The 288,358-nt window shown below is 40.4% G+C and overlaps 2 protein-coding genes and 1 pseudogene across 3 annotated transcripts; 1 reads left to right on the top strand and 2 right to left on the bottom strand.

The window, feature by feature from the left end:
- The first annotated feature begins 59,897 nt into the window (after positions 1–59,897).
- LOC137268192 (alpha-(1,3)-fucosyltransferase C-like) lies at positions 59,898–78,338 on the top strand. Of its 2 annotated transcripts, none has more exons than XM_067802726.1 (2): positions 59,898–59,976; positions 75,313–78,338. In XM_067802726.1, the coding sequence occupies exon 2, from the start codon at positions 75,313–75,315 to the stop codon at positions 76,558–76,560; it is 1,248 nt and encodes a 415-aa protein (XP_067658827.1). In that variant the 5' UTR covers positions 59,898–59,976; the 3' UTR covers positions 76,561–78,338. The 2 variants fall into 2 exon arrangements, with proteins under 2 accessions (XP_067658827.1, XP_067658826.1); XM_067802725.1 differs by lacking the exon at positions 59,898–59,976 and adding an exon at positions 73,212–73,285.
- A 2,234-nt stretch (positions 78,339–80,572) lies between these two features.
- On the bottom strand, positions 80,573–104,844 carry LOC137268207 (transmembrane channel-like protein 3). The gene is made up of 19 exons (XM_067802745.1): positions 104,713–104,844; positions 103,681–103,789; positions 102,766–102,897; positions 101,975–102,044; positions 101,690–101,753; positions 101,059–101,165; positions 99,813–99,860; positions 98,767–98,900; positions 97,823–97,970; positions 95,754–95,812; positions 94,949–95,099; positions 93,805–93,914; positions 93,113–93,215; positions 92,398–92,547; positions 89,925–90,193; positions 88,482–88,637; positions 83,858–83,936; positions 82,719–82,770; positions 80,573–81,029 (listed from the first exon to the last, which is right to left on the bottom strand). Exons 1-19 carry the CDS (start codon positions 104,816–104,818, stop codon positions 80,962–80,964), a joined length of 2,115 nt encoding a protein of 704 aa, XP_067658846.1. The 5' UTR covers positions 104,819–104,844; the 3' UTR covers positions 80,573–80,961.
- A 3,082-nt stretch (positions 104,845–107,926) lies between these two features.
- Positions 107,927–201,060, bottom strand: LOC137268840 (uncharacterized; annotated as a pseudogene).
- Between the last annotated feature and the right edge of the window lie 87,298 nt (positions 201,061–288,358).

The raw sequence follows: 288,358 nt of genomic DNA, 5'->3' as shown, positions 1-288,358 counted from the left end.
TAACTGTATGATGAACAGCGAAAAGACATCCACTCACTACAACCGTAGCTCACTCATTGTGGCTGTTGTGGACGTCACAGCGGGGAGTCCTAGTAATGACATATGCAATCGCAATTATTGCTTGCACATAAAAAGGCAACACATACCAAAATCTCAGTTAACTGAAGAGAAGGCTAAAGAACTTTAGATATAATGCTGAGCTACGTGTAAATGTATCTCTTATTTCATCATCATTTCTTTCTTTCATCGTGTCGTTCTTTGGTTGTGATGGTAGAAAAGGCCTTCAGCAACCCATGCTTGCCATAAAAGTCGACTATGCTTGTAAGAGCATAGTGGTCAGGTGCGCTGACTAGGTTAGCATATGTCATCGCTTCCCAATTGCGTAGATTGATTCAATTCAATGTTTTATTGTTTTCAAGGCCATATGACCCATAACACACCGTTACATGTTGTATACATTAATTGCTAACATGCGTATCAAAGATATTCTCCTCTAATGTGAAAAACATTATTCAGATATTTTCCCAACATAATCAAGAGTCATCAGAAGGTAACATCCCGCCGGCCCTCACATGTTTGAAAGGACACATAATCTGAGAGTTACTCATTGTTTTTTAGTTTGAATTGAGTTATATGGAATTCATGAAAATTATAATTGTCATATATCAGTAACCAGCAAAGTCACAATTTCAAGATCTGTCTCATATATCTGCCAAGATCTGTTGAAAGATATGAAATCGTTTTTTGAGTTGTGCTCTGGGAACGAAGCCCACCCCTCCATTTTGAGACTAAGTTCGAAACGTTTCCATGGAGACCAAGAAAATAATACATCACAAAAACCTTTGAAAACCAAAAGGCACCAATTTGGGGGTCTGCCACACATATCTAGAAAGTTTTACTAACAGATATTATGAAGTTTTTCACTTCTGCTCTGGAAACGAAACACACCTCTCACTTTTCAGACTAGCTCCGAAACGTTTCCATGGAAACCAAGAGGCACCACGAGGATCTGCCACACATATCTGCCAAGTTTTACGGACAGATATTAAAAAGTTTTTGAGTTCTGATCTGGAAACAAAGCCCACCTCTCACTTTTCAGAGTTGGTCCGAAACGTTTCCATGGAAACCGAGAAAACAATACACCACAAAACTGGTAAATAGCAAAAGGCAGATATGTTGTAGTTTTTGAGTTCTGCTCCGGAATCGAAACACACCTCTCACTTTTGAGACTAAGTCCAAAACGTTTCCATGGGGACCAAGAAAATACTAAATCACCAAAACCTGAAAGTTGCAAAAGGCACCACTTTAGGTTCCGATTGATATATCTATTAAGGTTTGCAGAAGAATATTGAACGTTTTTTTTTTGAGTTCTGCTCCGGAAACAAAACACACCTGCTACTTTTGAGACAGTCCAAATCGTTTCTATGGAAACCGAGACACTAAGAAATCACAAAAACCTGTAACTAGAAAAGACACCATTGCAGCTTCTGACTGGTATATGTACCAAATTTTGCAGAAATATATTGAACGTTTTTTGAGTTCTACTCCGGAAGCGAAGCACATCCCTCCATTTTGAGACTAAGTCCGACACATTTCCATGGAAACCAAGAAAAAAAAAAAATAATAACCCTGGAAATACCAAAAGGAACCACTTTGGGGCCTGCCACACATATCTACCAAGTTTTGCAGAAAAATATTGAACGTTTTTGAGGTAGGAAGCCCGCCCCACCATTCGACTAACACCAAAATGTTCCATGGAAAAACAACAACAAAAAAATTAAAAATGCCAAAACTCTGTAAACAGCAAAAGGCACAACTATAGGTTGAGATCATTACATTTATCAAGTTTGGTCTAAAAATATTGAACGGTTCCTGAGTTATGCTCCGGAAATGATTACGGACGGACGGGATAAAAATATCTAAGTGAAAGAAACAGTTCAGTTGATTTTAGGAATAAATGTTTTACTTGTTTACCTTGCCACGTTTGAAAGACAGCTAATTCACGTATCTTTTTGAATTAATCAGAATTTCTGTGGAAAGCATTTACTTTTAAAAAGTCGAAAACTTGGAAGGCTATGAAAATTATCCAGTGTGTGTAAAATAGTTTTGTTACTTCAACACTGTACAATGTCAAAAACTAAAAACGTATATTGATACCATTAAACAATAAACGATATTTCTTGCAAGATGGAATTCATTGTGATCCCCGATTACATTGAATACTTCGCATGAATGAGAGCTGTGGGGCAAGATATACATCTTTCGCTTCTTGCTCACTCTGGAGTATTGGTTATATAAGCACTGTCACGTCACTAGATTTTATCGACTGGTATGAAAGTGTGCGGGGTAGCGATCATCACAAGGTCCGTTTCAGTGCTAAACACCCAAGCGCGAGTCACCTTTTGAACCAATCGATAAATATGTTATATTTTTTGTTCACATTGCAATCAGGGTGGTCAGAACACTTAACCTGTACAACTGGTCCGTTTCAAGTAACTCGGACCCAGAAGGGCGAGAACATAAGGCGGAATACAGGACCCAACTAGCAAACAACAACCACTAGCACCAACATGAGTCACTTGACGTACTTTCCATAGACGTACATGCTACTTCAGTGTAGCATCAATAATTGTCATGAAGTGAGTTTAGGATTGATTTTTGTAAAATTTGACAGGCAAATGTGAAATCATCTCTTCATTGCGCATATAATTTCAGTTCAATTTTATTCCGACCATTATTTAAATAATGGCACCACTTTTATCAGTTTACGCATCGTTTCACAATGCACAAACCCAATGGCCGCCATGTGAAAAGGAGTTCTCGGCACTGAAGAATTTTTGATTAACTTGTTTGCCATTCGATAAATAAGCAACGGAAAATTAAACAGAAATTATGTGATTTTAGGCAAGATGTTTCATCACAAACTTGCAAACTTCGACATGGATGTTATGAAATTTAATTCATGAAAAGTATTTATGCTAAACTAAATTACTTTGTAAGTCTATGCCCGGGAACACATGTAACGTCAAGTGGCCCAAGTCTGCTAGTTTTCTTTTAATTATCCACCCGACATAACTGTTAGGATGCTCTTTTGACCACCCTTCTCAGCCACAGTAAGACTGTTAAAGTTACCTGTTGCTGAACAAATCAACCAATATTCCGTTGCTGGATGAAATGACAAATGTAGACGCTTCTGCGAAAACAAGTCGACAATACTTGATTTTATGATTCACCTTTCGAGCCATATCTACGTCATGCCATGACAGTGAAGGATCGAGTCAAAAAATTTTGCCATTACCCACACAAATGGCGCCATGTAGATGTAACAATATTTTTAATTAGGATTTCAGGTGAATTTACATGTAGTTTATTTAAATGAGAGACATGGCAGTATAATTGTATACTTATTATTAGAAGTGCGTTGTGTACATCTGTGGAAAGATCTGAGTTAGAATTGGTCTTTGTAAACCCATGCACGTAAGAGGCAACTACAAGGAATGGCGCTGTTTTGGCACACACGTCTCATCAAATCCCAGTAGAGCAGGTTATGCTGGTGATCATTGGATTGTCTGGTCCAGACTCCATTATGTACAGACGCCGCCATATAACTAGAATATTGGTAATGGTGGTGTTAAACAACAAACAAACACACGTGCATACAATGCAACATAAAGTTAAAATTAAAGCGCTGAAATGGCTGTGTGTTCTTCAGAGTAAGCCCAATCGTTTGCACTTCTTCCCACTGAGCTAGGGTGATCGTTATGCTGTGCATAACATTACTATGGAGTCACTGTCATTTGCTTTCTTGCGTTTATGGCTTATTTCCTATATATGCCGCTTTGTCGAGGATTAATATCTATCCATAAACATTTGTTCCCGCTCTTTCAAGACTACTGACGGCACAAAGTTGGTTCCCACATAGAATAATATCAACATTAGACTTGTGATGATTAATCGATACGCAAGTTATCGCGATTCAAGAGCTGTACGATACGATACATCAATACGATTGTCGTGTATCGATTCAACACGATACTTATATACCTAAAAATAACCCTATACCATACCTGAAAAAAATTAGTCAATTAAATCGTTACGATAAACAAGTCGACAGCGAGGGACAATCATGTTTCAGGTTGCTATGCAAAGCCAACTCTTGCAGTATTTACAAGTAAAAAAATGGCGGATGGGGTGGACACGATGAATGAACAGCCACCTTCAAATTGAAAGATATTATGGCTTTAGAGATTTCCTACAAGAGTATCATGATTTTATTCCAAATAGAAAATACATCTTCTAATTCTTTGGAACCCTACCTTGCATTACATGCAACAGCTGTTCTGATATATTCATTCCACAAATGTTTTGTGAAATGCAAGTGCAATAATTTCAGACTTGACTTATCTTGACAAGTGGTTGTTCACTATTTTTAATGTTGTTAAGTTATCATTAATATTGAATCTTGAATGATGAGCAACTGCCACATCTTTCAAAATCTTTGAAAATGTTGTGAGTTTAGCAGTTTTATCATGCTTCTATTTTCATATTGTCATGGACATGCTCTGACTAAGATAATTTGCACAATTTTTTTTATTATCTGTGCAAAAAAGACAGTTGTGCAAATGTTGATCCCTGCTGTTCCATTGTTTGGGAAAACTCAACTTTACTAAAACATGCCAAACATTTTTAATAAAATATCTTTCATGATGACATGTTTTATTTTTCTTGGTAGAAGAATACCTTCCCTGAAATGATAACATAACAGCACATTATTTCCAGTACTTTTATTTTTCTGCATACCAGGACAAAATATCATGATACGTATTGTATCGTATGTATTGGACAACTAGTATCATGATACATATCGTATCGTGGCATGGGCGTATCGTCACAACTCTAATCAACATATGTATGTTCTTTCACATTTTTTCATAAGATTTTTTGTATTTTTGAAGGAATGAAAAAATCATATTTTTGAGTAAAATTTTTTGTAGATAACTTTGACTGCAACTTCTAATATCTGATGGAATGGTATAAATCCAGGTGGGGTCCATGTAGGCATCAAACGCACTTTAACCCCCTGGATGCCACAGGGACATATATATATGTCCTTCCTCTATATACCTCACTTGGAAGTCCATTAAAATTCTAAATATACTACGCATATATAAACACTTCCCAGTTTTGAATTCTGCGGAAGATTCCCTGTTTCTTGATACCAGCCACTATTATCTCAGACCAAGCTAAAGTGCTTAAAATCGCCTTTCAAAATAGGCTTCATCGCACATGTCGCCATTTTTCAAACTGTACAAAATCGAGATTCACAGCGTTATTTGCTGTATGTTTTGAAATGTGAAAATCGGATAATTACTGGGAGTAGTGAAGTTCAAAAATAGCCTATTAATGATCACTGACATCAAGTTTTCATGTAACCAGTAATGGCAATTCTGAAACGTCACCGATGTTCCCAGAATCGGTTGGGATGTTTTCGAATATACACTTACACGAACGCCGAAGTGCGCTTTCCGCCGTATTGGATAGTGTTTACAAAATCACGTTTCGAGAAGGCCGGTATTGAGACGCCTATTACATCATGTATACTTCATAGTTAGCTGCGACAGATGCATCATTGAATTCCCCACGCATCTTAGAATCAAATTACAAATGGTCTTTGTCACAATACCAACTGTCTAGACAAAAATGTAAACAAAGAAAAATTCCAATTTTACACTGCGTAGCATTTTCGGAAAGTTTCCAACATCCAGCAGTCTAATCATTGCTTACAATGGCTTAGTATATTCAGGGGAAGAGTGTCGTAGCAAGAAAAAGGAAATGGAAAATAGATACAATGAAAACATTTTCTAATCTATAAGAAACTGTCAAACATTTAGTGCAGCGTGACGCCACGACTGACGCAAAATCACGCAGAACGACAACGGTACTTATCGGCATTTCTGGATTCTTCCGTCATTTACAATGTAAACGATAAGAACATATAACAATACACGGATAGTCAGGATAATTCTGATTACTTACATCTCACATTTATATACAAAAGATCCCTGAATCAAGCAAAAAGTCCTCGCAAACCCCGTGTACCCTTCTCAGCGAAGCCGCCATTTTGAAAGAAATCGGTCATCGGTAGTGATGTCACACGTCAACATTGTTGCACATATTAGGCAATGGTTTTGAGGTGAAGGTCGGTTGAACAAGAGTAAACACAATGCCCATACCATTCCGATTGCAATTTTAGTATTGTGATGTATATTTTGCGCATCGTTCAGATATTTTTTCATGAAATTGATTTCAGTATCTACATATATCCATGTTCCACACCATATCACGTGTGGATATAAGGTATGCGTTTTTATTCTTTGAAAGCTTTTGATTGTTTGACTAATATTTACATGGGAAATTGACTCAGTAAGTGTACTATACCACATTTTAAGCCTCTACTCTAGTGTTGGAAGATCACACGTAGCCATTACTGCAACATGTGCTTTAGTTCCCATGATGTGCAATATTCAATACGTTGGGACAAATATTGAAGTTTCATATGAACAGGTTAATAAACAGCGATTTAATTCCAACTTATAAGTAAAACGGATAATATTAATGAAAATCATTTGTACATTTTATCAAATGTAGGGGCACACATACTACTATTGAAAGGAATTGTCTAGTTCAGTGTATTGGTTTTTGTCGTTTTTATAGACAAAACAATTATGAATCTTAACTGACCAGTTGCGAGTTTGTCAAAAACGTTTCATGATTCATTATCATTTTTTTCGACAATAAAGTCAATTCAAATTGGATTAAAATATATCTGATGGCAGAATATCTAACTCAAACAATATTTATACAATTGTTAACAATTTATAAACCAGGTCGTGTCTTACTTTGGACAAGCCTTACGTCCATATTCTAATACTTCTGTACTGAAAAAGTGAAATAATGTCATAATCATAAGAAGAAAAGTCTATTTCCTAAATGAAGTTGCAATGAATAGTCAGGTGTTGTGAAATTTTCATTTACGCTAAATTAATTCCAGACATGTGCGCGTGTTGCTCACAATAAGATACGTAGTAATTGTTGATATATTCAGAACACTATTTCAGTGGTAAAACCACTTATTTTATATTTTGGCTAAAAAGTGTTGAATTCTGACACAGAAGCCGAGATCTTTTACACATGGAGTGGAAATAAGCTTACATATGTACTAATCAGCAACCAGAGTCGTCTTTCTTCCCGACGTCACAAAATGCACAAAACATGCCGTGACGTCAACTAAAATGTCGCATTATTTTCAGTTATTTCATTACATTTGAAAATGTGGCTGTTACTCAATTAATAATGATGCAAAAGTAATCAAAATACATCTACACAAACAGGAGAATATGGGAATCTAAGAACTAAATTACGTATCGGATAGGGACATCAAAATCGCTATTACCTGCTCTTTGATGTAGTACACTGGCATCTTTTCTTACAAATTGTGAAACTACCTAGAGGTATCCTCTCACATTGGGGAACTTTGTATTGGAATATTTTGGTTCACTGTGAACAAAACATAACGAAAATATACTGTATGTATCCACAGCAAATTCTCTCCATGTGATCTGAGTTACATTGACCTAATGTAAACCATAGCGGAGTTATGCCCCCTTATCTTTATACGTGCATGACCTCTCAGTGAAGTTTGACGTCATATAAGAAAATCGATTTTTGACATTTACTGTTGGTCATTTTTGATTTTGTGAGTGTGACGTTACGCATTAGCACATATACCCATGTCATATACACTTATGTCGTTCAGATATCAAGCTGTATTTTCTTTGCTCACACTTTCCGTAAAGATGCCAAGTAAAAAAAGTCGTAGCAGAGTGCAATTATTGGTGCACGATAAGAAACGGAGAAATTTACTGTTTTTTCAACACACACAAAAGTTTTGGACAACCTTTACCAGTGTCTGTTTCTCAAACCCCTGAGGTAGTTACTTATATTTATACCATGGGATAGGAAATTAAATATTCTACATTTCTGTGCCATTTTATGGCCGTACGCAGATCCAGGACCACGCGAGCGCCTTTCTCGCACAACGTTCACTTTTCAAACCTTACGAAAATGTGCGCCTGAAAAAAACCCTCGGCATCCAGGGGTTAAGTCACCATGGTCCTTTATGGTGATCCAAGTTCAGCTGTTGGAGTATGTTTTCATGGTATTCAATAGTTGTTTTTTTTAATATTGACATACTTGTTTTACATTAATATGGGCGATATATACTTGCTGTTGTTACTGTCCTTTGTTTTTCATAATTTAACGTGGCGTTATGAATACCGATGTGACATTTTCAAACAAGTAACAGTCGACTGTGCAGTTTCTGTAACACAGAAACTTTTAATGTGTTCATGTATTTTTTCACTTCCCAGTAGTTACAGGCTCTTTTGTTTGTAAACAAAAATATCGTAGTACTTAAATTACACAGGAACACGAGTATCCAAAGATACTCATTGCAAGAAGAACAAAGAAAATATATATCTAGTAATACATAGGTTGAGACCCGTGAAGGTCCGAGTTAAAATACTGATGTTCAGTAACCCCTGCTTGTCGTAATAGGCGATTAACGGGATCGGTTGGCACGGCTCGCTTACTTTGACAGTTGTTGACATGTGATTGGTTCACAATTGCGCAGATCGATGCTCCTGCTGTTGATCACTGGATTTGTCTGGTCCAGACTCAGTCAAGTATTTACAGACTGTTGGAACATAGCTGGAATGTTTGCGGAGTGTGGCATAAAACAAAACTCACTCACTCACTCGTGTTAGAAATGTGAAATGAATTGTCAAACATGCCAGGGGTCACCCCCCTCCCACCCCCCGCTGGTTCTCAAGTATGGCGCTGGTCACGTGACTTGGTAGATCGAACGTTCAGCGTTATATAACTCGTTTTTAGTATCTGGCTCCCTTTAAAGATCACCCCGTGCCAACATTAATACTCGAAAAAAAGGAGAAAAATTATGGCAGTTCTTCCACTGCAAATTGTATAACATACACAGACACACTTGGTAGAAAACTCCATAAAAAATTTACAAGATATCTGGCAAAAGTCCTCTGAAATGTGGTCACATCAAGTGACACTCTAACCGGCCACCGCACCAAGGTCAGAGGTCAAATACAAATGTCATGACGTCACCATCGCCTGTTCTGACGTCACGGGGTTATGATCGGCTGAGGGTTCATATTGATCATTCTGGTGCAGTGATGAGGCCGTGCCTATGTCTAATATTGTAAGTTTGCTCTCTCGTTGCGTCCCAGATATTGCTATTGTTGTAAATTCAACATATTTATTTACAATTAATCACTGGTTTAATTAAACCTCATCACTTTCTGAAGTACTCCTCCCATTCATGCGATAAAAATCCCATTTTCTACATATTTTCCTATGGTTGCAAAATAGGTTGTGTAAAATATATTTTTCGTTTTCGTAGAATTACATATATATATTCACAACCGTTCAAAATGTGATTAAAATATTACTAAAAACGTTCAAGAAATGTCAGGTGAGAACCCATCTGATTAAATTTGGTCCTGTTTGAAAATACATGTCATACAAATATAGAGTGGATGTCTCACAACTTCTGAAAGTGTTGAAATCAGAGACTATTTTGCGTTTTAAATGTGCGGAATTTTTAATGTCACTCTTGCATCAATAATTTCATGAGCAAAAACATTTCTTGAAAGAGTGAACAGCTATTTTTTCATTAAGTTTAATTATTGTGAACAAAGTTCTTAGCAACCAATAACAGTACTGTATGGAGGCCCATGTAACTGGAAGGGGAGAAAAAGAGGTCTTTCAGTTTTTTGCATATTTTGTGGTGGGCTTCACACTACATGTGTAGGCTTATACATATCCCAATATTCCTTGCTGTATTATGTAAACTCATCTGCTGCAGAGTTCATCAGTCAGTCGCTGGTTTTCAACGCCTGTAGGGATATTCGAACAAGGGGACACCAGAGATGGGGATTCGAACCTGGGTTTTCGACGATGACGCGCGAATGTTTAACCACTAGGTTGTACCACAGCCCACCTCGCAATTGTTGAGACACAGTTAGACAATCTTATATTCCTGATTAAGAGCATCACTCCTCAACCCTCACACCTCACCAGCTTCCCGCACAAAGCAACAATCAGAAATACACAGAGGGGAATATTGACGGCGAAGGACAAATAATAATGAAAATGCTAATAATAATTGGCTCCTGGCAATACATGTACTAACGGCCTTCCGACTTCCCACACGGTTCTCTTTTCTTATACTGTTTCTCTGGACACCAACTGAAGCGTCCATTACAGTGTGTTTGGAGTTGTGGATTCGCATGACAATGTATGGAGTTTTGTGAAAGTAGTTCTCGTTTTTTACCTAATTTGCATATTTATTAGATTTGGATACCAAGTTCATTAGATGGGTTTATTGCACGATAACACTCTCCATTATATGATAAATTGCTATAAGACAGTGATCTGATAGCTCATGTAATTACACATAATTAATAGGATATGTTATATTTCATGTATATCAAGTCTGATTTACGGGCTACCATAGAATTTATGATAAACCAAGAAAAGTCTGTTCGGAACCTTGCCAATCCATAGTGTTTCTGGATTTTGTGTTAAATTCAGTTCACATGACGATTTCCCTCAAAAGAGAGAAGGTTGAAAATTTTCAAAAGAAATACAAGAGCATTGCTGCAGAAGGTGTTGTGTCAGTTCGCAAAGTTGCAGAACTCATAGGGATGATGATTACTTATGCAATTGCAGTTCCGTTTGATTTGCTGTTTACAAAACAGCTTGAAATAAACAAGAATCTTGCCCTCCGGTCTGCATATGGCAATTTTGAGGCAACAATGTACATATCTTAAGTCAGCAGACAGGATCTCAGGTTGTGGAATGACAATATTGTAAATAATTCAGCCCCTATTTCAAGAGGATTACCGACCCAAGTATTAACTATTGATGCATTATCCAGAGGTTGGGATGCAGTGTTACTCAATGGCAAAGTGAAAAGTGGTGGTGCTTGGTCAGATGATGATTGTGTGTGCTCAGATCATATCAATTACCTTGAACATAGGGCTGTTTTGTATGGACGTCTGTCGTTTGTGTCAGTTTTGAAGGAAAACCATGTGCGTTAGAAAACTGACAACTCAACAGCAGTCGCATATGTCAATCACTTTTAAGGCACTAAATCTCAAGCTTGTCATTTGAAGGCTAAAGAAATCTGGACGTTGCCATGGCAAACAACATTTTGTTATCAGTTACTTACTTATCAAGTTATAAAAATGTAGAGGCCGATAGAGAAAGCAGGAATTTCCAGGATGAGACAGAATAGATGCTGTGTAAAACTATATTTGCCAGAATTACTCAGGTTTCCTTGGTGGAATCCATAGATCTTTCAAGCCTCCCGTCTAAATGCTGAGGTACCTCGTTACATGGCTTGGCGATCAGATCCGGATGCACTTTTAGTTGAGGCATTCAAATTATGAATTCTATGCCTTTCCTCCCTTCAGTGTCCTGGAGCTTGTGATCCAGAAGATCCAGGTGTACAAGGCATAAGGGCTGGTGATTTTACCGAATTGGCCAACCTTGAGTTGGTACTCGCCAGCAATGAAAATGTGTGTCACAACACCCAGGATCCTTCCCAAAGGAAAGAAAACTCTAGGGTTGCCTTACAAGCCACAGATGTTGCATCCACTCCACAACAAGAGAACTACTTGTGTGCCACTTGCCGGGGAGGGTCTTCAGAAACTTGGCCTATCCACTAGTTTCATTTCCATTATAATGAATTTTTGGCGGAGTGGAACCCGTACACAATATCAAACATATCTGACTCAGCGGGAGCAGTTCTGTAGTGCATTAGGGAGAAATGCGCTTGATCCACACCTAATATTAGTTATTTCCTTTCTCACGGAGTTGTATGAAAAAGGTTGTGGGTACAGTGTTATTAATACAGCCGGGAGTGCATTATCTGCTGTTTTGTCGTTACGTTCAGGCATACCAATAGGACATGTTCTTGTAAAAAGATTTTTGAGAGGAGCTTTCAACTCGAGACCATCTTTACCCAGATACCAGGAAACCTGGGATGAGAATTTAATACTGACATTTCTAGATCAGAAGGGTTTGAACAGCCCGTTATCCTTGAAAGATTTAAAATTGAAATTCGCCATGTTATTAGCACTGATTACTGGTCAGAGATCCCAAACCTTACAGTGCCTTAAAGTGGACAACATGATTGTTAGTGCTGACAAAGTCATTTTTTAGAGTGACTGATCTCCTAAAACAGTCCAGACCAAGGTTTCACTTGTAATCCATTGTATTGACTAATTTAGAAGTAGAGAATGTATGTGTAGTCAAGTGTTTGTTAGAGTATTTAGAGAGAACCGTTGACCTTGGGTCTACTCCTCAGTTGTTGGTCAGTTTTTCCAAGCGACACAAAGCTGTAGGTACAGAGGCTATCGCCAGGTGGCTAAAGACTGTGATACGAGACTCTGATATAGATGTTATCCCCTTCCCTGTACACAGCACCCGGTCTGCATCAACTAGTGCAGCCTCAGGTCGGGGTTTACCAATCCATCAGATTATGGATGCCACTGGGAAGGTCCTCAACATGTGTTTTAGCAACGTTTTAAGCAAAACCGGTCTTACCCCATTGTTCTTTTGATAGTACAGTTTTATCCTGTCTAAACAAGCTGAAGGCTAGGTTCTTGATAGCTAATGTACTGAGCAGATTCAGCTTAGGTTTCCCATGTGTTCATGTACTGATTAGAGTCAGCATTGTCTGTGAATCTCCAATACATTCACCTGTTTCCCATTATTGAGTTAGCATGTTTACAAAATTTACAAAATGTCTGTTCCCAGAGCTGACTAGGTTGGCTAGAAGGTCAGCTGATGTGCCCACTTAATATTCAGTTCATCATGTTAGTCTCATATCTCTTTGATCCTTAATCCTCTCAACGCTGCCGTCGAACCCACTCGACAGAACAGTAGCCTAATGACATCCCTAAACATAACTTGCAACTATTTACCAAACACGATTTACGTGTGGCTTGAATTACGTATGGAATGAACAAAGTCTCAGCTTGCTAAATATATCAAGTTTAAGAAGTTTTTGTACCTCAAAACGAAACTCCCACGAGTGAAAAAATGTATTAGCTAATTTTATCGGCAAAACGCTCCCGCACCGGCCATTGTTTATGTGGGGCGCTTCAAGTTCAGCTACATACAGTCCGATTTTTTCATCGCAATGTTATCATATTTTTAATTGACCAAAATCTGTTATTTTCTATACAACGAAATCAGAAACAAAATTTATTTTCAACAAGTAACCACTTCATGTGCAGATATTAATCGCAAACACGAGAACGGTTGTTACATCATCGACTGGCTGACATGGAAACGGTCATGGCAACGGTGGTAAACAAACACATCAACATGTTTTGAAAATCCGTTTTTCGCCATTTTAGAATTTTTAGTTTCGTTTTCCCGATTTCAGAGACATATTTATCAGTTATCTTCATAGTAAAAGCCTAATATTCACAATTGGATTTTTGGACAAAATTCGTGAACACATCGGCAATGACCAGCTGGTGACGTGCGTGAATGACACGTGTGGGCGTGGCTAACTCGCTAATTTGTTGTTGAATCACGTTCACACATAACCACATGTCCTAGCTAATAAAATTAAAAACGATTGATAAAATCTAAAAGATAGATGCAACGCAATAAGGGCCAAAGGTTGCAATGACCAAATGATACATATATCTAAATGATAATGCAGTTTTTCCTCGATTGTGGAAACCGGACCACCACGCCTCTCGCTAAATATGGTTCCCTTCGAGAAATTTCCCGAATCATTTTCCTACCAGATAATTAGGAAATGACGTAATTAGCAATTATAAACAGCCTCACTTGTTTACTTTTCGAAAAGTAATGACCTGGGTTCATAGAAATCTCCCATAGTCTTTAATATTTTCTGTAGTTTTGTGACCCGAAATAGATCTAGAATTTAGATTTGCATAATGGCTTCCGCTATAAAAGATTTTCGCGAACTTTTCGGAAACTCGGATAGTGAAGGTGAAGAAGACTTTTTCGGGTGTGAGGACATGGATTTAGAAGAAGTTGAAAATTTGGACCTTGGGAACGATGAAGGAGAATTTTTGTAGGACCCCTCAGTCGGAGTGAGGGAAACGCCATTGCTACAAGATTTTGTCGATCCATCTGGGCCAAGAAATGCAGGTGAAAATTTGAATGAGTATGATGCTTTTTCACTCTTTTACAGTGATGAATTGTTTGACTTGCTGGTCACTGGAACGAACAGGTAAGCAGCACAATTTATAACTGAAAATATGGACACGTTGAAAGTACATTCACGTGCTAAGAATTGGAAACCGGTTGACACCTCTGAAATGCGGGCTTTCATTTCTATACATGTAGGGATGGGTTTGTCCATAGAACTGGAGAAAGACAGGAATGCCAACACTCGCGAGATTTGCGTGACATCAATACAAAGAGGTTCCGTACGCGATACTTCACAGAGTTTGGGTTCTTAATCTTCCGATTGACTGGTGCGGCAATGGCAGAGTCTTCTTATGTCATGGATAAGCGAAAGAATAAGTAAGATCAATATCTATTGTAAATGAAACTAAAACTGTCAGAAAAATTACTGAAATAAAGATCAGCACTAACGGTCGGATGTATGCCTTGATAAGGAATGACAGTTAACACTTGACGTGATTTCCTGACTTCGTGATTTTTCACGTATTGCATAAATTATATTACGATATCAGTTGAGTTTTTGTTTGAACATCGTTCACCCATGCAGGTTCATTTGAAATCATTTCGGCATGAAGTACATAATTTCAATTAAAATTTTCTGTCAGTTAGTCCATATCTTCCATGTACCAATGCGAAGGGTGAAGCATAGCCGAGAGCCGCGATGCGTATATAGGACCGCACCGCGGCTTTTGGCTATCTGTATTTTCAAGCAAAATAACCCGAATCTTTGAGTTTGAAGCGTAGTTCACTCCCAAATCACGTGAGAATTCACAAGCATTTATGGGACGTTAAATAATGTACATATGCGTCTATGGAAAGTACGCCAAGTGACGAACACTTATGTCCAATTACTAGATCTACTGTAGATCTAACTTTCATGGTTGTTAAGCTGGCAATCTTTAAAATATACAGCCTATTTAAATCGCTCTGAATCAGATCAGTAATTATTTCGCCTTGACCAGTATTAAACGTAAGTTTCTTTTCTCTGGTTTACTTCACAGGGTCACTAACATTTAGATAAATCGATGAAGAGAATTAATACTTATCATGTAATATATCATAGTGGAGACTCGCTGATCTACCAAAGATTGCTGGCCATTTTCACTTACTACTTCCTAACATGACATGATAATTACAGCAGATATCTAAATGTGTCTTCATTTCAAATGAACAGCCAGAAATGGGTGAAATTTTAAACACAATGATGGATGAATCTGAGGAGAGTATAGAGATAGATGGTGAGGCTTCTCAGTAATGAAACGGAGTAAAATAAGTATTTGATAAAACAGAAATGAACGTACAGATAAAAGAATTTTTCAGGCCACGATTTTCTTTAATATTTCAAGGTGTTTAGTGATGCAGAACAACAATGATTTGTTCATTATGTACCATTAATTAAAAGATTGAGAAGTTATTTGTGTACTCTTAAAATACTTTAGGTATCAACTGTGACGGAGTGGTTTCAGTCTGAACTTAACAATGTAACCCCAGCATTTTCCTTCTACAAAGCAGCAAAGGCACTAGAAAACAACTGTGAGAATGGTAAAATGTATTTATAACTTGTAAGAAATTATCACAGCAAAAGGTTCCAGTGTCTGCAAGTACCAGTTAAACTAGGAGCCACATGCGTAAGAAAAAACTGTCAGTCACTACGAATCTCATGTTTCATTACATCATCAGTATTGTTAAATCCACTGAAATTAAATTTCATTACTTAAAAACGTAACGTTCAGTATCCAAAGTCAGCAACCCATGGCTGAACGATTTTGAAAAGTGCCTCTCCTGGGATTAAAAAATCAGTGGCGTTAACAGAGAAAGGACACTAGCAAACTACTACAAAGTGGCATTTGGTATGAGTTTCTCACAGTTTATGTATCTCTCATATCCACAGAGTGATTTCAAGAGTTCCCTTGCCAGTTGAGAATGCTAATTCTCTAACTCGAAGTGTGAATGTACAATGACAACAAAATGTTACAATGTGACTTAATTCCATAAAGGAAAGAGACGAAAACGCATATTGCATTATTTAAAACTGTTGAATTACTGGAACAACTTAATGATAGTGGAAAGTTACAAAATAACACAGTGACTCCAAAGATATGCTAACCTTACTAGCCTTCTTCTAGAGCAAAATATCCAACTGGTAAGGCATTTATCTGTACATATACATGGCAAAACAAGTGGTTATACCATTTACTTCCTGAGGCCTACCGACCCTAATTTGCCCCAGTCTATTTCCCTTCCCTAGCTCTCTTATTGTCTATTTGCTCAAAATAATTATGAAAATGTCAATTATTTTATTCTGTTGAAAATTAACCAATAAACACTACCCTTCCCATATTTAAGCAAGAGTCAGCATGTAATGACAAATGCCATGTACCCCAAAATGTTCATAAAGGTAGTTATAGATGCAGGGAACAAGATGGCCACCCTCCAGATATTGCTTTCACTCATATTTCTATGGAAACCACACAAAATAAAATTATTATGCAGATCTGACTGCAACACAATGCATCTAGGGATCATGATTGACATGTGTAAGAGGTTTGGTCAAGCAATCATACATAATTTCAAGGACGAAGTGAAGAAAAAATGACACCATCAAATTCGCAGTGGAAACAAGTTGCCATATATATTGCAAAAAATAGAATTCATATTTAATTCCATTCCCCAAAAGGCACATACAGTGAGTTCAGTTTTCGCCTCATTCTTAAATATTGCATATATAAGGTGGAAATCTGTAAATAAACGCATGTAGACCATACAATCCAGTGAACAACCGCATTAGCATCAATCTATGCAAGTGGTATACAATGACATGTGTCAACCAATCAGCAAGCCTGTCCACCCTAATCCCATTAGTCACCTTTTACAAGCATGGAATCCTGAACATCAGTTACAACCTGCACAAGTCAAACATCTATGGGTTCATCTCGTCATGCATATCCATTTTTTAAAGCCAGCATGTATAGCTTCTGAGATAGTGTGACGACCAGCAATGAGTACAGGCGGACAGGCCACCTCTATGTTCAACCAAACAATTTTTTTGGGCATAATCCATACAACATAACATCATTACATGGGTTAATACAGATGAAATGGTAATTCATGTTAAAAACTCTATGAAATGTATCCCCAAGACATCAGTGTTTTTCTCAGATTCTAAAATTGAGAAATGAGTGCACTGAAGAAAGAAAAATAAAAAGGTATATGGAACACCCAAATTTTTTATATCAATCATATTTTAAAATTTCCTGAAATTTGCATCACAACATTTGTTGCCTCAAGGTGCATTATTTGAAGTCAAGTCTATCACTCAAGGCCACAAGCTCACCCAGTGGCTGGCACTTCAAACCGTCAGGCAGTTTGTCGATCAACATTCAAGTCATTGTCAGACAAAGATTATCAGTCCCATCAAAGAAGAGGAGAAAGACATTGCTCATTACATTGGTGGTTGCATCATTAAGAAAAAACAACATTAAACCGTGACATTCTATCAACATTTATTGATACATCTTCCCCAGAAACATTACTACTTGCTAAATCTAGGGATAAACTGACCAACATTAACACTGAAGCCACTGAAAGATGTTTGAAGAAATGGAACAAGTGTTTAGAGATAAGTTTCCCACACTTGACCTCAAAATCCACAAATGAAATGGATTATTATTCAGCATGTCTGAAAAACCAGATCATTCAATCCTGTTTCTATAACATAACATATAATTCTGACTGATGATGCAAAATGGAAAAGGTGTTTACTGAAATAATACACATGTATTTCAAAATCCGTGTCCATCATAGATGTAAAATCATTCTGGGTGGAGTCCGCGCTAAGACAAGGGCATCAAGCAAGGACGGATCATTGCGAGCTAAACTATCAAAGTAATTCAGACATTTGACAGTTGAGTTGATGTATAATCAGTGTGAAGCTAGTGGAAAGTCTAATTGCCATTGTTTTGTAGAGCACTGAAATCAGGATCAAACACTAGCACTGGTGAAATCAGTGATAATGTCATATTTAACTTACAATTGATTTTAGTAGATTAGTAGATTTGTATCAAATATTGTCAAATATTGCTTTCTTTTGGCAAGCAATGTAGTGTAAGTAAACTTATCCTCAGTACATTTCGTTACACTCCCCTACTGAGTCTAACAAAACCTTATGGTAAGTCGCGTCAGGTAACCTGTGAGATCGACCAATCATAACACAGCTTACCAAATCGCGAAGGTGGGCCTTTGCACATACCTTTGTTTGCTGCTCAATAAATAAACTCATATGAATGACTCATGTCGTGTTATCACCCAGAAGTTTATGATTCCTCTTTATTTTGGACAAGGGAGCATCATCGACTTTAACATCATGTGTCCTCTTCTGGTGGCGAACATTTCCTCGTGGCTGAGGCAAGGGCAAAGGTTTCGTTGTGTCCAAAGTTTATTTTCTTGATAGCTGAATTAGAAAGAAAATTTCCCTCATACAATACTATGGTAACATTTTTTGACACAAAAAATGGCTTAATAATTGGGCAAAGGTTACCATATTGATGTTGGAGTCATTTGAAAGAGTAAATACCTTTCAAACAGGTCTGAAGTATTAAATAAACATGCGTATGAAACAGGTCTGAAATGACATTTTGTAACGCACCCAAATGTCCAAAGGGTTGAATTCTCTCAGCCCGTATTCCCATGCGCCTATGTCTTCCAAAGTGAGAACCTGACAGAATTTGTTTGCTAGAACCATAGGGAGACCACACTGCAGAAGGAATCGGTTTGCTTCAATCATGGAGTTGACTGAACCAATAATTTATGTTATACATTAATTTTGAATATTATAATCATTTCATGTATTAAGTTTTATTACGCAGAAATGACTTTTGTTTGAAATTTTAACCTGTTGTTTTGAGGCCCTCGTAGGTTTGATGAGTCAGGAACATTCCGTCCCTTGTCATGACAGATGCTTGCCACTTTTCAATATAACCCAGAAACTGAAATGAAAAGGAAGCTGAATAAAGGATCTATCTTCCAATATCAAAAAGCATTCTTCTAAAGGTCAATCAAAAGTGAAAAAGAAAACTTACACGGAAGCGATCATCATCACATCTTCTGAAAGGAAGTAGATATGCATTTGCTTTAGTTACTATTTCAGTCACTGATCTGAAACAATAATTTCAATACGTTAATTCAAGAAAATAGTGGCAGTAGCTCAGCTGGGACACTTAAAATATTGAAAACGAAATAACTGTCAAAATGAGCAGGAACCATAAATACTGTGTTTGGTTTCAATACCTACTTGATATTTCAATGAAAAAAGGGACTGATTTCTGGATAAATTGATACATTTGCTCTCACCTATGTCACAAAGCCCTCGTAAACCTAGGTCTCGTTACTTTTCTCGTAGCATTTACCTCCAAAACCATGACATGGGAGGTACGAATGCAGCAAGGAAAGGTACAAGATCTTACACAAATGTGGTGAAATGGAACACAGGTCAGAATGCCTATGAAAAACCTTGGTGTTATGATGGGAATATGTCTGTCTAATAGTTTCAGTTTCGTAACTCTTCTAGTTTCTGATGGAAAAGATGTTTACAGATGCTCATGACAAACTAGCAGTACATAATACAAACAAAAAAATCAAATGAATTAAGTTGATGTGATTATCAGTAGTGGTGTTGACAAAAAAATTGAAATAATCGAAGATTGGTTTCAGTGACTAAACGTCCAAGCAATCAATCACATCTTTCATGATCGAATACAAACGATTTTCAAACTACTGTTTCATAAGAATGAAGATTTTTATGGATATCAACTTCTTTATGAGAGAACACAACGTTTCGGAGTTAATGCTTACTCCTTCATCAGGTGGAGGATGAAGGAGTAAGCATTAACTCCGAAACGTTGTGTTCTCTCATAAAGAAGTTGATATCCATAAAAATCTTCATTCTTATGTATTTTCACTTCTAAATGACATTCAAAGACTTGATACTGTTTCATAGTCTGAAACACATGATGGAGCATATCTTTGTCAGGGCCTGAAAACATGTCAATTTCTTAGAAATTTTAATTCACAAACTAAAACGTCATGAATGAATATTTCTTGAAGACTCCAGGAAGTTTATGTTCATGATTTATTCCTCATCACCTTAACATAGCAAGCTGCATCATGGTATAAATATCTGCAACAAGAAGATGGATTGGAATGCTGAGCAACTTTTCTTCACGGATAGTTCTTTGGCAATGAAGCAATCATCTATTATGACATTTCAGCCGATTCCCAACACTGTGTCCCAGTCTCATTCTTTGACAGAGTACATTAATGCAATCAAAAAACTTATCCATCAAAAGGACAAATTTTGCCGTTTATTGACATTCAGGTAACCCAAACACTTGCAAGGCTCTTCCAACAGAATTACTGAATACCTGAAGTAAACATAACGTTATTTCTTACAATAATGTATATTTTGTAAAGAAATTTATCTAATAACATTAATTTGGATTCCTAACACTCACACAAAGAGTAAGTTCCTACCCGGGCTGCAAGGTACACTCTCATCACTGACTATGGTGCGAGATGGACATGTTCCGCTGTCAGGCGGGTGCACCTCAGTTGCTGCCAACCCCAGATAACACGACGCCATCGGTCCGTCAGTTGCTACAGTTGGCAAGCCGACAGTGGCTTGCAGCCCGCTCGCTTGTGTGCTGTAACAATGTTGCTATAAAGCTATGCAACGTTGTTAGATATATTAGCGTAATAAAAAACACGTTGTTTACGGTAATACCCAGTTGTGGATATGCGAGAATATAATTAGCGATCCTAACACATTCATTTACAAGAAATTTAAGAGATAAACAATTCGATTGCCGAAAAATTGAAGGTGATGAATCGTTAACAGTTCTGCCTCATGACCTCTGTTTTTGAAAGAACTGGATCGATCGATCCATGCCAATGATATTCGCATACTTTTTTTTAAAAAAGCTTATGTGTTACTTAATGTAGCATAAATATTTTGTTACTAATTTAAAGATCCAATTAAGTCAAATTTTGCACATTTGTGAGGAATCATCTCCACTTCAGTCACAAAATTCAACTTAATTTTCCGTTGTTTATTTATCGAAAGGCAACAATTTAACAAACATACACAGTACCGTGAACTAATTAACATGACTGCCTTTGTGATTGTCCATTGTGGAACAATACATGTTTTTATAACCTGAAATTGTGTGCGCAGTGCTTATATAACTTCAAAATTTCCTGTCAAATTTTAGAAACATCCGTCCCAAACTCAATTCATGAAAAGTATGCATACAACACTGACATAACATGTAAGTCAACGGGCCTGACGTCAATTGTCCGAATATAACTGGTACGTCGCATTCATTGTCCCAACGTTGGAATTATATATATCGTCTGATTTATTTATTTATTTAAAACGGCGTCGTTGTTGCTGTTGTTTTGTTGTAGTTGTTTTTCTTCTGTGATGTTTTCCTCCCGTATATGGGAGGAAGTATTCTAGTAGTGTTTTCAATTCGTTGAACACATTTCGAAAATGCCACCCAGACAAAAAATACATTGTTCATTGAGAACATTAAATAATTAATTAAGTGATAACACATTCCTTTTAGCTGTTAATAAAATACGGTATAAACCTTCGGACTCCCGAACATGTAATGTAAATATGATTTCCTATTGTTTCAAGAGCAGTACTTTAAAATACTGATTTGCGTTTTAATTGGACAGACAAGGCGATCGCAGTGTACACAGGAACCCACACAAAATTGGAAATTGATATCTGTGATCTTTCCATATAAAATATTAAAATTGGAAATTGATATCTGTGATCTTTCCATATAAAATATTAATAAATATATCAGAATAAACAATCAGTGTCCATACACTGTTTCCGTTTATGTTTCTTAATGAACGAATGAGTTTGGTTTTTGGTTAAGCAACATTCCAGCAATATCACGACAGGAAACATCAGAACTTGTAACATGTAGAAAATCGAACCCGAGCCTTCGGCGTGACGAGCGAACAGTTTACAACTATGACACTCCCATCGCTCCACCTGCTTGAGACTGGGAGAGTGCTAATTACACTTACTCACAATTTACCATGGGTTAATTATTATCCGAATTCATGAATGATTGTTATAAATCACGAATATATTTTAATGAAGGCCAGTTGGAGTTTTGAACATAATTAAAGTAAGAGAGGAAAACTACTGATATTAATATCTTTAACTTGACGAAATCACTGAAATATATGTCATCTATACTTCATGTTGTACGCAAATAAATTTATGATATATTAAGATCATGACGTTGAATATCTTGTGACACCTAGAACTGCAGTATGTTATACAATCTATACAGCAAGAGGTTACTTTTATACATAATTCATGTATTAGTAAGTTAGTAACCCTAAATTAAATACAAATATCCTTAATTAATCATTAATCAATGTATTTTGACGACAATTTTCTTACGATATATCCCTGTTACATTTCATAATTTGCCTTCGCGTCGGTGCCATCCAATGAGAAAATATTAATTTCAACTCCGCTATATTTGAGATATTGGAGAATTGATGGATTGAAGCAACAAGCGCTGATTTCAACAGGTTCCTGATACGGAACACATTCCACCTACCACCACGTAATTCAGGGAACTTCGCGAATATTTACAATTTTAAGTTCGCGCTGGCCTTAACCCCTGTGTGTTTGAAAACATTTGGATTTTTTTTAATAGTTAGGTTTCTTTTTCTATCTATAATTAATGTTGAAAATATTGGTTCCCTTGTCACGTTTTTAAATGGCACACCAACTGTTTGAAATCACCCACCCTCTTTACAACGCCTTCTGCTGAAATTTATTCAGCAGGCTTAAAAGGTTAAGGATAATTTCGTTAATCCTTTTGTTTAACAGGACAAGACAATTGGATATATATATATATATAATTGATGGCTAGATTCATGATAGGATTTAGAAATGTTTAACAGAACCTTGTTCAAGCAATCCAATGGTTGATAAAATGAGTGAGCGTTTTTTCTCCATGAACAACAAGACTGTGTGTGTTTTAAGAGTTGATGGATCAAACCAGGTATCAGTCGCTACCTTTCTTCCTTCGTGTGAACCGCCCCCATGGTGTAATGGTGATAGAGCATCAATCTCCAACCGCGTCAGACCAAAATATGTGAAGATATGGTACCTGTTGTTTCCTGCCTGCTGAATACTATTTTCCCACAGTGTTAAAAAAGTTAAATTAAATTCCACATGAACGTAAATGTAAATACAAACAAAATAACTGAAATTACATTTGTACTTGGATTTCCTAATCATAACATTGATATAAAATGTATGTGTCCTAGATGTATGTTTACCACTGTACAAGTATGATAAAGAAAATAATTTATGGCCAAGTCAGTCAATACTTTATACACAAGTGGACTCATGGCTGAATTTTCTGGTTCCATTCATGTGTTTGTATTGAGTCAGATGATAACATACGTCACTTGATCATCTTCACCACCTTGAATTTGTTGCCGGCTGGTCGTGGTAAATCCATTTCATGTTGGACTTGCAGTTTCAAGCTTGTAGGAGTCCTTTTGTTTTGCAGTAAATTTTTAGTGTTGTATTTTCCGTAATGAATCATGTTTTAAACAGTTGGTTCCGTTGTTGTATTTTATTGAGTTCTGGGAGAGTTTAATCAGGGCCAGCAGCTGCTAAGGTCTGTAGGTTCTCATAGCTGCCGGTCAACGTTGGCCCAGCATCGGCAAAGAAACCTTGGCCCAATGTTGGATCAACATCAGTTTAATTCCTCAAAATGTTTCACCTATCCTGAAACGTTTGTAGAAATCTAAAAATACTGCCACGTAGAAAGCAACATATTCTTCTAACTGAATTTACTTTGGGCTCTATCAGTGAAACAGCAACTCAGTCACTCTTTCTGTCTTTGCTGGACACCTCTGCACAGCTTGGTGTAGGCTCAAGAAAAATGTAAAGTGTTTCTGACACAGTTACATAAAATAATAAGCATGTTTCAAAACACCTTTCAAGTCTATATAAATCACTACTGATTAAAAACGTTATTTAAAAATAGGTGATTTTCAAATAAAAAAAAACCACCAACAGTATGGCCCTGATTCCTCTTGGCGTACATTTGGAAGCATTTGGCAGAATTCTTAGTAACTCCAGGACTACTTGCACAGAATGATCAGTGAGTAACAAAATAATCTTTAAAAAAATATGAAAAGGAAAGAAAAAAAAAAAAAAAAAATTAATGCCCTGTTATGTACACATTCCAAACATGCGCAAACTTTAGTACCTATAGTTGGTAAGATTCAAGGTAGACAGTCGTTATATTTCGTGGTATCCACGATTAGTAGGCTGTACCGCTGATTGAAGCCATCGCCCAGCTTGTAAAAGGTTTTGACTATGTAGCAGAATGTGTTATTTCGCTAACGGATATTTTAAGACATTCAGAATGTCATGTTTGGCATTATTACAGCATTCCAACAAGTCAAAATTACGAAAGTATGTGGCAAAACCAATTTCGAAAATGTGAAGATATTTAATGTCCCTACCACGTTCAAAATCGCGTTTGTTTCACAGTACCTGAGCGTGCCAAGCACCACATATAGTCCTTTATTAGTCTGTCTTTTAATAGAGATTCCTAAACACATGCTCTGACCTCGCATGGTGACAATCACTGTATTGTCTGGTCCAGACTCGATTCTTCAGATCATATCGTACAGCTAGCTGTAATACTGCGGGGAAACTTATGCCTATAATAAAATCAAAACTGTACAGTCGACCCTGCTTGTAACATAGATTGCTAATGGATATTAAAAGGTGCTTCTATTATGATGTCATGCAACAAGGATGTTGATGAGGAACTAGACAGTCTACAGTCACAACAGGCATTGCTCGATGATTACAACTTGAAAAAAAGCAACAAAATCTGCCTCTGTTTTAAACGTCAAATTATTTTCTGAAAAGTTTTGTCTGAAAAATATCAAAACAAAAGCAAACAAACAAAATGTATACTGCTGGAGGTAGAAATCAAGAAATGTTTATAGTGTCCTTTCTTTGAATTTCTCTCTTGTTGTCAATTGCCTTTGTGAAGGGTTGTACCAATGCAACAAGATGCAGGAAAGAATAATACTAGTAGATTGGAACGATCAATACATGACTGGATAACCTTTCCCCCAACACACAATCTGCCCACAGAACCATGTGAAACAAAATAACTGTAACTGAAAGTTTTTATTATTTATTTTTCTAATTTTTGAACTTTCCGATTTTTTCTTTACACTAAACTGAATGTCTTTGGAATGAATTTACTTTTAGACGGTCGAACACACGGAAGTCTGCGAAACGTATCCAGTATGGGTAAAGCAGTCACAGTTCAAAGTCAGAAACAATAAAAAGTACATTGAAACCAGTAAGCAATAAACGTCCTCTTTTGAAAGATGGAATTCATCGTGATCCCTGATTACATCGAACACTTTGCAAGGAAGAGAGCTGTGCGGAAAGACACTTATCTTTCTCGTCTTGGTTACAATCGTGTAAGCATTGTCACTACAATATATGTTATCGACTGGTATGAAAGTGTGCGGGGTAGCGATCTTCACAAGGTCCATTTCAATGCTAAACACCCAAGCGAGAGTCACCTTTTGAACCAATCGATAAATGTGTTATATTTTGGGTTTATATTGCAGTTATGGTGGTCAGAACACTTAAACTGTAGAACTCGTCCGTTTCAGGTAACTCGGACCCAAGACTGGGTCTTGAGAACATAACGCGGAAATACAAACAAAAGCAGACTTCATCAACAGCCTTCCATCAATTGTCCACCCTGACAGAACCGTTCTGCATGCTCTTTTGACGACCTTTCTCAGCTACAGCTCACTGCAACAAAAACAAAAATAATATATATTTACTACTTTACAGTTATAGACCAGTGAAGGTTCGGGTTAGAATATTCATCTTGAGTAACCCCTGCTTGTCGTAGTCGGCGATTAACGGGATCGGTTGGTACGGCTCGCTGACTTCGTTGACACATTTCATGGGTTCACATACGCAGATCAAAGATCTTGCTGTTGATCACTGGATTGTCTGGTCCACACTCAGTTAAGTATTTACAGTCAATTGCCATATGGCCGGAATATTGCTGAGTGTGGCACAAAGCTAAATTCACTCACTCACCAGTGTTATAAATGTGAAATGAATTGTCAAACTTTTTTTCATAATTTTTAATGTTTTTCATTCGATTGACAGTCTTTTCAAAACAAAGATAACAATTTGACATCCAGGTTAACAGACTATGGATCCAAGGAAATATTGGCAGTGACAATAAATAACATGAATATCCAAATTCATAAAAATAAGTTATGCACATAAACAAAAGAAAGAAAAAACAAACAAACGAAAACAACCGTGACATGATGATCAAAACTAGTAGAACATGTTGATATTACACTTTCATTCTGGAAAACCTGAAAATGTGACACTTTCTTTATAAAAAAAAATCTGCTTCCAAATATGACGTTTTTGAAGATACTGATAATGTTTAGAGGATCATTATTTTTATCGGGAGTACCAAAAAGTACGTCTTTTAGGTATTTTAATATTGATATCTGCTTTACATTTTGCCAGATATGTGTGATGTTGTTTAAAGACCAGAAAATGTGATCATGTGATACACTTTTGTGTTGACAGAAGCTCCTCTTTGAGTTGTCTTCATATCCAAATTTAGACAGCAGAGCATTTGTTGGCAAGATGTGATGTACTATTCTATATTAGAACCACTGCAATTTAGCGTCATTTGTACATCTGGAAGGAATCGTATTATGTTTTTTTTTAAAAATGCCACAATGTAGTTAAAATGTCTCTATAATATCTATTGTCAGTGGGAGGCAGTCCTCTTTCAACTATTGATAATTATAATGAAAAACATTGCCAGCACTAAGCTTTGGGAGGTTATACATGAAGAGATGACACCAATTTGGATGCTAGGCCTCTCTTAATTTTGTCAGGTTTATTGTACCAGATAAATTTGTAGCATTTTTCCTGGAAGTTATTTATAACTTCAGAATCTGGGTCAGGAAAAACACTAAATAAATGATTTAACTTGGGAATAATCAGTGATTTCAAAACGGTATTTCTTCCAAAGGGACTAGGATTACGTGTGGACCATGTCGACATTAAAGTTTCACAACTTCTTTTCATTATAATTTATATCTACCATATCATCTAAATCTAGAGAAAAAGTAATTCCATGAAGGCTGAAGCCCCCTTGGTCCAAGTTTAGATTAAAGTCTTAATTAATTAGTTTATTTATTTACAGACTATAGTTTAGATTAATGTCATTTTCGATCTCTATTTTCATCCAATCCATATGGGACGTGTCTTGTCAAACTTGTTATCACCTGACCATGGACCCCTCGCCAGTTTTCAACTATGGCGCTGATCACGTGACTTGATAGATCGAACGTTCAGCGTTATATAAGTCTTTTTCGGTATCTAGCTCCTTTTAATGATCACCCCGTGTCTACATTAATACTCGAAAAATAGGAGAAAAATTATGGCAGTTGTTTCACTCCAAATTGTACAACATACACTGACACACTGGGTAGAAAACACCGTCTAAAAGTTACAAGTTTTCTGGCAAAAGTCCTCTGAAATGAGGTCACGTCAAGTGACACTCTAACCGGCCACCGCAACCAAGGTCAGAGTTCAAGTACAAATATGACGTCATCATCGCCTGTTCTGACGTCACGGGGTTCTGATCGACGGAGGGCTCATATTGATTATTCTGGTGCAGTGATGAGGCCGTGCCTATGTCTAATATTGTAAGTTTGGTCTCTCGCAGCGTCCTAAATATCGCTATTTGTTATAAATTCAACATATTAATTTACAGTTAATCATTTTTTTAAACCTCGTCACTTTCTAAAGTACTCCTCCCAATTAATGTGATACAAATCCAATTTTCCAAATGTTTCGTATGGTTGCAAAATAGTCTTTGTTAAATATATTTTGTGTTTTTGTAGAATTATATATATACTCACATTCGTTCAAAATATGATTAAAATATTATTAACACGTTCAAGAAATGTCAGTAGAGAACACATCTAATTATATTTGGTCCTGTTTGAAAATCACATTCTGGACACGTGCCATGCCATACAAATATAGTGTGGATGTCTCCCAACTTATGAAAGTGTTGAAATATTACAGACTATTATGCGTTTAAAGTGTTTGGAATTTTAATGTCACTCTTGTATCAATAATTTCATGAGCAAAAACGTTTCTTGAAAGAGTGAGCAAGTTTTTTCCATGAAGTTCCTAGCAACTAATGACAGTATAAGTTGTTAACTGGTCTCGAGAGGGGCATGGGCTCATGGTTCCTCGAGGTGTGTTTATGTTCCTCGAGCCCATGGCCCTAGAGGGACCAGTGAACATTGTTTCTGGAACCTCGAACGGTGCCATCACGGACGTAAGTGCTGGTGCTGAGCTCTTGACAAGTTCCCCCAACGGTCCTTTTCAGGGCCATGGCCCTCTATAGGGCTATCCATATATCCAAAGAGAAAACTTTAAAACATGATTTGAAAACATATTCAAAATACCTGTTGCAACATAATTGCAGGCTTCAAAATTGTCTTAATGTATGTGGAATGTGAATTTATCTGTCCTGAATGAAAACAATTCTCTCCTAGTGGTAAAGGTTACCCCAAATTGATCAAGCGAGACAAATACTCCTGAATATCCACGCAATTATGCAGTATTTATTCACTAAATAGAACATAAATGAAAACATTTGTGAATATTCTGCTTTAAAGGTCCCGCTAACATTTCAGTGTAGATGAATAACATGTTTAAGTCTGGGGTCACTGCTACACAGGTTAATTGCAATGTATCCAAACTCACTGAATATAGATAGAAGTATGTACAAGCGGTAGTAACGACGCCATGTTATGCACAAACCCCGATATATGTGTATGCACGAACGTAACTGACATTAAACAGGGTGTGTTCTATCTGTCATCCAGTCAGTTGAAAATAAGTGATATTTTGTCAATAAAATGTCAGTTGTGAACACTGCCAAGCCGTAATACAAGAGTTCTGAACAGTGGTTTACTGGCTCAAGGCGAGGCAACACAGCGAGGGGCAGTCACTGACAGAGTCTCTCGCGCTCACTGCCGCTGCACCGAATGACCCGTCGATCAGTTAATCAGTGCGGGGTGTCTTCTGTTCCGATGCCCAGACTTGCTGACCAAATGCATTTGGAGAAACATGTATGGCTTCAATCAAACAAATACTCATGGCAGAGTTACAGTTGCACAATCGACTCTTCTTTTGGCGAAGATTACTAATAAAGAGGAAAGTGTTTTGGTTGTCTCCATTCTCTATAGTGAACATATGTTATTGTTACGAATTTCCATCTCTGTTCTTATGACATTATCTTGAATGAGGAAACTATTCAACACTGAAAATGCAACAACGTGGAAACATTTGTGCTTCGCCTCCTTCCTTCAACTACAGAATCTCCCCGTTTTTAGAAACTGTTTTCTGTTCCAAGCGGTATGGGGGAGGTGTTTCCATAATGTGTGACTGTGTTCATTCAGATCGAAACAAGTTAACTACATTTATCAGCTTATCAACACTTTTGAACTTTATGGTAATTTTTGTCCATTATTTTTGGATTGACTATGATTTTAGGCTGCATGTATCGCGGCATTATACCACATGGTACCCATGCTGGGATTCAAACATGGATTTCCAACATGACGAGCGAGCATTTTTACCATTAGGCTACCCCTACCGCCCTCCATTATTGTGGGTTTATCAAAGATACGAAGAGCTATCAAGCAAAGGTTAACGTCACTAGGCTGCCATCTTTTGTCCAGCTTCATCGCAATTCTCTTGTTTGGGTTTTTAATTTTTCAATTTTTGGATATATATATTTTTTTTTTCGGAAGTGTTGGGGGGAAAAATGAGTCCTTGCTGACATGAAAGAAAGAAAACTGTATAACCACACTAAAAGCATGGTATAATACTTTACTCAGATGGTTTTAGTTCAGATTTTGAAATAGATATTTATTTTCCCTTGAAGACAGAATTGAGACAGCACATTCTGACAAGATGAAGTTAAATTTTAAGCAACATTCTCGGAGTAAGGCGTGTTCAGCGAGTGAGTCAGTGAGTGATTTTAGTTCTGCGCCGCAGTCAGCAGTATTCCAGCTATATTGCGGCTGTCTGTAAATAATATAGTCGGGACCAAACAATTCAGTGATCAACAGCATCAGCATCGATCTGCGCAATTGGGAACCAATGACGTGTCAACGAGCCTGACCACCCGTTCCCGTTTGTCGCCTCTTACGACAAGCAAATTCGCTTTTATGGCAAGCACGGTAGCAGATATTACCATAATTATAATTAGGGAAGCCAAGACAGTTCCAGACCGTTACCCTTTCATTTAAGTCCAATAAACAACCAACCTATTATAAACTTCACTAATTTTCAATGAAAGATTGATATTTAAGTCTTATTTTCCGTAATAATCTGGCTTTAGGATATTACACTCTCATATTCTTCAGTCACTGTCAACAGTTAATCCAAGAATGCATTTTTTCTTATAAAACATAAAGTTATTTTGTTGTCTCAAACTAGAGTAAGCAACATTCATTAATATTTTTATACTGATCACAAGTATTATTGTTCATAGTTTACAAGTGATTAAAAACTATTTCCCTAATTCTTGCAACTGGTTTATGTTTCGTGAGTTATTGTTTCAAAAAGTAGACTAATCATATAGGTTAACGGTCTGGACAGTCAGTAACGGTCTGGACAGTCAGTAACGGTCTGGTCTCAAACTTACTTCAATATTACCAATTGTTTGGTTTATTTTATGATTTAAATGAACACTCGTCATGATTTATGATTTGCTGAACTCGTGCAAACTGTTTTGAGGTAAATCATTTTAATATTTCTTGTATTACGGACCCGCTGACAGCCTTTTCTTAAAACTGAAAAACAAATTGACAATTGATCACATTTTTCCTCCGACTTCCCAGATTGAGGGTTGGTCATATAAAACAAAGTTATAAAAGTCATGACAATACTATTGAAATATACTTTTAATCCATCAGGAAAGGGCTTGTTTAGTTGAATGTATATTGAATGCTAAATGTCCTTCATTTGACCACTGCAAATGTCTCACTTCCTTTTTTGCAAGTTTTTTTTCCAGTGAACACATTTATCTAAAGCATAATTAACTGAAAATTCTTCCAAACCATTACCATTTAGTTTCTAGACCACTACCAAAAGGTTTTTATCTGTTTGTTTAAAGAAGAGCCAACCTTACAAAATATTATGGAAAATACTTCTAGTTTAATGTTAATTCAATAGATATAGTAATAACAGTTGTATCAGTGAACACATTTTTGTAAATCATAATTAAATGAAATCCTTCCAGACCGTTAGCACTTTATTTCCAGACCGCTACCAAAAAATTTTTTTTTGCTGTTGGTTTAAAGTGAAGAGAATCAAACTTTTAAAAAAATATTCCACAAGACTTTCCTGATTTTCTAAAAAGTCAATAGATATAGTGATTATACTTTTTTCAGTGAATACATTTATTTAACGCATAATTAACTGAAAACCCTTCCAGACCGTTACCAGTTGGTTTCTGGGCCATTACCTAAAACACTATTTTTGCTGTTAGATTAAAGATAAGAGAATCTAACTTAAAAACATTCCTGATTTCAAGCAAAATTCAATAGACTAAACGATAACATATTTTCAGTAACTACATTTCTTTAAAGCACATTTAACTGAAATTTCATCAACACCATTACCATTTTGTTTCTGGACCATTACCCAAAATATCATTCTTATTATTGATGGGGGTGCAGTTTGTTTTCTTTGGGTAATTTTAAAATTATGCACAACATATAAATAGCTGAAATACAATGAAACCTTAAGGTGATTTTTATCAAGTACAACATCCATTATTGTTCATTAAATGTAGAAAAACTCCAAACCAATACTTTTCTTTCCTCACCGTTACCTTCCTAACTGGTAGTGGTCTGGAAATTTTCAGTTAATATAATGTTATTATTTCATGATGACTCCCTAAACTGACCAAAGCACATGGCTGTGAACAGAATGCACTTTACCTAATTGTACATGAAAAAAAAAGTTTTGATTTTATTTTTAATTCAGATATGTTTAGTAATGGTTTGGAAGCATAATGTTACAGTTTAGAATCCATACTTATTTGGAATAATTTCGAAGAGTCAATTTCTCAGGGAGTTCAAAATGCCTCTGCCATTTTGAAAGACAGGAAGTTGTTCTCCATAAAAATAGGAAGTAGAGTTACAAGAAGAAGTAGGGAGCAGTCATTGTAATGTTTTTCTGTGAATTCTGGACTGGAATGTGTTGGACACATGTTTCTTTAAAAATGTGTAGATACCAAATGAGTATTTTGATAAAACAAAGCATTGTTTCCAAATTGTTATGAAGTACTGAAGAATATACAATGCATTATTTCAAGTTGTAATTAGAAATTATGTGTACAATTTTCAAATTTGAATATGAAGGGTAGCACTAGGACAGCGCATTTTAGTCAAATTTGTCCAGTCAAATGCAATAAAGACATTAAAAAATTGGTACGGTTGTTTTATCACCAGTATCATGTAACCATGGTTTGTGTTAACATATGTATACCATTAATTATACATTGATAAGAAAAGTTGTCTTTATTGATGCTCCGGACAAGAATATTGTACTTCTTACCTGTTATTTTGTTACACACACTTAAAAATTCAGTTCTATCACTGCATGTTTATGAGATAAACCTGATCTACACTGCATCAGATGAAAAAGTGAAATCTGCTGGTACTTTTCAATGCTCTTGATATCCCCTCAACTCTCTGTCCTGAAAAACATAGCGCACTGAAGGCGATTTGAAGAGAATATTTTGATATTTCTGATTGATTTCTGACAATGTCTTACTCTTCAGATCATAAAACATTTACTTCCAAGTCCTGTTATATGAAACACATTATCGTTATGCCAAAGACACTCTATGTTATTGGAAAGAAAATATGTGAAACAAATTTGAAAAACTATTTAATTGTAAATTTTTTTTGGATCTATCTGTAATGAAAGAAAGAGTTCTTTGCGTGTTATCCTCAGAAGTATAGTAAAAAATACATGCTATGTCCATATCTCCAAAAAAGGTGACTAACAATGAAAAGGTTTGTTACAGAGAAGACAATTCGATTGTATATTTAGTTAGGATAAGAATACATCAGTGGCATTGGCTAGGCTCATATCAATCAGTTTCTAAAAGTATTGTTTTTACCATACTTGTAGACCAAAATATATAGTCTATATTTTAGAACTTTGCCAATTTGTTACCCTAGAGGCATTTCAGCATTACTGGAAAGACATTTCAGAACAAGTTCATGGAAGACAAAGAAAAATTTAAAAACTATAGACTTCGTGCTTTAAATAAACAACAATTAAAGTAGCAGTTACCATCTTGAAATTTGTTTCTTTTAGGAACTCAGAAAAAACATTTAATGACACGTTTGACAGTATTTGTCATGAATTTATGAAACTGTCAGACAGGTTTACAAGTAACAAATGTATGAAAGGTTTGGAGCACCATCCTCAAATTGTCAAACAGGTGTACAACTAACAAAAGAATCCAAGTTTTGATCATCTGCCTCAAGCTGTCAAAGTAACAAATAAATCAACAAAATTAATCTCTGTATTTGTCATACCCATTTTGCCAGTTCTGAAAGACTTTCAGAAATGAATGTTTCACTGATTTTTTTTCTTTCAGATTATCACCAATTAACTTTATTTAGGAAAATGGATGTTCAACGTTTTGATTATTTTTGCAGACTGATTATTACAGTGTCCTAATTAGTATGATCAGTCACACACAATCCCTTTCAAATAACAGTCTTTAAAATGGATATAAACATGTAAAGTTTCACGAACAGACTTCTGTGTTAAGCATAAGGTAATTGTCTCATATCTTAATGCACATCTGAATAAATCAGGAAAGAAAAACAAAAATGAAAGATCATCTATATTAAACTGTCTTTGCAGTAACAACATAAGTCCTTTAAATAACAGGTATTTTTGAAAGGTGTGAAACATACAAATTATTAAGGAAAATATCGATTGTAACTTCAAATATAAACTTAATGGTCCTAATGTAAGGGCATAAAAAAACTAGATGAACAAAGACCTCCTGGATATAATGGGAATTTTCAAATTTGTAGTGATTTGTCTTTGCAGTTACATAACTTGTCTCTCCAGTAACAACCTTTTACAAATATGAGTACAGCTGCATTCAGCAGAGAAAGTAAAACATGTTTCAGTTTCTGCACATATACACCGCAGATCTTTATCACAATTAAGCTGTTAATGACATTGACATTAAAATAAAAAGAATATATGACTAATCAAGATATTTTTCTTTGAAGTAACACTGATGTTATTTCCAATGAACAAAATAGCTGTTCAAGAAAAGACTGTTATTTGAGAGACAAATTGCAAAAGTAATTGCAGAAAAAAATATGACTATTCCCTTTCCCATTTCAGACAACATCTTTGTGTTGTAATTATCGTTCCAAATGCAAAGAGAAACTCATATTTTTGGAAATTGTTTGTTTCTTTTGTTAATTGATGTTACTTAAAAGACATCCATACAAATGCTGGCAAATGTTTACCTTTTTCACTTCATTTCCTTGGACTTAACGCCACATGTTTATCACTCTGAACCAAAGGTTGTTAATGAGCATGATAGGGAGTTCCACTTTCACAAGATGACAGATCACTGATTATTTCATACTTTTATGGAACTGTTACAGGAAAGACATCTTTCTTGTATACAAGAGAAAAAGATTGTGTTTTACTTAAAAATCCAGCTTTAAAAATCACAAATATCTTCCAGGAATGGGAAAAGGTCTATTCTTTTCAGCTACTCAAGCAACAATATTTTCTTAAATGAAATTTCGTGCACAACAGACGCCCGATGTTAGGTTTCTGCACCCGGATACATGACAAAATGCATATCCTTTGTTACAAAAAGGAATAAAATATTTGGCCATTTTCTTTGTCGTAAAAAAATCCCAAGATAGATTAGATATTGCAAATGAAGGAGAAATCAGATTTGTAACATATTGATAAAATTTGACTGTTATATTGAAGTTTGAATCTTGATATGTGAAAAAGCTGCATCTTTTGAGAATGACTCATGTAACGTTTTTCACTTCCGTCCGCCATTAGGGACGTTTCTCATATGAATGTAGTTGTAGTGTTGACTAAAACCCTTAGCTTCATTCACTTTTCACACTTAACTGTAGATATGTAATTGAGAAGGTTATATCGTACACAGTAAAAGCGAACGTGTCAAGTTACATAGAAAATGGGTGGTTCCTCATATTGTTGCAGACAATTAATCATTGGATTGTCTGGTCCACTCAAGATGAATTACAGACGGCCGTGATTTCACTGGAATGTTGACGAGTGCAGAGTTGAAAAACGTTAACCAGTACAAAATCGTCATGTCCTTCCTAACACGTAACAGTATGTTTTTAGGAAACCGCACATAACCTTAATGAATGTACTGATTTCCATAGTCTGTCTGATATTGTTTCAAAATAGTTTATTTGTTTGTTCATTTCTCGGTCACTCCCACGGGTGCCTCATCAATTTCAGCAATAAGGACTAAAAATTAGCTGATATTAAAGAAAAGAAAACAAATACGTATCCGACAGTCTGGCCGTGAGACATGTTTTTACGACTTGGCCAACATTGTTGCTACTCGCTCTGATTTTCTGACAGTTGATGTCCCTGAAATCGACATGCACGTGTCTACCTGACGTCCAGCCGGCTGGCATGTGCGTCTGTGGGTGAGGTCTATAAATAGATTTGACAGCCGGAATATATCGAAGTTTCATTCCCACTGAGTATTTCGTCTTGTTTGCTTGGTACAGGGCAGTAACTTGTGATCGAAAAAGATTATTTTTTAATCCCTCAGACAATGTGAGAGGTTTCACGTTACAGAAAAATTATAAGGGTTATTCATAACATGGATTGCAGCACAATATGAATGTTTGTTCTAAAACGGGTTTGTGAGTGGACAGCTATCACGATACTATATTGTCAGCTGATACCTTAGTACATTTCAATAATCTGGACTGTATCATATTATCAGGGAAACTTTACACCACTAGATAATGGTGTGCCTCTACCAGATTCAAACCCCGTAACCCGAGTTCCACACAGCCACCATACTGTGACACAACTCCACTTACCACAATGGCGGCCGATGCTAGCGATTTCTTGCCAATTTATATCTCGTATCATTAATTCTTAGCTATCATAACTTCCTATGAAAAAGTATTACAAAATATGTGATAATCATGTTAACTGAAGACTGTGGCTCTTCTAAAAGATTCCAGGTTTTGGCGTCAAAATATTGAGGCTGCATGATGTATAGATCATTGATGGTACAACTAACTACCAGTCATACAGTGAAACTGCTTCATGATGAGAACTGTACAGTGAGTTACATGGCCACTATAAAGTCCTATTTAGGGGGAAACAGTTTTGACCAACAGGACGCCTCTCCAGCATTACTTATCACCCAGTGCATCCCAGCACCAGTTAAGACATGCGGCAATCCCCATGTCTGTCTGTCTGTCCATCTCCCTTGCCTCTAACTGACATTGAGGCCGATGGAGTAGCTTAGCGGTTAAAACGGTCGCTCGTCACAACGAGGATCCAGGTTCGATTCTGGACATGAATACAAAGTGTGAAGTTCATTTCTGATGTCCCCCTCTTTTATCTATTGCTGGAATATTGCTAGTAGTGCCGTAAAACCATACTCACTCAATGTGACATGGCCTAATGAAGGTAGACATACAAAACTGAAATAGTGTAGGGGCTAAACCCAAAGTACAGTGATAGTCACAAATGAATACCCACCATGTCAAATGATCAGGAATATATGTTTACACATATTTTATTCACAATGAGAAAAGGATTGGGGATAAGTACTTTCCACTTTAAAAACTCTCCAAAGATATTTACAAGAACATATTACATCACAAGAAATTATTAGAAACAGAGCAAGATTGAAGGATAACAGAGGGAAATGTTATAATACAAAAGGTGTATAGAGAAAAGGATACTGGAATCGTTTAGATTTGCAAATGTATTGATGTACAGTTTTGAATATAATTTCATTATAGTGACTGGACGGAAGTAACCTTCAACATTGATTTGACATCACATATTATTTTCACAAGTATTTTCGAACTCGTGACTCTTTTACTCAGAGTCTCGCTCTCTACCAATTGAGCTTCACAGACCTTGATAAGAATAACTTCAAAATTTAGGGTGATACTTGCTAGGTGGAAGTTGGTTTGCTAATGGCAATATTGGCATGATGGAGTGCTTGAAACTGACAGGAACTGAAAATGATTTATCAGTGGAGTCGGAATCGTCCGTCAATGGACGCCCAGACTGAGTATGGTTTCTCAACTTGATTTTCAACAACTTATGACGGGTACAATTTTTGAGGAGTCACTCCTATGGACAGGATAGGAGGGCCAGGCAGCATTGTTGGGAAAAGTTTGGTTAGTGAAAATACTATGTCAGGTGGTCAAGGGCCAGTGGGTGTTCGGTGGTTTTGAGAGAGGGGCTGGACACAAGATTTGTGTGATACCACTAACCAGCAGACATACTTCAGTGATCATTTTTATTAATGAACGCCCTACCAAGCCCTACAACTCACATTTTTATTTGCACCAAACGCCCAACACGCGCATGATTTTGACGAGAAATTGCATATAATATACTTACATTAACGTGTGTAGAGCTTGATTCAATAACATCAGCGCCCCTAACACCCCCACTGCTACAAGGTAGAATACATCTATGGTAGTCTCGAAACAAATTATATATAAGTGTTATTGCGTTCACTCGTCACTCGAAGACCCGGGTTAGATTCCTCAAGTGGATACAATCGTAAGGCCTGGTGTCACGCCTCGCATAAACACCTGCACGCACTCGCTATATAGACTTAGAGTTGTAACACCACCTAAGGGTTTCAGCGCTACGGACATTTATTTGTTAAAGTTTTGGAGCTCAGGCCGCTTCGTGTCAGTGGTTCCTGAACTCACACTGTAGCACCAGTCTAATATTTGATCAGATTATTCCGAAAAGGCCTCGAATGCTTCAGAAGCTGGTAGAGTGTGTTATGTGCACTGGTTATAGTACCATGTGCTTCGATCGTATGTAACTCCTAGACGGAAAACACTTCATTACAATCTTCCCCATCATCGATATCCAAATTTACTGGGTATTTTATGTATTTATTTATTATTTTTTATGGTCGGTTTGTTGCTCAGCAATGTATTTAGATGAAGAGTTTTTGGCTCCTGTCTCGTCAAACGTTTTGTAAATGTCAGTGTTATATGTAAGTAGCTTGTCATCATACTTAAGTTGGTGCAGAAAAAGAGAACAGACGGCAATCAGGTTATCCAAATCAGTCACCCTCACGACCCTCGGTGTGGTGTGGGTCAACATGGAGGAGAGGTGTTAGCTTCATGCTCTGGAAGTATTATATATATATCCAAAACTTTAACACATGAAACTAGCTTCTCGGACAAACCAGTAGAGAAAGGACACGTGTCCAGCGAACATTCCCGACGTCAGATGGTGTTCATGAATAACGATGCTATGACTCGCACCGTTGTCAAAGCTGAAAATCTTATTAGCTTGCAGTGTTAGCCTATCCAAGAAAAGAAGTTTTCTGAGTTTGGTGGTCTGTCACAGCGACTACATTGGGCTGAAGCGTTCGTTGAACGGAAATCCTTAAAGCTATAATGCAGTTTGTTCACTTTGGGGGTTAATTTGTGGCTTGTGGAAAGCACCCGTGAATCTCATGTCACTGGGTTTATTGTTGAATATTGTGTGTATTAAACTGGTTCTAGCAGTGTAACTATGTGACTAGACCAATATCTAGTATCTAAAGAACATATTTTACATAAATAAATATATTTTTCAAAAATAATTCTCATGAAATGTCAGGAAAAGGAGCGAAGAGACTTTTTCCATTCATTCTGGTTATCTAGACTTGTATATATTCTAGAACTGCATGGGCTGTATTGGACATGTTTGTTTCAGCATCTGTATGGCATGCGATACACAGTTACTATTGTCACAATAACGTGACCATGCATTAAATCTGTGCAGTTTCCTCACTTTTATTTACAGTTTTATGGGCTGTTGTAAGACGTAAATCGCCCCTCCTTCAGTGTTTCAATAGCGCCAGCTATTCAGCGTATGCAGCATAACACCATTCCTGCCTTCACAACAAGGGTGCAACAATGGATGAGTTTCATTGTGAATAGAGGAGTTTGTGTTCCACAGCCATGTCAGTGTTTGTAATATTCATGTCTAACGTGAGACGAAATAAATGTATTGACTATGTCTCCCTACCTACTTTATAAGTACCTTGATACCCGTCATTGTATCCCAATTGCGTATATAGATGCTCATGCTGTTGATCACTGCATGGTCTGGTCTTATTATTTACAGACCATAGCCATACGGTTCGAAAATCGCTAAATGCGACATTAACTAATAAACAGTGAAAAAAAGGAGATACTAAACCATAGTAATGTAATCATGTGTGACAAATAAACATTTCATGTCTACAGTTTCTGTACGTCCCCTACAGAAATAGCGATGCATTGCTGAGAATTTTCTGTGTTGGTCAACACCCGAAAGATAAGTCTCATCAGGTCTTGGTCAGTAGGAAGATAAAAGACTATTCTTCTCTCTCCTGCGTTCACCAGATCTCACTCTTTTTCACTCATAATCCATCTTTAATTAAAGCCCATGACACCTCCCAGTTTCAACCACTTGATCTAAGCAGCCCCGGCCGCTTCTCTCACTCCCCGAACGTTTGGAAAATCTCCTCTAAAATCACCTACCATGGCTACCCCCAATGACCAACCGACTCAACTAAATAAGTTAGCTTCAGCAACAGCCGTTGGAGGCAGATGCCCCTCACAGTACCCAAAGGATCCCGAAACAAGGAAGGCAATATTCTACCCAATGGCATACCGACAACAATCTAACCTCCATTACAGGCCCCACCCACTGTACCTTCTTGTACTCGAAAACCTTTACATTTCGGCTCATACTCGATATGGTAATGACAAAAACGTCAATAGCGCCATGTTCACTAAATCGGGGGAGCTTGGTTTGGTTGTCTTTAACGTCACACTCAGCAATATTCCAACTCTCTGGCGGCGGTCTGTACAAGAATAAATGGCTAAAACCCCCCACAGAGCTTCCTCAAGAAAAACAACTTCGCCACAGTTCACATATGCTAAACACTACAAATAACAAAGGGAAATTTCCCGAGCACTCAAAACACAACGGAAAGCAATAATAATTATTCTAAAGCCACGTGGAACAAACTACAGCAATAAAGTTAAAGAAATCAAATCATCTGTAAGACGACCATGCTTATGACAGATAAAATCGCAACCATTAACCCCGTACAGTAAGCACAGATGTTGTAATCACCCTGCCTCGCTACAACAGAAAAGACTCGCTACATTACTTTACAACATACCACCACCCCAAGCCCAAATATCCGACACTGCACCTCGACCAATACAGAAACTCTACCCCAACTCTATGAGAACAGACGTAATCATTCTGCTAAATTCCCTACAACATAAAATACTCGCTACATTGAAACAAGTGATCCCAACAAAGAAACCCCGACAAACCCCAGAATCACACAAACTCGTATCACTCAGGTAAAATATATGCAAAATCATAAAAATCAACACCACCACCACTACTACTACTACCACCATTAATGATAATAATAATAAGGGCCTGATGATGTACGCCTCTTTGTGGTGGGCCTAGATAGGGGAATTTTATTCCCTGAACCAAACATACATCACCCAGTTAGGGCTGACCCCTAATATCTTGGTCAAAACATCTCAAATCCACACTACTTGAGTGTTGACAAACAACTAGTGCCCGTCAGGAACCTTTGCAAGAGCAGAATGCTCAAGTGGCAGCTGACCCCAAACCGAGTCAACCTCTTTCCTCTTCCTGAAGGAAACTCTTCCGAGAAAGAGCCAATTGGCCCCGAAATTTTGGACCCTCACTCTTCCTCGGTTGCAGACCTTTCCGGAAATCCTGTTTACATTTTGTTTACTTCTATTTATGAAGACATTTGTGATTAACCTTTAAAGAAACGGAGGCCAATTAAACAACTGAACGTGTCTTTTCCCCAAAATGAAATTGATGTACTTAATGAAATTATCTCTCTAAAACTTTCTTCGGACTGTTCATTACATGAAGTAAATTGTTGTGTCTATGGTTCACACGGTTACCAAAGAAAAGTCTTCTAATACTAAGAACAATAAACCAAGGACTAACCGATTTCAAGTAAAAGTAACAAACTAGAAACATAATTCCTGGTTAGAGCTGTGCCTGAAATTAAGATCATCAGGGAATCCCATGTCTAAACGACAAAAGGCAATTTGGAGAAAATTAAAATTACTGTACAAGACAACAAAAGAAAAGGTCCTTCTCCAAATTGTCGATTCCCTGAAGGCAAAAATAAAAGTTTGGACTGAAAGAAAGAAAAAATGGGAAAAGAGAAATAAACTTATCAAGGAAAATAAAATGTTTAGAAATAATGAAAAACAATTCTATAGGCAACTTAAAACAGGTGGAGTTGGTGAGCATGACAAACGGCCTCCCATGTGTCCAAACACCATTACTCCAATGTGTTAATTCTCTTGTGGACACAGGTGATGTTCCTCCATGGTTCTGCAAAGGTCGCACTATACTCCTTCCCAAAAAGGAGACTTGACTGATCCCAAAAACTACCGCCCTATCACATGTCTAAATACTCAATACAAATTATTCACAGGGTGTTTGACAAACCTCGTGTCATCTTACTGCTCGTCCAATGAGATAATTTACAGAGAGCAGAAGGGGGCGAGAAAGGGATGTTGGGGGTGCAAGGATCAGCTTCTTGTACAGAAAATGATTTTGGAAGAGGCTAAAATGTATCACCGCAACCTCTCCATGTGCTGGATTGACTACAAAAAAGTATATGATTCTGTCCCTCATGAATGGATTCTGAAGTCTTTTGAGTGTATTGTCCTCACTGAGCCGACTACTTGATTTACTCAAGTCGTTAATGAGTAGCTGGGCGACTCAACTCAAGATGTACTCGCAAGGGCAGGTGCAGACTTCGGAATCTATTCCAATCAGAAGGGGAATTTTCCAGGGGGACTCCTTTAGTCCTTTGCTTTTTTGTCGGTCCAATTTGAAAGAACATGTTCTCCTTGTCGAGTCCTTTTCTAATGATATTGGCATGACATTTGGACTCGAAAAATGCAAGGTAACCAATAACGGATCGGTCAGGTTACAAGGGGGAGGAGTTATTGTGGATCTTGTGTAAGATCAGGCCTACAGCTATCTTGGAATGCAAGTTCGAGACAAGCTCCAGAATGCCCAGATATCCAAGATAAACTTCGGGCTGAGTGTAAATCTTGTTTAAAGAAAATCTGGAGGTCACAGCTAAATGCTCGTAACAAGGTCAAAAGCCACCAATGCTTTTGCAGTGCCAGTCCTCTCCTATTCCTTTGGAGTAGTTGATTGGACCAAACAAGACATCCAGGGTCTTGACCGCCTGACTAGAAGGATCATGTCTGATAACAGAGCACACTACCCTCGTTCCTCTCTTAATCGTTTATATATGCCAATCAGTTTGGCAGGACGGGGTTTGATTAATGTGGACGTTATTTATGACAGAATTTTATTGTGTACTTTTGCACATATTTATTTATCGGATGATCCCCTGGTGATGCATGTCAAGACTCACGATGAAAGCAAGGAATTCCGCAGCTATTTTAAGCGTGCCAAGGTTGTTGGACAAAATTTGAAGTTGATTTTGTTGATGGCGATGTACTGCTGGACGGTACAGTGATGGGAGTGAACCAGGTGAAGTCCTTCACCAAGTCTGCTCAGAGTCGGTCCTTTGTGGAGAAGCTGTCTGGGAAGCCACTGCATCGTGTGTACATGCAGTGTGTGGAACAGAACAGCAATCCAACCGACTCCTTCGCCTGGATGAAGTCTGCTGGTCTCAAATGTGAAACTGAGGGCTTCCTTTTAGCTGCTCAGGACCAGTCACTTCCCAATCGCAATCGCCAGATTTTTATTCTAAAAGAAAATATCAATATGAAATGTCGTCTTTACAATGAATTCACAGAGACTGTCCAACACGTTGTCAGTGGATGCCCTTCCTTGGCACAAACAGCATATCTTAAAAGACATGATGGCATGGCTCGCTGCTCTTACTATCGTTCGTCTCCGTCTTGCCTGTGGCTATGACCCCTGAGGTCCATCCATGGTACGACCCTGAACAGGTCCAGGGCGTCCTGGAAAACGATGCTTTCAAACTTCTCTGGAATAGGCCAATATACACCCTGAGACGAATTCCAGCCAACAAGCCTGATCTTGTCCTTTTTGATAAAACTAATAAAATTATTTATATCATTGAATTTTCTGTCCCTTTTGACAGCAATGTGATTGGCAAGATTCAGGAAAAGCATGATAAATATGCGGACCTTTCGCCTTTGAAATGTCTCGCCTGTATCACAAGTACACTGTCGTCAGGCTCCCCATTGTTCTCGGTGCCCTTGGTTTGGTACCTCCTGATCTCTTGGCGCAGATCAGGAGAGTGCCCGGATTCTCCACCAGGAGGACAGCCCTTCTGACAATCTGGGTAATGCAGAAGGCTGCAGTGTTGGGGAGCCTCCATATTCTCCGGAAAGTTCTTGGTGGGTTCGACTAGGCAGTGTTTCCTGGGAGAAGTCCCATTCGCTGTGTGGGCTGCGTGTAGAGGGGGCGAGGGCCCGAAGCTGATGATGAGCTTTACAAGCCTGACTGTGCCAGGATAACCAGAACCCTCTCTGCTGCAGTTTAATCTTAATCTGTAAAACATAATAATACACCCATTTCATCATCACCAAAACACAAACAATGTACATGCAGACCAGAGCTAGCTCACACCAAAGAAGATCGCTAGATCACGTCGCTGTCAATAGTGATACCCCCGTTATACGGCGCTCACATGCAGGCACATACAGTCGGCTCACGGCGCTACGTACATTACTATATGTAGGACACTATCTTACTTTTTGTTCTTGTTTCAGCTTTCCTGGAGGAGTTGAAACAATCATCACAAAAATATAACACCAAACGAAATACTGGTAGTGGATTACATACACCACCACTGGTCAGATTGACCCCACATCTACACTGACGGGCAACACATACCCGATACCAATCACTCAGTCGCCGTCACAACACACACAACAAAACCAGACGTAAAGTTTTACAGCATCCACACGCCTCCCAACAACCTTTCTATATATACCGCAGAAAAATACGGCAAAATATCTTCCTTTTTCAGTCACTTTGAAAATGGTAGAAACATCTAAACACTGCAAGTTTCTTCTCAGCGAATTACAAACCATTAATAATTACACAAACAGGCTACAACTACTACATCGAATGCCACACCCAACCAAAAAACTGCAAATGAAAATATACAAGTGAATATAATACTCTTCTCGCACTCTGGCATCACCCGGGCAACGAAGACGAAGGCCAGACAAGCTGCAAGAGCTCACACATTAACTACCCACTAACATTAAGCAAACAACAGCCTGTCATGCTACCCAGGCGCCGTGAACATATCAAACAATCAAAAAACACATCTCCTCAACACACGACTACCGATTGTTTGTCAGTGATGTACTGATCGTTTGTCAGTGATGTACTGACTGTATCAGTGGTGTACTCATTGTATGTCCGTGATGTACTGACTGTATCAGTGGTGTACTCATTGTATGTCCGTGATGGTCGTTGTTGTTGATGATATTGTAGTTGATAACTTATCTATTTAGGTGCAGAAAGAAACCTGTACAGTATCTCCTTGCACGTACACTTATCCCCGTCTCCAAGATGTCATTTTGAACAATAATATGAAAGTACTGTGGGCTACAGTTTTAACTACACCCCTCTCCCCTCACCCCAGCACCACCCCAGCCATCACTAAAACCCCTTACCCATCCACATGTTCATTCCAGCTTCCTGGCACTGAGCGACTACTTCAGGCGATTTGGGCGGTCATTATTTTCACTCTTGAAGGTCGAAAACACTTTTTTCAGCTTAGTATCCTAGGACCTCATGATCAGCTCCCTTTACATAGATAGAATAGCAAAGCCCGACTACTAAATCGTACTATAAAAACGCCCCAACTTCGTGTTTTTGAGCGTTTTGTCCAGAATCGGGCCAAGTCAACACTTACTATGTGCAGACGTGTTTTCGGGCACAGAGGCTATGACGTGAGCATCGCCAGATATGACGTCACGCCAACAAGCCGACCAAGCTGGCTGTGGGAGGTGACGTTTCGCCGTGAGGCCTGCACGGCGTGATGGATGTGGCTTAGCACGTGTCTGTATATGTTGATCTCCAGGCATTATGCCAATGTAGTTATCATGCGTCATGGTCATGGCGCTCTGAAAATGTTCTGTTTAGGTCCAACTTATTTTAATGTGTGGTATTTGATATGGGGAGGGGTCGGGGGTTCTGGTAGGGATGGAGTCGGGTGTAGGGAGGGGTCGGGCGTTCTGGTAGGGGTGGAGTCGGGCGGTGTTGTGACTGCATCTGGGGTCCATATCTCTCCCACAGAAACCAGGATTGGGATGTCTGTAACCCGGCGACAGTTGCCGTATTTATTGCCGTTCCATCACTCGGGGGCGACGTATAGAGCGCCCTGCCCTGTACATGTAGGGGAAAGTGTAACTCTGAGGTTATATTTGCCAAATCCGATTTAGAACAGGTAGCTGAAGTAAGCAGCTACACTTACACTTGTGAGTCTAAACTTTTGATGAGTAGTATATTAGCACCTCCCCATGTAGCTTTCCATCATCGGCCAGACATGGACAAACTTCAATGGACCTGTATCAGCCCTGCTCTACATCGGCTCAATGTCGGCAATCTTACAAAACGACAGGTCCCCATTGTGTAGAACGAAAGAGACTTTTCATAACAGGTGTATGGGTAACATGCATGTGTGTGCGTACACATGCCCATGCACTGGTTGTCAAAATTCACTTTCGTTTTACACAGTGGTGGCTTGTCGTTTTGTATTCCCCGTGATATCGACTTGGTATTGTTTCTTTTGCCCTTTAGTTTAGTTTCTCAGTTTTCCGTGGTGATTCCTATTTGTTATATTTGATAGCATGTACCACAATATATCAATGAATAATTCACATGTATATCAGAATGATAAAAACATATGAAAAAGATAAACATCCCTTAAACATTTCATGTTTTTAAAAACGTTAAATTCACATGAATCTGTACGGTTCCAGTAACAGTTCCAGGGTAGTTGGGTTCTAAAAATGAGTAACCATCAAAGAGGCCTCTAAAAACGTTTTATTCATGTGAAAACTTTCAGTGAAACACTATCGATAGGGTCACCTGTGTATGGACAATAGACATTGTTACTCTCAACAAGGAAACGTAACACACAAACAAAAAACATAAGGAATCACCTACACCTAATCAATACCTTTTATTTATTATTTTTTTCAGAAAGCGTGTACACTTTCAGAGATTATTTGGTTTGCCCTTGATCCATTTTTTTCTGAAATAAAGAAAAAAAAATATAGTAAGTGCATTAAGTCGAACCAGAGACACTAATCAGTTGCTGAAGTCTTGGAGCACCTATGTCTATGCAAGTGTCTGATGGACACCGGAACTCATTAGAAAACAATGGAAATAATTGGATGCCTAATTTGGTGATAGTACAAATCACGTTCAATGGCATCGACAAACTCATCACCCTCGTTGGTCAGAGCCTGAGTGCAGGGAAATTCAATTTGGGCAATAAAAAGTCAAAATCCCATCAACATGCATATAGACAATGATACTTCACAGATGAACTTACGTTTACTGATTCACAGGTCAGGGATTATTTTATGCTACCCTCAGTATTAAATTTTACACAATGTAATTTCTGTAGTTTAGTTATATAGATCCAGGCTTTCACTGAAAATAGCGTGGGGATGTTTGACAAGCATGACCTATTTCCAAATAACAGCGAACAAATGAAATGACGATAAGTATCACTGGCGTGTGCGCTGTGCAGCTTGCGTGTGCATGCATGCACTTTCTACTGTACAGCAGATCGAAAACCGAACGAAATAACCGCCTAACTTAAACTGTGGTTATAAACATACTGCTTGTCAGTGATAGCTGAATTAACTTTTGTATAAAAAATAACATTAATATGTTGCAAACTTCCATAGGTCAGAACAACATGCAAAAGGATCTTTGTTGAAAGCCTAACAGTTTCTCACCACCTCGCGAATTCTGAGTACACAATCGAGTGAATATCAAAACGTAAATAAACATAACAACAACAGTTAACTGGGTGATAATGGCTTTAAAGTTAACTGACCGAGGTTAGATAGATGATCCGGGCCCATTTGCTCTTGCACAATGACATTGTTGTGCCGTCCTGAACAAAGACCCGTGAAGGTCCCGGGGTAGCATGGGCCTTCAGCAACCTATGATTGCCATAAACGGCGACTATGCTTGTCGTAAGAGGCGACTAAAGGGATCGGGTGGTCAGACTCGCTGACTTTGTTGACACATGTCATTGGTTCCCAATTGCGCAGATCGATGCTCATGTTGTTGATCACTGGATTGTCTGGTCCAGACTCGATTATTTACAGACCGCCGCCATATAACTGGAATATTGCTGAGTGTGGCGGAAAACTAAACTCACTCACACCTGAATAAAATTCAACTATGAGATGGCAGATGCGAAACTATGACCTGAGCATGTGACTTCATTCCGACGTCCTTTCCCGAGGTAAAATTTCAATCTTCATGAACTTTTTCGAAAACATTTGAATAGTTAATGCTTCTAAATAGTTGAGCGATACCGTCGTGACAATGTTTTGATGAAAATATATTTTAACCAGTTTGCAAAAATTAGGTTACATCGGCCCGCTGTAGGCCCAGCGCTGTTCAGCGATGCTGGTATTAACCGACGGTCCCGACCATCAGCCGACGTCGGAACGATGATGGCATTCTACCTTGCTGGGTCATTAATGGTATGGTGCACACGCAGTCAAGCACACATCCTATACTCTGTGGGTGAACCCTGCTCTTCATTACAAGGTCACTCGTACAGGGCAGGGCAGGGCAGGGCAGGGCTGCAGCCAAATATGGAACAGAGCTTGTATTTTCAAAGCGTTCGTGAGGACCTCGCACTTGTCGGACCAACCAATTTCTGTTCCAACTCTCTACCACCAAAACAACAACTGCAGCATTCAAAGCAAAACGTCGAGGAAAACAAAACGTACAGTTTCATGTTATCAAACAAAACTTACCGGAATCAGATACAGTAAATTGTCTAAGTCTAATGTGGTACACCAGCACTTACCCTGGAACAAACACACTCCAATTCTGCAGCCCATTCAAATCTCCCTTAATACTCTTTTATTTATTTATATTTATTCATTCAGTTAGTTATTTATTGGTAGTAACACAACTCTTTTAAAATTTCTGTTTGAGCTTCCCGGCGAATGACTGAGTGAGCGAGTTAGTGAGTGATCGTGCGAGTGAGTGAGCGTGCGAGTGTGCGTGCGAGTGAGTTTTGAAGTCAGTACTATCCCGCTGTGATGTGAAGTTAGATACTAGTTTTCATAGAGAGTTGAGTACGAAAGCGCTGAACTGAGAGTGAAATCTAATGCCTCAAGACTTGACACGTTTATGTTAATCGAGCTCTCATGCCACGCCATGCATACGCATACACATACACAGGGATAAATGTACAAATCAACGTTGGGAAACATCATGGATATGTTGTGCTACAATGTTGCTTTCAAAACAATCAAACGTCAGCTGACAATAACGTTGGTGGTTGAATAACTGAATATACCTGCCTGCTTTGGCGCTTTTGTAGCAAGACTAACTCTATCACCCTAAGTGGCAAAGATGACGTGACTTTACGTGATTACATTTTTTTCACTTCGTATTAGAGGTTTCATATGGTAACTCCACCATGTGAATTTCTGTTGGAGCATGAACACACAGCTAATGTAACACTTACAGAGGCCATGACGTCATCATGGCCAGCTATGACGTCACGCGCCAGCAGAGCCAATCTTGCCGCTGTGTAAGATGAGAGAGAGAGAGAGAGGTTTATTCCGGAGACATGCAGTACCGAACAGGGGACATTGTATCTGGAAACGGTCTTTCTTTCATGGATGTTTGTAGTTGGGTGTCATACAACTGACATTATTTTGTCATACTGTAACCTAATGTTTCTCTTTATGCTATCTATATGGAAAATGTTACAAGTTTGTAGCATTCCCGAAACCATTTCATAACGTCTTTTAAATCTTTGTAACATATTTCTGAATGTATATGTTAGTTCAGTATATCTATGATGAAAGAATTCTTGAAATTCACATGAAGAAAAATACAAACAATATTTACCGAATATTTCTCAAAAGAGGTCATTTCAAAACATTTCCGTTTTGTCCACATCTACCTTTTCAATACACATCTTTTTCAGGCCAAATCTTCTTTCCGCTGGTTTAAACATTTTGACATGATAGCATAGAATGAAATTCATTATCGGTATTGAAGTTACATGTATGTCACTGTGGTACTTAGGAAAGAGAAGTTTTGCAGAAATCTATTAAACTGGTAGCCATGATTACAACACGACTAAATAGGAAGTTTTCTTCTCTAAACCATTTATGTGACTGACAATACAGTTTATAATCATATTTAGGTGCATATGACGTGGAAAGGACACAGCTACACGTGTACAGAGACTCTTCCCCGTACACATTCTACATGCACACACAGGTTATGCCCCGTACACACTACTACACGTTCGTAATCTACTGGTTTTGAATTAGTGAATGAGTTGAGTTTTATGCCGCTTTTATCAATACTCAAGCAATATCACCGATGGGAGACACCAGAAAAGGGCTTCATATATTGTACCCATGGGGGAATCAAACCCGGGGTTTTGGTGTAACGAGTGAGCGCTTTAACCACTAGGCTACCCCACCGCCCCATAATCTACTGCGTCCCGTTAGTATAGCACTTGTGTACAGGCAGCGGCCCCTTTTGTTAATCTTAAAACAGATTGTATCCGGTTTATCAGTAGAACTCGCAGGTGTTGTGCATCTAACTCTGTTATGGTCTCCATCCATTGAATGAATGTGCGGGTATTCTGCTCCGATGTAGATGTACATGGTGTGAAGGTATTCTGCACCGATATAGATGTACAGGGTGTGCAGATATTCTGCTCCGATATAGTGTATAAAATGTACAAATATCCTGCAGTGATATAGGTGTACAGAATGTGCAGATGTTTTGCTGTGAAATAGGTGTACAGAATGTGCAGATGTTCTGCAGTGACATAGGTGTACAGAATGTGTTTAGATATTCTGCAGAATGTGCAGATGTTCTGCAGTGATATAGGTGTACAGAATGTGCAGATGTTCTGCAGTGATATATAGAAATATATGTTAAAATCTGGTACACCAGCGCACTGTCCAGAAAACCGTTGTGCCAGCCGACGGAGCACAGAAAACGGATGTTGTGTATATTTTTATCACGATGACACAATAGCGACAATGCATGCAGGCAGGCAGGCAGGCAGGCAGGCAGGCAGGCAGGCAGGCAGGCAGGTACGGAGGTACGGATGGATGGAGGGAGAGAGGGAGGGAGGGAGAGAGGGGGGTTAGTAACATGTAGTTCGTGTGGCATAAATGATATTTATGAAGTGAGTTAGGGATGGATCATTGTCAAATTTGACAGATAGATTTGTTATCATCTCTGTTAGAACTGTGTCACTAATGACATCAGTTTCTGTAAAACTTAGTATGGTTCCACAATGCAAAATTCCCCTGGCCGCCATGTTGAAGGAGTTCTCGACAATGTGCATATGTTCATTCACTTGTTGTTTTCCAATAACTAAGCAACGGAAAATTTAATCAGAAATTATGTGATTTAAGTAAGACGACTCGTCAAAATGCTCACAATTTCCCTGTATCTTACAAAAATTAAATGCAAGAAGATCATTTATGCTAAACTACACATGAAAAGTACATTTGCTTGCATTGATTTTGTCTGCTTTTTAGGTCCATGAAGTACTGGTGTCTCGACTTCCATTAAAACAGTAACCTGATTGACGAAGCTATCCAAATATTTTGAAACACCCCTTCCCGAAAATGAAGTGACAATTAGAGAAGTAGAAGGATTGTCGCCACTGTCGGGCAAATTGCTATTTGCGACGGAAAGTCTCTAAGTTGTCCGTTTATAAATTCGAAACAACGGACAAAAAGTTGTTCAGTCACCTGATATGAACGTGAGACACTTCATTATCAGTATGACGTCAGCACGACCATCAATGCCTTCACACCAAACCGCAACAGAGCCACCCGTGCCGCTATGTCAGCAGTGTGACGGAACATTTCCCCTTGATGACAGTACAGAACAGAAAACGTTGAATCTTCACGTCAGTTCTTGTACTTGAGACTCACTCCACTGTCAATACTTTATTGTAATGTTTGCCCAACGTCTCCATTTGTGCTACCTATAGAAAATGTTACTGCGTTAGAACGATTCTGGAAAACCATTTCAAATGTATATAAAAACATAATTCTGGAACTCTACAAAATCACACGAAACAACAAAACAAATAAATAATAAAAATATTGTGCTACGTATCAATATTGTCGGTGAAAACAGATTAGTGTTGATGAGTTGATTGGGCTGGGTGATGAGGAGTTGACATGTCCTCGTGGGTGGGAGAGTTGATGAGTTGATTGGGCTGGGTGATGAGGAGTTGACATGCCCTCGTGGGTGGGAGAGTTGATGAGTTGATTGGGCTGGGTGATGAGGAGTTGACATGCCCTCGTGGGTGGGAGAGTTGATGAGTTGATTGGGCTGGGTGATGAGGAGTTGACATGCCCTCGTGGGTGGGAGAGTTGATGAGTTGATTGGGCTGGGTGATGAGGAGTTGACATGTCCTCGTGGGTGGGAGAGTTGATGAGTTGATTGGGCTGGGTGATGAGGAGTTGACATGCCCTCGTGGGTGGGAGAGTTGATGAATTGATTGGGCTGGGTGATGAGGAGTTGACATGCCCTCGTGGGTGGGAGAGTTGATGAGTTGATTGGGCTGGGTGATGAGGAGTTGACATGCCCTCGTGGGTGGGAGAGTTGATGAGTTGATTGGGCTGGGTGATGAGGAGTTGACATGTCCTCGTGGGTGGGAGAGTTGATGAGTTGATTGGGCTGGGTGATGAGGAGTTGACATGCCCTCGTGGGTGGGAGAGTTGATGAGTTGATTGGGCTGGGTGATGAGGAGTTGACATGTCCTCGTGGGTGGGAGAGTTGATGAGTTGATTGGGCTGGGTGATGAGGAGTTGACATGCCCTCGTGGGTGGGAGAGTTGATGAGTTGATTGGGCTGGGTGATGAGGAGTTGACATGCCCTCGTGGGTGGGAGAGTTGATGAGCACTTGATGACATAAGTGAGTTGATTATGCCATTATAGGTGCCAGAGAGTTGATTGAGTTCTGGTGAGTGTAAGAAGGTTGAGGTTGCTCAAGAAGCTTTGCATGAGTTGATAGTACCTGGGGTCAGGGAGTTGACAGGGCCCTTATGAGTGAGAGGGATTTGAAAGTAACCATGGGTTTGAGAGGGAGTTGATGTGCCCTGGAAGGCTTGAAAGAGTAGATGGTGCTCTGTGAACTAGAGATTATGTTCTCTGACGAAGTCAGGGAGATGATAGTGCCCTCGTGCGTGAGAGAGAGTTGAAAGTTCCCTTTGAGGGAGTTAATGTGCCCTTGAGGGGAGTATATGGTGCCCTGTTTACGTGTGATTATGTTCCCAAGGGAGATGATCGATCTCTTATGAGAGGGAGTGGGATTTGAAAGTACCCATGGGTTTGGGAGGGAGTTGATGTGCCCTGGAAGGCTTGAAAGAGTAGATGGTGCCCAGTGTACTTGAGATTATGTTTCCTTGAGGACGTCAGGAAGATGATAGTGCCCTTATGAGAGGGAGAGGGTTGATGTTCCCTTGGCTTTGTTAGGAAGTTGATGTGCCCTTGAATGTGTGAGGGGTTTTGACAGAGGTTTATGGTGTCTTTCAGGATGTGAGGAAATTGATGAGCCCTCACAACTTGTAGGGAGTTGTTGATATCCTGGAGAGTGAAAGGAAATCACTGATGTTTTTGTGTGTAAGGGAGGTAATTAATATTTTACAGATCTTGATGTGTCAACTTGCACAAATAGTGTAGTTGCTTCCACCATTCCCCATGGTGGAGTTTGAACTCGTGATTTTTTTAATTCAAAACTCTGTCAAATATGTGACATAATTTAAAACAGGAGCAGTGATTAACATGGTGCTGATGAGATGCAAGTCAACAAATATATTTTCAGATTATGCATATTTTAATATGTTTGATCAAGTTAGAATCTCTTTCAGTACCTACAAGAACATACTGAAAAGTAATGTATCATCTGCACATCCCTAAGAAGCTACTCTGCTTGCCATAGTTTCAAAATCCCAGATTAGCCCAATTTTAGAGACATGGTCAGACAATTCACAAGTTCTGCTTGTGGTTTTGAGGTAATATTAAGTATCTTTTCACCTCCTCTTCAGGAGGCCTGCCATACAAACGGTGAGCAAATCAACAAACAGGCAAAAAGTCTGACACTGAGAAGTACAGTGGAAACTGTCTAAGCTGGCACTCAACGGGACTGAAGAAATGATCCATTTTCAAGATTAGACTCATTGTGATGAAAACCATATTGGGCAAAGCCTGTTCTTCTCTCCACACCACCATCTTTGACAATATTTATGCCGTTTCGGGTTTCTATGACTGCAACCTTTCTCAAGTGATATTTGTAGCTGATAAATGAGTTTTCTTTCCCATTTCAGTTTTCAATTACATAGCATTTTTTTCGGTTTTAGAGGATATTGTTGCAGTTTGGGAAGTTTGTTTTTCCTATTTTGGTGATTTTTGTTTGGTGGTGTTTTTGAGTCCAATTTTGATGATTTGTTCACTGTTTGTATGGTAGGTGTGTACAGGTTTTCCTCCAATGTAAAGCTAATATTCTGTGGTGTTAGTGTAACTAACTGTAACTTTGGCTCAAACCAAATCAAGTTAATCATGAAAACTGACATATATTATATTATTTTTCAAATAATGAGGCCTGATTGTATATGATTGTTATATGTTAAGAAGGCTGCCTTTATGTAAATAAACTGTGTTGCAAGTGAGCTGCAGGTGTACTGTGTTTTGGGTTCGGCTATGGACCGACAGGTTATCTACCTCAAACAACACACCATCTCTCACTTTCCCTCTCCCCCACATCGTGTAGGTGTGCCAGGACACCTGTGTCATCAGGCAAACTGTTAACTTGTTGCTAATTTATTAGCAGTTTGATGGTTTTTCATTCACAGTTTGTCCTTGTAGTGTCTATCATTGTGTATGGTGCTTCACTTTCCAGTTGTCATTCATTACTCATGAGGTGAACATGAATCAAAATTGTTTTTATGCCTTGCTGTGTGTTCAGCGCAAAGCGAGGGATATAGTAGTGTTTAGGTGATCCTTACATCATTTTCACTTTGAAGATTTCACCATGTTAAACTGCCTGTTAAGATTGTGAGTGAAATATCTCAAAAACAGTTCACAGTATTCTCTTCATAGACTTTCAAGATTTCCCCTGAATGATTTTTAAAAAGCAATTTCTTTATAACTATTTAAGACACTAAGACATTCATGTCAAGGTCTAGATCTGAAGTGTTGCGCTGCACTCATAACGCATGCGCAGTGAATAGGTTCGCGGAGCTTGAAACAGCATGCATGCCCGGAGTATGAGGTCGTAAGCAACTAGTAGTCTAATCGTGGTTGTGTACACAAACAAGTAAATAATCTACTTGTTAAAAATAATTCAAAACAAACAAACAAAAAAACACAAAACAAACAAATAACAAAAAAAACCCCGTTGATTGTGGTAAGCAGCCTCTGTGAGAGATATAGCTCAATGTCTGATTTATTGACACCTATATGTCTGCCTGCCTGCCTGTCTACTAATACCAATATGGAATGCACAACTTCAATTTCTGACCATGTTACAACTTGAAATTAACACATATCAGGTTTACAAGCCATAAACAAAAAGCCGGGTAAGCGTATCGGCAAATGAACCAGTGGCCAGTGAGAAATTCTATTATTAAAGCCCTGTTACACTTGACTGCACACTCAGCGGTATTGGCTGGGTTCGTTATCACGGCTGCTTCGTTTCGAGGGAGCTAAACCCAAGTACAAAATATTGCACTTCTGATTTGCGATTATACGCTTATATTACTGTTTATTTGGGTTTTTTTCACAATCACGAGTGCATTTTATATATCACGAACAAGTGATAACTGAGTTTTTTGATTATGTTTGATTTTTGGGTTGCATGTGACCTGTAACAAAAATGTATGTAAGAACACTTACATCTTCATCATTTGTGTTGCCAAGTTTAATTAGTTACTCAATTTAAAAAGTGAAAGTGAGTTGTGATGGGTGGTCAACATCACAGCGTACACACCTGTTTGGATAAAATACCAAGCCAAGGGAGGTAATACATTCATCGGACTAAACCGTAGATGCATCCAGGGTATAGTGGAGAATTATCGGAACTTATAAACTGAAGATAACGAGGATGACAATTTCAATGAGTGAGTGAGTGAATTTGTGTTTTACACAGCTTTTTTCGCAATATTCCAGCGATACCACGGCAGAGGCCACCAGAAATGGACTTCACACATTGGCTAATGTGAGCTCGTACAGCGACAGTTGACGGAAGTGGAGGCAAACATCAAGGACTTCTACGAATTTAGAGACAGTTGTCTCTTGTGTTTCTCTGAAACATGGCCAAACGACTCCATTGACAGGGACGCCGAGAAAACAGGAAAACCCGTTGGATGTGGAGTGTGTATTTACATGAACGATCGTTGGTGTAATCAGTTTGCCATCCGTGAAACGGTTCTGAATTACTTTCTATTTCACGCAGACCATTTTATCTACCAGGCAATTTGGTCAAATATTTATGACACTTGTGTTCGAGATTGCAGTTCTTTGATGTTGTTGTTGTGTGTAGATGCTTATTATGTCTATTTTAATGTGACGGAGACCTGGAATGAAAACGAAAATTTCCTTTACATGGACACTGAAGTATTATCGTATCTTATTTTATCTTATCTTACCCATAAGGGGAATCGAACCAATAGGTTACTACAACACCGCCCTACAAATAATTTCAAGAAATGAGTTGTAATCATATCTTATTGGGGCAGTATTTTAGGGTATTCCATCGGTTTAGAGACGCAACACGTTTTTATGTACCTCTCCACAGACCCACCTTGCCATGGTTGAGGGGCCACAGGTGTTGCAGGAGTCATAACTTGCTGTGCAGAATTGCGTTCGTCGCACATACGTTCAGTATGAATCGATTCCTTGTCATTTTCTTGGCTAGGTCAAGAGCAATGCTGTGTGTGTTTTCATCTGAAAACATGGGAACTCCAACGACATTGTTTCGCCTTCTGTACCAACGAATTTCATCAATTTCAATATCTTTTTTGATCAGTTTACCTTGCAGTTCAGCGATTGTTTTCGTCCTGTTTAGTTTGAGCTTGACATTCGGTTAGCCGTTTTCAATATGAGATCAAATTTTGATTGAGTTTCGAGACTATGGATTCTGTTAGGTTAGACGTTGTAGAGGCGATGAATTGTTCAATTAGGCACAGAAGACGAATCACTACTGAGATATCAGACACTGTGTACTCTCATTTTCCGTGTCAATTGCCATCTTGATTCTGGGTGGTCTCGACTGAATTATAATCCCATACGTTCACTCCAAATGCACATCCATCTGATTGAATTTCTTTCCAAATCAAAATCACAATGTCAAATAATGTCATATTACATATTTATTTTTCATTCCACTCTCCAATAACTTTGTTAATTTTACATGTAAAGCTGATTTGTCTCATAGCTTCCGTAAGGACACCAACACATTCCGCGGACGGAATATAGAATGATTATGATGTATTATTGAAAATGTCATTGTTACCTGTGCGTATGCTCCTTTTCATTGTGACCCGTGGAGGTCCCGGGGTAGAATAGACCTTCAGCAACCCATGTTTGTCATAAAAGGTGACTGACTTGTCGTAAGAGGCGACTAACGGGGTCGGGTGGTCAGACTCGATGACTTGGTTGACACTTGTCATCGGTTCTCAATTGCGCAGATCGACGCCCATGTTGTTGATCGTTGGATTGTCTGGTCCAGACTCGATCATTTACAGACCGCCACCATATAGCTGGAATATTGCTGAGTGCAGCATAAAACTAAACTCACTCACTCCTTTTCATTGTCGTAATATAACGTCAAGATTATGGAATGATGTCATGATCAGTTGCTCTGCCAGAAGAAAAATGCCATTTATTTGTCCAGGGAATAGGTACAACACCTCCTCATTTGTCCATAATCAAATCGTGAACTTGTGCATGTTAAATCAGTGAATGATATTATATCTATCGTAATATTGTTGGTCAGAATAAGTGTTTTCTTCACGTATACATGTTTGTTTTCATTTTCTTCAGTGATACATGTGCACCACCTTGTAAACTGTACATGGATATTTGATACGTCGGTAAAAATTCCTCCCGTTCCCCTATCCCAAATAATATTCATAAACTGATAGATACTAGAATTATTACACTCATTAACATAACAAAAAGCCCCCAAATTAAGTACAGTATAGGGTTGAACCACTTAGTGTTACGTCGTTAATGTGCGGAGAAAAGAACGTGGGGGAACGGAAAGTACTTCGTAAGGATTAGTTCAGCAACCGGCATTCCGGGAGGGCGTCTTCTCGTTTACCCAGCACCTATTGTTCTAGAGGCCAAATCACTGACGCGGAAAACCGTCAGACAGTAGGTGTCTCTTAAAGTTTGCTCCCCGTGAAATAAGGTCCCCCATAACGTAATTCCCATCAGCAGAGACCATACACCGTCGGTATATGGTCTCGGCCATAAGGTATGACAAATATAAAACAATTATCAGGTCATTCGCTTGTTCAGTGCTGTACAAGTAACATGTTTCGACAAATATGTACATGGGCAACATATTCCCTGCTACGTTCAAAATACACATATTCTCTCCGATGATACAACATGAATCAAAATGGACGTGCACGCAGATACTATATCATTACTGTCATTCAGAATTTACACGCTGTTCTCAAAGACGTCACAAAGTTATCTTTGATGTTGACCGTGGCATGTCAGGTTTTCAGGTCATAGTTCCAAGGGGCGGACGTAATTATACTTCTCTTAGTTGTGAACCTATAGTTCTGGAAAATCAAGTACTGACCGCCGGTACCATTGGGAATGAACTTGACCTTCACTTGTTGGCTAGCCATCGTGACTGACTTGATAACCAAAATAAATATCATTATGTACTGATGATGATTTGGGGAAAGAGTGTTCACTAAATTTATTAAAAATCAGCAACAACAACATATCATTAACCGCAATTCATGAACTGTGAACACCATTCACCTGGATGAGACTAATCAGTGTCACCACCAGCACCAAATTTCATGGTGAGCACTGGAATCACTAACCCCTGTACAGTAAACCTCCTTAATTCCTTATCATAACTTTAGGGTGGTGGATAAGTGAGAATGACCCTCCGGGAGTAAACCTGTCCTCAGTATAGGTTTTAGCAATTAAGCTGGATGAGATACAATCCTACCTCCGCGATGGCCAGGGGCATCCTGCTACAGTTGGTCAGTAATGTAAACTTGTATACGTATGGTAATTACCGTATCATGTATTCAGTGTCTCATAAGCCAGTTTGTGACTTGACGAGCGGTTGTCTTGTCTAAAGTAGCGCTCAGCAACCAAGTTCGCTGAGAGATACAACCCTGCGTAAGCTGCCAGATGCACTCTCCCACAGTCAGTCAGTCAAGTTGTGTGTGACTTTTGTCCATATCGTACGTTTGTCCTTCGGGCTGATACTGACAGGCCTTTCGTGACCACTCGCCAAGTTGCCGTATCCCAAAGAGAGACCTCAGTCGGCTTGTCCCGGATTAGCACGAGATAACCATCCTACAAACTATGTCCTTTAAATCAAAGCGATTACTCGATCTGGGTGACGAGGAAGCCCTTGTTGAGCGTTCGCAACACGTTCATTAGAAAGGAGCGCACGCACAACGTGCCATGCAGCTCACCTGAATCTCATCAATATCCTCGGATACAGTATCTGTCACTTCCATGGTAACGAAAGTGATTGAGCTGTTCACCTGTGTCACCTTGACATTACGTGGCTTATCTACCTGGGCTCTTGACTGAACATTGCCTTGACATCCGTACGAGATTATCTTGACACAGTAAGTATGCATCGTTTACGAAAAATGTGTTTCATGAATGTGAATATTGTTTAATGTAATTAAGTTGTATGATACCTGTACAAGGTGTTTGCCAGGTGGGATATCCCTGAGTCACTTCCCCATTGTCATCACGCGTGTTCAGAAAGTGTTTATTCACAACGCACTCAACGATATTCCAGTTATATGACGCCAGTTGGTAAATACTTGCATTTTGTCCAAACAGTCTATTGCCCAACATGATGAGCATCGATCTATGCAGTTGGGATACGATGACATGTGTCAGCGAGCCTGACCACACCCGATCCTGTCACTCACCTCCATGTATGGGTTACTGGTGACCAGTTTTAACCCAGGTCATCACGGGTTGTCGCTGTATCGACAAACTTAGTTTACAGAGGGACAAAACAGAAAAGATATGTTTTGGGCTGATAGTATTGTTCTATTATTTCAATACTGCAAGTATTGTTCCATTTTTTTAAATACAATAATTGTTCCATTGTTTCTATGCTGCAAGTATTGTTCCATTATTTTCCGCACTGGGATTATTGTTCCATTGTTTAATAATTGAAGTATTGTTGCAGTGTATCAGTACTAGCCGCGTTAGTCCAGGTTAACAATAACACTGCAAGTTAATAACCTTAGAGTCGGAAGTTTATCTTTGAAATATATCACATAGGAGCCAAAAGTCTAAACCACACATTCTTCGTAAGAATCACCGTTTCTGTGAGGTATTGTTGCTTCCACGAGCAACCTGACGTAACCGAACCGATGCATTTGTCTGTGCCTTTCTTAATAATCATTACATGACCCATTCAGATACACCCGATATATCATCAGAAGGTCTAGCGTACACGTTTATTGATTTACCAGTACAAAGTGCACGGAGCGGCACGAAAAACGGTCATTTATTTGGTATTAGTGGAGATTTCCGTAGCCTACTCACAGTATCTGACCCACTTTGTTGTCACTTCCACCTGGCCCTTCTGTAACGTCACGCCACTAAATGAAGCAAGTTTAGACACACACACACACACACACACACACACACACACACACACACACACACACACACACACACACACACACACACACACACACACACACACACACACACACACACACACACACTTTCTTTCTCCTTAGCGGCTGTGCGGTAGCCTAGTGATTAAAGCGTTCGCTCGTCAAGCCGAAGACCCGAGTTCGAGTACAGAGTGTGAAGTCCATTTCTGGCGACCCCCGCTGTGATATTCCTGAAATATTGCTGAAAGCTGCGCCAAGCCAAACTTATCTCAGCGGGTTTTCCGGCAAATTGGCAAACCTTCCGATTTAACTGACTTACCCCGGATGTGTGTCGATTGAAGTTATTTTAAGTATGTCGATCTGGCGACAACTTTAAACCCAAAAAGAAGGAACTCTCCAATGACATCGCTGCCTCTCCTCCATAATGGCTGCATCAGTTGTTGCATTTGAATTTGCCGTATTGCGATCATCATCATCATCATCATCATCATCACCATCATCATCGTGCACCTCATGACTAACATCTCCATCTTCAAACAATATATACATTGTTGAAAGTGGCATAAACTCCAGTAAACGTTTAGTCTCCGACATTATAACATTTTGCAAGACGTCATTTATTTTGAAATGTATCCCCATTGAGAGACTGAGGATAGTGAGACTGAGGAAAATCTAGACTTGCTTCATTTCGCTTTTTTGTTTTACAATGTAAGCCGGAAGAAGGACATTCTGTAGTTGAGCGACTGCATGTTAACTGCGTTGGACGAGCGTCAACTGAGCGAGCGAGAGGTCACGTGACGGAGATAGCATAACGCCATCATTCAACATAGTGAAGTTGTTATTCTGTATCGGGCTTTCGCTGTGTCGACACTGAAGTACATTTGTATCTCGGACAGTTAGGGGGCATGGTGGTCACCTGAGGTATAACATCACTCCGGAATAAATGTGAGTACTTTGCACAACCCGCGCTTGGCCTTGACAGATTAATTAATCTGGTGTGGGTGCGTGTAACCCCCTGAATATAATCATGTACTATCATTTAAAGATAGGCTAAAGGGATGTAGAGTTCCTTTCCGGAGAGATTGTTTACTATGGTGGTTTTGACGGGTCATGGTGAATTGTTAACAGTGTAAACAACTGAATGGATTGACGCTTTCCGCCTCTTTTGGCACTATGTCACTATGTCACGTGGTAGGAGGCCAGAAATGGACATCACACTAAAGGTGTGCAAACAAACAACGCTCTCCACGTATTGCGTCGGGTGACAGACTAAAGTACCTTGACCAGTGGTCAGGAAATCTTTGTACCATTTAAACCTGTCGCCTGTAATTTAAAAACTCAAGATGAGGCAGGGGTTAGAAGCCTTGGTCGTTGTTCCGTACCACGCGTGGTTAAATTGGACATAAACTGGGCTCGTTATGAATGTTTTACGACAGACAGTGGAATTCCATTGCTTTGGTCATGGCCCGGAACCATGCCGTTTTGACAACGCTGTTTGTCATGCAAACGTTCTGAATCTCTGGGGTTGTTTTTCGAGTTAAATGCAGTTTTGTGTCTTTATTATCGAGGTATATGAGCGCTGATCTGATTTTTCGAAAGTGGGTGAACAGGCATACGGTAACAGATGTCAGGTCCTGTTTTTCATGCCGACCCAGAAACATTCTGTACAGACCATGGAAATCAATAATATACACAAAGAACGTGATTAAGCACACATTTAACTTGGGCAATGGTTTCCAACACGTTCACAAATCTTGTTGTGGTATCCACGATGGAAAACCATGAGGTTTTTCTGACCCGTATGATGCTTTGACTCAAAACGACAACATGACAGGATTTTATGTTGACAATTGTTAATTTTTAAAAAAAATCCAAACAAAATAACCACTTTCATACAAAAACATGTCTGGCCCTGGAATATTTTATGTTTTATCTGTGAATGTTAAATATGCATTGTCATGTGCTTCTCTTACACGATTCAAGATCAATAGGGTTAAAATCGGGGCCCATTCAATTATGAGAATCTAAGTTCTTTGTGTGTATTTCTAGATTACTAAGAACACAACATCACATGTAGTAGCCAGTCGGGAATATTACGTGCTTTAACCAACTGGTTTTCGAACCACCTCCATTGTCAAGCTGTAGCGTTCCTAAATCGTCAGGTACACCAGCTGTGCAATCTGAATTTAGTTGTCTAGCTGATTTGCCATAATCGTGTGTCCGATGTTAGTTTGCATATCAATTGTATGCATGTCAAGTTCATTTATCATTTATACGACATCATGTTGAAGCCTGTGGTCGTTTAAAACGTCAACTGTGCAATTTAGAACTGTCATTACCACCTTCCTCGTTTGTGAGTGTGTTTAGTTTTACGCCGCACCCAGCAATATTCCAGCTATATGACGGCGGTCTGTACATAATCGTGTTGGACAAGCCAATCCATTGATCAACAGCATGAACACCGTTCTGCGCAATTAGGAACCGATAACATGTGTCAACCAAGACAGCGAGTTGTCCACCCGATCCCGTTAGTCGCCTCTTACGACCATCATTGTGTCAAGTATGGGTTGCTGAAGACCTATTCTACCCCGGATCTTCACGGGTCTCCTCGTTTGTTTTATATCAAATGACATCATTCGTTCAAAACGCGTAAGGGTGGTTGGTGAACATGAACCAACATAGTTGTAGTATTTTGTTCAGTTTGTTCAAACACTTCATCCTAAGCCTAGCTGACGGTGCATATGAAATATCCCAATGGGATCGGATATGGGATGACCTTTAAACGTTATCACGGAAAGGGCGAATATCCACGTTGCCATGACAACGTCAAATGGCTTCCATACATTTTAGGCGACGGGTGATTGAAGGTTTCGCTGGTCTCGCCGAAGACTCGGGTTCGATTCCCCACATGGGTACAACGTGTGAGTCCGTTTCTTGTGACACTCTGCCATGATATCGCTGGAATATTGCTGAAAGCGGCATAAAACCAGACTCGCTCACTGTCGCGTTTACAATGGCATGAAAAGGACCGCTCTTTTAGATAACGAAATGAGGTTGCTCTAACATAAAATGATTTAATATTAAGTGATTGTTGCATGGCAGTTATTCTTGCGTCAGTGATATCAGCACGAGACTACTATATCAGCCTGTGGGCCTGACCAGCTGGCGAAAGGAAAACTGTCATTCTGAAATCCGGTGTTTGCATGTATTCATTCCTTTCTAGTTTAGTAGCTTTACAATACGGCTGTTATGGATTTTCGGCCCTTGGGTTGATACTGCTGATATGCATTTTCGGCGCTGGTGGTCAGTTTGGACATGTGCCTACAGCCAGCATGTACAACATGGTCCATATTATTGATAGGTATAACATAAATATTCGGGTGCGTGACCCTTCCAAGAAATCCCTAACAAGGGGCATAGCTGCTTTGGGATGTCCTTAACAAGGTGCATGGCCGCTCTTGGCTGTCCTTAACAAGGTGCATGGTCACTCTTGGCTGTCCTTAACAACGTGCATGGCCACTCTTGGCTGTCCTTAACAACGTGCATGGCCGCTCTTGGCTGTCCTTAACAAGGTGCACGGCCACTCTTGGCTGTCCTTAACAACGTGCATGGCCGCTCTTGGCTGTCCTTAAAAAGGTGCATGGCCGCTCTTGGCTGTCCTTAACAAGGTGCATGGCCGCTCTTGGCTGTCCTTAACAACGTGCATGGCCGCTCTTGGCTGTCCTTAACAACGTGCATGGCCGCTCTTGGCTGTCCTTAAAAAGGTGCATGGCCGCTCTTGGCTGTCCTTAACAAGGTGCATGGTCACTCTTGGCTACCCTTAACAACGTGCATGGCCGCTCTTGGCTGTCCTTAACAACGTGCATGGTCACTCTTGGCTACCCTTAACAACGTGCATGGCCGCTCTTGGCTGTCCTTAACAACGTGCATGGCCGCTCTTGACTGTCCTTAACAAGGTGCAAGACCGCTCTTTGTTTTCCCGAACAAGATGCGAGATCGCTCTTGGTTGTCCTTTACAAGGCGCGTAACCGCTTTTGGTTGTCCTTAAAAAGGTGCAAGACCGCTCTTGGTTGTTATATAATGTGGAAAAACACTAGATGATGCTGGAAAGCAAAACTGAGTGTCAAGTCTCAGAAATTTGTTATTATACACAGGTTTTACCCACGTTTGGTTTTCCCAAAATGTTGGTGATTCTATCATGTTTACAACTATTTCCAAACAACTGCAGAGTTATATATTATCTTTGCACTATCTATGTAATCACAGTAGTATAAAGTCCTTGTTACAGGAAAACTATATCATGTTTCTCTCGGATAGGTCTTTGTTTAGAGTCTTATGTACTTGAAGAATATCTCGTCATGATTTCAATGTTAACTTACGTAAAAACGTAAATGAACAAGTATATGAACCACTCTGTTCGCAATGTGATCTCAGTGTTATGGGGGACGAGGTCCACGTCCTGTTTAAATTGTGAAAAGTATCACGACCTGAGATTAAAATATAGAATTGCTATCAGGAGATTTCATGGAACCACACATCGAGCAAGCTCAAACGTTCAACGATCACATATGGATCTATTAGGTTATTTTCTGAGACTTTTCAACTGATCATTGTCAATATCCAGATTGGAGTGTAAGGCGTGGATTGTATTATGTGTGCCATCCTCTGTGTTAGGTAACACCAACGTGCTGATTATATATAGTTATATATTTATATTACTTTGCTCTCCGGTGATACAGACTTGGCCCTATAATGCTGTAACCCAATCATTAGACAAAACTTTACAAATTCTTCACCTCAAAACGAGAAGTGTGAGGCACAAGCTAGCTTACTTCAATGAATGCTTATCTGAAAGCCAAATTATTTGTGGCTCTGAGACGCTCTTATTTAACTGTATCAGCAGCACAAATGTAACGTGGAATGGTTACTGAACTGTATCAGCAGCACAAATGAAACGTGGAATGGTTACTGAACTGTATCAGTAGCACAAATGTAACACGGAATGGTTACTTAACTGTATCAGTAGCACAAATGTAACATGGAATGGTTACTTAACTGTATCAGTAGCACAAATGTAACATGGAACGGTTACTTAACTGTATCAGTAGCACAAATGTAACACGGAATGGTTCCTGAACTGTATCAGCAGCACAAATGTAACATGGAATGGTTACTTAACTGTATCAGTCGCACAAATGTAACATGGAATGGTTACTTAACTGCATCAGTAGCACAAATGTAACATGGAATGGTTACTTAACTGTATCAGTCGCACAAATGTAACATGGAATGGTTACTTAACTGTATCGGCAGCACAAATGTAACGTGGAATGGTTACTGAACTGTATCAGTAGCACAAATGTAACATGGAATGGTTACGTAACTGTATCAGTCGCACAAATGTAACGTGGAATGGTTACTTAACTGTATCAGTCGCACAAATGTAACATGGAATGGTTACTTAACTTTATCGGCAGCACAAATGTAACATGGAATGGTTACTTAACTGTATCAGTCGCACAAATGTAACGTGGAATGGTTACTTAACTGTATCAGTCGCACAAATGTAACATGGAATGGTTACTTAACTTTATCGGCAGCACAAATGTAACATGGAATGGTTACTTAACTGTATCGGAAGCACAAATGTAATGTGGAATGGTTACTTAACTGTATCAGTAGCACAAATGTAACATGGAATGGTTACTTAACTGTATCAGTAGCACAAATGTAACATGGAATAGTTTTCACGAAGTTTTTACTTAAAGATAGAAATGCTTTCGGTGGAGGTGTCATGATCCATGTGAAAAATGTTTTGAGTTTTAAAGGACGCTTTGATCTGGAAAACACTATCGATAAAGCAATCTGGTGAGAAATATATTTAGGTCAGAAATCGATCATGCTTTGTGCAGCTTACAGACCCCCGGCATAAACGCGACTTTTTGGGAGCGACTAGAAGGGTCAATAGAAAATTCATTAGACCTTACATTAAAAAAATGCTTATCGGTGATCTGAATGAGGACCCCTTGTCAGGTAAAATTTCACATTTAAGAGAAATTATTAACAGAAAGGCATTTCATAATGTTAGTAAGGACCCTACACGTGTTAGTAGAATAAGCCGAACTTTATTACGTCCCGTATTAATTAGTAACGATGTTGACGTGTTTGACAGTGGCGTGATCGATTTCAGTAGTGACATAACTACATAAGTGATCACAGGAGCACATTTGTCGCCATTAACACAGCTATTTCTCTGTCTGTATGTTATAGCAGAAATGCATCGTGTAATGGCGACCATGAGTTACTGACTAAATATATAACCAATACTGGTTGGAATCATGTGATAGCAAACACTACTGGTATTGATGAGACAATATATGTATTCTATAATCACCTAGGAAGGTATATTAAGGAATGTATTCCATCTAGAAATGTAATGATTAGACCCAGTGACAAACCTTGGTACAATTCGGAAATACGACGTGAATCAAGAAAACGTTAAGTTAAGAAAAAAGGCAAAATTAACTAACAGATATGAGGATAAATTGGCATACCGTAAACAACGAAATGAAGTTCATAACATGAAGTGTTATGCAAAGGAACATTATTTTTCGTACCTTGATGAGTTTATATCTGAGATGAGCAGAGACAGAAAACCTTCATTTTGGAAAGTTCTGTGAGGGCTAATCAAAGAATCAGGATCTATCAACTCTATTCCGCCATTACGACCTAAAGTACAGGTATATACAAAACAACGTATAACAATATATATAACAATATATATAACAATATATAACAATATTGGCTCAGCTCTAGATAGACGTGAAGACTATTGTATGGTGTTTTATGGTGTTTCTAAGGCCTTTGGCAGACTGCAAGTACGACAAATGCATACAATCGATATTCATAGAATATTTATACAGATGTTGTCCAGGCATGGGACATATATATATATACCATTCCGTGATCAATGATGCATAGTTTTACACAACGAGGTAGGTACGGGGTAACAGACCATATCAGCTGTTGCCTGTGCAGCATGGAGGATATACTAAATCACTCTTTTTACGAAGGTTTGAGGCATGGAAACTGTAGCAGGCCAAGTTTCTAATACCCGATTCATGTTGGGAGGACATGACTATTTTGGACTTTGCCATAGTTGGAAATTCAGAATATTTAAGGGGTATGATGTATCTTTGGCGGAGGTCATCGTAAGTTGCACAAGTCAGCAGGAAGTAATATTCACTGTCGACGTATCCAGTGTTACAGACATTACTTAGTCTTTCATGCCTTGCGATATCAGAATATCTGCCAGTTTCAATGGCTAGTTTATGTGACCTGCAGCAGAACTGTGCAAGAGCAGTTCTGAATTTATTTATGGTTGTAACAGAGAGGTAAAATTCAGTTTGGGGTTTGGAAAACTGTCTTAAACAGAGAATATACTTGTAGTATTTATGGCTGTTGGCGATACTGCCGTGCCACCCTCCTTCCTGGGCGCATTTAACCTGTGGGGAAATTCAGTAATAAAGGAAGGAACAAAATCTACATGCTGTCATTCCCAAAGGTATATGTTAATGAAATTGCCGATGAACTAGATTGTGCTGCACGCTTGTTCACAGATGATACATCAATGGGATTTTCATCCATAAATCACAGGCCCAGATACACTTAATAAGAACTTACTGTGGTGCTGGGGAAATCGTAGGCTTGTGACATACAATCCCCACAAAACAGAGGCTGTACTTTTCAGTCTTAAGAATAAAAATACAATTCTACAATTCTACAATTCGAACCCGCACCCTCAGAGTCAAGCACGTAAACGCCAGCACACAAAGTCAGCCGCCTAGCCCACTCAGCCACCGCGACTTCCATATTAGGGATTTCACTAAATTACACAGGTTGGAAATATTTCATAAACATCTTGGAGTAACATTTCCTCCTGATTGTAAATGGAATACCCATATTGATGACATCGTAAGAAGAACGTCCTTGATGGTTTCAACAATGAGAAAGTTCATGTTGAACAGAGACAGCCAAGATAAGATCTGTATTGTATTCATAAGACCAAATCATGAATATGCCTGTGAATTGTGGGATGGTTGTTTGATAGATTTAACCGATAAAATTGAAAAAGTTCAGTTTGAGGCCGCCAGGATGGTTACTGGTTTACCAAAACATGCTTCCAGAGATACTGTAATTAATGAAACAGGTTAGCAGTAGTTAAAAGAGAGAAGAAGATATCTTAAACTTTATTCTGTAATATCTACAACAAAACTGCTCCATCCTACCTTTGTGATCTCATACCCCACACTGTGAATCCAGGCCAAATATAGAAACATGTGTGATCTTTCCCTGTCCTATTCCTGCACAAGTCTCTACACCCAATCGTTCTTCCCTTCATCTTCACAACTGTGGAATTATCTCCCCTTATATGTTAGAGAATCAGATTCCCTTAAAAGTTTGACATCGCCTGTAAGCTCGCGTAAGCCAGAAGCAACAGAATATTTCTCGTGTGGTAATAGAAAACTCAATGTAATTCATACCCAGCTAAGATATTCAAATAGTAGATTAAATGGTGATCTGTGTAGGATCGATCTCATTGAGAACCCAGAATGTAGTTGGAAGTTTACCTGTGAAAATTCTCATTATTTCATGGAATGTTCTTTGTATTGTAATATCAGACGGGAAATGTTTCAAAATGTTGGCAAAATTTGTAGCATTAGAGCACAAATAAACCTAGAGGTACTGGCAGTGCAGATCTTATGTTCAATGACAATAAACAGATTTTTAAAGAAGTTCAAAGATATATATCAAACTCCAAACGGTTCATCAACTTTGATATGTTTATGATCTAAATAATTAGTGTATTGAACGTATTACTTTCATTTGAATGTATTATTGTATATACCTTTCTATCCCTGTACATACACTTTGCTTCACTTTTGCATGTAAGCACCGTAAAAAGGAGCGGGTGTCTCAAAGTTGGAATAGCTTGTAACCAATCCATTCTCTTGAAAAGATATGTTTAAATCAAAATTAAAATATCTCCCAGGCCTATCCAATGTTAATCACTACTCAGTTAATCTCTTGTGTAATATACCAAATAATGTGGACAATTTACGAGCATCGTTCTTAAAACTGTGTTTCTACTGGGATGTAAATGGAAACAGACATATTGATGTGTTGTTCGCCACGTGACATGATTCTATGACGTATTGATACAAACTGTTTTAAATCCAATTTCCAGTCTTGTCACTGTTACCGATGTTATTGCTGTTAGGACATGTTACAACCGCACACCTGTTGTTATCTCGTGATACTGTTGCTAGGATACCTCATCACTTGTATCTTTATTAATGATATACCTGTTTCACAGTTACTACCTTGACAGCTGTCACAGTGTTATGTTTTCAGTCAACTGTACAATTAATGTCGATGTAATGTGCGTTTGGATCAGTGCACCACCAATGGTACAATTATGTCTGCAGATGTGAGTGAGTGAATTACTGAGCTGCATAACACAGCGGGTGATTTGTATAACTTTTTTTCTTGTGATATTCGAATTAGAAAAATATTTCTTTCTCCTAGCGTAGGAAGATACAACAAAAGGAGAGAGAGAGAGAAAGAGAGAGAGAGAGAGAGAGTGTGTGTGTGTTGGGGGAATGGGGAAAGGGGGTTAGGGTGGGGGGTAGGGAGGGGCGTTTAAAGGCTGGTGCACCGTATCCAATGTGATTGTGGAGGTAACATGGGGGGGGGGGGGGGGGGGGAGTCATGTGGTGATAGCGTTCCTGTGAGGGTGCTCCTCGGGCTCGCTGAGTTGGTTGACACTTTCCTTCGTATCCTAATTAGGCACAACGATGTTCATGCTGTTGACCACTGGATTGTCTGGTTCAGACCAGTGTGTGCAATGCTTTAATTTGGCCGTTGTCCACCAACGTCGATAAAAACCGATAAAATTAAAATAGACTACACTAGCTATTGTGACAATTGCACACTGTTTCTACAAAATCAGTTAGCGAAACCTATGACGCAGCTAGAAAGAATTTGTCATTCCTATGCGCAAAGGTCTGAAATACCAGGAAATGAACCTGTATGTTATCGTAACATGATGGGTCGTACAGGAAGGATTCCAGCTGATATAAAGACGGATAATTACTGAAGGCCACAAGGGCCTGCAGATATTTGAAACTGTCGGCCCCTTACGATAACAACTGGTGCTGGGCCTCCGGGCCGGCGATTATTTCGAGCGCTTGTTCAGACTTGATTATATATACCCCCAGTCCGACCCCAACAATTGTTTGCTTCACCCGTCCAGGTTTTGCTTTTGAGACGACCGCTCCTACCTCTTTCTCTCTGTAGTGATAGTGAGATTATATGGTAGCTACATCCTTAATAGTTTCAAGTATGAAAGTTGTTATATTTTGCGATAGCTTTTGTCTTGCAAGAATAAGGATGTCTTAGGTGTTAATGCGTCGAACATCTTCCAAAACTCCATTTGGGTGGTATGTAACTCTAATGGTAGAAGAGCTCGATTCACCACATGGGTACAATGTGTGTGAAGCCCACTTCAGGCGTCCCCAGCCGTGGCATTGCTTGAATATTGCTAAAAACGGCGTTAAACGTAAGTCACTCACTCACTCACTCACTCACTCACTGAAACACCACGATTTTCCAGTCGTAAACACAAGAACCGGGCATCCAGCCACAATACCGTTACCCGAGTCACATGACATAACGTCACACAGATAGCACTACACCTTCCCATGTGAGTGAATTCTCTGAAAAAAAGAGTCAACATTAATCACTTTAACAAAACAAACAAACAAAAAAGAACATAGTGTCAAATACTGTTCAGTGCTATGTGCACCTCAAGTCCCGCCCATTCTATCATTAGCCAGTTAAGGTAACAGTTAGAAAGTGTTCCCTGCTATATCACAAGTCGGTGTCCCGCTTGACCTGATCAAGTGAATACCAATGCATTGCATGACCGTGTCACAACTGGTATGGTCTATTACTGTGAGGGGTGCACCAACATGTCTGAACAACCGCGACAAGGTCGACGTTTGACACCTCAGTGTCGAGAAATCGTCAGCAGTGTCCTAACTTTGTTTGAAAAAGTAGCGACAGACCGTTTTATGTTCCAACACGAGCTTGTAGGCAACGAGAAGCAATCTCTGCTCCCCTATTTAATGCTAACTGGACATTCCGCTTGTGTCATGTGGCCTCACGGGTCATGCATATGTATAGCTCAGGTCGAGCTGAACAAGTTGTATTATCAGTCAATCGGTAAAATGCGTTTAACAACAATACGTAATTGTTCGAACAATGCAACTAGAACTAGTCCTGAACTGAAGCCATGGAAACACTTGTGCTTTGTTTGTAAGCTGTAACAACGACTGCCCTTTGATCCTGTCGTATCCTTCACAAATAAATCACGACCAAAAGGCGCGGATTACCGGAAGCCCTATGAATACAAGTTTCGGTGTTCTTAGTTCATCTCAGCTGTAGCCTGTTTACAACAGAACACAGATAATGCGCATCTTGTAGTCATTGATTTTGTTAGCATCTTTCAGAGTAAGCGCAGTAGTTGGAACAGGGAAACAAATACAGGTGAAACTAGAAATGGGTTTCACACATTTTACCCATGTGTGAAAATTGAGCACGGGTCTTCAACTTTCAGTTTCATTACCCCTAGTTCTATGTGCAGAGTAAATGTGTGTTTCTAAACTAAAACCTGATCCTGGGCTGTATTGAGCCGGCAGCCTGCAAACGGACAATCTGGTCACACGATTGCTCATGCACAACATGACGCAGGTACTTTCAGTCGATAATTCACTCTTACCGTCAAATTCAGGTATAGATCAATTTCGGCATTACATATGGAAGTGATTGTTGATGTCCGTATCGCACATATATCTCGGTAGCCACGGTAGTATGGGCTTAGAGATGCCCATGGCACGGTGCAAAGACTATTGAAAACTCTTCAGTTCTCCTTATTCACTCCGGACGAGATTTTACGTATCGCACGTGCCCTGACAACGCATTACGCCACAAGCATTGATAGCCCAGATCATGTATAACATATCTTTCTCCGCCTGCTCCGAAATAAATTCCTTAGTGTTTATGTTGTTTAATACTAGACGTTGGGGATTGCACCACAGGCACCGTGCTGTCATATTGTAAAACCTTGCTAATACGGACATTATTCATCAAGACCACGTATGTCAACAGCACTGCGATGACATGTTTGCCGAAGCTGCCTGGGTCGGTGCACGAGTGTCGGTGTCAGGTAAGGAACACCAGAGTTAAGCGTTATCACGTCACAATCGTGGGTCCCGTGAAACTGGCGCGGTGCAACCTTTCTCGTTGGAGGAAGCGAGGTCGCGAGCGTTGGTCTTCTTCGACATGCCGAGTGCTGTTTAGTTCAATCAAAGACCATATGTGTTGTATGGTTAGATGACTGTGGACTATTTGCCGGGATAAGAATGGGTTTTCCACAACTGCCGGATTAGGGCGGGATGTGGTATCAAACAAGCAATACGACCTGTGAATGGAGCCATAAAACTCGTAACATTATACACACTCTTGTCGACGGCAGGGGAGTTGTCAGCAAACGGACAGGCAAGCCTGTAACCAGAGGCCGTATAATAGATGGTCTCTGCTGTAACCATGGTAACGAGCTCAGCGTAGAACTACCCACAAGAACGCCCATGTAGATTATTTTTGCGGATGCTCCTTTTGAAATGACTTATGACCACAAGATTGTTGTTTTTTGCGTTGGCGGAGCAAGTGGGGTTAAGGAGGTTCGAACTCCCTGACCCCTGACCACCGTCGCCTGTAGTAATATTCCAGCAATATCACGGCGGCGGACACGAGAAAAGCGCTTCACACGAGGGGAATCCAACCCGGGCCTTCAGCATGACGAGCCAACGCTTAACGCTGTAACCAGTAGGCTACCATATTTCTAAGAACAATTGAAATTTAATTTCGTAGATTGTTTTTGGCTGTTTGGGTTTTTTTGTTTTTGTTTGTTTGTTTGTTTGGTTGGGTTGGGTTTTGTAGTTAAGCTCCTTGGTGTCCGTTAAGAAAACCCTCAGAGCTAAATATACTAAGGGGGCTGTCAGGCCTCGTTTTCGGGAATCAGGTATTGGGAGCGAACCGTGAAATAAGAAAAGAGAGAGCAGTGAGTTCCTTGGGTTTATTCAAGCAGAGACTATCTATTGTATGGTCTCTGATTCAAGCAAGTGAGCCTGAGATGGAAAAAAACAGGATATAACCCACACTACTACCCATTGTCATTATCAAGTTTCTCCGATGTTGGAGCTTTCCATATGCGTTATCTACCCTGTGCTGACAAGGCTTACTATTCGAGGTAGGTGGTAAGGAGATGATTACCTAACAGGACTTGATGTTCTTTATGGTATAGCCATGGTCAGCTTGTGACCGCTGCTAAGCCAAACATCTGTCAGAGCTTGGCAATGGCGTTTACTACTGGACAGAGAGGATGGTATGAAGGTAATCTTACTCAGCAAAAGTTGACATTTTATTAGTTGGTGGTAAACATGCACCTGCCGAGATGGAACTACTTATCTGCCCTTGCCCAAGGGATGTACCTGAGAATAAGACCGGTGCTGACACAGCTCACTAAGTTAATCTGGGATTAAGTAGTTTAAGGTTGCCGTGGACACGTTTGCTAATTAATTGCCGCTGTGCTTGGCAATTTGTCATAAACAAGATACACTACTCACATCGACTTGCACGTACTCGGACTTCCTTAGTAAAGAATAATTTGTGACAAAAATAAAAATGTAAGCAGAAATATATGTGCTGTAACGCTTTGACTAACGTTTCCATGAGGTTGTTGTATGGCCGTTGTGTTCGTCGACTGTGCCTAGATTCGGTGACATTGACTTTAAGCTCGTCTTAAAAGAATGAGCTTAAAGTAAGTCATTACCATTGTTAGCTCTTCATGCCGAAGACAGGTTCGTCCACTCCCCATCCCATCCCCATTGTGTCAAGCCCCTTTCCGGCGCCAACGCTGTCGTGTTGCTGTGGTTTTGCTGGAATATTGCAAAGAGCGGCGTAAAACTAAACTCACTCACTAACCAACTCTCGGGCTCGCTGACTTGGTTGACTCATGTCATCGGTTCCCAATTCCGCAGATCCATGCTCATGTTGTTGATCACTGGATTGTCTGGTCCAGGCTCGATTATTTACAGACCGCCTCCATGTAGCTGGAATATTGCTGAGTGCGGCGTAAAACTAAACTCACTCACTGGATATAAGTAAGTGAATTTCTTTGTCGCTATGTTTCAGATGGTGTGCCGAAGAAACAAGCGTCTATTGTTCTGTACATCCGCGGTCTTGTTTGTGCTTTTTATATGGAGCACGCTCACAAATGTCTTCCGAGTAAACGTCAAGCCCCCACGACGACTTGCCTCTGTTTCAAGGATGGTTTCTTCTATTTCAAGGTTCGAAAATAACAAGTCATCTCTTCTTGTATGGCCAAACGGTGAGAGCAACCACCCATATTTCCTGTCCCCGATTTTGCAGTTCCCAAATGACAATTTTCGCCAGAAGTCGCGGTATAATCTCACGGGCGTTGAAAACATTTTCACACAAAACAAGACAGAAGAGAAACTTATCATCATATACAACATGCCTTCATGGCATACGTTTGAAACAAGGTACAAGGATAGTCTGAAAAACTGCCGATTGCAAAACTGTAGATTATCTGGTGACCATAAACTTCTTCCTCAAGCCGATGCAGTCGTCTTTTATGTCCTGTCGATTACTGATGATAAACCGCCACCAAAACCAGCCAATCAGATGTGGATATTTTTTGCACACGAGGCTCCATGGGACTTCAATCGATGGAATGATAGGTTTAATTGGACGATGACTTTCAGATATGACTCGGATATTGTCTGTCCGTATTTCGTGCTCCTGCCTAAACCTGCAGCGGATGTTCGAGATTTCCGGGCTATCACTGAGAGGAAAACTAAACCCGTCATGTGGTTGGTAAGTCACTGCAATGCCCGGTCGAAACGCGACGACTACGTGAAAAAACTTCAGCAGTACATCAGCGTTGATATATATGGTGGATGTGGACCCCACAAGTGTGAAAACTCCGGACCAAACAGTTGTAATAATCTTCAACAAACGACATACAAGTTTTATCTGGCGTTTGAGAATTCACTATGTCGAGGATACCTGACAGAAAAGGTGTTTCGGAGTTACAGTTTGGATATCATCCCCGTGGTGAGGGGTGGGGCGAGCTATGCAAACCTTCTTCCAAAGGGCACATACATCGACACAGCCGATTTTTCATCGCCAGAAAAACTTGCCGATCATTTGAAATATTTAGATTCAAATCATACGGCATATGCTGAAATACTGAGACGGAAATCACAGTATGGTATCACAGATCCGAAGTCAACCTTAGATTCATCGTTGTGCGATATTTGTGTGAAAATTCATGACTTGGAGAGATTCGGAAACACATACCATGATGTGAATAAATGGTGGAATACTGACAGCTGCTACAGTGCCACGGATTTCTGAAGTGAAGATGGACTGACCTGCTCACCATGGACGCCTTAACGTTCACCATGTATTCATTTGAGATCATTTGACAACTGAGATTTCACAGTTGAAGATTTTCCAAGACTACAAAGACTGGATCATCTGCAAACTGTGCATGTTATACTGAATCGTCTCATCATGCAACGATATGTATTGTTACGGAGACACGCTCAACTACAACGTATAGTCACGTGTGGTCAGCACGACCTGCGGATGTGTATTGTTACAAAGATTCGTTCAAATACAACATACGGACACATGTGGTCAGCTGACCATTGTAACTGATCCACTAGAAGATATAGATACGTGTGGTCAGCTAATTATGTCACTTTCACTTCAAGATAGACACGTGTGGTCAGCTGACCATGTAACTGTTCCACTACACGATAGACACGTGTGGTTAGCTGACCATGTAACTGTTCCACTACACGATAGACACGTGTGGTTAGCTGACCATGTAACTGTTCCACTACAAGGCATAGACACGTGTGATCAGCTGACCATGTAACTGTCCCACTTCAAGGTATAGACAAGTGCGGTCAGGTGACCATGTAACTGTGATGCTCTTCAAGTAACTGTAATGGAGAACATTGTTTTTAATCTCTTACAGGATTAGTTCACATTGTGAAGTATGTGTTATGTATATTTGGCATTCTGCTCGTGTGTAGGATACCTACTGAAAGTCGGACCAGTAAGTGATTCTCATTCATCTTTCATTGAATCTCCTCTGTCACTTCGTTACGAATTTCGTTTGGTAACAGTTATAATGTACTCAGATCACGTATTTGTCAAATCGGTGCTGTTCCCAATAATCTCCGGGATTAAATAGTTTAACGCAAAGAGTGAAAACCATTGTGGGACTTAAGTAGTTTTATTTTGTACCGAGATCTCAGATTGGTGATGCGTTTGAGCCAGTCTGTCTGTCCTTTTGCCATTTTCCTTGTTGAACATGGTTCAATGTACTGAAAAGGTTTGTTGGTTATGTGCAATGAGAGAAAAATATGTCTCCTGTGAACATGAAGCTAGACCCAGTGGTGCCGATGCACCTTTGAACACTTTAACTGTACTTCTTTATGTTAACAGTCGGCAATATTCAGGTTTTATCAAGACTATTAGCAAACGAGTGGTTGATAGCATGACGAACCATCGTTTAAGCCACCATATACCATTACAAATAGTAGGGGATATTGAATTTACAAGAGAAAACTTTAACTCACTTGAAAAACCTCATTGAGAAAACACACTGCAAGACTCGATCAAGCCGACCCAGTAACTGTCAATGACATCGCTAACGAGATCGCGCACATGCTCACGGACGCTGCACGAAAAACTTTCAGATCACGAACACACAGAGGATCCTCGAAGAAGGAACGAACATGTAAACTTCTGTCGGAGCAGAATGTTATAGAGCTCGTAAGAAATTTCATAAAACAAGACGTCGTCTACGAAAACACGACTCCATTTATAATAAACGTGTATTTAGGTGTATTAAATCTATCATATACACGGACATATGTTACTTTTTCTCTTATAGACTGGCTTTCGCTAGTGGTATGCTCGCAAAATGGAATATCCCCTACTTTATATAATGGTATATTTTAAATGTCAGAATCGCACTGATTATAACCTTAGCACCATCGCTACCTTATCCATGTTTTTAGCTGTGTCTTCATACCAAGTCATGAGTAATACTTTCCGAAAGTGAACATATGCAAAGGTTTATTTTCTTACCTTTTAACATGGTATTAAAAATGTTTTCCATGTTTTGCAGTTGAAGTTGTTTTTGTTGCATTCATGTAGGGCGAACCATAAACTGTATATGACAAAATATACTATACTACCCATCAAACGTTTAAGACTCACCAGTGTAAATGTACTTCAGTCAAGTGCTCAAAACTAGATTTTGCGAAATGTTCCATTCTGTTTAAAGGTACTATACCAATGAACTGATATATTGTAAAAGAAATTTGTAAGGTTGAAAAGACTGTTGTCATGAGTTCAATACGTGATAAACTCTGTGAGATTTGGCTATCCTTAACAAAACTACACCAAAACACTCTCTCACATGCATAATATTTGCAGGTTTTTTCAGCAATTTGACGCATGGTCCTCGTGCAGTATAGCTGCATAAGGTTCAAACAAATCAGTGGAGAAATTCATCTTCGATGTAACCACACACTCGCCGCACACGCGCGCGCACACACATATACACAAATACGCTGTCTCTCACGTGCATAATATTTCCACATTTTTTCAGCAATTTGATGCACACACACTCACACACGCATAATATATAGTGAATGCTTTAGATGAGGCTAAACCTTTGACGGGTGGTATAAGATATTTTCATGCTGTAGACATCTGTATGTTTCCACAATGTAAACTGTTAGGTTCCTCGTGATTTCTTGTACCTATGCTTGTTCCATTGTCTCCAGTGCGGGGAAAACCCACGTAACACTATACAGCAGGTTGAAGACTACCTTGCTCGTTTGGATTATGCAATTATATCACCGGTTTAGAAAATGATTTTCCACAGACACATGAACTTCATTTCCGCGGGGAATGACAACTGTCCGGATATTGTGGCTGGTGACATTTTAGCTAATGCGAAATAAGAACAACTGATGTCAAAATGGTGTCTCCTATGTATTAGCAGTGCAGGTGTGTTATTTTTAGGCAGTATAGATCTGTGTTCTGTTACAAGACTGTTCTTTGTTCTGGAAACTTTTGGTTCTTCTGGAACGGAAATCACGAAAATACATTGAGCTAATCCACAGCAAATTCATTCTGTTGAGCACAGAGAGGTTCTCCTGACCAGGATGAAACAGTTGTTCATGGTTCGCATTGGGTCAACTCGAATAAACCCCGGCGTGCACGTGTTTTTCACAAATCTCGTGTTTTGGGTGGTATCTGACAACAGCGGTGAAAAAGCTCAACACTGTCTTAAAATGATACTAGCTCTGAGGGACAAGCTTGGAGGTAAAATTGGTATTTGGTGTGCAGAAACAAATTCCCATTCGTTTTAAAATAGTAATTGTTTTAACATTTAGCTAGTGGGGGCTTGTCGTTTTAGGCCTATTTTGTGTCTATACGGCCTGTTTGAATGTCCGATATCGTAATGGTGGTTTTGCATTTATTTCATTAATGGGTAACTAGAACTACCCCATTCCTATCACACCCGTGAAGATGAGGGCTAGACATGATCTTCCCTAACCCATGCTTGTCGTAACAGGCGATTAACGGGATCGAGTGGTCAAGCCTGTTGACCTTGCTGACATCGTATCCCAATTGCGTAGGTCGATGCTCATGCTGTTGATCACTAGATTGTCTGGTGCAGACTCGATTATTTAAAGGCCGTCGCCATATAGCTGGAACATTGCTGAGTGCGGCGTAAACCTAACCACACTCACCTCTCTATCATCGTTTGACGTCATGTGGGTAATCACCTTCCGTCACTTAGTACGCCCTGTTTATTCTGAATCACCTAGTACGCCCTGTTTATTCTGAATCACTTAGTACGCTCTGGTTATTCTGAATCACCTAGTACTCCTTGTTTGTTTCAAAATCACTTCGTAAGCCCTGTTTATTCTGAATCACCTAGTACGCCCTGTTTATTCTGAATCACTTAGTACGCTCTGGTTATTCTGAATCACTTAGTACGCCCTGTTTGTTCTGAATCACCTAGTACTCCTTGTTTGTTTCAAAATCACTTCGTAAGCCCTGTTTATTCTGAATCACTTAGTAAGCCCTGTTTATTCTGAATCACTTAGTAAGCCCTGTTTATTCTGAATCACCTAGTACTCCTTGCTTGTTTCAAAATCACTTCGTAAGCCCTGTTTATTCTGAATCACATAGTAAGCCCTGTTTATTCTGAACGTGAAATTTCATACATCAGCATATGTATTCATTTACTTGTGTCGTTCAGTTATCATACCATCGCTTGACCCGTGAAGTTCCGGGTTAGAATGTAATTTCAATTCTGATCGCATTAAAAACAAACCTTGGTTTATTCTGAAGTAATCACGTGGTCACTGTCCTGGATCATATAGAAGAAATTTCACATCATTTCCATCGTAACGCCGAAGACCCGAGTTCGATTCCCACATGGGCACAATGTGTGAAGCCCGATCCTGGTGTCCCCCGCCGTGACATTGCTGGAATATTGCTGAAAGCGAAAAACTCACTCACTCATCGTAGTTCACTTTGGCTTTCCTTTGTTGTCTTCTGTTTTATCATTATCACACAGACGAGTTACCTCCCTTAGTCGTGCAACAATTCTGTGACCTGATTCGCCATGATTTTCAACTACTCAACTCGCTTTCCGACCAGACGATGCAGACACGTCTACTGGGCATTAATTTAAGTTCACTCACAGGTGAATTATGGGGTTGTGTCAGTAAACACGCTCGAAACGCTTGCTGCATCTGACGGTCTTGATAGGGAACGGCCTGTGAAGAAAATAGACGGTATTAAATGCAACAGCACAATATGTATCATTAGATTAAGAGACATGTATCAGGCTAACTGATACTAACTGTCATTAGGTGAGATGTTATATGCACTTACGTAATTATAAACAGCATGCGTGGGTCGACCCAAAAGGTAGTCGGCCTCAGCCAGAAAATGATACAAATGCAGCTGTTTTATGTTTTATTATTATGCAAATTATCTGTCAACATCAACAGGGCAGGTAGACCAGGGGGCAGCGGGGCAACTGCTTCCTTAGCATTTTCTTACAGATTACTTTTTCTGCTTCAAAGTGTTGACATAACGCTCTATTAACGTAGGAAGTGCCCACCGCCCATCAAGAAAAGTCAAACTACGACCCTGCCCAAGCAAATTGGTTTTGCTATGTTCCAGTCTCACGTAAACCGGAAGTCGGACAACTGCGGAGTTTGTGTACCCCCATGATAAGAGTAAATTGGCACGGTTCCAAAGGCAGAAAGCCGTGAATGCACAATGTCTCTTATAAAATGGTCAAATGTAACATGTTATACTGGGATTCATAAAATGTTGTTAGATGTACTTTAAAAGGTTTTTAAAGGCACCGCTTGAAGTTGTCCAGATGGATAGTTGTATGCTTGAGTGAGCGTCATGCAATACCATACACCAGTATCTTGTACATTGGTTATTTATCGTATCATGTTTGTCAGAAGTGTGTGCATTTTGCGTTCGTGCATCTGCAGACTGCAGTTTTATAAAGGTTGCAAGTTTTATGTGAGAGGCAAGAGGTTTGATCGACATGCAAGACGTTGGTTAGTAAATAAGGAAGCATAAGACAATCCGGTGATTAACAGCATGAGCATCGATCATTGAGTTTCGATGACGTGTGTGAACAAGGTCAGCGAGTGTTTTTGTTAGATGGACCCATGAAGATCCGGGGTAGATTACGTCCTCAGCATCCCATGCATGCCACAAAAGGTGACTATGCTTGTCATGGGAGGCGACTTGCAGGATCGGGTGGTCAGGCCCGCTGACTAAACTCACACACACTTATATTTAGATGGCGACCATCTAGCCCCAATGGCGGCGGACGTGTTTTCACTCACTGGCTGATGTTTTATTTTGTTTGTTTAACAAAATGTTACAGGTCTATGGCGGTGGTCTGTATATAATTGAGTCCGGACCAGACAATCCAGTGATTAGCATGATCATGGTCCCAAGTTTCAACCTGTAAACTCGAACGCGTCAGTCGCCTCTCATCACAGTCGCGTTAGTCGCGAAGACCAATTCTAATGAGGATCTTTACGGGTCTTTGATATGGTCTGTATTGTCACGTGCCATGGGAATGTTGTGGGGAATACTATTGCGGGTTGCGGCGTTCAGCAACATTCAGTTGATAAAAAAAACTTGCAATACTGGCACATTGGTAGGGTTCCGGTCCCTGAAAAACTTGCAATACTGGCACAACAGTCGGGTTCCGGTCCCTGAAATACTTGCAATACTGGCAAATTAGTAGGGTTCCGGTATCTGAAAAACTTACAATACTGGAGTAATATTAGGCCTCCGGCCCCTGCGAAAACGACCGCTGTTTTTTGTTTTTTTCTTAACTATGGAAGTATGGAAGTTACGTGGGACTACATAACCCTGCACCATTGACAGTTTACCATGATGCACAATTCTTGTTTACCATTTACCTTGAAGAGCCCTTGCTTTTAGAAAGATCCTCTTTTTCTCCACCGTTCTTTCCTGCAAACCAGATGTTTCTCATGAAACACAATGGTTTAGAATCACGCCCGACAAAGTGAGTGCGTCGACGCCATTTTCTACAACAGGACTTCATCTGAACTGAACTGTGCACATATTAACCTAGACAGGTTCATTATCCGAAGATGTCAAAATTATGCCACAAGAATTCTACTCTTTAGGATCTAGTGTGATAATATACAAAGATGTGGTCTGTTTAAAATCTGAACGTTTCGTTACACTCCACCACTGAGTCCAACAAAACCTTACGGGAGGTCGCGTCAGGTAACCCTTGAGAGTGACCTATAAGAACGCAGCTTACCAAATCGCGAAAGTGGACATTCGCACATACTTTTTGAACTTTTATCTCAAAAAGGTTCGCACCCAAACGATTCCGAATGCTAATTAGCGTATGCTCGATTCCGGGTGATGCACACGACGTACGTACAACGATGACAACGGTGAGTAAACAGTCGCTGAAAATAGTGTTTAGCTTTCGGAAATATTAGCTAATGGTAACCATGTCAACAGAAACCCCAAAGCGTATATACTGCAGGTCAAATAACGGTTATATGCAGATTTTTGTTTGTGGAGAGATCTGTGTCAGTGACCTGAATATTTTGAAAGCCCCTCCGATCCCTAAATAGTAGCTGTTATCTGACTGGTTAAATCTAATTAACCGTCTCGCGTTTGATTGGACGGTCATAGGTCGCTCAAAGGTTACCTGACACGACCTTCTAGTCGGGTTTGTTGGACTCAGTGGTGGAGTGTAACGAATAAAACTGAGTCAAAGTTTACTTAGACTGGATGTTATGATACATTTCTTTTGAATTTGAAGAGAAACATAGCTCTTTAGAAGACTCGACGAAGCATGCGGATGCTGGAACTGAATATTGTTGGGAGATTCACCCCTTAAGTCCAAGACTTATCATTCAAGAATTTCTAGTGTCACCCTACACAGATACTTTATTTGCAATTATAATTTTACTGCTATCATCACAGTCAACAATGGAAAACAATTGTGACCCAGACCTCTCGCTATAACACGAAGGGTGGATGACGACATAATCCTGAAGTGGCATGTACTTACCATAGTCAGCTGTTTCCTGAGCTGCTTGCCAACCTCTTTATAAGACGAGGACCGCGCCATGTAGTAGAAGAGAAGGAGTCTGAAGGAAAAGTGCGTGTATAAATGTCTTATATTACTGCAAACAAGAATAAGTGGAACCGGCGCAGAGAACACGTTTACGAGAAGTAGGCGGTGCACGGCAGTGAGCAAACCCATTTGGTTTGTGAACGGTAGATGAGCCCATTTCTGGTGTCCCCTGTCATGTTTTACCGGCATATTACCAAAAGCAGCGTAAAATCAAACCTGTGAATTCAATATTAAAGTCCTGAACGTTTTATGTTGAGTCAGAAGCAAGTGTCCGGGTCGACAGAATTTGGATAAACCAGGTGTCAATCGGGACAGGTGGTATTAGATCATGAGTTAGCAGTATTTAAGCTAACATGGTATACTCAGGGGGAAAAGGGGGAGCAGGCCGAAAAATACCTACGACGCGACTTCGATGGTGATAAAAAGAAAACAGGATTCATCTGGCACCAGCCGGAGTGGAAAGCCCAGGACGGGGAGATCTGGAGAATACGGCCTGTGTCCCACGAGGGGAATCGGGGCTAAGTAGGTAAGTAAGTATTAGTGTCAGTAACGGCATTTGACGGATAACCTACCGCACATTAGAGAACCGATATATACTGAAGGACAAAAGAAACGTAATATTGTAGCATCAATGGAGTATTTTATGCTATTTTTTAAATATAGACTGGAAGTCGAGTTTGAGGAAGTCATGAATCGTGGTCATATAGTCTGTTTTGCCCAGTTGAATATCACTTGAGATTGAGGTGAGAAATGTTTTTGTTAATGGAAAGGGAAGAGTTCGTACACTGAAATCGAGATGCACCTGCATCATGCATCATGCATGCATTCAGACATAAATTGCCGGCTCGAATGGCAATGGTTCACTTGTTTTCTGAACACAGCAACTAGGGCTAGTTCAACATCAAGATATTGGACGTCTACACAGTCTCCGGCGACGTTTCTTTTCCATTTCAGTCTTACACTGATTAAGTCTGTCATCCAGGTATAAGATATTTACCAACGTTTAATTCAACGTAAGTCCTGATAGCATCAGGTTTTGGGAAACCAAAGATTATCTAGGCTCTATTATTTTATGGGGATCGGCAGAAAGGGGGATTTGTATTTTTGGTGGTAAATATGTATTTTGAAAGATAAGTTTCAGCCTGACATTGAGTGAGAGAAGATGGTTTTGCGCCATGAACAGTATTTCATTTGATTCAAGGCATGACGCCATGTAAGACGCAACCTGGTGCAAATTAGGTCGTTGATGAGTTCTTTTCGGTGTCACTTATGAGACTGTCAGTAATTTTCTTCTGTGTTTCTCATATCCATCGCTGTCTCAATGTTCCTTCCAACTGGAACAAACACAACGTTTTCTTCTCTCAGTGTGGAAATATATGCCCTGGTTTGATAAAAAAATATATTTTGTTTTACCTTTGAACTCATGACCAGTTTGATCTTTATTTACATACATTTTCTTTAATTCCGAATGAAAACGATTCGATCTTCATATTTTCAAGACTCGCCAAGTGATCTTATTATGAAAATTTCAATCAGTGAATAAAATCTTTATCGCCAATTTTTCCCGCCCGCTTTCTTTCTTGGTGAAGCCGCCTCTGAGGTGTAGCGGTTCAAGTATCCCGCCCTAAGTTGAAATATGGTACTCGTTGGTCCCTGTCTGGCCCTTGGTATTAATGTGTACAACAAGTACTGGTCGGCTCGGAGTCAGTATAAACAGTACAGACAGCCTCGGTCAAAGTAAGTTGTTGGCGCACCAGGGTCAATGTTCTCGATGCAATAAGCTAATCCAATGAACGTTGTATAACGGTATTACCGTAATGTATATGACGCTTGCATGCAATTAAAGATTTTCCGGAGGTTAATACCTGTTCATATGGACGTATATTGACCGAGGAACTACCAATGTACCACGTGAATACGCTGACCTACATACCAAGGTAGCACTATTGAAGCGCGGTAAATTGTCACTAGACCTGCTCCTTTCTGCATTTGATAGATTAGTAGAACCAATATTGATGTATGGATGTGAAATATGGGGACATGAAAGACTGACATGATAGAGTAAATCGAAACTGTCTAAAATTAGCGACAGGTTTAAGGTATAACACACCTAATTTCATGATGTACAGGGAACCTATTAAGCTCCAAATTTCGAAATGACTAATTTCGTATTTGTGTAAATTGACAGTCTCACATCCAAAAAACAAAATAGCAGCTTTCATTCTTCAATATATTACTAAGCAAAACAAAACATCAAATATCCATTTCTCAAACATATTCTCGGTAAGTGTGGATTGCCTGATGGTTGTGACAACTTGAATCATTTCCAGTGTTGAATCAGTCTTAAAAGACAATTTTTTACAAACATGGATGAGCAATATGATTCCTCTAAAGAAGATTCTGAAGCGCTCTCAAAATTCGAAGAACATCTACTTCTCCCAGATATTAATTTAGGACATGCGAGCATAAGTTTCCCACAGAAGCTGGGATATGGCAAAACACCACAAGAGAAGAAAGATTTTGTAACTTATGTGATACACATTTGATTGGATATGAATTTAACAATTTATTTAAATGTAGTTATTTTGCAGACACAAATAAATCATAGATTAAAGAACCATATTGTTCCTGGCCAAATTCGTCAAAATTCCGTCAAGTTGTTCCATGTCAAATATCTACGCTTAAAAATGTATCGAAATTCATTAAGATTGTTTGTAAACACTTTTATTGACTATCATTTAGTCATCTTGTACATTTTGTATGTACTTCTTTGTTAAACTCATGTACCATCGACGGTGGATTATTTTTAAAAAACGAGCAATAAACAAGTGATGTTTACATTTCGAATTTTAAACGGTCGGGAACAGAGATGTCGATGTTGTCTTTGTTTCTCACAAGAACTGGTTGTCCTGTAATTCATGAGCCATCCACTTGCAAGATATACGAGAGTGAACAAAAGACTACATCGGGACAACTTCGGTGATACAAAATCGATGACGGGGTGAGACCAGGACCACGTGCTGCATGGTGGCAACCGACGTCTGTGACGTGAATCAGAGTAGACAGTCGAGAGACTGACACCGTGAACATAGAAAATATGACACTAAAGTTTTGTTTCGTTGTGTTCAATAACTTCAACTGAGGTCACTAAAGGAATCCCTGGCGAGATTTGATCTTTTATACCAGCAACACTGTTAGAGAGCTTTCTACCATTTGATCAAACATACGACAGACTGCTTCTTTGCGCAACTTTTATGGACTATTTTGCAACAAAAATGGGTGATTGTACCCATCTGGGGAATCTAACCCATGTCTTTGGAATGACGAGCGAACGCCTTAACCCCTTGGCTACCACACGTCACCATAGACTTATAGAATCAGTTGTATACCCAGACTTCTATTGATGATAAAAACACGTCGCCATAGACTTATAGAATCAGTTGTATACCCAGACTTCTACCGATGATAAAAACACGTCGCCATAGACTTATAGAATCAGTTGTATACCCAGACTTCTATTGATGATAAAAACACGTCGCCATAGACTTATAGAATCAGTTGTATACCCAGACTTCTACCGATGATAAAAACACGTCGCCATAGACTTATAGAATCAGTTGTATACCCAGACTTCTACCGATGATAAAAACACGTCGCCATAGACTTATAGAATCAGTTGTATACCCAGACTTCTATTGATGATAAAAACACGTCGCCATAGACTTATAGAATCAGTTGTATACCCAGACTTCTACCGATGATAAAAACACGTCGCCATAGACTTATAGAATCAGTTGTATACCCAGACTTCTATTGATGATAAAAACACGTCGCCATAGACTTATAGAATCAGTTGTATACCCAGACTTCTATTGATGATAAAAACACGTCGCCATAGACTTATAGAATCAGTTGTATACCCAGACTTCTATTGATGATAAAAACACGTCGCCATAGACTTATAGAATCAGTTGTATACCCAGACTTCTATTGATGATAAAAACAATTCTAGATGTGAAGCTACAAGCGTGTTATTCGTTTGGTGCAAAAAGCGATAAATTTCAAATCGTACATTCGTCAAAATTTCCGTAACGTTTATTGCCTGTTTTATGGTGTTTTTTGTTGGTTAGCGACACACTCGACATTATTCCAGCATTAAGGACGGGCTGTGAGTGAAGTCTGTATCGGGCAATACAGTGATTGACATCATCAGGATCGATCTTGCAAATGGAGTGAATTTAGTTTTCCGCCGACTTCAGCAAGACTTCCGCATTATCACAGCCGGGGACATCATCTATGGACTTTTTACACATTTTAACCATGTGGAATCGAACCAGGGTCTTCAGCGTGGCGAGTGAACTCTTTAACCACTAGGCTACCCCACCGACCTCGCAACCAGAATGCTATTATTACATGGATCAACCATGTCTGTGGACCATACCACCGATCACCGATCACCGATCACCGCTCAAGTTAAGCATTGGTTTCTGAAGACCCGTTATAATCCGAATGTTTACGGTTGGTTGCTATCGTAACCAATATTATGAGTGTAACTCACAGCAGGAATATTATGACGGCGATAACGACAGAGGGTGTTGCAATGTAATCCAGAGCGTCGTGTAGCCAATCAGGGAGGTTTCCCACGCGTGAGGCGATGACGTCATAAACATGTCGCTCCAGCTGAAACGGACCGCAGTCATCGGATGGCTGAAGTCTGCAAAATAAGTGAGTGGGGTAGTTGGGTTTAACGCCGCTAATATTATCATGGCGTGAGTGCTTTGTGTGAGCGGAATGCCCGAAGTTTGGAAGGTCTGAGACCACTTTGAGGAAAAGAAGAGGTCGAGAACCATGACCTTGGAGAAATCAGTTTGACGTGCATGTGCAAAATACCACTATAACATATCCGTTCTTCATATAAAAACATAAATAAAACTTTGTGTTTTTGTGTACGAGTAAACATTCTCTTCCCACAGTGGGTTACTTGTCACATCGTAGATAAATCTGCTGCCATTTGTTGCCGCTAGGGGATTTTACAAGAACCGCGAAATATGGCCGTATTAGAACAGACGTTCGTAACCTCTGCGGGAAGAGAATGACAAGTAAACTGCACATGTACAACGTAACTTGCAATTTGATATTACTTTCGGATCCGCGTTAACTGCGGTTAATAGTCACAGTAGCTTTGTCTTGAAAGTGTCTCGGGCGCGTTAATTTCGGATTTCCGTGGTATCCGAATTTACGAAACATTTGAGCATCCCGTTCATAAAGGATAAAATTCGGATCCGAAGTTAGAACACTTTGACATCCGGATCAAGTGGGATCCGATGAATGTCGGTTGCCACACCCTTCTGGCCTGAGGATCAGATGTTTAGGACAGTTTTGCTGCCAATTTTGATATACATGTACAAAGGTGGACGGAGAACGCAAATTGTTTTGTGGGGGTTGCTTTTGTTGTTTTTTTTTCAGAGTCGCTGGCATGGTTGACATATGTCATCAGTTCGAAACTGCACAGCTCGAAGCTCATGATGTTGATCACTGGATTGTTTGGTCTAGACTTGATTATTTACAATAAAGCTGTAAAATTTATGAGTGCGGAGTAAAACTGAACTCACTCACTCAATTCAACCTAGCAGTGGTTTCAGATTTTGACGTAAATATTATGTAAGTCATGTTTGAAATTATTCAAATTATGCATAATCGTATGTATTTCAAATTAATCTGAAAAGCTGTGCTTGCATGAGTGTAATTCAACGTCCTTCAACATTACATGGTCCCTAAAAGTACCCAGTGGCAGTATACATCTAAGGACACTCCAATCCAGAAATGGTAGGTCCACAGATGTTCTTTGGTTTGTTATTTAAAGCTGCACTAAAGTAATGTTCAAGCTATGTGACGGCGGTTTGTAATTAATCAGCACTGGTCCAGACAATCCAGTGACAAACAGCATGAGCATCAATCTACGCAAATGTAACAACCATGGGTAATATATTTCTGGACTCACTCTATGACGGCGTATCCCAGGGGAAAGAGAGCGAAGAAGAGGTTGAGAAGTAGAATAAACATGTAGAAGTTCCCGGATCTCGAGGCTCGGAACACTTTTCTTGGCGCCACGTAGCACGTGCGGGCAATGACATATTGGAAGTAAAAGAGGATGACAAGTTTGACAACGCCCGCCAGTGCCAGGAATGGACAGAAGTAGAGACCGAGCCAGACCAGTGCTTGACCATAGGTGAGATCTAACACCCCAGAAGCTACGTCCATCTCGCGATACTGTACAACACAAAGAAAACACAATTACTATTAAGTGGTAAAGGATGTCCTCGCGCTGTGCAGGCATAGATTGAAAGGGTGTCTTCGTTCTGTGCAGATATAGATTGAAATGGTGTTATTCATGCTCTACACACATGTGGTTGAAAGGGTATCTGCATGCTCTGCAGACGTGTGGTTGAAAGGGTGTCTTCGTGATGTGCAGAAACGGGGTTGAAAAGGGTGTCCTCAAGCGGTGCAGACGTGTTTTAACGGGTGTCCTTGTGTAAAGCAGACATGGGTTGAAAGGTGTCTTCGTGCTGTGTAGACATGGGGTTGAAAGGTGTCTTCGTGCTGTGTAGACATGAGGTTGAAAGAATGTCCACGTATAGAGCAGGCACGGCTTGAAAGGGTGTCCTCGTATAGAGCAGACATGGGGTCCCTGTATAGCATAGGTGCTGAGACGATGTCCCAGCATAGTACGCATAATTATGTGGGGGAGACGATGTCCTAGCATAGTACACATATGTCAGTGAGACGATGTTCTACCATAGTACACATATGTGAGTGAGACGATGTCCTAGCATAGTACACATATGTGGGTGAGACGATGTCCTAGCATAGTACACATATGTGAGTGAGACGATGTCCTAGCATAGTACACATATGTGAGTGCGACGATGTCCTGGCATAGTACACATATGTCAGTGAGACGATGTCCTAGCATAGTACACATATGTGAGTGAGACGATGTCCTAGCATAGTACACATATGTGGGTGAGACGATGTCCTAGCATAGTACACATATGTGAGTGAGACGATGTCCTAGCATAGTACACATATGTGAGTGCGACGATGTCCTGGCATAGTACACATATGTCAGTGAGACGATGTCCTAGCATAGTACACATATGTGAGTGAGACGATGTCCTCGCATAGTACACCAATGTGAGTGAGATGATGTCCTGGCATAGTACACATATGTGAGTGAGACGATGTCCTAGCATAGTACACATATGTGAGTGAGACGATGTCCTGGCATAGTACACATATGTGAGTGAGACGATGTCCTGGCATAGTACACATATGTGAGTGAGATGATGTCCTGGCATAGTACACATATGTCAGTGAGACGATGTCCTAGCATAGTACACATATGTGAGTGAGACGATGTCCTAGCATAGTACACATATGTGAGTGCGACGATGTCCTGGCATAGTACACATATGTGAGTGAGACGATGTCCTAGCATAGTACACATATGTGAGTGCGACGATGTCCTGGCATAGTACACATATGTCAGTGAGACGATGTCCTAGCATAGTACACATATGTCAGTGAGACGATGTCCTAGCATAGTACACATATGTGAGTGAGACGATGTCCTAGCATAGTTCACATATGTGAGTGCGACGATGTCCTGGCATAGTACACATATGTCAGTGAGACGATGTCCTAGCATAGTACACATATGTGAGTGAGACGATGTCCTAGCATAGTACACATATGTGAGTGAGACGATGTCCTGGCATAGTACACATATGTGAGTGAGACGATGTCCTGGCATAGTACACATATGTGGGTGAGACGATGTCCTAGCATAGTACACATATGTGAGTGAGACGATGTCCTGGCATAGTACACATATGTGAGTGAGACGATGTCCTGGCATAGTACACATATGTGGGTGAGATGATGTCCTACCATAGTACACCAATGTGGGTGAGACGATGTCCTGGCATAGTACACATATGTGGGTGAGATGATGTCCTACCATAGTACACCAATATGGGTGAGACGATGTCCTGGCATAGTACACATATGTCAGTGAGACGATGTCCTGGCATAGTACACATATGTGAGTGAGACGATGTCCTGGCATAGTACACATATGTCAGTGAGACGATGTCCTGGCATAGTACACCAATGTGGGTGAGACGATGTCCTGGCATAGTACACCAATGTGGGTGAGATGATGTCCTACCATAGTACACATATGTGGGTGAGAGGATGTCCTGGCATAGTACACCTACGTGAGTGAGACGATGTCCTACCATAGTACACCAATGTGGGTGAGACGATGTTCTGGCACAGTAGATATCTATGAGTGAGACGATGTTCTGGCACAGTAGATATCTATGGGTGAGACGATGTCCTGGCACGGTACACATGTTTGGGTGAGACGATGTTGGTGAGATGATGCATAGTACATATGAAATTGAAAATACCTTTAAGCGGCCACAAGACTTCACAATAACAGCTCGAAGAACGTCAAATATGAGTCCCACAACGAGGACGAGGCCCAGATCGAGGATAAGCACTTTAAACACTTGCTCTCCAACCTCGTTTTCCCAGCAACAGAACTCCGAGGCGTTTCTCTTTGGAAACAAACACAGTAACACATGAAAACAGTGACCAGTGTATGCCATGAACACTTACCCTCTAAAGTTACATTCAAATCGAAACTTTCAGGAATTCTTGTGATGTCCCACATTAACCTTCGAGATGTAAAGCTGACTAAATCTGTTTTATCGTTATTTAGGCACATGACATCCTCGATATCTCCAGGGTATGCGTTCTGATAAATATCCACTATACCCTGGATGAATCAACGGTGAGGGAGCCGCTTTCAGCAATATTCCAGCAATATCATAGTGGGTACACTAGAATAGGCTTTGCACATTGTGGCCATGAGGAGAATCGAACGCGGGTCTTCTGCGTGACGAGCAAGCAACCACAAGCCCCTACAGCATCTTAAGGTGGCACTAGTACCTCGCTAAATTAGTCAGCGTCACCAGATGGCGCATTGGAGGAACCTGCTGGGATACCTTGAAGAGTTTCGGGAGGGCTGTCTATTTCATGCATTTAGGACTACCGGTGCCTCAGCATGACATACAGACTCTTAGCATGACATACAGACTCTTAGCATGACATACAGATTACCTGCTCTGTGGTGGAGTTTGCAGTGTCGGCAATACATTCGGTTGTGACGTCATACAGTGACACGACAAAGACGATGAGGCTGGCGATGTAGAACAACGTCGTCCTGTTGACGATAAAAGATTATGAAGTGACGGAGTACGGTACGGGCATCCACAATTTTTCCTACTTCAGCCAAGTTCCCAAGTTTGGCCCCTCAGTCGCTTTGGACAATCATTGACTGTTGTTTTACGCAACACTCAGCACATGTTCCAGCTTTATGGCAGCGGTTTGTAAATAATCCAGAAAAACCAGCGGTCAAATGCATGAGCATCGATCTACACAACTGGGATACTCTGACATGTCTGAACCAAGTCAGCGAGCCTGATAACTCGATCCCGTTAGTCACCTCTTACGACAAACATAGGTTACTGAAGATCAATTCTAACCCGGATCTTCACCGCTTTTTCACCTGTTTCAGCTTTGTCACGAAATGCCAAGAGTATGGGTCGAAAACCGACGTCATGTACACTTTGGTCAATCCCAGAGAATATCTCGCTCAACAAGCCTAAATCATCCGATCCGATCTAACTAAGATCATGGATACTGAAGACAGATTCCCAGACGGGTCTTCACAGACAACAAGCACTGGTTGCAGAAGACCCATTCTAACCATCATCAAATCATCAAACTTAATGTTGGATATGCCCTTTTACCTGCCCAGGGTCAGTTTCAACTCCGTTCTTGGGTGCCACTGTTCCAACCTGATCAACTGGCTGAACACAAGAGGAACAATCAACTTCAGACCTGCAACCACTAGGGGCAGCTGCAATACACAAGTGCAATCATAAGAAATATACTATCCGGAAAAAGAAACGCATAGACGAGACATTTGTTACGAATATGTTGTATTTTCAAACATGTATAATTCGTCCACAAATTGTCACGCAATTGTAGTACCCGGATGTACCGATCTTGGGCAACTCGAGGTCTGCCACTACAGGGGCGGTCATTTGTTAGTTGCAGCGAGCTGCAAGTCATGATATCTTGCTCAGACTAACATTCAAACTCCTCGCACAGAAGATTGGTAATCTCCAGCATGCATTCTTTCAATCGCGATGTTGCGTGTCGCAGAGTCAAGGCGTGACGTATTGATTTCACCTTGAAACTCCTTCAAACCGAATGCTATTTTCTGAAAGTAATCTGGAGTTTTATTGCCAAACAGTGACTGCTCTTTGGTGCACAGTTTCAACTGGAAGGTGCCGGATTTCTGTTGCGTTGCGGCGATGACTTTCCAGTCTTTGTAAGAAATCTCATCAAAATCAACATTTTCAGGTAACATAGATTTTTACATGTGCAATTGTGTAAAATCATGTTATCAACGCGTTTGTTACAGATTAGCACGATTGTTTCATCACAATAGGTAATTTATAGATTTTGAAAAGTACAAATCGCCTCTGCGTTTCTTTTTTGGGGGTGGTATATTAATGCATAATATCTGAATTCAGTTTTAAGATCATCTTAATCGTTCTGTTTGTTTGTTATTCCACACCGGACTCAGGAATATCTCAGCTATATGGCGGTGGACTGTGAATACTCGAGTGTGCACTGGACTATCCAGTGATAAACATCATGATCATCGATCTACACAGTGCGGCGTTAAACAACAAACCAACGGACAAACTCTGATTACATGTTCTTGAAATATACCCCTGGCTTCGGAGGATGTAAGTCGCTGGATAACCCTTTAGGAAACAAGCATGTGGCGTACAATGTCAGCATGAGGTCCATGCTCACTCTATCAGCCTGTGGTTCCGTGACCAAGAAGTGTTCTCTTGAGTGGCCACCGATCCCACTTACCTCGTATCTATCCAGGAAATCGCTGAAGAAACCTGGTAAGGGTATCGGCGTCTCTTTGATGTTGGCCACAAGGAAGATGAGGTAGCCACTGCCTCCCAACACCGCCATCACCAACAGATTCACCACCACCCTCAGTATCACCAACATACACCTTCGCCAGCGGGGACGAAAATGTTGTACATAATGTGTTTTCATTCTCTACATTAATATTAACAAGCACTGACATGTTTCTTTTGTTAGTCGCCTTTCATCAGTTAGGGCCGAGAGGTAGCCTAGTAGGTAGAGCGGTCGTTCGTCACACTGAAGACTCGGGTTTGATTCTCCACATCGGTATAATGTGTGGAGCCCATTTCAGCTGTAAGCCACTGTGATATTGCAGAAATAATGCAAAACGCGGCGTAAAAATCAACTAACACCCAACAACCAAACCTAACTCACTCACTTGCATCAAACATGGTTTCCTCATGACCTATTCCAGCCGCTTCAAGGGGGCATTCCTCTCCACTCGCCTCTTTCCGTAACCTCCGAGAAGAACCGTCTTGCTATTCGGTTTGTCCCGGAATAACACGAGTCGGTCACGAATGTTCACGGGGGCATACCGAATGTACAGAGACTGCATTTGCAAATTCACTTAGGGTACCACAGTTGTTGACGGTATTTCAGTACAGTCTGTGGAAAATGCACAAATGCCTTACAGGACATGTGTTTATCAGCATCATCAACAGAACATCACTCATCAACGGCAGCATGACCAGCAACATCATCAACACTACCAAGCAGCATCAGATATCACAGTCATCATTACCTTGAGCATAGCCCACGCTGTTTTCTTTTGTTCTTCCCTCTGTCTTCCCGCACAAGTTCCTAAAATCAGTTGATTATGTTGATATAATACGCTTACTCATCACTACGAGTGCAAGGAAATATACTAGTCACATAAAGAAACTGTGCACTGTCAAAATATTTTCCCAGTTGATAAGTACGATAACAATGTCAAAGGTACATATAAACTGTAATGGAAGGATCATGAGAGCATAACAATCCGGGAGAATTTCAACTGAAAAGTCAAGCACAATGATGTCACTAGTCCACAAGCGGGGCACGGGTCAAACGATCATGTCACAAGCTCAGTAACGGGTATGTCCACCATCGGCATTAAGAACAGCAGTGCATCGACGACGCATAGAACCTATCAAACATGTCACGACAGATCCTCTCAAGTTCTGTTGCAAGGTCAAGGACGTTATCTGGCGGATGATGAAGATCCATCTCGTCCAAAACATGTTCTATCGGAGAGAGATCCGGAGAATTTGCAGGCCAAGGCATTAAGTCAACGTTGTGGTGTTGCAAGAGGGCGGGCACTGTCCCGTTGGAATGTTGACGCAGGGCTATGACTTTGCAGAAAAGAAATTGCCACAGGTCGACGAATCTTATCCCTGTAGCCCACACCAGTAAGGTTGCCCTGAACAATTACCAAAGGGCGTGCTGTTATCCCACCCCAGACCATCACGGAACCACATCCATTCCTCTCCAAGACACACGCCTGTTCTCCCACGCGTTAATGGGAAATGTTATACCTGGACTCATCTGTAAAAACAACATTTCTACACCAAAATCAGGGTCTGTGGACATGATTTCAGTACCACATTCGGCGAGCTTGTCGATGCCGTTGTTGACGTAGGTCGTATGGCGGGACGTCCTGGTCTGATCCCGTGATGACGTATACGTTGTCGAACTGTGTTGGGGGTGAATTCGGCGAAGTCTGAAGCCTGTGGGGAAGGTGGGTCACCCTTATCCATCTGTCCTGTCTTGGCATCGTTGCACGTGGACGTCCAGAACGTTGCCGATGGACGACGTCTTTTGTGTTCTGGTAGCGTCTCACCAGTGCAGAAATGGTGTGTTCCGGTGGCAGAGGAAATGTGCAACCACTTGTCGTTGAGACATTCTCCCATGGACCATCCGAATGGCTTCTTGACGTTGTGCAGACGCTAGCCTTGGCATGCTTTGCGTTTCAGTAGCCGTTTAATATTTTGAACGATCGCAAATGGCGGAAATTGAACATTCTAAAGTGATAGTATTATGTGGCATTCATTTGCTCTGTATCTCTTTCACGGAATGCACGTGCAGCAACGTATTCCACCTCTCAAGGACGAAACCACTGACGTCACGGAACGCGGCACGTGCATGCATGTTGCATGTTGAATACATGTCAGTAGCCTCTGAGTTTAAATCATTATGTGTCTACATAGGTTTGATTAATTTAGATTTTTATTTTTTGTATGCACAGTTACTTTATGTGCCTCGTATCAATTTCAAGTGCTTAAACCGCTATGAAGGAGTGAAAATTCTGCTATTCTATTCTCTGACCATCCTTTGTGTTTTCTATGCGCAAAAGCAAAAGTAAGCCTGGCGGCGAATGTACCTTTAATTATTACAAATTAATTATTATTAATTATTACAAATATATCTTGAGTTACTCACGATGGCTGAAATGTTGACGATGTAACTTAAAATCTTAACTCACTCACTCACTCACTGGCCGCAGTTTTAATTGGGATTTGAAGGGACCGTGTGCTCTTTCTTGCATCAAGAAAATTTGCTTGGTCACCTCAAGCAAAATTCAATCACACAGTAAAAACTATGCCTGTCTGACGTATTGACACATGTGACGGCTAAATGTCTAATGCTTTCTTGACTTTGTGAAGATACGAAAATATGAGGTGTGACATTTTTCAATGTCAATATGTACATAACAAAAAGAAGCATACAGTTAATGATCACTCAATCCAGGCAATTCATACAACATAATAGAAATAGCATTGTCCTGTGTTCAGCGAGTCCTTTTGGCACTCGTTTAGAGTTACTTCCCCTTACCAGCATTTCCGTTTTAATGGCTTCCTTCCGGTCACTGGCTCCCTGCTTCTCATACACGGAGTAGTCCCATGACGTAAAGAGACGCCAGGTGTACGTCATCTCCTCGTCAGAGCTGCTGTGTTTGGTTCTCCGGAACCGAAACAGCATGCTGGAGGTGGAACCTTGTCTTACCATAAAATAACTCAATACAACAGCATCAGGAAGTCAGAACTATGCGTTCAGACTATCTAAAGCATGAGTGAGGTGTGTCAACATTTGTTTGCTTGTTGCTTCACTCCACATTCAGCAGTTTTCGAATTATATGGCGGCGGCCGATACTTAATCGAGTCTGGACCAGACAATCCAGTGATCAAGAGCAGGACCTACACAATAGGATTACGATGATGTGTCAACCACGGCAGCGAGCCTAATCACCCGATCCCGGTAGACCAGTTCTAACCGAGTAACCGGACCTACACCGCTTCGGCACATGTTAGCTGTCAACTGGATGGCCCGTAGAGATGCACACCGCAAACGTTTAACACTTTGGGAAAACATAATATGTAGAGCCCAGAGAAGACCTCGCTTTTTCGGAAACAGATTTTGTTGGGGTAAAAGACAAGGTACACAAAAATGTACTTTTCCTGGCATTGGTGTTGCGCTATTCAAACAGAGAATGCCCTGGTTCTGCTTGGTCATTCAATGGCTGTCTACTGGATGTGCACTTTTTTAACAGCTGGTTTCGTAACCAAATCCCCCAAACTCTTTCCAGAACCACAATCCAGTAAGACAATATTCCTGTGATGTAAAAGTGCTCTTAAAATGTTTTAAGTTAAACCATGGGCTGACAGGAATTATAGGTTAAAATTTGTACGACTCAAACAAAACCTGTTTCATTTTAAACAAACACGCAGTTTAACAACCGCATTTCTATCACCTTGACAACATGAACAAAATAGTTTTACCTGAGAATTATGACAATAAAAGACAGCAGGTTGACCGAACCCCAGGTGAGGAAGTACGCCATTGGTCGTTCATAGTACCCCCATGTTGTGTTGCTGTACGCCCCGTAGAACATCACGCTTGTGGAAAGCTCACCCTGTCAAAACACGCGACATTCAAAACGTCATACAATTGTTTTCTCACGACACACAGTCTCTATAAATATTTTAACAATTTTGTTCGGTTTTGGTAAAGCTATTCAGAATGACCTTTTTTTCATTCTGAAGTTGCTCCTTTGGTAAAACCCTTCCTGATGAACAAATAGGTAGTGCGGTTGTAAGTCTGTCAATATCCGTGTGCATCTGAGATTTTAGCAAACAAAAAAAAAAGAATTATTCCAGAAGAAACTGTCAGCAATCACAATTGTATCCTACGTGAATACATAGCCTCCGAGCCTTAAACATTATCGGCATTCTAGACGATGGTTTGCCGGCAATGAAGTATACGATTTAAGAATAACTATTTACTCGTCATTGCTTTTAGCTTCATCGTAGTGTAAGAACATACACCGAAACGTTTCTCTATGCAACAAAACAAAAGTTGCAACTGTGTTGTTTAAAAGGTGAGCGCGCACTGTGCCACAACAAATTACTATGTTATTGTAGGTGGTATCTGAACAATACCAGGGCTCTGTTCCACTATGCCACCTTGACGCATAGCTGATCACACATCCAAAGATTTAACATAGGCTTAAGATAGGTTTGTGCAACCGGCCCTGATCATCCGGCGATCTGGCACACAGGAATGATTTGTTTTGCTTGTTGTTTGTTGCACTCAGTAATATCTCAACGATATTCAAATATTATGTAAATAACTGAGCCTGGGTGAGCAATCGAGTGACCAACATCATGCGCAATTATGTCACGATGACGTATCGACGAAGTCAGCGAGCCTGATCACCTGATCCCGCCTTTTATGACAAGTATGGGTTGCTAAAGACCAATTCTACCCAGGATCTTCACGCAGGGCAATAAACTATGCATTTATCAACTATGTATGATATACGTACAAAATATCCCACCACGTCGCCTGGGATAGTTGCATCCCCTGACAGAATCTGAAACAGACGCTACCTGGGATATATTCCAGAATAATGGTGATCTATATTGCACAGATCTGAGGTAACTTGTAAAGATTGAATTGTATATTCTGTGATTTTTATACTGACCTTTCTATGTTCGTTCAGAAGACTTGCGAAAACGTAATCTACCTGTGGCATACTCATTACCCACCTCTGGTACACTGGTGATTAGTGATAGTGTTTACCTAACAGGTATCTAGAAGGGGTGACTATTGAGGGGATAACAGCTATGACGATAGTCTATTACAGCATGCTACTGCGATAGTGGTAGTTTTTACTCCTTGAATTGTCTCACTTGAAGTCTTTCCAAATGAAAGTACAGTTTATTTGAAATAAAAACTAGTTGAAGTAGTTTGTCTCTTTTAATACCTGACAGAAACGTCACCTAAGCAGATGAAACGTAAACTCAATGAAGCTTCAAGTCTGCACCTGCACTCAAACAAACGGCCTTCCGTGTTATACCATATTTATTAAACGAGTGAATGATTTTTTTATCAAACGAGCGAAAGCGAGAATGGTCTTTCACAGAAGCGAGTTTACTATTGTGTTTATTACATCCAACACAAACTGACAGAAACTGAGGCTACAGTGTGAAGACTCCCTCTTTTCCTCGAGTCAAACATGGTCCAGTACTACTGCGATAGCGGCATTAGCATTGTGACGTCATAACTCTGAACCCTTATGACGTCATACATCTAGCGGTATTACACTAGTGTAATATTGCAGTAAAAATATTACACTAAACTGATGTTGCCGTAAAAATATTACACTAAACTAATATTGCCGTAAAAATATTACACTGCAGTATCTTCCAGGGGTGAGCAATAAGAAAGTAAAAGTACAACACAAATATTTGTCAACGGAAGTCAGTTACTACACTATCGATAGTCACACATACTATCAGTGCATCGATGGTTTTTCATTTCTAGCATCAATTAATTGCTATCGGAGACTCAACACTAACAATCCATCATTACAGTCCTAGTGTCTGGTTTGGTATATTAATGAAGGCATGGACCTTACAGCTGAAGACTGACGAAAACGTGTTTCTACCTGAATACTGACGTGCAAGCCTACATATGGCATACTGAGGTAGGGTCTGCCTGTTTGTACCTGTGGTACCATGATGACAGCATTTGCCTAACCCGTTGAAACTGAAAAAGAATTTGCCTACCTGTGGCATACTGATGAAAGCGAGGAGAAGCAGGGCAATGATTATGTTGAGGTAGGTGAGGAACCTCAGGAAGAGAAAGTAGGAGGCGACGTTGCTGCCGTGGTAGGCTGCGAGGGGAGCAAACATTTCATGAATTAGTTTTGGAAACAGATATCATAACATAAAAGCGACTAAACCCTTTCAACTTTTATAAAGAATTTCTGCTGAAACATTGAGTCGATTGTAGAATTCCGGCTGTATGATGAGAATGTTCTTTTTTGTTTGTTTGGGTTTTTTGATAAATCTCTTTCAAAGAGCCTTGATAAAATGTGTTCGCAAAGTGAAGCGATGAGCCCGTCTGGTTCTTAAGCTGTGACAGCAACTGTATCATTATAGTGTTTCAGATTGACAGCCCTTAAATCTGTGAATGGTCATTATGTTCAAGATAATGCAGATTCGATCATTAATTGGAATATTGCTGGTATATATAACTGAAATATTGCCGAGTGCGGCGTAAAACTACATTTACTGTATGACTCTTACGACAATTAGTTGGGGATCAGAATCTTCGCCAGTCCCTGGTACATGCGCATAAAACACATGCTTTATTTTTTGAATGTATGTCATGTATGTCAGGATCTGTTCTACCTACCAGAAATTTTAGTTATGTTCTTTCTCCAAAATCCGATTCCAAAGTCCCCGTAGATCCTTGCAGCCTAAAACACATGAATGAAGATACATTTCAATGTCGCAACATCTACAGGACCGAATTATCTCGTGGTTTCCACAAACAGGTGCGTCATAAAACATCATATAAGTTGCAGATAATGCCGGTGGAAGGGGGCATGTTTGTCCTTACAGAGAACAGTGACGTCATCACTGATTATCAATCACTTTATGTCTCTAAAACTTGTTATTAAGTTATTTGTATTCTTACCCGTGATTTCTTTGATCGGCTTTTAAAGCTTGTGTACATGGAATCTGCATCAAGATTGTCTCTGAGATATCTGTAGATGGGGACAGAAAAAATGTTATCATTTTTTGGAAAAAAAACCCATGCCATTATTGTTTAAAATAGCACATATAGGTGTGTAGATCAAAATATTGATGAAATGAAGGTGTGAGGTTTGAATTGCGTTGTTAAGTTGTCTTTCACTGTCAGGGTTTAATTGTATATTCTTGTTGAAATCTCTACATGGTGGTTCTGTGGCGGAAAGTACTTGACTATGTTTGGTTTCCAACAGAACTTAAGACACCTGCCTGTATGTGGTACACTGAAAAAAGTTCCTCTTTGAAAAGCATTTTAGAAGTTGTATAGGTGAAGGAAAACCAAGGTCTATGGGTAGTCAACTTCTTTTTTGCAATGGGTGCAACGTTTTGATATAGGTACTAACACCGTTATCAAGCAAGTGATGAAGTGACGTCACTGCAATAAAGAAGTTGACTATGCACAGAACTTGGTTCACTGAAGAAGGGTACTTGCCTGTCTGTGGTTTTCCAGTTGAGTGAGTGTGGACTTTCGCCCTTTTGAGCAATATTCCAGCAATATCACGACGGGGGACACCCGAAATAGACTTCATACATTGTATTCATTTGGGGATTCAAACCCGGCTCTTGCCGTGACAAGCCAACGATTTAACCACCAGTCTACCAGACCGCCCAAGATTACCATTTGAAGGCTTTTCCCAACAAGTAGAAAGCATCTGTTGTGGAGACGTGTGTTAATACCTGGATAGCCTTAGTTTCTGCTGAATATGGAGGGGCTGTTCTCGCAGCTTGTTGAGGAAGTCCTGATGTACCGATCCCCTTGCATCCATCTCCCCTGAATTCACCGCCTCGATGTCGTTCGACCAGTCGAAGCTGCCATCAGTGAGTGAGTGAATGAGTTTATGTTGCTTTATGCTGTCAGTAGGTTATCTCATCTGGTGATGCGGGAGAAAAGCCCATGCACGACCATGGACATATTGCTAAAATTCAAGGACCATGAATGGGACGAATTGTTGATTTGAAACGACTGTCAGAGGATCCTGGCACAACTAAGGGACGCAACCTTCACCTCTGATTGACAGCTAGGTCTTTACATTGTGAAGAATGTCACTGGATTGTCCCGTAAGTGTTTATCGACCATTTTCACTGGTTTACAGAAATAGGCTGGAACTGTTTTTGTTTATTACCAGATGCACTCAAAATACATCAGCTGTACAGCTAGGAACTTCTGTCTACCACATCGTCCTCAAGTACACAGCCGTTAAGGTCCGGGGTAGAATAGACCTTCAGCAACCCATGCTTGACATAAAAGGCGACCATACTTGTCGTAAGAGGCAACTAACGGATGGTCAGGCTCGCTGACTTGGTTGACACATGTCATCGGTTCCCAAATGCACTTGAGATATGAAGACATGTGTTAAACAAGTCAGAGCGTCTGACCACCCGATCCCGTTATTCGCACTTTCAGACAAGCATGGGTTGCTGAGGACCAGTTGTAATCCAGATTTTTGTGTTTCACACAAAGGTGGCTCTTGTCGGCTCATTCGCTCGAGGTTTTAGCTGGATTTAGTTTCAGCGAAGAACTCGAAAAAGTTTAAGGAAGCTCAGAAGGTATAAAGTTACTTAACATTCAGGCAGCTGAGAGAAAAGATCTACCTTTGTTTTTCGTGGGAATAGCGAATGCGGTAAATGACCTCATCCAAGGTCTTGCGTTCCTGTCGGTGTCGGGGCTCAGGGGAGGGTTGGTAGCTGACCTGGGGGTCATCTGGAACTCAAAGTGAATGAGTGAGTATGGTTTTGCGCCGCTTTTAGCAATATTCCCGCAACATTAAGTGGCGAGGCAACATAAATGGGCTTCACACATTGTGTACGTGTGGGGAATCGAACCCGGGTCTTCGGCAAGACGAACGAACGCTTTAACCAGTTGACTACCCCTCGTCCCGGTGGGTACAGAAAGTCCATCTCATTTCAGTGAGATGAAAGAGCACTCCAAGGGGCACATGATGTCTCGCTAGACCCTTATTCTTTGTTTCCTGTAGGATTTAGAGCTTTCAATATGGGGGCGTAGTTTAGTGATATTACGAGATACTGTATTTGCAGGGCGAAGGTGTTTGAATGGCGCCTGGTGTTTGAGGGTCACATCATATATCCCCAATGTGTGACTGGTGCCTAATGTATTGGAGATGTTTGAGGGTAACACGACATCTCCCCAGTGTTTGAGTGTTGCCTGGTGTATTAGAGATGTTTGAGGGTCAAATCATATATCCCCAATGTTTGACTGGTGCCTAATGTATTGGAGATGTTTGAGGGTAACACGACATCTCCCCAGTGTTTGAGTGTTGCCTGGTGTATTAGAGATGTTTGAGGGTTACACTATATCTCAAAAAACAGTCTCTGTACCATTCAGTCATATATAAAAAATGTGCCGTTCATCTTTGGTGAACTATCGATCAAAATGAGGTCATTTAGTCATATAAAAAAAAGAGTTCCGTTCATCATATAGTGTATGATTTGTCAAACAGAGTGTTCATTTGTCATTTATCAAAAGGTGTTCCGGCAACAAGATTATGTATCATTTATCAAAAAGAGTGTCATTCAGTTATTTATCAGAAAGAGGTGTCCCTCAGTAGATAGAGTATAATTCATCAAAACAGTGAGTCCAACAGCAAAGAACGGGTGTTGGGATACCTTCCCGGGTGATGTTGTCGCTGAAGGCGGTGTTGCTGACACTGTTGTAGACACTGACGCTGGTTGGGGAGCGAGTCAGAGGCTGCGTCTCTACTCTCATCTCCATTGTGGTTGACTGCTTCAGCTGATTGGTGCCGACTACAAATAAAACATATATTACTGTGCATAACCCAGGCGCCGAAACCAAGTTTTAAGCTCGAGATATGTTATTTTCCGGCTGCAGGTACTTGTTTAACTACGACACTGAAAGCCCGGCTGCAAAGCACAAGCAGTTACTATGCAATCTGATGTACACTGCGTAAACACGTATAAACACTGTACGGGTGTAGGCGTACATAATACCAACTCTGTGACGTTTTTGCAGAATATCTTTCCTTAAAATGAAGCAGTTGTTTAACAAACTATCATTAAAATATTGACACAGTTCACTATTGTTTACGAGGGAGGAGTGCAGAGAAAGTGACAGCCAGGTGTGCGAGAAAGCGTGGGGACTGCACAGCAGAGGTTAATGAATAACTTTCTCGGCACTTGTGCCCGTGCTTCTCGAACACCTGGCTGTGCCTTTCTCTGCACTCCTCCCTCGTAATAAACAGTGAACTGTGCAAATATTCTAATGATAGTTTGTTCAACAACTTTTTTATCATTAGGACAAAACATGGCAAAAACCTCACCGAGTTGGTATGATGTTTTGATTATGATTTGCGTTCCACTGAATCTATATGTTATGCGTAATCCTTTGCGAGTTACATTGGATTTAATCGGTACGTTTTTGAACACGTCAGAGAGGAGTGGTCTCGCCATCTAAAGCATCCTCGTTACCTGTAGGCAGGTGCACCTTATCACTAGTCCAGGATATCCTCATTTCCCCTGTTATTGTGTAAGGGTTGGGTTAAACATAGCTTTAATGTCATCCCCATCAAGAGGAATCAACTCCAACAGACTCGACTGACTTCATTATGGGAGTGATGAAAGCAAACAAAAGGGTGACACACTGAACAATGTTTACTCAACGGTGTGTTTGCAAACTGCGATGCGTCTATTCAAGAGCTTGTGCTCCTGGTTTTGGGTGAAGACTTCTTTCGGCCTGTTAGCGAAATAAGTGTGACTGTCTTACTATGAGTAAACAAGAGTAAATCAGGGCATGTGAGTGAGTTAGGCTTAACGCGGTTTTGAGCAGTGTTTCTGTTGTGTCAGTGCGTATAAGCTTAATTTGTGAGTAAGTGGTTGGTGGAGTGAGTATGGTTTTAAGCCGCTTTCAGCAACATTCCAGCAATATCACAACCGGAGACGCCAGAAATGGGCTTCACACATTGTGCCCTCAAAGGGAATCGAACGTGTCCTCAGTTTGATGAGCAAACACTTTAACCATTGTGCTACCCCTCTGCCACCCTTGTGGACGGAAAGCCAGAGAGCATTCAATTCTATGACGTGGATTCGGGGATTCAAACCCAGGATCACTTGTTTCTGTGGTGCCAAAGGGGCACAACCCTGCAGGTGCCCCTACTGCATGTCCATGCTTAGTGTGGTGCTGGATAAACATCCACAGCTCCCTCATCAACGTTGTTTCACGTCACCTCATTTGACGGTGATGGCCAAAATCTTCATAACATAGTCAGTTTGGAACCATGCTCACCGAATCCTGACGAAAGCAAGGGACGCAGCAACTCGACACGGTGACAAGATTAAATCAATTACTCTAACTAATTAGATTAATGTTGAAATAAATTCACACGATTCCTTTTGGCGATTTAATAATATACGATTTATAATAAATCAAATCAATGTGTTGGACGTATACAGGCCTCGTATTGGCCAAGTAGCCCTAAAGTTATAAAATCAGCCTTCCAAGAATAAATTTGCATTTCAACCATACGATCATCGTATCGTGACAAAAGCAAGGGACGCAACTCGGTCGTCAGTGCATGGACTCGCGTGACTAGGATGATAGTCGATTTGTCATCTGTCAAGTGACAGTACTGTTTGTAAAGGACATTACACTAGAAATCCACACAGCCAAGTCTCAGTGTGTCAGTTTCATCATAACATAAAATGACAATGTTTTTATCAACACAATCGGATTACTTGTTTCGAAAAAAAAAGAACAAATCGATGTTAGCTTAGACAACATAATGGACAGTCCTTAAACGGGACCAGTATCACCGTCTTGGTGCTTATCACAAACGTACAGTAATCGCGACTACTCAAAGACAATGGGCAAGAACACCCGCCTGATAACTCCAGTCAAACAATCAAAATAGTACTTACCTATATTTCAGTCAGAACAACACAGGATCACCTTTAGATTTCCATTTTGTGTTGTCATTTCACCTCGGGAGTAAACGCCATCAGCGTCATGTGATACAGCTTGTTATCAGATAGATACTGATATGACATTGTGCTGACAGTATCACTTCAACATTACATCAACTCTCTTTATACCGCTCGGGCACATAAAACATTTATTCGGACAAACATGGCTTGGGGATCGTCTTTCAATGATATGTGATTTACGAAACCAATCAGCTTGGAGCGCTCGAAATAATTTACGAACATATAAATACAAAATGTCGAAAGTTTTTTTGGCCGACGGTTTTAGACTGTTCTGTCTGCTGTGAAGTTTTGGATAAGAATCATGCAACTGACGGCGAGAGATCCAAATACACGCACACGCGTATGTTGAGCCCTTAAACCCCGACAGGTCTTAAGTGCACATACATCATAAATATGCATGAGTGGTCGGAGCTTATGTGACCAGGTCGTCTTTCTTACGCACAGCTTCTCAGAGAACACAGAGAACATTTACTTCTGCTCAGTCGTGCAAGGTTCAAAAGCGTGCAATGAGAGTGTATTTCACTCTAACTACCATTTCAATACTACGGAAAATAAAGACATGTCCCAATGTTTGTTAAAAAATTGATCGTGTTTATGTAAGGTATCATTGATAATTTACCGTTTGGGCGGGGTGATGATGTTTTTTTGACACCAAAGTAAGTCTACCAAGTGACCCCTAGGGTTGGCAGAATGACTCACCAGTTAGATCTACCTACATATTGGAGGGATGCACAATTCTCTGACTGGTTTGCCTTTTTCCAACATGTTTGGAATTTATAATCAACATCAGGAAATGTTGGAATTTGTACAACAAGAAACAAATAATGCAGCTCTACAAAGAGAACTACCGTGGTCAAGCAACCCAACAAAACAACAGACAACATTATCTCTCAAGATGACTTTATTCATATTTCTTGTATCAAACGTAAAACTGAGCAAAGATGCAATTCATGAGGTCCTCCATTGAAGTAAATCATTCAATTTCATTGTGTTTTTTTTTCATCAGAACACAAAAGAGACAGCATCAATGCTATCAATAATGTACACGTCCAGGAGGTCCACAAGAAACAGCAAGTAGATATTTTCATGCTTACGTATTCACAAAGCCTATCTTTAAAAAAGTGCAGTTAAAAAGTATAGGAACAATGGAGGAGTGTTTGATAATATTTTTATAATATTCCTAAAACTTGTTAAGACATATCACCAAATCTTGGATTTCAATGAAGGACCAGAGTTTAAAGTAATATAAGAGACAGTACAAAAATACAAATTTCACTTTTACAAAAATATAATAAAAAATACACTGCTAGCATTACTACAGTACCACAAGAAGTTCATGTACTTCGTAACTGATGTACACAGGAACGCCAGAACCAAGGAATGTCTCACTGTACACAATGTGTTAATGTTATTTTTTAGTAAATTAACAAGTTTGATCCCAAACTGAAAAGGCAGTGGTGTCGAGTGAATTTAATATTGCTATAAACACTACTGTCACCTCATACTAGCCTTGTTTGAAAATTTGAAAACGACTGAAATATTTAAACCTGAAATAAAACAGCATGAATATCTCTACATATTTCCAGACTGTGTGAAATAATCTGGCTCAGGCTCAAAGACAGGACTGATGATGCTTTTTGGCGCCACAGGTGTTCTTGGAGTGGGACTCTGAACTTCTGTTACCTGAGGGATCCCTTCATCCAGAGTGATCTCCCCTGACAGTGGCTGGTTCCAAGAATCCTCATATGGATTCTGGGTCTTCTGCTCTTCTGTACGTTTCATCACCTGAAAAATGAATGCCAAAATGTTGCAATAATCACACCAATTTTACACAAGGTAGAAATGGATGAAATAATGTCACATCGAGGCAAAAACTTGACATACATAGAGCACGATTCTCAGATGACCAATGCAAATGTGTGATATAACTATTGACCTTCATTAACACATGCTTGTTATAAGAGACAACACGGGGGTTGGGTAGTGAAGATTCTGACTTGGTCCATGCATGCCGTTTGTACTATATTATTTGATGTTCATTATGCCTATTGCTCGTTCATGACAACAACAAAATACGTTTGACACCTGATATGAAAACAGCGTAAATACTGTAAAAATCATCATCAATGATGGCACCAATATTTAACAAATAAGTGTGGATTTCTGGGATTTGCCTCAAAATATTAATACCTAGCAGATTGTTGCCATTGGAACATATCCATCAGTTTATTGTCATCTAGCCGAGATATAGAATTTAATTCACTGACAGCTCTGAATCATGACTTATTACCAATAATTGTTTTTTTTTGTGACTATTACTGCCACACAACGAAAGACACTGGAAAAGTAATTAAACAATAAAAGTGGTTGAAATATTACAGTGCACTTAGCTTTACAATTTTGAGCAAAATATTTATTCCTGTATGTTTCGTCAAATTTAACAGTTCATTTTCTTCAATCAAGAGTATTAAACTAAAACAACAAAATTCTGACTAATTGAAAATATGTTTTTTACAATCATTTTTAATCCTTCTTTTGACTGATTTTTGATCATCGGAACACCACTAACATAAGGCTCTGTCAAACCTACAAATAACAGATTGCTTTACAAATACACTAAGCCAGTAAATAAATATGTTCAGCAATGTTTATAGGTTTGTGTCTGTGTTCTATATATATGAAAAAACGCTGAATAATATTTTCGCAACAAACTGAAATCATCTAACCTCAAAACTATATATGATGTGGTTCAGGGACTGTGAGACAGGCTACACTGCAGGGAGGGTTAGACTGTAGGGGAAATGATGTGGTTCAGGGACTGTGAGACAGGCTACACTGCAGGGAGGGCTAGACTGTAGGTTAAATGATGTGGTTCAGGGACTGTGAGACAGGCTACACTGCAGGGAGGGCTAGACTGTAGGTTAAATGATGAGGTTCAGGGACTGTGAGACAGGCTACACTGCAGGGAGGGCTAGACTGTAGGGGAAATGATGTGGTTCAGGCACTGTGAGACAGGCTACACTGCAGGGAGGGTTAGACTGTAGGGGAAATGATATGGTTCAGGGACTGTGAGACAGGCTACACTGCAGGGAGGGTTAGACTGTAGGGGAAATGATGTGGTTCAGGGACTGTCAGACAGGCTACACTGCAGGGAGGGCTAGACTGTAGGGGAAATGATGTGGTTCAGGGACTGTGAGACAGGCTAGCTAATTGCCATTTCCTTCCCCTTAGACTACAAGTTAAGCATTGCTGTGTGGAAATAAATATATAGATGTCCTGATCCACAAATTCTGACTTGGTGGTCTTAATTTTATACTTTATCATGGTATTGCCAATGGAGTAGTGCTTCAAATTCTTTGTTCATAGGGTTTCTTAGCTGTTGAGTTGGAAATAAGGACTCTGCAAGATTCATCAGATATTTGATCTGATTCAACAAAAAAAAAAAAAAAAAAAAACAGGTCAAGTTTATATGATTCATTACTAATCACTGACCGATGGAACAAAACGAATTCTTCTCTGGTCATGTGGCGGGGTGCCACATGTTGGGTCGGGGCGGCCGCCAAAGATTACCCATGATGCACCTGAATCCTGGGAATGCCGCCGGAATGGTTCATCCTGAGTAATAAAACAAGTCTTCTTAAATAACAATTTTGTGAAATATTTTCAAAATAAAGAGACGTAAAGAAGAAACAGTCATATCACTCCTTTAATTTTTTTTTAGTTTCATGAAACAAAATTTATATATCTTAAAATTAGTTTACACAACATGAAATAAACAAATATGGCCTGAGAATACTTGTTTGTCATCAAGCCTATTAGATGAAAAGAAACCAGACCCACCATTTTCTGCAAAACTTACAAGATGAAGTAAAGCCAGAATTCCACTAAATTAAATGCATGTTAAAACTCACCAAGGAAAGCTGATCTCCATCATAATCCTGCAACCAACAGGGTGTACATGTATATTATTAATCTCCTCCTTAGTGTCCTGTCAATCTTTAGTACTGAATGGCAGTTAATGCCATCCACTCTCATTATTAACAGCTAGATTATGCAGGTGTAATGCTGGTCTACTATGATTTGAGATAATAACTAAGACGCATCAGACCATGTTAGTGGCTAAAGTTTAGTTTATAATAAGTCATACTGAGATTATCAATGTCAGAAACTTGCTCTGTCAGTAAACGTTCATACAATGCAGATGTTAGTCACCCTTCCCCGGGAGGTGATCCTCAAAATTGTAACAGATTTTCTGATAATAAAAACATTGCATTTTGAGATTAAAAGAAAAAAAAATATCGTGACCAGCCTTCAGCTTATTATGTATCAAGTTCTCACAATAGGAACAACCACGAAAACGGCCACGATGCCAAAGCTGTGAAAATGTGCGAATGAAGTAAACAGAAAATAGAATGGAATCAGAAAATTGCTGATGACATCACTGTTCAAAGACTGTGACTCTCTCATGGAAAGTAATAAATTACAGGTGAAAATTGGACATGTAGGCGTGCCATAGGATTTTTGAGTCCAATGTTGGGATTCAAACCACAGACTTTCTGATCCAAAGCTGGCTGCCTTTTCCAAATGACCAAATGTTAACACAGTCAGTAAAAGAAAGTCATTAATGGGATGACCCCATGCCATGCTACACAATATTGTTGTGGGTATATATTTTAATAAATTACCGAACGACCAGTTCCCTTGTCCCATAAACATCTTTACTGCATTAGCTGGTGAGTGAGTGAGTGAGTGAGTGAGTTAGTGAGTGAGTGTGGTTGTAGGTTTTTAGGTTCTCAGGTTTTATGCTTTTAGCAATTTTCCTGCAACATCATGGTGACGGACACCAGAAATGGGTTTAACCCCTTGTACTCACAGGGGGAATCGACCCCCTGAGCAAACACCTTAACCACTAGACTACCCCCACTGTCCCACATTACCTGATATGCTTGGTTGACAAAAGCAGTGGTAGTGTCCTTTCCTTCACTGCTGGAATGGCTACCAGCCCTGCACCTCAATTTCATGAAAAGTGTGGACCACTTCAGACGGCTGAAATGTGAGACAGTGAGTTTATTTTTACAGTGCTTTCTGCAACATTCCTGCAACATCCCTGTGGTGAGCACCAGCAATGGGCTGCACACATTGTACCAATGTGGGAAGCGAACCTGGACCTTTGGTCTGAGGAGCACTTTCACCACTAGGCTGCTAGGTTTGCAAAAGAGATTTGAAACATCATATGTTCATGTATGTTACTGCACCCCAACCTTGCTACACCTGATAAATACAGGTTGCACCTCTTGCTAAATATGGAAAGTGCTGTAAATCATTACATTTGCTACATCTTGCTACACCTGACTAGATAATTTCCACTCATGGTTTCAAACTGAAAATAAACTTGGATTTAATTTCATATCTGCTCATAATGTAGCTATTACATTTCGCAATAATATTAATTTAGAGCTGTCGTTCTCTGAAATTGATCACTATAAATAATCCAAATAGTCCAGTAAACATTAACATCAAACAATGTGTCATAGAATCAGGGCCAGTGGAAAAATAGCCAGGACAAGTTAACTTTATTGTAGTCACTTGCCCTGTGGCAAGTGCCTCTTAAAAAACATTTTGAACCACTGCACTGTGTTGCTGATCCAACCCAGAGGCCCATTTCACAAAGTGATCGTAGCGCTATGACTGTCATATGTCTGTTAAAGTATGGGAATTACGATTGTCCTCATCATTCTGTTTTCCATCCAAGAACTGTGTTCTTGGAACAGGAATATTACTAACTTTCACTGGTGCAAGTTGGTACAAAAATGAGGTTGTATTTCTCAGTTTAAGGTTGCATCAGAGCAAGTTGTAAATGTCTAAATCAAGCCCTGTCAAAATATGGATCAGATGGTCAGACTAAGCTCAATGCAAGTTATACACCAATATAAGTGTAGAATTTTGCTTCTAACATTGACCACTGGATTGCCAGGGCTATACATGATTTTTATACCCGTGAAGGTCCCTGAGTAGAATAGATCTTCAGCAACCCATGTTTGCCATAAAAGGTGACTATGCTTGTCGTAAGAAGCGACTAATGGGTAGTCAGGCTTGCTGACTTGGTTGACACGTCATCGGTTCCAAATTCCGCAGATTGATGCTCATGCTGTTGATCACTGGATTGTCTGGTCCAGACTCGATTATCTACATGCTGCCACCATATTGCTGGAATATTGCTGAGTGCAGCATAAAACTAAACTCACTCACTCGTGATTGTTATAGGTGTCATAAAGCAGCAATATTAAGAAAAATATTCCGCAGGATTGCCAAACTCAACTTACCCTCGTTTGACCAGACAAATGTACCATGCCAAGACTGATATAATGACAACTAGGATGACTGCCAGAACAATCAGTCCGATCATCCACGACTCAAAGCCGTCACAGTTTGGCTTGTTTTCTGGACATGCACAGTAGTATCTGTTGACATCGTTGTAACAGGTATACGGCCAACTGCAAGGGCTGCTGAGGCACTCGTCCACATCCTGCTCGCACCTGTTCCCTGTCCAGCCTGGTACACAGGCACATGTGTAGTACAGGTCAAAACTTTCAGCCCTTCGCTGGTCGTTGCATGTGTACTCACTCTCGTTTCTGCCTGCAATCATGAATCACAGCAAATGGTATCACATTTTAGTAGACTTGCGAAGATCAGGGTATAAGATCTTGTCATTCTGAACTTACATAAACATGTTAGTCACTCTGAATTAACATGAAACCCATAAAGATTCACGTTCGATCTTAGAGGTGATTAACGGAATGGGGTGGTCAAGCTCACTGACATGGTGGACACATCATTATATTCTAGTTGCACAGACAGATGATCAACTCATGAGTTGATCACTGTTTAGTCTGTTCCAAACTTGATTATTTACAAATAGCCACCATACAACTGGAATACTGCTGAGTGCGGCGTAAAACTAAACTCACTCGCTCACTCACTCACTGAATAAACAGGAACATGTTCCGTCATTCTGAACTTACTTGAACACATTCCATCGTTCTGGCAGGGCCTGGCCATCACTGCAAATCTGACTGTGATGACATCGGAGTAGACCCCTGCCTTGTCCTGCATGTACATCCGGACCTCGTCATACCCGGTGTAATCAGTGTCAGGGATGTACTGGAATGATCTGTATATCCAACTGACTGCAGCGGGGGAGTGAGGCAAAGACAAGTTGGAGCACAGGATGCCAGTCTGGAAGAAAGTTGTGGCATGGAACATAGGTGGGAAAACAGGAATATGTCATTTTCTGAATAAGATATTTATTTTCATTTTATACAGATGCTTAGCTCCTCCTTCTTTGCAAAGAAGGACACTTGAAATCCCTTGAAGTTCCTTCTTGAAGGTGATGTACAATCACACTCACCGAGTAGCCTCCCTTTGTCTTTCCTCCCCGGTCACATGACTTGCCATGCTTGTCACTCTCTCTGACTTTAATTCGGCTACTCATGGACTAATGTGATTTCTCTTTGGCTATTACATTACTATATAACAATTACGATTATGCTCAGTCCTATAATTACATCTGATGCTTGATGGTCATTTAGAAGTTAGAATGTAACATAACATAGTATGGAATGCATTTACAACTTATTTATTATTTACAACAATGCAAAAAGATTTTTAAAAAAAATAATAAAGAAGTTGTTACTAAAACATCATATTGTACATCATGTCCCAGTTAAGTAGATAAATGCTCATGCAGTTGATCACTAATTTTAAAAGAGGGAAGCTTAATATAATAAACTCAGGTTATCATGTGTTTGACTTAAAAAGCAATGATCCAAGCTGCATGTGGATGATGCACACCAGTAGCCAAGTAGCTGTAGATGTACACCTGTAGCCAAGTAGCTGTAGATGCACACCTGTAGCCAAGTAGCTGTAGATCCACACCTTTAGCCAAGTAGCTGTAGATGTACACCAGTAGCCAAGTAGCTGTAGGTGTACACCAGTAGCCAAGTAGCTGTAGCTGTACACCTGTAGCCAAGTAGCTGTAGATGTACACCAGTAGCCAAGTAGCTGTAGCTGTACACAATTAGCCAAGTAGCTGTAGATGCACACCAGTGGCCAAGTAGCTGTAGATGTACACCAGTGGCCAAGTAGCTGTAGATGCACACCTGTAGCCAAGTAGCTGTAGATGTACACAAGTAGCTGTAGATGCACACCAGTAGCCAAGTAGCTGTAGATGCACACCAGTAGCCAAGTAGCTGTAGATGTACACCAGTGGCCAAGTAGCTGTAGATGCACACCAGTAGCCAAGTAACCCATGGCTATCATTTGTGTTATCCCCCTGCAGTACCCAAAGTCCTACAAGAGGCAGGTCAGCACCTTTACTGACCCGTGAAATGCCAGGTTAGAATTGGCCTTAAGCAACCTAAGCTCGTCGTAAAAGGTGAGAAATGGGATCAGGTGGTCAGGCTCGCCGACTTGTTTACACATGTCATCGTATTCCAATTGAGTAGATCAATGCTCATGCTGTTGACCACTGGATTGTCAGGTCCAGGCTCAATTATTTACAGTGCACCACAATATAGCAGGAATATTGCAGAGTGCAGCGTCAAACTAAACTCACTCAATATCCTTACCGTTTCTGCTGAGCAGTTTGGCACCTGTGCCGACACGTCATCATAAGTGAGCGTCCCATTGCTTGGCTGTGTGAAGTACATCGTCAAATTCTCAGCGGGGTCTACATCATAAGCTCCAAACATCCACTTGTAGGTGACGGAGCTGTCGTTGACAAGATTCTGTTCAATCAGCGTCTGCAAGTACGAGCACATACATACAGAGACATAATTCACATAAACCTCGAGGAATGTATATCTTGTGGATGATATCAAGAATCCCGGGAATATTATTTTTAGCAATAATACATTGGTTTTACAATGTGAAAAGCATATTTTTCTGCTTTGCATCGCTTGTTCAGATATGATATTATTGTGATTCATATTATGTGCATATATGACTTGTTTCTTGTGCAGAATCGCAAGCCCAACACTGAGAAGCATGAACATAGGTTTGAAGCTTACTACAATGGGGCTTGATGCGCTACATCCCGGTATCATAGTGATTAGTTTTTCATTACAAAGTGTTTTTTTAGTTTTAGAGGATATTGTAGCAGTTTTTGAAGTTTATTTTCCTATGTTGGTGATTTTTGTTCTGTTTTGAGATACATGAGGTCTGTTTTGATGATTCGTTCACTGGTGAAGGGACAGACAGCCAAATAAAACAATTCAGTTAACTTGGTCCCTTTGTCTGCTTTCTTTGCTGGTCTCACATTACAGGGATACGACAGAAAAATGAAAGCTGATAGTCACCTTCACTAGCACTTCAACCAAAACATGTCACTTAATCTATCATTACTGAATGGTAACTGACTTTACAGGTTACTTCAAATTATTTACGCATTCCAATCCATGAAACATATACTGAGGGAAAATAATACGGTATGACATGAAAGTACAAGTGTTCCCTTTTCAGTTTCCTTCACAAGCTATGTCATACTAGTCTTGTGAAGAAACACACAAAAAAGGAACACATGCTCTTTCATGCGATACCTTTTTTTTCCATTAGAATATTTTATTCCATGTCCAAGGAGAGTCAGGTGCAGAATTAAAGTCAACTGTCAAAGTATGCTATAAATATTTTAGTTTTGGACATGACGTTGCAGCCTTTAGGAGAAGCAAATTTTTGAGGGAAGAAGTCACCTTGTCTACAGTCTGACATGAGTGAGTGAGTGAGTGAATATGGTTTTATTCCATTTGTAGCAATGTTCCTGAAATATAACAGAGGTCTTCATCATAAGCGAACACTTTAACATCTGGGCCCTCATTCTGCAATGAAGATCCAAAAATGTGTTGGTACAATTTCTGGTATTTCATAATTACCCATGACCTGCTCAAAATTCACTCACCATAATAGGTGCAGTTGGGTCAGGCAGAATGAGGCTAACTCCGTCACTGAAGGCAAACACGCTGGGAGCATCATTGTCTGCTGTGACCGCTATGGTGATGTCGACTAGGGTGGAGGCAGCCGGGATGTCCACAACATTCACCTCGTAAATCACAACCGGAACAGTGAAGGTTCCGTAGTAGTTCAAGGCCGGTGTGAAGGTCAAGCTGGAAGGAGCATGAAGCTGCATCAGCCATGGCATCAGTGAGTGAGCGAGCGTTTGAGCGAATGTCGAATTCATCAGTTACTTTGAAAATATTTTCAGGATAAAATTTAGATACCGGAGCAATTTTTATTCACATCACATCACACCATCACCAGCCCCTACTCACACCATCACCTGCACCTACTCAAACTCTCATCTGTGTCTACTCACATCATCACCAGCTCCTACTCACACCATCACCAGCCCTACTCACATCTTCACCAGTCCCTACTCATACCCACATCAGTCCTAGTTACACCATCCCCAGCCCTACTTACACTATCACCAGACCTACTCACACCATCACCAGCTCCTACTCACACCATAACCAGCCCTACTTACACTATCACCAGTCCTACTGACACCATCACCAGCCCCTACTTACACTATCACCAGTCCTACTCACACCATCACCAGCCCCTACTTACACTATCACCAGTCCTACTCACACCATAACCAGCCCTACTTACACTATCACCAGTCCTACTTACACCATCAACAGCTCCTACTCATAGCCCCAACAGCCCTACTTATCGCCAGCCCCTACTCATACCCATACCAGTCCTACTCACATCATCACCAGCCCCTACTCAAACCATCACCAGTGCCTACTCACACCATAACCAGCCCTACTTACACTATCACCAGTCCTACTTACACCATCACCAGCCCCTACTTACACTATCACCAGTCCTACTCACACCATCACCAGCCCCTACTTACACTATCACCAGTCCTACTCACACCATAACCAGCCCTACTTACACTATCACCAGTCCTACTTACACCATCAACAGCTGCTACTCATAGAACCAACAGCCCTACTTATCGCCAGCCCCTACTCACACCCATACCAGTCCTACTCACATCATCACCAGCCCCTACTTACACTATCACCAGTCCTACTTACACCATCACCAGCCCCTACTTACACTATCACCAGTCCTACTCACACCATCACCAGCCCCTACTTACACTATCACCAGTCCTACTCACACCATAACCAGCCCTACTTACACTATCACCAGTCCTACTTACACCATCAACAGCTCCTACTCATAGCCCCAACAGCCCTACTTATCGCCAGCCCCTACTCATACCCATACCAGTCCTACTCACATCATCACCAGCCCCTACTCAAACCATCACCAGTGCCTACTCACACCATAACCAGCCCTACTTACACTATCACCAGTCCTACTTACACCATCAACAGCTCCTACTCATAGCCCCAACAGCCCTACTTATCGCCAGCCCCTACTCACACCCATACCAGTCCTACTCACATCATCACCAGCCCCTACTCAAACCATCACCAGTGCCTACTCACACCATCACCAGCCCTACTCACACCATCACCATCCTTTCTTACACCATCACCTGTGCCTACTCACACCATCACCAGCCCTACTCACACCTAAACAAGCCCCTACTCACACCATTACCTGTGCCTACTCACACCCAACCCAGCCCTTCTCACACCATCACCAACCCTACACCACCAGCGCTTCTCACATCATCATCACCCCTACTAACATCATCACCAGTCCTACTCACATCATCACCAGCCCCTGCTTACATTATCAGGAGCCATTACTCACAGTCCACTTGGAGTCAGTGTCAGGTCCCTGGTACTTGCTACATCAGATGATGGGTTGATTTTAAACTTGACCGTGTCCCCATCAGGATCAACACCTGACAGCTGGTAGATCAGGGTGCCTTGAAAAGAAGGCACAGCTAGTCAATATAATCTACTCATACACAGATTGGTTGATAACCATTTAGGCTATCCCTACACAAGAACAAGGAACATTGCTGAGCCCATCCTCAAAATGTGAAATTATTACTCCAGTCAGTCATCAGTCTTCATTCAAACTAGACTCTCAACAGCCTGAAACATTTACAACCTAAGCTGCCTTTGGAGGAGCAAGAACATCAACAGTCACATCACCACATCCTACCGGGTACCCCTTCATTGCAAGGTGAACATAGATATACATGTTTGCCCTGTATTTACATCAGCGCAGATGATCACTTATATTTGAACAAGATCTCTGTTAAGCATGTACAGGTTTTATACACTTTTTGTACATATAAAATCTTTTGACTGCCTTGCAAAAGTGATCAGTTTGGGTTGAAATCGACCCCCTTTTAAAATTTCTATTTTAGAAATATTACCGAGGTGTTTTTTGTTTTGTTTTTAAAAATAATCAGTCACACTGATCTTCTGACAATGCATGTGTTTTTTCAAATGCTCATTTTCAGTTAGTCGAAGTCAACAGATTATTTTACATTTACAGGGTGGCAGTAAAGAACTTCATAAATGGTGTAAATTTAACTTCCTGATTGAGATGTGCTTAAGGAAATAAAAACCTACCAGAATCTTCTTCCATTGTGACAGAGGTTGTGGAGGTCAACTGTGGTGGGTTGTTAGGTATGGATGCACGGACATTGGTCACTACAAACAGTGTTTCATGCCTGAAGAAAGTGTCACTGGATGAACTGCTGGATGATTCAGTTGTCCTGGTATTGCAAACCTGAAAAAGTATACAAATAGTGAAATCAGCACTGAAGTTCACCTGCATGTGAGGCAGTGAGATAGCCTAGCGGTTAAAGCATTCACCATGTCAAAGGCCCAGGTTCAACTCCCCACATGGTAACTGTGTGTGAAGCCTATTTCTGGTGCCCCTTGTTACGTTATTGCAGGAATATTGATAAAAGCGTGTTAAACAAACCTCACTCACTCACTCTCCTTGGTGTGTAGCCAAGAATAAGAATATCAGACAGTAACATAAATATGTTACTGAAAAACCTCTACAAACAATTGACACGTGTCAACTAAGGTACTGAGTATGTTCACTGATCCTGTAAGTCACCTCTTATGACAAACATGAGTTGCTGAAGACAAATTCTAACCCAGCTCTGTACAACTGCAGTTACTGTTTGACACGTATTGTATGAGCCTGTGCAGTAAATGTGTTAGTGACAAGTAGGCGGGGCAGGGAATGTAGACAAATACGCTTGGTTGCTAGAGGTACATGAGGTAGATCAGGGATTATGCACGTGCAATACACGCAGACCGTGTCGCGAACTCAATGCCGCTTCTGCTTAACGCGTGTCCAGTAGTATGATATAAGAATCAAAACACGATTCGTACAAGGAAATTGAACTTTTCAATATTGGACAATAACCTGCTTCCCTCTTGTTTCAAATGTAATGTTCTGGAGGGCCTTCCCATATATGCAAATCGGGTCATTTGTCAGGTTGTCGCGCATCTAATACTTGTCAAGCTGTAATTGTACAGTTCTGGGTAAAAGGTGCTTGGAGCCTGGGCAGCAGATACGGACTCATCCTAGCCCCAGAACACAACAAGCAATCACATTCACCAAGTCATGATTTACCTTGACTGTTATCTGGGAGGTAGCTGAACTGCGGACTTCAGTGTTTGACTCAAATCTGCATGTGGCATTGCTTTGAAACCATTTCTGCTTGGCTAAAATGAAGACACATAATGATACATTCATAGTCTATTGCAGAGCACTGATTTGAGAACAATGGAAAACAAGCGCCTTCGATCACACAGACTTGATAATGATGTGAAAAGGTGGGGTTTTCCAAAAACATCATTGCATTTTAATAGCAATCTAGAGGACATTATCATTTAGAAACATTGTCATAGCATGTATCACAAAGCCTAGTGTTTAAAGTATTTGCTTGTCACACTGACGGCCTGCGTTGAATTCTCCACATGGGTAAAATAAGTCAAAATAGCAATCCTTGATGTCATGACAAAAATTCGTATTCTTGTCCGACACCGCATAGGTATGGTGTCAAGGTACTTTTGAACATATCCCAAACCAAAAAGCAGTCTCTTGTTCCCCTTGAGAACTGGTTAAAGGTATACGGCATCATGTTTACTTGATTGATTGCACTAAAATATCTGAAATGTGTCTTAAAAACATTTTTACGGCAATTTGTTCAAGCAATGTCAACTTTTCTCAAAATAAAATGGTGGGGATGGTGGGGTAGTTCCAACCTTAATGTATATGCGCCTTTTATTAATATGTACAATTTTTAAAAAAGAAAACAAACAACCGACCTGGATCCCAGTGCAACAACATGGCGACATCATCCTGGTTATTTGGGCTGAAGGGGAAGGTGACAGACAGTGGACCCGGCATCTCAAGACCACCAACGCTGGTGACAGAGAAGGAGATGTCGGTGTCACTGTAGTTAACTCGATGTCTGAGAATCCTATCCAGGAAGGCTGGATCAGACATAGATGTGGCAGGGTTGGTGATATATGGAACAAACACTGTCGATGCATCAGATTTGTATTCCTTTTCTAGATCCTGCTTTGTCAACTGGGTTAAAACAATACTCTGTCCAGGCATCAACCCTGAAAACAAGCAAATGACATTTACTCACAGATAGTCAGTGCTTAGGACAAATTGGTTCACCTGACTTGTCTGATCATTTTAGCATATAAGCCAAACAGTTAATGTTATTGTACTTCTAGAAATCATGAAAAAAGAGACTTGTGTTTATAGTCTTTGCTTGTCAAGTTGTAGTCTTGGGTTCAATTCCCAATGTACAATATTTGAAGCCCATTTCTGGTGTCCCTGGTGCTTAGTCATGATATTGCTAGAATTCATGTATTGCTAATGAGATTAGAGCACCTAAAACTGGACTCATGAACTTGATCTTAATGCGGTCTCAGACCTTTCAACAAAGGTTTCTCTCATAGACTCTACTCACCATCTGGCGTCTGCACAGTGATATACCCAGTTGCCCTCTTCTTCCGTGTGCTTCCAGATCCTCCAATAGAAGCGGTGACCGATGACCCATTTGTAGATGTCACCAGCGTTGACTTGTCCGTCTCGACGATCGAGGAACCAAGGAGCTTCGTTGTGCACAACTCTGCCTCGTTACAAAGCTTCATGAAAATAAACATCTCTGTACCTGGTGGCATTGTGAAGGCGCTGGGATCTGTGTAGTTCATAGTATCATTATAGTCGGGTCTGTATTCACTCAACTTTCTAACATTGATGTCATCTATCTTCAAGAAACCATCCTTGATGGTGACTGTTCCAGACATGTTGTAGCCAACCCATGTGCAGGGGAAGATATCACTAATGGAGGTCTCAGAACTACCCACGCAGAAATCTGTTCACAAAACATTACAGTAAGACATAAAGATTAATGAAAACAATGTATTTTCTTGATACTTGAGTGAATGACGAGTTCTTTTCTTTGTTGTTTGAGTAACACTCGACATTATTCAGGTTTTGGTGATAATCAAGTATGGACCAGATAATCCAGTGATTGGCATTAAGAGTCACCAGGGCACACTTAGATGCTATGAACCAAGTCGCAAGACCTGATCCATTTCATGTCCTCTTCTGACTCACAAACATATGAATATCTGGGTTAAAGCTCATCTTCAATAACCCATGTTTGTCGTAAGTGGTGACTAAAGAGATCGGCTGGTCAGGCTTGATGATTTGGTTGACACATGTCATAGTATCCCGATTGTGTAGATCGACGCTCATGCTGTTGATCACTGGATTCTTTGGTCCAGATTTAAGTACTAACCAACTCCCACCATATTGCTGGAATATTGTTGAGTTAAGTACACTCATTATATATACGTATCTCAGATTGTGGACTTTCTGTGTCAGCAGCTCTAACTACAGTAGTAATCTGATAGTGTGGAATCATACGACAGAAAAACAACATTAAAAACAAGACTGGACAGTGTCCCACTCACCATATCGCCTTACTGATTCATCCGGACTGACAGTCCATGACGCACTGACAGAGTTCTGGTCCTGGGTCTTCATAGAGTTGGGTGGCATGACTGAGTCACCCAGGGAGTCAGCTCCCTCTATTGTTGTGTTGACATCTTCAGCAGGTGGAGGCTCAAGGAGGACTGTCACACCTTCAGAGGAAATGCCATGATCACTGACACACGTTCTTGTGACAATTAATTTTGTGTGTTAGATAGACTTGAACTGGATTAAGCATATATCGCTATTTGTCAGTGTGATCTGGGACAAAACCAGTGATGAAGTTCATACATTTTCTGCTTTACCCATGGTGCTATCAAGCCTAGAACATGGTTACAATTATGTGATTACAATTATCTGACTGTCATTAGATGGCTCTCATAGTAAAACTGGGTCTTATTCTGTCCCCTAGCTCCTGCAATAATCTATGTCTATACGCACCTACTAAACTAAACAAGGAAAATATCAATACCCCTAGAGTCTATGTAATTTGTCTTCAGTCCACCCCCGTTAGTACAGTTGATAGAGATGTAGTACGTTGTGTTATGTTCCAGGGTGAGACCACTCTTGATAGCACCAGGATTTTGTCCACTAGAAGTCGCTTCCATGATGTCACTTCCCCCTGGTGTGGTTCCAATAGACCATTGGTAATCCTAGAAAAATACAGCCGAGGAAAGTTTAATGAAATATCCGCTCACAAACATTAAAGACCATAATCTTTGGTGGTCTGATGTTGTTCAATGTTCAATCCTTGAGAGACTCTTTTCAAAGCTGATGCATTTTCTGACGACTGGTTATTGTATGTACATTTCTTGATGCTCTACGTCAGCGGGAGAGAATGTGTTAATCTAAACATAAGAGGTATAATGCCAAACAATTGTAAATGTTGGTCACAACAAATTAATGTGTGATATTATGAACAGGTTCCCATCCAAACAGGAATGATTAAATGCACTTGACCAGCCCTACGACCCTGTCAGACTATCTACCTTGTGTGACCAGAAATGCGTTCATGGCAGTTTAACATGTCTTGACCTTATGAGCCAGTTATGACATGTCTTTGAAAGAATGGTGAAGTTTTATTATTAGTATGAGTCACCAAAGGGACACAACTCTGTAGAGGGAATTGTAGTGCTTCAGGCCATCACGATCACTGAGAAACAAATGTTTTTGACAAAGCTCATAACTGGGTTTTTTGTGCATTAAACTACAGCATTCTTGAGAGAAAAAAGTTTAGTTTAGTTTAATAAAGTTTTCTTCAGTTGGTGAGTCTATGCTCAAACTACAGTGCCAAGTACAATACCAAGGACATTCCCAGGTGTAGATTTTTTTTATGTCCTGATCTTAACCGCATTACAATTATTTGGGTAAAATATAACAGAATGTGAGGATCAGATTAGAAAAGCTTACCACAACTTCACTTGTGTTGTCACTACACTTCCAAACTGCCTTGATTGTATCATTTGACCCCTGGTACTTGACAGGGGTGAACTCGCCTTGAGACACGTCAAAGTACAAGAGGACGTCCTCCTCAAAGACTGGCGGCGTTGTGTCAACGTAGAAGCCATCAGATGAGGAAATGGCAGATGCCCCAGAACCTAATACTGCCTTCACTGCAACAACAGGAGGTCAGCCTTTCATTAAAAGGGCATTTTGAAATATGGACAGTAACATAACTGTAACATAAGTATCCAAAGCAAGACAAGCCACAATTAATATTCTTTTTAAAAAAAACCTTGCATTATGCAGAACTCCTGGCAAACAAGCATAAGTTGAGCATATACCTGACAACTGACCTTCATTAGCATGTAGGAGTGCTGCCCACTGGTGCATGCCATTGTGGGCAAGGGGGTCCCAAGTTGTCAGCAACCAAGTGTAGTGTGTTACTGGCTTGCTACCCTGACCATGTGAGAGTCTTATGAGCAAGGCGGGAGCATCTACATGCAGCATCAACTTCAGGAACTGCACATATACTTTCTACATCTGTTCTCCATTTCATGGACGAAATGGGTTTGTTCATTGCCGTGCACCCACTGCCAACTTCTCGTAACAGATATCCCTGCCCTGACTCAACTTATCCTTGTTTGCCAATATTCATTCATACTTGACGGAATGTGTTGATGGGTAGTGGTAGCAAGACTGGGGCGTGTTGGGGCCAGAGGACAGCATTATATTTTGTTGACATTATTTCAAAACTAGGTAAAACGGACAACTCGTTGAAAACTGAAGTACAAAACACCTCTTACCTGTCAGGTAGTAAATGACTGGTTTGAATTCATTATCAACAAGGGACGTTTCTGTGAGAGTGAGGTTGGTAAGGGAGATGATCACTTGGCTGGTGGTGGAGTGGTCACAGACGCTGTCACAGGTGTACACATCGCATGGCTTCAGGCATGGGATGCAGGGAGTATGTACCTAAATTAAGAAATCCTCTAGTTTTAGGTGAAATAACCACAGTTTGCTACACCTAATCCCTTTTAAACACACTACAAGAATTTGAGGATTATAATCAACAATATACATTATTACACAGCACAAAGGGAATGTGACTGAAAAGGGCACCAAACCACAAAGGGAGGCTACTTGTGGGTAAGCAAGACTGTACGTTGTCTTCAAAGAAGAACTTCAGGGGATTTCAAGTGTGCCAGTATCAGTCACAGAGAGGGAGTAGATAAACATATAAGCATGAGTCATTGTGAGGTGTAGATTTTTGTTTGTTTGTTTATTAACGCTCCATTCTAATATTCCAGCTATGAAGATAGTACTAGTCTGTGAATAATTTTGACCAGACAATCCAGTGCTAAACAGAATGAACACTGATCTGTGGCAAGTGGTTGTGACATCATTAAGAATGCAGATCTCATTCTACCAAATTCTACTAATACTCCAGATAATTCCCAGATATTGTTCATTTATAATAATCAGGGGGCGGTAGGGTAGCCTTGTAGTTAAAGTATTTGGCTGCCATGCCAAATATCTGGGCTGAAACTGTCCACATGGGTATATTGTGTGAAGCCCATTTCTGGTGTTGCCTGTGCTGATATTGCTGCAATATTGCTAACACTGGCATGAAAACAAATCTCTCTCAAACACTCACTCAGAATAATCAACATTACGGGTTTAAATGTTTGCATTACTGCGTATTTCAGATCTTACCGGCTGAAAGTCCACCACATCTGATAAACCAGTGGCAGATCCTATAGCAGCCTCGTACTGAATGATGGCATTATTGCCTCCTTTGAAAGGGTCACCATAGCGACACAGCTTGTCTTTCTCCGGCGGCATGACGAGATCTCGGAAAGATGCCTCTGTGCTCCACACCTGAATCTTTCCCTCCGCATCTCTGCTGGTTTCAGGAATATAGTTCTTGTGGTTCCATACGCCCATGTAGAGTTTAGTTTGGGGGGAAAGATGGGGAATACCACACTGTTCCGATATTAAATCCCCATCCATGTAGATTGCCATGCACCATGTAAGCTGTTGAAGACAGATACAGCAGTCAGTCAGATTTTAAGCAAATACTCCCTGTGGCTGTTACAGCCAGGGTGCCGTTGTACCAAACAGTCTTTGCACAGACATTGGAATGTCAAATGTCATGCCATGTTCAATGAACAGTGCCACCTAAACTTTACCTTGAGATAACAACTAACATTGCTCACCTCTGACAAACAAAACAATCGCAACCCAAGTAAATTCAGCATCTGAACCCGCTGATCCATGAATACAAGGAATCAAACGCCATGCTCAATGAACAGTGTCATCTGAACCCTATAAACAAGTTTACTTGGAGATAACAACTGACATTGCTCACCTCTGACAAACAAAACAATCGCAACCCAAGTAAATTCAGCATCTGAACCAGCTGATCCATGAATACAAGGAATCAAACGCCATGCTCAATGAACAGTGTCATCTGACTAATATAGTCAACTTCATTGTGAGTGAAAATTTGACAAAGCTTACCTCGGTGTCCCGAGCTTCTGGTCTCTGAATGAAGAAGCTGATGCTGTAGTGATGGTATGAGGCCGATGGGTCTATATTGAGATCTCGCACATCCACCATTGGTATATTCAACAGATCAGCATAACTGCACCAAGCTACCAATCTTCCTGGTTTATCTCCACCTTTGGGAAGAACAGAGAATGAAACATTGAAGTCAAATCACAAGTCAATCACATTCATATCAATGACACATTCACCGAAAAGGAAACTTTTGTTTTTTATTTTTGTTTGATGTAGTTTGGCACTTGGTCTTATTCACATACATGTAACCTTAACACTCTTAAATACTATTCTTATATTATGGTATCACATTCAGTTCAGTTTGGTGGAAGCAGGTGTGTCTTTTGTGTCAGATAACATGTCTGACACATCGACTGAAAAATGGGAACATCATGTCCTCATCATCTGTGAAATCAATTGGTTGTATTTTTCACACCACACTCAGCACTATTCCACTTGCTTGTAAAGAGTCAAGTCTAAACCAATCAAATCAATGATTTTATGAGTAAATCCTCAAGCTGTTTGGGAAATGATGACATGTTGAGTCTGGAAGGGACAATCCCATTACCAACAACAATTGGGATACAATGACCTGTGTCACCCAAGTCAGCAGGTAGGAGCAACTGATCCCAATGTATTTACAATAATCAGTTGCTTGATTGGTATGCACAAGTCGGAATCCGAGAATGTCAGACTAACGAGAGTAATTATCACCATTTCAAAAGGTTCGTTAAATATTCGCCAGAAGACCAGTTCTAGTTCACTGATATTGTGACTGAATGTGGCATTAAACTACATCCACTATGGAATAAATGAGCGATTACTGTTTTATGTCACAATCAGCAATATTCCAGTTATATCACAGCGACAGAAATCAGGTAAGGCACCTGACTCCCTGCTGTAGAAATCCCGGAAATGGAAGGACAAAGTATTGATGGGGTGGTAAATTGTAAGATTACACTCAATGACTTATTTGCTGACATGGAACATTCTATTTCTAAATCAACAGCTAATTTTGGTATTATCAGGATTGAAGTGTTATTTTTCCACTGTTACTGACTAAATCTGTGTGTGTCAGTTTTAAAGTCAACATTCCTGTCTGACACGGACACAAGAAGTTGTATCTAACAGTTGCATTTCACGAAAAAAGAGAACTTGTTTTTAATAAAGTCTGTCAATTTTGTCAAAGATTCACCTGCAAATATCTGCAGTCCACAAGAACTTCTTGGCTCCCTCATTATTTGAGCTACTTCAACACCATCTGTGATGGAGTCCGTCTTCTTTAAGGATTCCTTTTCCTCCTTCGTCAACTTGACTACTTCATACTCTACAGCAGGATCATCACCAACAACAGACCGCTTCGACAGGCTCCTGTTGATTTCTTTCACTTTTTTGTACACTGTACAATTGCATTTGCAACTCTGGTTGAGAAAACAGACATATCATGATCAATTAATATTCCTTGAGGTACATTATAAGATAAGAGTGAGAAGCAAAAGAACTTGACACCTCTCAAAGTTTAGACTGATAAACAACATGCAACAAGTTGACAATGTTGACGGAATATCTTGACCTGATAATGGCCAGTGATGAATGTGAGGTAACCATTCACAAATGATCAAGTGTAGATACTGACCAAATTTCTAACCGGATCTTTAAAGGTGGGGTGTGTTGGCAACGACACACAGATATTCTCCTGCTCTGTGATTTCATATATTTGACCACCCTTCACTTCAGTCTTACAACTTATCTGAATGATTCCATTACTGTCTTTGTAATCACAAAGTTGACTTACAGTTGGAACTGGGTCGACAAAGCAGCAGCCGCAGTTGCTGTCCTCCCATGGAGGCACAGGGGTGTAGTCGTAGTCAATGATGTAGTCCTCAGGGCCGTCCCAGAACAGAACACTGGTCACAACCTTGCCATCACCTTTCGCAGACTTGATAGAAAACTGCAAGAAATGTTACATTCTTTATTATCACTTCCCTCACAGGTGTCAACTCATCATGGGCAGGTGCAAGTTGTGTAGGAAGCTCTCGGAGCAAAGGCATTTGATTCAAGTGTATTTTTATCCAGCACATTAAAATCTTGAAATATCCCACCTTTGCTATCATTTAACATGGAAAGCACTGGTGTAGCAGAATTAAAGGCAGCACTTAATTGTGAGCAGAGATGTTTTGAAGAACACTATGACCTACGACCTGAATCGCCATGAATTTTCCGTTCATGTTTGCTCCAACATTTTAACATATCTAAAACAAAGGCTGAACAACTGTTGCATCAAGTGAATATCAGAAAGTGAAATGAGTTGTGCACCTCATACTCTCCTCCATTGACGAGGTCAGCGTCTCTGTAGTAGGTTCCAGATATCATGGCACTCTTCTTGGTGTCTCTGGTCAGTTTAATGTCCATGGTGTCGCCACTGGTAGTCCGTTTGACATAGGCAGCTTTGTAGGTCAAGCTCAAACTGGTGTTTCGGCTGTCGAAGTTGCGGTTTGACTCAAAAAAGTTCCATCCTGCATCACTGAACCTGATTGGTCGGACTGGACAGGCAGACGTGTCAGGCACTGGATGGTGAAGGAACGTTCCTGCAAACACAGTTAATGTAGGTTCAAATGCTGCTCATTTGTTTCAATGACGTATTAACACTGTCTGCATGAGTCTAGATGGTGCCAGTGTGATAAGATCTGGTTTTACAGCAATAGTAAATAATTTTGTGTTTTCCGCTTTTCCTTTCCATAAGTAGTGAACTGAATCAGTTTTCAGAAGAACAGCAATGGCTGCATATTTCGTGAATGACTGGCATTAGTCCAGCCCAAATGTAATATTGCAGCATTGATAGTGATGACTTCGGTGATAGTATATGTGTTGTTATTTAATGCTGCAGTACATAACTATTCCAGCTATGAGAGAGGCCTGTCAAGACATAGAGTCTGCTCCAGACATTGTGGACAAAGATCCATACCATCACAGAGATGCAAAGTATCACTGTACAACAGTAACTAAATATGACCACCTGATTTCAACATGGAATCACCATGTTCGGGCTGACCATTATTACCTCCAAGCCACGACTGAGTTTAGTTTAAGTCCACTTTTAGCAATATTCCAGCAATATGGGGACACCAGGAATGGGCTTCACATATTGTACCCGTGTGGGGAATCAAACCCAGGACTTCAGCATGATGAGCAAGCACCATTACCACTAAGTTACCACACCGATCCTTACAACCTAACTGAGACGGTGCAGATCACGGTTTGCAATACTTTAATTTGCCAGCTGGCCATCAGGGCCAGCTGCCACCAGCAGGCTGTAAAATCTACAGGCCCTGATTGAAATCTGCTTGCCCATTTTGTTAAATTCAAATGAATAAAAACTAAAACAGACTACACTCTACACAGTCTAGCAATGATTCCATAAACTCAGCTAGACAATCCTATGGTGCAGAGAGATGTTTTCATTTGTTAACAACTAGTATTGATATTCCAATGTGCAAATTGCTGAAATAACAGGAAGTAAAAGCTGTAAGATATCGTAAGAAGAGGAAACAATGACAAATGGCACTGGGCTGGCAATTATTTCAAACACTAGTGCTGATACGTCTCACGGTTTCAGCAAGGAAGTATTTTAGGCCTGTCGCTCTAATAGTTCAAAAATGATTTCAGCATACTTTCTTAAAGAAGAACAACACTTCAATGTTGAAAGCATCCTGCTGTATCTTGTGTATGGCACAATACAAATTCTTTTACCTGATGTTGTTACGAGTGTGTATTTTTGTGTATTTTGTTATTAATGAAGTAATAATTATTATTGGGTCACAACGTTTAGTGTTTTGAACAATAATTACGATGGGTCACATATCGTATACTAGATGGTCAGCATTTCTCCGATTTTGGTAGCAGGCTGTCCGGAAATTATCTGCCCTTGGTTTCCCATTTGCTACTTCTGGGAGACTGCTAGAGATTTCTACAGTGTTGGCGATGGTCGTACGTGCACGAACTTTCGGAAAATGACTGAGTATATATATCAAGGCTAGCTGCCATGTTGGAGGAGGACACACATTCACATTCACTGGAGGATCATCATCAATCGCTGCCGACGCTTCATCTTCATAGCCACCGTCAGGTCTGTGTTACATCTGCCTAACATTCTCTCTCACACTAAGACTTTGGTGAGTTTGCTACATTATATTTTGTGACCCATGGCCTTGGATTTGGTCTCATTTGTATTGTATTTGAAATCGGTATTGTGAGATTGACCTTGTATAACTTGCTCTCTTGTTTAGACCTAATAATACAGTATATGAATGTTTTAGACTTGTCTTTATTCTGTTTTGCTGGTTCACAGGGGATTTCTTACATCGTTTGTCACGGCAAATTCTCAACTGTACAAATGTGTATGTCACTGACCTTTAACCTCACTAGTAGTTCCGATCCAGCTTATATCCTTTGTAAAGTCCACCCCATCCACGATTCTCCCTGGGGTAGGGACGGAGCTGTCGAACAAAGCTGGAGGGGAGTCAGTTACACTCCTCAGTCCTGCATTGTTCTCAGTCGTAAGTCGGACTATGTATGGCGTGTTGCTCTGTTCAACAAACAAGGCAGGTTACAGGATAGGAAAAAATACATAATGAGTTCTGTTACATGCTTGTAAATAAAAATTGTAACAAGCATTTTGAGACATATTTTGAGACATATTTTGAGACATAAGACTCTTGGCTAATTCCCCACAATGACTGGGATGCCATTTTAAGTGGGTTTCACCATCAAAACCACACTGGTACATACACGAGTAACCAAAGCAGTACACTGTCCTTAATTCTCTAGCTTAAGAATTTACTTCTTAATAAATTCATTAATTTAAAACAGACCTTGTTCTTACTTTTGACCTTAGTCTTTGATCTTTGATCCTAGTTTTAGTCCCGGTAAAGGTACATCTACCAGTAATCATTTGTTTAAAAAAAATGTTCAAATTTGTCATGAAAGAATTTTAGATAAGTTTTAGACTTTTAGAATTTAAGACTGGTTATTTCATAACTCATCTCCCCTAGTAAGTCTTTACTAGAGAACAACACAGACTGCTTGATTGGGCATGTTAGGGAGGTACTGAATGTCACAATTTTGACATCATTAAGCTGCTAACGGTCAGATTTAGATTTTACTTTTTTAGATCACTTTTTAAAAATATTTCTGCAATATGTTCAGGACACCAGAACTGGGCTTCACAAATTGTACCTGTGAAAGGAATCTAACCCAAGTCTTCACTGTGATGAGTCAGCACTTTAACCTCTTGGATACATATCACCCTTGCGCTGCATAAATGTCATGGCCATTTTCATACAAGTGAGTGAGTGAGTGAGTGAGTGAGTGAGTGAGTGAGTGAGTGAGTGATGTGTTCTGCTGTTAGCAATATTCCAGCAATATCATGGCAGGTGATACCACAAATGGGTTTCAGATAATGTACCCAATGAAGGGAATGCAGCCTGTGTCTTAATCGTGATATATGAACCCATTAATCTCTTGGCTACCATGTGTGAATTATGTATGAATCACCACTGACCTCCATGTTGATATCTATGAATTTGTATGAGTTGTACTCTGCTTCTATCTCAATGCTTGGTACCACCACCTCCTCCACTGCGCCATCTTGACAGGTCGCATGCTTTACCAAGGACACATGGTAGCATCGCAGCCCAGACTCCTCATCGCTGTAATCCTTCCAGTAGGCATGGAGACTTCGGCTGCTGGCGGCGTAACTGGCCACCTAGGATACAAACGAGTGAGTTTGCCGCTTTTATCAAAATGTATGCAAAATCAAGTTGAACAATAAAAAATAACCATTTTGATGGAGGTCATAAGTCATAAATCAAAGATGATGTAAATACAGGAAGTCACGGTGGCTGAGTGGGTTAGATGGCTGGCTGTATACAGTACTGGTAATTAGGTGCCTGACTCTAAGGGCGTGGGTTTGAATCCTAGATCGGGCTCAGCCCCAAAAAGTACTAGAATTTGTAGTTTACTAAGAAAGTGTAACCTTAAATGTAATGTTCTGGGTAAAGTGGATATTGTATAATTATCTCATGATATTTACATCTTTCTTTCTAAAATGGTATTATGAAATCATAATCACTCCTAGTTTTAGCATTTTCCAACTACACTGATTCTGCCATTCTTACATTTTTCTGTCAAAACAAATGAAATAACAACTCTGTTCAGTATCAATTCCAAGTAAGACTGTCTTATATAATATACAATGGTTAAAATAATCAGTCCTGGGCCCCGCTCCTCGCTCTGTCATAGCACTAGGACAGAAACAAGTCTAGGTTAAAGTATTGGAGTTGCAACTATCGTAGCGCTATAACTGCTCTCAGGAACAGAGTCCTGGAGAATAATTTCTGGATGTTTACAAATGACATAACTTTACTGAGCAGTATAGCTTACCAGATCGTAGTAGGGCCCTGTTCTGATCTTGCCTTGTGTTGGTGGGGTGATGTCCACCCTGAATTTGTGGTAAGTCATGTTGCACTCACCGGCCTTGTCAGCACCTAGAGTGAGAAATACAGTTCAGTTAAACCAAACAAGGAAGGCCACAAATATGTCAATTAATCAAATAAGTAATAAAACAAAAATCTGGAGCAAGTTTGATGTGGCATATGTGTTTAAATGGTCAGACATTAAAAAACATTATTCATTACACAATCTTTCATTAAAACATCAATACAACTGTCATATGACATTTTCAGGTGCAGAAAGTACTTACATGTACCCCTGGAACATCTCTTTAAAGAAGAATATAAAAAATCTGGAACAATATTTCGTAAAAGTGAGACTTACCAATGACCCATGCATAATATTCGCCATTCTGTGCCAGAGTCAAATTGTTGAATTTCTTGTAGGTATCCGTGCCAACATTCTGGATGTCGATAACATTAAACAAAGATAACCTTGTTTCATCAGTCATTGATCCGCGCTCCATCTGCAACATCACATGAGTTGGTTTAACAAATTGTCCCATTTGAAAATGAAGTTTTAAAATACTGAATTGATTTTGTTGCTGACGTTTGAGAAGCGAGTGAGTGAGTGAGTTGTGTTTAATGTTGCTGTGATCATTACTCCAGTTATGTTACAAGTCAGCCTGATGTGACCAAAGTGATCTGTTAAGCATTGCCCTCATCAAGACCATAATTTTGGAGCCAACAAGACTGAACTCATGGTGAATCCAACCCGATTTGTTATTACTTCTATTCACTGGAACACCACTGTTGAAAGCAACCAAAAGATGAGCAAGCCAGTAACTGCCATGGTGATTTTACGTTGCTAATGGTGATTTGAAATTATTATCATTTTTATAGGATACAGATGTTCAGTTATTACAACTGTTAATATCTCATGTTAAGGCCAATAAATGTTTTCGAATAGCGTGATGTATACCGGTATGTGATAATGAATATGAAAACAAAAATTATTGGATATTCCTAATTCTGACAACACTGCAAACAGGTATTTATTGAATGGCGATTTTTTACACCATTGTTTGACTAAATACAAGTGCCAGAGTCACTATCAGATATATTTACTGCAACTGATTGGCAATTTCTTACACAACAGTTTTATGTAAGTGCCTGCCAGTGTCACTATCTGATATGTTTATTGTGATTGAATGGTAATTTCTCACACGATTGTTACATTAAATATAAGAGCCACAGTCACAATCACCACTCACAAATTGTCCACATTTGTATTCCATGGCGTTGGTATTGTTTGACAAAGCCACATAATACATCATCATCCCGATCTTGGATTCGAACCCATCCCATGGTACCTCCAACATCGTGTTCATATTAACAAAGTTCTTCATTTCTATAGTCCCAGCTGAAGAAGAAACAAGAAAACAGTTGTCAGTCAAGGCAGTTATTTCACACCTGGATGGGCTAGTAAGTGAGTTTTCTTTGCTGTTTAACTACACACTCAGCAATATCCCAGCCATACGGCAAAAGTCTCTAAATAATCCAGGTTTTCCTATTTTATCTAACTTTGAACATATCATGCCATATAGCTGGAATATTGCTGAACATGGCCTAGAAGTAAACTCACACACTGTTATTTCTTATCAATGATCCAAGAACTTACCTATAACTCCCCCATCAAAACCAACAGAGAAGCCATTAGAAGTGACCTCTGCCTTAGATCCAGAACTACTGTGTGCTCGGACAGTGAAGTAATAGATGGTAGTCACTGGAGTTAGGTCAAGGTCAAAGAAGGTCACGGTCTTGTTGAGGCCCACGTTTGTAAAGGGCACGATGTTGTCACGTGTTTGGGGGAAGCGCCGGTCGGTTCCTACTGCAACCTCATAGTAAATCACATCCTGGCTTGATGACTTTCCTGCACGGCCCTGAGGAACTACATTCTCTGAAACACAGCACAACATGATTGTGCAAAGGGTATTGTTAGGGGTAGTTTGCACATCAACACTGTACATATCCCATGCTCACATTTACGTATTGATACTCCATTTTACCACAGGCTTATACATGAATCCTACTTAACAGTTAACCATGAGTAACATTCCATATTGCAAGAGATATCACTATTTCCCAATTGCATAGGTACATGTTCATCAGTGGATTGTCTGGTCCAGACTCGATTATTTACAGGTTGCCACCATATAGATGGAATATTGCTGACTGTGGTGGTGAAAAACAAACAGAACATTATTTGGAACCAAATACACAGTCAGACAGAATTATTGATCTGATACTCTTTCAATCAGATGTCACAACATTTACTGGACCTGGATATATTCAGTAGCTTAGAGATGAGTTAATAAGATTTGATTTAAGTTACGTTAAGAGCAACCCTCATATGAACCAAAAAGTTGATTGGACAGTTGGTTGGTTGTTTAACATCGTACTCAACAATATTACAGCAACATGACAGCGGTCTGTAAATAATTTGAGTCTGACCAGACAATGGTCAACAACATGACAGTGGTCTGTAAGTAATTTGAGTCTGACCAGACAATGATCAACAACATGATAGTGGTCTGTAAGTAATTTGAGTCTGACCAACAATGGTCAACAACATGACAGCGGTCTGTAAATAATTTGAGTCTGACCAGACAATGATCAACAACATGACAGTGGTCTGCGCAATTGGAATATGATGACATGTGTCAACCAAGTCATTGAGCAGGACGACTCCTTCCCGATAGTTGCGTCATACTGTACGTGAAGAGAAAGAGGGACATTCACATTCTGTTCCCACAAGCCATTACTATAAAATGAAGCTGCTGGCTTGTTGTGACAAATGGTGTTTATCCATGTATTAATGGTCAAGGTTACAGTTAATTAACTGGCTTCATACCTGCAATTACGGAACCAACAGAGGTGTCACTGCCAAAGTTATCCCAGTTAGCACTGATCTTTGTCTTGGTTCTGAAGAACTCGAGGTCAAAGCCAACCACATCGCCATCATTGACCTGACCTGGGAGGAGGGGGTCTTCCTCAATAGTGATACCGTTTGACCTGATTGTGTAGGTGAAGTTCAGGGCATTGGTCACTCTCAGCAGCTGGTAGTATCTTTCCTTGTTCTTCATCTCCATTTCGTCATTGGTACCATAGGTGCGACCTGGAAACATTTCATCATTCAGACTGACAACCCGGGCATTTAATTTCCATTTTAACGTGACTCAATTAACATTCTTGAGATGAACAAGTTTCCAAACAAGCCTACTGTTAGTACTGTTTAAAAACTACAAGTTATCAATTATTATTTGTATATTGTATACATCCCAGGGAGTTGAGAATGTAAAATAAAATGCACACTGATCTGTTGACTGGAGAGTTAACAATAATACAGTGATTTTACCCTTTGGAGTTACATGCTACACAAGCAGATCATCATCATCATCATCAATAATTTTTCTATTCTCACATTGCATGTCACAACTTATAATACAAAGGAACTGTAACCCATGTCTAGTACTGGTCCTGTTATAATTCACAAATAGTATTAACAGGTGGGTTCTCAAGCCAAATTAAGTAATATCCCATACTATTGCCATTTTGTATTGACATATGCAAGATCATGAGTCAGAGTGAACCAGCATGAAATGGACTTGTGCTACCACAAGTAATATCTCTGCCTTACACTTCATATCTTGATTATTAATAAATGAACAAACGGTTTAATAAATAAGAATAAGGTCAACCATCTGACGAAGGGGCAAGGAATAGCCTAGACACATTGGGTAAACAATTAGAAGAAGTTGACATCCATGACAGTTTGTACTTATTCCTGAATACCAACTTCTACATGCCTCTCAAGAAGCTGAAAAGGTCATTGAATATCAATTCAGAAGATACCTCATAAAATCTATTATACTACTGAAGGGAGACCAAAAAACAGTATCCATTTTCCAAAATCAGACACTTTTTCAGTCAGTCACTGTCTAGATTAGTGGATCTCACTGTATAATGCTAGCCTACCTTCCGTATCCACAAACACCTGGACGATATGGCCATCAGCCCTCTGTATCGCCCACTCGTACTTCTTCACTGGACATGGGTCACTGGACACATCCCATTGTGCACTCATACTGGACAGACTCGTTTGGAAGTCTCTGTCAGTCAAAACATTGCATGTGATTCCATGGCACATGATTGGATAAACATGTACAGAAACTTCTTCTGGGTTCAATAAACTGGGGACAAACTAAGGACGTAACTAATGAGTCCTGCTGGCTTATGGATGGGGGGTAGCGTTAATGTATTATAATTGTTAATATATATATTTATCTAAAACCAGAGTCATCAGAAGATGAAATATCCCCTCAGCCCCCACATACCAAATGATCTGACAGTTACCTAAAATCCAGCTTTATTTTTTTATGGTTAGGTCCCATACTGCCTACAGTTCCAAAACTCTCTACATCCCAAACTGCCTACAAAAGTATTGTAGGCAGCACGGGAAATGATTTTTTGCCCTGTAGAATGATGGAACAGCCCAATGAAGAAGGGATGTGTTGCTTGAGACAACATGAACAAGGAGACTTCTAAATGCCACTAAAGGAAGTCTTGTTGTTATCTGTTTTGTATGTCTTTGTCAGATTATGATAGGACTAAACTGTTGAGACGATCCCATCCAACTCCTTATAAATAAGATGGGGAAGCAACTGCATCTACAACACAAAGGCAAATGTCCAGCACGTTGAATTCATCACTTTTCAAGCAGGAGTACAGCAAGTTTTCTTTGCTGGGTACCGATATCACCTCTATGTCTGACAACAGACCACAACACATTGGAAGTGTGTACATTCTGCATGCATGGCCACTGTTCTACAAGTGGAGACTTCGGGAAATCAACAACACCAGACAACAATGTCACAGAGGAATCTGATGATGAGGTTTGACTCCCTAGTGGACTGTGTCAGCACGAACAAGAGAACATGCAGATGGGACTTTCTATGTTGCACCAGCCCTGTGGGACCAGCGGCCCTATGGGACCAGCTGTACTTTATCCACTGTATGGTGAATGGGGATATGTATGTGGATTATTTGATTATTTTCAGACCAATGCCATGTAACTGGAATACAGCTCAGTCTGGGTTAACTAAACTCACTCAAGGTTATGGATGCTGTGTCCACGCATATAAGTAAAAACGTATTGCGAAAGAATTGACTTTTTCAACTTTTTTAAGTAGTGTATGATCAAAACACTAATTCAAAGCTAGCATACACGTCCAACCTTATCTCATACCACTTGATTTGTACTTACTGATCACCATCGCTGGTGCCACCATCTGAGACGCCCACATGACTGATGGGTTCCAGACCTTGACTAAGGTATGACATGTATATTCCATTGGACGTGGACACTGTGCTGAGGCCGGCACCGTTGGTGGCTTTCACAGTCACAAATATCTGCAGCATGAACAGAAGATATTAGCCTGTCTCACAGTCCCTGAACCAAAATATTTTCCATTCTGTTCAGCTCTGCCTGTAGTGCAAAAGCTATACGAAGCAAGACCTGATTTCCACTGGTTCGGAGTCTAGATACACAAAATGGTAGTAGTACAATGCCTTATTATGGGAAATGATCATGGAAATGATATTACCAAATTGTACTTGTCATGAATTCAAATCAAGTCAGTGACTCTTGCACAATGTAAATTTAATTTCAGTTGCTGATGTTTTGTAGATCTCTGCTTAATAAAACTTTAGTGTACTCCTGACAAGACAACTTAACATTGAGAAGGATCAGTGTGAGCAAAGACTCAAGGAGTGTTGTTCCAATATATTATTTTACAAAATGACAGGGACTCCTTGTCTAAGATAACATTTAGACACTTACACGTCTTTGTCCTTTCAGTGCCAATCCTGTGACTGACAAATATCTCTTCGTGATGTCGGCAACTACAAAGAAGGGCCTCAGCTGGCCACCTCCAGGTGTGTTACCAACAGCAATCTCATACCTGAACATACAACACAGTTTATAAAAATCATCATCAGCCCATCCAGCCATAGATTATGAAGGGTTCCTAACCTGTCTCATTCTTCATAGAGGCTGCAGGGAATTGAGATTGATAATTGTGCCGTTTGAGACTGACATCTAATGATCGAGGAAGAAACGAAGCCTTTGAGCAGGTGATGTGGTTATTGACGCTAAATCCTAACAAGTCAGTATTGATCATGGAGACAAGATTTACCAAGACGCACAAATGTATATTGTATTTGGTTAAATGTTATGAATTGTGAATAAAAATAATGGAAAAAAAATCCTAACAAGGTTACCTGACAATTCCGGTCTCCTCGTCAGTGAAGCCTGCCCAAGCAACAAGAACAGTTGACAAAGACTCTTGACAGGTGGCGTCAATTCTCATGCAGTCTGTAAAAGGAGGATTCATTGTAGATGGATCCAAGGGAAGTTTAATTGTTGAAGATGGTCATTAAACCCTCAGTGCAGTGCAATGCATCATTTTTCATCATGGGAAAGTATAAAAGAAATTTTTTCTTTACCGAGTAGCTTGTCAACTACACGTTCAGTTTGATAAAGTGGAATTAAAGATAGAAAAGCCAAAGCTGAACAATAATCAAATACATTCAACCCTATTTCATTTATGTATTTGACCAAAGTGCACAGAAAAGAGGGTTTTGGGCTCCCATGAGTGAATAAACGAGTTTAGTTTCACGTCGCACTCAGCAATATTCCAGCTGTATAGCAGCAGTCTGTAAATAATCAAGTCTGGACCAGACAATCCAGTGATCAACAGCATGAGCATCAATCTACATAATGGGAACTGATGACATGTGCCAACCATGTTAGCTAGTCTTGCTTAAGTCGCCTCTTACAACAAGCATAGTCGCAGTAAGGATAAGACTGGACTTCCCTGGTTTCAGTGAACACAAGATACGTCTTCACGGCTTTAATTTCCTGTATTCATTCCAATGATCCTGACATACCTTCCTCCGAGTCACAACTGTAAGGGTTCATTCTTTCAGTCAAGATGTCATCTGTGATGTTGATGATGTAGGCTGACCCTAGCTCTACCACTGTACCCTGTGTTGGAGGTGTGTTGTCAACATTGATACCATTGGAGATGGCAGATGCAGTCATCCCAACAGTGTTATTAGCTGTAACCTTGGCGTAGTATGTCTGACCATGGGTCGCCTTTCGGGACAGACCTGGAGGAAACACAAATTTGTTGAAAATTATTGGGACAAAACTTTCATCATTAGAATAGTGATCATGATTTTAAGATGTTCTTAAATATGAGAATGGTGCTATTAATATGTACCGTAGGTCAGATACTTGTTCACGTGACCGGCCAGCTTGACAGGTGGGAGGACGTCGTCAAGACCTTCATGGGATCCCACAGTGAAGGTGAACTCCTGGACCTTACTCTGGGCATCATAGAAACCTTCCCATGTGCATTCTAGGACAGAGAGTGGCTGAAAACAAACCACATTCATGAAGAAAATCGTCCTTGTGTTTTATAAAGGGATGCTTCATGTACACATGCATGCTTAAATGAAAAACAATTTTTGTACAAACCAAGATATAATCTATTTGTAAAATTCTATTTTGATCTCTGGAAAAATTCAAATGAACAAAAACAAATACGGCATGAGAAAGAGAAAGATAACATGAGGCATACTTGTATGTAACCGGGACACTTCAGCACGCCCTCTGTTGGTGGAGTGGTATCGATCACCAATGAAGGGGAGACAATACTAGATGACAGCCCGAGCTCATTCTCGGCAGTCACAGTCACTATGTTGGATTTGCCTGTGTCAAACAGAATAGAAGAAATTGTTTCATTGTAAACTGATGACGCTAACAATACAGATGAATAATGTCTGTACAATTATACCAGGCAAGCATCACATTTGCCATTGTCAGAGAAAAACACTGGCATATTCCAGTGAAGTCAGGGGTTAAAATATTCCATCACCCGAGGTCCAGGACAAGTCAGTTTTGGCAATCAAATAATGGTATCATACTTGTCCATGGGCTACTAGATAATTTCTGCTTACAATTTCAAACTGCAAAAAAACATGGATTTCATTTCATATTTGTTAAAAATGTAGCAACTGAATTTCACAATGGTAATCAAGTAGAGTTATCTTTCTTTGCCACCTTTCAATAAACACTCCAATAAACATTAACATCAAACACCACGTGGATTTATTCTTTGATAAATACAACATCTGACAAGAGAATGAACTTTAGGACACTGAGCAGTCTTTCCCCCAAAGCAATAAAAGAGTCAAGATGTCAGGTCCACAACAAAACTAGCCAGTGCTAACCTTTGGCGTTGGGGCTGATCCCTGTGGGCAGGGCCCCATCTCCTGAGGGTAGAAGGTCAACCTTGGTCCTGGCCTCAACATCTTGACCATGTGGGAAGGTCCCCACAGAGTAGTACATCTTCTTGACTGGACTCTCACTGTCCTCCACTCTCCATGATGTGGTCATGGAGTCCACCTCTGTCTGGTAGAGCAGGGTATTCGGATTCAGCATGGACTTGTTGCCCTCAGATCCAAAACTTGGTGAAGAAAAACAGTGTTAATGCAAATATATAGGACATGTTTGGTCTAAATACCTTCTTCACATACTTATTTGAAAAAAACAAGAAGACACAGTCATCAATATCCCCCGCATTTAGCTTCAGTTTCAGTCGACGTCAAACTTGTTGGCACGGAAATGCCAAAAATATTTTATTCAGAATTCCAAAACCATCAAAAGGCATCAGTACAACACTAGACCAATCTATGTGTCAAGTTTGGTGAAGAAATATTGAACGGTTTTAGAGTTCTGATCCGGAAAAGATAAATGCGCACGGACGGACAGGGTGCATTTTAATACCCCCTGCAAAATGCATAAAGGCGGATAAAAAATGATAATAAGGTGCAAGTACAATTGGTTACGTTCCTGGATGGTTGGAGTAAGAAAGGCTGGACTCCACTTTTAGCAATATTCCACCAGTATCAAGGCAGTGGACACCCAAATTGAGTTTCACACATTGTAGACAAGTGGGGAACTGAACTCAGGTTTTCAGTTGATGAGCTGACACTCTGACCACAAGGCTACCTCACTGATGGGATTGAGAGACAATAATGTAGTATCTTCTAAGAGATTTAGTTTCATTTGACGCCACACTCAGCAATATTACAGCTATAAAGCGGCAGTCTGTAAATAATCAAGTCTGGACCAGACAATCAAGTGATCAACAGTGTGATCATCGATCTGCGCTACTGGGAACCAATCACATGTGTCAACCAAAGCAGCGAGCATGACCAACAGATCTCATTAGTTGCCTCTTATGACAAGCATGGGTTGCTGAAGGTCTATTCTACCCTGTACCTTCAAGACTCAGAATCGTTTAATGGTCTATCTGTGAATGTACCATTTTGCCAACGCATCCTGGTAGCACATATTTTGCATATGAGAATATCTTTTATCTATTAACAGACGATTTTTCCATCAGTCATTACCACCCTATTTTTATCAACATATAATGATATCTACCAATTTTGAAAAATTTTGGCATAATAAGTTTACTTGAAGACAAAGCGCTGTGAAAAATTGGACACACATACCTTTCAAAGTTAATAGCAGGTGGTGTCTGATCAACAACAAATCCATCCGATGTTGACTCAAGGATGTTGCCAGCATTTGTGATGCCTCTGATGGTGGTGTAGTAGCTGATGCCGGGGACGAGGGGCAACACGGCCTGACCGAACCCATAACTCAGAGAACCTGGAACACGAATAGATGACATGGTAATATCCATCAGTGGGAGCAGTTTGGCAGGGGCGGATACAGCTTTTGGAGAAAGAGCGGTGCACACCTCATTTTCACCCATTTTCAATGGTCATTTTATAAAATTAGAGGATAAAAGGTAAGAGGTGGGGTGCGTTACCTTCACCTCTGGATCCACAATGCTTGGCAGTATTGTATGGAATATCTGCAGCTTCATGGACACTGCATCTTGTAATGGACTTTTGAACAGGTTGGCTACAACAGTTTTTCGTATCGTGACCTACTGGTCTGCATTTGGAAGATACAAGTCGTACCAATTTTATGAGCATCAATAGGATGCTGACAACCCAAGTAAATAATCACGTGTGAGATGTAAAGCAACTACGACAGGAATCAGACACATAGGTGTCGGACTATGTTAAACACATACTGCTTGTGATAATTTAGGTTTTTCTTCTGGACTCTGTTCTGTCTAGATTATGTAGAGTGGCCTATGTTTTGGTTGGTTATATGCAAGGAAAGAATGACTAAGGTACAGTGGGATTGGGTGGTCAGACTTCTGACTTTGGTGACGAATGTCTGCATATTCCAACTGAGCAGACTAATGCCAATGACATTAATTTTTCTTTTTGTGTTTGTTGTTTAATGTCCCACACCGAAATATTCCTTCTATATATCAGAGGTCTGTAGAGGATCCAATCTGGACCAGACAATCCAGTGATTAGCCATGATACTAATGGTTTTGTGTGTAAAGGGGCAGTGGGGTAGCCTAGTGGTAAGGGCATTCGCTTGTTGTGCCAAAGACTTGGGTTCAATTCCATACATCAGTACAATGTGTGAAGAGGAATTGCTGGAAAACCTTGATATGAATATTGCTGGAATAATGCTAAAGGCGGCCTAAAACAAAAACTCAGCTGACTTGTGTGCAAAGCCTTGTCTACATACTTATGCCACATTTTAAGATGGAGGATGGAGTACAGCTGAGACACTTGGAGACATAGAGGATACTAAACGACCATCCGTGTAATACCATTTTTATTAAACAAGTTAATGATTTGGTACCATACGAGTGAATGCTTGATACTAAATCTTTAACGAGTTTAATAAAAATGGTATTTCATGGATGCAAGTTTAGTATTCTGTTTATTACTCGCAAACATAAATTGACACAACCTGCAACGAAATTGCCTACAGTGTGAGGACTCTTAGCTTTCTGCGAGTCAAGCAAGGTCTGTCAAAATGGCGACAGCGACATTAGCATTCTGACGTCATAACTTTGAACCATTTTGAAGTCATACGTCAAGCGATTTCACACTAGTGAAATACTGTCGTACAAATATTACATTGCAGTATCTTCCACGGGCAAGTAATAAAATTTAATAAAATATTGGGTGGAATATCTTGGTCTGCTGCAGACAAATGTAACATCAATTACCAGGGACATTTGATTGCTTCTCCTCATGAACAAGGCCAGCCTTGATAAATGGTTGTACTTCCTCGCCACCAGGTGTCGTCCCTACAGCCCAGTCATAATATGTCACACCATGCTCTTGACTCTCAAAACCAGCAAACTGTACGGTTACAACTCCTGCGTCCTTCTGGTAGTCGATGTCAACACCGATACTTTGTGATGCTGTTTCTGTGGCGTCAGCGCCATCAATGGCAATACCTGTAACAGAAAATATATGAGAACATCTTCTTAGCAAAGTTCTGGGAAGATAAACCAGCACTTGTTTAAAATGTATAACAGACTGTCACTCTCTCTCCTGCTAAACATGTCACTGGGAAAAACAACAATGGTAGGTTCTATTCCAATAAATACACCAAACATCATGTAATGAATCTACATCAATCCTGTTTTCATCAGTGTCATATTTTTTCAGCAGAACAACTGACTTTACACGTACTTGACGCACAGAGAAAGGAACAGCTAGGTGTGTGAGAAAGGATGCAGACAGCACAGCACAGGTTAATGAAAAACAAACTTTTTCATCACTTTTGCTAGTACTGTCCCTTTCTCTCAACTCCTCCCTCGTAACAAACAGTGAACTGTGTCACTCTTTTTATGAAAGTTTAATTTTGTTGATCAACTTTTTTTCATTTTCAGTAAAACAATTCTGCAAAAAACTTGCAGATTTGGTATGATGTTTTGATTACGAATATTTCATATTTTAGGTTTATTAGTTTTTGAGTTAGATTGCAATTCATCGTTCTGCTCTTGAAACAAGCGGACTATAAGCTTACAGTTTTGCTGACATTTGATATCACTGCAATTGCATTGTGAGTTATAGACCAGATTATGACATAGTAAGAATCATCAAATGGATTTTTCTTGCATAAATGTTTCTTGTTAATTTTGATACTGAAAATGAAAATGCGTAATCTCATAATAGATATCCACATATCCTGTACCTGGCTTGTCTTCATCAACTACCCGAATAGGATTGGAGGTCAGGATCTCACTGGTCAGCCCAGCACCATTGGTGGCCTTGACAGTGACATAGTACAATGGGGTCATCTTTTCAGGGTCGGTCAGGGTCAAGGTCAGACCATTTATATACTTGTCCTTATTCGCACCAACATCCATCCAGTTCAGGACATCAGTTCCACCTGTAAATAAAGGACACAGATAATCTGAGATATTTATGGTATTTATAAGAATCTTTTCCCATATTGTATGAGGTGACAGATATGTCCGAGTGGTCAAGTTTTGATGGCTTGGTTCAGATTATGCCACTGCATAGAGGAATGTTCATGTTGTTGATCACTGGGTTGTTTGGTCTAGAATATTTACTGATCATCACTGTGTATATGTGTATATGGAACACTGTGTTAAACAACAAACTTTTAAAATATTCTTTTTTTAAATTTACGTAAGTTTAAACATAAAATCTGGTGTGCTTCTTTTGAGCAAACACACTATGATGAATTTAAATTTGTCTGCACAACAGTGAAACAAATCATTTATACTTGAAAAGTTTTGACAGAATATTATGGTAGAAACTATATTGAAAACTGATGAGTCAGTCATCCTCCAAATCACCTGGTTTGTTTCAGAACACATAGGCTGCTTCCACTAAAACCATGCCTATTGGTTTCATACAGGGCAAAATAGGATGTATCCTCTAACATAGCAAGTTAATCCCATCCAAGGCAAGATACACCACATGACCCCCATCAACCTCAACAATCTGACATGAAGGTTAGATAACTTAGTTTAACTTCACATGACGGAGACGATGTACTGACCTTCAGTGGTTCCGACAGCAATGGAGTATGAGCTGATGCTACTTTCATGATCGGTGGCATACCACGTGGCCATGATACCACTGTTGTCCGACTGGATGACATAGCCATTGATCAACTCTTCAGTGCTGCCGGAGAAGATGCCAACATACACCCACTTCATCTGCAACCAAAATGAAATAATGGGTAACAACTGCAGCAATTCACACACACCCTTCCCATGAGATAGTGTTAAGACTAGGTGTATGCTAGCTTGATTTTCATTCATTCTGAGGCCTGAAGACCTTGTAGTGGATGTTAAGGTTTTTGTCAGGTTGCTCAAACTGATGACTGACAGACTGACAGTTTCTCACCTATCATGGGTGAGTGAGTATGGCCACATTTAATGATATTCCAGCAATATTATGGCACGGACAGCAGAAATGGGCTTCATACATGTCAGGAATCGAACCCAGGTCAATGGTGCACAAGTCAACCCTTTAACCACTAGGCTACCCCACCATTTCCCTACCCTACATTGGGCATCTTGGAATCACAGTTGACTGTTGTAACATTTTGAAGTTTTCAGAAGCTAGGATGAGTGTGGAATGTATTGTATTACTGAAGAACCAATAAAAGGATGAAAATAATCAGCTGATCCAGGTACTGTCAAGGTACATAACTGTGCACACCAAGTTGTATTGAAGTTGACAGGTGTCACTATTCATTCATATTACTTGTGCCATATTTTCACCCTTTTTCAGCTAAACACCTAACTTGCATCTGCAAGTGTATATAATGTACACTTGTTGGCTCACCTTGTTCCAAATACAAAGTACTATTCCAAACTGACAGTGTTTCAATAACACAAATTATAGTGGAAAGACAAGAGTATGGAAAGGTTTTGTCATGTTTTTTCACCATGGTAACAGTGACAGTGCCAGGTAAACTTCCAAATACCAAGTACTATTCCAAACTGACAGTGTTTCAATAACACAAATTATAGTGGAAAGACAAGAGTATGGAAAGGTTTTGTCATGTTTTTTTCACCATGGTAACAGTGACAGTGTCAGGTAAACTTCCAAATACCAAGTATGATTACAAACTGACAGTGTTTTAATGACACAAAATATAGCTGAAAGACAAGAGTATGGAAATGTTTTGTCATGTTCTTTTCACCAAGGTAACAGTGACAGTGTCAGGCAAAGGTTTTGGCAGTTTACTCACCTGAGGTTTTGAGTTGTCCAGAAGGATGCCATTGGTGTCGTATGTGGCAACTGCTCCAGCTCTGTTGACAGCCCCTACCCTGATGCTGTAGAGAGCTCCAGGCTTGAGGTCAAGCCCCGAGTGACTCACGCTGGTGCTGAGTGGATCAGTGATGGTGGCCCATCCAGTGGCTGGAAGGACAGTAAATGGTATTATTCATATGTAACATACTTCTTCAGACATACAAACTTTCATGTTATTTATCTTTAAACACAGGTTAGTATAGGTATCCCGTCAGAAATACATAGCTTCTTTTTCAGAAGAAACCCTTGAGGTACATATTTTGTCGTTTAATGGCATATTACGCTATATTTCAGCTTTGTGGAGGTGGTCTGAAAAAATAATGAATCCGGACCAGATAATCCAGTGACCAATGACATAAGCATCACTGCTTTGTGTAAGAGGTGACAAACTGATCAGGTGGTCAGGTTTGGTCATTTGCCTGTCATCACTAGCACACACTATCTACCAGTTGTGTCAGTGGCCCAATGCAGCCTGAATAATTTTATCGATCACTTATTTATTTATCGCCTTCAGAATCATATCCTGAAGATGCAATTGATCGTTTAAAAACATTCGGTTTACCATCAAACTACTTCCATAATGAACATGCTTATAGCAAACTGACAGAATAACAAAATATCATTTTCTTCGCATTTTAGTAAAAAGAACAGAAATATATAAATCTAAAATTAACAGCAGCTTGATGTTATTGCAGTATGTGCATGTATAGATGTTATAAAATACGCTTTACAAACTGTGTTTGCATTAAAGCAGAAACATTCCTTTTTTCGCAAAAAAGACTAATAAAACCATGCAAACAATATTTTGCACACGTTTTGGACGCCTAGATTCTGATCTACATAATTTTAAAAAGTACCTTAAAACCGCAACATACAGACAAACAACAAAGTTTAACATGATTCAGGATTCCACTGAAAATTTCACGTGCAAAAGATTTGGACTATATATTTATAATTTTATATCTGCATGCACTCGTACAAAACCTACCACGATCACAGCACTGACATATTTTAGAAAAAAGAATACACAATGCGCACTGTCTATTTCAGATTGACTGGGGACCGACTAAAGAGTCCGAATTATGCAGCAGTCCAAGTTACACATATCGATGCCTGAAGGCATTAGTCCCTGGTCAAGGGGTTGGAGAACTGGGGCCCGTTTCACAAAACTCTCGTAAGCCTAAGGTCTCGTAACTTTTCTCGTAGCATTGGTACCTCCTATACTGAAACATAGAAAGCAGGAATGCTACGAGGAAAGTTACGAGATCTTAGGCTTACGAGAGTTTTGTGAAACGGGCCCCTGATGTTGTGTTGGCAGGAAGATATTTACTGTAACATGGCTGATGAATTAATGCTAACTTAGATCACTATTCCCAAAGTTAAACAATACAAACATCAATTATTGTGTGTGTGAAAATTGAGAAATGGGTTGTTTATTCAAGGTTTATTGTCCAAACAGACTATCTGCTCTGAAAATAAGACAAAATACCCAAACCAGCATGGTTTATTGGCCAAGCAGACTTTCTGCCCAGTCTGGATAATAAAGCACTGTTTTTACATGCAACGTTAACTACATTCTTGGGCTGAATCTTTGGGCCAAAATCCAAAATAGTGAGAGTTCAAGATACAGAGCTTTTTCACAATGACAACTAAAAAATATTACGTCATTGACATAGGTTCAGTCTGATTTATACAGCAATCTGAGAAAGACAGAGTCCAAATTGGACAGAGTGCACTGAAATTTAAGCAATTTAAAAAATTAATCCTTGTACAGTTTACTGTAGTGCATCATAAAATATAGGTGCAATATTGTATTACACACATGTACCTGGGTGGATTTGATGCTTGTTTCCCTGGTATCGTTGATACACTTGATATTTGTAATGGTCAATACCAGATTCATCATCATAAAATCGGAAGTTGGCCTCAACAGTGGTAGTAGAGAACTGGAATTCAGAATATAATATTAGCTGATTACAACACCACTGTTATCACATGAACAATACTTACAGCTGTACCAGGTTAGCCCCTATGGATTCTGGGTAAATGGCACCAAGACATGGAACCTCCATATAAGGAAGCGGTAAGAGGTGACAAAACGGTTGGCCGACACACACACACACATCATAACTTGATGCTCAATTTGTTGTAATATGGTTTATTTGTTTCTCATTTAGTGATGCACTCTGCAATATTCCAGCTATATGGCAGTGGTCTGTATATAATTCAGTCTATATGGAATTTGGGATGCAATGACGTGTCAGCGAGCCAGACCACCCGTTCCCATTAGTCACCTATTACAACAATTACAGTTTGCTGAAGATCAATTCTAACAAGGATCTTCACAGGTAATCATTGTATGGTGAACAATATAGTGTTGCCCCCAGTATTAATCTTTGGTTAGCTTAATTCAGATTTTTCTTCCTGGCAAAACAAAAGACGTCTGGACGACATCCTCTCACCTGGAAATCTGCATCCTTTCCTGCTTCGCCTCCATCTCCAAGGAATGCCATCCTTGGTGGTGTAAGGTCCACAACAAAGCCATCAGTGGAGTCTTCAGTGCTGCCAAGGGCATTGTTGACAGCCCGCAACTTTGTCTTGATCACATCACGATGACTCAGACGGAAGTTGTGCCACTCGACCTCACGCGTGTCCTTTGAGAGTGTTCTCCAACTCCTCAACACCTCAAAGTTGTCTGATAGGTTCCTGAAGAAGATTCAAGGTCAAAGAGACACGTGCATTAAGATTTAAGTATTTGATCATATTTCCATGCTGCAAAAAGCTGGAACAGAAATTTTCCCCCAAAAAATATTTCTCTGGATATGGTGGATGTTTTGAATACTTTGTTGTGTTAAAGAAAATAGCATGCATGATACATTGAGTGTTTCAGAATGAGTTACGTACCTGAGTCTTTTCATTTTCAAGTTATACTCTTTGGGTGGATGGGTGAGTGAGTGAGTGAGTGAGTGAGTGAGTGAGTGAGTGAGTGAGTGGGTGAGTTTAGCTTTATGCTGCACTCTGCAATATTGCAACCATATGGCAGTGGTCTGTAAATAATCAAGTCTGGACCAGACATTCCAGTGACCAACAATATGAGCATCGATCTGCGCAACTAAGAACCGATGACATGTGTCAACCAAGTCAGTGAGCCTGACCACCCATTCCATTAGTCACCCGTTACGACAAGCATAGTCGCTTTTCATGGCAAGCATGAGTTGCTGAAGGCCTGTTCTACCCCAGGACCTCCATGGGTCTATATTCTTTGGAGGGAGAAGACATGGTGAGTGTGTGAGTGAAAATCAGTTTACAATCAGGGGTTCAAAAATATGTCAAAAAGCCATATGCCACAGGGCAAGTGACTTCAAGAAAGTAACTTCTTCTGACTAATTTTCCACTTGCCCTGATTTTATGACACAATGTGTGATGATAATGTTTACTGGACTATTTATCGAAGAATGATAATTTCACTCTCTACTAGCTCTACTTATTATTACTGCTAACTTTAATAGCTTCACTATGAGCAGATATGAAATTACATCCAAGATTATTTGCAGTTTCAAACGATCATCAGAGGAAATTATTTAGTAGTTCACAGACAGATAAGATACCATTGTTTGTCCAAAATGAAAAATGACTTGTCCCGAGCATCGGGCGATGGGATTTTTGAACCCCTGACAATGCTTTGATCAATATTCAGGCTGTATAACAGTTGGGCACACCAGAATTGGGCTTCCCACATGACTTCCTAGAATGCAACAGTTGTCTTCTACGGACATAGTCTCAAAGCCTAATTTAGATGTAGAATACAGTGTGATGATGAAGACTGTCAACTACTGATATGGCTTACCAAAACAGAAACATTGCTAACGAAAGACAATGTGCATTTTCATACTTTTCAGTTTTAATAAACTGAACACAAAGGATGCAATATTTTGACAGAACCCAGAAGAATATTTAACTGTAGTTCCCTTAACTCATACCAAAATGAAGCATACTGTATCATGGACGACAACTTCTTGTTTATTGCACACACTAATGACCTGAGCAGACCAGGTGTAGCCCTGAATATGTCACTCGATGCAATAAACAACAAGTTGTTATTCATAAAGTTGTATTCTTCATTACTGACTCACCAACTTGTAGAATACCAATGAAACAATCAACACATACCTTGCCCGAAGTACTTCCACGGCATATTCTCTTATGTCAGACTCAGGGTCCGAGTAGCCCCTCCACTGGGTGGCAACTGTGGCTACATGTTGGCTGTATGCAGTGTCAGCGAAGTTTGCACGTCGTCCATCCACCACATCGCCAGTCACAGGAGGGGTCAGGTCAACAATCACTGAAAGAGAACAGTTAGTGAGTTGTTTATCCGTTCAATGCCACACTTCTAGTCATGTTCCAGGCATGTCATCTGAGTAATCATCTTGTTCAAACTGAAACAATTTAAAAAATTGACCCATTTTGTACTAGGAATGAATTCTTTCCCAGAATTCCCATCAGGAGGAATCATTATATTGAATTCCCATTGGGAGGAATTATTAACTAGATTTCTGGTGGGGAGAAATCATTATCCTGAATTCTTGTGGGGAGGAATCATTACATAGAATTCCCATTGGGAGGAATTATTAACTAGATTTCTGGTGGGGAGAAATCATTATCCTGAATTCTTGTGGGGAGGAATCATTACATAGAATTCCCATTGGGAGGAATTATTAACTAGATTTCTGGTGGGGAGAAATCATTATCCTGAATTCTTGTGGGGAGGAATCATTACATAGAATTCCCATTGGGAGGAATTATTAACTAGATTTCTGGTGGGGAGAAATCATTATCCTGAATTCTTGTGGGGAGGAATCATTACATAGAATTCCCATTGGGAGGAATTATTAACTAGATTTCTGGTGGGGAGAAATCATTATCCTGAATTCTTGTGGGGAGGAATCATTACATAGAATTCCCATTGGGAGGAATTATTAACTAGATTTCTGGTGGGGAGAAATCATTATCCTGAATTCTTGTGGGGAGGAATCATTACATAGAATTCCCATTGGGAGGAATTATTAACTAGATTTCTGGTGGGGAGAAATCATTATCCTGAATTCTTGTGGGGAGGAATCATTATATAGAATTCCCATTGGGAGGAATTATTATCCCGAAGGCTGGTGAGGAGGAATTTTTACCCAGATTTCTGGTGGGGGGAAATCATTATCCTGAATGCTTGTGGGGAGGAATCATTATATTGAATTCCCATTGGGAGGAATTATTATCAGAATGATGGTTGGAGGGAATTATCATCCAGAATTCCCATGCTGACTCAATTAATTATTACCCTTTTGGCTAATCTCATATAATCTTTCACACCACACCAATAACTGATCTTACTGCAAAACTATTTTACACAGGAATAGTGTTCATTAGTAGAAATTCAACTTACCCCCATCGGATGTTGACGTCACATTTAGTTGTTTATGTCCGGCGTTGAAGGCCGTCACATTGAAAGTGTATCGCTTGCCGTGTTCCAACAACTGGTCAGTGGGCATTTCCAGGCAGGTCTCATGGATCTTGTGGTCAACATCGACTGGCTGGGAAACGGCGATACCACTGTCGTTCAAGACAATCACCTCGTAGTGAGATATGCCAGATTCAGGGTCGTAGAAGTCGAACCAGTTTGCACAGATCTGATGAAATGCAAATTTATAATTGATATATGGGCTTCACACATAATACACATGTGGGGAATTGAACCTGGACTTTTGGCATAAAGAGTGAACACCTTAACCACTAGGTACCCCACCACCAACAACTCGTGAGCAAAAATACCAGGAAATATTATCTCTACCTTGTCTGCATCCTTTGTGAAGTTGAGGTCGTGTTTATAGACAGGGCCATCATAGACAATCCCAGCCACAGGGGGTGTAGCGTCGATGACGATTGGATGGTCAGCCACGCCCACTCGCATTAGATCAACTGCAAGACATCATGTTCAGGCTGATGTAGTAAACATTATTCCACTAACTTTTTGAAATCTATATTCTTATATTTACAATATTAGTTAACAATTGCAAGAATATGCAACAGTTTAGAAATGCAAATATGTAAATTTAAAGAAAATATATTCTGTAATAAACAGTCGACTTGGTTTACAGATTACCGAATTATTAAAATGAAAATGTGAAACAAAATACAGTAAATCCTCTAGCTGTTATACACTTAGTCTGTCATAAAGACTCTGAATTAAACATACCAAATACAGCCCATACAAGCCTAACATATGGGGAAAGTCTACGTTACCACAGTGTCTGTAAATGAAGGGGGCTCTGATCAAAATGATGTAAATATATCTAAGCTACAAGAACAATCCATACATCATGTTGATTATTTCAATTTTCTATACTCAGTAAGTATTACTTGTATGCAGAAAATGGTTTCATATTGACCATCAAATTATTTTGAGTGTAAATATAATGTTGTATACCATGGTTAATTGCTCGGATTTTGACCCACACAGGGGTACCTCCCGGAATCTGGTATGTCCTCTTTATACCATGTTCGCTGTGGTTGGATCTCTGCCACTCAAGATGGTAGCAGTCACGTGTTGTCTGACCGAGACAAAGGTCAACCTCCCGAATGTCTGATTCAGGATCGCTGTAAACAGATTTCTATGGTAATCATCATCATCTCTAATTACCAGCATGTTGCTCTTAAAAGTGAGTCAGCATGGTGTTATGCCGCTTTTAGCAATATTTCAGAACCATTACACCTGGGGACACCGGAAATGGGCTTCACACATTGTACCCATGTGGGGAATTGAACATGGGCCTTCAGTGCGCTGAGCAAACACCCTAATCACTAGGCTACCATCAGAAAAGTCAGATTTATGGATGCGAACGTTTTTATTGTGGATACCATGTTTCGGAGCTTGCTTCTTCATCACAAATTTGGCTTTTCTTATGCTTTCCACTTCTAAATGCACTTAAAAAATTTGGGCAACCATCGTTCCTGTTCCTAAAAGAGGTGCTGTTCATGAACACTGCTGAACACTGCTGTATTGACCTTTAAGCCCCCGTGGAAATAGTGGATTCACACAAATCAAAGTTCGACACAACAGTGTTAAACAGTGTCATAACACATGTCAATAAGAATATCAGTGTTTGCACACGAAAACCTGTGCATCATCTCAAATACGCAGTTAATTTGAAAGCTTGCGTAATTGCTGACACAATGCTACTGGGCCTCAAGTTCAGATAATCTAAGCTTGTAATTTGCTGTTGTTTAGTTTATTGTTTGCCAGTTAACTGTTCAGTGCTGATTAAATATCTGACCTACTGTACCTTGTTTTTTATTGCTATTAACCAATCACAGTTGATATCTTGAAAGTTGACTAAAGTTGACTCAAAAAAACCGTATGACACCAGGGAGTCATGATGACTCCCAAAATTTCATGTCTAGGGCAATATTACGTCATTACCAAAACTGAACAGATATGGTCTGGTCACAACATACATGTTATTGTATCTCATGATTGTTTTATCAGCAATCAGGATATGACCTTGTGATTTATCGACATCCTAATTCAGAATTATGCTCGTGGTCCAATTGACAGATCTGGATACGTAAAAAATCACACTTTAATCAGAGTATACTCTCATGCAATAATACATATGGACTTTGCTAGATGTTGTGGATGTGCCATGAAACACACCTTGCGTTGTATTTCGCTGTGATGATGTTGGTATCTTCATCATACTCCACATCATATATTTCATGTACAAACGGCTGTGTGTTGTCGATGCTTAGTGGTGTGGTGTGGCAGATGGTTGTCACAAGTGGCCCTCCATAGTCCACGTTGTTCAGGGCTCTCAGTGTCACGTAATATTTCCCATCTGCAAACATAATGAGTGAGTGTGTATGGTTTTACACCACTTTTAGCAATATTCCACCAATATCTCACACTAGAAAGGCTTCACAGATTGTACCAATGTGGGGAATTGAACTTGGGTCTTTGGCATGACAAGCGGATGTCTTGACCTCTAAGCTAATCTGCTGCCCCTTATCATTAATAATATATGCATATGATAGTGGCAATTACAATTTCAAAAGGCCTCTATTTAGTAGTGGCAAAAATTTGGAACCATATGTCATTGAGGTTAGCATTACTGAAGAATACAAAATCTCCTGAACTTATGTTTTATGAAAAGTTTCAAAAACAAAAAAGAAGAGTAGATTTACGACTCTATAACCAGATCAGACATTTTCAGCTAATTTGCCAGGAGTGAGTGAGTATAGTTTTACACCACCTTTAGCAATATTTGAACAAATCCATTCAGTGAGCACAGGAAATGGGTTTCACACATTGTTCCCATATAGGGAATGGAATGCTTTACCCGGAAGAGGATTCAATCCTTTAGGTAGATTTGTGATGACTCCACTGTGTGTCCACTCAGACCGGTCAAATAGGTGCTTGTGAGGGTCATGATGGGGGTGGACGAACTCCTCACAGATCTGTATTCCCACAGTCAAGGAGTAGCCAAGGATGTCAGATTCTTTGTCCATGATGCCATCCCAGTTCGCTGGATTATTAATGCAGATTAAGGTTTTTGTTTCCTTTTGACATCCATGGTCAACTGGTAACCACGGAAACCACATGTTACAAATCAATTCTATTAGTATTAAAAACATTTCTGTTTGTTTCATCATTTTTATGTCAGTAAAATTGAAGAAATCAGAGAAAACGAGTTTTAAATTTTTCACTACAAATAGAAACTTAAAACACTTCACAAACATGGAAGTCTTTCTTTGGAATTGAGTAAATTAAAACTGCATGCATAGTTTCATTTTCATAACACAATTTATAGATATGTCCATACAAAGTAACTTTAATCGTTATGCTAATTATGCTAATGCTAATAATTCTGAATGTTCTTACATGAAAAATTCAGATATATCAATAAGTGACATACACAATGAAATCAGTTAATACAAAAGATGAAAACTTTTGCTAATGTTTAGTCATATTTTGAATATCACCATACTTGTTCATCCTGACAGTTCCATGAAAGCATTCACATTTATTCCTCTTACTAAATTTTTGAGGAAAAATATATCAGTAGTGTTTGTCAATGAATGAGAAACAAGGTCCTTTTTCATTGACTGTGTCCACAGGTAATAATATCCAAACATTCATTAAACTAAAAATCAAGAACTACATGCTGCATAAAATACCACTGAACCGAAACATCTGGTATTATCCATTGTTTTCGTTACCTCTTTCTTTAGATATTAACCAACATGACAAGTCTGCATTTCAACTTTATTCTATTTTTGTGCAATTGGTGTATCACTGAAATCAGGTAAAGGCCATGATACATAAATGTCTACATACCAGCCACGAATCGGTTGGCTCTTGTATAGCGCAGATCTGTCAATGGTTCATCGCCATTAAAGAGGGTCATTGAGCCAGGGCCATCATGAATAGTTCTGAAAATGATTAAGACACTCAGTGAATGATCAGAGGATACTGGCACAGATAAGGGGCACAACTGTGAATAGTGACTGTGGGTTAAGTTCAGTGTGCAAAATAGTTTCTACATTTTGCCAGCCAGTCTGTCTATCTATGTCTGAATGTTATTAGTCCACAAAACAATTCACTATCCCGCAATTTGAATCTAGAAACTAACCAAAAGATTTATATAACAGATGAAAATAAGATTGACATGGCAAGAGTTTCATCATTAAGCTGCTAATATGATGAATGTGTTTTTCAGGCCATAATCTTGTCTGTGTATTTAACTTATTTAACCTAACAAGTTGGAGACAGTGATATATTTACAACATAATCCAGTAAAATTCCAACTGCCAGTCGGGCCAGTGACAGTGGAGATTTACTGGCCCTACTGGATTTTACTAGCCGCAGACTAACAGGCCAGTGGCCATTTCGTGCACTGGTCAAGTTACCAATGTGTGACTTCACTCTCTCTAATGACCCTGTTTCCTGACAGCATGGGTCCTGTATATGCCTTAGGTCACTGGTTTCCTAACTCATTTTCTTACAGGAGGCAATGACAAAGATTGAAACTGAGGCTTAGTAAGTCTCATCTTTTCTTTGTAGTGTTTTCTTCACAGTAAAGAAGAAAGCTTTCCTTCTAAATGTGATTACTGCAAAGCATAAGTAAGTGTCCATTTACATTTTTCACGTGCACATTATAGTTTATCACTGAAAACACTTTTAGTTGATGTCATATTTGTTTATTGTTTTACCTGTGGTTCTTGACATCACCATCAATTCCTCTACATCTGTCTTCCCAGTCTGGGCGGTCGTCAGGTACAATACTGGTACAGGTGGATACCTCCAGCATGTCCACACTGACATTTGCAACAGGGCCTGCAAATACACGCAGCGATAAGCCCACATCTTATTCTCCTTGAAAACCATGGTATCCATGAAGGATACTATAGGGTTACAACTGGTCTTCAGTGATTGTCCCCTTAATGTAAAAACCGAAGTGGGCGGGGCTTATCGGCCTGGACTGGATTGGTCTATTGGTCTTCAGTAACCCATGCTTGTCTTAAGAGACATGTGACTACAACAGGTGGTCAGGCTCGCTGACATGGCTGACACGTCATCATGTTGCTGTTGCATGGATAGATGACAACACCTGGAATATTGCTGAGTGTGGAATTAAACACCAAACCAACCATTCATAATCATGGTATTAGTGTTGGAGGAGAGGTCAGGCTGCAGAATCAGGGCCCTGATCCACAAAACATTTGTAGCGCCATGCCATTCACAACCCTATGATAAAACTATAGAAATGCTACAGGTCATAACATTACAAACGCTTTGTGAATTGGGAGCCAAATCCAACCTCTGGAAAAAAAACTGTTAAACATAATATTAATTAGACATCGTAAAAGTCTCCTCAATCAACACCAGGGTATTGGCGATTGCTGGATTCAGATCACTTGCTGCTTGAGGAGTTTTGAAATGCCTTGGCCATGTGAAGGTGTATCAATCAACACCTGAAGTATGTGTGGGTAATGCAGCATTCCACCGTTGAACAACAAGACCAAACCATAAGACAGGACAAATACGTCACAGTGCTATATGACAACATGCATAAGCATTGTGACGTCATAAGCATTGTGAGGTCATCGGCAGAGTTAACAGTTAAGCCTTACTGTTGAGTTCAACCTGATGAGGGGGCTAGGATAAGCCCCGAAACGTCGTAAAATAAACTAAAGAAGTTGCAATCCATAGTATTTGTCCTGTATTACTATGCCAACTTCTATATGCCATTGAAGAAGAACAAAGCAGCTTACAACACTGTACCTGGTTCAGGTGGGGTCAGGTCCACCACAATGCCTTTACTGTGTAAGATGTTCTCGTACATGAGGGAGTTGATGAGGTGGAGTTTGAAGTAGTACATAGCCTGGTGACGCAGAGACAGGTCCTTGTACACAAACTCATAGGCAAGCCCAACTGCCAGACGCTCATAGTGGGTGTATCGTCCAGACTGCAATATTAGGATACAAATGAAACCCCATAAAAATATCCCATGAACTGAAATTGAAGACCTTATGGTTACGTTGTCCACATGACAAGCACAAGTGACAGTGTGCAGATTCCACACCCTGCTACAAAAATAGCCAAAGACTGAGTGCAAAAGATATTAAATAGTTTGAATAAACCTCATCAGAGACTGTTCAATGGATTATTATTTGGTCTCTGATATTTTGTAAATATTTTTGTTTGAAACAGATGACAAAATTCCTTACCACACCATTGTTTGACTTGAATGTACATGCTGAAGTGTGTCTACATTGTAATGTTTCACCTGCTGCAACTAAACTGGCTGCAAGTGCATATATGTGGCTTGCACATACCGAAACTGTCTATCTAAAACAGTACTCACACTTGATATCTTGTAGTCGTGCCCTTCAATGGCCTCCAGGAGTTCACACTCGCCACTCACACCGTAGTCATAGTTGAAACTAAGGCACTTGGTCTTCGGATACTTCATGCACTCCTTGGCACATTTACCTGCATGGTTCATTTGGGTGAATGTTGCAATGACTGGCCCTGTCAATCGGCCTTCCTTCAGACCAGTGAAGTGTTCCAGAGCAACATGACCCACTGGGTCGCTTGAAGCTGAAAATACAAAATACAGAAACATCAGAATGTGTTCCAGTTGAACACAAGACATCCAGCTCTCAGGTGTGTAGCAAGCCAACTTTTTTGAGCATGCCTGATAAGATAGATTTATGTTTAGATAGTGCTGATGACTTGCTCAAACTTTTTAGCAACAATCATGTATAAGCCAGGGCTTTTTTTCATAATGGTAGCTTTGTTCCTGTACTCTGATGCAGTGTAATGACTGTACACCAGACCTTGCTGTATACCCATAGGCCAGAGTCCCAGGAAGGAAAATGTTCCACCACTGTGTGTGTTGTGTGTGTGTGTTTGTTGTGTGTGTGCTGATCCACTGGGATTCCATCACTAGCCATGGATATTCCATCTCTGATATCTCATTGATAACTCTCCACTATACCCTAGATGCATCTACAGCCCGATATTTTATTACCTCCCTTGGTGGGCTTTCCATCCAATCAGGTGTCTACGCTGGGACGTTGAGCGCCCCAAAAACTCACTTTCACATTTTTCAATTATATAACAGATTAATTTTCTTGTCACAATTCATGCAGAGGAACACTGAAAGCGGGAGTTCTTGCATATATTTTGTTACAGTTTCAGACCTGACAATTTGTCTGTATAATTTCCCCAAAATCTGAGCTGCACTGTGAACAAACCTTCATATCTGCGACCACTACTTTGTTGACACTGGCCACCATGGTTTAGCTGATAGACAACTATGAGAACATGGAGTCATAAAAGGGGAGGAAACAAAATTATGGGCCAAGCCGTAGATGCATCCAGAGTATACTGGAGCTTTATCGAATCATATACCTTGGAGATAGCGAGGATGTAGATACTCATGCTGTACAAGATTTTTCTCCCTCTAAACCAGAAACTAAATAGGATAAAAACAAGTACCCTGAACTTCTTTTGAATAACAATACAACAGGAATGAAAAACTGAACATCCTCTTCCAGGGCAGATGCTTTGTTGACTTCCAGTGACCTTGGGGACAGTCCAGGGTTATGTGAACAGTGGTAAAATTTCAGAACATTCAAAGAGTCCCAGAATCCACTGTGCAATACCACATCAGCGTTAAGAGTATTGTAAGTCAGTGTTAAAGTGTTAAAGTAGGGTAGATTCAGTAACCATAAGTTACTTTGTACATCTGAATCCTATTTGATGAGCTGATTAGATCAAGTGTTTGCGATGGAACATGTGGGACGCCAATGGCAGGAAAGGAGAGGCAACCCAAGCGAGCGAGTGATTCTACACTTGCAAAGGGATTCAAGTTTTCATGTATCATTCAAAGGGAAAGGGAGACAAGAATAGCATGTGTCAGGATACTGAAAATTGAACTCTTTTAGGGTACAAAATAGAAGCACAAAATGTTAAGGCCAGCAAAACAATTAAGAATTCCTTATTTTTCTGATTTACCCACCATCATAGGCCTTGTTGTTCCTAGTCTTAAGATCAATGGCATTGAAAGCAATGACTTCATCCGCAAAGATGCCTCTGCCCAAACCAACTCCAACATTGGACACTGCAAGATCTGAGTCTTCGTAAACCACAACAGAAGCACGAAGTTCTGATGGACTGCTGGTAGATTTGAAGTCTGCTGTCAGTCGACCACCCGGAAGTGTCACATCATATGTCGGAATACTGCATGTCACCTCTGACCTCACACCTGCACTATTCTCACCAAAAACGGTGAAATAGATTGGGATTCCGTGTTTCGAGAATCTCTGAAGAAAACAAAATGACAACATGTTACTCTCTAATAGTTTGACATTACCACAAATTATAAGTCTGTGTTGAGCCTTATTTCAGTCGAACCCCTGGATGTTGTTCAAAATGGAAACTACAAGGCAAAAAGCAATAAATTACAGATGGTTATGACTGAGACAAAACTATGAATCTGAAGGACCATCATGAAATGGGGCAACTCCGCTCAGTTACCTGTCAACCTTATCAGTACATGATCAACGGACAAATGAGACACAATGCAGCAACTGGCTTCAAGGCACAAACACAATTTTTTGACAAAACATAATTTAACACTTGCTTGCCATAAAAAGCAACTATGCTTGTCATAAGAGGCGACTAACAGGATTGGGTGGTCAGGCTCGCTGACACATGTCATCGGCTCCCAATTATGCAGATCGATGCTCATACTCTTGGTCACTGGATTGTCTGGTCCAGACTTGATTATAGACAGACCGCCACCATATGGCTGGAATATTGCTGAGTGCAGCGTAAAACTAAACTCACTCTTCCATTAAGCACATGTTGACATGTATTTTCAATTCACAAATCTTGTTTCACCTGTGTAATAATAGTAGAGGGTCCTCCAAGTCCGGCTTTTCTGAGCACATCGCTTAGACCGGGTTTGGTTCCAGCATCCAGAAAGAGTTCCACCTGACTTCTGTCATCCTGGGCTTGCACTGCTATCTCTATAGCAGGCTGAGTGTAGTCTCTTTCTGGGAGCTGTCGCACAGAACACTGGGTGGTGCTTGCTGCTCGCTTCGTGCGGGAGTTTCCCTGTCAAATAATTGTGATTAGGTTTTACAGTAATCAATGATTCATTATATCCAGGAATATATAAAATGCAAGCAATTTCATTTCAACTGGTCAACATGTAAAGAAAAATATTTCTCTCTTTGTTTTTGCTAATGTCTCTGATGCTGACAGTCCAAATTCCACAGATCATCTCCACCTAGTCAAATCTTGAATTTGCCTTCGAAACCAACAACCTTAAACCTAAGTATCTTGATGCTACATTGAAGCACATAAATAATTTTATTGCTCCTTCTTCTAGATGACCAATGGCACAATGTTTTACATACAGTTCTGTCTTCATATTGCAGGAACTGGGGTGGTGATTCATCCTTTTCTTTTTTCCCCACATCTATCATCCTCTTTCTAATGGTAGGTGTGGCATATCTCCATAGATTCTTGGAGAACAAGGTCTTCTTGATTCGTCCGATGAATGGAATCTTAATTTCCAGGGTAACCAACGCTCTGAGAACTAGCTCAATGGGAGTCAGTTCCAGGTCCATGTTGAGGCTGAAAAAGCAGGATAATACACTGCACATTGTACCCAAGGCTGAGTGTAGACGATGATGCTAAACTTTTCTCAGTGATAAAAGTCAGCGAGAGAGTTTTACACCACTGGTCTGGGGAGACCAGAAATGGGCTTCACACATTGTAACCATGTGGAGAATGGAACCCGGACCTTCGTCGTGACGAGCGAACACTGTAACTACAGGGCCATCCCATGCCCTCAATTTAGGGATCAGCCTAGAATGTAAATGTTTAAAAAACATTTGAATTATTATCCAAGCATCACGATTTATGTAACTTTGGACAATGACGTACAAAGTCCAAATCACAATAACAAAGATTTTTAGAACCTCAATCAGTTTGAGCTTGGCTCCCTTGACAGCCGGCAAGCAAAGGTAAAGAGTAAAATGAACCATATTTTCTTGTGTAAACACCTCCAAGGGATTCAACTGCAAAACATTTTTGTTTTGATTAGTATTCACAATAAAAACAATACTGCATCTCTGGTTATCAGAAATTCTGACAGTGATAAACTTATGACATAAAACATCACTAGACTCATGACATGTATCATGTCCATTTTTTTGCAAAATTACAAACAATAATGAAGAAAATATGGAATGCCTAACAAGTTATACACTCACGCTAGATCCAGTGGGAACTTAGAGAAGCCAACCTCAGCAGTGGACGGAAAGGCAACAGTCATGATGTAACCGTCAATTCGCAGTTTGCCGTACAAGATGGCGCCTACTCCGAGCTCACCGTACACGTGTGCATTAGCATAGGGAATAACTGTACCAAATGCTGTCATTCCCAGAATTCTGGCACCAACCGTGATATCCATTCCATAGGAAGCTCCGGCACCCCAACCTGGATAATATACACATGCTTATCATGGAATGTCTGTAAATGTTCTGCACGTGAGTGAGTGAGTGAGTGAGTGAGTGAGTGAGTGAGTGAGTGAGTGAGTGAGTGAGTGAGTGAGTGAGTGAGTGAGTGTTTTGTTCCTGACACTGAATATCAACAAGTGCAAAATGTCACTACATCAGTCACTTTATTTCACGTATAGTTCGTTCGGCTCAAAAGCGAACTGATGGATTGCAGTCTAGCTCGAAAACTAATAAACATAACATACTCAATGAAACGCTAATCATAATCAGACCATCATACCAACTCTGTGAGGGTTTTGAAGAATAATTTTCCTTAAAATAAAAAAAGTTCTAAAAAAAACTATTATAAAAATATTGACACAGTTCACTATTTGTTACGAGGGAGGAGTGCAGAGAAAGGGACAGCCAGGTGTGTAGGAAAGCATGGAGACGGCACAGCAGGGGTTACTGAATAAATAACTCTTTTGACACTTGTGTATGTGCTTCTTGAACACCTGGCTGTACCTTTCTCTGCACTCCTCCCTCGTCATAAACAGTGAACTGTGTCAAAATTTTAATGATTGCTTGTTAAACAACTTTTTTACTTTTCTGCAAAAACCTCACCGAGTTGGTATGATGTTCTGATTATAATCAGCGTTTCAATGAGTATGTTATGCTAATTAGTTTTTGAGTTACACTGCAATTCATTGGTCCGCTTTTGAGCCAAATGGACAATAAAATGTATTATTCAACAGATCAACATTTACCTCATCTCTTGACGGTGGCTTCAGTTCTACAGTGCATCAGGTAAAAATAGAATACAAGTAATTTACTCTGATTTATTGACTTCTAAGATCATATACCAACTGCTACTTACCAAATGTCATTGGTACTAAGCCACCCACTAAGAAGAATTGTTCGTATTCAAAAAACATGACACTGATCCGAGGGAATCCGAAGCTTCCCTGTAGGGTCAGATCAAAGGACTTGAAGGCTTGACCTGCTTCTCCATTAATGATTGCATTCAGGATTTCTGAATACTGAAAAAAACAACCAAATGCTCTTAGGACCATTCATAATTTATGTACAAAGAAAGTGACCCCTTTCCCCCTCCCCGACTCTCATCTTATGTACATATTCAATGACACCACCCTTAGTACAAGTTCACAAATGATCCTGGATCTACCTTCACAGAACAAAATGGGTGACCTCCCTTAAAATCATCATTTCCTTGAGTGCCATAAATTATGAATGTCCTGTATTTATTAAGAACTAAATGACTGAAGAAACAGACAGATAAAGGCTGACTGTTGAATACTGTGGCTTCAAACAATATTCACTTAATGAAATGGTGCAGACATCCTGTCCAAATGGTGGCATCATCACAAATACATGCGTAGGCATGTGATTCGTTCACCATTCTCGTTCAGCCAATTGGAGTTAAAAACTGAACTGATTTCCAATATAACCAAAAACGATTTACACCATCAAAAAACACCCTGTCCATTGTTTGAAAGAATTTATACTGGTTAAAATACGTTTGTGATATTGGTATTTTTATGATTGAAATTTCATCAGTGTGTCAATAAATAAAGAGATCGCTATTCAAAATTTCAGAATTTACACATATCCCTAACTTTTTTTTGACCAGTATAGAAATATACCAAGAAGCTTGTATATGCAGTGGAAGCTGTTTAAACCAGTACTTATAGGCACACTGAAGAAATAATCCAGTTTAGACAGCATGACAGATTGTAGAGCTGATGAACAATCCACGAACATTACTGAGGTTTATGCGGGTGTTGACAACTTGCCAGATTGGACAGACGCCGGTTTTGACAGCTTCCACTCTATAACTAGTTTTACACACAAAAAGCTGCATATTCGATATCTTGTTACTTTAGAAAAAACAGATAAGACTGATCAGATGAACAATAGATTACTAGTGAAAATTCTCACCAGTGCTAGAGCCAGGTCCCTGAGTTTTCTGGTCAGTTGAAGAGCTTGTTCAGGGTCGATATTCTTCGTATCAAACATGGCAATGACCTGACCAATGGTCATGTTGGCCAGTTTAGCCCCCAGCAGCTTGACCCCTGTTCCGGTGAGACCTTTCCCGACTGTGTAGGCCTGTCCTACTCTTCCTGCTATGTCCTTGGCATCACCAAGGATCTGCATTATCTTCTCACCTTCAACACAACATTGATCTAATCAAGACTTGGAAATTTAACAATAAATTGTATGTTTATATCCTTATCCCATCTCAAGCTTGTACTTTAACTCTTTAGTGCAAAAAACTGAACAGAAATGAACAGTAAACAGATGCAAGGCCTCTCGTTGTCCATTCGCCTATGCACTCCATGCTGCTACCCTGTACAGCCTCTGTGTCTCTTGAGAGGCAGGCCCCATGCTCTACTACCTGCTCATGTGTTAACCCATCTCTCATCATCCTCATTCTTGAAGCAAAGACATAAGCAAGGTATCAGGGAGGCCATCACATCAGATAGGATAACATACATACACAACTTATTGTTAAAATTCGAAACATTTAAACTTATTCTATCGCATGTCTTGTACTCTCCTTAATTTGACTAGAAGGAGAATCAAGAATCTTCCTACCTGAAATACAACATTGAAATATCTTTCAATGCCACATTATCAATCATCAAGGCAGTTTATATTAACAGTCCTTTCTTCCTATGCCAAAAATAGATAGGATTACCCGGTTGGAGAAAATCGAATGTTGGGAAAAACATGTCCGTCTTACACCAAACTATGAATAGGAACAAACCACTGTTCAGATCTTTCAGGCTACCCTAACACCATGGATGACACACGGTAGCTTTGTCAAAAGGAATCATCAAGGCTACAGCTCTGGACATGTCAGTTAAATCAAATTGGGCTTTGCTTGAATATGGAACCAAGGGTTTGTCAACATATCATTACACTAGAAGACAGGTTACTACATGATGAAGACGTCTGTAACAACTACCTCCTTCCATATTGACTGTGACATCTCCACTGGCCACCTCCCCAGAGTACAGGAGAGTGCCAGGATTAGCTAAACCCATTTCTTTCAGAGCAGTCTTGGTGTTGGTGGCAGAACCATCTGTGTCTTTGTACTGGAGGTTCATCGAGGCGTCTGCTTCCTGTAAGCCAAGGCAATTGTAGATTGTTATATGAAGCTGAGATTTATTTTGCTGATCAATAAACATTGCAAGTGTTCAAGTAAAGTGTTAAAGTAGACAAAATCAGTAAACAAAGTATCTTGGCATTGGAGGTTCACTGAGGTGTCTGCTTCCTGTAAGCCAAGGCAATAGTAGACTCTCACATAACGTGGAGATCTATCTTGCTGATCAAAAGCATTGCTCTTTTGAGAAAAAATATTTTTCCTCTGATTGAGTCTCATGATAATATTTCTCAAATGAGTATTACAAAATCAGAAAGGATAACCGTCTGACATTTCTCATGTAATATATTATGATGATGGTGTGCTCTAAGCAAGACATCAAGACAATCAACATGAGTTCAGAGGGACACCAACAGTGGGCGTCACACACTGTACCTACCCACCCTAGGTGATGAGTGAATGCTTTAACCACTGGGCTACCTCACCAACGCCTTAAAGGGAACTGACTACACAGCCCATCTGCCTTGAGGCTTTCTGTGTAATGTGATACATACTATATACACAGTTTCATATTCAAAAGTTAACAATGACCAATATTTTTAGGTAATTAGTTTCAAATACAAAAAATATTGTCCCAAATCTTCACAATCCCTAAGTTTACTTGTTCAGTGTCTATAACATCAAGGTGTGAAACATTTCTAAAGCAAAGGCACTTTTTTTTATAAGATAATGGATTGTTTGTTGTTTAATATGCACTCAGCAAAATTCCATTTAAAGATATGTAGCAGTGGGCTGTAGATAATAGAACCTAATCTTCTAATGATAGAAGTCTGAACCACACCAATCAATTGGTGGTGGTGATGATGATGATGATAATGGTGGTGGTGGTGGTGGTGATGATGATGATGATGATGATGGTGGTGGTGGTGGTGGTGGTGGTGGTGATGATGATGGTGGTGGAGGTCATGATGATTATGATGATGATGATGATGATGATGGTGGTGATGATGGTTGTGGTGGTGATGATGGTTGTGGTGGTGATGATGATGATGATAATGGTGGTGGTGATGATGATGATGATGATGATGATGTGGTGGTGGTGGTGATGACGACGATGATGATGATGGTGGTGGTGATGGACATTACCTCAAGTTGTTGTAGCTCATCAAAGAGGGCGTACAGCTCCTCATTGGTGGCATTCCTGTCCAGGGCTTCGTTGAGAAGCTTCTGGGGATCACGAGTGTCATCAGTACTATGGAAGCAAGGAAAATCAAAATTCAGTGCACAGAACAGATGAGTGCACAGAAGATATGGGCATGCTGAATGTATCAACTGCATATCATCGCCTCTTTACCGTTTCAAAGACACCCACTTTAAAGGCCATGATCTCCATTAAATAGTGAAGTGAAAATGTGATTGTGTGCAGTTCATTTGTGGCATTGAACTACACCTGATCATGCCTATGAACGCTCACCATACAGTTTTGAGGGGCTGTGAACTATAATGATCATATCAGCACAATTTTAATGAATGATACATCCTGTTGTTTGATTGTACAAAAGCTGCATTCAGAAGTACACCTGTTCAATGACGGCTGTCTCTAAATAATTATGTGTAGACCAGACAATCAAGTGATAGATACTGTGGGCAAGTAAAGATATTTATGAAATGAGTGAAGGCAAGTTAGATACCAGTATCATTCATGAGTTTCATAAATATGGTGTTACACAGGACATAGTTTAGTATTTTTTTTATTACTCTCCCAACATTAGCAAAATGATATCAAGAAAAGTCCTTCTTTCCTAAGAAGTTAACAAGTGTGTTGACTCTCAGCTTTCACCGAGTCAAGCAAGTTCTAATACTATTGTGACAGATGAATTTGCATTGACACTTTGACGTCATATGTACGCCATCATGCTATATTGTTACACAATGTGTAATAACTTTGTAAAATTATAACTGAACCTTGACATCTAACACTGACAGTTCAGTGGCTCACAATGTTGATATGCTCCGACTAGTGGAAGTATTTTGTTACCAGACAATAATCACTCTGTAACTTACATCGTAATCACATTTCTCCTTCTCCTGTTGAGGGGTGCACAGGATGGCATGGGGAATGTCACCCTGTCCATAAGTGTGTAATAGTAGCAAGTGTCAGTCAAGTCATAACCATTGAGGGCACAGAGCTTCATGTTGAGGGACAGCTGGTAAGACGAGGGAGTCTTGCTGACCATGTAGCTGACCTCGATGGCATTGCCAATTGGTTCTGTGAAGTTCTTGTCTGTGGGGAAAATGCATATGAGAAATGAGTTTGGTTTAAACCAGTTGTAGTATCTTCATGGGACCTCTGGTCTGCTCTCAAGGAACATAACGACATGTAGTTTCAATCACCCGCTTTACGTACAGTTGCACCAGTTACGTAGTACACAAGTTACGTTGTGCACATAATGTGATCTCAGATGCTATAGGCTATACGACTATTTCAGAATACTACATCAGTACTGGAGATATTGATTAAATAAATCGTCAATTTTGGATCTGCATCAGTGACTGTCATTGGACTTGAGAGACTAATAAACATTTATAATAAAAAACACATCAAAGAAAAACTTCAGAGAGTATTTTCTTTTTTTCTAACATTGAGACATAAACCCCTGATGCTATTTCCTAACTAGTAGAACTGCCACATAAACAACACTCTCGGTAGTGAATCCTGAAAGGCAGTGTCCTTGATCCCCTGTATCAGGGTACTACATTGGTTTGGTGCCTGTTTCGTTTGCACAATGTTCTTGAGATCTTGAGTGAGTGAGTGAGTTTAGTTTTACGCCGCACTCAGCAATATTACAGCTATATGGCGGCGGTCTGTAAATAATCGAGTCTGGACCAGACAATCCAGTGATCAACAACATGAGCATCGATCTGGGCAATTGGGAACCGATGACATGCGTCAACCAAGTCAGCAAGCCTGACCACCCGATCCTGTTAGTCGCCTCTTACGACAAGCTGAGTCGCCTTTTATGGCAAGCATGGGTTGCTGAAGGCCTATTCTACCCTGGGACCTTCACGGGTACTTGAGATCTTGCGATCTTGAGATCTTGTAACTTTTCACATAGTTTTTGTATCTCCTATGTTAAAGTATAGGAGGTATGAATGCTACAAGGAAAATTACAAGATCTTAGGCTTACAAGAGCTTTGTGAAACAGGTCCCTGTATCATAGACAGAGAAGTCACTACCCAAATCTGAAAACACTGCACCTCTCCTATGGACATGGAAATGGAAAGCAATTCATTAAAGTGTGCTGAAGTTACTAGTTGAGCACAATTTCCCTTGTTTTTCTTTAAAGTTCAAATTATGCAAAGTCGAAAAAAAAAAAAGAAAAAAAGGAAAAGGTTGGGGAATATTATGTGAACCAATCTTCAGAGTCAGTGGATCGACCCCTTTACACAACAAACTGCACAAAAGCAGCCTGAGTATTACGCAGACATATTATGCATTCAACTTGGGTCACAATAGTGGACAGAAATGTTTCCTTACCATATGTAATAGCAGCAAGGTTCTTGGTGTACTGTTTATTCTCTATGTGGTACCGAAGTTGGTCACTGCAGTGGTCGGCCACGATACCTGCTGACACGGAGTAGATGCCGAGGTACTTGAGGTTGATGTCCTTGCAACAAGTGACCCCCATGCAGTTGTCTGTGACCTGGCAGATGTTGGCAATGGAAGCAGGAAGATTCACACTGCAACCTGTGAGAGTGTGAGTGAGGGAAGTTTAGATTTATACAGTATTTTTGTGCACTGTCATATATTTCCTGTCGTTTGCTGTGAAAATGGCAAACCAAGAGAAACTTTTGAATTTTTTAAGCAAAACTGTTTCAAATAGGAAAGAAAAGTTAAGGTCAGTGACATGAGAAATAATCCTCCCTTTAATTCCATTTGGCATTTTACTCCTCAATATTAATTTTGAGGAGTGAAATACCGCTGAGTCAAAAAAATCTGGAGCACTGAACTGAGGGGATGTTACTTTTCAATAGGAGTTCAAATAATGTAAATACTTTTGCCTGAATCAAGGTACACAGAAAACTGATTCCTGCTTAAAAACACAAGGTATGATATTTGCCCTGATGACATGTCAATTCCGATGCCCTTTTACAGTAGCTCATATATGGTCAAGGACAAACAATCCCTGCAAGCGTATCTGATGCTTGATTGGCATTTTAGAAGATGCTATTTGATGAACACAGACATTTTTCTGGGTTACATCTTCTTTTCATTATGGAGTACGTTTCATGGCTTGTTCTGGCCCCATGATCAGGTAGAACTCAACAGATTAGGTAGAACAGTTTCTGTTGAGTTCTACCTGATGGTGGGGCTAGAACAAGCCCTGAAATGTTGCATTCCAGAATAAAAAGAAGATGTAACCCAGAAACACCTCTATGTTCATGGAGGGTAGTAATCTCACATTCTGTTCCAGAAGGTGTTAAAGATGCAAACCGTTGCTATCTTGCACAGTGCTGGGCATTAAGGAGATAAAACTAGTACAGACCAATGCATTTTTATAACATATTGAGTTGTATTGATATTAAAACTCAAACATGGTATGTCAGTCCAGAACTGCAACATATGTGTAAGCCTTGTAAAATACAAGCAGACACACACATGCACACGTATGTAAGCATGATGCATGCACATATCACTGCAAAAGTCATAATTTGGTCACCACATAGTGACCTTGATATCAGTATTACACGTGTCTTTAGTCAGCATTCAAAGGTGGTTCCATAACTCGGCAGCAGAGTCACTGTCTAACATTCCAAAGACAAACTTTTCAGGTAAAACACTTCCTTTTAAACAAACAATATTAAAAAAGCTAAACAGGTGACACTCACCTGAAGGTGCGGCTGGTTGGGTGCATGGTTCAGACTTCCAGAAGTCGAATGACACACCTGTAAAAAAATGTCCATGAATGTCACATCTAAGTTTGATGAGTCAGTTAATATAGTTTCAGCACAATCCAGGCCACATGTTCAAATATGTCTAGAAATGCTATGATAAAACATCTTGATAAAATGTACAATTAATTCGCTAAAACATGTTAAATAGTATTGTAACTCCCTAGAAGTAATGCTTTACAAAACATGTCACTTTTGACAATTTACAACTATCTTTTACTATAGCTTGACAGGCTCAATACAGAAACATCAGCCAAAAAACAACAAAAAACATCACTTTGAAATTCTGTCAAAGCTTACCTTCGAACGGGACAGGTAGACTTGAGTTACACGGAGAGTAGACGATCTCTGACTGGGAGAACACTGGGACCTCTAGTATACACAAACTGTCTTCAAAACACACCTTGATGCTCAAGTCAACCACCAGCTTCTTGGAGGCAGTGACATGGTCAATCTTGTAGCTAAAGGACAAGCAATAAGTGGCACTGAAGCATTCAAGTGTGCCGTAACACTAAGGAAATTGATGGTCACAACAATTTTGGAAATCCTGTCAATAAAATACTTGTAGTTCCACTAATTCAAAGTCTGAAGACTGTTACAATAAATAATCTGCTCATGAGCTTTTGGTCAGAAACTAACACATACAGTGGAAGCTGTCTAAACTGGCATTCACTGGGACTGAAGAAATAATCCAGTTTAGACAATGTGCCGGATTATGGAGCTGATGATATATGTACAAGCCATAGGTTGGACTGAGATTATATGCTGGTGTTGACAACTTGCCGGATTGGACAGATGCTGGTTTTGACAGCTTCCACTATACACACTTTGTTAACACTACTGAACTGACAATACACAATTTTCCATGAGTTGTCACTATTGACAATAGTGATTTACAGACATGTTCCATGGTTCTTTGACTTGTCCATTTTCAGGTGGGTGAAGACTACTGATTCCGCTTTGCAATGTCTGTGTACATAACACATAACTGCCAAATTCAAATTAGAATATAATTATACTCACCTGATTCTTGTCATTGATCCAAGAATGAAGTCCCCTGCTACACCTGAGAAATATCATATTTACCATGACACAGGACAATGAAGTAATGCTATGAAGTGTCAATAGTCCAAACTTCGTTTAAAATGTGCAATACTTATTTCTATAAGAAAATATCAAGAAAATCTATACATTAAAATATACATAATAATTGAATACAATGACATTTCATTTGTATTTTCAAGTAGATTTCATGCACGAGCACAAATAGAAACATGTATAGTGCAATCAGTGCATCTACATCTAATTAATATTCATATGTCTTCATCTATACGCTACAGAACAACTCACCCCATGTATACTGGAACAATGACAGCTTGTAGGATAGTTTCTCAATGCTCATCGTAATCTCGAGAGCACAGATATCCACATCAAACTGGACCTGGATGGTTCTCTTGACGAGAGGGACATTCACACAGCAATCTATTGTTGAACAACTGGCTGCAAGGTGGCATTTCACAGAGTCTGGCAGGGCGGGGACAGTCAGACTGCTGCATGCTGGGTAAACAATACGAGAGTGAATAAGATTTAAAACTAATTATCATACTTATTATGGCTTAAGATGTTTAAATCATGTTGTAAGTGAAGAAGTATGGTTCTGTTGTGCTTTTCTATTCAGCATTATCATGGTGCTGACACAAGTAAAAGGTTCGCATCTCATACGCCATCTATGTGCAGAATTAAACCCTGGCTTTCAGCAAGACAAGGAAGTGCTTAATACCTTTAGCTACATCCACACCCCATCATGACCTCACATGCTAAACAGTTTACAATTGCTCTGCATTTGATACGTTGTAAAACATTAACTGGTATTTGGCATGTGATCTTCAAAAAAAGAAAAAAAGAAATCCTCATCTGATGTTAAGCAAGAACCCTTCATCCAGTGGATTTAAGCAGTGTAGCGGCATTTCGGTTTCAGATGTTGGTCCATCCGTATGTTTTGTGTCTCTATGATAAGGTGGACAATTCAAAAGATGAAGGCAGTTCCATGTAAGTGTGCAAGTCAGTATTTTCAGCTATGTTCCAGAAATACCATGGTGTCCGACCCCTTTTGTACTTGGGAACTTAACCCAGGTTGTTGGTGTGACGAACAATTTAACCACAAGGCTACCATACTGCCCTAGAATCTTACCCTTGTTCCAGTTGTTGATGTTGGACGGAGAGTATGGACTGGTCGCCTGGTTACAAGCTGAGGACAGGAAGTACTGGGACACGCCCAGGTCATCCAGAAGCTGAGACACCAGGGTGTCGGTCAGTGATGACACAGCGGACGACAGGCCTTTACTAACAGACCACGATGACAAGGAAAAATCTGGAACAAAAGAACATGCATTACTAACCATGAAGGAGTTTTCAGCTTGTGTTGTTTCTCTTCTTGTTGTTGTGTGTTGTTTAATGCCATACTCAGCAACTTTTCAGCAATATAAAGGTAGTCTGTAAATAACTGAGTCTGGACTGGACAATCCAGTGATGAACATCAGTAGCAGTTAGCCTCATTAGCAATCTATCCAAATGGGATAGAACAATATGTGTCAAACAAGTCAGCAAGTCTGACATTAGTCACCTCTCATGATGAGCACAAGCTGCTGAAGATCAAATCAAACACGAATCTCCACAGGTCTACCTGAATTTATTTTAAAAATATACTAACTTTTCAGAAATCTTTGAGATATGTATCAGATGTGTTCTTTTAAAACTTGTTAATTTAAATACTTGCTTCTTGTCAAGCTGAAGTACAATGGCAATTTGGATGTTTGGAGTACTTCCTCTTTATCTGGGTGCATATTTTATACACAGTCAAGGACAGTTACATCCCAAAGGCTCCAATGGTCTTGGGTTTGAATCTTGGTGCTGGATTTGCTAGCATCGTACCCAGTCATATTTTTCACCAATCAAAAAAAAAATTTTTTAAAATGATAAAATGATATTCAGGATTCCTTCCTCCAAACACCTGAAATCCTGTCAAATGCACTCATGCTCAAACATAGCAGAAAAATTTTTTTGTTGACTCACTCCTGGCCTGTAACATGCCCTTCCAGTCACAAAGAGGTTGTGGAACTCGAGCCTTGTTCAACAGCTGCTGTGTAAACAGGCAGTCGCTCTCTTCCAGACAGACACTGGCTGTAGCAGACACCTCGAGTTTCCGCTCAGCAGGCAGTTTGTTGATGGTATAGCTGGATAAAAGAACAACTGCTTATTTCAAAGAGTATCTCTGTGATATCATAAATAATCGCACTTTTGAAATTAACAATATTCATCAGGAGATGACATATCATCTTGATCTACTGTATTTTGAAAATGGGAGTTTTACAACTTGTGTCCCAATTTCCTCACACTTCCATAGGAAACCATTAATTCAATGAAAAATGAAAAACTGTTCGGTAGTTTTAAAATCCCATAACATTAGACAACACCACTTTACTTACTCAATTCTAAAGACTCCCTTGACATAAAAGTGATCTGGAGTTCCTGTAAGAAAACAAAATAAACCACTGTGAATACAACAATATGAATAACACCAGTTTCTTTTAAAATACTTTTTTCAAGGTATTATGAAATAATCATAGCACTGCCAACTATTCACCTATGGAAGATTCTTACCCCAGGTGTAGTTGAACAACATGCGTTTGTAGACAAAGTTCTCCACGCCCACTGTCAGCTGATAGCTGCACATGTCCACCGTTAGGAAGATGTTGAAAGAGCGTGACAGGAAGCCAATGTCGACACAGCAGTTGATGGCGGTACAGATGTCAGTCACATGACACACCACAGAGTTTGGTAGAGCAGGGAGATAAAAATCCAACCCTTGTATCGGACACTCTGTAATAAGGACAACATGCCTAGAAACTATTTACATATATACAGGTATACCTGGACTGTTGAAGGGGGGTTGCACTTTAGCATGTGAACTATGTTGACATCTTGAAAAAATCAAAGCAATCATATGACATGCAGCTATTTCAACAAAAAATAATTTTCACTAATTTTTGCTGAAAACTGCCAAATGCTTCCCTGAGATCAAGAGGTAGAATTTGGAATATTAAGTGTAACCTCCCTTTCTGAAATCTGTTGTATTAGAGGCTGACAAGCATGAAATATGAGTTTAATCTCAAGTCATGAAAGACTGATTTCATAAATACTTTTGACATTTCTGCATTGATTTTATGAACTTATGAGAAGAGATCTGCTTTGAGTTCATGATCCTATGACAGTTCTGCATTGATTTCATTTACTCATGGTATTGGACAGTAACACTGAGACACGTACCATTCTTCCAGCCCTTGACAGTTGGGATATACAAGCTGGAGTCTGAGTCACACTGTGGAGACTTGAGATATGCACCGACACCGAGCTGTTCCAGCAGCTGAGATGAGATGGCAGACGACAACTTGGATGCTCCAGTTGCCTTGAGATCTTTCAGGAAGTTTTCCAGGGAGAAATCTGTGGATGAATGACTCTATAATACAGATAACTGGCGTAACAGCCATACTAGGTTTTTTGGAGGCACAAGTTCTTTTTCAGACAATTGGTGATATATCAGAAAGTTCGTCCAAAGTGGTCGAAGGAATCTTAAAGTTGCCAGGCCTTGGTTCATATCATTCATGCAGGAAGTACATGCAATATCTTCAAGTCAACGAGCATTGAAAAGAGCATGACACATAATCTCAGGTGTAATTGTTTAAGATGAACAATTTCTCTATGTTTGGAGCATCTTTTTGAATTTGAATACCTTATATGCAAGCCAAAAATGTTGAAACATCAACATCAACAGAAAGAACCTTAATTAATTAATGTCAATTAATGCAGTCAACGATTTCCAGGCTTCTTGTCTTGATTGATACATGCCACTGGTTCCCAGTTGTGTAGATCAGTGCTCATGCTGTAGATCACTGGATTGTCTGGTCTAGACTCAAATTTGGTGTGTGTGGTGTAAAACTAAACTCACTCTCCCACTGTAAACAAGCAAGTCTGAACAACCCCAACCAGTGACATTGGCACCCATAATTTCCACCAGACACACCTGTTCTTCTATGACTGATTAATTCCTCAAATTCCTGGACAATTCTGACACTGTCTGACCCACCTTTCAGGGCTACAGTACTATTCCAGTCACACAAAAACTTGGGGATCTTGACGTCCTTCAAAACAGGGAAGGACAGCAGACATGAGTCTTCCTCAAAACACACGCTGACGTTAAGGTTGATGAGGAACTTCTTCTCCCCAAACAACTCGTCTATCATGAAGCTGTTGAAAAAGAGTGGAGATGGGAAATTATCATTATTTGCTTAAATGTTTCGAGTCAGCGGCTGAGATCTGAGGCCAATTTCTCGAAACAAACTTAAGTTTTAACTCAAATCTCAAAATGAGTTTGACAATTTGAAACAGCTGAAATTTTTACTCAATTGCATTTTTTAGGCTAAATAATTTAAAAAACTAAAGAAATCTGTCCACCAAATTCAGATTGTCCACTATGTTTGAGCTGGATACCAATTTCCTTTCATTCTGGAAAATGTGTGTTCTTGCATTTTCTCAGATTTGAGCAAAAACTTGAACTTAAGTCAAAACTCAGACTTAAGTTTGTTTCGAGAAATCGGGGCCTGAGCTTGAATAGAACCAATAGAATTTGAACTCAATGCTGTGATGAAATGAGTCAGGAGATTAGTGGCCAGTCTTTTGTGTGAGATATCACCCCAATCTTTTTAATCCAATTTTTTCCTGCAGCCTTTGTCAAGCAGTCTCTGGGGTGCTGCCAGTTCATCACTGTACAGACAAACGTAAAGTCACTTCTGGCAAACTTAACCCATTTTGGAATTGTCTTTAAAAAGAATTGCATGATATTAATGGTTGGTTAAAAACCTCCTTGATGTGGGAGGCTCAAATAGCTGTACTATGTGGAAGCATATATCTTAACAATAGTAAAATACTGTCAGTTAAAAGTATGCAAAAATAACAAATATACTCACTCAGCACGTACGACCCCTTTTAAGGTGAAGTGTTCCACCTGGCCTGAAAGTATTGTAAATCAATATATCATATTCATCCAGACACATCAAAACAACAATGGAGGTACAGTGTTAACTTGAGTAATTCTGCGTCAACATCTAGAATTGCACTAATAATGGATCAATGGCTCCCTTCTCACTTTTATCAAGTGAATACTTTCATAGAATCCTTACATAGTTGAGATGCCCAACAAGATGAAGAAAGACATTCCCTGATTGTGTAGTATTCTATTTTGAATTCATACAATAGTGATGTAAATAATACACTGATAACTGACAACATTGTCATAAAGCTATAGTCTTCTTGCAATGAAAACGTACCTTAGAATTTCACTTTGAACAAAAAAGTAAACCAAATATAGTGAAAGTAAGAATGTGAATCCTCATGATTTTGCCTTGCCAACTGAAGATTCTAATCTCACAATTTTATTCGATTTTGTTTTACAGACGATCATAGATTCAAATCATTATTATTGGTTTGTATAACAAAGGGAATAGGGAACAGTGGAACAGATGCATGGGCGGTATGTGATAAGTTTACAGTTGTGTATTTTTGTTATTTTTATGGTTTCAAACTGAAACTAGTTTCATTAAGGGGCTGTGGAAGAATTGTGTACTGTAGAACAATTTTCAGTGATGTCACACAGTATAGGTACCTTTGCCACTGCAGTCTCCTAGGTAACCGACATCATTGCCTGTAAACGGTAAACTACTACACGGGAGCACCCCATTCCTTGGTTTGCAGTTGCTTCACTCGGCTAACATCACCGGTGGAAACATCACGTTTGTGTTTTTTGATGGATATGTTGTCTCAGGTCGACTTACAATTATACAGCAACAAGACTTTGTGCGTAACGTTTACATTCCCACAATGCATAAAAGTTGTAGAATGAATGAATTCACATGTTTGTTATGAATGAAAAAGTAGTTCCATCACATAACCTAATTGAAAGGTCATCCATCAAATTGTCAGAATCTCAGGCGAAATCGTTCAGAAACAGGCGATATGAGACTCATGCGACTTACAAGATTAACATGCAACTACCCATAAGTTGACCACGTGGGTAATAAAAGGCTATTCTCTCACTTACCCCATCTATAAGTGAACAGTGTCCTGGTAAATACCAGTTTCTCAATGGCCATGGTAAATGTGTAGGTACAGGGGTCAATGCCAATCTTGACGTTGAAGGATCTCCTGATGAAGCCAATGAACATACAACACTCAACAGTGCCACACGGGTCAGACAGGTGACAGGTCACTCCCGATGGCAGGGACGGCAGGGTCAAGCTGGCAGGACAGTCTGTAATGGTGTATGTTCAAAACAAACATGGGCATAGTTTCTTTTCCGGGACTAGCAAACAATGCCCTTTTAATATTCATGGTGAGTGAGTCACTATTTCCCAGCCCTGTAACATTGACAGACACCAGCATTGGGCATGATACAGTCCTGGTGTCTGTCAATGTAATATAGCTGGGATATTCACCAAATTGGCTCAGCGACTTCAGAAAGGAGGAAATCTGAGGTGTGTTCAGAACTTTGAGTACCAACAAACGCCAGCAAGCACTTGATCCTGAATGACTATGCCTGTTCAAGCACCAACACATGCACAGCTGTCTTGCAAGGTGAACCAAGATGGTGACCATGCTTAATTTCATTCGTCACTATTTGCCCTTTTCCGTAACTTTCAAAAAGAAGACAAGAAGCTCCCTGGCTTGTCCCTGAATGACACGAGTTGGTCTGAGAATGGTTTAATGTAGCTAAGCGCTCGAGTCCACCTCACAGGAAGCAATAGCGCGGGCGCCTGCAGTTCTGAATACACCTCTGTATGGACATGAGTCAACATGTTCCAAGATTTGTAACAGTTTATGACCTCAGTATCTGAACACTCCATGATTCAACATTATGATTCCTTAATCAGGAAAATTACTAGAAACAGTTTCATTAGGACCAAAACCCATCAGAATAAGTGAGTTTTAATTTATCCATTGTTCCAGCTACTAGCCAGGGCCAAAAGATCTGGTAAGTTTTCTCTTAGCAATTATGCCTCCTACACTGTAACATGAGATACGGATGCTACGAGAATAGTTACGAGATCTTAGGCTTACGAGAGCTTTGTGAAACGGGGCCCCGTTCAGTTGTGAATTGTCACAATAATGTGTTCAGAATATCAGATTCTGTGATATTACTTCTAGTGTTTGGAATTGGTTGAAATCTCACCAATTGATAATTGGTTGACTGAGATTGATCAATCATCGAAAAAAATATTGGTTAGTGTAATTTTTCAAATGTCCCTATCCAGGTTATTCTTGCAGATGTTTAAACTGGTTCTGTCATGTTATACTGTATTTAGAAAGTGTGCAAAGTGCATTTGCAAATTTCATATCCAGATTCAAATGATGCAACTGTCAACTTTAAAGTGATGACTAGGATATCATGAACTTAAACTTCCCATAGTCTAGAAGAACTAATTAGTCATGACTTTTCAGTAAGTGAATTGATTTTCTAGGACTTAAACATGTTTTCAGACCCTAACAACTTCTAAGATATGTTTCATTGTCAAGTGTGTCAAGAACTAAAACAGCAATTCCATAGTCGTTAATACTTGGCTATGAGAATGTGATCTATTGCTGGGTTGTTTGATCACTGCAACCAGTCTTCGTTTATTTCCTTAATCTGCACACCATTAGGTGCTTCACCAAGGAGGGAAAGTCCCCTTGAATGACAAACATGGGACTCCTAGGGACACCTAGGCTATACAATGGTCCTGTGAAGTATTGGTTTAGAGAACTGTACGTTTTGTTAATTTTCTAGGGCCAGGAATGAAACATTGATCATGTGGACTGAGATATGTAATGATTCACATAACTTCTCTGACTGAAAGAAACACCTAAACAACTAGCAAACTTAAAGATCTGTTGTGGGGACAGTGAGTAATATTGTTCGTCCTTCTGGACGCAGTGAATCTTTTTCTGCATCTATTGTCTACATTTGTGCATTCTGGGCACACATTTGTGTGTCCAAAAACCCTGCAACACATCTCCTCACCCTTCTTCCATCCTCCCACGGCTCCAGCATATGGTGCAGCGTCTGCCTGACACTGGGGATCCTTCAGGTAGTCAGTGATCTGCAGCTCATCCAGGAGCTTGGACAGAAGGACGCCTGTCAACTGTGCACCCACTGCAGAACCTCTCTCAGCCAACCATGTCCACAGTGAGAAACCTTCAGACAAAAGAAAAAGGAAGTTTGGCCATACTGATATTGGTATAGAGATTAAGAAAAATTTACAAAACATGTTTTATGTATATCTGTGTACAATGATGTTTGTTGCATTACTTAATATAATACACAGACGGATCCGGGGTTGGGGGTAATTCCCCCATTTATCCTGGAAGATTATTAAATGATCATTGAAACTCACACCCCATCCCTCTTTCTCAAAAAGCTGTATCTGCCCCTTATAATAACAGTGGATTTGTATACCTGTGAGTTCAATTATATGCCACACACAGCAATATTCCAGCTATATATGGGAATTGTATACGTATGATTAATATGAATATGACATTAAAGGGACAATTCATGTCAACAAAAACATGACACTCATGGAAATTTGTGGTTTGAACCTTGTTCCCCAGCTGCCTAGGTAATAAGACACAGGTGCTTGATAATGTATAGAGTAGCTAGATGTTTATGATATCAATCCCTGGGTTTCCCAATCCGGGCCCAATTCTTTAAAAGCTTCTACTGAACTGAGGAAATGTAGCACAGACATGGCTGAGTGTAGCCAACCCTCGATATCTCCAGGGTACACATTCTGAGAATCTCCACTATACCCTGGATGCATCTATGGCTCAGCCTGATGAATTTATTACCTCCCTTGGTTGGCTTTTTATCCAATCAGGCATCTTCGCTGAGAAGTTGAGCATACCAGTCACAACTCATTCACATTATCTAACAGATAGAAGCTGGCAACACAATTCATGCAGAGGAACTTTTAAAGTTATGGACCTGTCAGTTTTTCTGTATGATTTCACCCAAATCTGAACACACTGCGAACTAACTTTCACTGCTGTGACTGCCATCTTTGTTGACACTGGCTGGCTCAGTTGTAACAGCAGCTCAGCTGTTTTATGGAGCCAGCAAAAGGAGGTAATAAAATTGTTGGGCTGAGCTGTAGATACATCCAGAGTATAGTGGAGATTCTCAGAATGTATACCCTGGAGATATCGAGGATGAGTGCAACGCTTAAACATGCACAACAAACAAACAACTCAAAACACTTTCATGGGAAAGCAGTAGTGCATACCTCTCAGGGACAGCCTGTCCTCCCAGTTGCAGAGAATCTTGGGGAATTTGGCCTCCACAATGATGGGGACAGACAACAGACACGTGGACTCAGCCTCAAAGCACAAGGACACATTCAGACTGACCAGGAACTTTCTCTCTCCCTTTAAGTCATCAATCTTAAATCTGAAAACCATCAAGCAATGATATACAATAAAAAGACAAAATATACAGTGAACAATCTTGGTTTCATCACTGATTTCAGTTATCTCAGGGTGAGACAGTTTCATGTCACAGGAAAGCCTTATGTAGAGGAGGACTTGGGCGTTTATTGCTTTGAATAGTTTGATGAAATTCAAGAACCAGGTGTATGGTGCTGAAAACCTGAGAATCAGAATCAAGTGGAACCTGTATGTGTAAGGGAGGAAACTCTTGCATCTCCTCAGCAACTGGGCCATTTGTGTGCCCGAAGAGATACCCTATGACATCACATAACAATATGATTTGTTTTCATGTGTATTTAATTTGTTTACAAACAACACAAAATACGAACACTTACTCAATCCGAACCACTCCATTTAGGTTAAATTGTTCCCATTCACCTGAAATGATTATGAACAATCAATAGATGTCCACACAAGTGAGAGAAATTGTCTGGAATAACAAAATGATGAGTAATGATTCTTCTAGATGTTTGTATTCCGTACCCTTACTTCTGTCTATTGGCCTACTAGGCTTCCACAGTATTGGTGCTTAAATAATGTGTAATTGTGTTATTACCACTCAAAACATCACTAATTTTCAATGACCCACCATTATTATTCTCGCTACATTTAGGTCAAATGGAATTGCTTTGCAAATAATCTTTGATATGATATATTGACAGAGGAATGGGAAGCTAAATCCTCATGTCGGTTAGTGTTTATTTCAAAATGCCAAATCTTGCAGCTTCTCCAAGAATTATGGGTTTCTATATTTGACTTTATTATATAATTTCCTGGGAGATTATTGCAAAGAATGAACAAGAATTTCTCACACAATCATAAGGTTAAAGTCTCCACATGCATTGCTTGAAATCTGTTTTACAATCTACCCAACATACATACCCCACTTGTAGTTAAAGAGTGTTGTCCTGAAGACCAGATTCTCTATGCCGACTGTGAGTACATAGTCACATGTGTTCAGTAGTATCTTGGCATTGAAGGACATTCCTAAGCTGGCAGCAGTCACACAACAGTCCAGCCCAGTGCAGTAGTCAGGGACATGGCAGGAGAGGGAGTTGGGCAGACTTGGGAGGGCCAAGTTTCGGGGACATGCTGGCGAAGGTGTAGTATCAGATATACAAGAAAGTTTACCACTTGTCAATGACAAGATGTTATACTTTTGCCCCTTCAAAATGTTCGATTTTATGACTGTACATTTTCACTGTGTGTTTGAGACTCTATTGATAACAATGAGAGTAAAATCATCTGAGAAAAAAATGTTCATAAATCTGTAGAAGCCTTAAAACTGATGGGTGAAAATAGAAAAAGAAATGCAATTAAATTTTTATTCTGGTGACCAGAAATTACAAATAGCCTTATTTACTTTAAACATTAATATCAATAAATTAGTTAAAATACCACAGTAAACATACATAAACAGTTCTTCCCTAAACTCTCTTTCCTTACCTATATTCCATCCATTACTTTCCGCTTTGTATATTCCAACCTGTCTGTTACACATGGGCTCAAGGAGATACTGAGAGATGCCCAGCGCCTCAGCCAGCTGGGACCTCAACAAGGAGGTCAGTGACCCGGTGCTAATATTCTGCTGACTCAGCCAGTTGGAAAGTGAGAAACCTACAGCCACATCAAAGATTATATTTTACACTGAGAGAGTAACAAAATATGTATATATTTTTAATGTAATATATCAAAACAATGTTACTGCTTTCACTATTTTTAATAGACGAGACAAGAAGTTAAGGTAAGGCTTCGCTAGAACCATTGATTGTTTGTTATTAAAGGATTCACTCACTAAGCCTGTAAATAATCAAAACTGGACCAGACAATTTGGTGATCAACAGCATGAATGACGTTCTAAACGACTGTCATATGATGACCAAGTCAGCAAGGTTGACGAACCAATCGTGTCAGTCACCTCTTACAAGCATGGCTTACTGAAGACCAGTTCTAACCTCCAGGGGTTAGAGGTGAGTGAGATAGTGATCAATGCATAATGGATTGGTGAACCTCACCCTCATGTGAGGTGGTGAATGAGGTTTAACATACATGCAGCTGATTGACTGTTAATATCTAAGCACTGACTGTGCAGGGTAACAAGAACCAAATTTTTATATCTTTACACAGACAGAGATTTCAAGTCAGTGGGACCACGTTGGACGTCTTACCTTTAAGTGCTTTAGTTGAGTTCCAGTCACACACTGGGTTAGGGAACCTGGCTTGGCTCAATACAGGTACGGTGATTATGCAAGCTTTGCCTGCCTCGAAACAAGCACTGATGTTAAGACTGACCAGGAACTGTTTCTCCCCTTCCAAGTTGTCAATTATGAAACTGGACAGAAACGAGGGTGTGAGATCAATCTTCGCCACATGTTCCAGTAATATTACAGAACAGACACAAGAAATGGATTACTTGGTACCCACATAGGAATTCAAACCCAGACCTCTTGGTGTGAAGTGTGAAAGCTCTTACCACAAGGCTACACTATAAAGATTAAAGGGGCGGTAGGGTAGTCCTCTGGTACACTTGTTCGCTCGTCATGCTGAAGATCAGGGTGTCCCACATTGTGATATTGCTGGAATATTTCTAACAGTAGCATAACACCACACTCATTCACTCTAGATCTTAACCAGATCTCTAATTTTGAGACATCAACCCAAGTTTGTTGTACATCTCATACACAGTATGACGGCTGCAACCCTTTGCTCTTGTGATGTCAATAACTGATCTTCCCACTTGCAACATGCCAACGGCATGTTAACGTTCCACATTTGACAATCATGGCATTTAAAGTACTGTTAGAACTGTGGTTTAAAAGTAAGCATGTGCAACTGAAGAAAACTTCGATGCGAAGATCACATGCACACGTGTGCAAAACCTGATTTGGCACTAATGTCATTTGCACAACAAATGAATGGGTTTGAGTGGGTTCAGCTAATGTTTTTAGAGAGTTGTAAGATAGGGATCCCATTTTGGATACAAAGATGTTTCAGAGAAAAATTATTCATTATTTTTAAAAATTATATTTTGTGAAGTTTTTTGGTTCAGTACGTGTTTTCTTTCATGGCTAGAAACATTCTACTCACTCAGCCCTGAAGACACCCTTGAGGTTGAAGCTGTCTGGAGTTCCCCAACTGTATTTAAATAACATCCTCTGGAACTCCAGCTTCTCAATACCCAGAGTGAGGCTCATTCTGCACATGTCAAGGTCAACCTTGAAGCTGATGTTTTTGCTGATGAGTGGTACATCGAGACAGCAGTCGATGGCAGTGCAGTGTTCAGGTACACTACACGACAGCGAGTTGGGCAGAGTGGGGAACGTTATGCCCAGAGGACACGCTGAAAGGAGACGTGGAAAACTCAAATATCATTGTGGCATCCTCAAATATCCTGTGATTTCTACATCCATTCTGTTACCATAAATACTAAGGATACTTTCTACACAGGACCTTTAAGTGTTTGAAAGGCATTTAGAAGTGGAAGTTTTAGCATTAAAAGAGACTGTGACAGACGTGAACACTCCACCACTGAGTCTAACAAACCCTAGTAGAAGGTCGTGTCAGGTAACCTTTGAGCGACCTATGACCGTCCAGTCAATAGTGAGACGGTTAAATAGATTTAACCAATCAGACACTACTTGGGGATTGGAGGGAGTAACAAAATATTCCGGTCACTGACACAGATCTCTCCACAAACAAAAATCAGCATGTAACACAGTTCTTTGACCTGCAGTATATACGCTTTGGGGTATCTGTTGACATGGTTACCATTAGCTAATATTTCTTACACTAAATAGTGTAACTGTTCGGAACTGTTCAGGTACAAATCTTTTCGAGATAAAAAGTTCAAAAGGCATGTGCGAATGTCCACGTTCCTGATTTGGTAAGCTGTGTTCTGATTGGTCAATCTCAAAGGTTACCTGACACGACCTTCCATAAGATTTTGTAAGACTCAGTAGTGGAGTGTAATGAAAAGTGCTGGTGTACAATCCGAAACACAGTGTATTTGAATTTTAGAGAGTACAGGTGTTACCTTGTATTTGAGAGTACAGGTGTCTCTTGTGTTTGAGACAGTACATGTGTCTCTTGTGTTTGTGACAGTACAGGTGTCTCTTGTGTTTGTGACAGTACACTTGTCCTTTGTATTTGAGACAGTACAGGTGTCCCTTGTGTTTGTGACAGTACAGGTGTCCCTTGTGTTTGTGACAGTACAGGTGTCCCTTGTGTTTGTGACAGTACAGGTGTCCCTTGTGTTTGTGACAGTACAGGTGTCCCTTGTGTTTGAGACAGTACAGAAGCATGCTGAGAACTGGGACATTCCTTCTGGCTTCAACCATGAGAGGAACTTTGTGGACAGTTATTTTCATGCCATTTGAACTACAGCCAAAACGAAGTGTCCATAAGTCATTATATACAGTAGATCAAACAGTGAACATGTGAGGATCATTGGTGGTTTTGTGGTTATACAGTTACTGCATACTATGATTTCATGGCATGTAGTGAAACGACTCCTCCATCTAAAGAGTTTCATGAATCTGTGTATTACTATAGTGTGGCATACCTGAGGTCCATCCTGTCGGCCCTCGGGTGGCCAAGCTGCACTGGGTGTCCTGGAGATATGAGGCAAGTCCAAGTGTGTCCATCAACTTATCCACCAGTAGGTCACTTAGCCTGTCTGACAACTGTGCTCCTTGTGTTGATATGAACTCCGTCAAGGAGAAATCTATGGTTAATGAAAATATGGGCATTTGTAATGTGTTGATTTCCACATAACAGAGGGGCATACTCAAAATGGTACAATCTGATTATTCTTACCCCGAGTAACCCAAGCTGAGGGGCTAGTCACATGACTTATCCGACCTGGTACCCACTTCCCGCTGGGTGAACACAGGTAATTTTGAACAAAGTCACTTGTGGACACTAGCAATGGGCTTCATACAATGTGCTTACGTAGGGAATCAAACCCAGGTCTTCAGCAAGGTAGGCAAAACGCTTTAACCACTGAGCTAACCTACAACACCTCAGTGCTTTTCTGGGAAGGCTGGACATACTTACCTTTTCACAAACACATATTTATTTAAAATCATCACAATTCAAACGTTAAAGCCTAATGGAACCTGATTCGGAATCCGATCTGAACGTTCTAGGGATACTCCGGTCAATATAATGGATACTACAGAACAAACAATGATGTACCTTTGAGTTGTTTCGTGGCCTCCCAGTCACAGAAAGGTTTAGGCACCAACATATCTACAAAGATGGGTAGCTTGAACTGGCATTCTGCCCCAGCTGTGAGGCACACCTTCAGCTGAAGGTTGACTAGGAACTTCTTCTCTCCAGGCAGATTCTGAATGCTGAACTCAGCCTTGAACAGCCCACCTAAGTCAATCTCCTCAGTTTTTCCTGACAAAAACATTTGTTGCAAGTCAATTAAATGAATAATAAATAGGCATAGTAAATAATAAGGTTGATAAAACACCTGGTTTTCTATTTTTTATAGCATTTAGAAGAACAAGAAGACAGGCGAATACTCAATTAGCGTATTGAGTAGATAGTTATGTTACAATTCCACCATGAACAAACCATTATACGATCCTCTCACTTTATCAGGCAACAAAGGACACTTTTAACATTTCATCACCCTAAATTGAAAACATGCTATTCTAGTCTGCCCCCCTTAATTTAGATTGTGACAATGTCATTTTTCATGTGTTTATGCCTTAGATTCATTGTTGGTAAGTAATAAAACTGTCAACTCAAAAAAGAAGAACATTTGCTCTACCCCATGTACACGGTTTTAGGACAGTTTTGTCCTAAACTATTATAGATAAATCATAAGGAAATTTGTGAGTTATGTTTCAAGCCAACTGGTACCAACAGAACATGTACTGAATATGGCACATACCCCAATCATACTCAAAAAGTGTATGACTGAACTCCAATTTCTCAATCCCGACACTCATGTAGAAGTTACAGGAATCAATGACGAGATGTGCGTTGAAGTTGCGTCTGATCTGTGGCACTTTGGCACAGCATGAGATCCCCGTGCAGAAGTCACTGATGTAGCAGACGACATTTGAGGGTAGAGCAGGGAGGGTCATGTTCTCGGGGCAATCTGGCAGGATGAAGAAATAAAGTCACAACTGCTGTCACACCTATGCATGAGCAAAACTAACTGAAGTATTCATCACTTTTTCTTACTTTACATTTATCAATGTGATGAGGATTACAGTCAGGTTCGAAATGAAATCTTCGAAAAATCAATGGGTCATAAAACAAATTGTTTCATGGGTAATCTAGAAGTTGCCACATCAAAAACAGAGCATACAACTATATGAATGACAACTTCTTGTCTATTGCAGAGAGCATGTAGGTTCTTGCATTGTTTTCAAGTCAAAACTACACCAAAACGTCACTTTGTGCAATAAACAAGAAGTTGTTATCCATAAACATATTTTTCATTAAGGTCACTGAGAAATGAAGACTGATTTCTTGTCTGGACATTTTGTTATCTTTCAATTCAAAGACATTTATGATCGACTATCCTAAGCATGGGTCATTTGTAATGGTCTGCACCAATGGCCATGGTATTGAAGAAGGTACTGCTTGTTTGGCTTGACCTGAGCTACTCAACATATACGTGACTTGGTAGATCAGTTGGCACAAATGACAGGTTGAGTTAACTTCATGAAATAGGAGAGCAGAGAATGTTAAACAGCAATCTTTTCTCGGCTGTTCAGATATGTTGACAATCAGCTGAGACAGGTGCACACCTTTACAGTAATAGACCCTTCCAGTTGTGACTCCATCACACAATGCATTAGTATTCACTTGATAATGTCAGAAGATGCTGTAAAATCCGTCACACAAAAACACAACTCTTCAGTATTTGTAGTCTCAGAGGGCTTGGAAACATTCGAACATAGTTTGTTTTCAAGTCCTCCTATACATACATACCGTTCCTCCAGCCTTCAATGGCTTCATTGTATGGGGTGACGTAGGTCTCACACTGGTCATCCAGAAGGAACTTGTCTATACCGAGCTGCTCTAGCAATACGGCAGACAGTGCTGCAGTTATCTCCCCTCCTCTTTCCTTCAGCCAGTTGTTCAGGGAGAAATCTAAACATAACAGACCAGGAAATAAGTTGATGCAACCAAAAAGCGTGAATACGCAGTCGCAAAGGTTTCATCCATGGCAATGTGTCAATTTACAATTGTCAAAGGGAAAACAATGCTTGCTATCTAGACCAGCACTTGTGAGGCTTAGACAGGGTTTCATCTTTTATAGAAGACACCTTCAGAAAGTAACTTGTCCTGACTAATTTCTCACTTGCCCTGATTTTATGACATAATCAAGATAAATAGCTTGGAACGGTAACTCTACTTTATTATTATTGCGAAATTTATTAGCTACATTTTGAGCAGACATGAAATGAAAGTTTATTTAAAGTTTGAAACCATAAGTGGAAATGATCAAATTCAGAGAAATAAGATACCATTATTTCATTGCCTGAAATGAAAACTAACTTGTCCCGGGCGTCGGGCAATGTGATTTTTGAAGCCCTGCTCTAAGATAGGATGCCTGACAGCAAGGTGCTTGACTTGGATAGGAAACAACCCATCAAGTACCATAACATACTCAAGAGAACAAGAATCTGAGAAAGTGTAATCCCAACTATAACACATATTTGACAAATAAGTAGAGAATATATGTTGTTTAACTTCACACTAAGCATATTTCCAGTTATATCAAGACACCTTGTAAATTATCAAGACTGGATCAGACATTCAAATTGTTCTTCAATCCACTGATATGATGACATGCCATTAGCAACAATGCATTAGAAAACATTTCACATGACCTGAAGAAATAGTACATTATGGTACTTGGAGGCAACTCAAACCCTTAGCTGCATGGTGAAGAGGTGAAATGAGATACAAACACTTTTGAACAAGCATTGTGAGGGGTCTAAGACACCTTGGACAATTTGCTACCCAAAACGTTAAAAGAGCTGAGTTTGAAATGGTTTCATCAAAATCAAAATTACTTCAAGGTAAAAACTTGATCAAAGTCAGAATATGAATACACAAAGTAAACAGTTGAATTTTTATCATTCAAAGTTGCTTCCTGTGAAGGTCCCAGGGTAGAATAGGTCTTCAGCAACCCATGCTTGCCATAAAAGGCGACTATGCTTGTCGTAAGAGGCGACTAACGAGATCGGGTGGTCAGGCTTGCTGACTTGGTTGACACACGTCATCGGTTCCCAATTGTACAGATCGATGCTCAAGCTGTTGATCACTGGATTGTCTGTACCAGACTTGATTCTTTACAGACCGCCGCCATATAGCTGGAATACTGCTGGGTGCAGCGTAAAACTAAACTCATTCACTCACTTAAAGTTGCATAAAATGACATGAAAATTCTTGGTGGCATTTGTCCAAGGTGGCAACTATCCCTGTGGCAAATGTCCTGCTCCCCACTGTTGGAATCATGGGTAAAGAAAGTAGACCAACAAGCTTCAACATAATTCATGAGAAACAGAATTTTTATATTACAAACATTTATCTAATTCAATGTAACATAGCTGTACCTGGTATTTTAAATCCCTGTATCGGAGCACAGCCAGGCATTGGGAGTTGTGATTGGTTAAATATCTTCAGGTCCAGCTCACAATCCCCTCCCTGTAGACACAGACTCACAGACAAGTCCACGATAAACATCTGCTGGGAAAGTATACGTTCAATCTTGAAACTGGAAGAGAAAAAGGTCAGCATCTAACACAATGCGCAAATGCAGCTGAGTACTAATGGCAAGTTATCACGGCAGTGAATGAGTAAAATTGTAACTATGTCAAGTTGTATGCCACTTACAGCAATACTCCGGAACACCTTTAGAATTCAGTGCATATAGAGAAAACAGGTGAGTCAGTATGAGGACTTTATGCGCACTTGATCACCCAGCAAAAGTGTGAACTCTGATGGTATTATTTTCACAGAACTTTAGTAACAAAGTCTCTGAAATTATGTCAAAAGGTATTGACATGTCTGCAAAGTTTTTGGTGCAGGGTTCTCAGGGTTCTGAATTCTAATGAGTTACCTCAACAGTTCCCCACAAACTGATGATTCTTGTTACTATTTCATGCAATGTAGAGACTAGGCTAGAATATCTAAATGCCTTTCTTTTGCAGAGCGTCACTATTGCCTGCAGCCGAACATCAACAACTGAAACCTACAAATTTTACTTCTGATCAATGTTTTTTCTTACAATCACATGCAAATGAATAAAATGAAACACTGGCTTTGTTGAGTACTCACTTCATTCTTAAAACTGGAATTCCATCTATTGTAACCTCAGTTTCTGTCCCTGTATAAAAGCAAACATAGTTTAAATATTCTTTAAATGTAACAATATTTAGATAACAATTCATTCACAAAGACATCAAGCACATAATGATATGACAGAAGCCAATATAGTGCTTAGTTAGTGAATATAATAAACCTTGGCTGGTTTTCATTGAAACACTGTGAATAAAAGCAGAAGACATATACAGATAAAACGTGGTGTATGCATTACAGTGGAAGCTGTCTAAACCGGCACTCATCGGGACTGAAGAAATAATCCAGTTTAGACAACGTGCCACATTTTAGAGCTGATGATAAATGTATATGCCACGGAGGGGACTGACATTTTATACTGGTGTTCACAACTTGCCGGATTGGACAGATGCTGGTTTTGACAGCTTCCACTGTATCAGTTGAAAGTAAAAATCTGAAAATGATAACTCTATGATATAATATATAATGTCACACCAAATGTGCATTAATACTTACCCCATTTGTAATCGAGTATATTAAATCTAAAGCTGTACTTCTCGATGGACCCCTCTATGTAGAAGTTGCACAGGTCTATGGTGAAGGCGGTGTGGAGAGAAAGGTCGAGGATGTTGCTGTACATGCAGCAGTCAATGCTCAGACATTTGTCATTGATGTAGCAGTTGGCAGGTATGGTCAGCTTTGGTAGGCTGAACGCGCTGTTGATTAGCGGACAGTCTGAGAGACAAAACAAACATTTCACATAACTGACTTTGTTCTGTTCTATTACACTCAAACATGGAGGTACTTTGACAACCCGTCCAGTGTCCACTTATCTGCTGACATTATTTCATTAATCAACAAGAACCATCACTTCAAACAACAAGTAACAATAAGAGTAATATCTGAGTGTCAATATCTCTATCTGAATATTGTTAACCATTTGTGTCGCCCTTCCTCAACATCTTTTCTAAATATTATCAGACTATTTATGAACAGAGTTATCCATTAGATCTAAAACTTCTTGGCTATTTCAACTGAACTGCTTTATGCGCCAACACGTTACACATTTACCGTTGGTAGAACATCATGTGCCAAGATTGAGCACCATTCCTCATACAGAAATTGAGACAGATTAATGTATATCTAATAAATTCGAATGTACCTTTCCTATGACATGTCTGTCAAGAATTAGTAAAACTTAAATTAGATGCCAAAACATATAGTCTGAATGTCTAAACAAATAAAATGGTATGCCAAGAGGGGACCCTTGGGTCTTTGACCAACATCATCATGCACATTTGGAAAGAGAAAATGATGTTGCCTACCATTCTTCCAGTTATCAGCGTCTGCAGGCTGGTACATGAGACTGGATCTGTCACAGGGAGGGTTCAGCATCTTGTCTTTGATCCCCAGCTGTTCCAGAAGGAGGTTGACTGCGGCCTTGGCCAGACCTTGGCCTAAATCTTGACCTTTCGCTTTGGCCCAGTCAGAGAGACTAAAATCTACAGTGAAATGAAGTCATATAGTAGACTTATGCTTGGTATACTGGAATCGGTTAAAATTACATGGCGAGGGCAGTAGAGACTACATTTGATTGCAGAATTTGCATGTGTAACCAATAAGTGATAATCAACAGATATTTTCCTATCTTTTTATGCTTTTAAGAGAAGCCAGCATGCTAACTACTACACCTCTGTCCTCCATCTCAGTGCCCTGTCAACTAAGTTTCTTTTGGCAAAATGAAAAGATTTGGTTGGTTGCTTGCTTGCTTTACACCACACAAGACAATATTACAGCAATACGTTGGCAGTCTGTAAATATTCAAGTCTGGACCAGACAATCCAGTGATCAACAGCATGAGCATTAATCAACACAATTGGGACACAACGGCATGTGTCAACCAAGTCAGCAAGCCTGACCGCTTAATCCCTTTAGTCACCTCTTACAATAAGCATGGGTTAATAAAGATCCTTATGCATCCAACCCGTAAATGTAGTTAATTACACGTATATCAGCTAAAATATATTGTAGGAATCAGGAATGAATACAAGTTTGTTTTGTCCATCATTTTGATATAAGTATGTCTGCTATACACATTGCTAACACAAAAAAAATCCAGAAAACAAAGTGTACAGAAATTCTTTGTGCTTTCTTATAATTAGGTGCTCCAGTCAGTCTCATCTTTGAATATGGTCACAAATTAAAACTATCTAAAGATCAGTAGTCATGTCCTCTTTGTGTTATTCCTATGAAAGAAAGGAGTTCCATTTCACCTCTGAACATTCATTTTACAATGATTTCAGAAAACATCTCATCACAAAATATTTCTGTGATGAACTTGGCAGCAACGACAAACAGCTGTTTTCTTGAACAGTGTATTCCATCATTAACTCCAAATTAAGTACAGTCCGCAGCCATGTGGTCTACAAGCAGGCCGCTACATTCATCCACACCCGGCGTGTCCATGTGCGCACTCGTTCATATGAACTACCACCACTGTCTGGATAACAGGAAACTGATCTTGACTTATCAACACGCTACAATTTCTATGAATTCCAATCTGTTGATGAGTTTAAACAGCCGCTGTTATGTTGTAATGATATAACAGCTAATCTTGTGTAGTACACATTTCTTGCATTTACACTGCAGATTAAAACTCTCCTGTGGAAGATATAGCAGTGAAATATTTTTTACAGCGATATTACACTAGTGTATGACATCAAAATGGTTCAAAGTTGTGATGCCACAATGCCAATGTCGCTGACGCAATTTTACTAGACCTTGCTTCACTCACAGAAAGCTGAGAGTTCTCACTCTGGGCAATTTTGCTGCAGTTTCTGTCAATTTATGATGGCGAGTAATAAACAGATTACTAAAATGGATTCCATGAAATACCATTTTTATTAAACTTGTTACAGATTTAGTATCAAACTCGCTTTCGCTCATTTAATACCAAATCATTAACTCGTTTAATAAAAATGCTATTACACGGCAGATCGTTTAGTATCCTCTATATAAGTTACTATCACAATGATCACTTTGCATACTGAAGTTTACCAGTGACAGCCACTGGCTTAATTGTCAATTGTAATCTGTATCTCTGATTTTACAGGTATTCCCTATGTCTCTGCAATATTCTGGTACAATGTATTCTGTGTAAAAGGCCTGTGGCCTTGAGCAGCACCAGCACAACTTTGTTTCCTCTCATTCAGGTGTGTCATGAACATATGATATCATATTGAAAATTGAAGGTACTACAAAAGTCAGTGAAAGGTGTACCTTCTGCCTTGTTAAAAATCAGTACTCACTTTTCAGGTTCACCTTTGTGTTAAGGTCACATATGATCTGTGGAACTTCAGTTTTATTCATAACCGGAAGATCTACCATACACTTGTCATTTTCAAAGCAAACTTGAACCTTCAAATCCAGGATGAACATCTTATCTTGTCAACACAGACATGATTGTCTATCTTCAAATTACCTACAGATACACACAAGCAGGCATATTTTCCACCACTAACATGATGTGAGTAGCTCCAAAGTCTGTTCATGTCTCTGCGTCAACAAAAACATATTGAATTCACAGTACAAAATTGAAACATGTAACAAATTTATTTATTTATTTATTTATTTATTTATTTATTTATTTATTTATTTGGGGGGAGAGGGATAAATTTAATAATAATATAAATAATTACTGCACTCACTCAATAATAAATACATCTGCAAGCGTAACTCCTGTTGAGACTCCTGAAAATATTAGGAAACATCATTTTATTATCTGCATAAGACCTGTCTTGTCATTGTTCTGTAAGACAAAAGAAATATCTGACAGATGTAAGAGGTAATTAAAATAAAAATACATTGGACCAGACCAATTTTATTTCTTGTTTTATGTATTTCTGTCCTCTGATAACCTAAAGGCTGGCAAGAAAATAAATATATTAAATTTCCAATCAGAGTAATATTCTTTCTAAATGCTCAAAGTATTTTACTTTTAAGAAGTGAATATCAGTAAAAAAATATTTACATTTTTTTGCTGATAAAAACATTAGGATTTTATTATTTGATCGGTGAAAATTCTTTCTAATTTTATTTCTTATTCTTGAAAAAATATGTCCGGCTGATCCGTAAGAGAAGAAATAAAATTGGTCTGGCCTTGGAAAGGATTTTAAGGTAGAATAGAAGGGTCATCCTGTAATGGTACAGGCAAACAGATATTTTGGGGAACAGTTACTTTTAAGAAAAGTACATTCAGCATTCACAGATCTTTAAGGAACATCTGGTGTCATTTGTAAGTTTCAGTCATCTATTCATACAATTTCCACAATAATTTTGCATTTTATATCAATTGGTATTTATTTCAGTAAATAATTATTACTGATTTTTCTCTGGTGCTGAAGTAGGACATTTGTATGTTTTAACCAATGTTTATTTGAGTACATTCATGATGTACTGATATGTACCTGTGTTAAGGTTGACATTATCGCCCAGCATGTTGTAGGTGAAGTTTTTATTCTCAACAGCCGCAAAGATGAAGTAGTCACACATGTCAACATTAAGGACGGCATTGAATGACATTTTAAGAAAAGGGACATCAAAACAGCAGTCGATTTTGGTGCACGAGGCTGCGAGATGACAGTGCAGTCCTTGAGGCAGTTTCGGAAGCTTCCTGATGCTCTTCGTACATTCTGGAATCACAAAGACAAAGCTGGGAATGTGCAAGGGAGCTGTACCAATGTGAGCAATATTCAAGTTTCATGCTGTATTCATGTACAGTATATAGTGTTTTCATGACTGATGCTACGCATGATGACAAGCAGACGTCACTCTAATGAAGTGGCAAGGTAACTGCTTAAGGACTCCTACTCGTAAGACTGAGTGAATGAAATTCAAGAAACATGTCATTGCCACCAAAATCTTTGAACTACTGAAGAACTGATCTGGCAACACAACTCACCATTCGTCCATCTACCCGCACTGGGGATTTACAGTTCCTAATGCAGATTAAACTTTCGCCAACTCCTCACAGGAGCTGTACATTTTTCTCTTTGTAATCACCAACAGAACTTACTCTTCCATCTGAACTATGGATTTATGGTTCTCTTTTTAATCAAACCCTTCACCAACACAACTTACCCTTCTGATTTTTAGTTCTCCTTGTAAACAAATCCCTCGTCAACACAAATTACCCTTCCATCCATGATTTATGGTTCTCTCTGGAATCAAACCTCTCACCAACAAAAAATACCCATCTATCCAAACTATGGATGCATAGTTCTCTTTGTAATGAAACCCCTCACCAACACAACTTACCCTTCCATCCAAGTGAGTGAGTGAGTTAATATTTAACGTCACATCGGCAATATCTCAGCCATGTTGTGACGAGAACATTTAACAAAGAAAAGGAGTATATGTACATTGTAAAATCTGTCGGCGAAGGACAGTAAAACAACTGGAATATCACAATTTAAATTAAAACTAGTGTGGAAAGTTAAAACTAATATCACTATTCGGACAATACAACATAAAATCAGGCTATAGATCGCCAACAACTGAAGGTAGATCACCATATTAGGGACCATGGGGACTTACAGTACCTTTGCTACCTGCATGGACCCTAGCTGGATTTACATCATTCCCTCAGCTGTTAGCAATTTAGTCACATCTAGCCAAAAATTAAAAATACACATATACTTCAATTAAAAACAGTGGAAGTCTAAACGTACATGAAATGTTTTGGGACTTACATACCCTCTCAGCAGGACAATAATTTTACGGTACTTCAACCCCCTTTGAGGGTACAGTCACTAACAATTCAAGTTACTGATCTTAACTACTACGAATTAAAATGCAGCTATCTACAGGACATAATAATCAAAATTCAATGATGAAATCAATTTCTTTTAAAACTCCAAGAATTATATATGAGAACCTACGGTGTTAAAAAGGCCCTTCCATCCAAACTATGAATTTATGCACGTATTTGGTTTTCTTTGTATTGATCCGAACCCCAACACAAACTACCCTTCCATCCAAACTATGGATCTATGTTTTCTTTGTGATAAAACCGATCCCCAACACAACTTACCATTCCTCCATCCATCTACACCAGGGGTGTATGGCTTTCTCTGGACATCACATCTCTCCTCCTTCAAGTACTCAGCGATGCCAAATTTGTCCAGAAGCAGTCTTGCAGCAGACTGAGATAGAGCCTGGGCAGCATCCAGACCCAGTTCCTTTGTCCACTCCGACAGAGAGAAATCTGTAAGCAATTGAAATGAGGTTATGGCTCTTCTGTGAAAAGATACAGAGACACCCAAAAATCTGAGAAACTTTTGTGGCATCCTCATTTAAACTATAGTGTGTGTGTGTGTGATTCCAGCAAGTCAGAATTTGTGCAAGGCCAATGAAACATGAATAACCTGTCATGAAATTGATATACTTTAAAACAAACTAAAATATAACAACAAAAAACAATTAAAGCGGAAGAAGGAAATGCATATTGAATTAAAAGAATATTGAGATAAAATTGAGAAAATAATAACACAAAATGGGCTGCATCACAAGCAGCCTAGAACCAATCTATAAATGCAATTTGTTTGACATCAGACATACACCTATTTGTCAGCAGAAGTCTTCTTCTAGGGATCCATGCCTGACTGAAGGAGTCCTTGAATAAACTCCACGAGGACAAACGACAATTAGTCAAACAGGTTTGATCACCCTAAATGTAACCACTTAATGACCGAGACTCACTCTGCCTTGAGAACTCCTCGAGACCCGTGACACGTTTAGTCAACCATGATCAGCTGATGGAGGTAAACAGTGTGATGTGGCGCCTGATTGGTGCTTGCCACTTCCGGGTCAGGGAATGCCTGCGGGTGCAGGTTACTGTGAGAGTGATTACTCCAGCTGCGTGTCTAGACTAGAAGGAGCCGAGTGGATGAACGCTCTAAGTGGGGAAAAAGAGAATTATATTGTAAACTGTTGGTCTGTGTAGAGAAAATAAAGTGGAATTATGCACCAGTGGTGGTTGAAGAGCTGGCTACAGGCAAAGTGTATTTAAGAAGCGTGAAGGTGGTGGGCGCCTGTGGAGCGCCTGTGGCTGAGTGGAGGCGATAGTACTACGTGCCCATATATGGGAGATGAATGAAGTGTGGCTGGAAATGAGGGTGAGGGTTGGGTTGGGTTGGGTTGGGTTGGGTGTGTGTGTGTGTTAGTTTGGTTGTTTTGGTACCCCGTGGTAGGTTTTGTTGGGCGTTATTTGGTTTGTATGTGTTGGTTGCTGGTTGCGAAGAAGTTGAAGAAGATGGTCCTGGCGCAAGGTACGGGGTTTGTTGAAGGTGCAGACGAAGGCGATTGGTGGATTGTCGGTGTTTACAGTGTTATTAATAGCGTAGGCGGCGTGGAGATAGTGCAAGGGTGTCCGAAAGTGCCTTCAAGAAACCCTCAAAGGGTACGGATTGCAATGTCTTCCGGCATCGATGTCGATGGTTCCAGTCGGGGATGCCGATTTGGCGCGCTGGGCAAGAATTCCGACCACGACTTCGGACTGTGGAATTTTCGGACCCTAAGATGATTCAGGAAAGCGCAGTCACACGATGGAATTGGTGGTAAACACGACAGCTTCCGGGTCAGAGTTCTTTAAATATGCATCCGATCCCAAAATTAATGAAAATATTTTTTCGTTCTTGTTGTGATTGCGACAATAACATTCACGATGACGTAATCCGTATTTTTCATCAACCACAATCAAGGAACATTCATGAGAGTAAATGGAACTTTAAACACACGCGGGTCATTAAGTCAGCGTAATTAAGAAATGCCAGTGTATACTTTAATAAAATTAGACAAACTACTGTAATATGAGTGGTGTTTTTGATAAAATGTGAATGTGACCGTGTGTAAGTAGTCGAACAGACCTGCTTGGCTGCTCAACCTGACGGTAAATGTTCGACCCCTGATTGGCAGAACGCGAAAGCATCTCAAACCTTCGTTAAGCTGGAAGGACCTGAAAAACATACATGGCGTCTTTTGCTTTGCATGTTGGGGCAGGTGTTAGTTTGAGGACGAAGTATGCCTGCAAACTGTCGCTGAGTCCAAGAATATACGACCCATGTGCATATATTGTATATTTACGTCAGACATGGCCAGTTCTTGTTCCTATTATTTAATTATGTCCTCTTGCATAGATCCATGTTCAACCTATGGTCTCATGGCGCACATTCTTGGCTCTAATGGCGCACATTCTTGGCTCTAATGGTGGACATTCTTGGCTCTAATGGTGCACATTCTTGGCTCTAATGGCGCACATTCTTGGCTCTAATGGCGTACATTCTTGGCTCTAATGGTGCACATTCTTGGCTCTAATGGCGCACATTCTTGGCTCTAATGTGGCACATTCTTGGCTCTAATGGTGCACATTCTTGGCTCTAATGGCGTACATTCTTGCCTCTAATGGTGCACATTCTTGGCTCTAATGGTGCACATTCTTGGCTCTAATGGTGTACATTGTTGGACATGCTACACACAGTGTCACAGGCATTGATACTTCACCTGTTATGTTTTATTTCTTTAGTTGTATTTCATGGAGTCGGAAAAGTTAACTTTTTTAACTAATTCCAGCGCTTGAGTGTCAGCATTAACTGTATGCGATAAACAAGATGTTTCTTTTCTCGTTTTTTTTCGTAAGCTGAAATAACATTTTCTTTCCATCTGCCCTTTCAGATGCTTAGTGAAGTTAAAACATTGTTGCTGGCCTTCCTACACTGTATTAATGGAGGGGCGGAATAAACACTCATATATCATGACGGGAAAGGCAGTGCGGCTGTTTGACCACAGTAATGTTACATAATGTTGTACAATGTGCGATAAGTTGGGATATGTTATACATGATATTATAGCCATTTGAGCTTCATTAATGAACTGAAATTGTCTTCATATTTTACGTGAGCTCGCACTATCTTTCCTGATAAAGGTCTAATAAAGAAGGTGTGAAAACAACATTGAAGAAAACAATGTTGAAGGCAGAATAGACTCAGGAACTTTGGAACTTTCTGGTACCAGGAAATAATACACTGACTCCAGTCCCACCCACCCACCCACCCACCTACCCCGGCGTGGCGTGGCGTGGCGTGGCGTGGCGTGGCGTGGCGTGGCGTGGCGTGGCGTGGCGTGGCGTGGCGTGGCGTGGCGTGGCGTGGCGTGGCGTAAATACATAACACTTATTCAGGCACACAGATTTATCAACGCAAGCCACATTATTGGACTGTTAAAACGTAGCATTTACACACTGCCGTTATAGCCATACATACAATATATCGAAATAGTAATGTTGGGTGGTGATGGCGAGATAGACATTGACAAGTTAAAAGTTGTTTCTTACACGGACTGCTACATACACATATCTACCAAGAGACCGTTGAGTATTTATATTTTCTGATGAAAATAACGTGTTTGTTCGGCAGGTTCGAACCTGGTTGATTGTATCTTGCATTACATTGCCTCCTCGAGGTTAACAGAGGCAGTGCTAACTAACTGAAGCGGCCTACAAATATCTAAAAACCAGCCGTTAACGGAAACTCACGCCGACGACGCGCCTTCAAGTCTGATATAAGTAAGTGATAATTTCCACGAGTGTACTTTTGCGTAAACTATACTCACCACCGTGTTTATATCAAGGTATAGCAGTATTTTCTCTGTGGTTTAATATGTCTGTAAAGTAATGGTTTCGAACCCAGGACGTTCAGGATGGGGCGCATGCAAGTCAGTCAACTTCACAAAGAGTGCACAGTATTCATAGTCTTATTTCTCTGCCCCCGGGGATCTCTGATCGCCTGATATCGCCCAACCCTCACAAACTAGCTGTATTCTGACATGGGCAATGCAACATGATGTCCTATGCTGCATAAATGTTATACATGTAGTACATATATATTGATTATTAGGTTTGTTTAATTCAAGCTTTCGGGAATCATTCAATCATTGAGTGATTTCATATGAACTTATATGTATCTATATCTACCCCAATTCCAATAAAGAAATTAACTGTTCATAGAACTTGGTTTTTTTTCACATAAAATGAAAAATAGGACACTGTAGTGCTCTAAATGCATTAGTGTCTCTCCTTTTTTCTCCCGCTCCCATCACCAATTCAATCCTATCCTATCCTATCCTATCCTATCCTATCCTATCCTACCCTATCCTCCTATCCTATCCTTCCTATATTGATCCCTTCTAATTCCTGTTTTGTTTCACAGACGAAGCAGTAATACTAGCAAACAACCAGTCACGGGGAATCATATTCACGCACAGAGGCGTGTGCACCCTCTGCCGGATGCTGAAAGACCATTCACGGTTAAAATTGGAGTAAATAATGAATCTTACGCATAAGCATGTACAACGTAGACGTCAGTACTTATTACTTGGCACATTACATAACAGACATGTGGGCATTTTTGGAGGGCGAGGGAATTTATCATGGCATTACTTATTTGAAGATGGTGAGTGATGATAAGAACGGAATTGTTGTAGTTTAAACACTATTTACGGTCCATCAGGGCGATGCAAACACCATTACAAACAACTAACAAACATTTGGCCTTTTGGGGCACTTTGAGTGCCGACTAACATCGATTTGTACTGTCATAATAACATTGTCGCTCGCCTCTAACACATGACCTGCGAGGTAGGACGGCCATCAGTGGACACGGAAAGGACACCTCCCTCATCATGATCGTGCGGTTACTGGATCTGGCACGTGGATGAGGTCACGGTGGGACGATTCCAGCATTATAACGGCATTTCTTGATGGAAAACGAGGCAGTCTTACTTTTTGGAGTGAGTGTTTCTCTTTTAAAAACTGATTATTTATGGAGTATGGACAATGTAACGTATTCCTGGATAAAATATTGGGTTTTTATTGGGGAACGCCCTCACACTACCTGGAATGGTTATTCTATAATAATAACAAAATGTCCGAAATACGACAGTGCCGACACAGATTGACCCAAAAAAAAGATATAAACGTGCAATTCAACTTATACACATGCACAAAAGTTAAGAGCCACCCACTATTTTTGTGATCTGCTACTTGGGATACTCAGTGGTAACTATCATAACGAGATCTATGACTGTCATTGACATCATTGGTTTGATTATGTTTGGCAACTAAACGGGTGATGACGCTGTGATGACGACCCATATGCCTTGCAATGGCCCTGCATGACATGCCAGCATTTTTTATGCCTATCACCTATCACCTGCCATCCCTCAGCGGTAGTTAACTTTCTCCTCACAAAGACTGATTTCCTAACTCTAAAGTGATAGGAAAATCTCACAACAGACCGGTGAAACCAAGTGTGTGAAACTTGATTTTCAAGACTGATTTTCAAGATTCAGCAGAACGTTTTCCTCGTTATATCTTGACAATCTTAGGTTCCAGAATGGTTAATTCAGTCATAAACATTTATAGTTTATACTTCGGATCTTCTTCCGTGGTAAAATAAATACACTATAAAAAATGTTGCGCTTAACTTTTGTGCATGTGTATAAATTTACTGTTGCTGAAAAAAAGACACTTCAGACATTCTCTAGCAGCAAAAAATGAAACGATGACGAAACATGATACATGTTTACTACTGTGACATCACTGCTGCATAAGGGCGCTCCTATATGGAGTATATTGTGGTGCTGCTCTGGGTACACAGTATGAAGTATGTCTACACTGACATACAAGTCCTTACATTTCATTAGCTTGGTTCACTGTTCCTGGAACGACATATGGGGAAAAATCGGAACGACAACATTTTTTAAACCAGCAAAGGTAAAGAATGTTTTAGCAATAACATTAATCAAATGTTTTCTGAATGGATAAAACGGTCACAACGTATTTCGCTCTGGCCTAAAAGCTGAATATACGATTCATTATATAAAAATAACCCCTGTATACCGTAAGAATTACATTATATCAAAACATTGACAGCAGAATTATTCATATCTATATATTAAAAAACGGCACAAGGTGCGTGAAGATGCCCCGCCCGCCGCGCCGTACCGTACAGGACTCAATGGATAAACGTCTTTCTTTCTTTTCTACAGCTGACACGCTGCGAGGTTGGTCGCCGGGCCTGACGTCATAGCTAGCGTCGTGACGTCATATAGCTGGCGGTGCTGACGACATAGCCTCTGTACTCTAAACCCACCACTGTACATACTTGTACCCAGTTGTTATGGCAAGGTACTGACGTGCCACTGAAGGTCTGCAAGGACTGAAAACGGCAATGTGGGCGAGATAACGATAATTTCAGACACTTACTGCACTCGACACTACCAATTCAGTTGTGTTCACAATCCCACTGAAATACTACTGAATGATTGTTTGAGCAGCACAGGCATTGTTGTATGCACAAGTGCCACTGACACATACGCTAGATATTATCCAAGCCGGAACAGTACCTGGTACGTAATGGAGTCAAAAGTGTTTAATCCCTGTAGTTCCGATTCCCCTGATGACGAGTGCATTTGAATACATGTATTACACTTTGCAGGTGTTTGCATAGCGTCAGTGTGGTACAACAGTTCGATTTGGAAACTGAATAAAACATTCTATGTTCAGCAAAGGGTCGCCTCTAGGATCACCCAGATAGCAGGGCGTGTCCAGCTGATCTTCCATGGCCCACAGGAAAGCAACTGCACCCAAGCGGATAGAATTTGTAACTATCGTGTTATTGCTGGTAACACAGTACTCCACAAAGAGCAAAAGCTTGTACAGAATTAAGAATCTATTTTATTCTTTTCATCTTTAAATACACACATGGATGCGACTGTTCAAATCAAGTAAAGATATACAGAATTGACAAGCATTATCCGAGCTGTGTCAGTATTTTCTCTTTCGTCAGGATCTCTCTCTGAAATCAAACAAAATCAAATTTAAAATTATACAATTTTTTAATCTGCCTGTTACATACTGTTAAAACTGTAGGTTACAACAAACCTGTATTCTATTCTGAACATCTGTATTGTTTCTGTATTTCTTGTAAAGATATGAGTTATGTTTGCTAAATAAATGTTGTCATGCTCCAGAACTGGATTTCACCGGCAGTAACACTTCTTGTGTGCGAAAATAACTATGTAACAATGTTGCGTTACTTAATGGAACACTGTTAAAACAAAGAAGTTGGTGCTAGACGTACTGTGCACTGTTGACTTGCCGAGTAGTGTGTATCGTCACCGACAGACGGATGACGTCGTGTGATCTGGGCATATTTGAGATGATGAGACAGATAATTAATACAATTATCCTAACATATGCAAGATGGAAGGATTGTAACATCGTTTACGTCTTTGGCTGTTTCTTGGTGTCGGTAAGAAGACAGTAAATCTTGCAGTTAGGGGTGAAATGGGGTGGCTCTCCTGTATTTCAAGACAATAAATAGAAATTACCCGTTTTTGGAGAAAATTAAATACATGTACAGCTGAACCATAAGACTGACTAGTTGCATTCAAACTTGGTCCTTGAGGTTAAGGAAATCCCCTAGGATAACATGGTCTTAAATTTCTTCAGACAAATTAATTTCTGATGATGTTCCAGTTACTAGAATATTCAAAAATACTCTGGGAGTTTCTCCTTATGTTCGTTCAGTCTCTGACCGCTCTCAGCGAAGGGAGATGTGTCTCCCTCCTTTTTTGGACGTAGAAGTTGGTGGACTTTCCCGTCGCAAAACTGCATTAAAGCAACGTATATCTAAACACTGCAATTACTCTGAAGCTGAAGATGACACATTTTCTAACCTCATGTCCATTTTATTTAGACATCCGATCTACGTTATGCTATTTACTCACAATTCTTTATTCTGCCCTCCACAGATGAAATCAGTCTTAGGAAGTATCCCCAACTCTCCACACCACTTGTCGCTACAGTGAGCGCTATGTTTAGGCGCAGAAAAAAAACCTTATAATGTAACAATTTTAAGAAAGATTCGTGAGAATTTATACTTATACCTTTCTTGTGTGATAAAATTTGAATTATATTTTAGCGCTTTAGCTCTCAAATAGTTTTTATTGTAACTAAGTGTCTGGTAGGCCATTTCTGGCTGGACAACGTATTATGAATATGTGCAATTTGTCTTCTTCTTGAAAACGTGTATTGTGCCATGCGTATGCTTCTGTGTTGTGCATTACTACCCGCAAAACAAACTTTAAACACATATATAATGGTAACTCCCATCGCATACAGCAGGTCGCATGGATTGTCGGGTCTGGCACTGAATACCAACCATAGTTTACACTCACTCACTCACTCACTCACTCATTTCACCGGGGCTACCGTCGTTGAATCCGACACAACAAATGCACAAACAAACCATCACCGTGAAACATTGATAAATTCATTTGTTGTTGACAGAGTGTAACTATAAATTCTGAAACGTCAACCAATTTCCCTTCGACTCATAAACGGTCACGTGACTTGGTAAATAATATTTTATGTGTGCCTGAATGAATCAAGTATGTGTTGTTGATGTATTCAGGGTATTTCTGTGGAAATATGGACACTTAAACATAATATACTATAATAATTATGACATAGAGGCTTGATGTTGGTATGGAAAAGAACCACACAACTGTTTCAGACCAAAGCCATTCGCAGCAATTATTTGTAAACAAGTCAGTCGGTCTCCGGAAGTCAACAATAACTGGGGGCAAGTACACAGCCCAGTGTCAGGGCACAGCCGTGACGTCAGTGTAGTCAGTTATGACTTTTCTTGTGTAAACAGCAACTGGGTGCCGAGACGGGGACAGAGTCATGACGTCATCATTGACAGATATGACGTCACGCCTCGAACACAACAGTTCTGGCGGCAGACTGGTCAGCTGAGAGACTGTTGTCACCTCCGAGAGAGATAACAGTGGGCTTAGTGTGTCATGTCTGGGAACTCTTTGACTGTGCCAAGATGAACACCATGAAACATACAATCAGAGTGACACAAAAGCAAATAACAATTGAAGAATGAAGGTGCAACAATTGAAAATTTCTAAAAATACAAGCAACCACTGTTATTGGCAATTTCATAATTATATGGTGCAGTTTATTTTACAATCTAATCAATCAAAGGGAACACAGGTACGCATCCACACACGCCACGTGATCAAAGAAGGTACAGCTTTTCCGGAGATCTTTCATTGGCTGAACATTATTTACAATTTGACAATCTAAGTCTATTGATGTAACTTGATGTGTGAAATGAAAGGCTTAGCATGAAATCGGTCTTAAATTTCAGAGTAGCCATGTAACCATAAAAATCTCACGAAGAAATTCCAAGCCTTATTTGACAATTAAGGAACCTAGTGTTTAGTGGAAACGTCTATTACTTGCAAAGCTGACAGTTTGACATATGTCTACATACTCGGATATTCCCAAGCAGCTTGTTTTACGGTTGTACCAGTTACTGTAGTGATCTGAGCAGCTTCGGACAGAGTCAAAAAGGAACATTCGTGACACTGCATGTTTACATTTTGCCACAATCTATTCTATCGTTGTTTGGACATACACATATGATACGACATGTTGGAAATATCGGCGCTGTTACTACTGAACGTACAGGCTGTCGGTACTGGATGTACTGTCTGTACAGTCTGTTTATACTTGGTGTCAGTAGTGGGTGTACAGTGTACAGTCTGTTAGAACTGGATGTACAGTCTTAGTACTTAGTGTAGACTTTGCGAGTACCGGAAGTAGAATTTTCTCAGGACCGGAAGTAGAATGTCAGCACCGGAAGTAGAATTTTCTCAGGACCGGAAGTAGAACTTTCTCAGGACCGGAAGTAGAATGACAGCACCGGAAGTAGAATTTTCTCAGGAACGGAAGTAGAATGTCAGCACCGGAAGTAGAATGACAGCACCGGAAGTAGAAGTTTCTCATGACCGGAAGTAGAATGTCAGCACCGGAAGTACAATTTTGTCGGCACCGGAAGTAGAATGTCAGAACCGGAAGTAGAATTTTCTCAGGAACGGAAGTAGAATGTCAGCACCGGAAGTAGAATGACAGCACCGGAAGTAGACGTTTCTCATGACCGGAAGTAGAATGTCAGCGCCGGAGGAAGAATTTGTCATAGACTGGAAGTAGAATTTTGTCATGACCGAAAGTACAATTTTCTCAGAACCGGAAGCTGAATTTTATGTCGACTGGAAGTATATTTTGAGAGGACCGGAAGTAGAAATTGTCAGTACTAAAAGTAGAATTTTTGAGCACTGGAAGTACCGTTTGTCCTCACCACCAGTTTATCCCTATTAAACTTCCACCCTGCACTGCACGCCAGGGGGTGGCTGGTGTTCAACACTGACCAGAGTACCCTACCTCCCTTTAAGACTGACAGTGTACTGTACAGAGGTGGCTGGTGTCCAACACTGACCAGTGCATCTACCTCCGTTTAATTAAGACTGACAGTGTACAGTACAGGGGTGGCAGGTGTACAACACTGACCACTGTACCCCACATCCCATCCCACTCAGTTTCTTCAGTATTTTATTCAACAATTATAATCAAAATAGTATGTGAGTGGGTGAGTGAGTTTTCTGGTCATATTGGCAGTATTTCCACTATGTAGTGATTAAAACAAGCTATATATTCATGACACTTAAAACAAGAATATTTAGACCAAGTGACAAACTACATTAAAAACAAGGAAATTATAAAATATGGACAATACTAGATATAAAACAAGCAACAGGTTATCAACAACTGAAGGTACATCACCAATACATTTCACTATTTTTGCACTAAAACTTATCCCTTGTGATGGAAAAATCAGTAGTCAAGCAGGACAGGCTTGACCGTGATTCTTTCATCACAAGGGATACAGAATGGAGGCACCTCAACTTTCAACAGGAACCATGAGTATATCTGACATGAGAAAAACAGCTGTTGCATAATGACTTCTTCAAAGCTGGACTGAAAACCAAAGTTGATATATTCACAAGCTGGTTTAATTTCAATTGATGGACCACTTCATCTGCATTAATGGTAAGGTCTGATGATTGGTTTGTTGTGAGTGTAGGGAAGTAGAAGTGGTGTCACAGATCTATTGGGTGCTGCTTTAGCTCCAGCATCAACCTGCGTTACCAGAAATTCAAACATGGCAGGGAAATAAACCAAAACAAATGTTGTTTTAGCTAGTAGCAACAACATTAAATAACTCAATAATTTCATATAAAAGTAGATGTTAAGAAGATATATTTTTAATAGCCACAAAGACATGAGAGACCGAAAATATGACTAACTGAGTATATTTATGCGGTTACTTATGTTTCAGAGCTGTTAATGTGACACTTATCTCTGCTGCTGCTGAAAACCACTGGGACAAAATGTTTTTCTTTCCTGCCTGTCCTTATGGCTGACAGTTCTTTCAATGCCAGTAAGTAAATGTATTTTTCTTTCAGAAAAATATCATTCAGAAGTTCTACTTTTCATCTCGATCAGCAGCAACTTGTTAGTTGTCCCATTTTTTGTTTAATGGAAATTAGCCAAGATGTAGGGCCAACACACTCTTTCTATTTTTATCAAATTTCCACCCTTAACATAGTACCATAAACCTAACATTCTGAATGAGGTATCCCAAACGCACCATAGGACTATAACATTAAGACTCTGAAAGGGGTGTCCCACCCATACCATGGCACCCTAACCCTAAGACTCTGAAAGGGGTGTTCCACCCTTAACATAACACCCTAAACCTAAGACTCTGAAAGGGGTGTCCCACCCATACCAGGGCACCCTAATCCTAAGACTCTGAAAGGGGTGTTCCACCCAGAACATAGCACCCTAACCCTAAGACTCTGAAAAGGGTGTCCCACCCATACCATGGCACCTTAACCCTAAGACTCTGAAAGGGGTGTCCCACCCATACCAGGGCACCCTAATCCTAAGACTCTCAAAGGGGTGTTCCATGCAGAACATAGCACCCTAATCCTAAGACTCTGAAAGGGGTGTCCCAACCATACCATGGCACCCTAACCCTAAGACTCCCAAAGGGGTGTCCTACCCATACCATGGCAACCTAACCCTTGGATCTGAAAGGGGTGTCCCACCCATAGCATGGCAACCTAACCCTAAGACTCTGAAAGGGGTGTCCCACCCATAGCATGGCACCTTAACCCTAAGACTCTGAAAGGGGTGTTCCACCCATAGCATGGCACCTTAACCCTAAGACTCTGAAAGGGGTGTTCCACCCATAGCATGGCACCTTAACCCTAAGACTCTGAAAGGGGTGTTCCACCCATAGCATGGCAACCTAACCCTTGGATCTGAAAGGGGTGTCCCACCCATAGCATGGCAACCTAACCCTAAGACTCTGAAAGGGGTGTTCCACCCATAGCATGGCACCTTAACCCTTGGATCTGAAAGGGGTGTTCCACCCATAGCATGGCACCTTAACCCTAAGACTCTGAAAGGGGTGTTCCACCCATAGCATGGCAACCTAACCCTTGGATCTGAAAGGGGTGTCCTACCCATACCATGGCAACCTAACCCTAAGACTCTGAAAGGGGTGTTCCACCCATAACATATCACCCTAAACCTAAGACTCTGAAAGGGGTGTCCAACCCATACCATGGCACCTTAACCCTTAGATTCTGAAAGGGGTGTCCCACCCATAGCATGGCAACCTAAGCCTAAGACTCTGAAAAGAGTGTCCTACCCATACCATGGCAACCTAACCCTAAGACTCTGAAAGGGGTGTCCTACCCATAACATCGCACCCTAACCCTTGGATCTGAAAGGGGTGTCCCACCCATAGCATGGCAACCTAACCCTTGGATCTGAAAGGGGTGTCCTACCCATAACATCGCACCCTAACCCTTGGATCTGAAAGGGGTGTCCCACCCATACCATGGCACCTTAACCCTAAGATTCTGAGTCTCACCCATACCATGCTACCGTAATCATAGGATTCTGAAAGGGGTGTTCCACCCTTAACATAACACCCTAAACCTAAGACTCTGAAAGGGGTGTCCAACCCATACCATGGCACCTTAACCCTAAGATTCTGAAAGGGGTGTCCTACCCATAACATCGCACCCTAACCCTTGGATCTGAAAGGGGTGTCCCACCCATACCATGGCAACCTAACCCTAAGACTCTGAAAGGGGTGTCCTACCCATACCATGGCAACCTAACCCTAAGACTCTGAAAGGGGTGTCCTACCCATACCATGGCACCCTAACCCTTGGATCTGAAAGGGGTGTCCCACCCATAGCATGGCAACCTAACCCTAAGACTCTGAAAGGGGTGTCCCACCCATAGCATGGCACCTTAACCCTAAGATTCTGAAAGGGGTGTCCCACCCATACCATGGCAACCTAACCCTAAGACTCTGAAAGGGGTGTCCCACCCATAGCATGGCAACCTAAGCCTAAGACTCTGAAAGGGGTGTCCCACCCAGAGCTGGGTGTCGTAAATCTCTTACCTTTAAAAGACTGCCAACTCACAGCATCCTTACCCTCAGACCTTTAAAGGGGTCCCCACCAAGAGCAGGTACACCCTTACTCTCGGACCTTAGAGGGGTGCACCACCCACAGAATGGCCCCATAACCCTCCGACCTATAAAGGGGTGCCCCACCAAGAGCAGGGCACCCTAACTGTAAGACCTTAAAGGGGTGCACCACCCTTAGCACGGCAATCTAACTATCCAACCTTTAAAGGACTGCCAACCCACAGCATGGCATCCTTACCCTCAGACAGACCTTTAAAGGGGTGCCCCGCCTGCACCATGGCGCCCTAACTGTAGGACCTAAAAGGGGTGCTCCCCCAGAACATGGCACACTAACTCTCAGACCTTTAAAGGGGTAACCCAACCATAGCCTAGAACCCTAACGTGTTCCAGCCTGAGGAAGATAAACAATATTGATGATACATGACTGAACCGTATGCAGATGACAAAGCTCCAACCTTGTATTGAGGAACACAGGAGAGAATGCAAGGAGTAGCCGACTGCCATGTAACGTCATGTTACGTTACGTCATGTCATGTCATGTCATGTCATGTCATGTCATGTCATGTCATGTAACGTCATGTCATGTCATGTCATGCCAACCAGTTTCAATTCAATTTCAAACCAATACTGACCTAGAAGCAATGCTTGGAATGGAGGAAGTCACTGCACGCCATCAGATTAGTTACCCATAGTATTTGAGAGGACTTGAGCCAAAATATTTAACCCATAATATTCAGGCTATGACAAAGACCCAGACTTAAACCTCCACCTGGACTGATGTAAAATAATTCCAAGACGGTTCTCCTTGGTCAGACAATGTTTGAGCAACAAGAACTCAGATGTCAGTGAACTCCATCTCATTCCTGCGATATGAGTTCAATACTCCCTACAGCCCAAGCAAGAGTCATGTTAACTCCATATTTCCCCATTCCCTACAGCTCAAGCAAGAGTCATGTTATCTCCATATTTCCCCCTTTCACCTGTCCCTTTCATCGCCACCAAATTGATGCAGGAACTGGATTATCTCCCTTCCAGTCAGAGAAAGCTTGACAGAGGTGTTTATTTAACCCAATAATACAGTCTTAGCTTGGAGACATAAATAATATGTAAGCTATAACAAAGAACCCTGACTTATAAACTAAATCTAAATGTTGCAAATGAATACAAGGCAATTTTGCTTGGTCAGTTTGTGGTTGAGCAACACTGACAGACCTGCTGAATTAATATTAATGTTCAGAGAGTCCATGAAAGACTTTCTTAGCTCAGTGACTAAATTTGGTTTTTTGACATCCCTTATCTTAAACAGCATCTGTATCTGACTGGCGTTTGGTACAATTACTACTCAAGGATCACACTTCTCATCTGAGACACACTCAGAACACAGGTGGACAACCACTGGAAACACTCCACTTGTTGCAGGGTTATTATCCTCACGACATGCCGACATACAGATACAGAAAATTCCTGAGTAAAGGATCCACTTTAATGTACTGACATAGGTGTTAAATATCTTGACTGAACTGAGTGACACTGTAGTGCTACCTCATCTACCAAAGGTAGCTCTCTCTACACCATACGACATCTAGTAAGATTTTCTTCAACAAACATATTTACAATCAGGAACAATTTAAATATTTCACAAAAATATTTGGCGTCCTTTTCATAAAATGGCTTCCATATTGTGATCAAGTATGCTGTCACTCAACTTCTGTCATTGTAGGCCACTGGGCATTGAAGTTTCACTATATTGAACCTGACAAAAAGCACACCAAGGGAGCTTACTCTTCCACCAAATGTTCTAAATTATCTCCCCCTTGTCTACTGATCACATACAACCCCTGTTGCATAATGCACCACAATAAAGAAAACTGATCAACGACATTTGGCAGCTAAACGGTATGTCCATGGTGTGTTAATGAAACAATATCATGTCAAATTGGGAAAATCCTAAATAAAAAGGTGACCTCAAGATACAACATGGTCACTTCAAGGAAATATGTCATTTTTGGGTAAGGGAGTATCTGCAATCTCCGGGGAGGATATGTCACCTGGATTGACTCCCTGGATGCTGAGGTTTTTTCAGGCGCACACTTTCATTAGATTTGAAAAGTGACTGTTGTGCGAGAATTGGACCTGGATCTGCATACAACTATGAAATTACACAGAAATGTAGAATATTAAATTTCCTGCCTGTTGATACAAAAATAACTGTAACTACCTCAGTAGTTTGAGATACAGACAAAATTTTGTTATTGATAAAAAACAAGCCTTAGCAATGAAAATACAGTCTGCTATCTGAATGACATAAGCATACATGAAATGGGTTTGTGCGCTCAAGATTGAAAATGACTCACAGTAATTGTCAAGTTCTTCTGTGATGTCAAATAACAACAGACAGGTTATACATGTATAAAGATAAGGGGCATAATTCCACTGTTTAACATTAAGTCAACTTAACTCTGATCACATAGAGACACTCTTGCCATGCATATTCTAAAAGGTACTGACTCGTTACATGGAATGAATACACAGCTGGATGTTAGAAATATTCAGAAATGCTATATAGTGTAAAAACAGAAGTTTTCTTTGGTCACATATCAAATGAGCGCAATTTCTCAAGCACAACGTTTATCTTTACATACAGAATCGTTAGTTTCATTGTATTTACACGGTTGGTATTGGTGACAGAGACCATTTATAATTTGAATCTAAAATGTATGGGGAATTCTGGGATGCATTTGTCGCATCTAAATTCTTGTTCTCACAACACTACAAACCATGCAGGTACTCAATTTCAATTTGTCCTACACACCCCAGCCCTACCAACAGCACCCACAACACTAACAACAACCCAGATCAATACAAACTGAAAATGTGGCCATGTCATTTTATTCAAAGAAGATATAGATATAATATCCTTGTATGTATTCCTGCTTATGAATTGATTTTATTTAATGCATCAATTTCAATTTTGTACAAAAGTACCAAAATAAAGAGAGTTAAACCATGCAACACCCCTTGCATCTTTTTTTTTTTGTATTATCGACATGTATACCTGGGGCACATCTGTCAGCTGGGAGGGAGGTAGGGGGAGAAGGGGGAGAGGGAGAAGACACACTTAATACCTGGGTTAATCTACATGTATACCTGGGGCAGATGACACCTGAAGGAATGTGCACTGCCACTGGAATGGGGAGGAGTATCTCCCATCTTGGGGGTACATGTATCACCTGAATGAATGTGCACTGTCTCTGGAATGGGGAGGGGTATCTCCCATCTTGGGGGTACATGTATCACCTGAATGTATGCACTACCACTGGAATGGGGAGGGGTATCTCCCATCTTATGGGTAAATGTATCACCTGAATGTATGCACTGCCACTGGAATGGGGAGGAGTATCTCCCATCTTGGGGGTACATGTATCACCTGAATGAATGAATGTGCACTGTCACTGGAATGGGGAGGGGTATCTCCCATCCTGGGGGAACATGTATCACCTGAACGTATGCACTGTCTCTGGAATGTGGAGGGGTATCTCCCATCTTGGGGGTAGATGTATCACCTGAAAAATGTGCAGTGTCACTGGAAGGGGGATGAGGATACGTCATCTTCAAGGTAGATTTATCACCTGAAGGAAGAAGCAATGCCACTGGAAGGAGGATCAGGGTCTGTCATCTTCAGGGTAAATGTATCACCTGAATGAATGTGCACTGTCACTGGGGATGAGGGTGTGTCATCTTGGGGGTAGATGTATCACTTGAAGATGATCTCTCACCTTGAAGGCAGATTTATCACCCAAGTGAATCCGTACAGTCACCCGAAGGGGGATCTTGCACCTTGAAGGTAGGTATATCACCCGAGTGAATCTGTACTGTTACTGGAAGGGGGATCTCGCACCTTGAAGGTAGGTATATCACCTGAGTGAATCTGTACAGTCAACCGAAGGGGGATCTCTCACCTTGAAGGTAGGTATATCACCTGAGTGAATCTGTACAGTCACCTGAAGGGGGATCTCGCACCTTGAAGGTAGGTTTATCACCTGAGTGAATCTGTACTGTTACTGGAAGGGGGATCTCTCACCTTGAAGGTGGATATATCACCAGAGTGAATCTGTACAGTCACCTGAAGGGGGATCTCTCACCTTGAGGGCAGATATATCACCTGAGTGAATATGTACTGTTACTGGAAGGGGGATCTCTCACCTTGAGGGTAGGTATATCACCTGAGTGAATCTGTATTGTTACTGGAAGGGGGAGGGGATCTGTCATCCTGTGGGGAGGGGATCTGTCATCCTGGAAGTAGAGTTGTCACCTGAGTGAATCTCAGTCTGGATATCTGTTCTTGTGTACTGGACCATTTGACGAGCATCACCTAAACCTGAAGCTATACAAACCACCCCGAAGACATCCTATTGACACCCAGCAGTACACACCTCTATCTTTGACATATCTGCTCTGTGGTACTGGACCCTTTCAAGAGCAACACCTAAACCTGAAGCTATACAAACCACCCTGAAGACACCCTGTACACACCCAGCAATACACACCTCTGTGACATACCTGTTCTTGTGTACTGGATCATTTCAGGAGCAACACCTAAACCTGAAGCTATACAAACCATAACCACAAAATACTACATCTCACCTATACCAGAGTGACACAACACCCTTAATACACCCTTAGAACCACATGCTCTGAGGATCCAATCCAAACTCTTTTGTTTGAACACTTGGACATTTTGTTACCAATCTTATCAATCATTGTGAACTTATGCTTACAACAAGGCACTTTTCCTGATATCTTGGAGAAGGCAGTCATCCGACCACTCCTGAAGAAACCTACCCTAGATTCAGATAATCAGAAAAATTATCGGCCAGTTTCAAACCTTTCCTTCTTTTCCAAAATTATTGAAAAAGCTGCCAACATAAGACTAAAACCACATCTATCTGACAACAGTCTACTACATGACTTTCAGTCGGCCTACCGCGCACGTCATAGCACAGAGACAGCTCCGCTGCGAGTCGAGAATGAGTTTCGGTCTCAAGTAGACAGAGGATACATGTCAACTTTGATTCTTCTTGACCTGTCCCTGGTTTTCGATACTGTTAATCATAGGCAACTAATGAACACCACGGTTGATATGAAGATAGAGGGGACTGCTCTTTGGATATAAAGGCTTGGATGACCAGCAGGAAACTCAAACTTAACGACGACAAGACCGAGGCTATACTGATTGGGTCTAAGTGTCAACTTCAATCAGTGGATGAGGCTTATGCTATCATTGGACAAGCTGAAATCCATTTCTCGGACAAAGTTAAGAGTTTCGGTGTCTATCTAGACTCACAGCTTACCATGGAGAAGCAGGTAGACAGTCTCTGCAGGTCATGCTACTTTCACTTAATATGCACTGGCCAGATTCGGAATCTTCTCACCACTGAAGTCACAAAAACATTATTCCAATCCCTTGTTCTTTCACGACTAGACTATGCCAATAGCCTTCTCTTTGGAATTAATAAATCATTATTACAAAGGCTCCAGAAAGTACAGAACACTGTAGCACAGATGGTGTCAAGAGTGTCCTAATTTTTACCAATTACTCCAGGTCTTCAATCACTACACTGGCTTCCTATAGAAGCCAGACCGAAATTCAAAGTCTTGTGCCTGACCTACAAGTGCTACCATAGACTGGCTCCATCATACCTATCCTGTCTACTCAGTCACCACCAGTCCCAACGTTCGCTACGTTCAGATAACCTCCACCTTCTGTCCATTCCTCAGTACAACTTCACAAGCTCTGGTGATACGTCATTGTGTGTTCATGCCCCAACACTCTGCATTAACAGTGTAGCCAACACTCTGCATTAACAGTGTAGTTGTCCACGTGTCCATTTCCAACAAGTACCTTTGATCTGAAGCTATGCACAACCCCTTCAGAGACCATGTTAACTGACTATACACATGCCAGTGTGTATCCAGCCTCTAAACTGATCTATTTGACCATGTTTTCCCAAGCATACCTTAAATCTGAACATACACAACCCTCTTTGACCGTTAAATCTCTCCCTGACATGACACAGACCACTACACCAAAGGTGATTTGACAAAATGTCCTATTTTCTGACTATGAAATACTGTTTGTCTCTGTATCCAAATCTGGAGATCTATGTTCATAACATCAATCACTGCATCATCTAATACTCATTCCTGTAGTCACACATTGCTGTCATACAGCTTGAATATTGTTAAATCCAAACCGGGAGTCTATGTTCATTACAGCAATCACTGGATTATCTAGTGCAAATACCAGTAAACATATATTGCTGTCATACAGCTTGAATACTGTTAAATGTATGCCTCTATAACCAAACCTGGAGATCTATGTTCATGACATCAATCACTGGATTACCTAGTGCACATTCCCATAAACATACATTGCTGTCATACAGCTTGAATATTGCTGAATGGAGCCCAAATGTCATCTAGTACACAGCACAGGCCTGGATTGAGTTACATCTAGCCAAGGCCTGCATACAAAATACAGTTTACAATCTTAGCCACTTCCAGAGAATACCTACAAATCGGAAGCTCCAAGAACCAACCCCAAGATTCCTTAAATCTAACCTTCACTACAAAGAACCATTACACAATGCACAGCCACACCACCATACAGAACAAAACTTTTAACATGAACCTGTGACCAAACCAAATAACAACCTGGAGACAAGGTTAATGAATGAATATATAACGAGCATCTACACAGCTCATCAACAGAAGGACCAAACAAGTAGACAAAGCCAGATCCATTAAGACATCAATGACAATACTCAATACTGACAGTAAACTACATGAAAACCATGTTTTGTTTCCTTAATTGGAACTGGATGCAAAAAAAATATCTTATACAAACCTCAACTTGTAACCTTGAACATCTTGATCCTGTACTCAGAATGAATCTCCATTAGCAGCTGGAACCGGGCTCGAAAAAATTTAAAATCTGCACTCGCCCTACTAGTACATACTGTCTACTCATCATTCTAAAACTGTACTTGCCCTACAGATTATGTATCACTATGAATGTAAGTTTACATTACTTTATTTGAAAATGTCTGCTTGGAATAAAATACAACAAACATTACTTACTTTGTCTTCTACACAGGCACAAACTTAGACTTTGACAAAATTGAATTCGCTCACTATTTAAGATCACTAAACTTCAAAGAACAAGAGTCATCAGAAGATGACATATCCCTCCGGCCCCCACATATTTGAAAGGACAAATCATCCAACAGTTACTTCTTGTGTTTTTAGACCAAGTCTGAATTGTTTCCATGGAATTCATGAAAAATATAAATGCCATATATCTGTAATCAGAGAAAGTCACCATTTCAAGATCTGTCTTGTATATCTGCCAAGATCTTGAAATATGATCTTGAGATATGAAATGGTTTTCGAGCTGTGCTCCGGAAATGAAGTCAGCAACATGTTCATGGAACTGAGAAAATAATCCATCAAGAAAAAAGGAAATAGCAAAAGGCAGCACTTTGGGGTCTGCCACACATATCTACCAAGTTTAACTGACAGATATTAAGAAGGTTTTGAGTTCTGCTCCGGAAACGAAACACACCTCTCACTTTTGAGAGTAAGTCAAAAACGTTTCCATGGAGACCAAGAAAACAACAAATCACAAAAAAATGTTAGTAGCAAAAGGCACCACTTTGGGGTCTGCCACACATATCTACCATGTAACACTGACAGATATTAAGAAATTTTTGAGTGCTGCTCCGGAAAAGAAACACACCTCTCACTTTTGAGACTGAATCATTTCCATGGAAACCGAGACACTAAGAAATAAAAAAAACAACTGTAACTAGCAAAAGGTACCATTGCAGCTTCTGATTGGTATATCTACCAAGTTTTGCAGCAAAATATTGAACAGATTTGGAGTTCTGCTCCGGAAATGAAGCAGATCCCTTCATTTTGAGACTAAGTCCAAAACATTTCCAAGGAAACCAAAAAAATAATAGATCACAAAAACCTGTAAACAGCAAAAGGCAGCACTTTGGGGTCTGCCACATATTATCTGCCAAGTTTTGCAGAAAAATATTGAAATATTTATGGATCATTATATCTATCAAGTTTGGTCTAAAAATATTGAACAGTTTCTGAGTTATGCTCCGGAAACAAAAAGATTACCGACGGACGGACGGACGGACAGACAGACACGGTGTCGACTATATCCCCCTGGCATGTAATAATTTGGAAGTAAATATCCACAAATTCAAGACTGACAACAATGGAAAGTATACTCCTAACAAAAAGTTAAGCAACAATTATTATTGAGTATGTAATACTCCATATTCACGCCATGGCCATGTTGGCAACGAAAGCCAGGCTCAGAACGCAAGCCTTTCGACAGCAACAGGGCCAACAAGCATGGCCTTGTCAAAGAGTTTTCATGGTGTCCCATCTTTAACTCAACAATATGTTGACAAATGGGCAGAGACAGACAGCAGCATACCCAAACGAAAGCGACGGAAGGGTTATTCCTTGTGTTTTGAGGGGTACATTCACGATGTTGAAGGTTAGTTTGTGAAAATATCCTATGCTTCTGTCTCAGCGCACCGGGCAACTGATTAATGATTAATATTTAAATGCCTATAGCAGCTATGATGAATATAGAAACGAAGGTAAAGAACCGTTAATAATTTATGGATAGATGTTAGAGAGGGGGTGGTGGTGATTATTTTCTTGGAGAAGTGTGTACAATGTAAATGACCCTGCCCCAACCCATGTACGTACATTTGTAAAACATTGATCATCCCACCCCACCCCCCAGGCATAAATTATGAACGGTCCCTAATATTAGTGACCCCGAAATAACAGCAAAATCCTAAGTAATCAAATATCATTAAGCATATCAACAAACAACATCTTTCCTTTCTTTATTTCTAGTCTTTCCCTCAGCTTTTGCACACTACATGTCAAAATTATTATTTTGTATTTGCAGTAAAAATAGAAGGCAATGATTGTCGCATAAAGGCAAAGAGTTTTCCAGCATTATGGAAGAATGACAGTCCCTATAGACTGATGGACTGTATACTACATATCTGTGTTGCTATATATATGTTTCTTAATATATTTGAAGTTTCTTACCGGTCTTATTGACATTGAAAATTATTAAAAATTGAAATGTTTCATTTTATGTTGGTTATGTCACAATGCATGCCAATTGCTTGTTGATTCAAATGTAAATATGTTGAAATGTTAGCATGTTGTCATATTTGTGGACTTTACTTAGAGTAATATTATTTTTTTTCCAAAAGCACTTCAATACTGCATGTTTATCTCGACAAATGTGATACACACTAAATGGCAGTACATCATGACTATCTCAACAAGACATGTTCAGACAAGAACCGCTGGAGTGAGGTTTAAATGTTGGCTATTCATCAGTATGAAGCAAAATTTCTAAGCATAACTTGTAGATGTTTGTACATGCCTGTATGTAGAGCGATTGTACTTGCTTCAGTAAATACTGCTACTTTCAACTGAGGGGGGGGGGGACTACTTATCAACATTACTATGGAAAGCATCAGATACCAGTATATATTTACAGAATAAAGTTGTAATGTTTAGGTCACATTTTGAGCCAGGGCTATTTATTCAAACACTTTCTAATTTTAGGTAACCTTGTCATCCGAAAAATTCAACTCGAATTAAGAAGTGCTCTTGTGAATGCAAAGCTGGAAAATGGCACCGCTCTCACTGCCTAGCCGTCCTGTATTTGATTTGCCAATTTCAAAAGCAAGAGTTGTCCTGCATCCCTCCTGTTCAGAGTAGAACCTCTCGCCCACAGGTGTGGAACAAACCACAAAACATATCCCCCAGGACCCACATATTTGAAAGGATAAATAATCCGACAGTTACTTATTGTGTTTTTAGACCAAGTCTGAATTGTTTCCATGGAATACATGAAAATTTCAATGCCATACATCTGTAATCAGAAAAAGTCATTTCAAGATCTGTCTCGTATATCTGCCAAGATATGAAATGGTTTTCGAGCTGTGCTCCGGAAATGAAGTCAGCAACATGTTCATGGAAACCAAGTAAATAACACATCACAAACACCTTTAAAACCAAAAGGCACCACTCTGGGGTCTGCCACACATATCTAGAAAGTTTTACTAACATATATTAAGAAGTTTTTGAGTTCTGCTCTGGAAATGAAACACAACTCTCACTTTTCAGACTTGGTCCAAAACGTTTCCATTGAAACCGAGAAAATAATACATCACAAGATCCTGTACATAGCGAAAAGCACCACTATAGGTTCTGACTGATATATCTACAAAGTGTTTGCAGAAAAACATTGAATGGTTTTTGACTTCTACTCCGGAAACAAGGCCCACCCCACCATAAGACTAACACCAAAATGTTCCATGGAAAAACAGAAAAAATAAAAATGCCAAAAACCTGTAGAGAGCAAAAGGCACAACCATAGGCTGAGATTACTATATCTAACAAGTTTGGTCTAAAAATATTGAACGGTTTCTGAGTTATGCTCCGGAAACAAAATGATTACGGACGGACAAAGCGTTGACTATATCTCCCCCGCATTGCATGCCGGGGGTATAAACACCTGGGAACTAAAAGTAAACCTGTCCCTCCAAAACAAAAACCTCAAACGCGGTTGTTCTAGGAAAACAAGAAATGACCTAATATATAGTAAGAAGCACACTTTAAGTATATATGGTGGAAGTAATAATTAATACATTTAACCTGAAATCTGCAAGATGGACGGATTGGAAGATGGTTAAAGTGTTACTGTGTTTCTGAAAAACTTGCATTGTGTCAAGTGTATGGTGTTTGTGTTATGCATTACTACCTGCAAATACACATATAATTTATGTTGACTTCTTTTGTTAAAACAAACACACAAATAAGCAATCACTTTGAAACACTGATACAACCAATCCATTTATTGGTTGTTGACATATTGTAATTACTAAAATTTAAACGCCAATCAATTTACCTTGGAGGCAGCCAGGGAGCTACACGGCGACGGTCACTTGGCCCAGCAATGAACTAGATGTGTATGTATGGACATTTGAATGTAATAATTACAGTAATACTTCGAGGATTAATTTGGGTATGGAAAAGGGCCACTGATTAAATCAAAATCCGTTCACACCTATCACTTTAACAAGTCAACAACTTGTTGGACAGTCGAATCTAAGAACACAGACATGACGTCAGTATCACCAGATAAGACATCACGCCGCCAAGGTAACAGGTCTGACAGGCGCCCTGCTGTTCCCAGCCGATGTTTGTAAACAAGACACTTTTCTTGTGTGAGCAGCAGAGAGAGACCAGGACACAGTGATGACGTCATCATCGCAAGATCTGACGTCATGTCACGAACACAACAGGTCTGCGGCAAACCTTAAGCTGAGAGATTGTTTTCACTTCTGAGAGAGAGATAACAGTGGGCGTACGTGGCATGTCTTACTTCTTTGTCTCGATATGATTGTTCATGAGTGAGTGAGTGAGTATGCTTTTTTCGACTTTTAGCAAAATTACAGCAATATGACAACGGAGAACCAGAAATGGGCTTTGCACATTGCACCCATGTGGGGGAAAGAACTTGGGTCTTCAGCATAGGCACCTACCCTACTGGATACCCTACCCTACCCTACCCTACCGCACATGTTTCTAGATGAACATATAAACAAACAGTTTACCTTTAAAATAAACTCTTGTCTGTTCACAATTCCGATTGTGGTGGTGTTCATTTTACCATCTATTTAATAAAATGAAATACAGAATACGCACAAGTACGCATGCACACACACCCTGTGATCACAGAAGGCACATATATTTTTTTACCTTATAATTTCCACATGGTAAAAAATTAGTTACTATTTGACAATATATAAGCTGTGTATTCATATCACTTGATGTGTTCAATGATAGGCTTATCAAGAAATCGGTCTTAAATTCCATTTAAAATGGAATTATAGCGAAAAAACTTCAAAGCCATGTTTGACCTTTATAGAACCTATAGAACCTAGTGTTGCCTGGAGATGTCTTTGCTTGGACAGCTGACTGTGTGACTGACCTACATACTCTGGTGCACACAAGCAGCTTGTTTTAAGGTGCTCCTGTAACAGCTAATGTGGTGATACCACCAACTTCCTAACTGCGTCAGACTGGCAAATTCTTGACATCAAACTAGTCATTATCTTCATGGCACATTTCATTGTTGTTTGGAGTCTAAACATCCACAGCATACATAAAGCAGTTCAGGACGTACAGGCTTAAAGTACAATATGTAAACAATGTCAAAACCATATGTACAGGAGGTCTTTAGAAGATGTACAGGCCTGTGCTACTGAATTTGTCAGAACTGGAAGTAAAATTCGTCAACACCAGAAGTAGAATTCGTCAGAACCGGAAGTTGAATTTTTAAATACCGGAAGTAGAATTTGTCACAAACGGAAGTAGAATTCATCGAAACCGCAAGTAGAATTCATCATAACCGGAAGTTGAAGTTTTAAATACTGGAAGTAGAACTTGTCAAAAAAGGGAAGTAGAATTCGCCAGAATCGGAAGGAGAACGTCTGTACTGAGAGTAGAATTCGTCAAAACTGGAAGTAGAATTTGTCAGAAATGACAGTAGAATTTGACAGCACAGGAAGTAGAATTCGTCAGCACCGGAAATAGCAATTGTTAGGACTGGAAGTAGAACTTCTCAGTGCCAGAAGTAGACTTTGCCAAGTACAGGCTGTACAGACTGATACTGCCAGATGTACAGGCTGTCAGTACCAGATATACTGCAGGCTGTCTGAGTACTGGATATACAGCAGGCTGTCAGTACCAAATATACTGGTTGTCAGTACAGGATATACTGCAGGCTGTCAGTACTGGATATACTGCAGGCTGTCAGTACTGGATATACTGCAGGCTGTCATTGCTGGATATACTGGCTGTCAGTACTGGATAAACTGGCTGTTAGTAATGGATATACTGCAGGCTGTCAGTACCAGATATACTGCAAGTTGTCAGTACTGAATATACTGCAGCTGTCAGTACTGGACATACTAGCTGTTAGTACAGGATATACTGCAGGCTGTCAGTACAGCATATACTGCAGGCGGTCAGTACTGGATATACTGCAGGCTGTCAGTACAGCATATACTGCAGGCTGTCAGTACTGGATATATTGCAGGCTGTTTGTACTGGATATACTGCAGGCACTCAGTACTGGATATACTGCAGGCTGTCAGTATTGGATATACTGACTGTCAGTACTGGATATACTGGCTGTTAGTACAAGACATAAAGGCTTTCAGGGCCGGATACACAGTCTGTCAGTATGGGATGAACAGACTGTAAGTACCGAATGGACATGCTGTCATACCGGATGCACAGAATATAAGTAGTGGAAGTACACCTAGGCTCTCAGTAGCAGATATACGGGCCGTCAGTACTGGATGTACAGGCTGTCAGTACTGGATGTACAGTCTGTCTGTACTGGATGTACAGGCCGTCAGTACTGGATGTACAGGCCGTCAGTACTGGATGTACAGGCCGTCAGTACTGGATGTACAGGCTGTCAGTATGGGATGTACAGGCTGTCAGTACTGGATGTACAGGCTGTCAGTATGGGATGTACAGGCTGTCAGTACTGGATGTACAGGCTGTCAGTACTGGATGTACAGGCTGTCAGTACTGGATGTACAGGCTGTCAGTACTGGATGTACAGGCTGTCAGTATGGGATGTACAGGCTGTCAGTACTGGATGTACAGGCTGTCAGTACTGGATGTACAGGCCGTCAGTACTGGATGTACAGGCCGTCAGTACTGGATGTACAGGCCGTCAGTACTGGATGTACAGGCCGTCAGTACTGGATGTACAGGCCGTCAGTACTGGATGTACAGGCTGTCAGTATGGGATGTACAGGCTGTCAGTACTGGATGTACAGGCTGTCAGTATGGGATGTACAGGCTGTCAGTACTGGATGTACAGGCTGTCAGTACTGGATGTACAGGCTGTCAGTACTGGATGTACAGGCTGTCAGTATGGGATGTACAGGCTGTCAGTACTGGATGTACAGGCTGTCAGTACTGGATGTACAGGCTGTCAGTATGGGATGTACAGGCTGTCAGTACTGGATGTACAGGCTGTCAGTACTGGATGTACAGGCTGTCAGTACTGGATGTACAGGCTGTCAGTACTGGATGTACAGGCTGTCAGTATGGGATGTACAGGCTGTCAGTACTGGATGTACAGGCTGTCAGTACTGGATGTACAGGCTGTCAGTACTGGATGTACAGGCTGTCAGTATGGGATGTACAGGCTGTCAGTACTGGATGTACAGGCTGTCAGTACTGGATGTACAGGCTGTCAGTACTGGATGTACAGGCTGTCAGTACTGGATGTACAGGCTGTCAGTACTGGATGTACAGGCTGTCAGTACTGGATGTACAGGCTGTCAGTATGGGATGTACAGGCTGTCAGTACTGGATGTACAGGCTGTCAGTACTGGATGTACAGGCTGTCAGTATGGGATGTACAGGCTGTCAGTACTGGATGTACAGGCTGTCAGTATGGGATGTGCAGGATTTCAGTAAAGGATGTTCAAGCTTTAAGTACAGGATGTACAGGCTGTCAGTACAGAATGTACAGGCCGTCAGTACTGGATGTACAGGCTGTCAGTATGGGATGTGCAGGATTTCAGTAAAGGATGTTCAAGCTTTAAGTACAGGATGTACAGGCTGTCAGTACTGGATCTACAGGCTGTCAGTATGGGATGTGCAGGATTTCAGTAAAGGATGTTCAAGCTTTAAGTACAGGATGTACAGGCCGTCAGTACAGCATGTACAGGCTGTCAGTATGGGATGTGCAGGATTTCAGTAAAGGATGTTCAAGCTTTAAGTACAGGATGTACAGGCTGTCAGTACTGCATGTACAGGCTGTCAGTATGGGATGTGCAGGATTTCAGTAAAGGATGTTCAAGCTTTAAGTACAGGATGTACAGGCCGTCAGTACTGGATGTACAGGCTGTCAGTATGGGATGTGCAGGATTTCAGTAAAGGATGTTCAAGCTTTAAGTACAGGATGTACAGGCTGTCAGTACAGAATGTACAGGCCGTCAGTACTGCATGTACAGGCTGTCAGTATGGGATGTGCAGGATTTCAGTAAAGGATGTTCAAGCTTTAAGTACAGGATGTACAGGCTGTCAGTACAGAATGTACAGGCCGTCAGTACTGCATGTACAGGCTGTCAGTATGGGATGTGCAGGATTTCAGTAAAGGATGTTCAAGCTTTAAGTACAGGATGTACAGGCTGTCAGTACAGAATGTACAGGCTGTCACTGCTGGATGTACAGGATTTCAGTACTGGATGTTCAAGCTTTAAGTACAGGATGTACAGGCTGTCAGTACAGAATGTACAGGCTGTCACTGCTGGATGTACAGGATTTCAGTACTGGATGTTCAAGCTTTAAGTACAGGATGTACAGACAGTCACTTACGGTTCTACAGAAACTAAGTGCCAGATTTGCAAGCTGAAAGTAACAGATGTACAAACTCCAAGTACCTGATATACAGTCTGTAAAGAACCTTAAGTACTGAAGTACCAGGTGTACAAGCTGTAAGTAAAGGATGTACAGACTGTAAGTACTGGAGGTACAGAAGGTACAGTACCGGATTTACAAGCTCTAAGTACTAGGTGTACAAGCTGTAAGTAAAGGATGTACAAACTGTAAGCACTAGAGGTACAGAAGGTACAGTACCAGATTTACAAGCTCTAAGTACCAGGTGTACAAGCTGTAAGTAAAGGATGTACAGGCTGTAAGTACTGGAGGTACAGAAGGTACAGTACTGGATTTACAAGCTCTAAGTACCAGGTGTACAAGCTGTAAGTAAAGGATGTACAAACTGTAAGCACTAGATGTACAGAAGGTACAGTACCAGATTTACAAGCTCTAAGTACCAGGTGTACAAGCTGTAAGTAAAGGATGTACAGGCTGTAAGTACTGGAGGTACAGAAGGTACAGTACTGGATTTACAAGCTCTAAGTACCAGGTGTACAAGCTGTAAGTAAAGGATGTACAGGCTGTAAGTACTGGAGGTACAGAAGGTACAGTACCGGATCTACAAGCTCTAAGTACCAAGTGTACAAGCTGTAAGTAAAGGATGTACAGGCTGTAAGAACAAGATGTAAATTCTGTACAGACTGGAAATAGCCGATGATGTACGGGCTGCAAGTACCAGATGTACAGGTTTTAGTACTGGATGTACAGGCTGTCAGTTCCGGATGTAGGGGATGTCAGTACTGGATGTACAGGCTATAAGCACTAGATGTGATGGCTTTCAACACAGCATGTACAGGACGTCAGTACTGGATGTACAGGCTGTCTGTACTGGATGTACAGGCTGTCAGTACTGGATGTACAGGCTGTCTGTACTGGATGTACAGCCTGTAAGCACCAAAAGTACCAAATCTAGGAACCGGATGTACAGCTTTTCAGGACCAGATGAATAGGCTATAAGCAAGGGAATTACACAAAATCAGGACTAGATGTACAGGCTGTCAGTGTTGGATGTACAGCCTGTAAGCACCAAATGTACAGGCTGAAAGTTACAGATTTACAGGTTTTCAGCCGTAAATGCTAATATCTAATCAGAACTCAAAATTGGTTGATTACTATTTGTTTAATGAAAGTCACCAAGAAACAAACAAAAGAACCTCATTAATTCAAATCATGACCAGATTCAGGAAATTATCAAAGTTACTCATCTCATTCACACATGACTGGACACATCTCAAACACTTTCAACGTAAACAAAGAACTCAAGATTAAAATCATGTTGTGAGAGTAATCATTTTCTTTAAATAGAATACTCCAAGACTGCTTTAAGAGCCTCAGTTTCACATTGTTTATCACTCAGCTGGTGATAACCCTGAGTGAGTGAGTGAGTGAGCGAGCGAGTTTATTCCAACATGTTTCGCTGTGACAATTTCAGTCTTGCTGTCATTTCAGACTGAAAGGCATCTGAGTTGCACTTTGATTTTGTACTGGAACCTTGCACTCAAATAATACCTTCTGGCCAAGACGGGGTTTGTACAGAAAATGGCCTCCTCTTTCCACTACTACATTTTCTGAATCAGCTGGATCAAACTGAGCAAGTTCTAGGCCCTCACAACTAACAAACTAACAAGGCTTGGATCAGATAACTCGTCCACAGTCAAACTGCTGTGAACATCAAACTTTATTCTTTTCTGTTCAGAAAAAGACCATTCACATTCTGTTGAACAAATAAGCAAGACAAGCATGATTTTCACAAGGTGTAAGATGTTCCTAACGTCGGTTTTGCAAGGATCCTTGGTGAGGAGGATATGGTATAAGTGAGAATATGACATGAGAAGATTTTGAAATCTTGACTTCAGTTCCTGCACACAAATATCCACTGCGTGCTCAATGTATCTGCCAAGTTCAGCCTTGCCTTTGACTAGATCACCAGTAATTGCAATTCCGTCAGAGTTTGGTTCTCTGTCCTCTGTCTTCTGTTCATCAATAAACAACTGTTTTTTCATGTTATCATATTGTTGCAATGTACTCATTGAGACTGCTGTAGGCAGAAGAGATCATACTTGTGCAACTCCAAACTCGGAAGGGCAATCTCTCTGAATACGTCTGCCATAAAAGAGAAGTGCATCTGATTGAGGACTTTTTTTTACCTCATCTCTAAATATCCACAATCTTACATGTTCCAACAAGTTAATCCATATGTGTAGACACAGCTCCAAGTGTCCGAAATCAGTCACCAAACTTCCATCCCTTCTACCGTGTAGGAAAAGTCTCAAGGACTTGTCAATGTGTGGGACACACTATTGTGCCTATGGCAAGTGTGGGGGAGTAAAGCCTGGCTGCCAACATATGTTTCAGCTTGCTTTTATGTTTGGGACATAAATGATATGTTTTCCAAATCAAATGTCAGCAGTCTGTTACATCAATCACCATTTGGCATTTCTTTTATAATTTCAAAAGAGAAAGTTCAAGTGTGCCCTACAATGAAAGTTAATGATATGTGGTATAACTGGACTCAGCTGTGAAGCTACAATATTTCCACAACCAAGGTAAACTGAGGCAATATCTGCACAGAAACCTATAAAAACTATAAAGTTACCTTGACAGCCATTTGAAAGTGCTCCTTTAAGAGCACGTAAAAACCCCATCAGCATGAGACTGTTCTTCCGGCTCAAAAAGTCTGTTTTTCGGCTCACCTTTTTCAACAACCATAGCATAAATCTCTTAAGTACAATTCGTCATTATCAGAAGTAGAATATGCAGAAAACGGCAGTACAATCTCTTAGCACCGAAAATAAAATCTGTCAGCTTTGTCAGCACCAGAAGGATTATTTTGTCCACATCAGAAGTAGAATTTGCTTGGACCAGAAGTAGAATTTGTCAGTACCTGAAGTATTATTTTGGTTGCACCAGAAGTCAAATATTGTCAGCACCACAAGTACAATTTGTCAGTACCAGAACTGAAATTTCGTTAACACCAGAAGTACAATTTATCTGCATTGGACGTACAATCTTGTCAGCAACAGAAATACAAATTTGTCAGCACTGGAAGTGCCGGTTGTACGTACCAAAAGTACAGGTGGTACGTACCGGAAGTACAGGTGGTACGTACCAAAAGTACAGGTGGTGTGATTCTTTTCATAGATGAAAAGCTGAAAAGTGATGTAAATGTTGGAGTGAATGAATGAGTGAGTGGGTTAGTTTAAGCTGCATCAGCATATAGCGGTTATTAGTGGGATACAAGCTTGGTTGTTAGTGTAATACTTGTCTGTTACCCTCGCTTCAGGTGGCTGACAAGTGAAAATAGAATGAAACTTAGCTATCAGCTGAAATTTGAAATCTCTGAATTGTACAAACTGACATCATATTTCTTTTATTTAAAGCGACACTGATACAGAGCAATTTCTGATGTTTTTTTTCGATTGAGTACCTGGATGATATCGAAGAATTCTAGGCTAGGTTTCGATTACTGCAGAGTAGGAGAGATGCAGAAAACAGGACTGGAAGGTCAAATATTTCACCAGTCATGCAAAATTTACCTGTCTTGGATGGGTGGGACTGTTTATCTTTAATTTACAGGTACCTGGATGATATTCAAGCATTCACAGCTGGGTTTCGATTTCTGCAGTGCCTCCTCTTCATAACGCATTAAAATTTTCATCTTCAATATCATGATAAACACATCTGCCAGTGGTAAATAATTATAGAATTGAAAGAAACCGTAGTCAATGTATGTCTTTATATTTTTGTTTTAAAATCCTAGCATAATTAATATACTAATATATTTTATGTGCTTTGGAACCTCATACGTTCGAAAGAATTTTGATTAATTTTAAAACAACTATAATTTCTACAGGGGTGGCTGGTTTCCAACACTGACAACTGTACTCTACCTCCCTTTAAGACTTCCCAGTACAGTCGCAGGTACTGTACACTGTCAGTCGTAATGGCAGGTAGAGCTGAGTAGTCAGTGATGGACACCAGCCTGCCCGGTTCTGTACCTTGTCAGTGCTAAAGGGAGGTACAGTACAGTGGTCAGTGCTGGACACCAGCCTCCCCAGTTCTGTACCTTGTCAGTGCTAAAGAGAGGTACAGTACAGTGGTCAGTGATGGACACCAGTTTCCCCAGTTCTGTACCTTGTCAGTGCTATAGGGAGGTACAGTACAGTGGTCAGTGCTGGACACCAGCCTCCCCAGTTCTGTACCTTGTCAGTGCTAAAGGGAGGTAGAGTACAATGGTCAGTGATGAACACCAGTTTCCCCAGTTCTGTACCTTGTCAGTGCTAAAGGGAGGTACAGTACAGTGGTCAGTGATGGACACCAGTTTCCCCAGTTCTGTACCTTGTCAGTGCTAAAGGGAGGTACAGTACAGTGGTCAGTGCTGGACACCAGCCTCCCCAGTTCTGTACCTTGTCAGTGCTAAAGGGAGGTACAGTACAGTGGTCAGTGATGGACACCAGTTTCCCCAGTTCTGTACCTTGTCAGTGCTAAAGAGAGGTACAGTACAGTGGTCAGTGCTGGACACCAGCCTCCCCAGTTCTGTACCTTGTCAGTGCTAAAGGGAGGTAGAGTACAATGGTCAGTGATGGACACCAGCCTCCCCAGTTCTGTACCTTCCTCTCAGATTGAGTACAGTACCGGGGAGGCTGGTGTTGATCACTAACTAGTCAGCTCTACCTGCCATTAAGACTGACAGTGTACAGTATAGGGGTGGTTGTTGCCCAACATTGACCAGTGTATCCTACCTGCCTTTTAAGATGGACAGTGTACAGTAGAGAAGTCACTGGTGTCCAACACTGACCACTGTAGCCTACATCCCTTTAGCACTGACAGTCTACAGTACAGGGGTGGCCGATGTCCAACACTGACCAGTGTACCCTACCTCCCTTTAAGAGTGACAGTTTACAGTATATATGTGGCTGGTGTCCAACACTGACCAGTGTACCCTACCTCCCTTTAAGACGGACAGTGTACAGTACAGGGGTGGTTGGTGTACAAAACTGACTACTGTACTCTACCTTCTTCTAAGACTGACAGTGTACAGTACAGGGGTGTTTGGTGTACATAACAGACCACTGTACTCTACCTCCCTATAAGGCTGACAGTGTACAGTATAGGGGTGTTTGGTGTACAAAACTGACCACTGTACTCTATCTCCTTCTAAGACTCACAGTGTACAATCCAGGGGTGACCTGTGTCCCATTCTCAATAGTGTCTCCCATATCCCTTTAAGACAGGGAGTGTACAGTACAGAAAGGGGTGGCTGGTTTCCAACAGTGACCCATATAGTGGTCACTGGTACACGTAAGTCATAATACTGACAAGGTATAGCAGGTGTTGATGACATTTTCAGTAAATGGAATATTGGACATGCCAACCCTATTTCAGGCCATGTCAAATTAGTATTTTGGCCAAATGTCACTGCACAGCATAAAACCGAGTGACACATTTCAATGTGATGACAACATATTATATTCTCTTTTAAAATCACTAGTGAATAACATTCTTGTCACAGTGCCATTATCTAACTGACTTCTGTCGCATCAAGCAACAGAAGGGAGACACCAACATCTGCTATACATCAAAAGAAGACATTGAGCATACGCTAGTCCTGCTGCTACTGACAGGATACTGTTGTATGATTAAAGGGGAACCTCCCTTATCCAGAAACCTGTTATTCCTGATACCTTCATACTTACGCTGCCAGCATGGCTACTGACAGTATACTCTTGCACATTTTACTTCACATGTGTAACATGGAACCTCCCTTATCCAGAAACCTGTTATTGCTGCTGCCTTCATATTTACATTGCCAGCATGGCCACTGACATGAACTGTTGCACATTTTACTTCACATGTGTAACATGGAACCTCCCTTATCCAGAAGCCTGCTGACAGAGGTCAGGGTGGTGGGGTTCAACAGCAGATACAGTGGGAGGTTTTATTTTTACACAGCTTTCAGCAATATCCCAGGAATATCAAGGCAGGAACTCCTGACATGAACTTTAGACACTGTCCCCTTCTATGGAATCAAACCCAGGTGTAGCAGAATAGAATAACCCCTACCAGATTATACTCTGAGGTAAACTATAGGCTAGCTCAGTTTATACCCTGGGGTATATTCTGGACCAGGCCAAAGTATACTCCTCCAGCCCAGACTATACCCCTTAAGCAAAAATGCTCGAATGAATTTGTCTGCTGCATTAGACCTGATCCTTTCAAAGAACATTTATTTCAGAACTTGACAGCACCTTGACAACATCTAGAACCAAAGGCAATGGCATCTCTTACTTCCGCTTCATCTGTGAAGACCTGATGGCATCCGAGACCAAGTTGTTCAGCATGTGAACAGTAACATTCATGACGAACTAAAACATTTCCTTGACCAAACTGTCAATGACTACGTCACTAATTCAGGAATTCCAAGAGATGGAGTGTGGGCTACAAATGCAGAAGTAATGTCCAACAGAAAGTCTGTGACATTTACATTTACAGTTCCATTGATCGGTTAATGCATTGGCTGCCAGCCAAAAACCCTGCCAGCTTCAGCTTCAAAACCCAGACATATTATTATTAGCAGCCCATTTAACATTGTAAATAGTGTTCAATTGTGTGAAAAGTACAAGAAAATCATAGCAGCATTCTTAATTACTTATTTTCTGTAGGCGTATTATCTGGGCTGGGGATAAACTATGCCCCATTCCAGAATACATCCCAGGTATACTTGGCTCCTAACTCCACAAATAATGTGGAAGGGGTGTACATCCAATAGCAAGGCACAAACATCTCAGGACATTAAAGGGGTGTTCCACCCATAGTATGGCACCCTATCCCTCAGACCTTTAAAGGGGTGTTACACCAATAACCTGGCACACTAACATTCTGATCTTTAAAGGGGTGTTCCAACCATAGCATAACACCCTAAACCTTAGACCTTTAAAGGGGTGTTCCATCAATAGCATGGCACCCTAACACTCAGACCTTTAAAGGGGTGTTCCATGCATAGCATGGCACACTAACATTCAGACCTTTAAAGGGGTGTTCCATCCATAGCATGGCACCCTAACACTCAGACCTTCAAAGGGGTGTTCCATCCATAGCATGGCACTCTAAGCCTACAATCCTGAAGGAAGTGATTCAGATTTGTTCCCGTAGTATTTGAGTGGAGTATTTATATTTAATCCAGGACAATCCAGGTCAGTTGGTGTTTGAGCCACATTGCTGAGAATAATACTAATCTTCAGAGAATCCATGCTGTCTCTTAGCATAGTCACTATATTTCATTTCAAACAATAGCATTTAGTCTCCTGAAATATGAAATTTCTGGGCTTATTTAACCAGATAATACTAATAATTCAATCACCTATTTACTAAATTTTTTTTCAAATGCTCTAAATTTATAAACATATTCGTATTTTAAAAAATCAGATTATTTTACAGACAAATCAGAGAGTACATTTTGAATTTGAAAATCAGAGTAACTCCTCCAAAATGAGAATGGTTGTCATCTCTGTACATCTCTGCGACACACTCACAACAAAGCCGAACAACCGCTGGAGCACTCAACCTTTTGGGGTCATCACCTTAGACACGCTCAGAACACAGCTGAACCACCACACAACACTCAAACTGTTAGGGATCAAGTAATTTCCTGTGAAAAGGGCCCTTTTGCCAACAGTCCTTTGAAGTATTTACAAAGAAACATCTTGACTGACCTGAGTGGCATTGTAGTGTTACCTTGTCCACAAAGGTAGTTGCTCTCTGCATCGAAGAAGACAAACATTCACAGTCATACAAACATATTTACAATCACGAAATTTTTAATTATTACAGCAAATAATTCATGTCTTTTTTTTACGTATTTGTTTCCCTGCAATAATTATATATGCTGTCACTCAGTTATCCAGGCCTAAGGCCCAGTCTTAGGCACAGATGATTCACAGTGCTGTATCAGATATAACCATCCCAAAGGAGCCTACTCTCCCACCAAATGTTAAATTACGTCCCCCTTGTCTACTGCTCAGATACAAATAAATGCCCTGTTGAATTTTCCAAAAAATATAAAGGAAACTGATCAAAAACATTTGGCTGCTAAACGGTAGTCTATAATGTGTTAATGAAAACCATATAATGACAAACTGGGAAATTCTTTTCCAGAAGAAATCCTCCACGGGGGACACACAAGCATTAAAATGTCCTGTTTAAATCCTCTGACACCTCTGAACCTATATGTTTCAATAAAAAGCAATAAAATATTTGCAAAACAAACAAGCATCAGCAGAAGATGACATATCCCTTCGGACCAACATATCTGAAAGGGCAAATGATATGACAGTTACTTCATGTGTTTTTAGACTATGTTTGAATCATTTCCATGGAAGTCATGAAAAATATAAAAAGCCATATCTCTGTAAACAGTAAAAGGCACCATTTCAAGATCTGCCTCACATATCTGCTAAGATCTGTTGAAAGATATTAAATGGTTTTCGAGTTCCCACAGGAACCGGGACATATGTAAGTGCCCAAACTCTGTAACCACTTTGAGGTCTACCTCACATATTTTGCAGAATGAACATGAAGCCCATCCCTCCCTTTCCACACTACGTACGAATCAGTTTCCATGTAAACCAAGAAAAATGACGAAAATCTGTAAACAGCATGAGGCACAACTTCATTGCTGTGGTGGATAACACGATCACAGGAAATCTCAACAGTGATTGAACCTTACATAAAATAACTAATTTCCGCCAAAAAGTATGCTCACAACTTGAATATACCATGAGACCCTGGATATCCATAGACATCCGTTTAAGCGTATATCATCCAGACAACTTGATTTTTTTCATTTTTCATACACCTCATCCAGACAACTTGATTTTTTTCATTTTTCATACACCTCATGGAAAATTCAAAATGTTCATGATCTTTACTACTTGAATATACACATGTGTATCAGGACTGGGTTAAATGTCTTAAGACCTTCCTGCACATGGTGCAACCTCAGGTAATAAATAAACTTGTGGCACCAGACAAGAACAGGTTGGACCTGATTACTTAGAACATCATCGTAAAAAATATATCTGACAAGATAACTTCAGTCTACTTCACCAAATTTCATGCCATGAACTACAATACTCAGTTAATGTCTGTGTGGTCATCAGAGTCACTAATCAAGCCAAATGCCTGATCATTCTGTATGTCAAATGAAATCTGTTGTTTGGAGAGCAAACTATTAACATGTATTTATTTTGGCTATTCCCGCAAATACAGAAATGAAACTTCTGACAGATGACACACTCGAGGGACTTTGTGAAGGGACAGCACATGTACAGCGGCTGGGACAGGAGTGGGAGGTTTCAATGTTATCTCGCTTTTAGCAGTATCCCAGCAATATCATGGCAGGAACACTAGACATGAACTTCACATTGTATCCATGTAGGGAGTTAAACCCAGGTCTTCTTCAATATTGAAAGGGATGTCAACCCCCACCAACAACATGGCTCCTAATATCAGAGGCATGGAATTATGATCTTGTTATAATAATAGCGAATCATGGCCGAGGAATTATTATTGTGGTTATAATATTTAGACCTAGGGATAATATTATTAATAACAAGTTAGCAAGGTGTTCTAATTGTATATTTAGAATGGGAAATAATAAATAAAGGCCTGTGAGGTAGAAAACATATACAATGTAAGAGAGGTAGGTAATCGGCTGCGGAGGAAATAAGCATGAAAGTAGGTCGTCAGAACTTAGTGGGGGCAAGCCGAGATGATTGATAGAGTAGGTAAAGGGAAAGTAACGGTACTGTCAAGATGAAGCCACTTGTCCGGGGACCTTGGCAGCAGTTCGCAGTATTCCACGAGACATATATGGTTAGGAGGTAGAAACGTTGAGTTTCTTGGAATCCACCTCATAGCTTTACAAATATGGTATTGGGGGTACGGAATAAGGATGGGGGAGTGAAAATGTATGCAGGGTTAGGGGTTGTTGACCAGTGGGCAACAAGAAGAGGGTGTTGGCTGTGACGTAGGGACCCAAGGGCCCTCCACTACTGACATTGTACCTCTTGCACATCCCCTATCGTCAGGACCGAAGCACAGGGGTATGCCGTAGTTCGGGTAAGGACCCGCCTATCCCAGGTGTGGGATTCTGTCAGGTAAAGGTCATCTACCCAGCAGCTAACTGAGTTAATACCATACCTTGGAGACTAACTCCACACAGAATGTGAAAAGCATGTCACTCCAATAGCAAGGCACACTAACCCTATTGCATCAAGGGGGTGCCCCACCCGTACCATGGTGCACTAACCCTAAGACACTGAAAGGTGTCCCACACATACCATCAGACCCTAACCCTAAGACTCTAAAAGGGGCCCTCCACTCATACCATGACACCCTAAGACTCTGTAAGGGGTGCCCTACACATACCATCAGACCCTAACCCTAAGACTCTATAAGGGTGTCCCACCCATACCATGACGCCCTAACCCTAAGACTCTGAAAGGGGTGTTCTTTCCATAGCATGGCACCCTAACCTTCAGACCTTTCAAAGGGTGTTCCATCCATAGCATACTACCCTAACCCTGACACCTGAAAGGGGTATGCCACCCACAGCATGCAACCCTAGACCCCAGATGTTCAAAGAGGTGTTACACCCATAGCATGCTACCCTATCCTTCAGACCTTTCAAAGGGTGTTCCATCCATAGCATACTACCCTAACCCTGACACCTGAAAGGGGTATGCCATCCACAGCATGCAACCCTAACCCCCAGATGTTTAAAGAGGTGTTACACCCATAGCATGCTACCTTAACACCTTCAAGGGGTATCCCACCGATAGCATGCCACACTAACCCCCAGATGTTTAAAGGGGTGTTCCACTAAAAGCATGCTACACTAACCCTTACACCTTTAAAGGGGTGTTCCACCCATAGCATACTACCCTAACCCTGACACTCTTAAAGGGGTATCCCACCCAGAGCATGCTACCCTAACACCTGAAAGGGGTATCCCACCCATAGCATACTACCCTGATCCTTACACCTTTAAAGGGGTGTTCCACCCATAGCATGCTACCCTAACCCTTACACCTTTAAAGGGGTATCCCACCCATAGCATGCTACCCTAACCCTGTGTTCCAAACTGAGCAAGATCAACAATACTATTGATGAATGACTGGAGCCCATAAAAATGGGAGGCTACACAAGGGTACGCAAGTAGTCATGCCAACAAGTGTATCAACTAACATAACTAATATAGACAGAAGTGCTTCACGTTAAGGAAGTGACAGTGAGACTTCAGATTTGTTCCTGCAGTATTTGAGTCAGAGGATTGGAATCAAAACATTTAACCTTTCTTATTGACTTACACCCTGAAACTGGAACGCAGAAATTCATCCAGGACAATTCTGTTTGGTCAGCTGGTGTTTGTGGTCAGCCACATTGACAAAAGGGCTGCAAGAATATTAATGTCAGAATGTACATGTAAGACTCTCTTAGCTCTGTCACAAAATTTGGTTTCAAACCATGGCACTACAGATCTCAAACAACATCTTTACCTTACTGGCTGTCAGTACAATTATTTCCCTACGATAAAACCTCTCGTGTCTGTGACATCCTCAGTGAGTGAGTGAGTTGAGCTTTATGCCACATTCAACAATATTCCAGCTATATGGAAACAGTCTGTAAATAATTCAGTCTAGACCAGTCAACCCAGTGATCAACAGCACGAGCATCAATCTGCGCAATTGGGAACTGATGACATGTGGCATCCAGCGAGCCTGACCACCCGATCCTGTCAGTTAGAACACAGATGGACAACCACTGAAACACCCAACCTGTGTCTGGTCATTGTCCTCACAGACAGATCACGCAAATTCCTGTGCAAAAGAACATCTTACCAAAACTCCTTTGAAGTACTTACAAAGAAAAACCGTCACTGATCTGAGTCACACTGAGATCTCTGCACCATATGGCATCTTGGAAGACTTGGCTTCAACAAACATATTCATAATCATACAAACATATTCATTACAATGAACTATTTAATTATTACTGAAAATATTTTATGTATCTTCTTTAAAATAATGGTTTCCCTGCAATGATGATATATGCTGTCAGTCAGGTTCCCTGATCTTGTATTCAGCTGGGCACAAACAATTCACAATGCTGTAACAGACAAAAGGGAGCATACTCTTCCATTAAATGTTCTAAATTACCTCCCCCTTGTCTACTGTTCAGATACACATACAAATAAATCCCCTGTTGCATAATACACCAGAACAAAGGAAACTGATCAACTACATTTGGCAGCTGAATGGTATGTCTATGGTGTGTTAATGAAGACTGTATCATGTGCCCTTGGTGGCTTGAGTGGTATACCAAACCTTTACATACACCTCCCTGGTGTAGTGTGTCAGTTAGTGTATGATCATACATTCTACCCGAGAATATGATTGCAATCAAGGTGTACAGAGTCAGAACTGGATCTTATACCCATCCGACGAGTATAATTGACTAGTCACACTTCAGTGAGTACTCGAAATACGTGGCCGTCTCTGATGTTGCATTTAGACTATTTATCTGCCTCTTACTGCAGGGGATCCATTTGTCACCATCTTTCCGTGTTATAAACTGGTGTGGAAATTTAAATGTTAATGCATTTTTGCCAAAAGAAACAACATTCTTTTGTGTAGTGTGTGACATCACAAGTTTTGAATGTGACCCAGTTTGATCTATGACATCTCCGCATGCCCCACATGCACACCAGCCTTGCCAAGCTCTACCCATGGGGAGTGAGTGATTCTACCCCGCAACCTTCACAGGCTCTACCCATGGGTGATATCACAGCTAATGATGTGTTCAAACAACGTTGAATCTAACCCAGGCCCGTTACACTGGAAGAGTTAAGAGATACTTTAATGAGCAAACTACGTAACGTTAAATCAGGACTATCTGACTTGAAATCTAAGTTATAGGAATCAACTTGAAATGTACTGATCTGGATAAAAGGGTTAGTGAGATCAAGTCAGACATTAACCAGGTAAAACAGAACCATGATGTTATGTACAATGACATTGATGCCCTAAATGAGAAAGTGGAATGTGTATCCTTAAGATTTTCTCATACCGACACTGAACCCTCATCTCCATTTCTATAGGATGTTAGCCAAGGCCTGGACTTTGTTTCACATGTAACTTGTAGCCTTGACACTGGTAGTGAGGGCAGCTACATCCACTACGATCAGCCTTTCAGTGAGAGTTGTGATGTAACATTTAACTTCCTCTGTTTGAAACATAATCCATGACCCTGACTTCTTATCAGTTATTTACTTGATTTTCAAATTATATGTCTGGTAGAAATATTTGTTGATAATATTTCTGATGTAGGTTGGTTAGCTAACTACGATATATTTTACAGCCATACAGAGTATGGAAGACTTTCTGTTGGCATCTGTGTATGTGTCTATCACTGAGTAGAGCTTTTAAGTTGATAAAAACAGACATTGATAACTTTTTGTGTCTTAACTTCACAAAGGATATATTCGTAAATGATAGAAATATTAATTTATTATGTACATACACACCCACTAGCGGGCTTGTCTTATCATAATCAGTAACCTTGCTCATGTTGACAACTTTTTATTGTCTAATGTGGCACAATTACGTGATTCGCATACATTGTTGTGTGGTGACATGAACGTTCGAAAGGTGAGAGTAATAACCCAAAGGTTTTGTCAGTGATGATAGACCATCAAGTAATAGATAGACCCATCATGTAACTGAGCCAGTACTCGCCCAGTGAAGTCAGAGCATCAGACCCTTTTAAGGCATTCCGGAACTGGGCCTGTACTATTTTGCACACTGGCGTTAAACTGGACCAGTACAGGCAGAGAACTCTGACCAGTATGCATCCGTAACGGTTGCCTGATTGACCCTTTACAGTTTGACTGACACTGGCCCAGTTATACGTTTGATACCGTTTCTACAGTTTAAAAAAAACTGATACCAACTAAAAATAATCTGAAGGAGAAAAACAAAACAAAACACAGATTTATCCACATGTTTAGTTCCTCCTGAATTTAACTTATGTTTTTGAATTAGATATGCAAACTGGTTCTGCGTGATCTAAAAACATGGCATATATGATGAATGGCCAAATGTTTAAAATTTTCAAAATGCCCTTGTCTCAGCAAAATTTATACTGCATTTTATGATTCAAAACTTAGCTCAACACGTAACATGAGTAGCAAAAGTAGTCTCTACAAGTGATTCAAAACAAAGATTGTTACTATTTAGAGTCAAATCACATCAGTTTACACTCAGAAATATGCCAAGTGTCAACCTCTACCTTTTGGCCACCTCTCTACAGTAGACAACGCGGTCCTGAGATAATCTCCCACAACTGGGCCAGTACTGGGCCAGTACAGCATTGTGGTATTGTGTTTACGGTAGCCATCCATATGTGGAACGGTACAGTTTTGGCTGTTAGGGGCCACTAAAGGAAAACAAGCACTGGTCCAATACTGGCTCTATACTGGCCTACGTTGTGCAAGTACCAACGGTACCGGCCAGAGCGATGCCAGCACAGGCCCAGTAATGTGATGTTAGCTGGGGACATATCAACATTGATGTTTTTGAAGATGATGATAAGGATATCGCAGTAAATAATCGAAAGTCGCATGATACTGTCATCAATAAGTTCAGACAAAACTTGATAGACCTTTCTTATGCATTTCAGCTATCTATCATTAATTGCAGTGGTCGGAGACGAGCAAGATGAATTTACCTTCAGGGGTCAACAAGGTGATACTGGTAACGACTATTTCATCTCTTCCTCCGACTTCTTTCAGTATATCAGGGAGCTGAATATATGTGATCAGTTAGAATCTGATCATCTGCCACTGGAACTAACCTGTAAGTTCCCTAACTTCAAAACGTTTAATCTTAATACATCGTCAGATGGTTTATTTGACAAAATCATATGGAATAATGCTCCTTGTCACACTTTTTTGGAAAATCTAAAAAAAATTATGCCAATGGAACTCAGACATTTTTAGATAAACTTGACAGCAGAGTTGAGGACGCAGTTGACAATTTCACACATATGATGATAGAGTCTGCTAGCTGCATGAAGAAATGTATATTGAAACCCCAGAAGATGATACTGCTAAACTTCCAGTGTAAAAACACACAAAGGGTTGCGCGAAAATCACTTAGGAATTGTAAAAACCTTCGAACTGATTTAAACAGGAGACTCTACTGAAAGGAAAGAAACAGATACAAAACTCTGTGTAGAAGACACAAATCAGACTTGATGTACGTAATTTAGAAAGACTTTGCAAATCAAGTAGTTCACCAACAGCGTTTTGGAAACAAATATGAAGATTCAAGAATAGACCAATCATTGGCAATACAACTACTAAAACATCATAGCTTGCTCGTTTTAAAGGGGATTTTAGAAATGATTCTGTTTTTAAGAATTTTTGCACACGCACTGACATGCAAGATGATGCAATAAGTGTAACATCTGAATATCATTTAGACCCAGAAGCACTTGTATTAGATTCACCCATTACAGTTCAGGAAATTTGTGCAGAGTATACGCTGTTCAAAAATGGAAAATCAGCTGGTCTGACAAAGTTGTTGCAGAAATGTTGAAGTGCTCACATCTATCATTATGTCATTTCTGAATAAGTGCTTTAACAAGGTGTTCAAGACTGGTATTTTTCCACACAGCTAGGCAATATCAGTTATCATCCCTATACATAACGAGAGTCATCAGAAGATGACCTATCCCACCCGGCCCCTACATATTTGAAAGGTACTTGATGTTTTTTAGACAAAGTTTGAATTGTTTCCATGGAAATCATTAAATATTTAAGTGCCATACATCTGTAAACAACAAAAAGCACCACTTCAAGATCTGTCTCATAGATCTGGCAAGATCTGTTGAAAGATATGAAATGGTTTTCAAGTTGTGCTCTGGAAACGAAGCCCATCCCTCCCTTTTGAGACTAAATCTGAAAAGTTTCCATGGAAACTGGGAAAAATAAAAATACCAAAACTATCTAAATAGCAAGAGGCACCACTTTGTGGTCTACCTCAAATATCTGCTGAAAGTTTTGCTGAAAGATATTAAATAGTGTTTGAGTTCTGCTCCGGAAACGAATTCGAAGCCCATCCCTACACTACATTTTGAGATGAAGTCAGGCTCGTTTCCATGGAAACGCAGAAAATGATAAATCACCAAAATCTGCAAAACAGTGAAAGGCACTGCTTTAGGGTCTGTCCCATGATCTGCCAAGTTTGAAGAAAGGTATTAAATAATGTTTGAGTTCTGCTCCAGAAACGAAACCCATCCCTCCCTTTTGAGACAAAGCCTGAATCGATTCCATGGAAACCCAGAAAATGATAAATGACGAAAACCTATAAACAGCAAAAGGCACCACTTTGTGGCTAAATTAGTTGGTTGGCAATGCGAATCATTTTTGTATCCATTCCAAGAAACAGCCATTAACACATTTAATCAAGATTGACATTTGGTTATAAATAATAGCTCACACTGATTCCTATAGAATGTTTAAAACCCTACTGGCTGGAGGCCTGAAATACAGTAAACATCTTTGACTTGACAAATTGGGAAAATTCTAACTCACCAGCTAAACCCATGAAACAATATGAACACCTCAAGGGAATATGTCATTTTTGGGTAAGGGAGGATCTGTCACCTGAGGGGAAGGATATATCACCTGCGTCAATCTACCTGGGGGAGGATCTGTAATCTGGGGGGGATGATGTGTCACCTGGGTGAATCTACACACTGGGGTCTACATCTGAGGTCACCGACGTCTAGGAGAATGTATCACCTGGGTGAATCTACATAGTTTCCGAGGAGGTCCGTGTCATCTCAGGGGGAGGATATGTCATCTGGGGTAGAGAGTCCCTCTCATATCTGGGGAGCCTACATGGCCATCTGGTGGAAAGGGCGTCCCTGTGATCTAGGGGAAGAATGTGTCACATGGGTAAATCTAAATGTGACCTTTGGTAGGGGTTCCTGTCAGCTGGAGGAGAATGTGTCACCTGGGGAAGGGGGACCCTTTAATCTTGCTGAGAATGTGTCAGTTGGCAACGGGTCCCCTGTCATCTGTAGTGAGGGTGTGTCACCTAGGGGAGTGGCTAATCTCATCTGGGGGGAGGGTGTGTCAGCTGGAGAAGGGGTCCTTGTCATATGGAGGGAGGGTAAATCTACACAGTAACCTGCTGAAGGAAGACCCTCTCATCTGGGTGGGGGGTGGGGTGGGGTGGGGTGGGGTGATAGTCCCTCTCATTTGGGGGTAGAATGTGTCACCTGAGTAAATCTACAAGGTCACCCAGGGAAGGGGTTTGATGTCATCTGGGAGAGGATGTGTCACCTGGGTGAATCTGCTGTGTCCATTGAAGATCCATTGATCTTGGGGGTGGGGGTGGGGTGGGATTGTTGTTGATGTGACCTGGATGAATCTACATGGTCACCTGGAGGAGGGAGTCCCTGTCATCTGGGGGAAGGGTGTGTCACCTGGGTCAGCCTACTTGGTCACATCGGGGAGGGAGTCCCTATCATCTGGGGGAAGGGTGTGTCACCTGGGTGAATCAACATGGTCAGATGGGTGAGGGAATACCTGTCATTAGTGGGGATGGGGGGATGGGGGAAAGGAGGAGGATGTGGCAGATGCGGAAATGGGGGATAGGGGATTTCTTATCTTGGAGGGTTTAGATGTGAAGTGGGAGGGGGATCTATAATCTCGGGAGTACATGTGTCACTTGAAGTGGGAGGGTGATCTGTCATCTCAGGGGTAGATGTGTCACCAGAAGGGGGAGGGTGATCTGTCATCTGTGAGGAGGGGGATGGTAGATGTATCACCTGAAGGGATCGGGGGATCTGTCATCTCAGGGGTAGATCTGTCACCTGAAAGTGGAGGGGGATCTGTCACCATGGGGGTAGATGTGTCACCTGAAGGGGGAAGGCGATCTGTCATCTGGGGTGAGGGGGTGGTAGATGTGTCACCTGAAGGGGTCAGGGCAGCATGTTGCCTCGACTAACAAACATTGATCATGTGGACTGATGGGTGAAATGATGCATGAAACTGCTCTACATGAAACAAACCAAACACATTATGAAGTCATAGAAGTGTTGTGGACACAATGAATAATATATTGAGTCCCACTGGACACCTGGTCATCTGTCTCCAATCTCTACATGTGTGAGTACTGGACACATATTTACACATTGTGTTAAACGCTTGAGGGGGTCCTCAAACAGATCTATTTGACCATTTTCAGATAAAAGTTTTAACTACTTCACCATTTCTTGAGCAAATCCTTCACCTGAAGCTATGATACTGAAGACACACTGTGATACAAATCTTCTCATGCTATGTTCCATCTGGTCATTAAACATTAAGCTTTGTAAACCCCCTAAAGACTGGATTAATCTACCTTGCTATGTAGTGTCTACTCACTAGACATAGCTGATACAAACACATTTCCAGGCAATAATCTTAAACACTGTTTAACCTACTGCAACACGTAAACCTACACCTGTACAAACCACCCTAACGACACCCTCAAGGACACCCACTAGTAAACAACTCCAACCTAGGATATATCTGGTCTGTGTACTGGTCTAGTTCATGAGCATCAACTAAACCTGAAACTATTTTAACCACCATTCCACCGAAACAATGGACTACACTGTCCTTATGCACAATCTGTTTGATAACTTGACCACTTCCAGAGAATACCACTAACCTGACGCTATACAAACCACCCTTAAGATGTACAGCTTTAACATAACCATGCTATAATGTATCTGGCTTCCATTTGAGCACTTCACCATTTCTGGACACTGTTACATGTAAGTTTTACATTTAGCCCTTTAGACCCTCACAAAACTGACCCCAACATGAAATGCTCACAAAAAAGTCTGTTTGACGACTCCAGCATTTTTTTCAAACTTTAAGATTTACAAATCACTCTTTACATACTGTGTTAACCAAATCTACCCAAGTTATCGTTAATCTGATTTCCATCCCATTCTATTGGTCAACTTTACCATTACTAGAAAATACCTTTATTCTGTAATATTTGATACAGAGTCTTACCACTACACCACAGCCACACCTAAAACCCTTGATACACCAATCAGTTAAGCCTACCTGATGTTTCATGCATCCATCCTCCATAATCTCAAGGTATATGTTCCGATAACTCTCCACTTTACCCTGGATGCATCTACGGCTCCGATGATTCTCCGAAATTTTAACTTTAAACTGTACACTTTTAGACTTATCCTATACTTATCCTATCTCAGGACTTGCTCATCTTTCTCTTGCTTTGTATACATGTAGTTTCATATGAACATGCATGACAAATGGTGAAATATTTACAAACACATTTCATCTACTGCAGTACACATGTAGACACCACATGAATATGGTTCATTATTTGTCAAGAGTGATTAGAACAAGAGTCATCAGAAGATGACATATCCCCCTGGCCCCACTTATTTAAGAGGACAAATCATCTGACAGTTACTTGATGTTTTTTAGCCTAAGTTTGAATTGTCTCCCTGGAAGTTATGAAAAATACAAATGCCATACATCTGTAATCACCAAAAGTCATCATTTCATGATCTGGGTCATATATCTGCCAAGATCTGTTGAAAGATATGAAATGGTTTTCGAGTTTTGCTCTGCAAAGAAAGCCCATCCCTCCATTTTGAAACTAACTCCGAAATGTTTCCACTACTTTGGGGTCTGCCATACATATCTACCAAGTTATACTGACATATATTAAGAAGTTTCCGAGGTCTGCTCTGGCAATGAAACACACCTCTCAATTTTGAGACTATGTCCGGAATGTTTCCATGGAAACCGAGAAAATAATACATTACACAAAACTGTACATAGCAAAAGGCACCACCTTGGGTTCTAATTGATATATCTACAAAGTTTTGCAGAAAAATATTGAATGGTTTTTGAGTTCTGCTCCCGAAACCATTCCTCCATTTTGAGACTAAGTCCGTAAAATGCAAATGGCACCACTTTGGCTTCTGACTGATATATATACCAAGTTTTGCACAAAAACATAGAACTTTTTTTAAGTTCTGCTCTGAAAACAAAGCCCACCCCACCATTAGACTAACACCAAAACGTTCCACGGAAAAACACAATAAAATAAAAATGGCAAGACTCTGTAAACAGCAAAAGACACAACCATAGGTTGAGATTATTATATCTATCAAGTTTGGTCTAAAAATATAGAACGGTTTCTGAGTTATGCTCCGGGAAACAAAATGATTACAGACAGGCGGATGGTGAGACAGACAAGGCATCAACTATATTCGCATTACATGCCGGGGGATAATACGTCAATATGTAATTATACTGGGGTGTATAAACATACAGATATCTTTCACTGAGCAAAAGACTGTCTTTAATGCATGTCAATTCATTGGAATCTGGTAAAAATACCCAATTGTTCATGCCAGCTGAAGTGATAGGGACACCCTCCTAGCAACTCTACTCACGGTCAACTGGTGCACATTGATGGTATCACCGACTATGTTCTGAAATGAACCTGTAGTGGTGAAGCGTAAAGCAACGAGCACTTGCAAGTCAGGAGATAAAGTGGATCTGCGTTTAACACTACGGTTGATGTTGAGTGAATGAACAATCTGGAATATGTCGACTCTCCGAAACCTGAACTGACTTTGAAGTGTACTTCATCTCCCTTCAAGACTGACAGTGTACAGTAGAGGGGTGGCTGGTATCCAACACTGACCAGTGTCCTCTACATCCCTTTAAAGGTGACAGCATACAGTGAACGGATGGCTAGTATCCAACACTGACCAGAGTACTCTACCTCAGTTGACTGTGTACAGTACAGGGGTGGCTGGTAGCAAACACTTACCAATGTACACTACAAACCATTAAGGCCAATAGTGTACAGTACAGGGGTGGCTGGTGTCCAAAACTAACCAGTCAAATATACATCACTTTAAGACCAACAGTGTACAGTACAGGAGTAGCTGGTGTGCAACACTGACCAATGTACACTATAAACAATTAAGACAGACAGAGTACAGTACAGGGGTGGTTGGTGTACAACACTGACCAATGTACACTATAAACAATTAAGACAGACAGTGTACAGTACAGGGGTGGCTGGTGTCAAACACTGACCAGCGAACTCTACATCCCATTAAGACTGACAGTGTACTGTAGAAGGGTGGTTGGTATCCAACACTGACCAACACAGACCGACAGTGTACAGTACAGGCACAGTTGGTGTACAACACTGACCAGTGAACTCTATGTCTTTTTAAGACCGACAGTGTACAGTACACAGGTGGCTGGTTTCCAAAACTCACCTCTAAACTCTCTGTCTGTGTAGAGTACAGGGGTGGCTGTTGTCCAACACTGACCAGAGTACTCGACATCCCTTTAATGCTGAAAGTGTACAGCACAAGGGTGGCTGGTGTCCAACACTGACCAGAGTACTTGACATCCCTTTAATGCTGAAAGTGTACAGCACAAGGGTGGCTGGTGTCCAACACTGATCAAGATCAGTGTACTCTACATCCCTTTGAGACCGATAGTGTACAGTACAGAGGTAGCTGGTGTCCAACACTGACCAGAGTACTTGACATCCCTTTAATGCTGAAAGTGTACAGCACAAGGGTGGCTGGTGTCCAACACTGATCATGATCAGTGTACTCTACATCCCTTTGAGACCGATAGTGTACAGTACAGAGGTAGCTGGTGTCCAACACTGACCAGTGTACTTGACATCCCTTTAATGCTGAAAGTGTACAGCACAAGGGTGGCTGGTGTCCAACACTGATCATGATCAGTGTACTCTACATCCCTTTGAGACCGATAGTGTACAGTACAGAGGTAGCTGGTGTCCAACACTGAGCAATGTTCTCTACATCCCTTTAAGACTGACAGTGACCAGTACAGGGGAGGATGGTGTCCAACACTGGCCAGTGAGATCTATGTCTTTTTAAGATCGATAGGGTACAATACAGGGGTGGCTGGTGTGCAGCACTGACCAGTCTACTATACATCCCTTTAAGACTGACATTGTACAGTACAAGGATGGTTGGTTTCCAAGAATCACCAGTGAACCCTACCTCCCTTTAAGACTGACAGTGTACAGTGCAGGGATGGATGGTATCCAAGATTGACCAGAGTACTTTACCTCAGTCTAAGACTGACAGTGTGCTGAAGAGGGGTGTCTGGAGTTCAACACTGACTCGTCTACTATACATCCCTTTAAGACCCACAGTGTACAGTACTGGGGTTGCTGTTTTCCAGCACTTATCAGTGAACTCTACCTCAGACTAAGACTGATAATGTACAGTGCAAGGGTGGCTGGTGTCCAACACTGACCAATGTACTCTACATTCCTTTAATGCTGAAAGTGTGCAGTACAGCGGTGGATGGTGTTCATGACTCAATTTTGGATTCAATAACTTTGGATATTTGCAACACACAGTGCAAAAAAACTCACATCCACCATCATCTTCATTGAACTCCACCCAGTCAAACTCAGTCAGCCTTGCTTTTTGAACAGAGCGCCTTCGATTTCCACTGTCATATTTCTTTTCACTAAGTTTCTTCTTTCCCACTTGTTTTTAAATAAGAGTCATCAGAAGATGATATATCCCCCCCGGCCCCCACATATTTGAAAGGACAAATCATACGACAGTTACTTATTGTGTTCTTAGACCAAGTCTGAATTGTTTCCATGGAATTCATGAAAAGTATAAATGCCAAATATCTGTAATCAGAAAAAGTCACCATTTCAAGATCTGCCTCATATATCTGCCAAGATCTTTTGAAAGATATGAAATGGTTTTCGAGCTGTGCTCTTGAAACAAAGTCAGCAACATATTCATGGAACCGAGAAAATAATACATAAAAAAAATGAAATAGCAAAAGGCACCACTTTGGGGTCTGCCACACATATCTACCAAGTTTTACTGACAGATATTAAGAAATTTTTGAGTTCTGCTCCGGAAATGAAACACACCTCTCACTTTTGAGAGTAAGTCATAAACATTTCCATGGGAACTGAGAAAATGATAAATCACTAAAACCTGGAAACAGTAAAAGGAACCACTTTAGGTTCCGATTGATATATATATACCAAGTTTTGCTGAAAAATATTGAATGGTTTTTGAGTTCTGCTCTGGAAACAAAGCACATCCCTCCATTTTGAGACTAAGTCCGAAACATTTCCATGGAAACTGAGAAAATAATAAACCACAAAAACCTGTAAATACCAAAAGGCACCACTTTAGGGTCTGCCACACATATCTACCAAGTTTTGCTGAAAGATATTTAGAAGTTTTTGAGTTCTGCTCTGGAAACGAAACACACCTCTCACTTTTGATACAAAGTCTAAATCGTTTCCATGGAAACCGAGAAACTAAGAAATGACAAAATCCTGTAACTAGCAAAAGGCACCATTGCAGCTTCTGATTGGAATATCTACCAAGTTCTGCAGAAAAACATTGGACAGTTCTGCTCCGGAAACGAAGCCCATTCCTCCATTTTGAGACTAAGTCCGAAACATTTCCATGGAAACCGCTGTACACAGCAAAAGGCACGACTTTGGGGTCTGTCACATATATCTACCAAGTTTTGCAAAATAATATTGAACGGTTTTTGAGTTATGCTCCAGAAACGAAGCCTGCCCCACCATAAGACTAACACCAAAATGTTCCATGGAAAAACAAAAAAATATAAATGCCAAAACTCTGTAAATAACAAAAGGCACAACTATAGGTTGAGATCATTATATCTATCAAGTTTGGTCTAAAAATATCGAACGGTTCCTGAGTTATGCTCAGGAAACAAAATGATTATGGACGGACGGAGGACAGACGGACGGACAGACGAGGCATTGACTATATCCCCCTGCATTACATGCCGGGGGGATAAAAATACATGACTTTTTCCTTTCAACATCACCTGAGACAACAAGAATGTCCTAATATCTGACATCATATTCGTCAACGATTCATCTTCAGTAACAGTTCAGCGTGAACAGCAACAAGCCACTGACAACATCAACACTAGCCCTAGTTACCTCCCTTGGTTTTGCAAGACAATACGCAGTTAAGATTTGAAATATTTAAGAAAACTAGCAGATTACAAATCACTGTCATTGATATTGCAAACCCAACAAAGTATGAGTTAGTGAACTTATCTCCTTGAAAATATCAGTGTCACCTGGCAGTCTTAAATGCGTGTACTCAGTGTCATGATTGTTAAAACATTAGTTAAAAGCAAAGTTTCCACCTCGTCAGTTTAATCCAATTTCAGTTTAGCATACGTGATAAAATATATAAAGTATTTCATCTAACCTGGAAATTACATATGTATAATAACAAAAAGAAATCACCCAAGAGGAAAAGTTGATTGTAAACGATCGGTAATTACAAGGGGGAATTCCTTTCAGTAAAGCTTATTCTGATTGGACAGCAGCAACATTCACGTTGTAGAATTTTTTCTCATCGGTCAGTTTTTTTAACAGCAGCGATCACGATATTCGAAGCTTTTACAGTACAAAAGCCACTGTGCACAATATGTGTTAAAAATATAGATACCAAACAACCATCAAGACTTACATTCAATTTGTGTTTACTTTTCGGGGAATGGTAAAATATTGCGTATTGAGATTTATTGTCGAAACTTTGGCTTATTATTTTAAAAGATAGAAACCGTCACAAAACGTACTTGTCCTGTAGGACAAGCAAATTATGTTTTCCACCTGCCCGAAACAAATTTTACTTTTAATACGAGTGGACGTGTGGAATTTTCGAGCCCTGACAGGGGTGGCTGGTGTCCATCACTGATCAGTGAACTCCATGTCTTCTTAAGACCGGCCGGTGGGGTAGCCTAGTGGTTAAAGCGTTCGCTCGTCATGCCGAAGACCCGGGTTCGATTCCCAACATGGGTACAATGAGTGAAGCCTATTTTCTGGTGTCCCCAGACGTGATATTGCTGGAATACTGCTAAAAGCGGTGTAAAACTAAACTCACTCACTCACTCACTCTTTTTAAGACCGACAGAATATAGTACAGGGGTGGCTGGTTTCCAGAAATGACCTCTGAACTCAATGTCTTTTGAAGACTGATAGTGTACAGTACAGGGGTGGCTGGTGTCCACAACTGACCGGTGAACTCTGTGTCTTTATAAGACCGATAGTGTATAATACACAGGTGGCTGGTTTCCAACACTGACAATTGAACTCAATGTCTTTTTAAGATCGATAGTGTACATTACACAGCTAGCTCTTGTGGAACACTGACCAGTGTACTCCACATCCTTTAAGACTGACAGTGACCAGTACAGGTGTGGCTGGTTTCCAAAACTCACCTCTGAACTCTATGTCTTTTTAAGACCGATAGTGTACACTACAGGGGTGGCTAGTTTTCAACACTGAGCAGTGAACTCAATATCTTTTTAAGACCAACAGTGTATAATACACGGGTGGCTGGTGTCCAACACTGAGCAGTGAACTCTATGTCTTTATAAGATCAATAGTGTACAGTACAGGGATGGATGGTATCCAAGATTGACCAGAGTACTTTACCTCAGTTTAAGACTGACAGTGTACTGAAGAGGGGTGTCTGGATTTCAACACTGACTCGTCTACAATACATCTTTTAAGACCCACAGTGTTCAGTACAGGGGTGGCTGTTTTCCAGCACTGATCAGTGAACTCTACCTACGATTAAGACTGATAGTGTACAGTGAAAGGGTGGCTGGTGTCCAACACTGACCAATGTACTCTACATCCCTTTAATGCTGAAAGTGTACAGTACAGGGGTGGCTGGTGTCCAACACTGACCAATGTACTCTATCTCCCTTTGAGACCAACAGTGTACAGTACAGGGTAAGCTGGTGTCCAACACTGACCAGTGTACTCTACCTTCCTTTGAGACCAACAGTGTACAGTACAGGGTAAGCTGGTGTCCAACACTGACCAGTGTACTCTACCTTCCTTTGAGACCAACAGTGTAGAGTACACGGCTAGCTGGTGTCCAACACTGACCAGTGTACTCTACATCCCTTTAAGACTGAGAGTGACCAGTACAGTGGTGGATGGTGTCCATCACTGACCAGTGAACTCTGTGTCTTTATAAGACTCATAGTGTACAGTACACGGGTGGGTGGTTTGCCAACACTGATCAGTGTACTCTACATCCCTTTAAGACCGACAGTGTACAGTACATGGGTAACTGGTGTCCAAAACAGACCAATGAACTCTACATCCCTTTAAGACAGACAGTGTACAATACAGGGGTGGCTGGTCTCCACCACTGACCAGTGAACTCTGTGTCCTTTTAAAAAAACCATAGTGTACAGTACAGGGGTGGCTGCTGTACAACACTGACCAGTGAACTCATGTCTTTTTAAGACCGACAGTGTACAGTACAGTTGTGGCTGGTTTCCAACACTGACCAGTGTACTGTACATCCCTTTAAGACTGATATTGTGCAGTACAAGGATGGTTTCCTATACTCACCAGTGGACTCTACCTCCCTTTGGGACTGACAGTGTACAGTACATGGTTAGCTGGTGTCAAACACTGACCTGTGTACTCTACATCCCTTTAAGAAGGACAGTGTACAGTACAGGGGTGGCTGGTGTCCACAACTGACCAGTGAACTCTATGTCTTTTTAAGATTGATAGTGTACAATACATGGGTGGCTGGTGTCCAACACTGACCAGTGTACTCTACCTCCCTTTGAGACCAACAGTGTACAGTACACAGCTAGCTGGTGTCCAACACTGACCAGTGTACTCCACATCTCTTTAAGACTGACAGTGACCTGTACAGATGTGGCTTTTTAAGACCGACAGTGTACAGTACAGGGGTGGCTGGTGTCCAACACTGACCAGTGAACTCTACATCCCATTAAGACTGACAGTGAGCAGTACAGGAGTGGATGGTGTCGAACACAGACCAGTGTACTCTACATCCCTTTAAGACTGACAGTGTACAGTACAGGGGTAGCTGGTGTCCAACGCTGACCAATGTAGTGGTCAGTGAGTCCAAAAATGATGAATGCTGAGAAGTTATTACATGCTTTAATGACATTTTCAGTAAATGGAATATTTAAGGAGACACGCCAACCCTATTTTAGGCCAATTATGTAATTATGTAAACAAAGCCCATTCCTCTCCTGTTGAGACTGTGTTCGAACTGCTTCCATGGAAAATGGGAAAATGATAAATCACCAAAATCTGTAAATAGCAAAACTCACCACTTTAGAGTCTGCCTCACATATCTGCCAAGATTTGTTGAAAGATATTAATTAGTTTTAGGATTGTGCTCTGGAAATGAAGCCCATGACTCTGAAATGTTTCCATGGAAACCGAGAAAATAATACATCACAAAATCCTGTAAATAGCAAAAGGCACTACTTTGGGATCTGCTACACATATCTACCAAGTTGTGCAGAAAAATATTGAACGGTTTTTGAGTTCCGCTCCAGAAATGAAGCCCACCCCACCATTAGACTAACACCAAAACGTTTCATGGAAAAAAAAAAAAAAAATAAAAATGCGAAACATCTGTAAATAGCAAAAGACAGAACACCAGATTAAGATTGTCATATCTATAAAATTTTGGTCAAAAAATATAGAACGGTTTTTGAGTTATGCTCCTGAAACAAAATGCATAGGGACTGACAAGCAGACGGACAGTGAGACGAGGCGTAGACTGTATCAACTTGCATGTAATAAACTATTTTATGTCTTTTTTCTACATAATGGTTGCCCTGCAATAATCATACATGCTGTCACTCAGTTTCCCTGGCCAATTATTCAACTAGGCACAGATAGTTCACAATGCTGAATCAGACAAAAGCACACCAAAGGGAGAATACTCTACCACCAAATGTTTTAAACTACCTCCCCCTTGTCTATTGTTAGTGAGTGGGTGAGTTAAAATTTATCGTCACATCGGCAGTATTTCAGCCATATCGTGACGAGAACGATTTATTATAAAAAAAACCATAGTAATAAATGGCACACATTTAAAACTGTCACCGAAGGACAGTAAAACTAACTAGGATATCACAGGGAGGAATTTAAAACTAGTAAGTAGAACTAAAAGGGTATAATTATTTTTTGGACTATACAAAATAAAAATGGGCTATAGATTGCCAACAGCTGAAGGTACATCACCACACGAGGGACCATGGGGACTTACAGTACTTTTGCTACCTGCATGGACCCTAGCTGGATTTACACCATCCCCTCAGCCGTTAGCAATTTAGATACATCTAGCCATACATTATAAATACAGATATGCTACGATTGAAAATTGGAAAGTTGAAATTGACTGTGAATGTTTTGGGACTTATGTACCCTCTCAGGAGGACAATAATTTTACAATACTTCAACCCCCTTTGAGGGTACAGCCACTAACAATCTTAGTTACTAATCTAGACTACCACTAATAAAATATTGAACTATTTACAAGTCATTCAACAAAACTAATTCTTTTACAAATGCAATGATTAAATGAGAACTTACATTACTAAAAAGATCCTTCAGAGTTCGTGATTGAAAATAGGTATCCCTTGTGATGGAATATTCAACACAGTCAAGCAAAATGTGCTTGACTGCATCACAGGGGATACAGAACAGAGGATCCTCACCTTTCAACAGGTATTCATGTGTATATCTGGTGTGGCCAATAGGACATCGTCGCATAATGACCTCTTCAAGTCTGGACTGACAACCCAAGTAGGTGTAACCAATGTAAGGTTTTATTGCATGTAATTTATTTACACCTACTTGGGTGTCCCACTTCTTCTGCATCAGATCACGTATATAAGATCTAATAGTAGGTTTAAAATCTGAGTATGGAATATGAAGTGGTGTCACAGATTTGTTGAGTGCTGCCTTGGCAGCAAGATCCACCATTGTATTCCAAGAAATGCCAACATGGCTGGGTAACCAACAAAAGACGATGTCGTATTGGCCAGTTGCAAGATCATTATACAATTCAATAATTTCAATTAAAAGTGGATGTTTACAAGATAAGTTTTTAAATAGCCTGAAGGCAGGAAAGAGAGTCTGAATATATTATATATTGTTTATGTTTAGGGTGTCTTTGTATATATTTAAGAGCTGTTAATATGGCGTTTGCTTCTGCAGTAAAAACAGAACTTTCATCTGGTATTCTAGAAGTGATTCTCCTGGATACAATGACAGTGGTACAAGCCACTACATCGCCGTCCTTGGACCCATCAGTCAATAAGGATTTGTAAGTGCTATATTTATTTTTTAGTTCATAATATTCTTGTTTATATTTTAAGTCATTAGTTTCTGATTTTTTACGTGCAGTTAATGTTAGGTCCACGTGTGGCCTAACCAACTGCCAAGGCGGAGAAGAAAGAAGACGGGAAGGCGCTATATTGTCCAGCTCAATGTCAGCAGCAGAAATAAATGGTTCAATTCTGTGACCTAAAGGCGGAACAAGAGAAGTTTTTCTATTGTACAGTTCCTCAAAAAGGGGATTAAAGATGCAGTTATAGGCAGGGTTTGACTGATTGGAATGTAGTTTTGTTACGTACTGTAAGGCTAATTTTATAGGGCGGTGATCAAGGGATGACTCATCAGCCTCGACGTAGAGGCTTGTCTACTGTTAGATACAAATAAATACCCTGTTGCATAACCCACCACTTCGTTTTTCCGGTGGATAACAAAATCACAATAAATCTGAACAGTGATTGATCCTTACATACCTGCTAACAGCAATAATTTACTCCAAAGTGTAGGGTCACTACAACTTGAATGTACAATGAGACCCGGGATACACAGATACATTCGTTTGCTGTAAAACGTCTGGATAACTGGATTTTATCTCTTTTGAAAACCTCATGGAAAATCCAAAACGTTCATGATCATTACTACTTGAATATACACATGTATGTCAGGGCTTAATTTGAAGTACATGTATTTAGACCTTCCTACACACGGTGCAGCTTCAGGTAAGAAATAACCTTGTGGCACTAGACAACAGGTTGCACCTGCAGCTCAATATACAATTATACACAAAACTGGAGTGATGGCACTGATGATTTACAACATCATTATAAAAAAACATTATTCTGATAAGAACTTCAGTTTTTCTTCACAAAATTTCATGCCATGAACTATAATACTCAGTCACAGTGCGTATTGTCATCAAAGCCACTATTTACATGCATTTACTGTGGCTATGACTGCCAATACAGAAATTGAAGTTTCTTTCTACATTTCTGAACACTGATATAATACGGTTGCTGACAGACGTCATACTCAGGGAATTTTGTGAAGGGACAGCACGTGTGGATGGGCTTAGCGACAGGGACAGGAATGGGAGGTTTTAGTTTTATAGCGATTTTAGCAATATCCCAGCAATATCATGGCAGGAACACTAAACATGAGCTTCACACTGAACACATGTAGGGAATGAAACCTGAGTCTTCTTCAATACTGAAAGGGTGTCGACCTCCACCCATAAACTGGCTCCTAAATCAACAAAGAATGTGACAAGCATGTCACTCCAATACCAAGTCACACTAACCCTAGGCCGTGTCAAGGGAGTGCCCCATCCATACCATGGTGCCCTAACCCCAAGATTCTGATAGTGATGTCCCTCCCATAGCAAGGTACACAAACCCCAAGATTCTGAAAGTGATGTCCCTTCCACACCATGGTGCCTTATCCTTAAGACCTAGAGGTCTTCCACCCATGCCATGGCACCTAGGAATGAAAGGAATTCCCAACCAACAAGGCACCCTTACCCTAAGGCATTAAAGGAGTTCCCCCACCATATCAAAACACCAAGATCTAAAGACTCTGAAAGGGGTGTTCCATCAATAACATGGTGCTCTAACCCAATGACATCAAAGGGGTGCCCCACCAACAGCATGACACCATAACCTTAGGACCTTTAAAGGGGTGTTCCTACCACTGCACGGGACACTAACAATATGGCCTTTAAAGGGTGTCCCACCCACAGCATGACACCCTAACCCTAAGACCTTTAAAGGGGTGTCCACAAAGAGCATGGTACTCTAACCCTAAGACTCTAAAAGGGGTGTCCCAACCATACCATCACATCCTGACCCTAAGACTCTGAAAGGGGTCTTCCACCATATTATATCACCCTAACCCTAAGACTCAGAAATTGCTGCCCCACCCATACCTTGATGCTCTAAGCCTAACACTCTAAAAGGGGTGACCCGCCCATACCATCATGCTCTAACCCTAACACTCTGTAAGGGGTGTCCCACCCATACCATGCCTGCCTCACCCCAAGACTCCGTAAAGGGTGTCCCACCCATATCATGGCAGCCTAGCCCTAAGGCTCTGTAGCGGGGGTGTCCCATCCATATCATCAGACCCTAAGCCTAAGCCTCTGTAAGGTGTGTTCCATCCATACCATGCCAGCCTAATTCTAAGACTCTGTGACAGGTGTCCCATCCATACCATCAGACCCTAAGGCTCTGTAAGGGGTGTCCCGCCCATACCATGCCAGCCTCACCCTAAGGCTTGGAAAGGGGTGTCCCACCCATAGCAAGGAACCCTAACTCTAAGACTCTGTACAGGGTGTCCCTCCCATACCATGCCAGCCTAACCCCTAAGCTTGGAAAGGGGTGTCCCTCCCATACCATGGCAGCCTAACCCTAAGACTCTGTAAGAGGTGTCCCACCCATACCATGCCTGCCTCACCCCAAGACTCCGTAAAGGGTGTCCCACCCATATCATGGCAGCCTAGCCCTAAGGCTCTGTAGCGGGGGTGTCCCATCCATATCATCAGACCCTAAGCCTAAGCCTCTGTAAGGGGTGTCCCATCCATACCATGCCAGCCTAATTCTAAGACACTGTGACAGGTGTCCCATCCATACCATCAGACCCTAAGGCTCTGTAGGGGGTGTCCCGCCCATACCATGCCAGCCTCACCCTAAGGCTTGGAAAGGGGTGTCCCACCCATAGCAAGGAACCCTGACTCTAAGACTCTGTACAGGGTGTCCCTCCCATACCATGCCAGCCTAACCCCTAAGCTTGGAAAGGGGTGTCCCTCCCATACCATGGCAGCCTAACCCTAAGACTCTGTAAGAGGTGTCCCACCCATACCATGCCAGCCTATAGACTCAGAAAGTGGTGTCCCTCTCATAGCAAGGAACCCTAACCATTAAAGGGGTGTCCCACCCATACCATGGCACCCTGTGCTCCCCGACTGTTATGTTATGCCAACAATCAAGTGTCTCAGCTAACATAACCAATATAGACAGCAGTGCTTGGAATGAAGGAAGTGACTGCGAGACTTCACATTCGTTCCTGTAGTCTTTGAGTCAGAGTATTGTAATCTGAATGTTGAACTCGCAATATTCAGGCCATGACAAAGACCCTTGACTTACACCCTGAAACTGAAATGAAAAAATTAATGCAGGACATATTTGCTTGGTCAGTTGGTGTTCGTGGTCAGCCACATTGACAAAACAGCTGAGAGCGTCGATGCAAGATTCTCTTAGCTCAGTCACTAAATTTGGTTTCAAACAATGACATCTTAGATCTTAAACAGCATCTCTATCTTACTGGCTGTCAGTAGAATTATTACCCTTAGGATACAACCTCTGGTACCTGTGACACTCTCAGAACACAGCTGGACAACCACTGGAACACTCAACCTGTTGCAGGGTCATTACCTGAGACACATTCAAGACATGGCTACACAACCACTGGAACACTCAACCTGTTGCAGGTCATTACCTGAGACACCATCAGATCACGGCTAGACAACCACTGAAGCACCAAACCTGTCGCTGGGTCATTATCCTCACAACATGCAAACAAACAGATCAAGTAAATTCCTGCACAAAGGAATGTCTTACCACAAATGTTTTGAAGAACGTACAAAGAAATATGCTCACTGACCTGAGTGACACTGTAGCGCTACCTAGTCTACCAAGGTAGCTGCTCTCTGCACCATATAGTATCTCAGAAGACTTGACTTCAACAAACATATTCATAATCATACAAACATATTCATAAGCATGAACTTTTTAACATATTACAGAAAACATTTTCTGTCTTTTTTGAAATAATGGTTACTCTGCAATAATCATTTATGCTGTCACTCAGTTTCCCTGGCCTTGTATTCAGCTAGACACATACAATACACAATGCTGTATCACACATACGTACACCAAAGGGAACATACTCTTCCACCAAATGTTCTAAATTATCTCCCCCTTGTTCACTGTCCAGATAAAAATAAACTCCCTGATGCATTATCAAGCAGAACAAAGGAAACTGATCAACTACTTTTGGCAGACAAATGCTATTACTATGTAGTGTTAATGAAAACTATATCAGAACTTCAGATAAAGTGCATATTTGCGTATTTTACTCAATAAAAATCACATTTACTCAATTTTACTACAAATCTGGGAGTGCAGAAAACGCATAAGAATTAGAGAATAACCCATGATAAAAAGAGTAATTACGGGACATATTCTATTTCTTACCCATTCTGTAATTAAACTGAGAAATCAGTACTTCTGAACTACATGTTGCATCTTGCAATGTCTTTACAATGTAATCAGCTGATTTGTATTAATGTGCGGATAAAGCCAAACTGCAATATAGTACTGTAGAAAACAGCATAAAAAAAACACATTTCAGTAGTTCCAAACTTGTTTGGTGGTGATTTATTAACCACAACACTTTGTAAAGATTGACTTGAATTTTAACCAATACAATGGCATGTTTAATATTTAGTCATAGATCGCATATGAGCAGCCTAGATCTATTCGTGTCAAGAAGTGGATGACTGTGGTGGGATACAAAACAGCAAAAAACTGTCAATTTTGGGGAACATTAACTATTGCAACAGTGAACATCTTGAAGTGAAATATAAAACCTGTTTCTAAGACGACGGTTCGCAATTATCAATGTTAGTCAACATTTTGAGGAAATGTACAGTGACCAAGTTTTGACTAGCGTCAGTGTCAGGAACGATAACTCTACAGTAACTTAGTCCGAGTCAGAGTCGACGACAGGCAAAATACGCCTTTTTGGTGCAAGTGGATGTCTGAAAGAAGAATCTATTGAAATAGTGAAGTTGAAAACTCCACCGTAATTTGAACCCTGAGACTATGAACAGCATGGGTGTCATGGGAAACTGAATTCATTTGGGACAGGACTGATGGGGACTGATTTGGGGACATGACTGACGGGGACTGTTTGACTGAGGCTGCGGTGGATTATTTAAACAAGGGAGGGACAGGCTGGTGTCACATGGAGTGGAGACAGAAGTCTGTTGATGTTTGGGTGTTGTTTTTCGTTCATTGTGGAGTAACTCTTGATCGACTGAACGTTTTTGTGCCCTGACACTTGCATAGCCTTGACATTTAAACCAAGTTTTCTCGGTTCATACCCCAAACTGGGTGTTTGTAGCAAAATAGAATCGATGGTCATTGCTTGAGAAATTTAGTGGTCTCAAGTCACGGTATGACTTCTAAACAGCGACAGGACAACACAGATCCCCAGGTTGTGCCCATGCTTTAGGAGCAAGATCACGAGTCTGGTCACCCTCACGGGTTTTTGACTACCGTTTAATATACTGGAGATATACCCGGTTCTCTGAATCAACTTTCAGTGTTACATCACCATTGCGTACACATGCACAGGGTTGCAGATCTCGAGCCAAAATATAGCGTGTTGTTCCACCATAATTTGTCTAAAATGGAATCTGGCGTGCTAGTGTCTAGTTGGCCATATTCACGGAGTTTCTGTAATTCAATGTCAGATAGAGGATCAGCACGGAATGGTAGGTTTCCTTTACCTTGTTTTTTTAATGACTTGAGTTCTGACTTCAAAACCTCTCTCAGTTTCATGAAATGTACTGATTCAGCTAACACACGTGAGCACCCTTGACACTTCAGATAGCGCTCAACGATAGGTTCATACTCTGAACCATCCGACTTGCTTGCCGATATGAAAAATTTGCACAGGATAGTGTTCAGTTCATAGGGATAATATTTTCAAGCTGTCTTGGATCATTCAGACTCTCGCAGAAAAATCTATAAACAAGATTCATGTCTAATTTTGTCTTTTTCATTGTGTTTTTGTTTTCGTTAGCAGCCAAGAAGTTATCAATTTCATGATCAGAAACAGGAACAAACCTGTCAATACCTTTGTTTTCGTTTGGGGGGTAAAAAAAATCATCGTGCACTAAGTCATTTATGACACTCTGAGGCAGGTGGGGGTTTTGATGAGAAGCTGACGCGCTCAAGATTGTTTCTTTGTTCAACACTTTCAGTCTGTACCCATAATCGGTGTTTATAATGTATACATGAAAGGAATTCAGTGGTTGTGTTACTCTTATTACATGTCCAGTGATGTCTCCATTCACCGTGGCGTTATTACGTATATTTGACGTATATCTTTATTACAAAACATGTTTTACGTCAATGATTCTGCATTGTAAATGAAGTGAAGCATTTAATTAACATCAAAATCGAAATCTTGTATGATGCTTTTGTTCTGTTTTAAAATCCTGAATCAGTGAGATTACAGCACATTCTATTTATCAATGAATCGATGAAATATTATGAATGAACGTAGTAGTGTGAAAGTAGTTCCGTCATCCAATGAAAATGCACAAAACTACGACTGACATTACTAAATTGCACACTGGGCAAATATCAAAAAGATATTACACAGGATCTCCTCGCCCGTATGGGTAAAAATTACTTAAAACACAATAGGTCTATAATACCTGGTGTAATTTACTCAATAAACTCAAATGGCTTCCCTCTGATAATTCATCGTATCGCCCAAACTCTACAACAGTGTTAGCAAAAGTGAAGCCATGCCTATATATTCATATGCTATTTCAGCCATAGCCACTGTCTGGAGATGAGTATAGTAGTCACATGACTTCCATGTTGCCTGTTCAAAAATTGCTGCCAACTACTTGGGAATATAAGAATTACTAAAAAGTTAGGTCTATTGGAAACCATTTACTAAATCTGTAAATATGTACACATATTATGTGTACATATTTCGAAATAGGAAAAGACATTCTTTGTAAAAGTACTCAATTCTTTAAACTAGTTGGAGTATACAAAATGCTAGTTACTCCTTAAGAAATGCATACAAAATGCATACAAACAGACATTTGGTGAAAATACCCAACTGCTTGAAAAAATATCTGGAGCTCTGCTATATCATGTCAAACTGGGAAAATTCTAACTCGCCATCTCAACTCATGAAACAACATAATCACCTCAAATAAATATGTCATTTTGGGGTAAGGAAGGATCTCACCGGGGTGGGGAGGATGTGTCACCTGGGTCAATCTACATGGTCACCTGGGGTAGGATGTGTCACCTGGGTCAATCTACATGGTCACCTGGGGGAGGATGTGTCACCTAGGTCTATCTACATGGTCACCTGGGGGAGGATGTGTCACCTCGGTCAATCTACATGGTCACCTGGGGGAGGATGTGTCACCTAGGTCAATCTACATGGTCACCTGGGGGAGGATCTGTAACCTGGGGATGATGTGTCACCTAGGTCTATCTACATGGTCACATGGGGGAGGATCTGTAACATGGGGGATGATGTGTCACCTAGGTCTATCTACATGGTCACCTGGGGGAGGATCTGTAACCTGGGGGATGAGGTGTCACCTAGGTCTATCTACATGGCCACCTGGGGGAGGATCTGTAACCTGGGGGATGATGTGTCACCTAGGTCTATCTACATGGTCACCTGGGGGAGGATGTGTCACCAAGGTCTATCTACATGGTCACCTGGGGGAGGATGTGTCACCTAGGTCAATCTACATGGTCACCTGGGGGAGGATCTGTAACCTGGGGGATGATGTGTCACCTAGGTCTATCTACATGGTCACCTGGGGGAGGATGTGTCACCTAGGTCAATCTACATGGTCACCTGGGGGAGGATGTGTCACCTAGGTCAATCTACATGGTCACCTGGGGGAGGATCTGTAACCTGGGCGAGGATGTGTCACCTAGGTCAATCTACATGGTCACCTGGGGGAGGATGTGTCACCTAGGTCAATCTACATGGTCACCTGGGGGAGGATCTGTAACCTGGGGGAGGATGTGTCACCTAGGTCAATCTACATGGTCACCTGGGGGAGGATGTGTCACCTAGGTCTATCTACATGGTCACCTGGGGGAGGATCTGTAACCTGGGTGAGGATGTGTCACCTAGGTCGATCTACATGGTCACCTGGGGGAGGATCTGTAACCTGGGGGAGGATGTGTCACCTAGGTCTATCTACATGGTCACCTGGGGGAGGATCTGTAACCTGGGGGAGGATGTGTCACCTAGGTCTATCTACATGGTCACCTGGGGGAGGATCTGTAATCTAGGGGATGATGTGTCACTTGAGAGAATGTGGCATCTGGGTGAATCTCCATGTTTAACTGAGAGAGGGGGGTCACTGTCATCTACAAGAATGTATCACCTGGGTGAATCTGCATGGTGACCAGGGGCAGGAGGTCCCTGTTATCCCGGGAGAATCATATTTCACCTGGTAGGGAGTCCCTGTCATCTTGGGGAAGAATGTGTCAGATGGGTAGGGGGTTCTTGTTATCTGGGTGGAGGTCACCTGGGGTTGGGGGTCCCTTTGATCTAGGGGGAGAATGTGTCAGCTGAGGAAGAAGTCCTTGACATCTGCAGGGAGGGTGTCACATAGGGGAGGGGCCAATCTCATCTGTGAGAGGGGGTGTTAAATGGGGAGGGTGTTCTTGTCATCTGGAGGCAGAATGTGTCATCTGCTTATATCTACAAGGTAATCTAAGGAAGGGAGTCATCTGAGGGGAGGGTGTCTCATCATGGGCAGGGGTCACTGTCTTCTGGGGGAGGGTGTGTCAGCAGGGGGATGGGTCCCCGTCATCTGGAAGAACTGAGCGTCAGCTGGGGAAGGGGGTCCCTGTCATCTGGAGGGAGGGTGTATCATCTGGGGGAGGGTGTGTTGCATGGTAAAATCAAAAATCAATGTCATCTGGGAGAGGATGTGTAACCTGGGTAAAGCTGCACCTGAAGTGGGATGAAAATCTCCCACCTTGTGCTGTGTGTCTGTGTCTGTGTCTGTGTTTGTTAGATGTGCCGCCTGAAATTGGGAGCAGCAGCACCAGAATTGGGAGGGGGGATCTGTGATCTTTGGGGTAGTGGTGTAGACTAATAGTGAGGGGTATTTGTCATCTGGGGGTAGATGTGTCATGTGAAAGGGGAGGGGCAGGATTTCACCTTGACCAACAAATACCCATCTCCTAGTTTGAAGGGTCCTTGCGGATACTACCAGAGTCCTGTGAACTAACAGTGTAGAAAAATGTATGTTTTGATAATTTCTTCAGTATGGTGGCTGATTCAGGCCATTACATTATCACCGGATAAAATCCGGGTAACATAGCGACAAAACGACAATGAGACACGATACTGCGATATGTTGACACGATAAGGTGATATAGTGATATGGCCAAAAGTGAAATAGCGATACGCTGACACAAAAGTCCTAGACATGTTGTGGACACAATGAAAAAGATATATTGAGTCCCACTGGATTCAATGAATTGGTCTTCTGTGTCCATTCTCTACACGTATGCGTACTGGACATTTAATTGGACGCATATTTACGCATTGTAACAGATCAGATCAGACCACATGAACGTATTCAGATAATCATTTAAGCTACTTCACGATTTCTTCAGCTAAATTCTTCACCTAAAGCTATGATACTGAATAGACACCATGACACAAATCTTCTCATGCTATGTAAAAACAGCTGATTCAACCACATTTCTAGACAATAACACTCAACAATGTTTACCCTGAGGCTACCAGATCCACACTTGAAGACACCCTGTAATCAAATCTGCCCCTATTTATCGATTTAACTGATTTCAGTACCCCATGTATTTGACAATCACCTGACAATTCCTATAGATAGCGACAAACATGTAGCTGTATAAACCACCCTAAAGACACCCTGCAGACACCCAGTAGTACACAACTCCAACCTAGTACATATCTTGTTCTTGTTGACTTATCATTTCATGTGCAATATCTAAACCTACAGCTAATTGGACCACAGCTCCATCAAAACAATGATCTTAATCTGTTTGTTAATTTGACCATTTTCAGAGAATACCACTAACCTTTTCAGAGAATACCACTAACCTGAACTAAACTCACTCACTAATCTGAAGCTATACAAACCACCCTTAAGATACAGCTTTCACCCATGCTATGATGTATCTGGCCTCCACTGGACCACTTCACCATTTCTGGACATTGTCACATTTAAGTTTTACATTTACCCCTTCGGACAGTCACAAAACCGACCTAAACATGAAATGTTCACAACACAGTGTGTTTGACCCCTCCAACATTTTTTTCAAACATGAAGTGCTACAAATCACCTTTTATACATTGTGTTTACCAAATCTACCCAAGCTATCATGAATCTGATTTCCATACTGTTCTACTGGACCACTTTACCATTACTAGAAAATACCTTTATTCTGTAATATTTGACACAGAGTCTTACCACTACACCACAGCCACACCTAAAACCCTTGATACACCAATCAGTTACAACCTGCCTGAAGTATCATGTATCCATCCTCCATAATCTCCAGGGCATACGTTCCGATAACTCTCCACTTTACCCTGGATGCATCTATGGCTCCAATGATTTTGGAAACTTTAACTTTAAATTGTACATTTATATACTTATCCTACCTCATGATTTGCACTTCTCTCTCTTGCTTTGTTGCTGATTGGAACGAATGAGAACTTTCCCTTTGGGCCTCTCTTGTCCATACACCTGTGTATGACTCCTTGTGAGTGATTGTGCCTAGTAAGCCAAGAGGTTCAGGAGAAACTATCACTAGCATACTATGCTAGTTGGGCCCTGCCACCCTGGATTGTCATTAGACTATACAGTGTATACTATCAGTGCTTTTTGACCTAGAGTAATCTGTGACCCGCCATCCAATCATGGGCTAAGTGCAACTCATGAGATAAGTTTAAAAATGTGGAATTAATTAACTATAAATTGTATATTTATATACTTATCCTATCTAACGCGATGTATGCCAACTCCGATTACAGTGGCGGCTCCAAGAAGAGAATAGGGACTAGGGACCAGTCCTAGAAGGAGAGCAGCCTGGGGAACATGGGTGTATGGAGAAGAGAGGCCTACAGGGAAAGTTCTCATTTATTCCACTCCGCATCGAAGCAAGAGAGACAAGTGCAAATCATGAGACACAATTACCTCCACTGGCTTTTTATCCAATGTGGTGTCTGCTCTGGGAAGAGGAGCATTCCTATCTCACTTTCGCTTCTTAAATTATCACACCTTTGCGGTTGCAGTCACTCTTTGTTGGCACTGGAAGCTTGGTTGTAATGGTGGCTTAGCTTATTGGCTCCTGTGATAGGTATAGTGCAGGGTAATCGAGGACCTCATATATCTTGACTTAACAGTGTAGCTGTCCACTTGACTATTTCAAATGTAAAACTCTCACCTGAACTCTCATTACTCCCTCCAAAGACCATGATAACCAAATATATCCAAGCTGACATGCATCTGGCCTCTCAACTCATCTATCTGACGTTTTTCCCAAGCGCATCTTAAATCTGAACCTAAACAACTATAAGACACCATGTAATGTAAATCAACCCCGGAAATGACATAGACCACTGGACCATACATGATTCGACAACCTGACCTATTTTCTGGCCATTCACACTAAACACGAATCTTGGTCTGCCTCTGCTGTGATCCTGAGTCTCATATCTGCTACACCCATGGCCCTGTGATGGTGATCGAAGATCTTTGGAAAACCTAAAGTTGTGAAAAATTGATAAAAACAAGACTACAAGGTCACCGACTTCATCCACATTTCTCAGGACTGTCAACCATGACATCAATCACTTGATTGTCTGGTGCACATTCCAGTATTCATAGAGTGCTGTTATACAGCTGGAATATTGCTGAATGCACATCTCTATATCCAAATATTAAGACCTATGTTCATGACATCAATCACTAGATTCCAGTATTCATAAACTGCTGTCATACAGCTTAAATATTGCTGAATGCGGCCCAAGTGTCATCATGTACTCAGCACAGAAGTCTGGATTCAGCTGACCAAGGACTGTGTACAAAATACAGAAGACCACATCAAGAGAATACCTACAAATCTGAAGTTTCACTAAGCAGCCCCAAGATTCCATAAATCTAACCTTCACTATTAAGTATCATGATACAAAGCTTGGCCACATCAACATGCTGAACAAAACTTAAAACATGAACCAGAAATTTGTGACCCAAAACTAGTAACACAGCTTGTGGACAAGGTTAATGAAAATATATCACAAACATTTAAACAGTTTATCAACAAATCAATATATTAAATGGAATGGAATAAAAAATAGCTTATCCCAAAACTAAGTACTGACGGTAAACTGCATAAAACCCATATTTTGTTCCACATTGTCAACGTTAGTAAATTGGAACTGAATGCAAAAAAAGTAATTTCTAATACAAACCTGCACTTAGTATCAGGTATCCTCGAACATCTTGATGTAGTACTCGGAATGAATCTTGATCGGCTGCAGGAACCATGGACCTATCAAACATCATCCAGACACCATGTTAACTAATCACTACTACAAGATAAACTACACAGAAAGCAGAACAAGCATTTAGAACATTTAAGTAAACTTACTGGTTATACACTTAAAATCTCATACAATTAGGAAGAAACTAACCCTAAACTGCATATCTAAGTTAATCTTGACCAAATATCACAGGCTAAACCAGGAATCGAGGATTATTTTGACATTTATATCTCTCTCATCAGAACATTTACCTCAGCTGTAAACCTTCCATGACAGAATTAAGCAGTAATCTAAATAACACACCGTCAGTCAAGCATGGGATACTAGCAGAAATGTTCTGTCAAATAAGTTACATACCAAAGACATAAGGTAACTTACTTCAAGCCAGAGTAAAGATCTCCCTGCAACCTGTTGTTGTTGCACTCAATGGACTGGGTGGTCAGGAACCAGATCATTGAATCTCAGATGTGTGAACTGATGCCGATACAAGATTATCACTGGATTATCTGGTGCGGTCCTGACTATTTATAAACTACAGTCACAGTATTGGAGAGGGCAGTCTAAACAAACAAATATGTTTGTTCTAATCTAGTTAAGGGTAAAGTGGAAACCATCACTGTTATCATTTGAAGAACACCATATCTGTTACATCACCTATACTCCCTCATCTTCATGGTCCTTGCTATAAGGGTGGCTCTGGTCATCTGGGTGGCTCTGGTCATTTGGGTGCATCAGTCTTCTGAGTGGGTCTGGTCATCTGGGTGCATTTGGTCATCTGGTTATCTGGTCACCTCGGTGGATGTGTCGTTTGTGAGGATCTGTCATGTGGGTGGGTCGGGACACCTTGCTGGATCTGTGATCCAACTCGATCAGTCTTTTGAATGGATCTGGACATCCATAAGGATCTGACATGAGGGTTGATCTGGACATAAGGGTGGATCTGTCATCTAGACATCTGGATGAATATGGAGGGATCTGTCATGTGGGTGGATGTGGATATGATGGTGTATCTGTCAGTGAATCTATCATCTGGATGGATCTGTCATCTGTGTGGATGTAAACATCTGATTGGATCTGTAATCTGAGTTACAATATGTGGATCTGTGTGGATACGGACATCTGGATGAATTTGGACATCTGGATGGATCTGCCATCTGGGTGGATCTGATCATCTAGGTGGATCTGATTATCTAGGTGGATCTGGATGAAGCCTGTGCTATAAGCATTAAATATCAGTGCATCATCTCAGAATAAGCTCTGCTACATTCTGTCTGGGTGAAAGGAAAATGCATGAATGTTTTTACATTATCAGGCACATATAAGGATAATGCCAGTCACAGGGGTACGCTGTGGGATGAGATGGCCACGACTGTTCTAGCACCTCTGGCTTGGGTTGTAGTGCACATTAATATGATGCAAACACCTCATAGGATATTGTCTAGAGGATGTGACCTATTTTCTCTAACCATTCATTGACTTAGCAATGGCCCCAGAACATTTCAGAGTCGCAGAGTGTGATCAAGGAGACTTTCTCACAAAGAATATCAGAAAAATCCCAGTCTTGTGAGAAGAAAACCAGTGAAGTGTAGAAGCCAAATTATTAAACAGCTGAATTCTAAACTGAATGACAAACTAGAGGGGACTACAGAAAGAGTTAACTGGACCTTGAACCATGTTTTAGCAAAAATACATACCAGTGGCTACAACATATGCACTTTAAGGTCACATGCAACCAAACAAGAGTCATCAGAAGATGACACAATTCCCCCCGCCCCCCTCATGTTTGAAAGGAGAAATAATGAGAGTTACTCATTGTTTTCTTAGACTAAGTTTGAATTGTTTCCATGGAGTTCAAGAAAATTATAAATGACATATATCTGTCACCAGCAAAGCCACAATTTCAAGATCTGTCTCATATATCTGCCAAGATCTGTTGAACGATATGAAATGGTTTTCGAGTTGTGCTCTGGGAACAAAGCCCACCCCTCCATGTTGATGTTTCCATGGAAACCAAGAAAATAATACATCACAAAAACCTTTAAAACACAAAAGGCACCACTTTGGGGTCTGCGACACACATCTAGAAAGTGTTACAAACAGATATCAAGAAGTTTTTGAGTTCTGCTCTGGAAATGAAACACACCTCTCACTTTTGAGACAAAGTCCAAAACGTTTCCATGGAAACCGAGAAACTAAGAAATCACAAAAAGCTGTAACTAGCAAAAGGCACCACTTTATGTTCTGACTGATATATCTACCAAGATTTGCAGAAAAATATCGAATGGTTTATAAGTTCTGCTCTGGAAACGAAGCACATCCCTCCATTTTGATACTAAGTCCGAAATGTTTCCATGGAGACTGAGAAAATAATAAATCACAAAAACCTGTAAATACCAAAAGGCACCACTTTGGGGTCTGCCACACATACCTACTAAGTTTTACTGACAGATATTAAGAACTTTTTTAGTTCTGCAACGGAAACGAAACACACCTCTCACTTTTGAAAGTAAGTCAAAACCGTTTCCATGGAAACTGAGAAAATGATAAATCACTAAAACCTGAAAATAGTAAAAGGCACTACTTTAGGTTCCTATTGATATATTTACCAAGTTTTGCAGAAAAATATTGAATGGTTTTTGAGTTCTGCTCAAGAAACGAAGCACATCCCTCCATTTTGAGACTAAGTATAAAACATTTCCATAAAAACGGAGAAAATAATACATCAGAAAACTTGTAAGTAGCAAAAGGCACCACTTTGGGTGTCTGCCACACATATCTACCAAGTAACACTGACAGATATTAAGAAGTTTTTGAGATCTGCTCTGGAAACAAAGCCCACCCCACCATAAGACTAACACCAAAATGTTCCATGGAAAAACAAAAAAAACATAAATGTCCAAAAATCTGTAAATAGCAAAAGGCACAACCATAGGCTGAGATTACTATATGTATCAAGTTTGGTCTAAAAAATATTGAACGGTTCAGACGAACGGACAGGGGACGGACAGACAGACGAGACGTCGGCTATATCCCCTGCATAACATGCCGAGGGGATAATAATATAATGTATTGAATCTAAACATTGTCTGTATGTCTATCATTCAGATAACGAAAGTTACATTTTTGCTTTGCACCAAAAAATTAAGAGGTCAGTATTTTCACTTACAGTAATAGTGTCAATATTGAGTGTTATGCTCTAGTATTGCTGTCCTTGATCTGTTGAAAAGTTAGAAAATTCTATAAATCAACATTCACATTAATAATGAATTGATATTGAAAGTGTGAAAATATTCTTACCTAGGAACTCTGAAGTACGGTATCTTGTTTCTACTGTGTTTGTATCCGTGTTCCCGAAGTGAAGACAAATATCCATTTGCTTTTATTGCATTTTACTATTCAGACTTTCAACAAAAAAGAATGACATACAGTCCAGCATCTGACACAGATTTCTTCAATAATTTCATAAAATGTTCACTTATTCCCAAAACACTCATGGACACTTTTTTTTCACCACATGTAAACTGTTTGGCGATGACACTGTCGGTAAACATTCGCTGAAACAAATCACTGCTCTGTTCCGAGAATTTGTAAGATTGGTGCTGAGTTATGAGTTTCAAAATCAATAATATTTCTGCTTTCAAGACATTGTCTCAAGTGATTAAGCTTTAGATAGAATTCTGAACTGTTGGAACAGTCGCGCTGTTTGTAGTTGGCTGTGGTGATGGGATACTGAGCCTCTCACTTTTGAGACTATGTCTGAAACGTTTCCATGGAAACCGAGAAAATAATATATCACAAAAACCTGTAAAGAGCAAAAGGCACCACTTTGGGGTCTGCCGCACATATCTACCAAGTCTTGCAGAAAAATATTGAACAGTTTTTGAGTTCTTCTCCAGAAATGACGCCAATCCCTCCATTTTGAGATGAAGTCCGAAATTTCCATGAAACCAAGAAAATATTAATTCACAAAATCCCGTATATACCACAAGGCACCACACTGAGGTGTGTCACACATATCTACCAACTTCTGCTGACAGATATTACAAAGTTTTTGAGATATGCTCCGGAAACGAAACAAACCTCTCACTTTTTAGACACACAAAAAAGTGTAAAGAGCAAAAGGCACCACTTTGGGGTCTGCCACACATATCCTCCAAGTTTTGCACAAAAATATTGAACATTTTTTCAGTTTTGCTCCAGAAACGAAGCTCACCCCACCATTAGACTAACACCAAAATGTTCCGTGGAAAAACAAACAAAAAAAAAAAATGCCCAAACTATGTAAACAGCAAAAGGGGCACAACTACAGGTTGAGATCATTCCATCTATCACGTTTGGTCTAAAAATATTGAATATTTTCCATGGAAAAAAAAATAATAAAAAAATGCCCAAACTCTGTAAATAGCAAAAGGCACAACTATAGGTTGAGATTATTATATCTATCAAGTTTGGTCTAAAAATATTGAATGGTTTCTGAGTTATGCTCCAGAAACAAAGTGACGGACAGGCGGATGGACGGACAGATGAGGTGTCGACTATATCTCCTCAGTACATGACTGGGGGGATAAAAATATGCATGCAAATGGATGGCGCTAAAGTGGTTTTCTTTTTGTTACATATTTATCATTTTCACAACTATTTTCATAATTGGATGGTGGAGATATGGTATCTATTAAAATGTCTGAATGACATTATGTAATAAGAAGGGATAGTGTTTAACATTTTTAAAAATCCTGTAATCTGAAGATACACAAACCACCCTCTATAACCTAAATCTACCCAAGTTAACATGTATCTGGCTTCTTTACACCTTCCATGTGACTGTACATGATGACTTCCAGAGAATATCTTTTAACCTGAAGATACATAAACCACCCTGAACACCCTCTATAATCTAAATCTACCCAAGCTAAAATGTATCTGACTTCTTTACACCTTCCATGTGACTGTACATAATGACTTCCAGTGAATATCTCTAACATGAAGATACATAAACCACCCTGAACACCCTCTATAACCTAAATCTACCCAAGCTAACATGTATCTGGCTTCTATACACAGTCTATGTGACTGTACATAATGACTTCCACAGAATATCTTCAACCTAAAGATACACAAAACCACCCTAAAGATACCCTGTAACCTTCATCTACCCAAGCTAACATGTTTCTGCCTTCTGTACATATTCTATGTGACTACTTGATGACTTCCAGAAAAGCTGAAGTTACACAAACCACCCTGAACACATGATGTAATCTAAATCTACCAATGCGTGCATGAATCTGGCCTCTACACACAGTATATATATGACACTTTATACAATGACTTCCTGAGTATACCCTTAAACAGAGGCTACACTCTACAGACACCCGGTAATCTAAATCTACCCTAGCTGGCATCTATCTCGCCTCCATACATGGTCTACTTGATGAATTTCAGAGTATACCCTTCATCTGAAGCGACACAAACCACCCTGAGACACCCTGGAATCTAAATCTACCTAATCTAACATGTATCTGGCTTCTATACACAGTCTATGTGACAATACATAATGATTTACAGAGAATACCCTTAACCTGAAACTACACACAGCACCCTGAACACACACCTCATCTAAATCTAACCAAGCATGCATGTATCTGCCTTCTATACACAGTCTCTGTGACTACTTGATGACTTCCAGAAAATATTTTTAACCTGAAGATACACACAAACCACCCTGCAATCTAAATCTAACTAAGCGTTCGTGTATCTGGCCTCCTTAGACAGTCTGTGTGACAATACATAATGACTTCCAGAGAATATCTTTAACATGAAGATACAAAATCTACCCTCAACACACCTGGTAATCTAAATCTACCCAAGCATGCATGTATTTCGCCTCTATACACAGTCTATGTGACAATACATAATTACTTCCACAGAATAATTTTAACCTCAAGATACATAAACCACCCTGAACACACCCTGGAATATGAATCTACCCAAACATGCATGTACCTTCGCTCTGTACACAGTCTATGCGACTGTAGGGAATGACATTGACATTCAGAGAATACTTTGACCCTGTTGCTATGCAAACCAACCTGAAGAGTGAAGACACCCTGTAATCTAAATCTACCCAAGCTAACATGTATCTGGCATCTTTACACAGTCTATGTGACTGTATGTAATGACTTGCAGATAGATAACACCTTTAACCTCATGCTACGCAAACCACCCTGAAGACACCCTGTCATCTAAATCTACCCAAGCTATAATGTATCTGGCCTCTATACACAGTTTGTCAGACACTCCTGACCAATTTCATACAATGTCTTTAACCCACATTTACCATATCTACCCTGAAGACACCCTGTCATCTAAATCTACCCAAGCTAACATGTACTTCCATAATACCTATCACTCACTAAAATCACCCCACCCGCCTCTTTTGTAAACACATCTCCTATCCAAATCCTCCATTGTATTCAAACCTTCCATTGTATGTTCATTATATGTCACATCTACTGTTTTTTGTTATCATATTACCCCCATCATATGCCACCCCTCCATACACACCACCCACCAACTCCACCCAACCCCCCACACAAACTCAAACATGGACTTACTATGTTCAACCCCTAACAAAGATGACACAGCTGGTCATACACATCGACGCACGCGAATCACAATCAGACATACAAGAATACATACAGATAGCCAACACAATCACAACACAACCCAAAATACTAGATTACAAAACACCAAACCACCAACCACAAACAAACCAAACACACAAGTCACATTCCTCACATTCAAATCAACCACACTACCAACACACATCTCTTTCAGAGCACTCACATACAAAGTACAGCCCCTTCGCAAAAACCCCACACAATGCAGACACTGTTTTCAATACAACCAAACCACAGATACATGCACAAACTTACCATTATGCCCTAAATGCGAGTCGGACATACACAACATAACGGAATGCATGCACTCTACATACTGCATACATTGCCACATACATGGACACTCTGCAAATCAAAACACCTGATTCATAAAACAGAAACAGATACTCCACACTAAAAAGCACCTAAAACAAACCGACCTGCCAAAACCTGCATGCACCCCAACTACACACCACTCTCTACTCTCTCTCCTCTTCCAGCAACATCACACACGTACTCCACAAACACATCTGCTTACTCATACCACCCACCTCCACCCCCTTGCCCACCCTAACGCGGCAACCAACCTCGGCCCCCTCCTGTCTCCCCACCCTCTACCCCGCCCCTCCCACAAAACCCACTGCCCATCAACACCCCTCCACCCCCCTCCTTCAGTTCGGTCAAAGGCAAACAAACCTAAACACCAACCCCAACCCCGAAGCCCAAAATCCCCCACCCCATAAACAACCTCTCCTACCAAACCCCATCCCATCCCAACCCACTCACTCCCTGCCCAAACCTCCCACCCCAAGCCACAAACCGAACCCCCCAAAGAACTCCCCAACCCCCTCCACCACCCACCCCAACCACCAAATCCACCACTCTCTCAACCAAACACAACATCACCATCACCCTGCAGAAATCAAACCAAAACCTAAACAAACTTCTACAATTCATATCAGCAGCTATTCTTATGCAAAACCCAACAGAAAAAAAAAACACATAACATTGCCCGCAAACTCAACATCTATCACAAAAACCTGGCCAGTCTCCTCATCTCCATCAAATCTCTTTCCTAAACTCACATCCACTAAGCTACTCTAGCACTCCAACTTATCATCAACATTACTGCCCCATCCATGACCATTTATAAATTTTTCTTCCAAATTAATGTAGTCATGGCTCTGTTGCAATGGAACTGCAATGGTCTCCGAGCAAACAGGCATTTAGCTTAAGGCACTCATTGCCCAGAACAAAATTAATCCTGATATAACATTTCTACAAGAACCAAAATTATCCCCCCAAAACGCCTTCAAAATTTCAGGCTACCATTACATTCGGAAAGACAGACCTCGGCCAAGTAACATCCCAGGTCCCCCTGCCGGTTGTCTGGGAATATTCATCACAGATAAATTAACCTATTTAGAAATTACAATTACTACAACATCATTAGAAGTCCTGGTTATCAAAACAACCATTCAAGATAAGGAACTCACTTTCATAAATGTCTATAGAAGACCAACTAACAAAACATGATTGAGACCAAATTTCAAAATTCATAATGCCCAACACCTTTATCCTCAGAGATCTGAATGCACACCATCCAACATGGGGAACAAAATCCTTTACAGACAGGCTAGACGATCAAAACCTCATTGCCTTAAACGACAATAGCCCAACAAGATACCCCCTCTCACACTTCCAAACACCCAGTGCAACTGACCTCACCATAACCACACCAATGCAAGCAAAACACAGCACATGGGAGGCACATAAAGACACCTGGGGCAGTGACCACTGCCCCATCAAAATCACCATTAACAACCTACTCACACACAGCACTCACCACAGACAAACTCTACTCCCCCTACAAACACAGAAATAAGATACAACCTACACAAAGCAGATTGGAACAAATTCACTCACTCATGTAACCAAGTAAACATATCCACCATAGAAGACCCAGACATAAACATATTTAACGCAAACCTTACAAACACTATCACAGACATCTCAAACAAATGCATATCCACTTTTCGGCCCACCTCTGAATCAAAAACAGTCCCCTGGTAGAGCCTCGAAATTATTAATGCCAGAAAGGCAAGAAAAAGGGCCCTCAATCAATCAAAGAGGGAAGCATCAAAGTTACTTTTGGCCAGAAAACTACGGAATTCCACAAAACAAACAATCAGGGCAGCTAAAAAACACCATCGGCAAGATTTCTGTTCAACCCTGTGGGTTCACAAAACAAACACTCGAAAACTGTGGAACAAATTTAAAGCCATACAGGGCATTTCCAAAAAAAATCATTCATCCTAACCTTCCGGACATAGCCACAGAGAAAGGCAAACGCGGTAGCTGCCCACTTTCGGAAATCAGCAGCTCCACCAACTACACACAACACTTCCAAAGCATTACCAAAAATCACCCCCCATTCACCCCAGAATTACCACATGCGCACCTTCAAAGCAATAAACTTATAAACATCGATGAATTAAAACCTGCACTCAAACACAAAAACTCAGCCTCAGCCCAGGGTCCAGATAACATCACATTCACTATACCAAACAAACTACCAACCAACATCTTAAACCTCACAATAACACTCTTCAATAAAATCTGGACCCAAGGAACCATACCCACACCCTGGAAAACAGCTAAGGTGGTGCCGATCCTAAAGCCAGGCAAACCATCAAACTCCACTGATTCATTCAGGCCAATATCACTAACGTCCCATCTGTGCAAAACCATGGAAACTATCATTAACAACAGGCTTAAACACCATATTCAAACCCATAACCTCATAAAACAGGACCAGAGCGGTTTCACTCCAAATCGACAAACTTTAGACCACATTTTAGATTTGGAACAAGATATAAGGATAGCCCAAGCACAAAAACAATACACTATGGCCTTTTTCATTGACTTCAGTAAAGCCTTCAATATGGTTTGGCACAACGGCCTCCTAAAAAAACTACACAGAAGAATTCTAAATTTCATTCAAGACAAATAATTATCAAATCTCACAACACTCTTTCGGATCCTTATCCATTACAAAATGGAACCCCGTAGGGCAGCATAATCTCTCCAACCCTATTCAACTTCATGATAAATGACATATTCCCAGATAAATGGCCTGAAATCTCCACAGCAAAATTTGCAGATGACATTTCATTTTGGACTTCCTCATCCTCTGCTGCCCAAGCCACAATAAAAATACAAAGAATGATAAATTATATTCAAAATTGGTCCCAAAAGTGGTTTCCAAATTAATGTCAACAAAACCGTGGGCATCATATTCAAAAGACAACATATGCAAAACTATCCCCCCAAACGGCAACTTAGTAATAAAAAAATCAAATTCAAAAAGGAAACCAAATTCTTATGGGTAATATTTGACCAACACATGACATGGACTCCCCATATTCATAACCTGGTCAACTCGTGTCAGAAAGATCTTAACCTAATGCAAGCCATAACAGGTACAACATGGGGTGCCAACAAACAAACACTAATACACATACATAAATCTCTTATACAGTCGAATTGGACTATGTCGCCCCGGTCCTGCACTCCCTCTCCTCCAATAATATCAAAAAAATAAACTCTATCCAGTACAAATTCCTTAAGCTTGCACTAGGCGTTAGGACCGGCACCTCCCACAACACACTCCTCTTACTCACAGGCATACCTTCACTCAATACAAGAATATTGAGAATTACTGGGCTGGGGCCCAACATAACCCTATCTACAACCTACTCACCACAAAATACACTAACTGTAGGAAATAAACACTTATAAAATTCAAAAAGAACCCAAACATAGCACCACTACTTTACCACCTCACCAATCTGTTACAAGCACAACAGTTAAACATCATACAGCACACACCTCCCATCACCACCTACATCCATGACAAACCCCCACCCACCACTGACACCACCCTAGCATCCATCCTTCAAGACCACCCCCTAAAATCTGACACTGACATCAAAACAAGCCTTATACAATATCACCTCAACACTACTTACCCAAACCACACTCACGTCTACACCGACACATCCATACGAACAAATAACATTACAGGCATAGGCATCCATGTAGAACAAACACCCCCTATGACCACAAACCTACACTATACAAACCACACAGCAATCACCACAGCAGAACTCACAGCCATCCTATCAGCCCTTCACCTTGTCACCCAGCCTCCCCTCCCAAAACTTCCTAATCCTCTCCGACTGCCTCAGTGCCATACAGCAGCTACAAAACATGCACTCACGATCACGACCAGACTTAATCCACCAGATAACCCTACAAATTCACTCTCTCCAACAAAAAGACAAAAACATCACCTTATTATGGATTCCAGGACACACTCACAACCAAGGCAACAACATCGCAAATACAACAGCTAAACTCGCAACCACCCACTCCACCCACTTACATACATCCAAATCCAAAATAAAACAACTAATCAAATCACACATAACAAAACAAAGCCACCAACAAAATATTAACACATACAAATCCACCTGGGTCAAAAATATCATCAGAAAACCAATCACAAAACTCCCCACATTCTCAAATTCACACCATACTGACATACTTATCACAAGACTCATTACAGGCATAGCAAACCTCAACCATTCACTACATCTACAAAACAGACATCCAGATGGACTATGCACACACTGCAAAACACCAGAAACCATACAACACATTTTCACTGATCGCCACCTCCAGCCTACAAACATTACAGAATTACATAACTCTATAGCCAGCACACTCCACTTTAACATACACGAACTATTAAATCCACATAACCCACCCAATATCTTTAATGTCATAGCCTCATTCCTTCTAAATTCAAAACTACTTAAAAAATCTAGGCCCCTCAATAAATCCCCGATATTGCTACTAAAGTCACATAAATACTTCTGAAAGAGTATCCAAATCTACAGCCCTCAACTCGCGGTCGTCTTCCCCGACGTCCGCACACCAACAATAAGCCATTTCGATCCCAGTCCCACGCCATCGGCTCACAATCTACAGCTCAACCACAGCTCACAGCAGCTCTCAGTCCCATTATTGTCATATAACTACCTACAGCCTTACACCTCCAACCCAAACCGCTAGCCACAACAAACCATACCCCACTTCCCCCACCCTCACACACAGCCCCCCCCCCCCCCACCAACATAAACTACCCACCCACTCACACATCCGCAACTCCATACACTGACCCCCTCGCGCTACCACTCCCCGCCCCCTCACACACATACATAAAACCCACTGCCCCCACCCCCACTATGTATATAACCAACAGCACCCACCTATTGTAAATATTCTCCACACTTATAAAGTACCCTTATCCTACAACCCCCACCCCCAACCCCACCCTCAGGGTACATCGCCAACCAGCCACATTTCGCCCAAACCAAACCCGGTATCTTCGCTACAAACCCCCCCCACCCCCAACCCCACCCTCAGGGTACATCGCCAACCAGCCACATTCCACCCAAACCAAACCCGGCATCTTCGCTCCTCCAACCCCCTCCCCAAACCCCACCCTCAGGGTACATCGCCAACCAGCCACTTTCCGCCCAAACCAAACCCGGCATCTTCGCTCCTCCACCCCCTCACCACCATCCCCAACCCCAACCCCTACTTTTTCACTCTTTTTCTTTCTTTAGTACCATGTATTACCTGTACAACTTAACTGTACAACATCATGTCATAAGCCCCCTATGCCATACTCCACTCCCCCTCCCCCACCCATCCCCACACCCAATTTTATCTATCCAGCTTTATCCTTTAATTCTTAGTCTCATTTAACCAAATCCAACCCTCCCTCTCTATAAATGTCAGGACCCACACTTATCATTCAACATAGGTTTACTCCCCTACATCCATATTTACAGTTTTTTGGGTATGTGTTTTCCATATTACCAATATTACCGTCCGTGAAATTGGCTTCAGGATAAAAGCCGACATTAAACTCTATAATAATCATAATCTTATCTGTTTCCACATCACAACCATCACATCACAACCTAAAATTCTCACTTATAAATTCATAAACACAAAAAAAACCCACCCCAACCAACCCTAACACCCAAATTACCTTTCTCACGTCCCCAACCACCAAACCTGTCACCCAACCCCCAACCCAAACCAGCAAACAAATGCCCCCTTCTCCTCACCCATTCACCAATACCTCAAAGCCCACAAACCAACCACACCCAAAACCAGCCCCACCATCCCCCGAAACACAGCAAATAAAAAAAAAAACACCCAACCATCATTCCCAGCATTCATTAAACCTCGTTCATTAAAACACCAAACACCCACCACACCCACTCACAAACCCAACATTAAACTCACCCCTCAGAAACTCAATCAGAACCTCAATATCACAGTGGAATTCATAACAACAGTAACAACGTTAACACTTCATAAAGTGCTTTTCCAAATTTCTGTAGTCATGGCAATGATGCAAAGGAATTGTAACAGTCTCCGAGCGCACGCATCTTTATCTTAGATTAGTTAACTTATTCCGAAATTAATATCCAAACAGTTGATTTAAAAGTCCTGACTATCAAAACTACAATTAAAAACAAGAGTCATCAGAAGATGACATATCCCCCCGGCCCTAACATGTTTGAAAGTACAAATAATCTCAGATGTACTCATTGTTTTTTTAGACTAAGTTTGAATTGTTTCCATGGAATTCATGAAAATTATAAATGCCACATTTCTGTAATCAGCAAAGTCACAATGTCATATATCTGCCAAGACCTGTTGAAAGATATGAAATGGTTTTCGAGTTGTGCTCTGGGAACGAAACCCACCCCTCCAAGTCCGAAACGTTTCCATGGAAACCGAGAAAATAATACATTGCAAAAACCTTTAAAAACCAAAAGGCACCACTTTGGGGTATGTCACACATATCTAGAAAGTTCCACTAACAGATATTAAGAAGTTTTTGAGCTCTGCTCTGGAGATAAAACACACTTCTCACTTTTGAGACTAGGTCCAAAACTAGGTCCAAAACTGAGCAAATAACACATCACAAGATCCTGTATATAGCAAAAGGCACCACTTCAGCTTCTGACTAATATATCTACCAAGTTTTGCAGAAAAATATTGAACTGTTTTTGAGTTCTGCTCCGGAAACGAAGCCCACCCCTCCATTTTGAGACTAAGTCTGAAACATTTCCATGGAAACCAAGAAACTAATACAGCACAAAAACCTGTAAATACCAAAAGGCACCAATATTAGGTTCAGACTAATATATCTACCAAGTTTTGCAGAAAAATATGGAATGGTTTTTGAGTTCTGCTCCGGAAACAAAGCACATCCCTCCATTTTGAGACTATGTCCAAAACATTTCCATGGAAACCGAGAAAATACTAAATCACAAAAATCTGTACATAGCAAAAGGCACCACTTTAGCTTCTGACTGATATATCTAATAAGTTTTGCAGAAAAAAAATTGAACAGCTATTGAGTTCTGCTCCTGAAACGAAACATACCTCTCATTTTTGATACTATGTCCGAAACGTTTCCATGGAAACCGAGAAAATACTAAATCACAAAAACCTGTTAATAGCAAAAGACACCACTTCAGCTTATGACAGATATATCTACCAAGTTTTGCAGAAAAATATTGAACGGCTTTTGAGTTCTGCTCCGGAAACGAAACACACTTCTCACTTTGAGACTATGTCCGAAACATTTCCCTAGAAACCAAGAAAATAATACATCACAAAAACCTGTAGCGAGCAAAAGGCACCACTTTGGGGTCTGCCACACAAATCTGCCAAGTTTTAAGGACAGATATTAAGAAGGTTTTGAGTTCTGCTCTGGAAACGAAACACACCTCTCACTTTTCAGACTAGGTCAAAAACGTTTCCATGGAAACTGAGTAAATGATAAATCACAAAAAACTGTACATAGCGAAAGTCACCACTTTAGGTTCTGATTGATACATCTACCCAGTTTTGCAGAAAAATATTGAATTGTTTTGATTTCTGCTCCGGAAACGAAGCCCACCCTACCATAAGAATAACACCCAAATGTTCCATGGGTAAACAAAGAAAATAAATAAATGCCAAAATTCTGTAAATAGCAAAAGGCACAACCATAGGCTGAGATTACTTTATCTATCAAGTTTGGTCATAAAATATTGAACAGTTTCTGAGTTATGCTCCGGAAACAAAATCATTACAGACAGACAGACAGACGGGGGACTGACGGACGGTTGGATGGACAGACGAGGCGCCAACTATAAATGCCAAAAATCAATAAATAGCAAAAGGCACAACCTTATTCTTACCTTGTCCAATAAAATCTGGACCCTAGGAAGGCTACCAATGTTTGCAAAACAGCCAAGGTGGTGTCAATCCTGAAACCAGGGAAACCCGCCACCTCCCCAGATTCCTTCAGACCCATCTCCCTCACCTCTCATGTATATAAAACCATGGAGAGTATAGTTAATAACAGACTAAAACACCACATCCAAACCCATAACCTTATAGAGCAGGACCAGAGCGGCTTCACTCCAAATCGACAAACTTTAGACCACATTTTGCATATGGAGCATGATATCAGGACAGCACAAGCACAAAAACAATACACATTGGCCATTTTTATAGATTTTAGTAAAGCATTCAACATGGTTTGGCATAACGGCCTCATAAAAAAACTCCAAAACAATGCCATACACAGAAATATTCTAAATTTCCTTCACCATTTCCTTAAAGATAGACATGTAATAGTCAAATCTCACAACACCCTCTCGGACCCTTTTCCATTAGAAAATGGCACCCCCAGGGCAGTATCCTCTCACCAACACTTCAATTTTATGATTAACATCTTCCCAGAAAAATGGCCTGAAATTACAACTGCTAAACTTGCTGACATTTCTTTCTGGATCTCATCAACCTCAGTTAACCAAGCCACAGTAAAAGCTCAATGCATGCTAAATCATCTCCAAAACTGGGCCCACAAGTGGGGGTTCCACATAAATGTAAAATAAACCCGTGGGCATTCTATTAAGAAAACAACATATGCAAAATCATACACCCAATCTTCACCCAAACAATCAAAAAATAAATTTCGAAAAGGAAGCAAAATTCTTAGGTGTAACTTTCAAACAACACTTAACATGGACTCCCCATATTAATAACTTGGTCAACAACTGTCAATAAGATCTAAATTTAATGAAATGTATTCGTGGCACCACATGGGGAGCTGACAAACAAACATTATTAAACATATACCATTGCCTTATACAGTCGAAATTGGACTACGCCGCCCTGGTCCTGCACTCTCTCTCCGCAGCAACCTCCAAAAGCTTAACTCCATTCAATATAAAGCCCTTAAATTAGCCCTAGGGGTCAGGACTGGCACTCCTCTAACCACATTCCTCCTCCTCACAGGCATCCCTTCAATCAGTACACAAATAAACCAAACTGCACTCAATTACTGGGGTTACACAACCCTATATATATCCAAATCCAAACAAAATACACAAAAATAAAAAAATTCACCCTTAATAAGTTTAAAGACAAAAATATTGCACCGTTACACTCACAACTAGACACAATACAGCACACACCTCCCATAGCAAGTTACATATCACCACCTACCACAGACACCACACTAGAAAACATCTTAATTAAAAACTCAAACAATCCTAACACCCACACCAAAACAAACCTCATTCAAACCCACTTAAACACACTCTACCCCAACCACACCCACATTTACATGGATGCATCCATCACACCAAACAAACCCACAGGAATAGGAATACATCTACAAATAAATCCCCTAATCACCACCAACCTACACTACACAAACCACACTAATATCAACACTGCAGAACTCACAGGCATATTTACAGCCCTCCATGCTATCCCCACCCTCCCAGCCTCCAAATTCTTAATTATCACCAACTCATTAGCAACTTTCCAACAACTACATAACAAACACTTCAAATACCGACCCGACCTTGTACACAAAATCACCCTCCAAATCCACACACTCTATAAACAGAACAAAAACACCACACTCCTCTTGATTCCAGCACACACACATACATTGGTACCAAAACAGCAGACATAGCAGCAAAACTAGCAACCACCCACCCATCTCCAGCCATCCAACTCCACACCTCCAAAACAGAAATCAAACAACTCCTCAAACCAAACCCATCTTCCAAGCTATCGCCACTTTCATTACAAACTCTCTTACAGCCCATAAAATATAACATCTTCTCTGTATAACCAACTCAGCCACAGCCGCCATTTTATCATTTAACACCATTATATACCACCCCCATTATATATCTCCCCCAATATATACCTCCCCCAATATATACCACCCCCATCATATACAACCCCCATTACATACCACCCTCATTATATACCACCCCCATTATATACCAAAATATACTTTAGTTCCAATCCTAATGTTTTTACACAGTTTCACCACTTCTTTTATCATCGCCAATTTTAATCACCCCAGGCCTTTGCCTTACCATCTTCCATCCACCACCATCCATCTGGCACCTGGGGCAAAATGTTTACCTGAAGGGACAGAGGTTACCTGTGGGGTTTGTCATCTGAGGGGACAATGTTTACCTGTGAGGTCTGTCATCTGCAGGGACTGTGTTCACCTGGAGGGTCTGTCATCTGGGTGAATGGTGATCACCTGGGGGTCTGTCATCTCTCATCTGTTAGTTTTAGAAAAATAATCCACATGTTAAAATATCTGTACTCAACAATACAAAATTAACATTTCATTACAAATTTGACCAACAGGGTATTTTCCATATATTGCATTGTATGTAGGAAACAGTTATTCTTTATTATTGCATGTTTAATCGATAGTGTTCACTTGTCATTGTTTACAGTATATGTCACATTTTGGGCACAAAATTAGAAATTTGGAACAAAATACGCCAAAAGCATATTTTCTGTTTATTGTGTTCTGTGTTGTAGATACAGAAAATTCTTGTTGTTGCACGCTATTAACACAGAGTTTAGTTGTTAGTTTTGAGTTACTGAGTGTAATATCATCGTAGAATAGTATATAAAATCATGGTTACAACAATACACAATAATTCAAGTGAAACAGGTATGCTTTAGAACCTATGACATGTGAAATAAAAACGATAAACCCCTGGGGCGGTTATTTGACCATCTCTCCGTGCAATAGAAAACAAGGCTCAACTTCGCTTTACCTTATTCCTGGTATTGCACCTAGAAGAGAACATTTCCCTTGGCATATCAAGTTTGCTACTCATATGCCTCTACCTCAATGTTTTACTGGAAACATCTTCAATAAATAAATACAGAACCATTCAACTTTTTAAAAATATTATTATTACATCTGCACACTGTCCTTAATAATGACTGTCACCTAAAATACACGACGACGTTGTGGTATGTGCAAAATAATAACCTAAGCTTGTGATTCGCTTCAATAACCATCTCAAGGTCCCCTGCAGGCGGTTATCACAGCGAACCACTCACTTGGCAGTCATCATTTCAGTTAATTTTCACCCACAAACCAAGGACTTCAGTATCCCCTTGTTTTCAAACACTGCTTAACATTTTTACATTGTCAACAATCATAACAATACTGAATGCTGATGTTCAGACCTGTTCAGATCCCAATATTCAGCCCCAAGGGGTGCAGGCTAAAACGTCACCACAGCAAAACGGCACCTGGCGAAAACGTCACCGTTTGACAGAACGGAACCTTCCCTTGTCGAAAACTGCTACAAATGTTATGGCGAAAACGTCACCATATACAATTTAAAAAAGGATGAACATTGATATGATGACTTTATTGTATTGCGAACTTTGGATAAACATTTAGTGTTTCGTAAATAGACTTTGTGAAATAAAAACATATATATTAGGTAAGTAGACGTTATTGGATTGTAAACTTTGGATGAACATTGATATGATCACTTTAGTGTTTCGTAAATAGACTTTGTGAAAAAAAACATATATATTAGGTAAGTAGACATTATTGGATTGTGAACTTTGGATGAACATTGATATGATCACTTAGTGTTTCGTAAATAGACTTTGTGAAAACATATATATTACCTAAATATAAATACATAATCTATCAGGAATATATCAGGTAAGTATGCCCATCAATATATAGCACTAACACTCACCAAGCTGCTTGCATCATGTTTGGATAATAAATGCGTCTACTCTGCCGACAATGATTGGAAAGTGCTTCTCATACCCAAGCTGCGTGTAGTATGTTTAGATAATAAATGCGTCTACTCTGCCGACAATGTTTGGAAAGTAAAAACATCGCACCCTTCAAACTGTATTTAAAGCACAGACATGTACCCCGATACACATCATTCATCACAATGTCTCACCACTGTGTTGTATGCGATAAGACTGTCCGAAGAAATCAACATGCTGTGTCTTGCGACCAGTGTCAGTTATGTAAGAAAGACGTCATCGGCAAGGCAAGATGAAGTTTTCTCACTGTGGAACCAGTTCAAGGATGGCGATCTTTCCTTGTCCCAACTCCTGACGAGATGTGCGGCAATTCCCAATATTCCCAATTTTCACAGAATTTACTAAAGAAAATTAAAAACAATGAAATGTTGAGCCATTAGAAATATGTGGATCCTTAAAAGATATAAAATATGGTTAACTAGCAGGCTTGGAAAGTATAATCTATAACCATTCCCACCCCAATGATAATTCATCAAAACATGTCATTTTTGTAAACTTTACTGCGATATTGTTCAAGTTCAAATAGAAACAAATAACAGAATTCACATCGGGTACACTTACGATGTATGAAAGGACGAAAGACTTCTGATAGTTCAGATTTAGCTGTCATAATAATAAAACAACAACTGCCTTTTTCGCGAGAGGAGTTGAGATCAATCGCGTGTTGACGCTTGCCGCTCTCAACACTGGCAACAGCGGATGATGGCGCAGTCGCAAGCCTGCTGTGCTATATCTCTCTACAACGTAATCA

This window comes from Haliotis asinina, chromosome 16 (genome assembly GCF_037392515.1).
Source record: "Haliotis asinina isolate JCU_RB_2024 chromosome 16, JCU_Hal_asi_v2, whole genome shotgun sequence".
In the NCBI taxonomy this organism is placed as follows: domain Eukaryota; kingdom Metazoa; phylum Mollusca; class Gastropoda; order Lepetellida; family Haliotidae; genus Haliotis; species Haliotis asinina.
Note: the sequence above shows the minus strand (reverse complement) of the source record. Positions and strands in the feature narration are given on the sequence as shown.

Bases quoted from the DNA above. Each gene is read 5' to 3' on its own strand.
- LOC137268192 (XM_067802725.1), top strand. From the start codon at position 73,235: ATGACATGTTTGCCGAAGCTGCCTGGGTCGGTGCACGAGTGTCGGTGT. The intron at 73,286-75,312 runs GTAAGGAACACC...GCTATGTTTCAG, and splicing joins TGCACGAGTGTCGGTGTCAG to ATGGTGTGCCGAAGAAACAA.
- LOC137268207 (XM_067802745.1), bottom strand. From the start codon at position 104,818: ATGGAGATGAGAGTAGAGACGCAGCCTCTGACTCGCTCCCCAACCAGC. The intron at 101,166-101,689 runs GTAGGTAGAACA...CTCCCCTCGCAG, and splicing joins GAACATAACTAAAATTTCTG to CCTACCACGGCAGCAACGTC. The intron at 93,915-94,948 runs GTAAGTGGGATC...TGTGTATTGCAG, and splicing joins ATTTCCTGGATAGATACGAG to CTGCCCCTAGTGGTTGCAGG.